This window comes from Pristis pectinata, chromosome 5 (genome assembly GCF_009764475.1).
Source record: "Pristis pectinata isolate sPriPec2 chromosome 5, sPriPec2.1.pri, whole genome shotgun sequence".
In the NCBI taxonomy this organism is placed as follows: domain Eukaryota; kingdom Metazoa; phylum Chordata; class Chondrichthyes; order Rhinopristiformes; family Pristidae; genus Pristis; species Pristis pectinata.
Genome location: NC_067409.1, coordinates 32,049,056 through 32,294,905, shown reverse-complemented (window position 1 = coordinate 32,294,905; position 245,850 = coordinate 32,049,056). Strand labels below are relative to the sequence as shown.

The 245,850-nt window shown below is 39.7% G+C and overlaps 1 protein-coding gene across 1 annotated transcript; it reads right to left on the bottom strand.

The window, feature by feature from the left end:
- Positions 1-58,021: 58,021 nt before the first annotated feature.
- LOC127570424 (phosphatidylinositol 5-phosphate 4-kinase type-2 alpha) lies at positions 58,022-230,499 on the bottom strand. Its single transcript, XM_052015995.1, has 10 exons — positions 230,087-230,499; positions 142,381-142,478; positions 139,250-139,346; positions 110,814-110,966; positions 105,090-105,236; positions 97,977-98,015; positions 80,640-80,753; positions 69,601-69,853; positions 62,805-62,908; positions 58,022-60,162 (listed from the first exon to the last, which is right to left on the bottom strand). Exons 1-10 carry the CDS (start codon positions 230,216-230,218, stop codon positions 60,082-60,084), a joined length of 1,218 nt encoding a protein of 405 aa, XP_051871955.1. The 5' UTR covers positions 230,219-230,499; the 3' UTR covers positions 58,022-60,081.
- Between the last annotated feature and the right edge of the window lie 15,351 nt (positions 230,500-245,850).

Here is a 245,850-nt window from a genome sequence, read left to right as displayed (position 1 = left end):
GGAGGGTTCTGTGAGGGACAGGGTGGAGGAGGGTTCTGTGAGGGATGAGGTAGAGGAGGGTTCTGTGAGGGACAGGGTGGAGGAGGGTTCTGTGAGGGACAGGCTGGAGGAGGGTTCTGTGAGGGATGAGGTAGAGGAGGGTTCTGTGAGGGACAGGGTGGAGGAGGGTTCTGTGAGGGATGAGGTAGAGGAGGGTTCTGTGAGGGATGAGGTAGAGGAGGGTTCTGTGAGGGACAGGGTGGAGGAGGATTCTGTGAGTGGGAAAGTGCTTGCGGGTCTGCTATTTGTCCCGAGAGGTTTGCGGGGATCGGGTCGGAGCCATTGCGCCGGCTGCCGATCTCTGTGCCGAGCTGGGTTGTGTGCGCGGGCCGCTGTTTACCAGCTCCTCTGCTCCTCACGCTCTCCCCCTCGCCGGGCAGCGGGAGCCGCAGGAGTCCGAACAATCGTAGCCCGCCGCCGTCCCTCGGTCCCAAACGCCCGCTGCATGTCGATGAGCGAGTGCAACGATGTTAATGGAATTTTAAATCTCCTCGTTCAGAACTGAAGGAGTCGTCTAAAAAACTGGCACTTCATCCAACAATATATAATACTGCTCGTGCTGTGATTATAGAACATCCAACAGAAATAATTACACTCTCGGGAATTATATTCGTCCCAAATGGGGGAATGTTTTAGTATTACTGCTAACAAAATAATGATTCATGATTATGTGAACTCTGCGGTTCCAACTATAACAGAGTTAAGGTAACGGAGAAAGGGGTCTGAAGATCAAAAACGTAATTTTGTGTCATGGGCAGTAATATATTTAAATAAATGTAGAAAAGATAAACTGTCACAGGTCCACGTTAATAATCTAAAGATGTTAACGCTTCAACAGATCTTTAATCGATGTCTATGTCTTGTACAATTGTGGTTTTGGAGGGCTAGTATATGGTGAAGGGACAGAGAAGACGGTGATAATTGGAAACGCAATATAATAGGTAATAACAAATTCGAAGTGGGGAAATGCCTTAACCACGATATTGTTCTTCCCCTCCTCTGAAATTCGTTGTATCAAATAAGGTACAAACAAAGACAGGTAGAAAAACAGGTGCAGGAATGAGCTATTTGGGCTTTGGAGCCTGCATCACCTTTCAACACCTTCACTGCTGATCCTCTAGCTCAATAACAAATTCCTGTTCCCTCCCCTCATCCCTTGATCTCCTTTGTGTCCAGGAATCTATCTGTATCTTTAAATATATTCAGTGACTCGGCCTCCACAGCTTTCTATGGTAGAGATATTCCTCTTTATCTCAGTCCTAAATGTCATATCCCACACCCTGAGACTGGGATCCCTCATTCAAAACCACCCAGCCAGGGGAAACATTCTCCCTGCATCCATTCTGCCAACCCCTGTCAGAATTTTGTATATTTCAATGAGATCCCCTATCATTTTTCCAAAGTCCAGTGAATACAAGTCTTGTCAATCCATACAACAGTCCCACCATCTCAGGAATCAGAATAGTGAACCCTCTCTACACTTTTTTTCTTAGGTAAGGAAACGAAAACTGCACACAATACTCCAGGTGTAGTCTTACAACGGCCTCCTCCCCTCACAGCATTTTTCAGTACTGTTTCCTTCACAACTTACTGGTCCATTCTTCCATTCACACAAATCACCACCCTTACGGCACTTTCCCTTGAAATTGCAGATAATGCAACACTTCTCCTTTTCCCTCTTCCATTCCCACCGTTTAAGGGACCCAAACAGTCATAGATCATAGAACAGAGAACAGGACAGCACAAGAACAGGCCCTTCAGCCCATGATGTCTGTGCCGACGATGATGCCAATTTAAACTGCACATCTGCCTGCTTGTGGTCTTTCTCGGTGAAACAATGATTCACTTGCACCACTTCTAATCTAGTGCATTGCATTCGGTATTCACAATGTGGCCTCCTCTACACTGGAGAAGCCAACTGCAGATTGGATGAATACTTTGCAGAATACCCATATTCAGTTCTCTGGGGCAGTCCTGAGCTTTTAATTCCCTGTCACTTTAATTCCTCATCCCACTCCCACTTTGTTTGTGGCCTCTCGTACTCTCCACAGTGAGGCCCAACACAAGCTTGAGGAACAGTGCCTCATCTTCTGCCTGGGCACATTGCATTCTTCAATACCTTTGGGTAATTTGATCTCTGTCTGTACTAGTCATCCATCTGTGATATTGGCTCAGCTTGATTCCCCGTTCCCCCTACCCTCACCCCTTATCATTTTTTCCCTCTGGGAATGGAGGATATGCCCAGCCTGATCTGCCAGGCATGTCTTCCTCCTTTGCATTTTGCAATTACTACATTCTTTTTGTGATATTTATTAATGACTTAGATGAGGGGGTGGAATGGTGGGTAAGCAAGTTTGCAGATGACACAAAGATCGGTGGTGTAGTGGATAGTGCGGAGGGCTGTCGAAGCTTACAGAAGGATATTGATAGGATGCAGAGTTGGGCTGAGAAGTGGCAGATGGAGTTCAATCTGGAGAAGTGTGAGGTGGTACACTTTGGAAGGACAAATTCCAAGGTGGAGTGCAAGGTTAATGGCAGGATTCTGGGCAGTGTGGAGGAGCAAAGGGATCTGGGGGTTCATATCCACAAATCACTGAAAGTTGCCTCGCAGGTGGATAGGGTAGTTAAGAAAGCTTATGGGATGTTAGCTTTCATAAGTCGGGGGATCGAGTTTAAGAGCCACAAAGTGATGATGCAGCTTTACAAAACTCTGGCTAGGCCACACTTAGAGTACTGTGTCCAGTTCTGGTCACCTCATTATAGGAAGGATGTGGAGGCATTGGAGAGGGTGCAGAGGAGATTTACCAGGATGCTGCCTGGATTAGAGAGTATAGATTATGAGGAGAGACTAAAGGAGCTAGGGCTGTTCTCAATGGAAAGAAGGAGGATGAAGGGACACATGATAGAGGTATACAAAATATTAAGAGGAATAGATAGAGTGGACAGCCAGTGCCTCTTCCCCAGGGCACCAATGCTCAAAACAAGAGGGCATGGCTTTAAGGTAATAGGTGGGAATGTCAGAGGGAGGTTTTTCACCCAGAGAATGGTTGGTGCATGGAATGCACTACCTGGGGTGGTGGTGGAGGCTGATACATTGGTCTAGTTCAAGAGATTGTTAGATAAGCATATGGAGGAATTTAAAATAGAGGGATATGTGGTAGGAAGGGGTTAGATAATCTTAGGTGTGGTTTGAAGGTCGGCCCAACATGGTGGGCCGAAGGGCCTGTATTGTGCTGTATTGTTCTATGGTTCTATGGTTCTTTTGTTTATGTTCCCACTCTCTAATTGCCCCCTTTCACTCATTGACGAGGTAACCTTGTATACAGCGTATCCCCATGGTCATCCCAGTTTTACTCTATCAGAGACATCCCCGGTCTCACTCTCCCTGCAGTGTAACAAACTTCTTTTTCTCTGCTTCCCAGTTTTGACAAAGGGTCTTCAACCTGAAACATTAACTGTTTCTCTTTCCACAGATGCAGCCTGACCTGCTGAGCATTTCCAGCAATTTTTATTTTGCTAAATGGTAGTAAAACATCTTTTCTTTTGTACTCAAAACTTCTTGCAATGAAGGTCAACACACCATTTGCCTTCTTAACTGCCTGCAGGATGTGTAATCTTTTTTAAGTGACTAGTATACAATTGGTATTGGTATTGATTTATTATTGTCACTTGTACTGAGTGAAAAACTTGTATACCGATCGTACAGATCAATTCTTATTGCTTTGTACATCACCATTTCCCAATCTATCACAATTTAAATAATACTTTTCTTTTCAGTTTTTTCCCATCAAAATAGATAACTTCACATTTATCCACATTATACTGCACCTGTCATGCATTTGACCACTCACTCAACTTGTCTAAATCAGTTTCAGATCTTTTTGCATCCTTCTCACAACTCACAATCCCACCAGTTTCATGTTGGCAGCAAATTTAGAAAATATTATATTTGGTTTCCTCATATAAGTCATTGAAATTTATTGTGAATATCTTTGGCCCAAGCAGTAACCTCTGCAGTACCCCCAATGTCACCACTTGTCATCCTGAAAAAGACCCATTTATTCCTATTCTCTGTTTCCTGTCTGTTGCCCAATGTTCATTCTGTGTGACAATTTCACCCCTAATCCCATGTGTTTTAATTTTGTACATTAATCTCTTCAATGGGATTTCATCAAAGGTTTTCTGAAAATGCAAATCTACTATATCCATTGGTTCTCCCTTACCTGTTCTGCCAGTTATATCCTCAAAAAGATGCAGTAGGTCAAACATGGTTTCCTTTTTTATAAATTCACATTGATTTGTTCTTATCTGGTTGGTATGTTCTTTGTGTCCTGTTATCACATCCTTTATAACAGATGCCACCATTTTCCCTACAACGAATGTTGGGCTAAGAAATCTGTATTGTTTTCTCCCTCCTTTTTTAAATAGTGGAGTTACATTTTCCACCCTCTAATCTGCAGAAACCATTCAATAATTTTTAGAATCTTAGAAGTTGACAACCAATGCTCCCATTATTTTCTCTTTTAGTACTCTGGGATGCAAATTGTAAGGCCCTGGAGGTTTTTCACTTTTCAGACCCACTAATTTCTTCAACTATTTTTAAAATCTAATACCAAATAATAATTTCCTTAACTCCTCCTTTCCATTGTGCCCTTGATACCCATTTCTGAGAAGTTATTTGTGTATTCTCCCATGAAAACAGAACCAAGGTATTTGTTTAACTGCTCTGCCATTTCTTTGTCCCTCATGATCATTTCTCCCATTTCCAACTGTGAGGGACCCACACTTGTCTTCACTAATCTTTTACATGTAGAAGCTTTTACAGTTTGCTTTTACATTGCTTGCAAGTTTGCTTTCACACTCTATTTTTGCTCTCTCAATCAGTCTCAGTGTTTTTTTTTGCTGAATTCTAAATTGCTGCCAGTGTTCAGGCTTGCTTTTTTTTCTGGCAACTTTATGTGACTCCTCTTTCGATCTTAAAATATCCTGAACTCTTCTAGCCATGGTTGGGTCACTTTTTCTTTTGAGCTTTTGTGCTAGAAAGGTGTGTATAATTATTACAGTTCCTGCATTTGTTCCTTAAATGTTAGCCATGCTCAAACAATGTCATTTAATGCCTTTTAATGGAGCTCTCCAATCTGTCATAGTGAACTCACTCCATGTACTTTTATATGTTCCTCTGTTTAGATTTAGGATTCTAGTTTTAGATTGAATAACTTCACTCTCTATCTTACTGAAAACTGATAGACCCTCACACTGACAATCCAAAGGGTTGCACAGCTCAGAGGAATGATTGCTCTATTTGCTGTTGAAGTTTCAATATACAGATTGTCTTTATGTCCTAATGTGAAATAATTTACTCAAGGGTTATTTTTAGAGTGCAGTCGCTGTTGTGGGAAAGAAAGCAGCCAAATTGCACACAACAAATTCTCACATACAGTAACATACCATGTAACATCTCTTTCATATTAGCTCTCTTTCAGTAAAAGCGATTGATGATCAAATGTTTGGCAGGCTGGCAGGATAACCTCTCTGCTCTTTTACAAAATGTTGCCATTTTATGTTAGGACCATAGGAAGTAAGAACAGGAGGAGGCCCCTTGAGCCTGCTCTGCCATTTGATAGGATCTTGATTGTTCTGTCATTCCTCAAGTCCACTTTCATTCCCTTTCCTCATAACCATTGATTCCCTTACTGATTAGAAACCCATGTATCTCATCCTGTGGCAAGGATTTCCAAAGGTTCATGATCCTCTGAGAGAAGAAGTTCATCCTCACCTGAGTCTCAAATGGTTATCCTCTTATTCCAAGATCATGTCCTCTGGTTCTGGACACTCCCATGAGAGGAAACATCCATTCAGTTTTTACTCTGTCTAGCCCCCCCCAAAATCCTTTATACTTCAATAAGATTTTCTTTCATTCTTCTAAATTCCAATGAGTGGCGTTCCAACCTACTCAACTTTTCCACATTGGACAATCCCTCCATACCTATAGGCCCATCCTAGTGAACCTTCTCTGAACCATCTCCAATGAAATATTACCTTTCCTTGAATTATTCAAAGAACTCTAGATGTGGTCTCACTAGTTCATTTTACGGTTGCAGTAAGACTTCTCTACTTTCTTGTACTAAACATATTAAAATAAGGGCCAACATTCCATTGCTTGTTCCTATTACGATGTACACAATCTTCTTTCCAAAATAAAAACTTCACATTTTTCCACATTGCTCTCCTTTTGCCAAATTTTTGCCTACTGACCTACCATATCAATGTCTCTCTGTAAACTGTTAGTATCCTCATTGCAACTTCCCACTTATTTTTGCATTGTCTGCAAATTTGGCGACTGTGTATTCACTTCCTTCCTCTGAGTCATTAGTATATGTTGTAAATAGTTGTGGTCCCAGTTCTGATCCCTGTGGTACCCTGAAAACCTGAAAATAGCTCCCCATCTCCACTCACTGATTCCTGCTTGTTAGCCAATCCTTTATAAATGCCAATATGTTGCCTCGAACCCTGTGGGTTCTTTGTGACTTAATCTTTTGTGAGCCACTTTGTTGAACACCTTCTGGAAGTCCAAATACAATACATCTCCTGTTTCTCCTCCATCCACTCTGGTTGAGACTTACTCAGAAAACTCTAATACATTTATAGAGTCATAGAGTCATACAGCATGGAAACAGGCCCTTTGGCCCAACTCATCAATGCTGACTGTGTTGCCCAGCAAGCTTGTGCCATCTTCCTGCGTTTGGCCCATAGCCCTCTAAACTTCTCCTATCCATGTACTTATTTAGATGGCTTTAAAATGTTGCTAACGTGCTCACCTCAACCACTATTTCTGGCAGCTCATTCCAAATATGCACAACCCTTTGTGTGAAGAAACTGCCCCTGATGTCCCTTTGAAATCTCTCATCTCTGATCTTAATTTGGTATTGGTATTGGTATTGGTTTATTATTGTCACTTGTACCGAGGTATAGTGAAAAACTTGTCTTGCATACCGATCGTACAGATCAATTCATTACACAGTGCATTGAGGTAGTACAGGGTAAAAACAATAACAGAATACAGAGTAAAGTGTCACAGCTACAGGGAAGTGCATTGCAGGTAGACAAAAAGGTGCAAGGTCAAACAAGGTAGATTGTGAGGTCAAGAGTCCATCTCATCGTATAAGGGAACCATTCAATAATCTTATCACCGTGGGAAAGAAGCTGTCCTTGAGCCTGGTGGTATGTGCCCTCAGGCTCCTGTATCTTCTGCCTGATGGGAGAGGAGAGAAGAGAGAATGATCCAGGTGGGCAGGGTCTTTGATTATGCTGGCTGCTTCACCAAGGCAGCGAGAGGTCTAGACAGAGTCCATGGAGGGGAGGCTGGTTTCTGTGATGTGCTGGCCTGTGTCCACAACTCTCTGCAATTTCTTGTGGTCCTGGGCAGAGCAGTTGCCATACCAAGCCGTGATGCATCCAGATAGGATGATTTCTATGGCGTATCGATAAAAGTTGGTGAGTGTCAAAGGGGACACGCCAATCTTCTTTAGCCTCCTGAGGAAGTAGAGGCGCTGGTGAGCTTTCTTGGCCATGGCGTCTATGTGGTTGGACTAGGACAGGTGATTGGTGATGTTCATTTCTAGGAACTTGAAGCTCACAAACCTCTCGACCTCAGCACCATAGATGTAGACAGGTGCATGTTAAACCTATGCCCTCTTGCTTTTAGCCCCCCTCCCTCCCTGGGAAAAAGACTATGTGCTTTCACCCTGTCTATGCCCCTCATGATCTTATATAACTCTATCAGGTCATCCCTCAATCTCCTACATTCTAGGGTATAAAGTCCTAAACTACGCAACCTCTCAACTCCGGCCCCCAAGTACAGGCAACATCCTGGTTTGTCAGACATGATATCCTCTTCATGAAGCCATGCATACTCTGCTTGATTACATTACAGTCTTCCAAAGTTGCTGTTATTACTTCCTTAATAATCATTCCTAACATTTTCCCAACAATAGATGTTAGGCTAATCACCTATATTGACCTGCTATTTTACCTCTCTCCTTTTCTGAATAGGGGTGTCATGTTTGCCAATCCTCTGGCACTTCTCAGAATTTAGAGGTTTATCTCATTAGTCAATTCTTTTACGATCCTAGGATCCAAGCCATCCAGGGAAGACTTAACAGACTTTAACCCCAGTAGCTTGCATAATTGCAATTCTCCATTGATGGTGATGATATTTAATTATTCCTCAGCATTATTCAGTATTAAAGTGATATTCAGGATATCTTCCACCATACAGGCATGTGCAAAATATCTGTTTAACTCCTATGCCATTTTTTTGTTCCTCATAAACGTGACCCCAGCCTCGTTCTCTGGGGGCCAAAATTCACTTGGATCTTTCTCTTCTGTTTTTTATTCACTTAAATAAACTCTTATTGTTTGTTTTCTTATATATTCCTCACTAGTTTGCTCTGATAGCTTATTTTCTTTCTCTTTATTATCTTTTTTTTATCCTCCTTTGCTGAATTCTGAATTTATCTCAGACTTCAGGTCTTCTGCTAGCTTTTGCTACCCTATATGCTTCATTTTTCAACTTAGTGCCCTCTAACTTCTTACTAACATGGCTGGAGACTAAGGTGGAACAGGCTCACAGTTTTCCGGGTTTATGTTTGACACCAAATTGTATTGGTATCCAGCTTATAATAGAAATCCTATTATCACACTTGAAGAATGGCTGGGGATAAAAAGTAAATACCAGCCTTGTCTGTAATCCAATAATTAATTTTAAAATCCCATGAATGAAAATAATTACGATTCTAACTTCAGCACACAGAATATGCCTTTAAGGGTGGCAAGCGTTATTGCCATTTTCAAAATGATGAGAGGTGGTTTTACTTTGTGTTAATATATAACTGGCAATAAGGGTCCAGTCCCAATTTAACCTGAACATGTTAAAGCCAAGTAGTGACATATTCTACCTATAACGCTATCTCACACAGTTTGTACTTTGCAGTGGATGGAATATAAAAACAATCTGGTGTCAATCCACAGTGCTCTGTGCTGAATCAAATTAAGGGCTCTGAGACCTTTGAGGATGTACTACACATTCCCTTGACATGAAAATTAACTATAGAAGAGTGGGTCATGCCAGCTTTCTTCTGGTGGTCAAAGTGCAAGTTGTAGCCAAGGGCAAGGTCCTGCATAATTCCAGTCTTAAAACTTTATTCCTCTATTATGGTCCTGATTTCGGACTGATAATGCAGTACTGCAAAAGCCTGAGATTGATTAAAATGCATTAAATTGACAATGGGTTAAAAATAATAATTTGTTGGGCATGAGAAACTATGGCAACTGATATTTTTATTCTCTACTTGTGGAGGACAATGCATTAGCCTCACTTCCAAACTCTTAAAGAATTCGGAATAATGTCTTATAAGACCCAAACTAGCCTCACTATTAGATTTCATATGAAAAGGATGAATTCTTGCTTAATTTTTCAATGATGTTTTCTGATTGTAAACAAACCCACATTAGGTCATTGGTCTCTTGATTATGACCATATTTGTTGCATTTCCAGTATTGGACAACACGGTGACACAGCTAGTAGAACTGCTGCCTCACAGCTCCAGGGATCCAAGTTTGATCCTCAGGTGCTGTCTGTGTGAAGCTTGCACCACCTTTCAATAACCACATGGGTTTTCTCCAGGTGCTTTGATTTCTTCCCACATCCCAAAGGCATGCTGGTAGGTAACCAATCTTCTGGAAATTACCCCTTAGTGAATGTTAATGGCAAAAAGAATTAAAGGGGAGTTGATGGACGTGTGAGAGAGAATAAATTGCAGGGCTCTGGGGAAATAAGGAGAGGGGGTATGGGATTAACGGGATTGCATCTCCAGGAGTTAGCATGGACACGATGGGTTGAATGGCTTCCTTCTGTGATATCATAAATATAAGATTAGGTGTAGAAATATGATATGTGATTAGTTCTATGCTCTTACAAAGGCAGATAGATTTCTTGTATGATGCTGAAGGTGTGCTGTCCCTTTCCCTCTTTGCTGAAAATGCCATGTTGGTGTCTTTGCCAGTGCCTTTCTAACTACCACATTATACAATAGTCTCTCTGTTATAAAAATTAGCTGGAACTCCTTTGGTCCATAACTTATGCTACTTAATGTAGATATTTTCTTTCGTTTTATCCAGTAGAACCAAGATCTAACAATTTTGAACATTTACTTCTACTCCAGAGACTTCATCCTCCAATTGATACTTATAAGAACATAAAAAAGAGAAGAAGAAGTATGCCCTTGGCCCTGTGTGCTTGCTCTGCCATTCAATATGATCATGGCTTATGTTTTACCTCAATGCCATTTTTCCACACTGAAGTAATATCCCTTGATTTCCATTAACATCTAAAAATGTCTTGATATCTGTCTTGAATAAACTCAGTGATTGAGCCTTGACATCTGGCTTGGTAAGAGAATTCCAAGAGTTCACTGGCCTCTGGGTGAAGATATTTCTTCTCATCTTTGTCCTTATTGGCTAGCCCCTTATTTTGAAACTCTGATATCTGGTTCTAGATACTACAGCCAAGGGAAAAATCCTACATCTGCCTTGTATGATTAAATAAGATAATCTCTCATTCTTCTAAACTCTAGAAAGTATAGACCCTGCTTGCTTAATCTCTTCATTTCTTCTCATACAACTAACCCGCCAACCCAGGATTCAGTCCGGTGAACCTTTGCTGCAGTCTCCCTCTTGCAAGTATATGATTCCTTAGGTAGGGAGGCCAGATCTGTAGACAATATTCCAGATGTGGTCTCGCTAGGGTCTTATATAATTGGAGCAAGATGTCTTGCTCTTGCACTCAAATCCTCTTGCAATAAAGGCCAACATACTGTTTATCTTCCTGGTTGCTTGTTGTACCTGCATGTAAACTTACAGTGATTTGCCTACAAGGACCTCAAAGTCCCTTTAAACAACAATCCCTTTCAATCTCTCACTGTTTAAAAAATACTCTGCATTTTTATTTGTTCTACTGCACGATAATTCATCCACTGCAGCCTCTTTCCATTCTCCTCACATCCTACACTGCCACCCAAATTTGTATCATTGGCAAATGTGGATGTATTACACCTGATCCCCTCATACATTGTGAACAGTTGGGCCTCAGCGCTAATCTCTGCAGCACCCCAGCAGTCACAGCCTGCCAACCTGAAAATAGCTTGGTTGTCCCTACTCTCTGTCTTCTCCCTTAACCAATCCTCAATCCACGTCGGTATAATCCACACGCTCTAATTTAATTCTAATCTCTTGTGGCACCTTATCAAAAATCCTTCTGAAAGTCCAAAGGCACTGTATCCACTGGTTTCCCATATGTTTTCTGCTAGTTACAATCTTTTAAAAAATCTGGTATAACTTTCTCAAAAGTTATTTCTCTTTCGTAGATCATATTGATTCTGCCAAACCCTACTATTCTTTTCTAAGCGTTGTGTTACCACATCTTTAATAATAGACTCTGGCAATTTCCCTTCCACTGATGTCAGGCTAACTGGTCAATAGTTCCTTGTTTTCTCTCTCTGTATTTTCTTAAATAGTGGTATTGCATTTCTACCTTCCAATATGTGGAAATTCTATTCATAATCCTATCCTATCCTTCTACACTAAAAATCAAAGTAAAATAGATTTTGTTATTCTTCAAAGAAGTCTCATAAGTTGAAAACTTAAGTCCACACTGTTACTCTGTAATGTATTTGTGGGAATTTAAGAAGCTAATCTGTGTAAAAGGTACTTAACTTTGCAAGGAAAATCAATATCAGTAAGGCGTGCTTTGTGTACTCACACTGTTGATTCTCATTCTCGATCCTCAGTTTTGACTCTGTGATTGGCAGTAACCTGGGGGCAAAGAGCAGAGGTCAGTGGTGTGAGTTCACAATTGCGCATAACTGAAATCAATCTTGGAGGCAAAATCTTTATTAACTTCAGTAAACATGATTCCAGAAATATTTTTCTATATAATGCAGCCATTGGCACATATCTGCACAGTTCCAAAAATATATTAATTATGGAAAATTGTGAAAGTGTGACCCTAACAGTCAATTTGAATAATCCATGCAGCAGAGAGGAATTAGCACCACTGTCTACAGTTGGCTGCTGGAAAACTTGCCAAATACATCTCTGTGACAGCTGCATGTAGTTTTGTTTTAAGTGTTTGCAGAGGTGTGTGTGTAGAATAGGCACAGAAATGAAAGAAATGAAAATAAAGACATTTTCCAGAGGCAGGTTCCTGGAGGATGATAATTTCACAAAATTAGTGAAAATTTCCCCATTAACTATCATTTTTTAATTTTATATTATGTTTATGTTTATGCACATTTCCTCTTCTATTAAATGAATAGTGACTATGTTTTACTTAAGGTCAAAGAAACAAATAGTGGCCCAGTCAAGTTAAATCTATGTAGTCAAAACTGAAATCTTTATGAATGCTACTTAAAGGAAAGTTGCCCCTTGCAATTCCTGTTCCACTCCCAGTTCGTTTGGCACATTATCATTGTTCTCAGGGCAACCTAAATACACAATATTCTAATTGTCAATACCCACAGAACCCATGGAGTAAACAACTGTAAGAAAGTAACCAAACTAATTCTTTGGACCTCGGTGACTGTTAAAGAGGCCTACATGGCAGCAACATTTAATGTGATGAAATATTATTTTATTTTGTGAGTGATTTATGTTGAGGGAAGAATATTGGGAAAAGTACTGGAGAATTCCCTGCCATTCTTCAAATAGTACCATGGGATTCATGGGATCTTTAACATCCACATCAGCCATTGGAACCAACAGACTGACCTCTGTTGAATTGTTAATGTTCATCCTTTTTGCAACATGAAGGATCATATGAGGCTTTGAAAAGCAACCTGACATTTTCCTGGCCAATTGGACAATTTCACTGTCCAAAGTATCATTGGTATCATAATGTAATATTAACATCAAGCCAGAACTGTAGTGAGAGGTGCTAACTGACAAGAAGAGGACAGTCAGTTTGTAGTTTGTCCATCTCTTTGAACTCTTATTGGCCAGTACAAGCATAGTTGTTGTCTCCAGGCTCCTCAAGAAGTACAAGTGGCTCCCCAGTCTCCTAACAGTGAGTTATGACCCCAACACTCCAATGGTTGGGTTCATAACTCACCCAAAAGAAGATGATTCTGGTTGTAAAGAATTCATAACCCAACCTGCTTGCTGGCCATAATTGTAGGCCAGTTAATAGAGCACCTGAGGCACAATGCCAGAGACCTGGGTTTAATGCTGACCTCATTTGCTGTCTGTAAGGAGTTTGCATGTTCTCTCAGTGATTGCATGCATTTCTTCCAGATGCTCCAGTTACCTCCCACATCCCAAAGATGTGCAGGTTGGCATGTTAACTGGTCACTGTAACTTGCCCCTAGTGTGTGGTAAAATCGAGGGATGAGTTGGTCACAATGGAGAGAATAAAATGGGTTGGGGTAAGATTAGTGTAAAAATGGGTGGGTGATGGTTGGTGTGAACGGTGGGCTGAAGAGCCTGTTTCTGTATGTATCACTCTATGACTCTATGACTCCAAGAAATCAGTTTCTTGCCAATTTGATTCACTCCACAAGATATCATGAAATTGCTCAGATACTGGAGACTGGAAAGGCTATTTTACTGGCTCTTGTACTACAGAACCAGCTGTGCCTCCAGAGAGCTGTTTCATTTCAGTTACAACACTGGCATCCACCTGACAATATGAAAAAATTGCCCAGGTGTGCCCTGACCACAAAACACAGGGCAAATCCTATCTGGCTACTTACTGCCATCAACAGTGCCATTAAGCAGTACTTTCCAACAAACTGCTTACAAGTGCTCAGTTTGCGTTTCACTAGGACCTCTTGACTCCAGCCCACATCACAGTATTGGTCCAAAGACCAGAAGTCCAGAGGTGAGTTGAGAGTGACTGCCTGCCTCCGCTTACCGTATGATTGCCTTTGTTACATTAATGGCCAAACGATCCATTTTGCTTAAATGGAAGGATCCAATACCCCCTACTACTTTTCAATGGTTGTCTCAAACTATATCATGTTTAAACTTGGAAAAAATTAGGAGTGGTACTGTTGATCCTTCGCTTAAATTTGAGGAAGTTTGGAGTCCATTTATTCAATATTTTCACATGATATAGATCCCCTTATAATAACCTTTCAATTTAGAGGAACGGATTTGATGACATAATATTGTTCTGTTTCTATTGAGAAATTTTAGTCCAGTTTTTTTTGCTTTTTTAAAAATTTTTTTTTTAGCTTAGGTTGGTTTGATACATTGTTTATAATTTTTCTTATTGTTTTGGGTTTTTTTTCCTTTTTTTATATTTTATAATAAATCTTTTTCTTTTATATTATATTCATTCACTAACAGATCATTGGATCTACAGATTTCTTTTTATACTCTATTGTTCTTTATGATTATCCATGTCATGATTGTTCTCCTGATCTCTTTGTATTACATGTATAAACATTGATATATTAATCTGTATTAATTTGAAAACTAATAAAAAGATTGAAAAAGAAAGAAAGAGAGTGACTGCCCTTGATATCAAGGCAACATTTGATTGTGAGCATCAAAGAATGTTGGTAAAATTGAAGTAAGTGGGAAAATGGCTGGTCATAACTCACACAAAAGAGGATGATTCCAATTGTTAGATGGCATTCATCCCAGTCCTGGGACATTATTGCAGGAGTTCCTTAGGGAAATGTCCTCGGCTGATCCATCTTCAGTTGCTTAATCAATGACCTTTCTTCCATCAAAAGTGTTCATGTTCACTGATGAATGTTCAATTACATTCACAACTCAAAAGAAATTGAAGCAATCCATGCAGACAGCGTGATATAGACTGCCATTGCCATGGCTGGTAAGTGGAAAGTAATACTTGCATTGCATAAATACCCAGCAATGACCATCTCCTACAAGACAGAGTCTAACACATGACATTCAATGAAGTTACACCGCGGTGTCCCCCACCATCAACTTTCTGGGGATTGGGGAAGTGGAGAGGGACAGGCAGTGGAATCAACATTCATCAGTTACTTAACAGGATCTGCCAAATAAATAAAAGCCCAAGCTTTATATCCTGCAATGTGACCCACCTCCTGACTCCTCACCATCTACAAGGTACAAGTCAAGAGTGTGAGTCACTTGCCTGAATGAGTGCAGTGCTAACAACACTCAAGAAGCCCAGTTCTTCTGAGAACAACACAGATGATGCAGGGTTTTGACCCGAAACATCGACAATTCCTTTCTTCCGACAGATGCTGCTTGACCTGCTGAGTTCCTCCAGCAGATTGTTTGTGGCTCCAGATTACAGCATCTGCAGTCTCTTATGTCAACACAGCTTATTTGCTTGATGCCCAATATACCACATTAACCATTTACTGGGGCACTGCAGTGATACTGTTACTCACTTAGGCTACTTCTAGGGCACACCCCAAACCTCTAACCTCTATCACCAAGAATTAGAAGGGTGGCAGGCTGCATGTTGCCGGTTCCCCTCCAGTCACATACAATCCTGGCTTGAAAATATATTGGTTTTGCTTTTGAAAACATGCCGCGGGTCCTAAATCCAGACTGCACGAGATACCTACAACAGAAGGACTGCAGCAGTTCAAGAAGGCGCTCACTACCTTTTCAAGGGCACTTATGTTTGGGCAACAAGTGCTGGGCTTGTCATCAATGCCATTGTAAATTCATTAAAAAAAGACCCTAATGAGTTATGGAAATTTTTGCATATCCCTACTATAGATAGATTCCTGTTCCTTTCTTCTTCTCTGTAACCAAGCCCATATCTTTGGAGTAGTGTCACTGCTGATGAGGTACCATGCTCTCAGTACTGCACTGGAGTATTCAGCCTATCAGTTAAACAATAACTTTTAAAAATTCCAACAATGGTGTAATGGATGAATGAGATTAGTATTGATAGGTACTTGACAGTTGGCATAGACATGGTGGGCCGAATGGCCTGTTTCTGTACTGTATGACTCTACTCATTTACAAAAACAAGGAGTTGGAGCTGTGCTACTGCTTCAGCTGCTTTCATTTTCTCCACATGACTTTTTTGTTCCAACGAAGGCATCAGCTGAATGAAAGTGAACAGCAGTAAAATGATTTATAGGATGACTTGTTTACAGGATACTTGTGGTTCACATGAAACTGAGGACAAGAAGATGTTTTAAACAATGAAATAAAAAACAGATGCATGACTATGTGCCATTTGGGGGTGATAAATTTAAAGAAATAAGTAGTTCCAAATCGTTTGTTTTTCTAAGGGAGGCTGTAGATTCGACAGCTTGGTCCTCCCATGCACTGCACCATGTACTGGTGGGAATGGATATGTTCCCATCTTTGTGTCCTGGATTAACAATGTTATCTGAAAGTTATTTTTGTCTAGCTTGTAACTGTAACTTAGTCTAACACCATTAGAATTTATAATAATGTTGATTTCATATCTTTGAAGTACAGGTGTCTGGTGATATTAAGGCACAAGATTTAATTATTTTTTTTAAACCTGGAAACATCTGGAGAATATTAAGGCCAAATCTGGTGTCTGGCACACTGCGTTTTACTCTTGTTTGGTCGTATTAAGTATCCGATATCAAATGCATATCAGGGTTCTGTACTTGGAGCCAAAACAGAAGGAAATTGTAAATGATCTACATGCAAACTCAGAGCATAGGGGAGCTGAATGATGTGAATGATTACTTTTTTCCTTTCTTCATTCTTATATTTATTTTGTATTGTGAAACATCCAGAAGCCTTACAATGTTTTCATTACTCAGGAGTTATGCTTCCCATGAGACACCCAAAACTTCTCACTGAAAATCACACCATAATGCTTGTAAACTGCAGTATGATTAAATTTGGCATACATGTTAATTAGTTGTGTGTCAGGCCACAACCAAGCAATAGGCACACTCAGAAGAGACAAAAATCTGCAAAAAAAAATCTTTCAAACCACTTAATGTTAGAAAAATAGCTTCAGTTTCTGGTATCAGATATGTAAACCATCTGTATATATGACATAGGATGGGCATCTTGTGGCAATATAATTCCATACATTATTGATTCTATCTTGACTGTTAATACATAATGAAGGGTTTGTGTCACATATTTTAACTTTAGTAGGACACATTTGCATCTAAACAATGCATGGATTTATCTGCAATGAGTATTTACTCCTTTTAACACACTTCATATCAATGCAGTACTAATATCATTCCAGGCATCCAATGGCACATTTTGATACATATGACCATACAAACGTATGAACCCATGAATAAGGAGCAGGAGCTGGCCAATTGGCCACTTGAGCCTGCTCTGTTATTTAAAAAAATCGTGGCTGATTTGATTTACCATATTTTAGCCTAACCGTAGTAACTTTTCATCCTCCTGCTTATCAAGAACCGAGCAAATCCTGCCTTAAGAATGTACAAGGACTGCTTCCATCATCCTTTGAGGAAGAGAGGTGCAAAGACTCACAAAACTCTGAGAGAAAAAAAAAGCCTCATCTCTGTCTTTATTAGGCTACCCCTTATTTTTAAACAGTGACTCCTAGTTTTAGATTCTCCCACAAGAAGAGTATCCCACTCAAGACCACTCACATTTCAATCAATTCTTCCAAGCACTAGTGAATTACAAATGTAGCCTGTCCAAACTTTCTTCATAAGGTATACTACTCATTCAAGATATTAGTATAATATCTCCACAAATGTAAAGATTTGCATTATTATGTATTCTTCACATGACATACACCACGGTTAATGTGAATTTTATTGAATCAGCTGTGGATTGGATTCTCTGCAGCTGCTACACTATATTCTGCCTTCTGTTTTTCTTTTTATCACCTCAGTGTACTTATATATGCAATGATGTGTCTGGATGGCATGCAAACAAAAGCTTTCCACTGTATCTCGGTACATGTGACAAAAATAAACCAAAACCAATACCAATACCAATATTCCTACCTACAGTTGGACAGGATGAACAAGAAAGAACTATTTCTTTTAGTGGAAAGGTCAATAACCAAGATCTAAGATAGAGAATGCTTGGAGGAGAGAGTAATCAATTGAAAAATGAAACAGACAGAAACCTCAGTCACATATAAGAACTTGAATGAATGCTTCATGGCCGAGAAATTTCTTTACTGGTGTTAATAGTATTGTGGGTCACTCTGGCACTGTTTGCAAAAGATCCATAAAGATTGAGACCTTCATTCATAAGGTTCACAGAACAATGTTGTTGAGTTCCCTTCTTTATACTGCATTGTGTCAGCTTCAAGCCATGCATTGGTAATTGGTTATTGGTTTATTATTGTCACATGTACCGAGATGCAGTGAAAAACTTTGTTTTGCATTCCATTCATACAAATCATTTCAAAAACATAAGTATATCTACATAATACAAAGGGAAAAGCATTAACAGAATGCAGAACAGACCATTACAGTTACATTACAAAGAAAGTGCAGTGCAGCCAGACAATTAGGTACAAGGGCCATGACAGGGTAGATTGTGAGGTCAAGGTCTAGTTTACTAGTTGACCAGGGACATACCTTAATACAAGCAGTACTCTTCCAGTAAATGGGAAGTGTGCAAATTAATAAGTGGAAGCTACAATAAGGCATGCAGTGGTGAGTGCTGCAACAGAGTCAGAGGGACCTGGAAAGACTGGTGAAGAGTAGTGCACAGGAGGCATGTTCTTTGTGCAAGTGGTGCTGTTGGCAGGTTACCAGAAAGGATTGCAAGGATGAATGTGACATGAATGCAGTCTATGAATGCCTGCACTTTGGGGATGCATTTCTTGTAAATCACCTTTTCAGTATGCCCACTCCTGTGAGTGGAAGGAAAAGTAAATGAATTTGGGAAATCCCTCAACCTCAGCAATAGCAGTAAATTACAGTATGTATCAGGGACCAACAGCAACTACCTGGAATGATCTAAGGCCAAGAAATTGAGAGCAACTGTGCCCAACCTTCTCTGCAAAGCAATCAGGCATACATGTGAAGCAGAAGGTCACAGATCTCAGTAAGAACAATGACTGCAGTTTGCTCTTTTAATGGAAAGTGTTACAAAAACCTGGTTATTCTGTACGTAAATACAAACAGTCATTTTTCAGAATCGGAATCAAAACCAGAATCAGGCTTATTATCACTATCTTATATGATGTGAAATTTGTTGTTTTGCAGCAGAAGTACAGTCCAAAGACATAAAAACTATAAATTACAAAATAAATAAATAGTACAAAAAAGGAATAATGGGTAGTGTTCATGGGTTCGTGGACTGTTAAGAAATCTGATGGCGGAGGGGAAGAATTGTTTCTGAATTGTTGAGTGTGGGTCTTCAGGCTCCTGTACCTCCTCCCTGATGGTAGTAATGAGAACAGGGCATGTCCTGGATGGTGAGGGTCCTTAATGATGGATGCTGCCTTCTTGAGGCACCGCCTCTTGAAGATATCCTCGATGGTGGGGAGGGTTGTGCCTGTGATGGAGCTGGCTGAGTCCACAACTCTCTGCAGCCTCTTGCGATCCTGTGCATTGGAGCCTCCATACCAGGCTGTGATGCAACCAGTCAGAATGCTCTCCACTGTACCTCTGTAGAAATTTGCAAGAGTCTTTGATGACATTCCAAATCTCCACAAACTCCTACCAAAGTAGAGCTGCTGGAGTGACTTCTTCATGATTGCATCAATGTGTTGGGCCCAGGACAGATCCTCGGAGATATTGACACCCAGGAACTTTATCTGTTCCTGATTGTTATTCAGTGATTTTGTTAGAAAGTGACTTCTGTTAATAAAACTTGGTCTCCAGAACTAGATGTCTCCAGCAAAAATATTCCAGTACACTTACAACACTGGCATCTATCTGACTCTTTGAAAAATTGCCTGGGTATGTCCTGCTCAAATAAAACAGGGAAAATCTACTTTATTTACATGTGCGATATTCACTGATGATTGCACAATGTTCAATTCCATTCGCAACACCTCAGCAAATGAAGCAAGTCTACATGCAACAAGGCCTAGACAACTCTGGATGAATGAGTGACACATAACATTACCATCATAAAAATTCCAAGTAATGACCACCACCACCAAGAGGTGGAGTCTAATCACCTACCCCTAACGCTGAATATCATTATTGATGCTGAGTTTCCCACCATCAAGATCCTAAGATCACCATTGACCAGGATCACCATTGACCAGAACCTCAGCTGGATTAGCCACATAAATACCAAGACTGTAAGAGAAGTCAGAGGGTGAGTATCTTGTGGTGAGTGACTCATCTCCCAATCCTCAAAGTCCTTTGCACAATCTACATGGAACCACTATATTGTAGCCACTACAGAGACTTGGTTGAGAGAAGGATAGGAACGGCAGCTCAGCTTCTGGGATTCAGATGTTTTAGGTGTGATGGAGAAGGTTGTAAAAGAGGTGGGAGAGTTGCACTACTAATCAGGGAGAACGTCACAGCAGCACTTAGAGAGGACATCCTGGAGGTTCATCCAATGACGCAATATGGGTAGAGCTCAGGAATAAGAAAGGTGCAATCACTATGATGGGGTTATAATATAGGCTTCCCAATAGCCAGCGGGAGATAGACAAACAGATATCTGTAGGCTGGTTATGGAAAGATGCAAAAGCAACAGGGTAGTTGTAGGTAACTTTAATTTCTCCAATATTGACTGGGACTCCTGTAGTGCCAAAGGCTGAGATGGGGCAGAATTTGGTAAGGGCATCCAGGAGGGTTTCTTGACACAGTATGCAGATAATCCAACCAAAGAAGGGGCCATACGAAACCTTGTATTGGGAAATGAGCCTGGCTGGGTGATCAGAATTTCAGTGGGAGAGCATTTTGGGAAAAGTGATTATCACTCAAGTTTTCAGATAGTTACGGATAATGATAAGACTGGACCTCAGGAGAAAGTGCTAAATTGGGAAAAGGCTAATTACAACCGTTGTTAGGCAGGAGCAACAAAAAATCTGCCGGAGGAGCTCAGTGGGCCAAACAGCATCTGCTGACAAGGAATTGTTGACATTTCAGGTCGAGACCCTGCATCAGGGTGCTGAAATGTCAGCAATTCTTTTCCTCCCACAGAGGCTGCTCGACCCGCTGAGTTCCTCCAGCAGATTGTTTGTTGCTCCAGATTCCTGCATCTGCTGTCTCTTGTGTCTCCAGTATTAGGCAGGAGCTGGGGAGAGTAGATTGGGAGCAGCTGTTATTAGCTAAGTCTACAACTGACATGTGGGAGTCATTTAAAGGCCAGCTGGTCGGAATTCAGGACCAATATAAAGGAAGTAGGAAAGAACTTAAACAGGGAATCAGGATGGCTAAAAGGGGCCATGAAATGTTCTTGACGAGTAGGATTAAACAAAATCCCAGAGCATTTTATGCATACATTAAAAACAAGAGAGTTACTAAGGGGAGTGTATGGCCACTCAAGGACAAAGGAAGAACTTTATGCCTGGAGCCAAAGGAAGTGGGCAAGGTACTAAATGAGTGTTTCACATCAGTATTCACTAAGGAGAAGGATAGCGAGATCAAGGAGGGGTATGCTGATCTTCCTGGGCATGTTGACATCAAGAAGGTGGAGGTGTTGGGCCTCTTGAAGAGCATTGATAAGGTGGATCAGGGTCTGATAGAATCTAACCTAGGTTACCGAGAGAGGAGATTGCTGGGGCCTTGACAGAGACCTTTGTATTCTCTTTAGCTGCAGGTGACATCCCAGAGGACTGGAGAATGGCCAATGTTGTTCCTCTGTTTAAGAAGGACAGTAGAGTCAACCAAGAAATTATAGGCTGGTGATCCTTACATGGGTGAAAGGGAAATTATTGCAGAAGATTCTCAGGGATAGCATATGCTCACATCTGGATTAGGGCTAGTCAGCATGGCTTTGTAGGGGGGAGGTCATGTCTTACAAACTTGATTGATTTTTTTTGAGGAGGTGATGAAGATGGTTGATGAGGGGAGAGTAGTGGATGTTGTATACATGGACTTTAGTAAGGCTTTCAATGTTCCCTCATGGTAGGCTGAGCCAGAAGATCAAAATACATAGAATCCATGGAGACCTGGTAGATTGGATACAAAATTGGCTTGGCTGTAGAAGACAGAGGGTAGTGGTGAAGGGCTCTTTTTTTTGACCAGAAGTCTGTGACCAGTGGTGTTCCACAAGGATCAATGCCAGGACCTCTGTTGTTTGTGATAAGTATATAAACAATTTAGACAAAAATGTAGGTAGCTGATTAGTGAGTTTGCAGAACACACAAAAATAGGCAGAGTTGTGGACAGTGAGGAAGGTTGGCAAAGGATTCAGCAGGATATAGACAGCTGGAAATGTGGGCAGAGAAATGGCCAATGGAGTTTAATCTGGACCAGTGTAAGGTATTGCACTTTGGGAGGTCAAATGTAAGAGGAAAGTATAGAGTAAATGGCAGGACCCTAAGGAGCACTGATGTACAGAGAGATCATGGGGTACAAGTCCATAGCTCTCTGAATGCAGCAAACGGAGTAGATAGGGTGGTAAAGAAGGCATACAGCATGCTTGCCTTCATCGGTTTGGGGTGTTGAGTATCAAAGTCAGGAAGTCATGTGGCAGCTGTATAAAATGTTGGTTGGGCCAAATTTGGAGTATTGTGTGCAGTTCTGGTTGCCACATTACAGGAAAGGATGTGGAGTCTTTGGAGAGAGTGCAGAAGAGGTTCACCAGGATGTTGCCTGGATTAGAGAGTATTAGCTGTAAGGAGAGGTTGGATAAACTTGGACTGTTTTCTCTGGAGCGTCAGAGGCTGAGAGGTGACCTGACAGAAGCATGTAGAACTATGAGAGCCATAGACGGGGTAGAGAGTCAGAATCTTTTGTCCCAGGGTGGAAATGTCAAATACTGGAGGGCATAGCTTTAAGGTGTGTGTGTGGGGGGGGGGGGGGGGGGGATGTTTAAAGGAGAGTTACATGACAACTTTTTTCACACAGAGAGGGAGGTGCCTAGAATGCACTGCTGGGGGAAGTGGTGGAAGCAGATACAATAGCAAAATTTAAGAGGCATTTGGATACTTGAACAGACAGGGAATTGAGGGATGTGGACTACGTGCAGGCAGATGTGCAGTTTAAATTGGCATCATGGTCAGCACAGACTCCTTGGGCTGAAGGTCCTGTCCTGTGTTGTATTGTTCTATGTCCTATGTTCTATAAATAATTTTTATTGCATTTTTAAACTTGTTCTGTGAAAAGTGCTTTTCTTTTCCAAAACTGCAAAGCCAGAGAATCTGTTGATATGACAGTTCTACTTTTGAAACTGATTTTCCTTCTTTCATAGCACACATCAGCTGAAATAAAAGGCAGGTAACTTGCCTTGAGACATATTAATGCACTGTTATTGGTTAAATTGTCTGTACAAGACTGAGTTGTCCTTTAAGCTATACTCCCTCATTATCTGATGTTCTCTAGGCTCCAAGCCACCTAAATCTGAAAGCATGTGGAGACTGACAATACAGTACAGAAAATACCAGGTATAAATCTGCATTACATACAGTATAGCATGAGCTGTTGGTAAAACAGCCAGGAGTAGAGCTTGCTTACATTATTCCTGATTAATGATTAATTTCTTGTGGCCACACACAGCAGGCTTTGCCATCATTGTATAGTTCCATGCGTGTTCAGGCACTCTAGTGGTGTGAAATAATTTAACATCACATTGTGTTAAACAACATTTACTGGTGTACAATTTAGCAATTTGAACGTACCATGATTAAACATTAATGGAATTAGGATACTATGTGTCTTTGTGATATAACAATGTTTCAGTTCTTAGAAACATAGAAATATTGACTTGGAAATTCTGCATAGCCGGAGGTGTGGATCTGTAGTGTTTCAGGTCGTTCCATTGTTAACAGACAGAAGGATTTGATTGAAGAAGCTGTTGTGATGTCCTTAGGGAAAGGTGATATTAGTTCTGTCAGTCGAACAGAAAGCCCCATGACTTTTGGGTGGAAAGGAATATATGGCTATTAAATTATGTTCTCAGGGTATATGGCCGGATTACAGGGGATGAATCAACTGATTTCAGACTGAAAGAAGAAGAAAACTAAGTCAAGCCATCATTTAACTCCTGATCATGTAAACATGATGCAATCTAAGTGCAGTGCGGTGTACCCTGATGAGGTTGTATGGGGATTGCAGTGGGCCGCCACTGGAAACCTCCATTCACCAGAGACTCGGGCCCTCAGGCTCACCTGAACACGCACTGGACAATCTTGGAAATGCTCTGCCTGGGAGTGGGGGCCGAGGCCAGGTTCGGGGGGGCTGGCTGGCCAGTGGTCAAAGGGTCTGGCAAGGGCTGTGGGTAGAGAGGGGTGGGAGAAGAAGAATCAGGGCCTGCCTTAGGATTTGGGGAGATGGGAAGGAGTTACCAAGCTTGTGCTATGGGCCTTCTCAGGTGTCCTTGGCTCGGTGAGGGAGGAGGAGGATTGGGGCCTGTGCCTTGAGCTGGGGTGGAAGAGGAAGGATGAGCAGAGTGGGAAGGGTGCGGTATCATTGGGAGTAGTAGCAGTGAAGAAGGTCGCAGATGGGCCCTGAGGCCATCAGGGTATTGGGGAAACCAGGATGTGTGCCTCAGGGGTTTAGCAGGTACATTGAGATGGGAGTGGGGTGGTGGGATCGGCACAAGGTGGGGCATAGGGACAGAAGGCCGTAAGGTTTTTGGTGAACTTATGCCACGATGTCCTGATCCATTGTTGGGTGATTGATTTGTTCCGAGAGTGCTCAACAATGTTTGCTCTTGGGGTGCAAGGGTGACTCAAGCTCTGAATACACAGTTGGATTTCCAGAGTGACAAAAAAAACCCTGAAAATGGTTGTTACTGTATTTTACTCTGAAAGAAATCTATTTTCAGTTGTATAGGTCTGGGGAAAAAACAATGCCATGCTGATGAGTTGATTGCAATTACTTTCCTGAAAACACTTTATTTGTTGTTTCTTTTAACATAATTTTCTTTCCATTTAGCACATTTCACTCTTCCATGATCAGTTAACACTGCATTATTCACAGAGTACAGCATTATTTTACTTCATGGGATCATTTGAACTGAAATTGTATGTGATTCACATGGAAAGTTAACCTGTATTTATTTACTTCAATGTTGTAATACTGTTGGTTTTCCAGTATTTCTGTACCCTACCCAGATGGTCTGATAGATTTCTGCTTCTTTCTTAAACTGAGGCTCCACCATTACCCTCTTCTGCTTGGCTGAACTTGAATTTGTACCAAACAATTTCATCTTTCCTTCTGCCAAAATAAGGTGTTTCTATGGGAACCTTTCTAGGAACAAGTTTCCTATTATCTATCCTTTTATCAGGTCCTCAGTCTCCTCTGCTCAAGGAAAACAAACCCAGCCTGTCAGGTCACTCCTCATGGTTGAGACACTCCATCCTAGACATCATCCTGAAGAATCTCTTTTGCAGTCTCTTCTGTGCAATCATGATAACTGATCCACCAACTTCTACAATAAGGCCACCAACACCCACAGCTACACCGACCACAGTTCCTCTCAGCTAGCATCCTGTGTGGATTATCTCCTGTTTCTCCGTCTCCCTTGCATCTGTTCTGACAATGCCACCACCCCTCTGGCCTCAGGCAGTCCTTTGGTTGGGGCATCAGGCACAAGCAATGAGCTGTTGGGAAAAAAATGGTCAGAAAATGAATAACGTGTATAGGTATTAGTTTGACATCATGGCAATGGACTATTCTCCCAATGGTCTCAGACAATCTTTTTATAAGTGATATGGTAGTGTAGTGGTTATATTATCAGACTAGCAGCCAAAGTTCTGTGTCATGGATCCAGGGACATGCATGCGGCTGGGGAATGTAAATTCAATTCATTAAATTAAAGCTGAAGTCTCAGTAATGGCAGCATTGAAAGTACTGGGAACCTGCTCTCTTTACCTCATATGTGACTCCAGACCCACCAAAGCAGTTGACACTTAACTGCCTCATCAGTTCAGAGGAAGTAAGGGAGAGGAAATAAATGCCAGCTTTGCAAGTGATGTCCACATGAATTAACAAAAAAAATCGAGAAAACATTATGTCTTTATTATGTAATTTTCCTTAACTGTGGCTTCCTCTTGCCATCCTGGGCAGGACTCTCAGCAGCATCTGTTCCGTTCCATTCCATGCATGTCTGCTCTTTCCCCATCCTCTCCCACATGGAAAAAGGATATGCATCCTTTTGTTGTCAATGTTCCACCCCATCCAGCCTCCACATTCAATGGATCAACCTCCATATTTTCTGACATCTTCAATGTGATTCCACAATTAAACACACTTCTCCTCCCCTCCACTTTTAATATTCAAAAGGGAACATTCCCTCCATGATGGTCTTGTGCATTCTTCTATTTCCACCCATGCGCGTGCACACACACACACACACACACACACACACACACACACACACACACACACACACACACACACACACGAGATGCACACTCGCAAACACACATGCATGAGATGCACACTTGCACACACAGGAGATGCACACTTGCATACATGCAGACATGAGATACATGCAGACACGAGATACACACAAACACAGACACACACACACACACACACGCGCACACACACGCGCACACACACACACACACGCACACATATGGCACCACCATCTCCCAGGCAGCCACAGGCGAAGCAACGCCTGCCTTTCTGGTCATCCAGGGAGCCAAGCACTCCTTCCAATAAAACAATAAGTTATTTGTCTTTCCTCAGTTTGGTGTACCACACTTGGTGCTCATGATGTGGTTTCCTGCACATTGCTGAAATCAAATGCAGATTGAATGACTGCTATGTTGAACACCTTTGTTCAGTCCACAGGGGCAGCCCTAAGTTTCCAGTTACCTGAAACCTCAATTGTCCATCCCATTTTGCACTTTGATCTCTCTATCTTTGGTTTTCTATACTGTTCCAACAAAGCGCAACATAAGCTCAAGGAACAACACTTCATCTTTCAAACTTGGTGCAGAGGAGCCTTCAGGATTCAAACATTCATGGAACACAGAACAGAGAACAGCAACAGATCTTTCAGCCCACAATGTTTGTGTTGAAACACGATGCCAAATCAACTAAATCTGTTCTACCTGTGCATGATCCATATCCCTCAACTCTCTGCATATTCATGTGTCCATCTAAAAACCTCTTAAATGCCACCATCGTATCTGCTTCCACCACTACCCCTGGCAGCCTGTTCCAGGCACCTACCACTTTCTGTGTAAAAAAAAACCTGCCCTGCACATCTCCCTTAATTCAATTCAACAGTTTTAGAATATTAGTTGTTCCAGCCTTGGGTCTCACATTTCAAGCATCAAGACTTCCTTTTCTCTCTCCTCTTCTGGTAAATTCAGATTTTATTAATTTCTTCCTATATACACCTCCTCCTCCTCTTTAATTGACCACCTGCTTCCGAGATCCCATTAAAATTGATTTACACTTAGTAACTTGGCGGTGCGTAAGTAATCAGTTACTGTGAATGAAAATCAGGAAACTGCAGATGTTGGAAATCTGAAACAAAACTGGGGACTGCTGGAAACACTCAGACAGTATCTGTGGGGAGAGGAACAGAGTTAAAGTTTCAGGTTAGCCGACTATGAGTGTTAACTTTAACCAATCCCAATATGATCTAAGAGTAGGGTCTGTGGATGTTAAAGATTATGGTTGTAAGAATATAGTAGAGTGACACTCCAAACTCCCACTTCAGTGCCAGTTATCTAATTTAGTCATGGAGCCTCTTTTAAAAAGAGAGTTAACAATAAACAATGTGAACTACTTGCATTTTTCTAATAATTTCCAAATATCTGAGCAGTGCAGTAGGAGTTAAATGTCTTGTTATAACACTTAATAGTTTAGCTTCCATTATACCTCTTTTTATCACTTACATAGAACATGGAACAGTACAAAACAGAACAGGCCCTTCGGCCCACGATGTTGTGCCGACATAGCTAATCCCTCCTACCTACAGAATGCCCATATCCCTCTATTTTCCTCTCATTCATGTGCCCATCCAAGCCCTTCTTAAAAGCCCCCAATGAATTTGCCTCCACCACCCTATCAGGCAACCCAATTCAAGGCACCCACGGTCTCTCAGTAAAAAAACGTACCCCTCACGTCCGTTCTGAACCTACCCCCTCTCACCTCAAATGCATGCCTTCTGGTATTGGGTCGCTCAATAATGGGAAAAAGATATTGCTTGTCCACCCTATCTATGCCCCTCATAATTTTATACACTTCCAACAGATCACCCCTCAGCCTCCGCCGCTCCAGAGAAAAGAGCTCAAGTTTGTCCAGCCTCTCCTGATAGCACATGCCCTCTAATCCAGGCAGCATCCTAGTAAACCTCCTCTGCACCCTCTCTAAAGCCTCGATATCCTTCCTGTAGTGAGGTGACCAGAATTGCACACAATACTCTCAATGCGGCCTAACCAGAGTTCCATTGAGATGCATCATAACTTCTTGACTCCTATACTCAATACCTTGATTAATAAATGCAAACATTCTATAAGCCTTCTTAACCACCCTATCTACCTGTGTAACCACTTTCAATGAGTCATGGACTTACACCCAAGGTCTCTCTGTTCTTCAATGCTGTGAAGGGTCTTGCCCTTAAGAGTGTACTACCTCTTGACATTAGTCCTACCAAGGTGCAACACCTCACATTTATCCAGGTTAAACTCCATCTGCCATTTCTCTGCCCACGTCTGCAACTGATCTATATCACGCTGTATCTGTCACCAGTCTTCTACTCTATTCACGACTCCACCAATTTTGGTCTCATCTGCAAACTTACTAACCCATCCATCAACATACTCATCCAGGTCATTTATGTACATCACAAACAGCAGAGGTCCCAGTACAGATCCTTGAGGAACACCACTACTAACAGGCCTCCAGTCTGAATAAGTCCCTTCAACCACCACCCTCAGTCTTATATGGACAAGCCAATTCTGGATCCACACAGCCAATTCTCCACTAACCCCATGCATCCAAACTTTCTTGATTAACCTTTTATGTGGGACCTTGTCAAATGCCTTAGTGAAGTTCACATAGATGACATCCACAGCTCTACCTTCAGTCTCTCCCATCACCTTGTCAAAAAACTCAACCAGGTTAGTAAGACACGACTTGCCCCGCACAAAGCCATGCTGGCTTTCCCGAATCAAGCCATTGGATTCTAGATGCTCGTATATCCTATCTCTAAGAATTTTCTCCAGCAATTTCCCGACAACTGACGTGAGACTCACCGGTCTATAGTTCCCCGGATTTTCCCTTGTTCCTTTCTTAAATAGAAGAACAACATTAGCCACTTGCCAGTCCTCCGGGACCTCACTCATGGTCAAAGAGGACACAAAGATACTGGTCAAGACCCCAGCAATTTCCTCTCTCACCTCCCTCAGTAACGTGGCGTATATCCCATTAGACCTTGGGGACTGATCCCCCTTAATACTGTTTAGGAGGCTTAACACTACCTCCTCCTTGATCTCTAAATGCCCTAACATGTTTCTGCCTCAGTTCCAATTTCTGCTTCCTGCATGTCCCTTTCCTGGGTAAATACTGAAGAGAAATACCCATTCAGAACCTCACCCACATCCTCTGCATCCAAATATAGATTCCCTTCTTTATCCTTAAGTGGTCCTACCCTTTCCCTCGTTATCCTATTATTCCTGACTTAGGTATAGAATACCTTTGGATTCTCCTTTATCCTACCTGCTAAAGACTTTTCAAGGTCTCTCCTGGCTTTCCTAATTCCTTTCTTGAGTTCATTTCTTGCTTCTTTATAGTCCTCACATGCTCTGTCTGATCCTAACTTCTGAAGCTCTACATACTTGTCATTTTTCTTCTTGACTAAGTTCATCACTTCTCTAGACATCCAAGGTTCCCTTCTTTTGCCATTCATGTCCTTCCTTCTAATCGGGACATACCTATCCTGTACATGATGTTACATGATGTTAATAACTTCCTTTTCTTTTTCTGACAGCCCGAAAAATTTGTTAGAAGTTATAAAATAATTGTGAAACCAATGTGGAAATGAGCCAATCAATAGTTTTCATGATTTGAACTTTTAGTCAAAAATATCTACTTCTCTCAGGAAGGACTTCATCCAGCTATTGTTCCTCAAGGAGAGCATTCCCTGCCCCATTCCATCAACTTTGAAGAAACAATTCAAACCTCATTAACACTTACTGCCCAATGGATGTCAGATAGTTTTCTCATGGACCTTTTCCTCTACCCATGTTGCAAACCATTTTCTCAGATAGGGAAGGATGGTGGTTGAGGATACAGGATGATGTTCTGTGAGTGGGGCAAAGCACAGGTTTCATGTGTCATACAGATGGAGGAATGAAGACCCGACCTTCTCCATTGTTCCTCATTTCAGTCACAGGCCCTTTCTTATAATTAATCCAGAGGTGATACTCCTTGAACTAACAGCCACAGTCATTTACATCTCAGTCATTGATTTGATGTTGCCCTTTGGCATCTTCCCATTCACTGGAAATAGAAGACCAACTCTTGCCCAATTCTCTTCCATGAAACCTCCCATGGGCTTGCTTCCAGCTCATTTCTCACAATTACTACTTTGCAGCAGTTTCTGATAAGTGCATGCAACCTCCCTTTAAGAATACATTCACATTAAATAGCCCTTTGGAGGCCTGTCAGAAATTCAGAAATTTCCTTCTGAACATAATTGAGCAGGCTGCCTGCCAATCAGATAGAAATGAGGCCCAGCAGCTATAATTGACTCAGCCCCGCAATGATGACATCAACATGCTTGTCATTTGCCCTGCCCAAAAGCTGCTGACAATTAAAATTCCCTTTTGTATCTCAGGAAACAGTAAACAGTGATTGCACTGTACTTTTACTGAAACCATCAGGATTTAATTGTCTTGCATATGCTAATTTTTTGGAATATTTTAACCATTGACTGAAATATTATCCTTTGTTATGTGATTAGTGTAGAAAGTATTCTGATACCATCTTGTGAATTTGTGCCTCCGCATAAATCAGCTAACCTGGTTTTCTACCATAGTTTTCCCTCATAGGTTTCAGGACATTGGCCAATAGTTCCAGCAAATGTAGAACAATGAAAACTGTTTATTTAAATGTATACACAACATTTCCTGAAATCTTTCTTCCTGCATCCTAAAGTATCATAATAATTTAGTTCTTGGCTGTGTCTCCATTCTCCTGTCCTCCCTAAATTCTTTCATTTCCTGCTCAGAGTACTTCTCTCCCTTGTAAAGTGCTCTGAGAAGTTTGTCTGCATTCAGATCACAATAGAAATGTGGATATATGTATATGGAAGGAGCTGTGTGATTTTTCTAATTGCAGAGGGAAGTGTGTAAATTAATCATTTTTGTATATTTACTCATAAATTCTGTAAAGTTTTGTTAAGTGAAGTTATAAACTTCCATTTTAATGTGAGGTTATTTAATTCTTTGACAAAGTTAAGCAATGTATCAAGACTTTTTGCAGAGGCTTCGAATGCGTACTTCTTAAGATGACTTGCTTGGCTAACTTGGACAAGAACATCGAAGACTTGATGATCTGAAGAAAAAGAAATGTTTGTGTAAGCCGAGCTATTTTGTGGAGGAATCCAGACTAAGCTGAAAGGCAAGATATTAAGGGGATCCAACAAGAGGCAGATCAGAGTACAAGAGCCAATGAAACTCACAACTTTGAGCCCATGAGATGAGGTAGGGTTGTAAGGCATGGCATGTTTTTAACACAGTATGTGGAACATGTTGAGCACTGTATCTGTAGACTGTGTTTAGTAAGGGACTTTGGTAAGGCAAGCTAAAGGTGTAGTTTTATTTGTAAAGAACTAAATAAGTTAAATTCTTCTGATTTCTGCTTTGTGAGCTAGTCTAAGCAGAAGGAGGTAAGGCAGCATACCTCAGACCCTTGGAATTAATGGACAAGGGACTGAAGGGACTCCAGGATGCTTGGACATCAATAGCAAGAAGTCTTGTCAGGAGGAGGAGTTGGATCTCCTGGTTGAAGTCACTATGATCCATCACGAGGTTGAGTGTTTTCTGGATAGCATGTTTCAGGAGGTGGTCACCCCACAGCTCAAGAGAATGCAATCAGAGAGGGAATGGGTGTGACTGCCAAGAATGGCAAAAATGGATAGTCAGTAATTCAGGAGACCCCAAAACACTAGGCTGACCAACCTTGATTCTGTTCTGAGTACTAATGGGGAGTGTTGTTGAACAGAGAAACTTTGGGGTACACATATATAGTTCCATGAACATGAGAACACAGGCAAACAGGGTGGTGAGGAAGGTGTATGGCATGCTTGACTTCATTTTTCAAGGCATTATGTGTAAGAGTTGGGACACCATTTTGCAGTTATACAAAAGATTGCTTGGGCTGAACTTGGAGCATTGTGTGTAGTTCTGGTTACCGCACTAAGGAAGGACATGGTTAAGCAGAGAGAGTGTTGAAAAGATTCACAAGGCTATTACCTGGATTGGAGGGTTCCAGTTATCAGGAGAGATTGGATAGGCTAGGTCTGTTTTCCCTGTAGTGAAGGAGGCTGAGAGGTGACATGAAGTAAAATTTTGTGAGGCATAGCTAGGGTGGATAGCCAGAGTCTGTTTCCTGTGGTTGGAGCATCTAAAACTAGAGGCCATAGGTTTAGGGTGAGAAGCAGGAGGTTTAGAGGAGACCTGAGGGGTAAACATTTGCTCAAAGAGTAGGTGGTATTTGGAAGGAGCTGCCAGAGGAGGTGATGGAGGCAGGAACAGTGACAACATATAAGAGGCATCTGGACAGGTACTTGAATGAGCAGGGCATAGAGGGATATGGAATTAATGAAGGCATGTGGGATTAGTATTGACAGGCATGCTAGTTGGCAGACACAGTGGGTTGAAGGGCCTGTTTCTGTGTGGATCAACTCTATGTCTCTATGGTACTTTTGCAGTTGTAGACATAATTTCAGAATGGCTCGTTGCCTCACAGGTGTCAGTGTCAAGGACATCACTGAGCAGTTGCAGAACATTCTGGAGGGGGAGGGTGAACAGCTAGTTGTCATGATTCATAGCGATACCAACAGCATTGACAGTAAAAGAGATGAGATCTTGCAGGCAGATTTTAAAGTGTTTGCAAAGACATTAGGAAGCAGGACTACAAAAGTAGCCCTCTCTAGATACACACCGGTGAGTATGGGCGGAGGAGGTGAATATATGGCCGGAGAGATGGCGCAGGAAGGAAGGCATTAGATTCCTGGGGGGATTGGGATTGGTTCTGGTGACGGTGAGATCTGAATCAGCCAGATGTGTTGCACCTCAGCAGAACTGGGACCAATATTCTTGCAGGTGGTGTTGGGTATGGCAACCACGCAAAGACTCAGAAGGAAGAGAAGTAGAACTTTAAATGGAATGCAGAAAGTCGATGAGAGAATTTGAAAAACAGTAAACAAAACTTGAAAAAAAGATATTAAAGGAGTCTGGCTGTGTCTAATGCCGTTTACTTAAATGCAAGGTGTCTAACAAATAAGGCAAATGAGTTGCAGGCATTGAAAGACCCACGGAAGTGTGAGATTTTAGCACTTTTAGAAACAGGGCTTAAAGAGGGCTGGGTCTGCAGCTTAATGCTCCTCATTATAGGATTTTCAAATCACATAGAAATTAGGATAAAAAGAGGGCTTGCAATGTTGGTTAACGAAACAATTGCAGCTCTAAGAAGGGTGATAAGTTGAAGGGACCATCAAATGTGGCTGCATGCATAGAAATAAAGCATTAAAAAGGGCAATCTATTGGAATTGTGCTATCAACATCCAAATTGTCAGAGGGAGATGGAAGAGCAGATTTCTGGCGAGTGCAAAAACATTGGTACTGGTATAGGTTTATTATTGTCACTTGTACCGAGGCACAGTGAAAAGCTTGTCTTACAAACCGATCGTACAGGTCAGTTCATTACACAGTGCAGTTACATTGAGTTAGTACAAAGTGCACTGATTTAGTACAGGTAAAAACAGTAACAGTACAGAGTAAAGTGTCACAGCTACAGAGAAAGTGCTGTGCAATAAGGTGCAAGGTCACAAGAAGGTAGATCGTGAGGTCAGAGTCCATCTCATTGTATAAAGGAACCGTTCACTAGTCTTATCACAGCGGGGTAGAAGCTGTCTTTAAGTCTGGTGGTACGTGCCCTGAGACACCTGTATCTTCTATCCAATGGAAGAGGAGAGAAGAGAGAATGTCCCGGATGGGTGGCATCTTTGATTATGCTGGCTGCTTCACCAAGACAACAAGAGGTAAAGACAGAGTCCATGGAGGGGAGGCTGGTGTCCGTGATGCGCTGGGCTGTGTCCACAACTCTCTGCAGTTTCTTTCAGTCCTGGGTAGAGCAGTTGCCTTACCAAGCCATGATACATCCAGATAGGATGCTTTCTATGGTGCATCTGTAAAAGTTGGTGAGAGTCAAAGGGGACAAACCAAATTTCTTTAGCTTCCTGAGGAAGTAGAGGCACTGGTGAGCTTTCTTGGCCGTGGTATCTACGTGATTTGACCAGGACAGGCTGTTGGTGATGTTCACTCCCAGGAACATGAAGCTGTCAACCCTCTCGACCTCAGCACCATTGATGTAGACAGGTGCATGTACATTGCCCCCTTTCCTGAAGTCAATGACCAGCTCCTTTGTTTTGTTGACATTGAGGGAAAGGTTGGTGTCATGACACCATTCCACTAAGCTCTCTATCTCCTTCCTGGGGGATTTCAATTACCACAATAATAAATTGGAGATAGCCCGTATGCAGCAAGCCCAAAAGTGGTGAGGGTGATGGGGTGGGAGGTAGTGGTGGGTGGGGATCATTTCCAATTTAGTTTTTAATTTAGAAAGAACCTGGGCTGGTGGAAGAAGTATCAGTGGGAGAGATCTCTGTTGTAGTGATCACAATCCAGTTATATTTAGAATAAGTATGAAAAGGATAAAGGTAAAATAGGAGTGAAGGTTCAAAACTGAGCTAAGGCCAATTTTATCAGACTAAGAAGTGATTTAACAGAAGTGAACTGGAAGCGGCTCCTTAAAGGTATCTTGAAGCAATGGGAGGAGTTTAAGAAGCGTATTTCAGGAGGGAAGGGGATTTAAGTTAAACATAGTTCCACGAAGAGAAAAGTTGGTATTGCCAACTATGGAGCCCACTGATTATTGGGGAAGAAAGGAGAAGGCAAATAAGGAAGGTAATGTCAGAAACTTCACGCAGCAGAAAGCTTGGAAGAATATATGAAGTGTAGGAGTGAAATTAAAAGGGGAAATTAGTAAAGCAAAGAGGGGATATAAGAATATTGGCAAGTAAAATCAAAGAAAATCCTAAGATGTGTTCTGGTCATCCCATTTGCCTGCATTTGGCCCATATCCCTCTAAACTATTCCTATCCATGAACTTGCCAAATGTCTTTTAAATGTTGTAATTGTACCCATCTCGACCACTTCCTCTGGCAGCTCATTCCACATACCCACCACCCTCTGTGTGTGAAAAACCTGCCTCTCAGGTCCCCTTTAAATTTTTCCCTTCTTACATTAAACCTATGCTCTACTTTGACCTACACCTAAACCTAAAACCTACTTTGAGACTCCCCTACCCTGGGAAGAAAGACTGTAACAATCCAGCTTATCTGTGCTCCTCATGATTTTATAAACCTCTATAAGGTCACCCTCAGCCTCCTTCACTCCAGGGAAAACAGCCCCAGTCTATCCCATCTCTCCTAACAGCTCATGTCCTCCAGTCCTAGCAACATCATTGTGAATCTTCTTTGCACACTCTCTTTCTTAACTCTTCCCATAGTATGATGGGAAGAAACCAGAGTACCCGGAGGAAACCCACATGGTCACAGGGAGAATGTACAGACTTCACACAGACAGCAGCAGAGGTCAGGATTGAACCTGCATTGCTCGAGCTGCGAAGCAGCAGTTCTGCTAGCTACATCACTGCGACGTCTATAAAGACCGCAAAGAATGAAGCTGTTGTCCTTGGTCCTTGCCACAAACACTATTCCTTATCCTAGCCAATGATTCCATATCTCTTCATGGAAACAACCTACAACTGAAGTAGTAAGTTCCCAAATTTAGTGACCTGTCTTATGCTGACAACATTGTCACCTTCACTAGGTTTCTTATTTTCACTTCTGTAATATTACCTGACTCCACCCTACTTCTCCTTATAGGCTTCCAACAACAACCTTCATTCATGTTTTTGTTGTTGTCTCTAAACATTTCAACACATGCCTGGCCATTGTTTATCTAAAACTCTGTGTCCTCAGTTAAGCAACACCTTGATTTTTAAAGCTTGTGTTCTTGATTTCAAATCCCTCTGTGGTCTTGCTCTTCCTTACCTGTGTAATCTCCTCTAGCTCGACAACTCTCCAACATATCCACCGCAGTGGTTCCAAAGGAGGCCCACCACCACATTCTCAAGGGTAATTAAAGATGGGCAGTAGATGCTGGCTTTGCCAGTAAAGTCCAGATCCTGAAAAATGAATAAAGAAATATCTGCACTCACTCCATCAATTCTGGCCCAGTTTAATCACTCTACCACTAAGGTCCATGCCTTCAGATGCCTAGACCTTCTGTTCAGGAAATCCCTTTCTATACTTTTTGCCTCTTTACCACTCTTCCTCTGAAAGACACCCTTTATTACCACTCTTCTGACCAAGCCCTTGGTTATTTGACATGATATCTCCCATGTGGCTTGGTATAAAATGTTATTGAATAACATTTCAACATTTCTGTGAAGCACCTTGGGACATTTTGTTATGTTAAAGGCTTGAAGTTACAGGATCACTGTACTGAATGAGGCTATTTGGTCCATCTAATCCTTATGGCTCTGTGTAAATGTTGGCACGGTAGCGTACCGTAGCAGTTAGTGCGACGTTATTACAGTGCCAGTGATCGGGGTTCGATTCCCATCGCTGTCTGTAAGGAGTTTGTACGTTCTCCCGTGTCTGCGTGGGTTTCCACAGGGTGCTCCGGTTTCCTCCCACCTTGCAAAGACGTACGGGTAAGTTAATTGAGTTTAAAATGGGCGGCGTGGACTCGTTGGGCCAGAAGGGCCTGTTACCACGCTGTAAATAAAATTTAAATTTTTTTAAATTTTAAAATGATTTGCAAATGTTTTCCTTGTAGTTACTTATCCAGCTTCCTTTAGAATGCTACAGCTGAGTCATCTTCCACCATCACTACTGTGAATTCCAGATCCTAACCATTAGTGCTTTTACCACTCATCCTCCTCTTATGTCCTCTGGGTCTTGACTTTTCTATCGACAAGAAGTTTTTCTCTTTATACTCCTCATGAATTGAAATACCTCTATTGAATGTCCTCATAACCTTCTCTATTTTCAGGGGAACCACGCCTGTTTCTCCATCCTATCCACATAACTCAAGTCTTTTATCCCATGGGTTATTTGAATTAATATTGTTTCCAGAATTTTTCCCACCTCCAAGGTTAATACTGTCATTACTGGGTTTATCCCTGAGTCTTTTTTTTGAAAAAGTGTAACAATTCCTGTATTCCAGTCATCAGTCAACACCCCACATCTTTGGATACCTGGAAGATTAAGGCCAGGATCTCTGCAGTTTCCTCCATGACTTCACTCAGCAACCCAGGATGCATCCAATCTGGACCAAGAAATGTATCCTCTTCTCAGTTTTGAGGAAGACTTGCTTCCACTTGAGTTGTATGGGCTCTGAAGTGGTTGATAAAACCAATGTGAGACCTGCAGACTCCACCATAGGTGGGGCAGGAGGTGCTTGAAAGGACAGGTGGGTGGGTAGTTTGGTAGCAGGGGGCTCTCTTTTCACCCTTTACCCTGGACTTCTGTGCATTGCCAAATGTTCCTTTTTAATTTTGAACAGTCATGGTCCAGGGGTTATCACATACCCACATCAATAACAACTACAAGTGCTGGAAATCTGAAATAGGAACAGAAAATGTTGGAAACTCTCAGCAGCACAGTTTTCTTTCCATAGATGCTACCTGACCTGCTGAGTATTTCCAGCATTTTCTGTTTTTGTTCCTGATTCTTAAGAGTCACTGTGGATGTTACACTTTTTCAAGGAGGTTTTGAGAACCTCCTAGAATCCATTCTTCTATCCACCTGGTTATCGCTTGCACAGTGGAGCTTGAAATAGAGCACCTGCTGAGGGAGTCTGGTGTCGGGCATGAAAATGACCTGACCAGCCTAATGAAGCCAACTGTCTATATTTAGGACTTTGATGTAGGGGATGTTGGCCTGCCTCTTGTTTGCTTAGCCTGCCAGTAGAATTGGAGGGTTTTGTAAAGGCAGCATTACTGGTATCTCTTTGGTGCTTCAAGATGCCTGCTGTTAATGGATCTAGCCACAGCGCAGGCATCTGAAGATTGATAAGGAGGAGATAGTAGAAAGGTTATCTGTACTTTAGGTATAACAGGCCTTTCTGATACCTCCTCTATCAATTTTTAGCCCATCCATATTCTCAGCTGCATCTTCCTCTTCTGGCACTCCAGCACTGTCCTCTTCCTTGGCATAATTGTTGTGGTTTTACAAATGCCAATATCACCGAGAGACAAAAAGACCAAGCAGAATAACAATAGAACAACACTCCTCCAATCATCTCCTCTAGTTCAAGCAATGACCTGCCCTGAGAAGGGGGAAGCCTTTGAAGTGATGATCCTATAAAGAAGAAGTACAGAAAACACTACCTGCAATGTAATGGCTGCATTATGAAGAAAATAAGACAGGAACTTGCAATTTTGAATAAAGTTCAATTTCTTGAGATATTCCAGAATATTTCATGGCCTGGAAGAGCAAACTGTCAGCACCGTTTGCAGATCAGAATAATATGGCAGCTCTTAGCACCTTACCCCTCATCCACATTTGTCTGCACTGGCAGTGCTACTCACATCCTGACGAAGTTGCGCAAGTAATTGACAGTCCCCAGCTGAAGAGAATCAAATTGCGGTGTCAAAGGAGTGAGAACTTGCGCCTGTGCCGGATCATGGAAAACTTACAACACAGGGAGGTCGTTCAACCCAAAATGCTCACATTGCTCAATAAAGAGCTACTCAGTTTACTCCCCTTTCCAGCACCAGGTCCATGGTCCTGCACCTCTTCAACTACACACAACTGTCCTTTTTAACTGGGTGTTTCAGCATCTACCACCGTTTCAGTGATTTCCAGAGCCCCATCACCTTCAGGGTGTAATATTTTTCCTCATATCCTTCCACCAGTTATTTTGGTTTTTGTTCCCTCTTGCTACAAAAAAATTATTCTGAAAACGTGGAGGAAACTCAATAGGTTAGGCAGCATCTGTGGAGAGAGAAACAGTTAATGTTTCAGGTCAATGACTCTTATTTACTCTGTCAATGCCCCTCACAAAGACTCCCTGTTCTTTGGAAAATGTAGGAATGCAGCGAAATTGGGCTGCTTTATAATGTTCTTGTCATTTGGTAGGTCATTGGATGAAGACTTTCATAAGCACTTTTGAAGTACACTATTTAATATGGGCAGTGGTCTGTTTCCTGATGATTTACCTAACATGCAAACCTCTTAAAGAGTTTCTTCAGATTTATTGGACCTGCTGAATTTAACAAGGGCTGGAGCTGCATTTCACAACTATCTCCACACAGCCTGCATTCACCTGTGATGGGTGGATTAATATCAAGGCTATGGAATGTTTCCATTTGATTATTTAATAGAATTAATTTAGTATCTCCTGAGGCATGTGCAGTAATTTAAACAGGCTGTCTTCGGAGGGGCATGTGCATGTGAGTCATTTATATTATGGGGAGGCAGTATGTGGAAACCAAGTATAAATGTGTCCATAACTTTACACTATTCCTGCCTCTGCCTTCACCCCACCCCTTCCAAACACCCCTCCAACCGTCCAACTAGTCCATGAAGACTTATGATTAGATGTTGTGTACTGGAATTTTTATTCCTGCAGTGTTCCCTGACATAATTTTAACTGCTTTTGTTTCTGAAAAGAAAATGTGATAGCTAGAAAGGGAAGGTTCTGAATAAGAAATTTTAAACTAACATACAATGCCTTTACCTTTGATGATGTCCTTGATACAAAAAAAAACTCAAGAAAATTAAAATCATCCTTCTCCCTCTGTTTTCCCCATACTTTTCTGACTCCCGATAAAAGTTAATGCACGAAGTGGTTTAATGCTTCGATATATGTCATAAATTCAAGTACATTGACCTGGGATCCACCTGGTTTTGCTTGTACATACGATAATCCCAACCCATTCATTAGAGCTAAGTGACAAAAGGAATCTGATCTGCCATTGTCACTTCCACGTATTTGCAGCATTACCTGTGTTGTGACTACAGTTTATCAATGTGCATGTAGTTTCATTGTTTTTCCCCTTTTAGCCTTTGAATGACTTGCTGTCCATTTCTTACATTTTCTACTTTTTTTTAAACTCCTAGTATTAGTGATTTTGTTTTCCTTCTTAATTCACATGTTCTTTCTGAGGGATAAAGTGAGCAGGAAATAAGACTGTAAAGCACTGTAAGCCATTCCCTCCATCAGTTCGTAGATTTAAGAAATATGTCTTCCATAAGTCATTAATTGTGCTGGTGGTTCCAGTGATATATTAGCAGCAATGGATAGTATTAATAAATCACAAATGAAAGATTACTTTTGGCAGAAATGTGAGTGAATGAAAGAAAATAATTAAGATTTTAGACAGAGTGGAACTCTCCCCAAATGCATTTAACATCTGTTGACTAAACTCCAGTGGAGATGTAAGCATTGTACAAGCCATGAACTTCTGGGTGTAATATACAAAGGATTAGGATCCTTTTTTCCAAAGGAAATGTAAAACATACACTTTATACATGCATATTGTAGTGATAGCTGTGAGCATACAATTTTTGTGCACAGACATGATAATCTTCACCTACTAGTATAATGGTCCAAGAGGAACATAACAGTTTATTATCAGCAGCTTAAGTTAGGAAACATATAAAACAAAATTCCTTCCTGTTTACATTCTTGCTTTCATTTGTGGCCATATTGAGAGATGGAACAAGCTCAAGGGGCTATTTAGCCTATTCCTGCTCCTATTCCTTATGTTCTTGGTTCCTTATAACCCTAGCCTCACCTTGGAAACAATCCTACAAACCAGAAATTCGTAATCAGAAACACATGGCCAGAAATGCACAAAGAATAGATGAAAAATATGTTCAAATTAAAGGGTTATAATATTGGTCATTTCAAATTATCCAAGTAAATACGGAGCTACTCAAAAAAAGTTCTTAAAATACAATAGGTTTTCTGATTTCATCTCTAAATTTAAACTTGTTACTTTAAATAATTTTCACACCTGTACTGCCTGGAAGTCATGTTTCCTGCATCCTCAATAACAGCACCTCCACACTGTAAAACTAAACTTTAGCAAGTGGAATTAAAATCACAATTTTGTGGAACTGTATAAAGTAGAATGAAGTTAACTTCTAACATTTAAAGAGAGGCATCTACTTCTCTTGAAATAAATATATTTGCCAGTTAGACTGAACAAAGTATGGACACACAGAGTAATGCTTTGAAAAAGCAATTTTCATGTGCAGAAATACTGCTGCCTTCTATTAGACCAGATACTTTACCATTTTTTGGGATAACATTATGGTTAGTTTGCCTGTCCACACAAGATGTATGGGCAGGCAAATTAATGCATTTATTGGATAAAGTTGTTATTCTAAGTGTTGATCATTGAAATACATTTTTTCCACTGTAACTAAAAGTTTTGTAATTCTATTGGTTGTTGTTGCTCATTTAAATTTAAAGGATTGATGATTTACAATTTAATATGTTCCCTGATCTTGCAATACTATTAATGGAGGCACAAGATAAAAGGCTTTAACGATTAATCTCCCCACTAATTCTCATCATCGGTTCTTGAACCAACCAGCACAACCCTCATCACTACCTCAGTATAGCAACACTATGACTACTTTGGCTACTTTGCATTAGAATGGACTTTGCTTTTTTTGTTCTAATTGTGTTCTTTCTTGTAAAAATTATATATAATTTATGATTTTCTTTGTAAATGTTGTATATCTGATGCTATGTGCCTGTGATGCTGCTGCAAGTAAGTTTTTCATGGACCTGTGCATATGACAATAAATTTGACTTTGACTTTACAGAAGATACATATATTTCCTCACTGGTCATTAGCATGGGTTGGGGGGGGGGGGGGGGTTGAAGGATTCCTCTCATTCCTTTCTCCTCTCTTTCATTTCAGTTTTGCAGACAGAGTGTTTCTGAAAACAGATCTCTGCCTGGTGGAGGCCAGTTGGTGGCTTTGTCCATAAAACTTGTGATGTCTACACCTGCTTATTCACTCAGAGGATGATGAACCTGTGCAATTCTCTACCACAGAAGGCAGTGGAGACCAGGTCAAAGAGAGAGATACAATGCTTTATACTAAAGAGATCAAAGGTTATGGGGAGATGGTAGGAGCGGGGTACTAAAGTGGATGATCAACTATGATCACGTTGAATGATGGAACAGGTCTGAGGGGCTGAAGGGTCTGCTACTGTTCTACCATCCTTTCATGGGATCTATTGTGATCTATAATGGTGAGTGAACAGGAAGCAGAGGGCTTGTCTGGGGAGAATCTGACACGCACAATGTTAGCATGGAAATGGTGGCCTGAAGGGCCTGTTTCTGTGCTGTACAACTCTATGACTTTATGACATACTGAAGACCAGTAATGTACACCTGAAAGTCTCCAATCTTCTTGTGGAGACAACAAAGATTAAAGAGCCACCCATCCATTCTATTTTAGATAACAATTCCAGTGGGGAGGCAGTCTTTAATGAGGGCAAGAATGACTGCTAGGACAGGGGAGAACAAGGTTGCAATAACAAAACAAGTTTGCTTAACCCCAGTTCGGATGATGGTCCATCTCCAGATCATTACATCAAATGACGAAACTCGTCTGACTGGGGAGAAGCCACAATAACTATTGTAGGGCAGCAAAATCAGCTTAACATCCTCCACAAGACATTACAAATCAATGAAGGCTGTGTACAGGTTCTGATTTTGCTCTAAATACTTTCTCTGGATTTGATGGACATTGATGATCAAACCACACTGAGATTCTACCAGGGCTTTTTTAGCAAGTGGTAGTAATTGTTTTTAAGAGGATCTTAATGAGAATTTTTCATACTGCAAGGTCTCTATAATTCTCACTTAAATCCCAATATCGTAACAATCTTCTCAAGAACTTCTCATGCACCAGATTTGAAGAGAGAGTTTGTGGAGCTTCTGCACAAGTTAGTTATTCCTGACCCTCTCCTTCCCCACCCTACCTCGACTTACACAAAGGCAAACACCATTTTCAGATGGGTTTCCTGAGGCACATCTAGCATATGGATCAAACTTTGCCATCCTACCTTTTGTCCAAGAGTAATGTACAATAAAAGAGAGAAAGTGATGAATTCTTCACCACCAGATACTTGGATGAGGTAATCAAATATCTGTACTGATTACCAAGAGTTAGGAATATCCAGAGGCAGAAGTTGTTATAGAGCTCTTGCTGTCATTCCATACCTTAAGATTCTTATCTCCCCAAACAAGCCTCTGTTCTCTTTCATGCGTGAGGTTTTCCGTTCCAAGCCAGAGATAATTTTTGAAATGCCAGATAATAGCTGCTGCCTGGCTTGCTAAGTGGCTGCAGCCTTTTCTGTTTTTGTTTCAGATTTGCAGCCTCTATCTTATTTTGCTTTTGGTTCTTAAAATGTGAATGATCACATAAAAATAGAAACTCATCAGGTCAGGCAGCAACTGTGGAAAGAAAAACAGCTAACATTTTAGATCTTTCGTCAGAACTGGGAAAGCCTCCCGTTTTTATTTCAGATTTCCAGCATCTGTATTTTTTTTATTTTCATTGGCCATAGATAGTTACTAATAATCCAAAGCAAAATGAAAAAAATTCTTTCCTCAGAGTCCAGGTGGAATGTGAAAATCATGACCACAAGAGATTGTTGAGGCAAGTTGCTTAAATGCTTTTAAAAAAACCAAATAGATAAATTCATGAGAGAAAAGAGAATATGTCCTCAGAAGCTGATGAAATAGAAAGACAAACATGTGGAGAATAAAATACAGTAAATACTGGTTGGGGCAATGGTTTGTTTAACTGCTCTATAATGACCCTATGACATTTAGCATGGAATTGTTTATATTTATTCTAGCACTTCCACCTCTGCTTAGAAATTTATTCCACATGTTGATCATGTTGCAAATGACAAAAGTTTTTGATATTAGTTTGAACCTGTACACCTTGTTCTAACCATGGGCAACTAAAGAGGTTAAGGATAGTGTCTATGATCCTGATCTATGGTGCATTCTGCATGGAGTTTGTGAACGCATGGAATTCCTTTGGGTGCTTGTGTGTAGGTGGGTGGTTAGATCTGATGGGAGTTGATAGGAATGAGGGGAGGATAGGTTGAACAGAAAATTGGTGGGGATGGGATTTCTTGGACAGCATAGACTTGATGGGTCAAATTGGCCTCCCTCTGTGTCATAAGAGGATATGAAATATGGTATATGGAAAGGCATGGAGAGATTTACCAAAAATATTCCAGGATTGGTTATGAGGATAGACTGGAGAGGCTTGGAAGAGCAGAGGTTGTGAGGCCATCTAATATAAGTATGAACATCATAGAGAATAAAGAATAAATTCAGTGAGAAACTGTTCCTGTTGGTGGAAGGGGACATAAAATGGAAGTGACAAAAAAAGGAACGAAATGTGACATGAAGGAATTTTTATTTATGCAGAAGTTGTTTAGGGTCTGGAATGTTCTGCCAAAGGTAGTAATGAAGGCAGATTCTGTAGCAGCATGTAAACAGTACCTTGGTAAGTTTCTGATGAGAAAGAATTTGCAGGGGAGTGGGTGGGGGAATGGGACAAGCTGCAATGTTCTTACATAGAGCTGGTACAGATTTAATGTGCAGAATGGTCTCCTGTGTAATCATTCTGTGACTTGACCAATTTAAAAGATTTCTTGAGGATGTAACTGAGTAGGAACCAGTAGATGTAGATTTGGATTTTCAAGAAAGCTTTGCATAAAGTATCACACAACAATTTATTACATAAATCAAGGATTCAAGGAGTTGGGGTAATATTAGTAACAATAGAGATCAGTTAACAGACAGAAAACAAAGATGGGAATTAATGGGTTGTTTTGAGGTTGAAGAACTAATGGGGTGCAAAATGGATCAGTAGTAGTCACAATATATATTCATGAAGAGAGGACAAAACAGTCTAATATAGCCAGATTTGCTGATGTTACAAAACAAATGGAAAAATGAGCTTTGAGGAAGATACAAAGAGTCTGCAAAGGGATATGGAGAGGTTAATCAATTGGGGAAGAAGGTTAACAGATGGAATACAATGTGGGAAAATGAGCAGTATTGCACATTTTGGTATTGTAGGGGATGTTCAATGCACAGCAAATCAGCTGCAATCTCAGAGAATGGCTGGCCTGGGATATTCAGTATCCCTTTGACTGTTTGGCAATTTGAGGATTAATATCAATTTCCACATCACCTTATTATTTATCATTACATTTCTCCTTCAGTTAGAATCACAAAACTGGATCTGTCCAGAAGACCTTGCGTGAATCCAAGGCATGAACTCTCACTCTTCTTATTGGGAAACAGGGGATCAACAACAGCTGAATTACTGGTCAATGCTCATGATTGTAATGTTCATCTTATTCCTAAATCTAAATCTCGACCCATCTAAAGTATTTGTCATCCATATCATTTCCCACGTGATGTTGCAATAAGTCTTTCCAAAAATGAAGTAATGACATGTATGAAATAAATCCTGTCCGTTCCTTACAGGAGGCACTTTATCCTAAGTATGAATGGACATGAATGATGTGATCAATGCTCATGTTACAAATCAAGTTATATTAACCTTCCAAATTCTGAAATAATTTGACAGTGAGACAAGCACACAATACCATCCAAATGACATAGCGATGAAACTGGAGCAAATCCTTCCAATTTGCAGACAGTGAAAAGATGTTATCGCACTAACTAGATAATTAGAGGTGATACAATAGTTTCCCTATCAGGATTCAAAGTGTACTACTTTAATGATCACTGCAGAAAGAAATGTGTGTCTTCTACCAGAGTGTTTGATGTCTTCTTTGTAGATTGAATACTATTCTTAACATGATATAAGTGGTTTGGCAACTATGTGTTGAGATACAAGATCCTTGTTGTTCATAGGGACAATGATACTCCAACTCTATTCTTCAGCTGGATGCTTGCCACTTTACAATACACTTTTTCAGTTGTTAGACTATTTTAGTAAGTCCTTAATACAGACCAAAACTATAACACGTATATGTATTCCATGTATAGGATTCATTTCAGAACTAAAGAGGGAGCATCACTGTGAGTAAGCTTGCTGAAATGTGAACTACTGCAGAAGTACCATTAATATGATTGCAATTTTGTTTGCTGCTTCTGTTGATCTTACTAAACATTTTACTTAAAATTCAATGCACTTCCATGGGCCCTTCAGATGTCATGTTTAGATGCGTTGGTAAAAATTCATTCATGTTGTACAGCTGTTTTTGAAAATGCCTCTTATTGTTTAGTCTTGCATTCGTCATGATAAAACTGTTTTGCTTATTCTTTTAGGGGTTAAGGAAGTGCTTTCAGTGGCAGACGGAGGAAAGATTAGTGTAACCAATTATATTGCTTTACTGTTCCCATCCCAACTACAGTTGAAGCAGTTTCTAAATTACTTGTTTGCAAGTCATATTTTAATGGTTCTTTTACAAGCCTTTCCAAATTTACAAATGGATAGCAGCATTTCATGACGTGCTCCTTTGTTAATGCATATTCAACTCCCAGTTCTCTATTTTATGTTCTCTTTTTGCTTAATCAGAGAGAAGGTCAATAACATAAAGTTTACATCATTTGCAATAAGGGCAGAACTGGTGGGGATTTTGGGGGGGCGCAGGGAGGCGTTGGTCAGGAAGGGTTGAGATGGTTTGGACCCAAGGGCAAGCAGTGGATCTGCTGTTTGTCTGCTATTAAAATGTTCATATACCTTATGCTGTTGGATCTATGTTGACCTTGGGTTAACTAACAATTGGTGAATGTCACTAAACTCAGTAATTTTGATACTGTTTTAATTATGTTGGCAAGAGGGAATTGAAATGAATTGTAACAAAATGCTTAAGGTAGGAGGAAACTGAATTATCATTGGATGTGCAGCCATTAAATATAGGCTACCCCATCTTTACTGGACAATTCCATGTAATTCTTCATACTGTCAGCTTCAATACTTCATCCAAAGTAACTCATGTTGCTGGGACCCCTTGTAACCACATCTATGTAGGTTCAATTTTTAGAGAACTGTGCCCAAGATTTGATATGCAAAGTGGAAAAGGCAGTTCTGACAAGGGGGAGATCTTTGTAAAGTTCTTTGCCAACAGAACAATGCTGACCATTGGGAAGGAAAAGATATTTCAGATTCTGTACATTTAAAGGCAGAAGATAATGAGAAGGATTTCAGTGGATGGTGTGATTAAAGGGCACAGTTTTGATGCAAGCTTGAAGAGATTTTTCAAAGTAAAAAGAGTGGCAACACTGTGAACTGTCCTCATTAATCTTATATCAGATGGCTCTCTATGACTCTAGACATTGGGGTCACTTGGGAAACCCTGACTTCACCCCATCAAAAATATTCCCTTTATCCTACACCTCTTTCATCTTCTTTGAAACTTAAAACTAACTTGTTTTCTCACCTACACATTTCTGAAAAGGTTTGTGCACATTAAATCTGTTTCTCTTACCACAGTTGCTGCCTGATCTGCTGGGTATTTTCCATTTTTATTGAAGGTGAATGGAACTTTCTATAAACTTTCAGAAAGCAATATTAGATGGGAGGGAGGGAAAGGGTGAAATAGGGAGTAGGTAGAAAAAGGAGTAACAGACATAATTTGGGTAGGAGACATGGAGTAATTTGATAGGAATGTGGTACTTAGTGGAAGTGAAGGCACAGGCTTTTAGGTTGCTTGAACTCTGCAGTAATTCACTAGTCACTGCCTACCACTTGGGAAAGAACTCATTTATTTCTACTCTTTTTCTGTCTGCCAACCCATTCTCTATTGATGCTGGTACATTATCCCCAAACCCTTTAATCTCTGGAGTTTAAAAGAATGAGGGGTAATCTTTCTAAAACACATAATATCCTAACGGGGCATGACAGGGCAGGTGTCGAGATGTTTTCAGTAGTGGGACATAGTTTCAAGTGGCCGGTCATTTAAAACTGAGGTGCATAAGAATTTCTTCTCACACAAAGGGAATTTTCTACTCCAGAGAATTATTGAAACAGTCAAGATCCTTTGGGGCATGACAGTGTAGATGCTGAGATGTTTCTACTTGTGGGGAATCCTGAATGAGGGGATAGGGTTACAAAATTAGGGGAGTAGGCATTTAAAACCGAGGAAGGTAGGAATTTCTTCTTGCAGAAGATGGTGAATCTCTGAAATTCTCTACCCTGAAGATGTGTGGAGGCTAGATCATTGAAGGCATTTAAGGAGGGAGAAGATATATTTTTTGAAAGAAGCTGAGGACTATGGTGAGCTGGCACAGAATAGGAGATGAGGCTTTAGGCAGATTAGCCATGATCAGATTGAATAATGGAGCAGATTTGAGGGGTCTACACCTGCTCCTATTTTCTTATGTTTTATCCCATGTGCTATAATTTTGTACACTAATCACTTATGTGGGACCTTGTTGAAAGCCTTCTGAAAGTTGAAATACATCACATTCACTGGTTCTCCTCCATCCAGCCTACTAGGTACATGCTTATGTGGTGATATCTGTCACCTTATAACACAGGGGGATAGTACTGGTGTGCACAGTGTGTTGCTGGCACTAACTTCAAAATCAGAGAGCTCTTTTAAGGAGCTGGTAGTGCCATTTCAATGCTTCCAGTGCAAGTTGGAAGCATAAACATTTTTAAAGATTACTATAAAAATACCATTGGTTGAAATATGCAACTGTCAAACATAAAGCGTCAAGCTAACAATGTAAATCATATGCAATTTACAAACTGCTTACAGTATTGCTATTTCACCTGCAAAATGAATCATACAGCCTTAAGATACATTATGACCTGTGTTGAACTGCACATAAGTAAGTGACATTTGGCAGAGCATGTCGCTGTTCTCTGGACACATGGTTTAAACAGCAGCAACATCTGGACACCTGTCACCAATGAAAGGATGTATTGATTAATAAGTGCAATCCAAAATAAGGTAAAAAAAATCACCCTTCCAGAGTGTGACTATGAGAGCTATAAACAGTACAGAATTAAGATTGAGAAAACTCTAGCATAATTGCAGCAAGTAAGACAGGACAATTAAATATTGGATTGGGATGGCGTCAAACAAGTGCAGCCTGAAGTACAAACTTCTAAGAAGGGTAGAAAATTTTCAGTAAGTGGTGACAACTGAAGAAATAATTATTATACCCATAGTTAATAAGTGCTATCATTTGCAAAATTGACATTTTACCGTATATTTTTGGGTACAGCTTCTTGAATCTTACATCAGCTGATTTCTAGAAGTGCTCAAGTTGTTGGTGCAGACTTTCTGTATCCGTCGTCTTCTACCTCATACTGAGTATGCATCTTTAATATTTTTCCACTACATTCTGCTTCTGCTGGTAGTGATCTTTCAATGAAAATGTTTTCTGGTTTAAATTGTGAGGAATATAAACATTCTGCATGCTGGCATGTCCAATAGCGACAGATAAAGTACCATTGCTGTAATAACATCTTTGGCATCATTCCCACGTTATCCAAGAACCACCTTCTGGTGCTTGTCAGAAAGAAGAAAATTTGTACTTGTATATACCAAATTATCAGCTCATTAAGACTGGGCATCTCCTTCAGTCTTCTTCCTTCCTCAAGCAATCAACAATGACCAAAGACATATCGGATCACTATTGTCTACTGGAGAGTAGCTCCAGAATTTATCAGATTCTGGGGTAAGTTTGCATCTGGGCACTTGAACTTATTTGTCACAGTATGATTTTGAAAATTGCCACTACAGAAATAAAATGTTTCTTTTATTAAAAGATATAGAACATAAATTGACCATGTTGAAAGAAGAAAATGTTTCAATACATTCTCTATAATGGAAATGGTGCAAAAAAAATCTTAAACTGATTCATTAGTGTGACTTTTATATCAGACAACCTACAGATTAAAGGGGCAATGACTCCCCCTGTTGGTAAGTGACCTCTGAAATATAGAGGACAAAAGAACATAAGAAATAAAAGCATGAGTAAGCTATTCAATAAGCCTTTGTGCCTGCCCTGCTATGCAATAAGGTCATCGCTAATCTTTTACCCCACTGCCACTTTACTGCAGTAAGCCTATATCCCTTGATTCTCTTAATATCCAAAAAACAATCAATTTCCATATGGTGACTTGAGCATGACCCTCCTGGGTGGGGATTCCAAAGTTTCACCATGCTCTGGGTAAAGGATATTTGTCTCATCTCTGTCCTGATTCATCATCACGGACTTTATCAGCAAGTATGCTGAGGATTGTGTACCAAAGAGGACAATACGGGTGTTCCCAAACTGGAAACCATGGATGAACTGGGAGATCCACTCCCTACTGAAGTTGAGGACTGCTGCACACAAACCTGGTGATCCTGACCTGTACAAGAAATTGAGATACGACCTTCGGAAAGCTATCAGGAATGCCAAGTGACAATATCGACTCAAAATAGAGTCCCAGACCAGCTGTCAGTTATGGCAGGGCTTACATGCTATAACAGGCCACAAAATGAAGACGGGCTGCATAGTTAACAACAGTGCATCCCTTCTTGATGAGCTTAGTGCATTTTATGCACGTTTTGAACAGAAGGGAAGTGGATTGTCACCACCCACCCTGACAGCCTCCAATGCAACTGAACCCTTGGTCACCATTGAGGACGTAAGATCAGTCTTCCGGAGAGTGAACACAAGGAAAGCATCTGGCCCAGATGTTGTACCGATCAGCTGGTGGGGGTATTTGTAGACATATTTAACCTCTCCCTGCTTCAATTTGAGGTTGCCACCTGTTTTAAGAAGACCACTATCATCCCAGTACCCAAGAAGCACAAGGTAATGTGCCTTAATGACTACCACCTGGTGGCTCTGACATCCACCATCATGAAGTGCTTTGAGAGGCTGGTCATGGCATGCATCAGCTTCAGCTTCCCAGACAACCTCAACCCACTGCAATTCACCTATCGCCGAAACAGGTCTACAGCGGACACCATCTCCCTGGACCTACACTCAGCTCTGGAGCATCTGGACAATAAAGACACCTACGTTAGACTACTGTTTATTGACTACAGCTCCGCCTTCAATACTATAGTTCCAAGCAAACTCATCACCAAACTCTGAGACCTGGGACTCAACACCTCCCTCTGTAACTGGATCCTTGACTTTCTGACCAACAGACCACAATCAGTGAGGATAGGCAGCAACACCTCCGCCACGATTATTCTCAACACTGGTGCCACACAAGGCTGCGTCCTCAGCCCTCTACTCTACTCCCTATATACTCACGACTGTGTGGTCAGATTCTGCTCTAACCCCATCTACAAGTTTGCAGATGATACCACTGTAGTGGGCCGTATCTCAAATAGTGATGAGTTGGGTTACAGGAAGGAGATAGAGAGCTTAGTGACATGGTGTCATGACAACAACCTTTCCCTCAATGTCAGCAAAACAAAAGAGCTGGTCATTGACTTCAGGAAAGGGGGCGGTGTACATGCACCTGTCTACATCAACAGTGCTGAGGTCGAGAGGGTTGAGAGCTTCAAGTTCCTAGGAATGAATATCACCAATAGCCTGTCCTGGTCAAATCATGTAGGTGCCATGGCCAAGAAAGCTCACCAGCACCTCTACTTCCTCAGGAGGCTAAAGAAATTTGGTATGTCTGCTTTGACACTGACCAACTTTTACTGTTGCACCATAGAAAGCATCCTATCTGGATGCATCATAGCTTAGTATGGCAACTGCTCTGCCCAGGACCACAAGAAACTGCAGAGAGTTGTGGACACAGCCAAGCGCGTCATGGAAACCAGCCTTCCCTCCATGGACTCCGTCTTTACCTGTCGCTGCCTTGGTGAAGCAGCCAGCATAATCAAAGAGCCAACCCACCTGGGTCATTCTCTCTTCTCTCCTCTCCCATCAGGCAGAAGATACAGGAGCTTGAGGGCACGTACCACCAGGCTCAAGGATAGCTTCTATCCCACTGTGATAAGACTAATTAATCATTCCCTTATACCAGTGGTTTTCAATCTTTTTCATGCTGTGGACCCCCAGAACATGTCCTTGTTAGATGGCGGACCCCCAAAGCCCACAAAATCAAACAATCGATAATTCATGCATACAACACTTAAATTACTGCACATAGGCCCTATTGAGATAGTGACTACTTCAATCACCGATAATTACCAGTGGTGTCTTTCAGTGTTCAGTTCAATGTGAAGGTTGTGCCTGTTCTGTACTGCAGAGTTTGTCCAAACGTGGTGGTACGTGTGACAAACATACGCGTATGTCATCCTCAATATTCAGTCTTGATCTATATTTGGTTTTCATGGCAGTGACTGCAGAAAATGCTATTTCGCACAAGTAAGTGGTTGCAAGTGGTAACAGAACATTGACGGCTTTGCTGGACAGCAGTGGATACTCCTGGGAATGTGCTATCCAGAGCGACAACAGTGACATTTGGTTGAACTGCAAGCCCAAAGTCCTGTCAGGTGACAGTTCATTCAATTCTTTTTGTTCACTTCCAGTTAAATCAGTAAGCATACATTCAAACGGATTTCAAATCCATTCAAACATGCTCGTGTCATCATCACCGAAGTACTCATGGAAATAATGTGACAGCTGTTGAATATAGTTCAAAACGGTGCTCGTAATGGCCTCTGTCTTAGTCTCATTCACTGTCAGAAAGTCAGCCAGCAATGGAAACATATCATAGATGCCTCGCTCGCATTTTCCTTTCCAGATACAGAGTTTTTTCTGGAAGGCATTGATTTTGTCATGCGTTTTCAGAACATTTGAGCCAGGTCCTTGCAATGATAGATTTAAGTTGTTCAAAATGTTGAAAATATCTGCAAGATAAGCTAATCTGGCAACCCACGTCTCATCAGTCAAGAACTGTGCCAATGATCCGTTATGCTCATTTAGAAAAATGAGCAGTTCATCTCGCAATTCATATACACGCTGCACAATGCGGCCTCATGACAGCCATCTGACTTCTGTATGTAGCAACAAATGCTTATGCTCGGCTTCCACTTCATGGCATATGTTTTCAAACAAATGATGATTAAGCGGCCTGGCTTTGATAAAGTTACCGATTTTAATGCACGTGGAAAATACATCCTCAAGATTTTCATTCATATCCTTTGCAGCCAAAGCCTCACAGTGAATCATGCAGTGGGTTGCTGCTACATGTGGAGCTACTTCTTTTACTCATGCAACTAGACCTGACTTCGTCCTGTCATTGAGGCAGCATCATCCGTGATTACTCCAATACACTGTGTCCACGCCAATGCCGATTGTACAAAAAAAGTGTCAAGCACATGGAAAAGCTCTTCACTGGTTGTACGCCCTGGGAGTGCCTTGAGAAACAAAAAGTCTTCCAAAGCCTCTCCTTCCCAGCAATATCGAACATAAACCAACAACTGCGCAGCACTGGCAACATCAGTACTTTCATTGAGCTGAATCGCAAATCTGACTTGCTGAAGACGTGCTCTCAGCTGTCTCTGTATATCTTCCGCCATATCGCCAATTCTTCTGCTTACTGTGTTATCAGGCAGTGGAATGGCTTTCAATTTTTGACTGGATTCTTTTCCCAGTACAACTTCCCACATATCTACTGCTGCAGGCAGTATAAGCTCTTCTCCAATTGTGTGAGGCTTTCTGGAACATGCTATTCGTAATGCTACCAAATATGATGCGCGAAGAGCCTTCTCATTTACAGTGGCGCAGGCTGTCATTTTGCCTTTCTGCTTGAGGTACAGCTCCTTTTGCTGCTCAAAGTATTCCTTCAGCTTACTGGCAATATCTGGATGCACTGCTGTTAAATGGCGCTTCAATTTCGCTGGTTTCATTGCATCATTGGACAGTGTTTACAAACACACAACACAGAGAGGTTGGTCTGCGTTTGTCCCCACTGCGATGAAGCCATATGAAATGTATTCTGGATCATACTTGCATTGCTTTCTCTTTAGGTCACCCTTATCTGCTTCATGATCAGAATCTTCTGGTTTCTGGTCAGCTTTTCTCTTCAGAAATTTCTCCATACTCAGCAATACACGCTGGACAGTTTAATTACTATTACTGATAAACAAAATTATCAAAACTAATCTAAAATTTACACACTTGCGCACTTTTCGTTTAACAGTGACGTCACTGTGGCATAGATGCACGGTAAGTAAGCAATATTATTAAGGCACACCAACAACGTCACTCAGTCTCGCTAACACTACAGTGCACAACAGAATAGTAGTGAGTAGTGAACACTACTGACTACTCTGACTACACAAATCGAATATTAAGCGGCAGCTTACCAGAAGGGAACACTGTCTAAGTCTCTAAGATTGTCGCCTATAACAGATAGAATAGATTTGGCCGATTTTCTGAATAGTGGAAAACTGGACCAAGCAAGTAAGCTACGTCTTTGTAACAGGTCACTTCTCCATTTTTTCTTAGCTTGCTCGCGGACCCCCTGGCAACCCGCCGCGGACCCCTGGGCCACAGGTTGAAAGCCTCTGCCTTATACGATGAGATGGACTCTTGGCCTCACAATCTGACTTGTTGTGACTTTGCACCTTATGGTCTCCCTACACTGCACTTCCTCTGTAGCTGTGACACTTTACCCTGTACTGTTATTGTTTTTACCTGTACTACCTCAATGCACCCTGTACTAACTCAATGTAACTGGACTGTGTAGCGAATTGACCTGTACGATCGGTACGCAAGACAAGTCTTTCACCGTACCTCAGTACAAGTGACAATAATAAACCAATACCAATAATCTCCTTACTTTGACAAAGTGACTGCTGGTTCCAGACATACCAGTCAGGGGACATATCATCCCTGCAACTGCAGCATAAGAATTTTGTATGTTTATTTAAGATCTCCCCTCATTCTTCTGAAATCAAGAGAGTATGGACTTAACTATCTTTATGAGAAACCCCTCTATCCCAAAAATCAATCTGGAGAATCTTTGTTGCACTGCCTGTAGGTGCAGTCTCACCTGAGATAATTCTAATCAGATTTTTTTTGTATATCCAAGATCTTTTGTAATAAAGACCAACTTATCAATTGCCTTCCTAATTGGTTGATGAGCAGTAACTTTCAATGATTCTGTGTACAACGTTACCTGGATCCCTCTGAACACCAATTGCTTCCAACCCTACAACATTTAAAAGTAGTACTCCAAATTTTCTACTTCTTCTACCAAAGCGGATGAGCTCACATTTTTCCATGTTATATTCCCTCTGTCATGCTCTTGCCATTCACCTGGCCTGCCCACATCCCCTTGAACCATGTCTGTTTCCTCCTCACAACCAAAACTGCCTCCCAGCTTTGTACCATCAGCAAACCTGGCACCCTCCTCCAAATCATGGATATAGATTGCAAACACCTGGGGCCATAGCATCAATTCCTGCAGTACCCCAGTACTCCCATCTTCCCAACCTGATAGTAAGTGGTTTATTCCTACTCTCTATTTTCTGTCTCTTAACCAACATTCAGTTCACTCCAGTATATTACCCCCAATATCATGCACTCAAATTTTAATTATCTATTGCGTGATACCTTATCCAAGACCTTTAGAAGTCCAAATACATAACATCCAACTGGTTCCCCCTTGTCTATTTTTCTTCAATGTAACACAATTTTCCTTCATAAATTCATATTGACTCTGCCCAATCTTATTATTATTTGAGGCACTCTGCAATCTCTTCCTTACTAATGGATTCTAGCGTTTTCCCTACAACTGATGTTAGATTAACTAGTCAGTAGCTCCCCATTTTCTATGGCCCATTTTGTGCTGAATTCCATCTGCTACCTGATCGTACTGCCAATGTTGCCTGCCATCTGGACTTAACTTTCTCCACAGCAGATGTTGAATGGACTGACCCTCCAACACCCAAGGTGTCCTTTGGAACAGAGTGGGCAATGATCAGCAAACAAGCCACAGGCAGTGCCTTAACAGCACACCATTGTCATACGTTTTTGCACTGATTTTAAAAGCTTTTGATTTAAAAAAAACATCCAAATTGATCTACGATTTTAAACAGTTAATGGACTAAAAATCTTAAATTACTAATGATTAAAAACAATGAAGTTTAAAATAACTGAATTATTTGCTTTTCACTGCAGGGCTGTCCTTTGTACGCCAGCCCCCTCTGCTCAGCACAACAGTGTCCGCTGGTACAGTGGGTAGTCAGGTATTGCCGACATCTGACCTTCAGCATATCTTGGGCTTCCATGTTTCAAAGGCTGCGGTGTGCTGAAGCACAAACCGCTGACACCAAGCGTTTCCCCATGGAGTCACTGTCTGTCATTCACCTCGATTTGACCTAGTGATTATTTGTTAATAAAGTACAGGGATTTTGGCTTTTCCCCCAATTATTTGATCTTTGTTATTCCTCCGTGGAAGCTCATCCGTGGGCCAGATGTCTGTGTAGAGAAATTACAGATACTATTGTATGGTCAGAATTACTCACAAATTGAAAGGAAGCCATTATCCACAGTTACTGCCCTCCTTTATTTACTCACTCGGCCAGAACACACTGGCAGTTTCATGCTGAACTGTGGCATTTACCACCACAAGTGCAGGAAGTGTGGAAATCCCAAACGAATGCTCAAGTCCCAGGCCCTCTGGCCACTCTTCCCTTTGCTAACTGCACTCTCTCATTGGTCCAGTGGCAGGGTGTGAACACTGCTATTGCCCACCCCCAACATATGGCAATTCTCCTGCTGAACTCATTCCAGGTTCGTCATGATGCAGGAACAGCAAGTCCATTCACTCTAATGGACAAGGACGGCTGTGAGGGACATAGGATTGGGTGATACTCATTTGTTTGAAATAATTGAGTCAAGGACATCCAGATGCATAGAACAATACACCACAGGAATAGACCCTTTGGCTCACGATATCTGTGCCGACTGCTATGCCAAATTAAACTAATCCCATCTGCCTGCACCATGATCCATATCCTTCCATTCCCTTCACGCTCACGTGTCTATCTAAATGCCTCTTAAATGCCATTATTGTGTCTACTTCCCCAACCGTCCTGGCAGCATGTTCCAGGCACCTACTTCTCTGTGTAAAAAAAAACCTTGCCCTGCACATCTCCCTGAAACTTCCCACCTCACCTTAAAGTCTATGTCAAAATCCAAATCAGATTTATTATCACTGACTTGTATGACATGAAATTTGTTGTTTTGTGGCAGCAGTACAGTGCAGTTGACTAATCCTGGGGCATAGCTTAGTTGACTGTCAAAGTTTCTTTCAACTGTTTTGTGAATGGGGTTGGTTTGGTCTACGCATGACATCATATTGTTTGCAAGACCCTGCCATTTGGAATCAGAATAACTTGTGCAGAAAATTGTCAATAGTGGATCAGGAAAAGGTGAGCTCATACTTACCAGTTGGGTCAGTTAACTGGTAAGGATAGCTCACTGCCGGATGTATGTTCTAGCCCATTAAGGACTGCTCAAACACAGTAACTGGATAAGAACTCAAACTGCAGGCTGGGCATCAGTTCTATTTTTGCCCGAGTGCTTTAGTAAATGTTATGATAGGCAATTACACTTCAATCACCAGCATGAAAATAACACCACTAGTTCCAGTACTTTTTTGAGACAACAGGGCACTTTATTTCATAAAGCAAAGCTCAGGTATGGAGTGTGTCAAATGCAGCACTAGTACATATTTTATAAAGTTGCCTCACTTAAACAAAAATACATTTTATCTACATGAATGACTAACAGACAAAACATTCTGCATTGTAAGCTGCCAAAAAGATGTAAAATACACAGTTGAGCCACGGAAGGAAGTTTTTGTCCAAATATATTTGTACATGTACCTCTTTCTTCCCCCCTCCCCTCCCCCAGGTGGGACTGGTTTCTTGTAGTCCTATTACTAATGGAAACAATAGCATCCTACAGAAATTTTTAAATGAAAGTGACCGGCACAATGATTATGGAATTTTCTTTTAAATACATAAAATATATAACTGTACATTTACATTACAGTGTTAACATCACTATACCAAGAGTAACAAAACCATGTTAAATTATTACATACCCACATGGATGATATTGCCTTTGGCCACTGAAGATGCTGATACTCGCTAGAATCCTAGTACAATCTAGGTAAATTGCTACCTAATGTGAAGCATTTCTTAAAAAAAAATTTGCAGTCCAAACAGCAATGACACATTTTTAATAGGAAAGACATTCTGGCACTCCTTTGCTTGCTTAAATTCCCAACTTCTGGGGATGGCACAGCTGCTAATGAAATTTATATCATCATAAGAGCGTTTTCGATGATTTACCTCAAATAAAGGCACACTTGTTGCACAGTGTATTTTTGATGATATTAAGCACATTTTACTTAACAAGGCATAATCTTCATAATTAATGAGATGGTGGAAATAGTACAGAAAAGATTAATTCACAGATGAACACCAAAAAGTTTTAGGCAACCATTTATTACATATTTACATAACCCCCCCAATGTAATGTTGCAGGAACTTAAAAGGCAACCACGAAATCTGAAATATTAATGTGTTTCTACAGGCCTATATGAAAGAAAAGAATTAATATTTGGAGCATTCCATATTTAATTCCGGGGTGGAACACTTAGATCATTGTAAGAATAGGCTTTATCCAAGGGCATTTTATTGGAAATCATATTTATGAGAGAAAGCTGCTCACTATGTGACACGTGTGGGTTGCAAATCCCAGAATAAGAATTCTTTAAAATCCTGGACCTGGTTTTTGCTTTGTGAAATTAATTTGCGCTATTCATTATGATGTGTAGTCTGAAGTATTACAAATGTTATTTTGCTTCCCACTCTATTTCAATTACTAACACAATGGATCTGATGTGTACAAAGTAACCCATGTGACTTCATATTCTTTATCTTACACATTTTTTCAAAATGAGAAATTAGGAATGTAGTAAAATGTTGCCCAAAATCATTTGAAATAAAAATAAGGCAGATCTCAACAATTAAAGCACATCTTTTCTGTACTGTATAACAACTCTGCTAATTTATTGGAGGGACTGAATTTTTTTTTAAATTGTATTCTTAATTGGACTTTGTCCCTGAAAGAATTATAACTTTAAACACCTATAGTACAAGCTTTCAAAAGTGGGGATGAGACAAATTTATTTCTACATAATTTTTTTACAGTATTTTATAAATTTTATGACAGAATTCCCTTTGAAGAAATGATAAACCATGAAGCTACGTTGAGGAGTGCCAGTGTGCACAACAGAAGTGTAACAATAGCAAGTTAAACAAATACTGCTCTCCACCTTTCAGTTCAAGTGATAAACCGATCCACAGTTTATAATTTGATACCAGAAATTACTGTGTGTCAATTAACATGCAGTTTCTTTCCATTCATCAAAGTACCTCTCCCCACAAAGTTCCATCACAGCTGGTCTCAGCGTTGCTTGTGCAGTGCACTCCAAAGGTTTTTATATTCTTCCCACAGATCAAAGTCATTAATTGGGAGAATTGTGCTGGGATTTTCAGGAAGCAGTTAAAGCTATTTTCCGACAGTCATAATTAGAAGATGTAAACAAGGGAATGCTTTCATCAAGACAAATGCTGTAGATGCCACTTCATTTAGCCCATTTCATTCCAATGTCATTGTCACCCCTCCCATTTGCAGCACATATTAGGCTATGTCAAAATACTGGTGATAAATTCCACAAAGCGCTTCGAGTACTGCTCTGGATTCACAGTGGAGATTTCTGCACCAGCCTATAAAATGAAGAATATACAATTATCACTTTCCATTTAACAGCTTTCTTATGCATTTACTTAAACAGACTTTGCCAACAGAAGTCTTTGAATAAATAATTGTCTCTTTTAAAAAAAAATCCTTCATGGGAGTAACGTGTGGGCCAATTACAGCCATTCATTTCTTTCTGGTGCCTGGGCCTGAGGTATTATTCACTAGCTATTAATTATAAATTGTGGAAGGGAAGAAAGTTGTTTATACTCAAACCTCTCATCAAGGTGAGGAATGTCAATATTGGCTACTGGAATAATTTCTCATTGCCATATATATCCAGCTGTGGAGAGCTTTTGAAGCATACAGACAGACATCCAACAAGCACACAGATAGCTCAAAAGACAAATGTCAATTGAATTTGTTGCTGATGGCATTGCTTGAATGTTAAATATTGGGCAGCTCTCCGCACATCATCGTAATTGCCCAAATTTTCCTAAGCAAGTCTTGCCAGGTGCTGCCCATATCATTCATTCACCCAAAACTTATCATCTTAGTATCTGGAAAGTCAAATTCATTGGTCCAGATGGTCCTGGAGCCAAGCGATGAGGCTGAGAGTGGTGACAGAGCCTTGAAAGATGTAATGTGACGATATGGGTAAGCCAAAACCCTCCCCACCCATGACACACCTCTGGAAACCTTTGATAGACGCCTTGTGTTTAGTATTTCTGCCAAAGCTGTCAGAGACATTTGGAAGCATTGAAAAAAGATTAAAATATATATAACAAAAAAAATACATTCAACGAAAAGCACTTAAAAATAATTTAAAATGTTATACCAAACACACACACACAGACACACATATATATAAAAAGCAGGACTAGGCCTCTTGGTCCCTTGAGTCTGCTGCACCATTTAAGTTCACGACCAATCTAATTGTAAGCTCAACTCCGCATTCCTGTTCAGTCGTGGTAAGCTTTCACCCCCTTGCTCATCAAGAACATATCTACCTCTTCCTTAAAAATATTTAAAGACGATGCTTCCTCTGCCCTTTGGAGAAGAGAGTTCCAAAGATTCATGGCCCTCAGAGGAAAGATTTTGCTTCATCTGTGTCTTAAATTAGTGACTACTTAATTTCAAACAGTAATGCCTAGTTCTAGATTCTTCCACAAAAGGAAATGTCCTTTCCGCATCCACCAAAACCCCCCTAGATCTGATATGTTTCCATCAAAGTCAGTTTTAAACTGCAGCATGTACAAACCAGGCCTGCCCAATCTTTCCCCATAAGATAAGCCTGCCCATTCCAGGTACTAGTCTAGTGAACGATCTGAACTGCTTCCAATACATCAATATCCTTCCATAAATAATGAGACCAATACTGTACACAGTATTCGAGATATGGTTTCACCAATGCCTCATATAGAGTCATAGAGCTGTGCAGCACAGAAATGGGCCCTTCGGCCCACCATGTCCATGCTAACCTTTCTGCCCATCAACGCTAATCTGATTTGCTCGAATTAGGACCGTATCATTCTATACCTTGCCTAAGTGTAAAGTAAAACAATTATATTTTTTCCACAAATACTTAAAAAAAAAAGTAAGCTAACTTACTTTTTACTCATTACCTTTCTTCCCAGCAGCCTTACAAATTACTAACATTAACTATCAATTCAAATGAATTGGGGACTCTGCATTAGATCTAAGCTGGTGTAGGATCCAAGAACAGATTCCCCAGTCCTAATAAATACTGGCAGTTCCAAACAGAACTGCTGTCAAAATGCAGAAAATCCAGGCCAATATGTTTTATTTTCACCTGAACAGGCAGATAGGACTAAAAGATGGAGAGCTTCCAATAGGGTCACACCTCTTCAGAATGGACTGCTGTGTGAAGCTAGATTATGTGTGATTTGGACCTTAGCGGAACCTACTGTCTTAAGTTAAGGATAGGTTTAGGGTAGCAGGATAGTTTTAGTATTCACAAACAACATCTACAGTCATCTAGAATTAATCAAGGAACAAAAATGCCTTCAACCTAAAGTTATGCTTGGAATATTGAGAGCAATTCTGGGTACTGTATCTAAGGAAAGATGTACTGATCCTGGAGAGGGTCCAGAGGAGATGCACAAGAACGATCCCAGAAATGAAAGGCTTAATGTATGAAGAGCATTTGATGGCTCTGGGCCTGTTTTCAATGGAGTTCAGAAAGGTGGTGGTGGGGGGGGGGGGGGGAAATCTCATTGAAACCTATCGAAAACTGAAAGGCCTGGATTGAGTGGACATGGAGAGGATGTTTCCATTAGTAGGAGAGCCTCAGATCCAAGGGTACAGTCTCAGAATAAATGAACGTCCCTTTAGAACTGAGATGGGGAAAATTTCTTCAGCCAGATGGTGGTGAATCTGTGGAACTAATTGGCATAGAGGGCTGTGGAGGACAAGTCATTGCATGTATTTAAGGCAGAGATTGACAGGTTCTCAGTTGGTAAGGGGTTTAGGAGTTAAAGGGAGATGGCTGGAGAATGGGGTTGAAAACAAAAATCTGCCATGAATGAATGGCAGAGCAGACTCGATGGGCAGAATGGCCTAATTCTGCTCCTATATCTTACACTCTTCAGTTGTGCTTCTTAGACCTCAAAGCGATTATGTAAAGGATATGAAAGCAGAAATTACTTACACCATGTTTGACCGTTTTGGCAGCATGTGCTGCTTTCTTCTTTGCATCATAATGTGTCAGAATGTCAATAATTCCCAAGAAGTACACCTCCTTCCTCTGGGAATCTGGAAGATAAATGCAGAGCTTATGAACAAGATGTAGTTGTAACAGAGGCAAAGATGCATGATAAAGTTGGAAAATATTAAATAAAGTCATTATTACTGTGAACTACCTTGTACAGAACAAGTTGCAGTGGGAACATCTGTCAAATGGCAACAGTACTTTCTAACAAATTTCTTAATTTTATTTTACAATTGAAGAACGTTTATTCTCATTGTGATTTAATGAGCTATTTTGCATCTCATAAATCCCACAACATCACCAGGTTTTGGACTGGATACTAATGTAATGGCAAATCAATAAGATGGCACCAGGTGTCAGTGGATATTCAAAATGCTGACTCTGCAGAGGAAGTGGAGCGAGGGGAGAAATTGAAGCAGTCTGCTATAGACAAGAGAAATGTCTAATAGGAATAGTACTTCACATAAGTATCCTCCAAAGATTTTTTTTCTAACATTTCATCTATGTATAGAAGTAAATTTGAATTATTTACACTGTAGAATTTGAAATTTATTTTGAATATTTAAAGCATTTTCTAAAAAAAACATCTCTTATGTAAGGCACTATTTGGGTTTCTGTTTGTAAAAATAAACAAACCACACTGGTGATTCTTGGCAAAGGAGTCAGTTATTCTTTCGTTATTTATCTGTACTTGACAGAAGGAAATGAAAAGCTGCAAATGTATCATGCTTATTTCCTCATAATTTTAGAATGGCAAATTTGTATATTTTGATTTGATGCCAATTATAGGTTAACTTAGGGGAAAGACGGGCATCATTTAGTAGACTCCACCACAGAAGCTCAGTTTATCCGAGTGTAGTTTTGTGTTTCTATTGAGCCATCTAGTAGGCAAGACTGAAGGCCAGCCATGCAACTGTAGACATTAATTTACAAAATAGGTTAATCTGCTACCAGATTTGATTTAGCCTGAACCTTGTTTACAAGTTGACTGCAGTGAATTTGTCATATTCACTGCAAACTATCAAATTTATTTCAAAACAAATGGAATTTTTAAAATTCAAAGCTGAATGAGTAAAATAAAACAAAATCACTCAGTTGGTAAGATCATGAAAGAGGTTGCAGGAAAGCAAAATACTGCAGATGGTGAAAATTGGAAATAAAACAAAATGCCAGAAACATAGCACTTGTTATTTTGTTTCTTTATTAGTGTGAGTTTGTTCGAGTCAGTTATCAGGTGCAGAGTGAAATCGTCCCATGCTGCCCACTATGTAATGTTATCCACATCTAGGCTTATCCTATAATAGCTAACCTGTCATTATGTACTCTGTAATGCTCCAATTTCTCTGGTTGATTGTATATTGTAGGCTGGAACATTATTACTTCGATTCTAGGATCTCAGTTTGACTATAATTTCGATTAATGGCTTTCCTCTGTGCCACAATTATGGGTTCAGCGTGGAGATTTCCAAATCATAACTTATTCAGTACTGCTGAAAAGCCGACATTAATTAGTATTGAACTGTTAAGTCTTGTCAATGCCAAAAAATATTGCTGGTGTGGAAAAAGTAATAATTTACAGTGATCAGTTCACTGGATTCTTGGCCAAGAATATCTTAGATTGGGTACATTGCTTTTATAGAGTAAAAGCTTTATTCTGCTCACATGGTAACATCTAACACTGATGCATCTGTCAAACCCGAGGGCAGAAACAAACCCGTTGAAGTGTGATATTGGAGCTATTACTGAAACGTGGATTAAAGATGGGTAAAAATGTAAATTTAATGTTCCTGGCTGCAGGGTTTTCAGAGAGACGTGGGTGGGAATAAAAACATCGGGAGGGGATTGATTAGTAACACAGGTTAAAGTAGTTTATGACTGTGAGGAGGATTGATATGAATAAAAAGATTAACAAATGACACTGTGGGTTTAACAAAAGAGCAAATATAGTGAACATAGAACAGCACAGCACAAGAACAGGCCCTTCGGCCCACAACGTCTGTGCCGACCACAATGTCAAATGAAGCCAATCTCATCTGCCTCCATATGATCCAATATCCCTCCATTCCCTTCATGTTCATGTGTTTGTCCAAAAGCCTCTTAAATGCCACTATCATGTCTGCTTTCACTACCACCCCTGGCAGCACGTTCCAGGTACCTGGCTCTCTCTGTAAAAACAACTTGTCCGCACATCTCCCTCAAACTTCTCCCCTCTCACCTTAAAGCCACACCCTCTAGTGCTGGGTAAGTAGCTCCAAAAAGCCAGAGGGAAGTAAACAGAGTATACAAAGAATATAAGAAAAGTGTAAATAAGTAAAGTGGTGCAGGGAGTCCACAGGGATTTCACTTCCCTACACTAACTGCACCAGAAATACGTACACAGCATCAAGAGTGCAGAATTCTTCTGTTCCTCTTCAGGTTAAACAGTGTTCATTAGATCAATTGCCTAAGAAAGGACCTTTGAAAGGACCTTAACTCTGTTTCTCTTTCCACAGGTGCTGCCTAATCATCATTTTTATTTCAGATTTCCAGCATCTGCAGCATTTTGATTTTCAATTGCACAAGACTCCAGTCAGACAGCAGCTGGTCATCACTTTACTTCAAGTTTGCAACAGTGTTAAAATGCATGCAGGGAAGATTTATGGGCATTTTGCCAGATCTAGAGATGTTTCCTCAGGATGATTGGTTTTCCTGGGGTAATTTTCTTTACAACACAGAAGGTCAAAGGGAGATGGACCTAACAGGAATGACCTTTTATTTAAAGAAAGCAGAGTGATCAATTAATAGGGAGCAATGATTTAATGCAATAGGCAGGAGTAGAGATGTGTTGAGGAAGTATTTTTCCCTCAAAGAATTGAGAGTCTGGAGCTAACTGCCCGGAAGGGTGGTACAAGCAGAACCCCACAACACAATTAAAAATGAGCACTTGAGAAGCCTAACCTACAAGGCTGTGAATGGGGAGCTGAAGTGTGTGATTAATCTCGTAAATTTTTTCAGCTGGCACAGATGCTATGGGAAGAACACCTTCCATCTGTGTCACAAACTTCTCCAACTCTACAGTGATTTTTAAGAATGACCATCCTCACCTGATGAACTGAAGTTCCCTCTCTCAAAACAGCACGATTTAGTAGGAGGGCGATGGCATTATTTGTTTACAACTGTCGCTGAAAAGGCTTACAATGAAGAATGATAGTAGCAGTAATTGTGGTAGTAATAATGATCATGGTAGTGTTGTGGTGGTAGTAGTATTAACAGCTGATATTACAATGTTTAAGCCAAAATGAAGAAACACCAGGGATCTAGATAAACGAGCCACACTTGAGAGCAAGATGCCAGGTTGCAGTATTCAAAACAACCTTGATTTTTTATTTGTGAAAAGTTGCAAAATTGCAACTTTAAAGGCATAACGGGAAGCTAGGCTAATTTTAGTTAGGAGTTAAAGTGTTCTGCAAATAAAGTAAAGCATACATGTGCTGCTCTTGTTTCTGTTAACCGCAATAAGGCTTTTGAGGAGATGCTGATAGCTACTTGTTATTTAGAAAGATTGCAAGCAAAGATGAGCCAAACCTGAACTGTATGGCTATTAAAGTTGATGGAGACAAGGGGTGTGAGCAGTTGTTCACAAAACTGGAGGTGTGCAGGAAGAATACAGACAAAATTGGAGGTCTGCAAGGCTGAACTGTCATGAAGTGCTGACCTGGATAGAGCATAAAGGTCACCTGGGGTCTTCAATGGCTGGAGCATTTTTGGCCTAAGGACTGGGAATTAGAGCTTAGCACGTGGAAGAAAGATTCACACAGGCTTAATGACCAGATGGAAAAACAGGAGGAAGAGGAGTACAGTCTGAAGATAACATCATCTGTGTCTGAGGGGCTGAGCTCCTTGTCAATGGTCGGCATTGCTAAGTATGAAATCTTGTACTTAAAAGACCCTTGATCTTTTAAACAAACTACTGGTTGCCACTCATTTTGTCTTCTCCAGGAATTGCTCCAGCCTTGAAAGGCCCAGAAAGTCACAAAGAGGAAATACCTTAAGCATGGAAATCCACGTACACTAATACCTAGCTCCAAACGTGAAACATCGCTCCTATGTTCTAAAGAAAACCAAGGGGACAACAGACTAATTGTTTTAAGCTCAGTTGCAGAAAAGGAACTACAATGTGATTGTTATTTGAAAGGTCAGATAACAAAACATCTAGGAATAGAAAATATAATAAAAACTAGTGAATACAGATTTCTAAAAGTAATTCACATTTACCAACCTGATTAAATTATTTGAAGAAAGAGCCAAAGAATAAAAAAGGGACAGCACAGTAACTGTGGCAAATATGGAATTTCAGATGCTTGACAATAAAATGCCACAAAAGCCACAAATGAAAAGAGGGCACTCAGGCCAAGTAGGTGAATAGATTGAAACATGGCTGCAAGAATAAAAGCAAAGGAGAGGCAGCACAGAATGTTCCCCAGTTTGGGAGAGAGAAGTGGTGTTCCACACAGTTCTATACTGGGATCACAGACTATACCATATACATGTTGCAGTTGTATAAAGCGTTGGTTTGACCGCACTCGGAGTACTGTGTACAGTTCTGGCCACCACACTACAGGAAGGATTTGGTAGCAATAGAGGGAGAGCAGAAGAGATTCACCAGGATGTTGCCTGGAATGGAGGGCTGTAGTTATAAGGAGAGATTGAATAGGCTGAGTTTATTCTCACTGGAACATAGGAGGCTGAGGAGTGAATTTATGGAAGTTTATAAAATTATGAGGTGCATAGATAGGATAGATGGTCAGAGTCTTTTTCCCAGGGCAGGGAGTCTAGGTTTAAAACCAGAGGGGAGAAAATTAATGGAAATCTGAAGGGTAGGTTTTCCACCCCCCCCCCCCCCCCCACACACACAGAGGATGGTGGTTATCTAAATGAGGTGTCAGAAGCAGATACAATTACAATGACATTTGGACAGGTACTTGACCAGGAAAAGTGTAGAGGGATACAGGCCTAATGCAGGGAAATGGATTTGGTGTCGCACTCAGCATGGTTGAGGTGGGCCGAAGGGGCCCATTTCTATGCTGTAGGATTCTCTGATTCTGTTACATATGATTTGACCTCAGAAATTGGAAGAATAGTGTTGAAATTTGCAGATGATATTAAATTGGAAATAATGTTGAGGACTGCACCAAAGAAAAGCATAAAAAGTCTTGCAGAGTGGTGGACAAATGGAAAATAAAACTCAATCTACTCTCAATCTTCTCACAGTGAATGGTAGGGCCCTGGGGAGTGTTGTAGAACAGAGGGGCCTTGCAGTACAAGTACATGGTTCCCTGAAAGTGGAGTCACAGGTAGACAGGGTGATGGCATGCTGGCCTTCACCAGTCAGGGCATTGAGTATAAAAATTGGGAGGTCATGGTGCGGTTGCACAAGATGTTGGTGAGGCCGCACTTGGGAGTATTGTGTTCAGTTTTGGTCACCCTGCTATAGGAATGATGTTATTAAACTTGAAAGAGTGCAGAAAAGATTTACAAGGATGTTGCCAGGACTTGAGGGACTAAGTTATAAGGAGAGGTTGGACAGGCTTGGACTTTATGCCTTGGAGTGTACGAGACTGAGAGGTGATCTTATAGAAGTGTATAAAATCATGATGGGCATAAATAGGGTGAATGCATTCAGTCCTTTCCCAGGGTTGGGGAATCAAGAACTAGAGGACATAGGCTTAAGGTGAGAGGGGAAAGATTTAATAGGAACTTGAGGGGCAACAAAGGGTGGTATGTATGTGGAATGAGCTGCCAGAGGATATGGTTGAGGTAGGTACAATAACAAGTTGGACAGGTACATGGATTGGAAGGGTTTAGAAGGTTTTGGGCCAAACGCTGGCAAATGGGACTAGCTTGGATGGGGCATCTTGATCGGATAGGACCAGTTCTGCCGAAGGGTCTGTTGCTCTATAACTCTATCACTCTACTGAAGGCTGAAAGATAATGAATAAGAGAGCAAACATATCTGGGAGGTTAGGTGTATTAATCACTAAAAGTAACCATACAGATGATAAGGACATTTATTACAAAATAATGGAGCCAGTTTCTACAAAAATAGAATAACAAAGCAGGAGTGCTGTTGTATTTCTATAGAGCTCGATTAAACCACAGCCTGAGTAATTCATGCCATTCTGGCCTTCATACTATGAATTAACATGTCCAAGAATCAAATAAGTTGCAGGATATATTTACAAGGATGTTGCCTTAATGGAGAGATACAACTACCAAAGAGGATTGAATTAACTAAGGTTCCTTTTCCATGGAAAAGAGAAAAGATAAAATAGAGTTCTTCAACATTAATAAGTAATACATCAAAATAGATATGGCAAAACAGTTTCCATTGGTTGGAAAGTTGAGATCAAAAGCATAAATCTCAGACAGATATTAGCAGATCGAATGTGTGATTTAAATCATGAATACGTACATATGAAAAATAACAATCTATTTTAGAAATCAGTATCCTGATTGTCAAGCTCAATACATTGAGGAAAACTAGTAATACATTTACCAGAATTCCAGTTTGTACTTAATTGTCTTTATACAGGTAGTAGTATTTTTTTTTTCAGGTTGATTTAAAATGCCTAATGTTACACCGACAATTTTGCTCTCATTTCCTGTGTTAATATAATAATACCAAAAGTTATTTTGTTACAGTCACTGCAAACAATTTGCATAACTTAATGTACTTTTAATATTATACATTTACTTACTTTCATGGCTTTTTATAGCATACACATCAATAGTTGGGTCAAATTCACCAAGTGCTAATGGTCTTGAGCTGTTCAGTACATTTCCAGGGCTGTCTGGAGGTGTTCCACAAGATCCTGTCATTTGGCCTCCAGCCCCATCACTTTCTCCCTCATCCTCTTCATCCTCAAACTCCATTTCATCTTGTTCAGCTCGTTCAACATCATGAATACCAACCAGAAGACTGTAATCCATGATCTTCAGCTGAGCAAGAAACTTAAGTAAAATTACAGAAGGTGAAAAAGCACATACTTGTAACTAGAAGCAAAAAAGTTTATATTAATATAGTTTGAAGAATAATGAAGTCTAATAATTCAATCACATGAGAATAGATGTGTTACATTTAGGATGAGTTCCTTTGGACTTGGGGGAGGAAAAGGTCAGTTAAGGAAAAGGGCATGTCTGACTAACAGAATACCACTGAATAGTTCCTTCTGGTTTGAAAAACATTCACCCGTACTCTGTGCCTCAGCTAATATTGTATCCATTACTCTTTTATTCTATGAACTTCACATTTGCTAACATTCTTAACGTAGTGGTTTCTTCAAATGCATTGTGGAAGTTCATACTACATGAATAATATTAACTTCATCTCTGTTATGTCGTGTTGTCACTTAATCAATTTAATCAAACATGATGTGTTTTTAACAAATCCATGCTGACCATCGCTGATTATCTCATAATTTTCCAAATTAATTTTGTCAGTTTATTGGCAACATTAAACATTACCCTGTTTACCTTTTCTTTTTTGAACAGAATGTAAAATTAACACTCCCTCAATCCTCTGGCACAAAAACTTCTTATTTTTGAGGAGGGTTAGCAGAATATGATCAGAACTGCATCAAGACCACCATTACTTCTCTCAGCAACCTAGCAACACATATACTATCTGTACCAGGTCTCTTTAACACTATGAGCACCAACTTTTTAGTTACCACCATACTTTATATTTGTTATTTCTGTTACGTGATGAGACAGAGTCCAGAATATTGTATAGCAATGGTTGTTAGCATTTCCCCCTCTACTTGCCAATAACATCCACCTCTCATGAATGAATTAAAGGAGGTTTGCAGTGTAGTGTATGGCTTTGCTCAAATGATGCATTGTTTCATAATAAGGTTTGTTTTTACATTTTATAATGACTTGATAGATAAAACTACATTGATGTGACTAGATTTGTTGCCGCAATGCAATGTCTCTAATTGTTAGTTGGTTTGGGGTACTTCACAAATTGGAAATTAGTAGTATGATTTTCTTCCAGGACAAATCACATGTAAAAATCACTGCTTTATCCTTCTGCTAAGCTAAGTAAATGTCACTTTAACCTTAAACTTATTAGATAAATAAAAGTAAATTTTCACTCATCGTTGTTCAACCTTACTTAGATATCATATCTTCAGTATTTCCTAATATTAAAACAAATTATTTTAAGCAAAAAGAATGGCACAGAGGTTTGCATTTGAGGACATGTGTCGGGCATCAGAGAGCAATATGAAACAAGAACATGCATGGGTAAAGTTTTCCAGAAAGCATCAACCACAAGACCAGTTGCTGTGCTTGCAAAAACTGGGTTGTGCTATTTATAAAAGCAAGAACGCACAAACATAAAATACCATGCATCACCATGCTGTTATGAGTGTTGTATTATCTCCCCTTAAGGCTGCAAAAGTCTAAATTACATAATTATTTTATCACAAATACATTAATTTAAGGATTTCAGATAAAGTGCCTCTGGCATTTGCCTTTTTTGCAGTTTATTTATACATTCCAAATCGCTATATTCGTGTCTCCTCATTTGGGGACGAGGTGGTGGTTGGGGAGGGAAGTGTTGTTTTCTAGAAATTTGCATCAGGGTGCATGTCATCTTTGCAGTGTAATGGGGATTTGAAATGCGACAGGAAACGCATGCATGTATTTCCACAAGAAGCACACACTACAATTTATAAACACACACCATACATAAACACCATGATCTATTATAAAAATCAAACATCTGTGCACACTTCCTGTCAGCTTGTTTCATTAGAAATGCTACACTGCTCTCACTGAGGGTTAAGGATGTAATTACACCATGACAAGTTTAGGTAAACAGTTTCCATTTTAAACCTGGGCATAGAAATTTCTAATGGAATTATATTAAAAAAAAATGTATGACTTTAAAATGGGGTCTCCCCAATATTTGCATCCTCTTGCCCAATTATATTTGCCCTCTGTCTCTATTTCATTTCAAGGTCGAACTCAATTATAATTCCGTGTGTAATGCCACAGAGGATTGACTTATACATATGCATATACACGCACAAACCCACACCAGCAGATCTTCTGGCATTATTTAATGATAAGCCAGATGAGGCCTGACATGGACCAGCTGGGCCAAATGGCCTTTTCTGTTGTGATTTTTCATAACTCATATCCCTAGAACTTTATGAAACAATTTACTTCTAAAATATAAATATATTACTTTCTTAATTAAATACACACACACACATACATACTTTAAAGGGTGCAGAACAAATGTTTATAAAGCAGTGCTCATAAATGATGGATTGAGAGCAACTTCAGAAAATATTACAAGCAGTTTAAAATTCCAAAATTGCCACCATTATTTATAATGTATGGTTTTCATTTTCTCAAGAGTTCTGATTTTGTGCAGACAAACATCAATCCAGAGGAAGCTTTTGGCATGCTCCACATTCTAGGATGAGCCTCACATGTTGATCCTCAGTAAATGACTAATGAACATGGTTTCTTCATTGCAGGATTACTGAGAAAATTAACCTCGTAGATGTGTATCAAACAGCTATAATTCTAAGATGCCATAATGAAGCAGCTAATATATTAGAGGGAAGAGCTCAAATGACTTTTTGTTCATTCCTTACTTATGCTTTAAAGTTAAATCTGTCCAAATACTACTGCAACTATTAACTCACAAGACAAACGTGCTTTGGAATTGTGTTATTTCCAATAAGCAAGCCATTTACTAAATCTAACAATTGTTATAGATCAAGTCTTCAAAAACATATTTCATACCACAGGTTGGTATATTGTGCTGGTTTATTATTTAGTTGAAAAATAGAAAATTGGTATCAGGTCAAAACGTAGTGGAGCAGATAATGTTCTGTTCAGTCTGTACAGTCACTGGTGCTCTCCTACCCATTTGGTTCCTTTGCACACCATTCAAATCTTCTAAACTTTCCACCATATGAATTTATATTGATTACCATAAATATGAATTTATGGTAATCACGTCTTTAGAGGAGAGATTCAAGGTTATAAATGTCAAAGGACATAGAGAAAATATAGAAGGGCATTAGTGTGACTTGGACACCGATCCAGTAGGCAGTCTCATCCCATGGGTTAGGAAGTGAACACATCTGATTAATAGTTAAGAAAAAGAAGGTGCGATTGTAAGAGAATTTGAGAAACTGCAGTCAAAATTAAAGTGTAGAAGATCTCATGTGATAACGTCAAGATTGTTATTTGAGCCTTGTGCACATTTGGCTTGGAACAAAATAACTGAAAATGTGGTGATGTGGTGTGGGAAATAGGGGCTTCAATTTGGGGCTCAATTGAACAGTACTTGAGAAGGAGGAATGTGATCCATGCAATTACTCCCCTAACACTTCAGCTCAGGTGATTCCAGTATTCTAGTGAATCAAATAACTTAAATAACCCAGTCAGTAGTCTGGGCAGAAGAGGGCTTTAAATTAATAGTGGGGGTTGTGTGGGAAGGGGACGGTGGGGGGGGGGGGGTGAAATGGGATAGTGGAGGATTCAGGAAGAGGTAAATACGAAGTAAACAAACACAAGTTAAGACTGCAGAACAGAGTAAGGATTTGGCTCAAAATAAGCAAAATGTGTCAGGGAGAAATGGGGACTTTAACAAAGGTAATGGAACATCATTGACTAAATTGACACTAGGAAGAAACAGAAAAACAGTTAAGGTAAGGGTATCATTTCTGTACAAACCTTTTGCAATTATGTATACAAATTGAAAGCAGATCGATAGTAAAAGGTTTAATCTAATAACCACCATGGAGATCCAAGGCTGGTAATGTAAAAGAGAATGGAAAATAAACAGTAAAGAAAGCTTTGGTAACAATGTATAGGATAAAAACAGGAGGAGAAGGATAGGATCTTAGCTAGTAAAATTAAATTGTGGAATGAATTTGGCAGGAGCTAATAAAAAACAAAGGACAGAAAATGCTGGTAGGGTTAATTCATACCCTCTCAATAGTAATGTCAGACAGAGAATAAATTGGGAAATTATAAGAAAGATTGTGTCATACAGTAATCACAAATGAATCTAACCTTCCAAATAGACTGCACAGGCTACATTTTCAGTTATAGTCTTGAGGATGAGTTCATAAAATGGATTTAAGGTAGCCTTCTAGATAAATTTGACTGGGATCCAACTATGGAAGAATCTACATTTGGATCAAGTCTTATGCAGGATGATAAATAAACATGGTTTAAAATGGGAGAAGAGTGGTCATAACATGATAGAATTCTGATAACTTTTAGCATAGGTGTGAGGAACAAGTTGGGCAATGTGAATTATGGAACTGCATTAAAGCTGATGAATGGTGGTAAACAATGGCTACCATTTAAATAAATAATCCTTTATTCCAAACAATTATAAACTCCAATAAGAAATAACAAAATCTTACACTAAATGTTGTCCAATTATAAAAAAAAATTGAATACATGAATTACTAATAGACCAAAGGGAGGAACTTAAAACATTGCCAAAAAGAGCAATAACCTTGAAAATTAAAATCTGGAAGCACAAGGGACTACAGATTCTGGAATATGGAGCAAGAAAACAAACAGCTGGAGGAACTCAGTGGGTCAGGCAGCTTCTGTGGAGGTTAAGGGATGGTTGACATTTCGGGTCAAAACCCTGCAGCAGGTCTGAGAGTGTAGAGGAAAGATAGACAGAAAAAGAGGTGAGAAGGAGAGGTGAGCTAGGTGATGGGTAGAACTAGGTGAAGTGGGACTTAATGGGCAGATGGAGCTAGGTGGGTTGGGGAGAATGTAGAGACACAGGCTGGTGGGTGATTGGTGGAAACAGACAAGGGAATTTTTTTTTTAAGTGGGTAGATGGAGCCAGTTTGGGGAAGATGAAGGGGAAGGTAGAGACAGAAAGGTGATAAGTGAAACCGGGTAAGGGAAGGACGATGGGCAGATGTAACCAGATGGCGGAGGGGATAGAAAGGGTAGGCCAAGGGAGAAGAAACCCAAGTAGATAGGTGTGTGGGTGATGGGCAGATAGAATCAGGTGGGTGAGAATGGAAAACATGAACAAATGAAGAGTGAACCCAGCTGGACTAGTAGAAATGGGAAAAGAACATAGAGGGTGTGGGTTACTGAAATCAAACAGAAAAAAGTTAAAACAAGATATTAAAAATTATATAAGCTCCAATAGGCATGTCTAAAAAAAGTAAAAAAGTAAATATGGGTTTCTTATATGCAGAGACAGTAGAAATTGCAATGGGAAGTAAGAAAATAGCAGACACAACAATGTGTTCAGTAATTTATAAGTAATGTTGGTTTCTGGGAACAGAGTCCTTTATCAGTATCGGCGAAACAGGTCTACAGCGGATGCCATCTCCCTGGCCCTACACTCAGCTCTGGAGCATCTGGACAGTAAAGACACATACGTTAGACTATTGTTTATTGACTACAGCTCTGCCTTCAATACAACAATCCCAAGCAAGCTTGTCAACAAACTCTGTGACCTAGGACTCAACACCTCCCTCTGTAACTGGATCCTTGAATTTCTAACAAACAGACCGCAATCAGTGAGGGTAGGCAGCAATACCTCCGACACGATTATTCTCAACACTGGTGCCCCACAAGGCTGCGTTCTCAGCCCCCTACTCTACTCCCTATACACTCATGACTGTGTGGCCAGATTCTGCTCTAACTCCATCTACAAGTTTGTAGATGATACCACCATTGTAGGCTGTATCTCAAACAGCGATGAGTCAGAGTACAGGAAGGAGATAGAGAGCTTAGTGGAATGGTATCATGACAACAACCTTTCCCTCAATGTCAACAAAACTAAAGAGCTGGCCATGGACTTCAGGAAAGGGGGGCGGTGTACATGCACCTGTCTACATCAATGGTGCTGAGGTCGAGAGGGTTGACAGCTTTAAGTTCCTGGGAGTGAACATCACCAACAGCCTGTCCTGGGCAAATCAAGTAGATGCCACAGCCAAGAAAGCTCACCAGCACCTCTACTTCCTCAGGAGGCTAAAGAAATTTGGTTTGTCCCCTTTGACTCTCACCAACTTTTACTGATGCACCATAGAAAGCATCCTATCTGGATGTATCACGGCTTGGTACAGCAACTGCTCTGCCCTGGACTGCAAGAAACTGCAGAGAGTTGTGGACACAGCCCCGCGCATCACGGACACCAGCCTCCCCTTCTTGGACTCTGTCTTTACCTCTCACTGTCTTGGTGTAGCAGCCAGCATAATCAAAACCCCACCCACCCGGGACATTCTCTCTTCTCTCCTCTTCCATCGGGGTAGAAGATACAGGAGCCTGAGGGCATGTACCACCAGACTTAAGGACAGCTTCTACCCCACTGTGATAAGACTATTGAATGGTTCCCTTATACAATGAGATGGACTATGACCTCACGATCTACCTTGTTGTGACCTTGCACCTTATTGCACTGCACTTTCTCTGTAGCTGTGACACTTTACTCTGTACTGTTATTGTTTTTTACCTGTACTACATTAATGCACTCTGTATTAGCTCAATGTAACTGCACTGTGTAATGAACTGACCTGTACGATCGGTTTGTAAGACAAGCTTTTCACTGTACCTCGGTACAAGTGACAATAATAAACCAATACCAATCAGTACCTATTGAGAATTGGTTAACAGACAGAAAACAAAACAGGAAGGATCATGATATCTTTTGGTATGATGTAATTATCAGGGTACTATGAGAAATTGGGTTCTGCTGGTTGCAGTGATTTATTCAAGAGGATGTATCCCTGTATGTCTAAGCTTCCAGATGATATAAAGTTAGGTGGGAAAGTAAGCTACCAAGACACAAAATATGTGCAGAAGGATATAGATAGGTTAACTGAATGTGCAAGGACATCATTGATGACACATAATGTGAAGAACTAAACAGAACTAAAGGTAGGGCAGGGAATTAGGAAAGGAGATGGATTGTTAGCCTCTCTAGAGCAATCCTTAGTAATGGTGCACTAGGATACAGGGGCAAGGATGAGTGGCAGATAGTTCTTTGAGGAGGGACCGAGTGAAATTGAGTTATAATTCTCAAAGTTTCAAAGGGTGAGAGGTGAATGAGGAAGAATGACAAGGATGGCAATGTTTGGGAACCTTGGTGACGAGATATAAATTTAGTCAGAAAGGAAAAGGAGACATACGTAAGGTTTAGGAAGCTGAAATCCGACGGGGCCCTTGAGGAATATTAAGGGAGCAGGAAAGAATTTAAACAGGGAGGGCTAAAAGGGGCCACGTTCTTGGTGAATAGTATAAAGAAAAATTTCATGGCATTTTATTCTAAATGGGTACTTTGCATTGGCGTTCACTAAGGAGAAGGACACGCAGGATGGCGAGATCAGGGGGGGCATGTTGATATTCTAGGGCATTTCAATATCAAGAAGGTGACGGTGTTTGGTCTCTTGAGGAACGTTAAGGTGCATAAGTCCCCAGTATCCAATGGGATCTATCCCAGGTTATTAAGGGAGGCAAGAGAGGAGACAGCTGGGGCCATGACAGAGATCTTTGTATTCTCTTTAGCCACAAGTAAGGTCCCAGAGAACTGGAGAATAGCCAAAGTTGTTCCTTAGTTTAAGGGAAATTGGGATAATCCAGCAAATTATAAACCAGTGAACCTTACATCAGTGATAGGGAAATTACTGGGAAAGATTCACAGGGACAGGCTTTACTTGCATTTGGAAAAGCATTTATTATTAGGAATAGTCTGCATGGCTTAGTATAAGGGAAGGTGGTGTTTGATGAACCTGATTGAGTTGTTTTTAAGGAGGTGATGAAGATGATCGATAAGATGGATAGGGCAGTGGACGTTATCGACATGGACTTCAATAAATCATTTGACAAGTTCTCTCATAGTAGAGTGATCCAGAAGATTAAGGTACATGTGATCCACAATGACTTGGTAGATTGGTTTAAAATTGGCTTGGACATAGAAGACAGAGGGTAGTGGTGTAGGTGTGTTATTCTGATTGGAGGTCCATGAACAGTGGTGTTCCGGAGGGATCAGTGCTGGGGCCTTTGGATAAAAATGTAGGTAGACTGACTGGTAAGTTTGCAGACAACACAAAAACTGGCAGAGTTGTGGACAGTGAGGAAGGTTGTCAAGGGATACAACAGTATATGGATCAGTTGGAAATATGGGCAGAGAAATGGCAGATGGAATTTAATCCAGACAAGTGTGAAACATTGCACTTTGGAAGGTCAAATGTAAGAGAAAAGTATACAGTAAATGGCAGGGTTCTGAGGAGCAGTGATGTGGATGCTTGCTTTCATCGGTTGACGGGTTGGCTATAAAAGTTGGGAAGTCACGTTGCAGCTGTATAAAACTTTGGTTAGGCCACATTTGGAGTATCATGTGCAGTTCTGGTTGCCACCTTACAGGAAGGATGTGAAAGTTTTGGAAAGGGTGCAAAAGAGGTTCACCAGGATGTTGCCTGGATTAGAGAGTATTAGCTATACAGAGAGGTTGGACAAACCTGGATTGTTGGAGGGTGACCTGACAGAAGTATACAAAATTATGAGAGGCATAAACAGGGTAGATAGTCAGAGTCTTTTTCCCCGGGGTAGAAATCTGAAACACCAGAGAGCATAGCTTTAAGATGAGAGGGGCAAGTTAAAAGAAGATTCATGAGGCAAGCTTTTATTAAAAAAAACAGAGAGAGGGAGATGCCTGGAATGTGGTGCCAGGGGAGGTGGTGGAAGTCAATACAATAGCAACTTTTCAAAGGCATTTAGATGGGTACATGAACATGTAGGGAATGGAGGGATATGGATCACATGCAGGCAGATGGGATTAGTTTAATTTGGCATCATAGTCGACACAAACATTGTGGGCCGAAGGGCCTGTTCTTGTGCTATACTGTCTATATTTAATTATTTAAAACTTATCATGTCAAAAACCAGCAAGCGTTGGAAGGATGTTTAACTTTGTTGGATGTCTACAAGCAGAAGTCACAATAAAGGGTCATTCGTTTAGGAATGAGATGAGGAGAAACTTCTATCAGTTAAAGGACTGTGAACCTTTAGAATTCTCTGTTGTAGAAGTTTGCACACACACTCAGTCCATTGACCATTGAAAATATCTAAAACCCCTGACAGGAGATTCATGAGCTGGGTTTCTCCATCGCATTAGTTGGAGTCCCTGGTACTGCTCAGGGCCTCGTTGAAAGTAAATTTATTGCATGTATTTAATTATCTGGTTGTCATCGAGATGTATAGTTCTCCCTCTGAGAGGCAAGCTATTTGAAGTTTTGATACTGTATTTCACCTATTGCTTTTGATTATTGATTTTTTTTGGCAATCAAATTGTTGCATATTAAGTTGACAGTTTACCTCCATTGCTAAATTATGGTTGGACCAATTCTACTAACTGAGAAGTGATTTAGCCAAGTGGAATAGAAACAGCTACTTGAAGGTAAATCACTCACAGCAATGGAGGATAGTCAAGAGGTTTAGAGTCAACACTTCTCACAAAGAAAAAAAAGGGGTGGGTGGTAGTCAAAACTGGATGACAAGGTGCATAGAGGGCATGATAAGGCAAAAAAAGGAAGCTTATTCAGATGCAGAAACCTGGAAATGTAGGTATGAAATTAAAAGGGGAATTTGAAAGCAAAGAGAGATTATGAAAAATATTGGTAGATAAAACATATTAAAAATCTGAAGATCCTGCATAAGTATATAAGGAACAAGAAGAAAGCTACTCACTTAATTTAGCTAAATCAATCTGTATTCTAGCTATATCAGTTTGTTTTCTCTTTATGTCCTCTTCACAACAGTTTCCTACCTATCTTTGCGTCATCAGTAAATTTAGCACCCACGTCTTTGGTCATGCCAAGTCATTAGCATAAATTGTAAAAAGTTAAAGCCCCAGTATAACATGGCATGCCACTCACTATATCTTGCCAGCCAGAAAAATACCCACTCTCTGTCTACTGTTAACCAGCCAGTCTTCTATCCATAGTAACCTTTGAGTTGGTATCTTACAGAATATGGCAACGGGTTTTCTCTTTATCCATAGCATGTTGCTTCTTCAAACAACTCCAATAAATTGCACATTGACTCTGTCCTTGTTCCTCACCCGGCTACCAACTCCTGTGTCCGGCCACAAATGAGGCTCCCTTCCCAGCTCCTGGCACAACATTACCCACGCTCCTGATCCTGGATCCAGCCACAAATCCACCCATGGTCATAACTCCCAGCTCCAGCCGGACACCTGGCCATGTTTCCAACCCCCACGCTGGCCACATACCTGGTGGTTGGCCAGGTGCGCAGCCAGAGGCAGAAGTTGGGAATGTGGGCAGCTCTGCAGCAAGAGCCACACCCAAAGTTGGGGGTCAGAAACATGGAGCAATGAGTGGCTGGAACTGGGGTTTGCAAACGTGGGGCTGGTGTGTGCCTGGAGCTGGGATGAATTATATATGCAATAAACTGTTAAAATGTGCATGGGGTTATAATGGTTTCAGAGTGACTGAGGGATATTTTATTAAGTTACTTTTCCCTTAATAGTCCTGCAATGTTTTGTTCTGCCACTACTAGAGGTTACATGGCTGCCACGATGGCCATTCACTAGGAGAAATGGTCCAGGGATTATGAGTGTGGACTTGATCAACCAAATGATCTATCCTTGTCTGGCACCCTTATACATTTGAATATAATTAAAAGATATCTTTTGGGATCAAGGAAAAGCACTGTATAATATTTAACTGTAAACACAATTATATTTATGTTTTCTTACCTCAACATCCTTCTTAAGTTTTTCGAGGAACATCTTTTTGTTGTCTTCATTAATGTAAATTTTTTGCCCATCATTAATGAAGTCATTGTCCTTGTATGTTGGTAATTCCTTGGCCTGCAACCAAATCATTAGCAAACTCTAAATATGGAAAATGGAATAGTTTACAATTCAATTCCCACTGAAATAGTGTTCAATGTTCTAAACTTACAATAATATAAACCGAAAAATACAAATGCTACAAATTCTACCATACTCAAGGCTATGCACTGGGATGGCATTAATATGGTGAAATAGTGGTGAGTTTTTTGGCAAGCAAGGAAGTCACGATGAACTTTCATTACACTCTGGTTCAGCTACAAATGCAGTAGTGTGTCTAGTTAGAGTGAAGAAAGTGGGATTGTTCTCTTTGGAAAAGAGCTTACAAGGAGATCTGATGGATGTATTCATGGTCATGAAGGGTATAGAAAGAGTAGGTGGAGAGAAATAGTTGAAAGGATTAAGAACTAGGGAACATCTTTTTCCTGTTGGGATCGAGAATGGGCTCCAGTTCTGTGGGATCCGAGGTGGCTAATGAGGCCAATATAGGAATAGCAGACTCTTCCACAATTGGGACAGGATGCAGTTGATGGGATGAAGGAGCAGTTGGGAGGGATAAGGATGGAAGTAACATGAGGAGGAAGCTCAAATCAATGGGGGATTGAGGGTGGGCAGGAGATCAGTTCAAAGCTGTGGGTGGGGTAGTAGTAGTTAAACTTCTCATTCACCTGCAAGTCTGCCTGGTCGACACTGTAGGATTACAACAAGCTACTCCTGGGTGCACCCTGCAGTGGGCTAGCCCTAGACAACATGGTTCAAATCCTGCTGCAATACTCCAAAAGGGACAGAGCATGAGGAAGGACACAGTTACAAAGAGGCTGTGACAAGCAAATGGCGAGGAGTAACAAGGCTGTCTCTTGGCTAGAAATGCCTTGTGCCAACTGGTGAGATTACAACAGGAAATAGTCACAGATGTTACAATGATTGTCAATCACAAAATATTGAAAAAACTGTGAGATTGAATTTCTAAGGAAAACCACCTTCCTAAATTCAGTTGAGAGTTCAAAATAAACCAGAGGTGGCGCAATTGTGCTGTTGGGAAAAATTCATTGCCACATAGTGGAAGATCACTATCTGAAGTACAAAGCAACATGTTAAAAAAAACACAATGTAACCATGGCAATTTTGCCTTTTGGTTTCTGCCACCAGAGGAAACAAAATATTGATGTTTAAGAATTAAATATTTGATTCTTTTTCTGTGTGACTTCACAAAAAATATTAAATGCACCTTCAAACTTAAACAAGATTATCTGAATAGTATACAGCAGAATAATCAAAATCAGCATAAGAACATAAGAAATAGGAGCAGGAGTAGCCCATCTGGCCTATGGAGCCTGCTCCGCCATTCAGTATTATCATGGCTGATCTGGCCGTGGACTCAGATCCACCTACCTGCCTTTTCCCCATAACCCTTAATTCCCCTACTATGCAAACATCTATCTCTGTCTTAAATATATTTAATGAGGCAACCTCTACTGCTTCCCTGGGCAGAGAATTCCACAGATTCAGTACTCTGGGAAAAGCAGTTTCTCCTCGTCTCTGTCCTAAATCTATTCCCCCAAATCTTGAGGCTATGTCCCCTAGTTCTAGTCTCACCTACCAGTGGAAACAACCTTCCTGCCTCTATCTTACCTATCCCTTTTATATGTTTCTATAAAGTCCCCTCTCATTCTTCTGAATTCCAGCAAGTATAGTCCCAGATGACTCAATCCCTTCTCATAGGCTAACCCCCTCATCTCCACAATCAACCCGGTGAACCTCCTTTGCACCACCTCCAAAGCCAGTACATCTTTCCTTAAGTAAGGAGACCAGAACTGCATGCAGTACTCCAGGTGCAGCCTCACCAGTACCCTGTACAGTTGCAGCATAACCTCCCTGCTCTTAAATTCAATCACTCTAGCAATGAAGGCCAGCATTCCATTTGCCTTCTTGATAACCTGTTGCACCTGCAAACCAACTTTTTGCGATTCATGCACAAGCACTCCCAAGTCCCTCTGCACAACAGCATGCTGCATTCTTTCACTATTTAAATAATAATCCGATCTTCTATTTTTTCCTTCCAAAGTGGATGACCTCGCATTTACCAACATTGCACTCCATCTGCCAGACCCTTGCCCACTCACTTAACCTACGTATATCTCTCTGCAGACTCTCCACATCCTCTGCACAATTTGCTTTGCCACTCAATTTAGTGTCATCAGCAAACTTAGATATGCTACACTCGATCCCCTCTTCCATATTGTTAATGTACATCATGAACAGTTGCGGTTCCAGCAGCACCCCGCTCACCAATGATTGCCAACCAGAGAAACACTCATTTATCTCAAATCTCTGCCTTCTATTGGTCAACCAATCCTCTATCCATGCTAATACATAACCCCCTCCACCAACTCCATGCACCCTTATCTTATGGATAAGTCTTTTATGCAGCACCTTATCGAATGCCTTCTGGAAATCCAAGTATACAACATCCACCTGTTTTCTCTATTCACTGTGCTTATTATATCTTCAAAGAACTCCTGTAAGTTTGTCAAACAGGACCTGCCCTTCCTGAATCCATGCTGTGACTGCCTGATGGAACCACTTCTATCCAGATGTCTCGCTATTTCTTTCTCAATGATAGCTTCAAGCATTTTCCTGGCTACAGATGTTAAGCTAACTGGCCTACAGTTATTTGCCTTTTGCCACATCCTTTTTATTTAAACAGTGGCGAGACATTTGCTGTCTTCCAATCTGCCGGGACCTGCCCAGAGTCCAGAGAATTTTGGTAAGTTATCACAAATGCCTCTACTATAACTTTCACCATTTCTTTTAGTACCCTGGGATGCATCCCATCAGGCCCAGGGGACTTGTCTACCTTTAGCCCCACTAGTTTGCTCGTCACTACTTCTTCAGTGACGTAGATTGTATCGAGGTTCTCACCTCCCATTGCAATCCATAAACATCTCTTTGGCATGTTGATGTGTCCTACACTGTGAAGATTGGACACCAAACAGTCGTTCAAGGCCTCAGCCATTTCCACATCTACCCAATTATAAACCCCTGCCTGCGTGTACTCTCTCCCCTCCCCGCACCTTATTCTGGTTTTCGTCCGTCTTCCTTTTTCCAGTCCTGATTAAAGGTCTGCGGTCAGAAATGTTCAACTGTTTATTTCCCTTCTATGGACGCTGCCTGACTGCTGAGTTCCTCCAGCACTTTTTGTGTATTGCTCCAGATTCCAGCATCTGAATTTCTTGTGTCTTGTGTTTGTATTAATTCCCACTTCTCATTTTCCAAGGGACCTACGTTCACTTTAGCCGCTCTTTTCTGCTTTATACAATTATAAAAGATTTTACTATCTGTTTATATATTTTGTGCTAGTTATGCTAACGCTAAAGAGAAAGCAGCCTGGAGCTTCCACTTGGCTATTCTGTTCTGTTGATGCAATTTGTTCTGAAATCTGCAAAACCAGCTCAAGTAGAGAACAAATTTTAAGCAACTTAAGTTTCACAATCTTTTTCACTAGTTTAAACTATAACCACACTAGAAGCCAGCTACTTCAATGCTCTGCTCCCCACCTCTACCACTAGTATAGCTTTGCTACCCAGATCAAAATAATCAGAATCTGACTTTGCTGCAAACTGCACCTAATTTCCAGGCCTTTGAGAAGACATTTGGATTTAAAAGGCCAATACAATCGACCCAAATAACAGCATTTACAGTTCTAACTGCTTGTGGTCAGATGTTTGCTAGACTGGCAGTTCTCATTAGTGAAGCTGCACTCTCTCCACATGACTGGGAGCTGAAACCTCTCATCCATTACATCAGCAGGAGACCTCCATAAGTAGCGATTGCCAATATTTATCAGTGCACCTGGACAGTCCTGAGAGGCAGGAAGCTTTTGGCTAAATGTTAACCTAGGAATGAATGGGGCCACTGGTTTGGGACTCTGGAGGGTGGAACTCCCTTTAGTTTTCCATGTTACTTCATAGTTCTTTTTATATTTTCATTAGTTTGAGGCAGAAAATACAAAGGCTGTGAATGATCAACATGGAACTTTGCCAACCAGCTGTGTACATCAGAAAATTGCAATTGCACAGCCATGAATTTTCATTAATTCATTTTAATATGTATTGCCTGAGGACAAAGTTTCCTGCTGGTAATATACAAATCAGGAAAAAAAATTATTTGAGTTAACTAAATATAAATAAATGAAAATACAGTTCTGTTCAAGGACAGTTCTGTCTACAATCCAAAACAGAATGAGTATGCTGGTTATATCAAAGTTACATTTGAAGCTAACAAATTAAACAATGACCACAAATAGTTATTTTTGGGCCAGCTCACACAGTACAACACGAATGTGTTTGTACGTTTAGTCAAGAGAAGAAGCTCAATGAAATAAATACAAGGTTTGCTACTTCACCATCACAAAAACTAAAAGGTGGACCAGCAGTAAAATATTCCTGATACATCAATGGTGGAAACTAGCAACATTTTATTTAGCTCCAGGGAACTTAAGGTAGCTTCTATTAAATCATGCTCACCAATGGGAATATGTGTACTAAGACAGGATATAAAGCATAAAATTTACAGCAGGTCTCAGACTCATCCTGTCCTATCGAGTGCAATAGTTGGATGTTTTCTCCAGCAGTAAAATCCCAGTCTTTTGGCACTTGGTGGGGTGGGAGGAAGGCCATGTCTTTTAGGCTCACATCACCAACACACAGGCAAGGGCTGGTCACATGACAACAAGACTAATGCAGTGTCGACTTTAGCATGAACTTAGTTGAGGTTTGAAAAGCCCTGCACATTCCAAGGTGAGAACCAGTGAGTGGTGGGTTGAACGATCTGGCCCCAGCTTTTATTTTTATAGAATTATGAAAGCACAGGTGCTGTCCAGTTGGAGAGACTTCCCCTCCAGTAACCCTGTTAGTCCCATCCCGTCTTTCTCCATAGTTTTGCTAATCATTCTCTCAAGTGCCTTTCCAATTCCCTTTCGAAAGGGCCGATAGCAGTCGTAACTACCATCTGTGTAAGAAATTTTCCCATACATCCTCTTGTATCTTTTGGCTAAGGTGTTAAATCTGTGCGCTGTTTTTTTGAAACATCTGCTAATGGATGCAGATTCTTTCTATTTAGCTCATCTAAACAAGTTATAATCAAAGTTGTAGGTTCACAGAGCATGGAAATAGGCCCTTTGGCCCCGAGCCCATGCTGACCATCAAATATCAATCTACACTAATCCTGTTTTATTCTTCCCACATTCCCATCAATTTACGCCAGATTCTGCCACTCGCCTGCACACTAGGGGGAATTTACAGAGGCCAACTAGCTTCCCAACTCACATCTTTGTGTGTGGGAAGAAACCCATGCAGTCACAGGGAGAACGTGTAGACTCCACACAGACAGCACTGGAGATCAGGACTGAACCCAGTTCAGTGAGCTGTGAGGCAGAAGCTCTACCTGCTGTGCACTGCTACTGCTCTTTCAAATCTCCTCTCAACTTTCTTGCTCCAAGGAGAAAATCTCCATATTCATCCCTTTGCAGCTGAAATCCTTCATCCCTGGGTAAATCTTTTTGAAACTTTTCTAGGACCTTCGCTTCTTTCGTGCTGGAAGGGTCACTAAAAGGCAAGTTTAAAAATACTGTAAATATATCCTATGAAACAGACTACTGAAACTGAATATTACCAGCAAATAGTTCTACGAAGACTTAAGTAAATAAATTACTTAAGTTATTCACAATTGGACTAGACTCTGATTAAAATGCTCATCTTTTGTGATAAACCTATCTTCAGCTGTATTCATCAAACTTTATCAAATTACCACTTTTAAGTATATCATAGCTTTAAAATTAATGCAATGTTATCTTAATTACACTCTAAATTGCTGCCAGATTAAATTGGATCATGGCATAGAATGAGCAGGAACCAAAGAATAAAAACACTTTCGTAACTAATTTAATTTGAATGTAATTTGTACATTATCCTAATTGAGCATCGGTGAACAATTTATTACTAAGTGGGGCGTGATAGGAATGTTTGTGATCTTTATCATGACTTTACTGATGATTAAATGTAGGTTGCTGGGGCAATAACTACCCAAATTGGTTTCAATAACTGGGCAACTACAACCTCAGGGGTCAGCGTTCACAATGATTCACAACCTTCTACTTATTAAATCTTCAACATTGTTAATGAACCCAACATTCACCAATGGTTAAAGAGACAGGGTTTCAAATTTCCACTACTTTTTGCCAGAGAAAATACTTTCTGGTTTCGATCCTAAATGGCCAACTCTAACTTTGAGGAAATATAGTTTCTTTATCCATATTCTATAGATTCTCTGTATAACTTTAAACACCTCAATCAGATCAGTCCCTCAAGCTTTGAAACTCCAGAAATTAGAAACCAAGCTGATACAATTTGACCTCATAATCACACCCAATATCATATTCATGAATCTGCACTGTTCCCCTTCCAATACATCTTTCCTAAGGTCGAGAAACCTCAATCAAGCATAGTTTTCCAAATGGAATCTAACCGAGGCTCCATATAAATGAAGCTCACAACGTCACTTTTGCATTAAAATCCTCTTGAAATAAACAAAATTGCAAAAGCATTTCTGTTATTTTTTTTTAAAAGAAATATGTTGTTTTAGGGAACTGTTCACATTGGTGCCAAGTCATTGTGTTCATCCGTGGTTTCCAGTCTTGCCTTCCGTTCCCATCCACAGGACTTAGTATGGCTCCCAACTTAGTCATAGAGTTATACAACACAGAATGAGCCATTCGGTCCATGCCAACCTTTTTGCCCATCAAAGGTGTTATCTGAAGTTGTAAATATAAAGTTCTCAATTCCATCAACTTAAGTATTATGTGATATAGGGTGAAAAATTGAGGCCCAATTGCAGATCCCTTTGGAACAACACTATGCATCCTTCCAAATATTTTCTTTACCTTTAGGCACCATCAGCTAACTCCAAATTGACCACCATCCTATGTCACAAGGCTACCTCTAATTCCAGATACATTTGTTTATAGTAATTTCTTGAGAAGGTACCTTATCAAATACTCTCTAGAAGTTCAGATACATAATGTCCAGAGATGGTATCATAACCACCATGCTAGAAACAATTCCAAGTATTATGGTCAGATATGACCTTTAAAAATCCATTGTGACCTTCTGTAAACAGCTATACCTGCCCAATTGACGTCAGCGTCAATGATGATAGATTTCAGACAATTCTTCACTACCGGTGCTAAACTGGCTAGTCCAGAATAACCTAATTTTTTGCTCCTTTTGTAAATACTTATCACTTGATTTTCAATGATAGTTTTGTAGATTCTATATGTCAGTTTGTATTTTAAATTGAAATTGGTGGTATGGGGCAGGAGAGTTTAACTTCACAAGACCATTAAAAAATATCCGAGGACTGGGAAATAATACACTGCTTTATCTGGTGGCAGACACCTAATATTCTTGCATTAAAATGTCAATGAAGTACTTCAAAAACACAAACAAGCATCTTGAAGGATAAAATATTCCCTACAGGCCTAGTGAACAAGAAGAAGAAACAATGAGAGTTGTAACTTTTAATAATGGCAGATTCAAGACAGTGGATTTAACAGCAACTTGGGCACAGACTTCTCTGTGCTTGACAGACCATTTTATTGAAATGCTAAGTAAACCTAAATAATCCCAACTCCTCAGAGCAAGAGGTACAATTTTACCTCCAATTCAGCTACCCCAAGAGTGGTTTTATTCTGCCAAGCCACCAGATTTTCAAATTTAGTTTGAAGTGTTACTGTTTTAAATAACTAAAGTACATCTGGGAGTGCAAACCTGCAGCCCCCAATCACTTACATAATTTAATCTAAAAATCCAAGATGTCACTTGACCAATCTCCTGAAATCCTACAGTTTTCACATAAAGCAGATCTACTGTTTCTGATGGAAACAGTTAATTCAGCTTTTGATAGCAATTAAATTTGAATTTTACAAACCCCATTAGTAATGAAATGTCATTGGAAACATCTATTTTCAAATATTTGGAGATATACTAAAAAGGCAAGCATCAATAGATTATACCATTATATTATAATAGTTGAAAAAAATCCCAAATTTTCAAAATAGTAGCTCAATTAAAACTGATCTTTGGCATCCTCTTTCATTGCTCCTTCCTCAATCTCTGAAAAGTAAGCTAAAAAGAAAACTACTTTTGAAAGATTTTAATTTATTTCCACAGGAGGATCTTGGGAGGATGTTTTCAGGCTACGTACCAACAATTAATGTGAATAACCATCTTTAAATGTTAAATGGCGTCTCTTTTCCTTTTTATTATAGGCTCTTGACCATACATTCCCAAATCATTACTGGATATGGAGCGTGCTCATCTACAACTTATCCTATCCACACTGAGGAAGGATTTGGAGAAAAATAACTAAGGTTCAATTTTTTTTTCCAAAAATTGCAGCAAAACTGATGGTCTTCACTTTTAATGATGGATCTTTAATACAACTATAGGCAAAGAGCAGGTGCATTGCTAAATGTGAATACCCATTATGTTACTGTCTAATTTGCAGTTCCCTGTACCTAGACTCTTAAATGCATCACTTTGTCCTTAAACTCCATGTTGCTTTTAGAAAATGGCCACATTCCTCATTAGGCTTGCCTGAGAAAGCAAAGTCAGGTTATTACAAGTGCAAGTATTCTTTTAACAGCATGCAAGAATTAATGATCATTAACCAACCACTCTGGCACTGAGAAAGTCAAATGCGACAGATGCAGAGAGTTTTTTAGGCTTGAATTCCAGGTGATTTCAAAAATGTCAAATTTAATCTTACTTTTCTTTTTGTCTAATTCTCCTCTTAAACTAATATTTATTTCCCTTCTTATTGTTTTTTGCACCCAAATTGATAATGAATCCATTCCATTTGATTCACTTTTCTACTCAGTCTACTTTGTTAGGATTTTGAGGAGATTTTATAAATCAAAGACTCACAAATTTCTACAGATGTACGGTGGAGAACATTCTGACTGGTTGCATCACAGCCTGGTATGGAGCCTCCAATGCACAGGATCGCAAGAGGTTGGAGAGGGTTATAGACTCAGCCAGCTCCATCATGGGCACAACTTTGTTATTCCTCTTTTGAACTATTTATTTTTTGGTAGCTTACAGTAATGTTTATATCTTACACTGTACTGCTGCTGCAAAACAACACATTTCACGACATATGTCAGTGATAATAAACCTGATTCTGATTCTGGAACTCTCCCCACCATAGAGAACATCTTCAAGAGGCGGTGCGTCAAGAAGGCAGGATCCATCATTAAGAACCCTCCCCATCCGGGACATGCCCTCTTTTCGTTATTACCATCAGGGAGGAGGTACAGGAGCCTGAAGACCCACATTCAATGACCTATGAACAGCTTCTGTTCCTCCGCCGTCAGATTTCTGAATGTTCCATGAACACTACCTCATTATTCCATTTTTTTTCTTTGCACTGTTTGTTTTTGTAATATGTAGATTTTTGTGTCTTTGCACTGTACGGCTGCCACATAACAACAAATTGCACTTCATATGTCATTGATAATAAATCTGATTCTGAAATGTCACCACATGGAAGAAGGCCATCTGGCCTATCAAGTCTATGCTGATTCAATGCAATGGCAATCCAGCTAGTCCCATTCCCCTCCCCTCATAGTTGTGCATGTTTTCCTTTCACGTACCTAGAGTTCCAATTCAATGCCACAATTCAATCTGCCTCCAGTACTCCCCAGCAGTGTCTCCCAGATTTAAACGACTTGCTATTTAAATTAATCTTTTCCCCATGTCACTTCTATCAATCACCTCCATTTTATGTTCTGGTTCTCGATCCATCCCCCAATGAAAATAGTTTCTATCAACTGTGTCTAGATTCTACATGATTTCAAATAGCACTATCAAATCCTCCCGCAACCTCTGTTCCAAGAAGAATAATGCCAGTTTCTCCTCTGCAACAACATAACTCATTCCTGGATCTAGATTTATTTATTTCACTTATTTTAAATTTCCTATCTGCTAAATTAGTATTTGAACTCATGCTTGTGGATTATTAGTTCAATCCTCTGGATTACTAATCAGCATCTTGACCACAATACTACCATACCAATGTGTCCTCTCATGTTTATATCAGGTGTTTACAGTGACACTCTGTTGGTTGTTCTGTTCTTACTGTCCCATATGCTGTGTTTCTATTGCTCCTCAGTTATCAGCTCACACTTTCAGTACCTTCAGGGACAAAACATTTTTGAGATATGGAGTGCAGGAGCAAGTCTGAAAAAATGGCAGGTGCCACTCAATGACCTGGGTGGAAAATTTTTGGCCCAAATAAGTTATTTTTCTATGCCGGTAGTAGCTTTTCTATGAAAAGGCGTCTCTATGGAATTCATCTGACAAAAGCAATCTTTTAATTAAATATATTTATGATGTAAAAATTGAATGCAACTTATAAATGGTTAAAATACCAGTGCTTGAAAGATTATAGCTACATTGAGATATTGTTTTTGTTTGAATTTCTTTGTATTTTCTAAACTTCCAATATATGATTGAAATCAGCCATGATCAAATGGTGGAGGAGACTCGATGGGCCAAATGGCCTAATTCTGCTCCTATGTCTTATGGAAAGTGTAACAAACTATTTTGAATAAATTACTAAACTTGTTTTTGTTAGCAATATAGCTAATCAATCTGAAATTTCTAACTGGAACAAGGAGCTGGGTGGCGCAGCAAGTAAACCTATTAAACCTCTGGCCCTGGAATATAGCACATGGTGAGAGGATGAAAATCTGTTCTCTTCCAGCTTTGCAAAAAGTAAGAGGAATTTAATTCACATCAAAACTGTTCAAATTTTAAACACAAATTATGCCCATCTCATTCAAATTGACCTTGGGAGCAGAAATTACCATTTTTCTCAGATTTAAGCCAAGATGCACTATTTATCTGGAGCCGAGTGATTTCTACCATGCAGATTGTTTAAATTGCACTTGACTTGGGAGTATTCAATGCTAATTTAATGCTCCATTTCTCAGCACTAGTATGTATTATTAAAAAAAAACACAAAATTACTTCCTGCCCATTGAACGAAAGAGACAGAAAAAAGCAAAAATAGTCAATCAAGCTCAATGTCAACTTGTTTTCTGAATCCAAATCCCTTTTAATCCAACATGCAACTTTTATGTTATTTCACTCTTCTCAATAAGTATTTACTTAGCTTACCCTAAATTATTTCCTAGAGAAGAATCTTTGATTTCTGCAGAAAGAATGTAAGCCAATAATCAATTGTCTCAAAATTGAGAAGGTCTAAAGAACAAGAAATGGGATGCTCACAGCAAAAATTGAGGCCATTCAGCCTAGCATACCTGTACTAGATCTTTACTAGAACAATCCAAAATTACTGACACTGCTCCACACTCTTCTTGTAACACTATTATCTACTGAAAATAAATAAGAGTACCTCTCCTACAATAAGCAATGCAATAGAATACACCAAGGAAAATGTCTGTATTGAGGCTAGTTCCTGAATTATTTTGGTGTGTTTTTCATTAACTCCTGTAAAGGTTTTCCACTACTCTGGACTATTCCACTACTCTGGACTACTCTACCTTCTAAGTTTGGCCACTTAAGTTGGCATGAGATTTTTCAGACTAAGGGTTTAGCTAAGAAGATTCACAATTCCTGGATTAAACCTTTCCCAATTCAATAAGTAAGTGATTTAGTTTTCTTTACAATGGGAAGAGCAGTTCCACAGCAATTAACTTTCATGCCATTTGTGTGTTCAGAGAAGATCCTACAACAGACCATGCGGCCTTTACAAATGCATTTAGAATCATCTTAGTCAAGCAAACAATCAAGAGACTCTTTAGTAATTAAATGAAGAAAATGAGGACAGAGAAAATAAAGTATCTGCTGGTGACATTTACTCTGCAAAGAACATATGCATGAAACTGCAATTAATCAATTAAATGTGTAGAAGTGCAGAAAGCATTGGGTTGTTCAGATTTGAAAATCCAGAGAAATGTAATAACAGAGGAAAGATCATTAGAATAAATGAGGCCATTCATTCTGATAGATCTTAGTTGCCACTATCGTGTAATATCTACTCCAAGCTATTTTTCTATTGAGTCTTAATCTTTTTTTATTATAGTTTTCAATTTCTAAAAGCAGTTACAGCAATAGTAGGGACTAGAAATAATACTTCTTCAGTGCGACTCACATCACTGGTCAGGAGATTATTTGAAAAAATTCTAAGGGACTGGATTTAAGTACATTTGGGAAGGCAGGGACTGATCTGAGATAGTCAGCATAGCTTTGTGAGGGGAAATCCTGCCTCACAAATTTGATTGAGTTTTTTTGAGGAGGTAACAAAGGAGATTGATGAAGGCAGGGTAGTTGGGTATTTGACAAAGTCCCACATGGTAGGCTGGTCCAAAATTTTAAGGCACATAGGATCCAAAATGGGATTGGGGATATGAGGCAGAGAGTAATGGTAGAAGAATGTTTTTCTGATTGGAAATCTGTGACTACTGGTGTACCGCAGGGGTTAGTGCTGGAACTTTGCTGTTTGTGTTGTATATCAGTAACTTGGATATGAACGTAGGAGGTATGATTAGTAAGTTTGCCAATGACAATTGAAAATTGGTGGTGTTGTGGACAGAAGGCTGTCTAAGGTTACAGTAAGATATAGATCTACCAGAAAGTTGGACAGAGCACTGGCAGATGTAATTTAATCCTGACATCTGTGGGGTCATGCATTTTGGGAAGTCAAATAAGGGTAGGACCAATACAGTAAATGGTGGACACGAAGGAATGTTGATGAACAGAAAGATTTTTTTTTATTCATTGTGGGCTTTGCAGGCTGACCCAGCATTTAGTTGGCCATCTTCACTTGCTCTCAAGGTGGTGGCGAGCTGCCTGCTAGAACCGCTGCAGTCCTTGGGGTGTGGGTGTAACCACCATGCTACCAGGAGTCCTGAAAGTAGCAACACAGGCCGATAGAGTGAAAAAAGTCATATGGCACGCTTCCCATCATAGTTTGGAACATAGAATGTAAGAGCTGGAATATTATGTAGCAACTTTACAAAACACTGGTTGGGCTGCACTTGGAAAATTATGTGCAGATCTTTTTGTCACACTACAGGAAGGATGTGCTGGCGGCTGGAGAGGGTGCAGAGAAGAATTACCAGGATGCTGCCTGGATTGGAAGACTTTGGTTACGAGGAGAGATTGGATGGGCTGGGTTTGTTTTCCCAAGAGCGAAGGAGAGTGAGGAATGACATGATAGAAGTACATAAGATGATGAGAGGCATAGATATGGTAGTAAAGATCTTTTTCCCATGGTAGGAGTATCAAAATCAAGAGGGCATTGGTTTAAGGAGCTTTAAAGGAGATCTGAGGTGTAATTTTTTTTATTTATATATACACAGAGAGTGGTTGATGTCTGAAACATGCTGCCTGAGGAGGTGGTTCACTATGCTTAAGAGGTATTTAGACAGCCATTTAAATAGGCAAGGCATAGAAGGAAACGGACCTAATGCAGGCAAATGCCATTAGTGTAGATGAGCAAAAAGTTTGGCATGGAAATGATGGGCCTCTTTCTGTGCTGTATGACTCTATGACACTACAGTAACAGGAAATAGAAGCAGGAGAAAATCAAGTGGCGCTTTGTGACTGTCCCCTTATTCAGTATAATCACGGCTGATTCTCCATCTCAATATTCTTCCTGCTCTATTCCTTGATGCCTTCTAGAAATCTATCAACTTCTTAAGTAAATTCAGCTATCTAACCTCCACCACCTTCTGGGTTAGAGAATCCCCAAGGTTCACCAGTTTCTGAGTGGAGAAAAATAATATTTACTCATTTCAGTCTAAATGTCTTACCCTGGATCCTGAGACTGTGACACCTCATTTTAGGCTTTCCCAGCCAGAAGAAACATACTCCCCGCAGAACTCGGAAACTTCAATGAAATTTCCTCTCATTCTTCTGACTATAGTGAATATTGGCCTAGTCAGCTCAATCTCCCCTCATACAACACTCCTGTCATCTCAACAACCAACCCGGTGAATCTTCAATGTACTCCCTCCATGACAAGTATATCCTTTAGTAGATAAATGAGTCCAAAACTACACGTAATATTCCAGCTGTGGTCTCACCAAGGCTCTGTGTGAGACATTGTTGCTCCTGAACTCAAAATTTCTTGCAATGAAAGCCAGCATACTATTTGCCTTCTTAACTTTTTGCTGCATGTGCACGTGCTTTCAGGGTCTGGTTACAGTAACACCCAGGTCCCTCTGTACATCAACATTTACCAATCTATCACTATTTAAATAGTGCTCTGCCTTTTTGTTTTACCTACTGAAGTGGATAACATCCCATTTATCCATGTTAAACTGCATCTGCCATATATTTGCCTGCTCCCTCAATCACTTTAGAGCCACTACACGTATTCCTCTTAACTAGTCTCAGTTTCATGTCATTGGTAAACATTTTATTATGCTTTGGTTCCATCATTCAAATCATTAATATACATTGTGATTAGCTGGGGCACAAACACCGATCCCTGTAGTTCCCTGCTAGTCACTGCCTGCCATCACGAGAAAGTCCCATTTATTCCTACTCTGCTTCCTGACTGCCAACCAAAATTCAGTCCATGTCAGTAGATTACTTCCAATCTCACGATGATAAAGTTCTACACAAAAGGTTAGTGTGCATACGTGGAACTTCATCAAAACCTTCTGAAACTCCAAATAAGACTCCCCCTTACCTATTCTGCCAGTTATATTCTCCAAAAACGCCAGCAGGCTTGTCAAATAAGACTTCCCTTTCATAAACCTGAGTTGCCTTTGTCTAATCCCTTTGATATTTCTCAAGCATCTTGTTATTGAGTATAGGAGTCAAGAAGTTATGATGCATCTCTACAGAACTCTGGTTCGGCCACATTTAGAGTATTGCGTGCAATTCTGGTCACCTCACTATAGGAAGGATGTCGAGGCTTTAGAGAGGGTGCAGAGAAGTTTTACTAGGATGCTGCCTGGATTAGAGGGCATGTGCTATCAGGAGAGGCTGGACAAACATGGGCTCTTTTCTCTGGAGCGGTGGAGGCTGAGGGGTGATCTGTTGGAAGTGTATAACATTATGAGGGGCATAGATAGAGTGGACAAATAATATCTTTTTCCCATTATTGAGTAATCCAATACCAGAGGTGTTGCATTTAAGGTGAGAGGGGGTAGTTTCAGAAGAGATGTGAGGGGTAAGTTTTTTTTTTACTCAGAGTGGTGGATGCCTGGAATGTGTTGCCTGATAGGGTGGTGGAGGTAAACTCATTGGGGGCTTTTTAAGAGGGGCTTGGATGGGCACATGAATGAGAGGAAAATGGGCATTCTGTAGGTAGGAGGGATTAGCTATGTTGGCACAACATTGTAGGCTGAAGTGCCTGTTCTGTGCTGTACTGTTTTATTTTCTATGTTATCACATCCTTTATTATAGGCTCTTGCATTTTCCCTACCACTGATGTCAGACTAACAGGTCTGTAGTACCCTGTGTTCTCATTCTCTCAATCTTTCCTTTTGTAAATTGTGGGATTATATTTGCCACCCTCCAACCTGCAGGAACTGTTCCATACCAATATAATTTTGGAAGATAACAACCAATAACATCTACTATATCCTTGGGTACCTCTTTTAGTACACTGGGATTTAGACTATCAGGCCCTTGCAACTGCTTTCAGTCCCATTAATTTCTCCAGCACTTTTTTTCTTTACTAATGTTAATTTCTTATGATTCTTCCTTTTCATTAGCCTCTTAGTTCCTTAGTAATTCTGGGGTTATTCGAATATTTCTCCATGAAGACAGAACCAAAGTTAAATGATTAATTGCTTTGTCATTTCTTCATTTCCCCATTATAAATTCTCCCATTTCTGACTGTATAGGGAAATTTAATTATGATCATTGGTAATATGACTCCAATAAAACATATCCTTTCATGTGTATGCTTTCAAATTGATCACAAAAGCTAAGAAATTAAGAAATTAAAATTCAATAGCAACTTATTTTGTCTGCTGGATGCTGTACTAAAAACAGAAAATGCTAGAAATATGCAGCAGATTAGACATTTGGAGAGAGAAAGACAGTTAACGGTTTATGTTGATGACCTTTCATCAGAACAGAAATAAAGTTAAAGCAAAAGAAATCTAAAAGCAGTAAAAATGAATGGGAAGGTCTCTGATACCTCCTCCTTCCTAGCAACATAAACACTCGAGGCAAACAAGAGACTTACATGTACCTTTTTCAAAAAAAAATCACAGACAACATTCACTGCTCATAGTAGGATTTCCTCTACATGGGAGAGGATTAAATACTGATTGTAACAAATTTATTCCACAAAAATAGTTACCCAAACAATTGTGACCCTAAAATCCCCCCATCACCTGTCTCTAATGGCACGGTAGTGTGGCAGTTAGTGTAACACTACTACAGTACCAATGACCCGGGTTCAATTCCGGCCACCGTCTGTAAGGAGTTTGTACGTTCTCCCCGTGTCTGTGTGGGTTTCCTCTGGGTGCTCCGGTTTCCTCCCACATTCCAAAGACGTACAGGTTAGGAAGTTGTGGGCATGCTATGTTGGCACCGGAAGTGTGGCGATACTTACGGGCTGCCTGCAGCAATTTGAGATAATGATTCTGCCATTCCTACTTGTATCTGCATCTATTTCACTTCATGTTCCATTAAAACCTCTTTTTGCTCGCATCATAATCTCCCTTGCCTTCCGCTCTACCAAAGGACCTTCCCTTTTGACTTTTCATCCCTTTTTCTTTTCATCTTAAAATTTGTTTTGTCGCTTAACTTTTCACAATTCTGATGAAAGGTCAAAAATTAAACTCAGCTTCTCTCTCCACACTGAATCAAGGGCTACAGGGTTGATCCAGAGGAATGATGGAAGTTCAGTCATGATTTTTTTAAATGGTGGAGCAGGAAAGAGGGGCCGAATACAGGATCGTACCCCTGCTTTTATTTCTCACATTATTAAATTCATAGACGCTGCCTGATATACATAGAAATTGCAGCATTATATTTCAGATTAAAAGAAAAATTTTGCCAGATTTTAGTCACGTTAATTGAATAATCTGTACATTATAAATTTTTTTTGTACACTTCTGGTACAAGTCTTACAAGTTGTGCCACCACCCGAGACCATTACAGCCAAAAACAAACAAAAAGTTACCTTTTCTTTGTCACTAGCTTCTCTGGCTACAGTGGAACCCTGAAACAAGAAAAAGAAATTGGGTCTCATCAAATGTCCACAATAAAAAACAATCATATACCCCAATATAAGGGAAACAGTTTCAATCTCTCAAAATGTAATTTGCAATATTAATATAAATTTAAATCATCATCCACGTGCAATTTAGTGGAACGTTGCTTGGAGATGTACATTGAGACACTAGACAACTCAGAAAGATCATTTTGTAATTTTTAGACACTGACATGCCAAATAAATTTCCAAGTGATGATTCCAGCTAACTAATAAGACAGACTTAAAAAGAAAGAAACATAGCAAAAATATTTCAAAAGTAATTAAGTTACACACCATTCTTGTTAAATTATCTATTAAGTATGAGAAGATCAACTAGAAAGTAATTGCTTCCTTAAATAACCAAGAGAAAATCCTGGATCACTTTAGACAGGAGTTCACCTAATCTAAAAGTTACTCACATATAAACAGAAAAAAAGGATTACACTGACTACAGTATGCAGGATCAGAGGGTAACTACTTCAGTTTTCAGTGTTACTTTCATTTTCTGAATTGTGGGGTTATAGAAAAGAAACTTAAGGAATCAAGTGACTTTATTTTACCATCAAAAAACAATGTAGCTAAAGGCTGATAAGTCCCCAGGACTGAGAGTGGAGGTAGTGGGTATAATCTTCCAAAAATCCTTGGATTCTGGAGAAGTTACAGAGTATTAGAAATGTCACACCGTCATTTAAAAAGGATGGGCGGCAAACAGTGGATAACTATTGGCCAGCTAGCCTAATAACTATTATTGGAAAAATCTTATAGACAACAGGTAATAATAAAATCTTATTATAAAGCAGGTAATGGCAGGTAATAGGAGAACATTTACAATGTCACAATCTGATCAAGTTGAGTCAGCATGGTTTCAGCAAGGGGAAATTATGTCTGACAACTTTATTTGAGTTCTTTAATGAAGTTTCATCCAGAGTGGAGAGAGGAAAACCAGTAGATGTAATGTATTTGGATTTTCAAAAGGCACTTGACAAGGTGCCATACTACAAGTTACTTCACAAGAGGTACTTCATTGCACTACCTTAATCTAATATGCTGTCAAAGGTAATTATACAAAACAAATACCTACTCATACAGAAATAATAGTTGATGTTGTGAAGGTATTGTTTAAACCATTTCTGGAAGACCTGATACTCTAGTGTGATGCAAAGGATGAGGTACATGATATATTGGCACAGATAAAGGACTGACTAACTAGCAGGAAGCAGCAAATAGGGATAAGGGGGATTAATTTTATGTTGGTTACTGAGGGGACTTGATAGGCAAATACTAGGAGGAGGTTTTCAATCATGGGAGGGCCTGGGACCAGAGGGCAAATCTCAGAAGCGGGTGCCTATTTAAGACAAAATGAGGAAGAATTTCTTCTCTCAATGGGTTGTGAGATTTTGGAATTCTTTAGCCAGAAAGCTGTGACAGAAAGATCTTTAGTCAAGAGTTATGGGGAGAGGGTGGGAAAGTTGGATCAGCCATGATTTTATTGAATTGCAGGATAGCCTTGAGAGGCTATGGTTTCATCTGTGTTAGGAGAACAGTCCAAGTCTAATTACAAAGATTTAATAAAATCACACATGCTTGTGTTACTGGTAATGCTTTTCATTTGTTTATTATTCAAATGTAATTTCAATTATTTCTGAAATATAAAGTATTCACCAGAAGTAAACCAAAACTGAACTAAGTCAACAGAGCAGACTGGCTTTCACAAAGCAGACAAGCTGAGAGAGAATTTCCCCCACCTTTGCATCACACTAGATTATCAGGTCTTCAAGGTATGCTTTAAACAATACCTTCACAACAGAGTCTATAACTACGACTATTTAGATAGTGCCTAGATAAACAAATTCATCAACTGTTACTTCTGTGGGTAGGTATGTGTTTTATAGAATTACCTTTGACAGTACATTAGATTAAGCAACACACACAAAATGCTGGAGGAACTCAGCAGGTCAGGCAGCATCTACGGAGGGAAGTAAACAGTCGATGTTTCGGGTCGAGACCCTTCATCAGGACTGGAAAGGAGGGCAGAAGCTGGAATAAGATGGGTGAGGGAGGGGGAAGGAACACAGGCTGACAGGTGATAGATGAGTTCAGGTGAGGGGGAAGGTAGGCGAGTGGGGGGGGGGAGATGGAAGGGAGTGATGCAAGTAGCTAAAGTATAAGAGGGAAAGGGCTGAAGGAGGAGGGATCCAGTAGGAGAGGGCAGCAGACCATGGAATAAAGGGAAGGAGGTGGGGAATAGATGGGCAGGTAATGAGGGCAGGGGAATGGGAAAGAGAAGGGGTGAGGGGGCCACAGGAATGAGGGAAAACAAAGGGGGAGGGGGAATAAAGGGGGGAGGGAGGGGTTACCAGAAGTTAGAGAAATTGACATTGAGGCCGTCAGCTTGGAGACGACTAAGGCGGAATATGAGGCGTTGTTTCTCCAACCTGCAACTGGCCTCAACATGGCAGTAGAGGAGGCCGTGAATAGACTCAGGTTGGAGGAACACCACCTCATATTCCATCTTAGTAGTCTCCAACCTGACGACCTCAACATCAATTTCTCTAACCCCTCCCCTCTTTGTCCCCCCCCCCCCTTTTTGTCTGCGCATCCTTTCCCCCACCCTCATGACCTGCCCCCATCTATTCCCCATCTCCTTTCCTTTATTCCATGGACTACTGCCCTCTTCTACCAGATTCCTTCTTCTTCAGCCCTTTGCCTCTTCTACCCAAGATCTCTCAGCTTCTTACATCACTCCCTTTCATCCCCCCCTCCCCCACCCACCTACCTTCCCCCTCTCACCTGGACTCACCTATCACCTGCCAGCTTGAGCTCCTCCCCTACCTTTTTATTCTGGCTTCTACCCTCTTCCTTTCCAGTCCTGATGAAGGGTCTCGACCCGAAACATCGACTGTTTATTTCCCTCCATGGATGCTGCCCGACCTGCTGAGTTCCTCCAGCATTTTGTGTGTGTTGCTCCAGATTCCAGCATCTGCAGAATCTCGTGTCTACATTAGATTTATGCAGTATACTGAAGTATCAGTAATTCAAGATATAAAAGTCTTAACATACATGCATGAAATTTTCCAAAAATTTCATAATTTACAATTTTATTGAACCACATCTTGAAAAGGCACATTGAGGTCAATCAAATAATATGTTTGAATGCAATTGTTATTTAGAGTAAGACAATCAGAGTAGGGATAGAAATGCTGGCTCTCATTCCAACTCAGGGATAATAAATAATTACTAGCATACAAAAAAAACAACAACCAGCAACCTTCCAGACTGTAGTAGAGAACTTCAGCATAAATTGTACTTGGCACCCTTGAAGTGCATGATGTATGAAGATTCAGTCCATACTGCCTCATCTATTGGCAGCATAGATTGACCCTTTAAACAGCTTTTCATCAAATAGGGAAAAGGATCTAGATTCTATTATCAGCTATTCCCTAAATATTTTAGGCAATGTGATGCCTTCATTAAGAATGGTCATTAAAATATGAGCACAAATCCACAGAATTTATCCAAAAGCTATGCTGCAATTATTAAAATAAGTACGTTTAACAGTATACCCAAACAGAAGATTAAGTCAGCAGACTGTAAAAATCTGTCAGATCACACCAAGCACTCAGTCTAGTTTTAGTTAATGATTTACAGTGATCTCATGAAGTGAGTGTAAAAATAAGGTGGATGACTGAAAATTGATCGCAGAGATATAGTAAACAAAGGTATTCAATGTAAAGGGATACGTTCTGCACACCTAATGTACAAGAGAAAAATAGTAGAATGGTAAAGCCTGTTTAGGTATATTGTACTTAATTGCTTTACTTGCATCTTGTTCTCTTATGCTCTATAGTCAATCTTGAATTTAAAAATGTGAAAGTATGCTTTCAAATTCATGGGACTAATTAGAGGTCATCAGGCCCATTTCAGATTAGAGACAAGGATGAGGTACAAGGCAGATTCTCTAGAACTGTACTAGTCAGAATCTTTTAGCTATGAAAAAAATCTTGAAAACCCTGGCCCATTTTGGATGGATTAGAGATCAAGGGGAAGTCAGAGAAACATTTTTAAAATTATGATAGGTTTTCATTGGATTGCACTGGCAAAAGGATCATGAACTAGGGAACGTAGAATGAAGGTGATTCATCAAAAGTGACCCAAGTATTTTATTTATTACCCAGTGAGTGGAATCATATAATACGGAAACAGTTCCTTCAGCCTGCTGTGACTGCGTGAGTCATCAGCACCCATCTATTTATAATCTCAGGCCTGTTGCCTTCCATGCATTTCAAGTGTTTATCTAAATACTTTTTAAATATTGTGAGATGAACAACCACCCTCCCCTTCCACCCTGAGGGAAATGTGTCCCAGGTTTTAACCACCCTTGCGGTGAAACAAAAAATCCTCAAGTTCCCTTTAAATCTCTTATCCCTTATCTTAAAGCTATGCACACTGGCACACACTTCTGCTAAGTGGAAACTTTTCTCACTACCCACTTAATTAATGCCCCTCATCATGTCCCCCTCAGCCTTTTCCGTTTCTAGATTGTAACTAAAGTTTTGAATAGTTTTACCATAACCTCACTGTTCATATACTCTGTGCCCTGTCTCATCAAGGCAGGTTTCCTGTACACTTACTAAACTATCTCATCCACTTGCGCTGTTGCCTGCAGAGATCATGGACATGTACAAAAAGGTTCCTGTGTTCTTCAGTAGTCCCAAAGATCCTAACATTCTTAGTATACCTCTGAGCCTTAGTCTTCCCAAAATGCATCACCTCATTTGTCCATCTTAGCAACTCATTAGTATCATTTTATAGCAGAAGACTACCCTGATCACTGTCATCAGCACCATTAATATTCATACCATCTGTGAATTTACTAATCATACCTCTGAATTCTCATCCATCAAACAGCAGGGTTCCAGCACTAATCCCTGTGGTACGCCACTGGTCAAAGGGCTTCAATTGCAAGGAACAGCTCTTGACCATCACCCTTTGCTTCCCATCTCCAAGCCAATTTTGGATCCAATTTGCCAAATTGACCTGGATTATTTGGACCAGTCTTACATCTATGACCTTTGTCAAAGGCCTTATAGAAATCCACTTAGCCTACATTAAGTGCATTGTCCTCATTGACACACTTAGCCTTCTCTTCAAAAAGTTCAATCTATTAGTCAGACAGGGTCTTCCCTTAACAAAGCCATGCTGACAACTTGATTAACCCCTACCTCTACAATAACCGTTGTTAGACTATTCCCTACTGCCCTTCTTGAATAAAGAAACCACATCCACAGTCATCTGACAAGTCCTTTGTGCACAGAGAAGATATGAAAATTTATATCAGCACCAGCTCATCCTTTATCAGTCTGGGAACATCTCAAAAGACCCTGGGGATTCATTCACCTTAAAGGCTGCTAAGACATTTAATACCTTCTCCTTGTAAATGGCAATTCATTCTAGAAGTCCGACACCCCTCTCCCTCAATCCTCTAGCTACAAGTCCTTCTCCATAGTGAACACAGATGAGAAGCATTCATTGAAGACTTTACCTATAGTCTCTTACCGAGCACAGATTGCCACAGTGGTTTGTACTCTTTCTCTGGTTACCCTCTTGCCCTTAATACATTTATAAAATGCTTTGGGATATTCCTTAACCTTATCTGCCAGTACTATTTTGTGCCCACTCTTCACCCTCCTAATTTTTAAGTATCCCTTGCATAGACTTTAGTCCAGTACATCTTTACCTGTTTTTAGTTCTAGATACCCAAAATAAACTACCTTTTTTCCTTTACCCAGCCCTCAAGACATCAGAGTTCCTTGGACTTGTTAGCTTTGCATCCTTACTGTAACCCAGGTCTACATTAATAAGAGTCTGAAATGCACTGCCAGAGGTAGCAATGGATAAGTGTCTGAAAGCAGGGCTGTGGGGAGAGGATGGGAGAGTGGGACTAGCTGGATTTGTGTTGCTTGGAGTAGGTACAGACTCAACAGGCCAAATGGCTGCTTTCTGCTCTAACCATTCTGGGAATCGAGAGGCAGATAGTAAGAGATTGATCTAACAGCAACAAAGGGCTATTTTACAAGAATGCAGGAACCTAGAGATAAGGATGGTCTTTAATCCTAATGCATTCACCCAAAAAGAACCTACAAGTTCTCCCACTATTGCATCCCAGGGAGCAGGAGTGGGAAGTGAGCTGCTTGCCTCATATCTCTGAAACCTTGTAGCCCTTTCTCATCCTGGTAGAAATTATATTGCACTGCCTGCATCCAGATTCAAGTCATTATTGCTTGTTTACTTTGAGTATTTCCATTAAGTGGTAATGACTCAAATACTAGACTTTCACTATAAATTCATTGACAGGGTCCAACATTGGTCCATGTGGCATCAAACCCAAGACAAGTGAAATCGCTTCATCCAGAAATCAATCATATCTTTCCTCTGGAGCTGATACCACATGGTACAGTATTAATTCTGGTTTAAAGACATGGTCAGGAGTACTCCCAGACCCTCTGGAAAATTTGAATTTCTGGGACAGGTGTATATAATTGCAGCATGTCTCTCTCTCCCAAACAGTCTGTCAGTCAGTGCAAATAGGATACTGACTAGCTGAAAGCTAACCCTGTTGATCCAACATGGATAATGACAATATAAATGTAGCAGAATTCACAGATTCTGGTTCCTTTAGTGCAAGTTCAATTGCATGATTAGAAGCAGGTGCAAATGTGCATGTAGTGAGAAGGAAGGGAATGTAAAAATTGTTGAAACATGCAATCAACTGTGCTTCTAGTAATTTCAGTTTACAAGCTGGGAGAAACATTGGGATTTCCCTACCAGTGTGTTGAGTTAGTCAAAATGTTTGCTAATGGAAAACAACTGGAAGTGCTAACTGGAAAATATCCAAAACAAAAAAAAAATCAGAGAAACCATAAAGATAAAGAAAACGCAATAGAAGTAACAGTTGTCAACATTTTCAAAACTTACACGACTAAAAATGTTGATAGTGAGAGAAAATTACAATGACCAAGATTATAGCTCAGTTCTCATTACCTTCAGATCATACTTCCTATAAACAGGGAGCCGATGACCAAAAACGTTCCTTGTAACAATCATGTAGGTCTCAACCCCGTCCACTGTCAGTCGATACATTCCAAGGAACTGTGGAATGAGGGTGTTTCCATGACATTCCACAATATACTGCATGAAGCAAAGGGGAAAAGAGCATAATAAAGAAAGCCAGCATTTAGTTCTGCAATGGTCAAACCAACTGAGATATTCATGAACGAGTGCAACAACAAAAGCAGATGAAACTCTAGGTAAACAGATTTGTCTTGCCAATAAAATGGAAATGTTGCATTCTCAGCAGCCATAGCAATTTCACACAATTACCTACATCTGATAGTAAAGATGACTTACAGAAAAATTACAAATAGGGAAAATTTATAAAAATGAAAATAATGGCCAGACTTAGAATTCAACAAGATATCGTACTGTTCATAGGAACTGGACTCAAATCCTGCCCTGACTGAGGTGATAAAAGTCTCTCTACAGTGTGTGGGTCCTCAATTAAAATAAATGAACCATCTGAAACATTTTTGTTAAAAGAGGAGTGGAAGTCTACCTTAAGCTACTCCTAATTTCAAAGAATAGCTGCTGTATGAAACTGAAAAATTCAGACTTGCACATGTGCACAGCAACAGATCATTAAAGAGTCAGACTCTGCAGTTGGTCCGATCACATCTGACTAGAGAGGGCTTACTTGAATGCAGTGACAATGTCTTTCATTCTGCAGCATAACTATCCATCTATTATTCAAGTGTAAAGATTCATTAAAAAAAATGTTTTACTACCCATTCCATTCATCAAGACTGTTTATTGTGACATGCTTTCTAATTTTTAAAGAAAACATGCACCCACAATGAACTATTATGTAATATCAAAACCAAATGTCTCTACCAAGCAGGACTGAACATGTCTAAATAATATGCAAGTGATTCTTCCCCTGAGCATTTTATTGCACTGAAGTTTATGGTCCATTAAAAAAGTTTGGTTCCTCTAACAGTACTATGTATGTTTTTTTTGAAGTATAATTCAAAACATTAAGTGTTCAAAAGCTCCCATAAACATTTACTTTACACTGATTTATAGTTCCAGTAGAATTAGTAGCAGTCTTAGAAAAATATCCCCAGCTGCATTTGTCAGTTGTTGATATGAAAGAACGTTGTGTATGGTGAGGGGTGAATGAAACCCACAAGTTCGTCATTTAATTGTTTTGCCAAAAAAATGATAATACCATTCCTGCAAAAAAAAATCTGATATTCAACCAAATGTCATCAGTTGAAATAGTATGGCAATAGTATACCATACTGGAAAACTTCACGTGAGGTTTTCCAGTATGGTGTACAATTGCCATATTATCACATTGCTTTTGCAATATCAACATATTGGCCAATAAATGGATTCCTTCAAATAGTCATCTTCTACACAATTGAAAATGAATGTCTATATATCTTCATGGAGAGATCTAGGTTTTATTTTAAATACTGTACTAACTACAACTATTTACAGTACATTCCTCTACAGAAGAGTTCAGGGCAGCCATTTCGCAAATGGAGTCTTACACAAGCATTGATGGGCAATGGATCAGTGCTTGATGTATGCAGTTGCAAAGTTGAACAGTCAGAAACAAAAAAAGTTGAATGTGGCCATTATTCTGCTTTTGAAAATACTTCAAAAGGTCTGTAAACATATTTTTAAATTAGAAATATCTCTTTGCAAATGAAGCTTCGAAACTAAAATGTTGGCACAACAACCTCAAATAAATATTTCTTCATTTTGCATTTATTGTTGTAAATAATGCTCCCATAACAAAATGGAAACAAAAATCAGAGCACTCTTATTTTAAGAACTTTTGCAAATTGCAAAATAACTGAAGCCAGTATCATTAGTTCATCTCAGCTCATAATATTTTCTGAGGTTCATTTTACAGTCATCTGTGTGAAAAGGATACCAAAGATGGAATCAAAAATTTCATTCCACAATTTATAATACTTAGTACATTTTGAACTCAAAGCTAGAACATAGAACAGTACGGCAGAGAAACATGCCCTTCAGCCCAGGATGCCTGTGCTGAGCCCGTTGCCATATTAAGCTAATCCCTTCTGCCTGCACAATATCCATATCCCTCCATTCCCTGCACATTCATGTGCCTATCTAAAAGCCTTTTGAAGGCCACTATTCTATCTGCTTCCACTACCACCCTTAGAAGCACGTTCCAGGCACGTACTACTTTCTGTGTGAAAAAGCTTGCCCTGCACATCCTCTTTAAACTTTCTCCCTCTCACTTTTAAGCTATGCCCTTTAGTATTCGACATTTCCACCCAGGATAAAGATTCTGGCTGTCTACCCTATCTATACCTCTCACAATTTTATAAACTTCTAACAGGTCTCCCCTCAGACTCCAACGTATCAGAGAAAACAATCCAAGTTTGTCCAACCTCTCCTCATAGCTGATATCCTCTAACCCAAGCAGCATCCTGGTAAACCTCTTCTGCCCCCTTCTCAAAGCCACCACATCCTTCTTGTAATGAACATAGCAGCACAGTACAGGCCCTTCAACCCACAATGTTGTGCTGACATTTTATCCTGCTCTAAGATCTATCTAACCCTTCCCTCCCACATAGCCCCCCATTTCTCTATCATTCATGTGTCTAAGAGAGTAATGGGGCAACCAGAACTGCACACAATACTCCAAGTGCAGCCTAACTGAAGTTTTATACAACTGCATCATGACTTCCCGACTCTTGTACGCTATGCCCTTAGATACGAAGGCAAGTATGCCATGTGCCTTCTTCACTATTCTATCTACCTGTGCTGCCACTTTCAGAGAGGTATGGACTTGCAGCCCAAAATCCCTCTGTACACCAATGCTGTTAAGAGTTCTGCCATCAACTGTATATGTTCCCCTTACATTTGACCTCCCAAAGTGCAACACCTCATACTTGCCCAGATTAAACTTCATCTGACATTTCTCTGCCCACAACGGTAACTGACCTATATGCTGCTGTATCCTTTGATGACCTTCTTCACTGTCCACAACTCCACCTATTTTTGTGTTGTCTGCAAACTTACTATCCAACCCGTCTACATTTTTGTCCAAGTTACTTGTATACAATCACAAATGACAGAGTTCCCAGTACTAAATCCTGCGGAACACCACTGGTCACAGACCTCCAGCCAGAATAACACCTTTCCACCATACCCTCTGTCTTCTATGGGCAAGCCAATTCTCAATCCAAACCATCAAGCCACCATGGATTCCATGCACCTTAATTCCCTGATCAACCTATCATGAGAGACCTTGTCAAATGCCCTACTAAAGTTCATGTAGACAACACCCACTGCTCTACCCCCATCAATCACATTGGCCACCTCCTCAAAAAACTCAATCAAGTTTATAAGATATGACCTACCCCACACAAAGCCATGCTGACTGTCCCTAATTATCCCATGTTCTTCCAAATCTAAATAAATCCTATCCCTAAGAATCTTCTCCAATAGCTTCCCTACCACTGATGTAAGGCTCACTGGCCTATAATTGCCTAGATTATCCTTATTTCACTTCTTCAACAAAGGAACAACATTGGCTACTCTCCAGTCCTCTAGGACTTCATGTGGCTAGAGAAGATATAAAGATCTTTGTGAAAGCCCGAGTAATCTCCTCTCTTGCCTCTCTCAATAACCTGGGACAGATCCCATCAGCCCCTGGGGATTTATCCACCAACACCATCTCCTTCTTAACCTCGAGATGTCCTAGCATGTTAGAATACCCCACTCTGATCTCACGTGTCCTTCTCCTTAGTGAATACTGATGCAAAGTACTCGTTTAGTACTTTGCCATCATGCTCCAACTCCAAGCATAAATTCCCTCCTTTATCCTTGGGCTGTCCTACCCTCTCCCTTGTCACCCCCGTTTTTGATGTACTTAAAAAAATGCCTTGGGATTCTCTTTAATCCTACTTGCCAAGGACACTCACACTCCCCTTTGGCCCTCCTCATTCTGTGTTCTTTCCTGCTTTCTTTATATTCCTCAAAGGCCCTGTCTGATTTCAGCTTCCTAAACTTTTTATAGGCTTACTTTATCTTTTGGATTAAATTTACAACCTCTCTCGTCATCCAAGGTTCCTTTACCTTCCCTTGCATCTTTGTCCTTCCTCCTTACTGGAACATGCTGAGCTTACCGTCCTGAGCTGTGGTCAGCTGGTTCTTAAATGACTCCCACATGTCAGATGTGGATTTACCCAATAACAGTTGCTCCCAATTTATTCTCCCAAGCTGTGATGCTGTAATTGTCCTGCCCCAATTTAATACTTTCACCCTAGGTCCAGACTTGTTCTTATTCATAACTATCTTAAAACTTGAGTTATGATCACCATTTCCAATATGTTCTCCCACTGAAATGTTAGTCACCTGGCCAGGCTCTCATCTGGGTCCCTGCTGCTTAGGATCCCACCCCCCTGTCAAACTAGTTTAAACCCACCCTAGTAGCACTAGCAAATCTGCCTACTAGGATATTGGTTCCCCCTCCAGTTCAGGTGCAACCCGTCCCTCTTGTACAGGTCACCTCTGTCCCAGAGGATATCGCAATGGTTCAAAAATCTGAATCCTTGCCCCCACACCAATTTCACAGCCACACATTCATTTGCCATATCCTCCTATTCTTACTCTCAACACGCACGTGGCACTAGAAGTACTCAAGAGATTACTGCCCTCAAGGTCCTGTTTTTATACTTCTTCCCTAGCTCCTTATATTCACTCTGCTGGACCTCACCCCTTTCTCTACCCATGTCATTTGTGCCAATGTGCACAACGACTTCTGGCTGCTCATCCTCCCTCTTTGAGAATGTTCTGCAGCCACTCAGAGCCATCCTGGACCCTGGCACCATTCTGGAGTTCCTTTTGCAGCCACAAAATCTCCTGTCTGCTCCCCTAACTATAGCCTATCACTATAGTCCTGTCTACCTTCCCTTTTCCCTACTGAACCTCAGAGCCAGGCTTGGCGTCACAGACCTGGCTACTTCTCTATGTCCTCTCTGAGTGCAGCTCTGACATTCTCCCTGATTGGTAATGCAACTCCTCCACCTCTTTTACCTCCCCATCACGCCTGAAACATCAAAATCCTGGAATGCTGAGCTGCAGGTCCTGTGCCCCTTGCAACTATATCTCTGAAATGGCCACAACATCATAGTTCCATGCACTAATCCAGGCTCTAAATTCATCTGCCTTACCCATAATACTCCTTGCATTAAAACAAACACACAAGCCCATCAGTCCCACCATATTCATTAACTTGTCCCTGCCTGTCCTTCCTTTCAAACTTAGTTGTCATAACCTCAACCTTCCCATCAATGCCTCCACCTTCTGACCAGCTGCTCTGGTTCCCATCCTGCTGATACTCTAGCTTAAACTTTCCGGAGTAGCACTAGCAAACCTCCCTGCGAGGATATTTGTACCCCTATAGTTCAAGTGCAACCCGTCCCTCCTGTACAGGTTCCACCTGCCCCAAAAGGGATCCCAATGATCTATACATGTGAAGCACTCCCTCCTGCACCAGTTCCTTAGCCATGTATTGAAATAAGACTTTTACTCTGGGGATTAACTATGACGAACTACAATGTTTATGAAATACTTAACAGAAGGATGAAGAGCAAAACACAAAGTGAGCATGTTCATTTTTTTTAAAAACAGAGTACCCTATTCAGTTCCAACTGTTACCTGATGGTATTTTTTCAATATGTTATGCATCTCGGCCACATCTTCACTGGATATAGTTTTGACCACATATCTTCTGTCATACGTGGTGTGAAAACGAGCTCCACTTCGACCTTGTGAGTCATTTGAAAAAGGAGCACTTCGTGTCACTGAATTCTAAAAGTAAAAGAAACAGCATAGTGACCACTTTGTTTAATAAGGAGTTGGATAGCTGTTGTTACATTGCGCTTATGAATCTTTTGTGAGATCCTGCTCTCAGTCAACTTAGGGTGGCAATTGGCAAAGGTTTAGAAACAAGCCATTCATCCTGTGGATTAGGAACTATTCAAGTGACCAAAACTTAAAAACAGAAAAGGAAGGAAGGAAGGAATGAGGAATAATGCCAAATGTCATCCTGACAATAGCTGGGGCCACTCTGACCAAGTTAGAAACCTGAGATTCAAGTTCCACACAAGGATTTGGCCAAGCTAAGGAACTATTGAATTAATAGCAATATTGTTCATCTGATGGAATATTACATCAAGACCGCATCTAGCTACTCTGGTGATTCTGGTGCATGTTCAAGATGCGGTGGTGCACTTATCAAGGATCTTGCCCATCGTTCCTTTAACAATCAACATGACTGTAAACAGATGTGTGGTCATTACAATTTGAGGCATCTTGTTTAAAAAATTGGGTGGAGTGTAGGATTCATAACAAGACACTACTCTTACTTATCAAATTTGAAAGCAATAAATTGATAATTACAAAAGCAATATAAAAGCAAACCCTTGAATAATTCCAGCCCCTGCCCCTCCCACTTGATATGTCCTCCACATACTGTAGGTGTTCAAACTTTGCGGAGAAGAACTGATTTATAAATTCCTTGCATTAAATTTTTAGCCCCACAATTCTGACAGTAGAGGTTCAAAGTTAAATAGGTTTCTACAAATTAGGAACTGCTTGGTAGAAGCAGCAAGAAAACATACATTTGGCATGTCCTTTTTTTTTAAAAAGAACAACTATTACCCTTGAAGTTTTTTAAGAAGTCTATACTTCAATCAATATTACTTAAGGCATTTAGTCACATTTTATCCATTATTGAGGTACTGCAATCAGTCTGCTCTGTGCCTTTAAAAAAATAATTGCCCATGTACATGTTCAGTTTGCAACACCTGTCTTGGTTTAGACAAGAGATTACAAAGGAATATAATTTGCTGATAATTATGTGGAGATTCCGTTACCTATGTGCAAATTTTACGGATCAGGGAGAAATGGAATAAAAGAATGACAGTGGAAGAAAATTCAATACTATCTAATGGCTAACATGAAGCAGAGTGACAGAATGGAAGGTATATCAGATTTAGTACAATAATGAGTAATCTCCAGACCAAAATGCAATCCAAATGTGAATGATTACAAGCCTTAACACCTTTACAAAACTAAAGTTAAAGTAAAATCTAGGCTTGTTACAGCTGAAAATAATTGATGGAGGGGATGGTGTCAATTTGACTCAGTTGGCTGCAGTCCAATCAAACTCTAGAGAGTTTGTGAACATTACTAAAAATAGGAGAACATCCTATCGTGGTCTGTTGTTGTGTACAAAATAACACGGTAAACAGCAATTTCAATACTTCACAAGATAATTTTGACCAGAAAGGCTTTTAGATGCATCTTAATTTGTTAACCCAGAAAGATCCCAAAAATTGATTTATTTGCAACACATGCTATTATGGTCATTTACAATAAAATGACCATTATATTCCATTATCTGACTTAACATACAATGCTTCAAAGAGTAATTAAATTGGATACAAAGTCCTGAGAAATGCAACAAAAAACTGCAAAAAGCCTAGTTTTTTTCTTTTCATCAAATTTTGTTACTATGAGAACAGGGCCACAGAGTGTAACAGGGACATGACATCTTCTCGTTACTACCCTTGGGGAGGAGGTATAGGAGCCTGAAGACCCACACTCAATGATCTAGGAACAGCTTCTTCCCCTCCACCATCAGATTTCTGAATGGTCCATAAACCCATAAACACTACTTCGTTATTCCTATTTTTTTGCACTATTTATTTATTTTGTAATTTATAGTAATTTTAATGTCTTTGCACTGTCCAGCTGCTGCAAAACAACAAATTTTACAACACACAAGCCAGCGATAATAAACTTGATTCTGATAGAACTGATAATTTTTCTGTTTGTAGTTTCTAAGAGATGGTATCACTTTTTTTGAACTGGAGATAACACAACATTTTAAAAGATTTTCTCTTTCAGTACACATACTGGATAAGCCTGCCGGATAGTTATAGGAATGCAAGATTTCTCAAAATGCTAACCTGCTTTGTGGTCATCTCACATGTGCTTTCCCCTCTTTGCACTTGGCATAAATCCAGTAGAGAGGTTTTTGGTTTATAATGATTGTACTTTTATTTGTTCTCAAATATGTGGATGAAAAAGATACTACTTTTGAGCAACTTTGTTCAACATCAGTGGCAGACACTACTGCTTCACCACTTAGCATAGGATCCAGGTCTATGTACTTTCTTGTTAACAGCTGACAACAAGGTGACATTTAGATCAAATTACTGTGTTAAATTTTTAGCATACCTCCTTGGCTCTGAAAAGGAGTCAAAGTAGATTGAACAGTTTCCTATTAGTCCAGTAGGTTATTTTCATTCCAGCTGGAAGCTTGTTAGAGATGAGGTGCAGCACTATCATGAGAATGACTGGAAGTAGTGCTGGGACAATGACAGCCTTGCTTGACATCAGTCTGCACTGAAGGAGGATGCTCTGTGCATTATCCACAGTGCCACTAGATGGACAGCATCCACAATGCCGTTTGGAGAGGAACTCTTCGGCAACTGGGAGGTGGTCAAGGAGCACTTGGGAAATGGCATTCTCTGTGGCAGACTTGAGTAGGCACACACTTGGAGGCTGAGTGCCAAATCATCGTAGACGCATTCACTGAAGCACACCAGTTTACTCTCATCATCCACAAAACAAGGGTCCTCTACCAATCTGTCCCCACTGTACAACAACTCCCTCTGACAATACAGTTCCATGGCAAGTTTCTACAAAACAAGGATCGTTTCCCATATCTTAGGTTCCACCTCAGTAATTAAAAATTACCATTGTCTTCAATGTGAATTTGGCCAGTTGAGGAAAAGGGTGCTTTAAACATTAGCAAAAAATTCATGCTCTACTGGGGCAGCAATGATCCAGACCCTTTTGTATGCATCTGAGACATGTGCTACCTCGAGGCACTGGGGAGATACTACCAATGCTATCTTCACAACATCCTCCAAATACACAGGGAAGATAAGCAAATCCAAATCTGCATTCTCTCCCAGGCCAACATCCCTTTCACTGGAGACACAAGAGATTCTGCAGATGCTGGAATCTGGAGCAACACACACACAAAATGGAGGAACTCAGCAGGTCAGGCAGCATCCATGGAGGGAAATAAACAGTTTTGGGCTGAGACCCTTCATTAGGGGTGGAAAGGAAGAGGGCAGAAGCCAGAATAAAAAGGTAGGAGGAAGGGGAGGAGCACAAGGTGGCAGGCGATAGGTGAGTCTAGGTGAGGGGGGGAAAAAGGTAGGTGGCTGGGGGGGGGGGGGGGGGTGGGGGGGATGAAAGGGAATGATGCCTAAAGCTAGTAGGTGATTGACGCCCTAGTTACACTCAGTAAGCTCTGCTGGGCAGGCCATGTCACTCACATACCAGACACCAGATTGCAGAAACAGACTCCCTATTCCAAGCTCTTTCATCCTATCCTCCCCGCCCTCCCAAAAGGCACCCCTGCCCCATCTGTGGTAGAGTCTGCAGGGAGTAAACTAGCTTCATCAATTACCTCAGAACCCATTGAACTGGAGTGGAAGAAAGTTATCCATGACATCAAGGGACCACCTCAGAAATAAGATGATGCAGCATACTAGGAACAGCATGCAATTTTCACATTTGGAATTTAGAAGGAAAGTTTAAAGGGCTTATGATCAGAGTAGAACCACAGACCACAAAGTACAGCTGCACTGAAGAGAGGGGTTGATACCTACAGGCAACTTCTAATCACACTGATGTTTTTTCTTGGCTGTAAAAAGAATTAAAAGTTGACGTAAAAGAAAATGTTTTGTATATAACTGAAACACATATTTGAATGCAGCTGTTAGCAAGAGAGGAGAGGTGGCTGTTCCTTTTAAGATTGAGACAGCAAGAACAAGTATGTCAATAAACATACGAGGATCAAAGTAAAAGGCAGCAGCCATTAACTCTGGTAGATCCAAAATACTGTGCTGGAATGCTGCAGCACAGGCAGCATCCTAACACCATGTTATCTGCTGATTTCAATTGTCTTTGGGGTACATCAGCAGGGGGACACCACAGTGAGAAATAAAGCTGGGCTGCAACTCTTAAAGATGATCTGTGCTGTGGCTGAGGCAGTTGCTAGCAGTCATGAAGTGAATCTGACCTGGGAAAACATTGAAAAATGGCACAGGATTGGAAAGTGAAAATTCCAAAGTTTTCAGTGCAAGTGGTGCCCTTGTAGGAGAGATGCGAATTAGGAGAGTTGTTCTGTACTTGTTCGTAGGAGGCCAGTAGATATTAGAAATCCCCAAGAGAAAAATAGAGCTATCATTGAAAAAAAACTTTCTTGGCAGGACATTGATAATAAGTTTCTTCCATAAAGTTGTTTATCAGAATGGGCGCAGACCGTCATGGACATCAATTCCAGGAGTAAGCCCTGAGGATTTAGATGCCATACTCGAAATGTGATCTCACACAGGTCATCTTCAAATGTAACATCCTGCCAACTGCACGACAATCCTCAGAAACTGTCACCACCCTCATCATCCACCTGCCAACGATCTCTAAATCAGGGACTCACGCAGATTGTATGACACCACTTCCCTTTCCATTTCAATACAAAGTGCTGACATCTGAAGGCACCAGAAGATAGTCAGAAAGGTACAGGAATGTCTGGGTATTCTAACAGTTAGGTGATAGCAATGGATATTATTGGATTCTATTGCTGAGGCTGTGGCCAGCAATGGGGCTGATAAAACCTTTGGTTTCCAATCCTCCTCCTCCATCCCACCTCTCTCTCAACACACTTGTTTCTCTAACTTAAAATCTGTAGTTGATTAATAAGCTGTAGTCAATTTTCATCCTGCTCTCCTGGCTTTACCCACCCTCTCAATCCCATACCACAAACCTGTCATGACCCCTTTTCATTTCAAATAAAAAAAGGTGATGGTGGGGATCTCACGGGGGTGAATGGAGGGCAAAGTAGCACCCTCATTTTATTGCTTTTAAGTCACCTGAAGATTTTGATGGGGCTGGCTGCAGAGAAAGGTTGAAATATATGGACACCGAAATATAGGGTATAGAGGAATTTGGCTCTGACTTAGTTTAGGGCTTTAAGCTAAGCTAGGAATCTACCCTTTCTGAATTGGTAATCAGCTCTGTCCATACAGACTTGAACCCAACCATGATGGCTGAAGCTGCAGCTTCCACTGCAGCTTAAATGTCTAGGTGTTACAGTTGAAGCTCAAGTTTTTCCTCACACAGTCACCCTGCTACCATCCAAGCTCAGACTGCTGTTGCCATGGCTGTGGATTACAACATGCAATTTAGGTCCGCAGGGTGTCACAGCAGTCCAGAATTCTGCCCCCAGTAGATGACTGGGACAGCTGATTAACCCTCAGAGCATCATCCTGTTAAACTCTCTTTGAAAAATGGGCACTCAATATTTTCAGTTTAACTTGAAAAGTTGCAAGATCCTAACAAGTTCTTAAGATACTTAACACCTGCATTTTCTGGAACAACTTTGTAATTACATTTTGTTGCTATCCAACTGTTTCAGGACAGAGGAAGATTTTGTAAGAATTTCCCACAGATGAAGAATATGAAGAGTCCCATTTCAAAAAAATCTTCTCAGAGTTCTTGACAGTGCTGTACATTTTGAAGTTTTACTTCAGATTTTTACCAGCCCACTTCATTTATTTCCATCTATTTATTTTTCATTCACAATCTGAAGGACATATTTTGTGTGACTGTCATAATCTACTGTCAAAACTGGCTACCATTAACCATTCCAGAAATACAGTGCTGTTTTTCTTCCTGAAGGCCACAGTTGAACTATGATATTGTCAGTGGGATGTTTCGTTGCTCTGACACACATTAGAAATCCCCAAGAGAAAAGTAAAGTTATCATTAAAAAAAAATTTTTTTTTTGGCAGAACATCAATAATGATTTTTTTTCCCCTTAGAAAATGTTTATCATGAGCCTTGGCAGCTGTTTGTCATTAAACTTTTAACAATAATACTTCTTAAAATCTTACTCCCTTGTAAAATTAGGATACCAATACTTCTAATGACAAGTCTGCCTTGTGCTGAATGTTACTAATTCTTTAGGAAAAAAAATCTACTCAATAAAACATTTAAAAGCGCTAAATGTTTCCAAATTACTTAACACCCATCTGTTCCGGCAGAAAGAAAGAAAACAAATTGTAAACGAAGATCATACTCTTATTTGGCACACAAATCCTCACATTACATGGCTCCTCATTCTCTGTTTGGTTTTAGGTATCATTTGATTTCCTTATTTGAAATCTGTGGAACTATGCTCCTTTGTACATATTCAACCCTGTCCCATACTGCTGCTCTTAAAACTGGAGAAAAATCATAAATTGTTGATTTTAACAGGACCAGCAGAAAGAACATGTGACCTCAGTAACAGTTAGATTGATTTTACAAATAAGAAAAGCCCTGGCTAAATTTATGAGATTTACAAGAGCTGCCAATTTTAGAGGCTGTAAGAACTCATTCCAGAGCACGAAATACACTCTATTGTAAAAATAAAAGGTCATTTTTATTGAGGCTGTCTCATCCCCACACATAAATGCCGTGTTGATAATGAGTTTGTTTTACGCAACAGAAGTAACTGCAATATTATTTCTCTCAGATTATTCATGTATGAAATGTAGCTTCCCAAATGTAAATAGAGCATACTGCATTTTATTCTAATTAAAGATTTATAAATTAATCAAAAACTTTCTTCAGTTCTAGCCAAGCGCCTTGTTAAGTACCTTGCTCCATATTTTAAAGAGTGGTTTTGACCACATGTCCCATACTATGATACTATGGAGACACAAGAGATTCTGCAGATGCTGGAATCTGGAGCAACACACACAAAATGCTGGAGGAACTCAGCAGGTCAGGTAGCAACTATGAAGGGAGATAAACAAGTTGGGTCGAGGCCCTTCATCAGGACTAGAAAGGAAGAGGGCAGAAGCCAGAATAAAAAGGTCGGGGGGGGGGGGGGGAGGAGGACAAACTGGCAGGTGATAGGTGACTCCAGGTGAGGGGGGTGGGTGGGAGAAAAGGTAGGTGGATGGGGGAGGGAGGGGAAAGGGGGACGAAAGGGAGTGATGCAAGAAGCTGAGAGGTGATAAGTAGAAGAGGCAAAGGGCTGAAGGAGGAGGAGTCCGGTCGGAGAGGGTAGTACACCATAGAATAAAGGGAAGGAGGTGGGGAATAGATGGGCAGATCATGAGAATGGGGGAGGTGAAAGAGGAGGTGTAAGGAGCCACAGGAATGAGGGAAAACTGGGGGGGGGAGGAGGGGAAAAAAAAGAAAAAAGGGGGAAATTGTAGATTAAATAGTTGAGATAGAAACTATGTTTTTGGAAAAAAAACATACCATTCTAGCTAACCAGTATCATAGTATCACATACAAAATGATGGAGGAACACAGGAGTTCAGGCAGCATCTATGGAGGGAAATAAACAGTCGATGTTTTGGTTTGAGACCCTTCATCAGGACCGGAAAAGAGGGCAGAAGCCAGAATAAAAAGGTGTGGGGAGGGGAAGGAGCATAAGCTGGCAGGTGATGGGTGAGTCCAGGTGAGAGGGGAAGGTAGGTGGATGGGGGAAGGGGGGGGATGAAAGGGAGTGATGCAAGAAGTTGAGAGGTGATAGGTAGAAGAGGCAAAAGGCTGAAGACGACCTTGGTAGTCTCCAATCTGACAGCCTCAACATCAATTTCAATTTGTGGTAAATTCACCCCTCTTTCTTCCTCTCCCCATTTTTTCCCTTTTCTTTCTTTTTTCCCCTTCCCCCCTTTGTTTTCCCTCATTCCTGTGGCCCCCTCACCCCTTCTCTTTCCCCTCCCGTCCTCATGACCTGCCCATCTATTCCCCACCTCCTTCCCTTTATTCCATGGTCTACTGTCCTCTCCTACTGGATTCCTCCTTCTTCAACCTGTTGCCTCTTCTACCTCTCACCTCTCAGCTTCCTACATTACTCACTTTTATCCCCCCTTCCTCACCCACCTGGAGTCACCTATCACCTGCCAGCCTGCGCCCCTCTCCCTCCCCTGACTTTTTATTCTGGCTTCTGCCCTCGTCCTTTCCAGTCCTGATGAAAGGTCTCGACCCAAAACACCGACTATTTATTTCCCTCCATACATGTTGTTGCCTGACCTGCTGAGTTCCTCCAGCATTTTGTGTGTGACACTATAATACTAGTTAACCAAAATAGTATGGATATTTTCCAAAACAGTTTCTATCTCAACCATTTAATCTACAACAATTACATTTCTTGCATGCAATTAGATAGACCAACTGTCTACCAGAAGCCAAGACCATGGTGCATAAAGCAAATTAAGTCATGTGAGTTCTATCAAATACTAGTGTTTTGAATTTAAATGAGTAATGAGTAACCTTTAGTAATGTCACAACTGTGTTTACAATTAAAAGACAAAATGCATTGAACACCATCATCCCTATGTTGGCTTCTTTACAGTTATAAACCTGGGTCTCATGAGGACACTATTACAAAAGGTCACTTTCATTAGACAGTTCCAATCACCACTCGTCTAGTCAACTAATGATGCCTTGTATGGCTTGCCCTCAGGAGCACAGCATGACAGAGATAATTGTTAATTCTCTGTTTTGCAGCTGAGTACAATCTTCTTCTCTCCCACATAGTTTTCTCTATTGAAAACAATACAAATAATTTGTGCTAATGAAAACTCCAGTCACAGAATAAATGTACTTTTATGGAAGACCTAAGAATACAATTTTGTCAGCACAAATGCTGTGCTCTAATGCTAATCATGTTGTCATTTTCTATATTCTTTTTCATTATGTAGTGCAACAAAAATAACCTTGCCACTGTGGATAACCTTGCTAAGTAATGGATAATAAGATCCACATCACATTAAATTTGTTAAACTGGTATAGTAGCTCAGTAAACCTGAGGACAGTGGACCCAATTTCCAATAATCATTTGAACTCTGAGTATGCCAAATAAAAGACTCAATATACCCAGGTCACCAGTCTTGCTAATCTGTTGGGACTCCCAGTAGTTCTGGAACTAAATCCTGGCCATTATCTTGTGGGCTTGAAGGAAATGTTTTAGAACTCTTCTTGCATTTCATTTTAGGGTAAGATCACAAGAAAGGAAAAGCAAACTTCTGTAGTTATTTTTCCCTCATCTCTTGGTCAACAAGAGGGAAACAATGTCTTAGTGGTTTTACTTAATGGGTTAAGTGTTTCCCACTCAAAGAATCTGCAATGTATGTCATTTTCTCCTCTTTTTAATGCAAGCAGCGTGAGTGGGTAGTTTTGTCTTGTTAATGTGTATGCTGATCCTCACAAGTAAATGCAGATTTCAAAAAGCAGTTGGTCAATATCTTCTGCTAAATTTTAATACTACCAGCATTTAGCAGTACCTTTATTTTCAATTAAATCAGGACCAGCTTGTTGGAAAATAGATTCAATTTTCTTTTTCATCAACCTGAAATAGTAGCAGCATCTGAACCTGCTTTCTAAAATGAGGAGTTGAATAAATTCAAACCCAGTGCTTTATTTTTAAATAAACAACAAAGACAATATCAATTAAGATGAACATACCTGGAGGTAAAGTGTGCTATTGTTAACTAATTGCAAATGACACTAGAGAGGGGGCAACACTCAACCTCCTATTGGGGAAATGAGGCTGGCTGGGCAAGTGGCTGAAGTGTCAGTTGACATTTCCACCCTGGGAATAAAGACCAACTATCTACCCGATCTGTGCCTCTCATAATTTTCTATGCTTCTATCAGATTGTATCCCAGCCTTTGATGCTCCGGAGATCAACATCCTGGTGAACCTCTTCTGCAACACTACCCACCCCCCAAGAGTCTCCACATCCTTCCTGTAATGTGGCAACCAGAACTATACACAACATTCCAAATGTGGCCTCACCACAACATCTTGTACAACTGCAACATAACACCTCGACTTCTATAATCAATGCCCTGACTGATGAAGGCCAGCATGTTAAAAGCCTTCTTTACCACTACTTGTTACATCTACGTACTACTTTGATGTTTCATGTCCAAGGATGCACAGAGCTCTCTGTTCAACAATATTTTGTATTTCTTCACTCAAACAATCCTCTGTTTTTCTATTCTTCCAACCAAAGTGATTAACGTCACATCTTCCCACATTATACTGCATCTGTCAGAATTGGAAATAGTTGCAGGCACAAGCACTGATCATTGTAGCATTCTACTAATTACCACTTGCCAACCTGAAAATAATCCACTTAATCCTAATTCTGTTTCATGTGAATCAGTTATTTTTTCCTAACATATTAACCCTAATGCCATAAACACATACTGTGCAGAAATCAGCTGTTGCACAATTTCGAAAATGCTTTGGAAATCCAAATAGACTAAATCTACTGGTTTCCCATTGTCTAATTGGCTTGTTACATCTTCAAAGAACATTGATAAACTCAACCACATTTTTCTCTTTCATAAATTACAATGCTTTTTGTGCGCTTTGCTTTTCTAAATGTCCTGTTACTACTTCCTTAACAATGGATTCCAGCATGTCCCCAAAAGCAGATGTTAGGGTAACTAGTCCATATTTTCTTGCTATCCATCTTCTCTACTTTGTTGAACAGGGGCATTACATTTGCGGTTTTCTAATCCATTCGGACCTTTCCAAAGTTTAGGAAATTTTGGCAAACATGCAATGCATCTATCACTTTTGCAGCCATATCTTTTAACATCCTAAGAGCCAGATCATCAAGTCCAGGGGACCTGTCAATCTTGAATCTCACTAGTTTGCCGAAAACCTTTTCTCTAGTGATTGCAATTGTTTTAAATTTTGCCATTTTCCTCCCTGATTTTCTATTACTACAATATCGGAAAGCTTTATTAATTTCTACCATGTGGACAGATGCGAGTACTTTTTCCTCCACACTGTTATTTCCTTATTTCATATAATTAATTCCCTAGTCTCAGCTTCTAGATGGTGATTTTATGGTTAACTTACTACCTTAAAACAGGCATTATGGGCTTCTGAACTTTTAACAGTGATTCTTACAGTACATTTTTAATTCTGTGAAGATTGTAGTCTTAACTAATGCTAAGGAATTTTATTTAAATTGAGCACAAGCATTCAATGTTATTACTCTGGATTTATATTTGACAAGAGATATTTTCAGGGCTACGGGTAAAAACCAGAGGGGTGAGAAGAACTGGATAGCTTTTTCCAAAGAGCTGACATTGGCACAGTGGGTTTAATGGCCTCCCTCTGTAGTATAATTTCACTGAGGAAATATATTTCCTGCATCATGCTCGCAACTAATAAACTTGGTTTACCTTTTGATGTTCTTGATGGCAGTACAGAACATTATAATACTATTTTTAAAGATCATTTTATTTCATCTTCAGCTTTCATCTTATGTATATGTTCTAAACTTATTTTAACATTCCCCATACATTAAATAAAATCTACATTTTGCTTCCAGGTGTGATTTTTGTGAGATTTCTTTAAAGTGATTGACATTATAAAATCACAGCTTGTAGATGTCAGGGATTCCTCTGAACTTTTACTTGAATACAGCAGATGTCAGGAAAGAAAAAATTCACAATGCAGAGATTGGTAGATCTTTGTGGAGAGTCTTCTTCATGGGCAGTGACAAAAGACTGTCGTTTGGCAGTCAACTGCAAACCTTGTGTCGCAATACATTGTCAGTTCTCTGTTTAAGTAAATGCCTAGGATTTAGAAGGCTTCTTGTCCTTCTTCAAGTACTTGGTTTTATTACCTCCCAGAAATGTGATGTATGCCATACGCCTCAACTTCACACTGAGTGAGTTAGTCAAATCTGCCTCAAAACCAACAGGAGGTAAATCCCTATTGCCCAAAGGTGCTGAAACCACAAGCCCAATTATAATACCAAGCACCAAAAAGGCTTTACATTTTTTGCAAAGCACTGTATATTTACAAGTCCAGCAGAGGTTCTTAATTGACAGAAACTAAACAAAAAACTGTTGCACTCAATGTTATTCCAATCTGACAATACCACAACAACTAAAAATGAACAGTGATGTCCTAAATTAGAATGATTTAAAATTATTTAAGGGTGAGGAAAATACTTTAAGTACTGATCACTGAGTGTACTCACTGACAGTTTCTTTTTCCTTTTAATAAATAATTGCAACACTAGATGATGTTTGGGGTGTGAAATGGCATTGACTTTTTCCTGATACATCAGCTGATGAGAAAGGATGCAACCAGAACCAACAGTAATAAAAGGTTCACTTGTCAAATTATGTCGATGGTTCATGCCAATATTGAGAAAGCTTAAGGATTTATATCTATAATCAATCTATTGTTTTCCCATACCTCTGGTGCAAGCTTCAGAGTACTTTGATGGAGGAAGGCAATGAACAAATTTTAATCATGCCATTTTGCATTGCAAAGAATGGAGCTATACGACATGACATTAAAATATATCTTTATGTATCCTCAAATATAATGACCTTACAATAGCTGATCATGGAATCTGATGAGAAGCAGTAATCGGCCCTCTAAAGTTTCAAATTGAAGACCCTTCATCAGAACTGCAAAGAGTGAAAACAACTTTGTTTTAGGTTGCAAAAAAATGGTGAGGAAGACATAAATGGGACAAAGGAAATACCTCTGACTGGGTTAGGGCAGTGTTGCTGTGCTAATAAGAGGTAGTTGTAGCCAGCTGAGAGGTTAATGAGAGAGGTTCGAGTGAGAGAAAATGCAAACAAGGAAATGTAAAAAAAAACTGCAAAATGGAGAGCTGTAGGAAATGCCCAGAAGGACACTTTTTTTAAAAAAGTTGCAGGATTTACAAGGTGAAGCCACTATTCAAATCAATGCTGGGATTGAAGTAATCAATCTGCTGCTTCAGAAAGAATCGATGTTGATTGGGGAAAGTAGCACGAGACAGTTCCTACATCATTCATAACACCATGTACACCCTGTAGAAATTAACCTGTGACCTACTTTGGGCACTCACTGCGTTCATTAAGCAACTTCGACTCCAGTGAGTTTTTATGGCTGAAATAGCTTTCGCACAACTCTATCCTGTACCAAAAAGTGACTTCACTCCAACCATTTGAAAACTATTCAATACCAGAACAACGTAATATCACCTGGCCTGCACCACAAGTTCATCTTTTGCCAGATACCCAAGTCCTCACTGACCTTTTCCAATGAAGGCCTTGCAACTGGAGCCCTATCATTGAGGTGGAATAGTCCAAGAGTTACAGCCAGAGCATATATGGGGGAAACTAAGGAGTCACCCATGGACTACCATGATGGCGGTTAAACAACACAAACCTCTCTGCCTCTTCTCCTAAATGTCTCTATATAAACAGGTAAAAAAAATTAAATACATTTTTAAAAATTAAATTAATTTAATCAAAACACATTCAAATTAAGTGAAATAATTTAAAATATTGTCATATGAAATAAAGTGAAACAACTTACCCCTAACCATTCTCAATAGGACAGTGATCTCATTCAAATAAATGGGCTGAGGTATACCATATGCAGCTGTGGCTACTATGAAGAAAGGTTGGATGCAAAATCACACCTCAGTGTTCCATACTACACTGCAGTCAGTAAGCATGGAAGTTTGGAAGGTGTGAACATGCATAACGGGGTAAGGCAGGGGTTCTCTCCAGCTCTGGTGATTTTCCATTTGTGGCTCAATGAGTCTGCCCATTTAGTATAAAGTTGTAGGCAGGTTTATATTTTCACACGTGTTTACTTACAAAATGCATTAGGACCATCTGAACAACCGAGAACTATTGTGCCAGATTCATCTCCTTTCCATTTGGCTGCAGGTATATTTTGTTATTTTTCTTAATATGAACCAAGATCTGTACATAAAATAATCTTTCATGGGCTATCTACAGTCCATTAATTTCCCCCAGGTGAAGCTTGAAGTACCAAACTCACTTGCTGATTTTCTGACTTTAATGATATAATAGACAAGACGACAGTCACTGTGTGTTTACCTTTAGTATGGTAATGGTATCTCAATTCTTCTTGCCTGTCCAGAAGCAAAATGGTTTCTTTCTAACCATGCTCACCGAGTCAGACAGAAACTAGTTTACAGGCAATGGAGTTGCAGAGAAACCAATGATTTCAATGTTCCATTCAGCTAGCTGGGGTTGGTGACTGATCTTTGAGAGGAATCACTTCCTACTCCCATTGACCGTGCGCCTGGAATCTGGTAATTTGTATAGATAACTGGAATTCCAATTGTTTTAGTTTAGATTTAAAAATACTAGCAATAGACTGTTCTGAAAGGCATCAGAAATTGAGCAATTCTGTTCACTCTAATCAGAAAAGCTGCTGTATGTGTTAATTCCTAACTTGTCATGCATCTTCATTTAATTGCTGTGACCATATAATAATCTGTCGATTTGCTCATGACAGGAAAAAGTCCTTTCAACATATACAAAGTCATTCTTATTTATTAAGATAGAGGAGAAGGCTATTAAGCGCGATGGGTCCATGGCAGCTGCCAAATGAGCAATTTCATCAATCCCATTCCTCCTCTTAATTTCCCTATTGTCCTACAACTCATTCTCTTTCACCTATCTCCCCTTTAATTGATTTTCCACTTACCTACACTAAGGACTAATTTCTTGTAGCCAACATGCCTTTGGAATGTGGGAAGAAACCAGAGAACCTGGCAGGAACCCATGCAGTCAAGGGGAGAATGTGCAAACTCCACACAGACAGCACCCAAGGTCAGCATCAAACCCAGGTCTCTGCAGCTGTGACGCAGCACCATTAACTGCTTCATCTTCCTCTTCTAACAAAATTGGATACAAGAGGAAAAGTCATCATCTACTTCATTACTACACAAGCTGCAATCAAGCAATTACATCCGTGGCAAACACTGTTGTGCAACTGGACATCCTTCACGTTATCTACCCTTTATTTCATTCTCGTTCGCCTTCTTGGTCTTTATCCATTTTCTTCTGTGATGTGTTCACTGGTAATCTAACTTGTGGCATCCACCAGGTCTGGCCAAAAAATGAAAACTTCAATGACTCAGATTATTAGCACCCAGAGTCTTGTATGCTGGTTTAATTCTTCTTCTGGATACAGATGATTCTTCAATATGAAGCATATAAAGTGCATCTCGAAGATCTGGAGCAGTTTCATTTTCACCTGCGTTAGTAGCAAGCTTTCCACACAATAGAGCACAGGCTCTTTAAGCGTTCTATAAAACAATATACAGATCTTGATTTGAGTGTCAGCTTTTATTTGAAATAGAAAATACAAATAACTTCAGGTTTTACAATACAGAAAATACTCAAGGCTGGCAAGGAAATGAGGATTTAAAGACAAGAACTGTGCACTATTTGGAAGGGGTCTTGTACTTAAACCAAATGACATCAAAACAAATTAGCATCAATGACTGGATTTGGATGAAGTTTACTAGAATTAAATAGAAACATTAGAAGAGTTTATTTCACATTTTATTTTAAAACGAAGTTCAATTTAACATCACGTCTCTTTTTGTACTTTGTTAAACAACATTCAAAGCTCTAATTCAAACAAGCAGAAAAGAGAAAAACTTTTTTCCCCCAGATTTCATAAATCTTTCGTCTTTCAGAGGAGTGAAATAATGTAAAAACAAATAAACCACAAAGTTTCAATAATTTTGAAGCATCTTTCACAAATTGGAAATATAGTCTCAAATTATAATTAATTGATATATTCATGAGTGCATTCACAAGAGGTGTTAGTCTTGTAAGATCAGCTGCAAGATAAAGTCAAACATCAGAAAATAGATGCAATACTACCTGCCTCATAAAATGCAAACAACTACCAAATAGCACAAAGTCTATTAATGTTTGACTATCAACTGGAGTAGGTTATCATTAATTTCTATATGTAATCAAAATGAATTAGTGTACATATCAGATGTATAAACAAACAGCCTGTGTCGTAGACAAAATTAACACAAGGCAAAATACTGATGCAGGAAACCTGAAATTAAAAGAAAAGTACTGGAGATGCATTGCAGATCAGGTAGCATCTGTGAAGTGGAAAACATTTTAGATCAATGACCTTTCATTAAATCCCCCAAGTGTTCTGACGACAGATCAGTGATCTGAAACATTCACTTTGCTTTTCTCTCCACATCCCAAATACACCTACATTTGCAGCATTTTCTGCAGACCTAATTATATGAGTTCACCTTGCACGAAATTGCCGTAATGACCCATATCATCAGAAATAATAACACATCATCTTGTAACTATTCACGTTAATTAGAACTAAAATAAATATGAACATGAATGAAAAGTGAATATAGGAGATGAGAATGTTTTAAAGTCATCCTTTTGAAGATAGCCCAGGTACAATACCTGGGCAATCTGAGGAACAAAGAAAGAATACACAAATTCTGAGGTGCCTAAATGAGGAAGGAGATATATAGGAAAATAAATCAATAAAAGGCTGCTTATGATAAGCATCAGGTTGTAAATACCAGCAAGAACCAGGCTGATTACAAAATCAGAGGGGATTTGAAAGCTAAATTAAGTTAGTTAAAGAGAGCATACAAGAAAGGATTAGCTGCCAACATAAGTGGGAATCCAAAAATATTCTATAGCCATTCAAATAGTAAATGGGTAGTACATTGAGGAGTAGGACCCATTAGAGATAAGAATGGGAACTTGCACATGGATGATGACGGCAGTGTAGGGTAGTAAATGAATACTTTACATCTGTCTTTACCAGGAAACAGGATGCTTCCAAAGTGAAAGTGTAGGAGGAAATAGTTGAGACAGTGGATATGCTAAAAGTTGATAGCATGAAGGCATTAAAAAAAGTCGGATGGATTTAAAGTCGATATGACGCCAGGAATAGATTGGATGCATCCCAGGATATTGAGGGAAATATGGGAAGGATTTGCAGAGGCACTGACCATAAATCTCAATGCTCTTTGAATATGGGTTGGTGCTAGAGGACTGGAGAGTGACAAAAGTCACTCCCTTGTTCAAAAAGGAGAGCCAGAAGCCCCACAACTATAGCCCAGTCAGTTTAGTCTTTTTAGAAACACTGATCTGGTACAGAATTAATAGTCACCTGGAGAAAATGAATTAACTGAAGCAAACCAGTGCAGATTAGTTGAGGGGAAGTCATGATAGAATTTTTTGATAAGGTAACAGGTAAAGTTGATGAGGGTAATGCAGTCAATGTGGTGAACACAGATATCCAGAAGGCTTTTTGATAAGATGCTGGATAATAGCAGGTTTAGCTGCAAAGATGAAGCACCTGGTATAAGAGGGATATTGATAGCATGGATAGGCAATTGGCCAAGTCATAGATGACAGAGGTTTGGTGAATGGTTGCTATTCAGAGTAGAGGAAGGTACATACGGTATTCCCCAGTGATCAGTGTTAGGGCCATTGCTTTCTTATATGATGGGGGGAACAGTTTATAGGATGGTCTTCAAGAGGGATAAATACATGGTGAGGAAATATTTGCAAAGCTATGTAGAAGGGGCCAGGGTCAGAACTGTTGAGTTGCTCTGGTATCAAGCTGGGACAGACAGGATGGGCTGGGTAGCCTCCTTATGTGCTGTGAACATACTATGTTTCTATAAGATGGACAAAACTAAAGATACTGTAGTTTCAAATTGAAATAAAAAGCAAAATTGTTCTAGTACACATGACTTCAGTTCCACAACACCTAGAGATTGGCATAGTTAAAGTCTTTATCAGAACTATTTGCCTATTTTTAATCCTTACAGGTTCAGGATCATTCTTATCACAAAAGACAATTAACCATAGAACCATACAGCACAAAACAGGCCCTTCGGCCCACCATGTTGTGCCATCCATCAAACCACCCTCACACTATCTAAACCTTTCCTCCCGCATATCCCTCTATCTCACATTCCTCCATGTGCCTAGCCAACAAACTCTTGAACCTGTCCAATGTATCTGCCTCCACCACCACCCCAGGTAGTGCATTCCATGCACCAACCACTCTCTGGGTGAAAAACCTCCCTCTGACATCTCCCCTGAACCTCCCACCCATAACCTTAAAGCCATGCCCTCTCGTCTTGAGCATTGGTGCCCTGGGAAGGAGGCGCTGGCTGTCTACTCTATCTATTCCTCTCAATATTTTATATACCTCTATCATGTCTCCCCTCATCCTCCTCCTTTCCAGTGAATAAAGCCCTAGCACCTTAAGCCTCTCCTCATATTCCATACGCTCTAATCCAGGCAGCATCCTGGTAAATCTCCTCTGCACCCTCTCCAACGCCTCCACATCCTTCCTATAAGATCAACAATTATTTAAAAAGCTTTAATTACTTAGCCTTAATGTTTTTAATATCCCATACAATTTCTTAAAAACGCACAGCAAAGAGACTCTCAGAAGTTTACGGCTCGCACATCCTCTTGCTCTCTCTCATCCTGCAACTTATCCCTTCAGCTAGCAACAAGATAAGGCTAAGAAATGTCTATCATAAAGGAGGACACTGAGCTTTGCCCTCAACCATAAAGGCACATGGCTTGGGGGCAACAAAAACCCAATTCACAACCAAGTCATTCTTTTCCTCATTTGGACAAAGTAAATGCTCAGAGTTTTGGTGCACAGATAAGAAATCACGGTGTTAGGTTAAGTTAGCCATGCATACAAAATTCCAAAGATTCATGACCCTTCGAGAAGAAACTCCTCCTCAGCTTCCTGGTTCTAAATTGCCCCACTAGGGGAAATGTCCTCTCAGCATCTACCCCATCAAGCTTTCTCAGAAACTTGCACGTTTCAATATCACCTATCATTCTTCTAAACTCCAACAAGCAAAGATCCAACCTGCCTGACCTTTCCTCACAAGTCATCCCAGCAATCAACCTAGTGAGCCTACACTGAACTACTTTCAATGCTAGTATATCCCACCTTGTTAACCTGTACAGAGTATTCCAAGTGTGGTGTCCCCAACACCCTGAACAGCAGCAGCAAGACTTCTATGATCCTTTCGCTCTATATTTAAGTTGTCTTCCTAATTGCCTACTGTACCTGCATGCTAAATTTCTGTGTTTCTTCCATAAAGACCTGCAGATCTTTGGAATTCTCTATCCTGGACAGCAGTGGATGCGGAATTGTTGAATATATTCATTGATGAGATTGACAGATATTTGATCCATCTAACTATATTTGGATCCTAATTCTGGAATAGAACTGTCAAAAGATTCACTATGGCAAAGTGTAGGATAAATTTTTAATCCTGAAGTCTCTTGCTTGTTTCTTCATCATTAACTTGGAGCATTTCCTAATGGTCTCTGCATTATCAACTACAGCTCATTTAGCCAGACTTCCAACTATAAAGCCTAAGTAGCACACCTCTGAAAACCAAAGGGCATCTCTCTTCCCCTTAAACTATCCAGTATCTCTAACTTGTTGCTTGGATTCCTCAGCTGCCGATTAAGATATCATCCAGGTAGCATCTTGAACACAAAGCTTTTACATCTGATCGATCAGCTAATGAAAATGATAGGATACCTGTGCCGTTCAAACAGCGTCACTAAGCTCTACTGCAGATCTATAACTGTTTCAAAGACCAGTTTTACTCCCGCAGAATTTTCCAATACCATCTCATACAGTCCAGGATAATTAAAGACTGGTATCTACCCAGATGTTAAATTAACTTATCCAACCTGAACGTGGGCTAAACATCCAACCTGAATGCATTATTTTAATTTTCTATGATGTTTACAAAAATTACATGACCCACCAGTTTTGGTACAATTACTGTAACTATAGCGTCTGATAACTTGCTGTTAAACTCTTTCAATTGAGCATTGTGTTCTCTTTTACAAGACATCCTGTCACTTTGTTTCTGGGATCTGATGTGAGAATTGCACTTAAAACAGCTATCCTCAGATGTGTTAAGCTATGATTTTAGTCACAAGATGTCCCTGGTTGAGAGTTTAAAAACTTCCCATTTCTTTTGACTAACTTTTATTAGTTTTAATAACAGTCATGCTGTTAGTTCTTCGACCCAGTGAACTTCATTGGTTCCTCAAATTTGAGTTTTCTACAGAGATTGTGCTTAGGATACAAGGCCTCCTGATCTCTCTCCAGATTTACCAGGCTAATACAATAATTTATACCTTGCCCTCCTTAATGTACTTTAGGGTTCCACTTGTTCAGGAACAATCTTGTATGGACCCTGTCACTGAGTACCAACAAGTAGTAAAATAAAACTAGTCACCCTGACAATCCCATGTCACCCTGACCTGCTTAATACAGTAGATCCTAGTTTTCCTCAGACCTTTTTAAGATGCTCCCTCACAGATATGACCATTATTGCCCCTCTCTCATTTTGTTCCACCAAAGGGCTATTCTGCACTTTCTGTTGCTCTCTAACAATATCTAGAAACTTGTGGGGTTGACTCTCAGAGAAACTCAAAGGCTGAATATCTCCTGGACCTTTTAAATTGAAATGTAGAGTTCTGCAATCAGCTCTGGTCAGTACAAAGGATTTGATAGTCTTCGATAGAGTAAATCTCTTTACCTGAAAATTTACAAGAATGATGGATCATAGCTTGGAGCAAAGAAGGGGGAGGGGAAGGGGAAATCTGTTAGAGGTATTCAGCATAATGACAAGTTTAAATAAGATGTACATAAAAAAACTATATCCATTAAGTGTCAGTGGACAATGGGGCAAACATTTAACATTTAGATGCAGGAAGAATTTCTTTATTTATGTAGTGCGTGATAATGACCTAGAACACTCTACCTCCAAGGCTGATGGAAGCAGAGATGATTAAATGTTTTCAAGATAAAATTGGACATGTACATGAGAGAAATAAAGTTGCAGCATTACAGGGACAGAGTGGGGGGTTGGGGTGGGAAGAGCCAGTATGGACTCAATAGGCCAAATGGCTTCTTTTGTGTGTTGTAATGAGTATAAAGGACTTCTCTCCTCAGTTGTGAGCCACTTCCATCACTAATAGCCAGCAGCTTATAGATGCTTGCTGTTCTTCTCATTTAATCCATTTCCTGATGTTCAGTGGCAAAGCTCAGATGATTTGGTTCATTCAAGCTGGTGTCATGACTTACAGCAGTTTATTTTGTATTGAACTACAGCCAGCACCAAATCAGGTGCATCATGTCACACACCTGTGATCTTAGGCATTCCCTCTTTATGGGCTCAGGCTGTTGAATTCTCACCGTGGGTGTTAGTCTAGCAAGGTTAGTTAGTTACGCATGTCAGTTACAAGTCAAAGTACGATTTCTGGGAACACCCAGAACAAAACTGCCACAATCCTTACAAAAAAGAACATAAGAAATAGCAGGAGTGGGCTATGTAAGCCTTCAAGCCTACAATGCCATTTGGCAAGATCATAGTTAGATCTTCTTTGTATTTAGATTTGATTCCCAAATATTTAATAATTTTGAATAAAACTATGGCTCCACCTCCATAGCACTCTGGGATAGAGAATTCCAAAAGGTTCATCGCCCTCAGTCCTAGACTCTCATTCCTACAATGTGTCCCCTGGTCCTAAATTGCTCAGCCAGCAGCTAGCCTGTCAGAATTTTGTATGTTCCTCTTATTCATCTAAACTCTAAAGAATCTACTCCCAATCCACTCTCTCTCCCCTCATATGGCAAACCCATCATCCCTGGAACAAATCTAGAGAATCTTTGCTGAACTCCCTCTATGGCAAGTATATTGTTTTTAGGGAACGAGATCAAAACTGCATGTAACACTTCATGCGTGGTCTTATCAAGCCCCTACACAATTGCAATAAAACTTACTTCCTTCTGTGTGTAATAAAGGCCAACATACTATCTGCCTTTTTAATTGTTTGCTGCATCTGAATGTTAACCTTCTGTATGAGTAGGTTCCTCTAAGCAACAACAATTCCCAACCCCTCAGCCAAAGTGGAGGTTATTGAAAACTTCACAACCATGCATCAGAAACATACAAAAGCCCTGTGTGTGCAACTGAATGAGTGCACAGCCCTACAAACTACCCATCCACCTGCCCTGTCAGGACCCTCCTGCTCCATCTATGGAAGAGTCTGTGGTCCCCACTTTTGGTTTCATCAGTTACCTCAAGACCCATGAAACTAAAGTCTAAGCAAGCCATCCTCAATACCAATTGTTGTAAATTGTGATTCACCACTAGCCACGGCCCATCAATTTGAGAAGGACTTTTATTCATATTCCTTGTTTTTTGTCAACCAGTTCTCAATCTACTCTGGCACATTACCACCAATTTTACATGTTTTCACCTTGTTCGTCAACTTCCTAGGGGGGAGCCTGTGGAAAGCCTTCCAAAAATACAAATACACCATATCATTCATTTACCCTTCATTTGCTCTCCTGGACACCTTCTTAAAGAACTCCAATAGATTAACTACGCATGACTGTCTATACACAAAAAAAGAGAACATTTTGCCCAACCATATAATTATTTTCATGAGTGCCTTGATATCATGTCCTGAGTTCTTCCAGCTTTTTGTGTGTTGTTCCAGATTTCCAGCATCTGCAGTCTCTTGTGCCTTCATTGCCTCCTTACTGTTGATGTCAGGCTAAGAGGTCAGCAGTTCCCTTTATTCTCTATTCCTACATTCTTAAATAGCGGGGTCAAGTTCGCTTCTCTCCAGTTTGCAGGGACTATTCCAGAATCCACAGAATTTTGGAAGATGATAACCAGAACATCCACCATCTCCATAGCCCTTCCTTTCAAAATTCTGGGATGTAAATCCATGTGATTTATCAGTTTTAGACTCATTACATTCTCTCATAGTATTTCTTTACTAATACCAATTTCCTCATTTGTACTGCACCCTTGGTTCTCTGGTATATCTGGGAGATTTCTTCTCTTCCTTGAAGATGGGCAAAGTATTTGTTTAATTCTTCTGCCATTTATCTATTTCCCATTATAAATTCTCCTGACTCTGTCCATAAGGGATTCGCATTTGCTTTCACTCATTTTTTTTGCTTTTTACATTACTACAGAAGATATTATTCTTCTTTTAAGTTTTTAATAGCCTAGTTTACGTTCAGATTGCTACCACGAAAACAGCAAGGGTTTTCTTATTTAAAAACCAGCTCTTTAGGTGTTAGCTAGCATAATCTCCTGGAAATCATTTTTAAAGCTATTACCAGTTCTGGGTACTTAATAACAAATGGCTGTGATCCTTTAAATATTTTATCACAGAATTTGCAATACTACTATTTCACTAATTAAAACTCCTTTGTATAGTTATGTAGTTGGCATTGCTAACTTCAGAGTTTCTTATCTCCTTCTCAAATGGTATTTAGCTACTTGTATCTACAATTATTTTAAACTCAGTGACCATCTAGCTTTTCATCCAAAAAGCTTAACTTCATTTTGTGGAAAAAATGTTACTTACATTTGTGATTATAAACAGGAAAAATATACAAATTCAGTATGTTTGCAGAACCTCAATGGAAAATTTCCTACTGCCAGCACTCAAAACTTCTGGAATGCATTTACTGGTACAATGTCCAGTTTTTATTAAAAATTTTGAAAGTATACCAGTTCACTGCACAGAGTGTGAAGATGTGCATCAATATTGTGCAAGATAATGGAATCAAATGAATAGAAAACTCAAAACATTTGTTTGATGATAATTTAATGAACAGTGGAATATAAGTTCAGATATGAAATTTCTGCTTAATCAGTATCCTTGAAGCTTTCTGAGGAAACGACGTTCTAAATGGAATATATACATTTCTAATGAACCATGAACAATGCCTCAATGTGTCTTGACTTCTAAAGAGTATTTCTGAAAGACTTGTACAGAATGATACCGGTTACATGTAAACCAATAGGGAATTCAAATGACACTTAGGTGTTATTTAATGAAAAGAAAATAAAGAAATTATATTGAGGTGGGTTCAAATGCTAAGTTGAGTTAGGAAACTCAGGCAGGCAACAGAACAAGAGGTGGTATCAGATAGTACAAGTTAGGAAAAAAAATACTAGCAGGATTAACAACAGATAAAGTCTGTGTCAGATCAGTACTGCACATTGAATTAAAAAAGTAGTGTGTAAAAGTCAATGAAGAAGTTGAAAGTAATTTAGGAGTCTTAGTAAACTTAGAAATCAGTAAGTACAAACCCTGCAGGCATACCATCAAGCACAGAAAACCATGAACTACAAAGCCTCACTAAAAGAGCACAATGTGGACAAAGTTCAGCTTAAACTGCATCCAGCTCTGTATAATTCTAGTCCCAAGACAAAAAGGAAAGAATCTCAGTGTTCAAGCCAAGGAGAGATTCCAAGAAAGATCCAAAGATTGACTTCCAGTGACAGAATTGACATGTGGAAAGATCAGAGAAACAATGGCTTGTTAAAAGATCCCATCAAAATTACCATATATAGAAATTTTGATGGGAGATGTAAAGTATTTCATCACATTAAAAGATCCAGTTGGTAATGGGAAAAGATGAGGAACAAATAAAAGACAAATTGTGTTGGAAGCTTCACAAGACAAAGTGACTGACACATGAATAAGATTTTTCAGCAGTGAAGGTAAAAGTCTTGTATGTCTTTAGGAAATAATTGGATATCTGTGCCATGGTGGGCATGGGTGGAAGGTGAATCTAGAAACTTGCTTGAAGGATGAGCTAAATGTCTGTATTTATATCTTCACACAGATCTCTAGGATTCATAAAAGGGTCACAAGAAAACTCAAAGGATCCATGCTTTGAGCCAGCAATTCATGGCAATTGGAATCAGTAATTTAAGGGAATGCCATTAAATGGGGCAGAATGAGGACCTTGAGTGTGTGATTGGAACATGAGGAGATAGGTTAATTTACATGTAGAGGAGAGTTTACAGAAATCAGGAGGAAAACTTAGTATAAATATTTTTAGATGCACTTAGATTTTGTTTTTATATTAAATATGCATTCATATTGGAAACACTGTTTTTGTTAGGACAGATGATCCAGAATTCATGTCTAAGAACTTCATTTGTTATTTACTTTGTTAATACAACCTGGCTTGATCACCAAACTTTATATCAGGGGCCAGATTGACAGTTACCATCATAATGCTGATACTTATGGTCCTTCCTGATTGGAAACCGTACGCAAGACTCAGGTGCCTGCCTGTGGCCACTTACCAATTTCCCAACTTAATCCATGCTGTTGGTCTGGGTATCCACATGGAATTCAGCAGGCCAGATACATCTCCTGACCCTTGAATCATCAATCCTTGCTACTAACAATATAGACAGTACTTATGAGAGTCAGGGCAGTTGGTTTGCTGAATGGCAGGAGATACATTAGTGGTATGAGAGGCAGAAGCAACGTCATCGCCTCCCCAGCCCTCCTGACCTCCAGCCATTTTCCAGCCTTTTCTCTCTGCTTCCCCAGCCCTCCTGATCTCCAGCCATTTTCTAGCCTTTTCCCTCTGCTTCTACGACGAAATTCAAGGATGAGGTCAACCGATCAGAAAGACCAGGTGCAACTCAGTGCCTCAAAGGACTGGAGTCCACCCGCAAAGGCCAGCTCACAGGAGAATACTCAGGCAGCTTGCAAATTTTCAGAAGATCTGACTCAAGTTTTTTATGGACAAAAGGGTATGTAACTTATGCAGCAATGAAGTTCTGCATTTTGCAATATAATTCAACATTGTTCGCTTGACAGGTTACTTCTCATATTAAAATCTGCTCTGCAATGTTAGTAGATTTCTCTAAATGTATTTTCCCCAAAGTTTTGTACAATTTCCAGCAATCAACATAACTATACCGTCACATTAATTTTGTGTTGATTTTATTTCGGCGTTCAATTTTATTGAACTTTGGCTTACATCTTCCATTGCAGAGCTATAAAATATGTACTTGGCATTGAGACTTTCTCAAACAAGGGAATAAAATCAGACAAAAAAAGAAAAAACTGCAGTCTAATCATGCTAAAAAGGGGAGAAAGTCTTTCAATTAATACTCAGATGCAATAACCTACAAACGCTAATTAAGATAATGTGGAAAATATACCATACAATATTTAATGATATCATTCTGGACAGGAAAAGACTTGGAATTTTTCTCGAAGTGCAAAAGTTAAACTAAACAAGAATTGCAAAAGGGCAGAATAATTAATTACACACATTTACAACTGATTAAACCTTAACTAGAGCCAGAAGGAAAAAAATGACAATTCCTAAAAATTATTTCAAGTCCTTCGAATATTCTGTCCTTGCCATGTTTTTCTAAGCACTTTTCCATACTAGATTGGTTTTCGCATTTCCAAAGTGAAATTGCACACATGACCCCAAAGTGGCTGACATATGTATAACACCACTTGTACAGAACCTTCAAAATGGAAAAAGGCAATTGACAAAACTATAGTCAGTTAATAATGGATACCAAGCCAAAGAGGAAATATTAGAAGGTCTAACCTTAAACTTTGTCAAAGAGGTATAGATTAAGTAGGGTCCTAGCAAAGGAGAGAGAGTTGGAGCAGTTGAGGTGGAAATTCCAGCTTTATATAGCTGATAATACAGCTATCAATGATGGGGCAAAGGAGATAATGAGTACGCAAAAGTCTAGGAGTTGAAGAAATTTATGGTTACAGAGATGGTGGGGCAGGCGTGGCCCAGGAGATACAAACAATCTTCAACACTGAAATTTTCATGCTTAAGTAGATAATAGACTCATGTAAGTCAGCAGATGGGTAGGGAATTGATTCAGGAAGACTTGGCTCAAGTATAAGCAGATGGGTTTTACATGAGCTCAAGTTTCTGGACTGATTGGAAGATGGGAGGTAAATGACAAAAGTGTTCGAATAGATTAGTATGGAGTTAACTGAAGTATGCAAAAGCTTTTCAGCAGCAGATCAGCTACATGAAGGGTGGAGATTAACAATATTGCTGGTCATTGACTACAGATTTCCATCAGTCATTAAGTTTCTGTAATTGTTCATTTTATTGCATGCTAATGACAGTCTTTGGCAAGTAGCATTGTTTTCCTTTCAATGATTAATTTATTTTGAAAATTAAGTCTTTAAAAATACATTGAAAAAGGTTGAAACTCATTACATTTGTAAAGTATCCATTGCTTTGTTCCATTTTGTAATGTAAAAAAGACTTTTTTAAAAAAAACAGAATAAAATGCTGAACAGTTACAAATGAAATTAACAAATTTTTATTCCAACTGTACTGAAATACATTTGTAGCACTGCAAAATAATATTTGCAGTGTGAATCAGGGACCATCCCTGATCCTAATGGTTTCGCCAACCTCTCTGATTTAGGAATAGGAAGATAAATTCTATGAACTTGTGTTTGCCATGTTGCAAAAGAGCATGGACCAGAGAGCAGACTTTCGTCCTAACCCATTCTTCCAGCAAGCATAGTTACAAACAATACCATGGAAATTGCTCTATGGTGTTTGCATAGTAATAGTACCAAAAGAATCATCCAAAACCATCAAGAATACCAAGGTAACTGTGCACAATATAGTATTAGACCAAACGCACTGCAGGTTATATAACGTCACAGTAGATTGCAGTCACTAAATCAAAACTTTCAAAGAAATCATTACTGCAAGTTTGGAAAAGCAGTTGAAACTTGGAACAGTGGAACAGCGCTTTTATTTACATTATAAACACTTAAGGTTCTCTGACTACATTTTCTTGAATGCCAAAATTGTTTTCAAAATTAAGCACATTTAGGTTCACCCCAAATCAATCATTAACAATGTGACAGTCAATAAATTGAAGAATTTTAATATTTAATCAATGCAAATACTATTCATAAATATAACCACATTATTTTTCCTAACTTGTAGGCATTGTGAAATTAATTGCTGAATTAAAACAAATTGAATCACTGGCAAAACTAATGATCAATACTGCTTCATGGTTATGTGATTAACTATTAGGGTCCTCAGCACTAAAGATCAATTTTAACCTTAGAATTAATAAATAGCTTCCAAGTCATCCAACTCACATTTGCTTTGTGATTGGAGTTCAACTTCATTTAGCATTCTGTGCTTTGAATATTTATACAAGTATATAAACCAATGAAAATCCATTTGATGGCTTTTCTCCCCCAAACCCTAAGTTATTAAATGAAACCCTGTCAAAGTTATTAAATTATTACAAAGTGACCTACCTGGAAATCCTGATCATCAATTGCAAACCTCTCTCTCAAATTTCGGAAGACCATAGGGCAGTATTCCTTAAACTTAAAGTGACTGGGCATATTCTCCCTGGTAAGTAAAATAAAATCTCTTAGATTGCATTGTATATATATCAGTAAAGTCATTCCAACTAATGACAAGGGAAGAAAATAGACTTTTAAAAAGGGATGCAGTGTTGATAATGATTGCCATGGAGGGCACTGCAAATGTCCCTAAGATAACAGATGGGCTAATTTTAAATAAAAGGGAAGAACTTGTAAAAATCCCAATCACAAGGATAAAATATTAGAGAAACTCATGTGACTTGTTGCAGGATCAGAATGTCCTCATCACAATGTGCCTTTCCACCTATACTTGTATCATTGGCAAATTTGGAAACCTTGCATTTCATTTCCTCCTCCAAGTCACTAATGTAAGGTGCACAAATCACTAAAATCCAATGGCCTGCAACCTGGAGTTTTAAAGGAAGTGGCTGCAGAGACAATGAACCCTTTGGTTGTAATTTTTCATTGTATTCCAGGAGGGTACCAGAGATTGGAAAACAGCCAGTGTCACTCCCTTATTCAAAAAGAGAGAGACAGAAAGCAGGGAACTATAAGCCAGTCAGTTTAACATCTATCGTTGACAAGATTCTAGAGTTAATAGTCAAAGAGGAAATAACTAATTATTTTGGAAAGCTGAATATAATCAAATCTAGTCAATGTTTCATGAAAGGCAAGTCATTTTTGAAAGAATGGAGCAAATCCTTTGAGGATATGACAAGGAGAACTGATTGAGGGGAATCTGCAGGTGTACTGTATTTGAACAAAGCATTCGACAATGTTCCACATAATAAGTCAATGCATAAATTAATAGCACAAGGTACTGGGCAAAGTGTGTTAGCATGGATTGAAAACTGGCTGTCACAAAGAAAACAGAGTTGGAATAAATGTGTCCTTTTCAGGGTGGAGGGATGCAACTAGGGAAGTACCCCAGGGATCAGTTCTTGGCCCTCAATTGTTTACTATTTACATTAATGACTTTGAGGAGGGAATGAAATGCAAGGTTTCCAAGTTTGTCGATGATACAAAAATAGGTGGAAGGGCATGTTGTGATGAGGACATTGTGTTTCTGTAACAGGATATAGATAGAGTGATTGGACAAAACCTGGCAAGTGTGGGAAAGTGTGAGTTAATGTACTTCAGTAAGAGGATTATTATCTAAATGGAGAGAAATTGCAAATGAGCAATGTTTAGAGGGATCTAGGTGTTTAACTGCATGAATAATGTAATGCTTGCAGGCAGATCCAACAAGTAGTTAAGGCAGCAAATGGCATGTTGTCCTTTATTATGAAGAGATCGGAGTTTAAGGATAGAGACATTTTGTTACATTTGTACTGCATGTTGACAAGGCCACATCTGGAATACTGTGCAGAGTTTTGGTCCCCTTACCTAACAAAGGATATAGTAGCATTGGAAGCAATCCAAAGGAGATTCATGAGGCTAATTCCTGGGATGAAAGCTTTGTCCTATCAAGAATGACTAGATACTTTGGGTCTGTACTCCTTGGAGATTAGAAGAGGGGCGACCTTATTCAAACATACAAGACCCGAAGGGTGTTGACAGAGCAGAGGTTGAGATGTATTTACAGGGGACAGTCACCAACAAGGGAACAGTCATTTAAAACAGGTGCATAGAAATTTCTTATCTCAGAGTGTAGTGAATTTCTGGAATTCTCTGCCCTGAAGGCGGTGGAGGCCAGATCATTAGATATATTTAAGGTGGAGATGGATAAATATTTGAAAGATTGAAGAATTGAAGGTTATGGGAAACTAGCACAGCAGAGTTGATGTCAGCATCCACAATCACATTGAATAAGCAGGGCAGACTTGAGGAGCCTAGTAGCCTACACCTGCTCCTATTTTTTTTTGTGTGGTATCCATATGGAATGAGTTGCCAAAGGAAGTGGTTGAGGCAGGTACAATAACAACTTTTAAAAGACAGTTGGATTAGAAGAGTTCAGAAGGTTATGGGCCAAACGTTAGCAAATGGGACTATCTTAGTCGACATGGACCAGTTGGGCCGAAGGGCCTGTTTCCATGCTGTATAACTCTATGACTATGTGCAGTCTCTAGGATTTGTAGCTGTTCTGAAATTTCTACAAAATTGAAGTTGAAGTTTTGTATCTGTTTTGGAAGTCCTTGAATTTGAGTTCTTGTAATATTCTGGAATTATGTCAGCAAGAATTTCTCCCAGGTTAGCATTAGTTTGGTTCTGCTGTCAAACTACCAACAATCCAGGATTCCTTTTGCCACTCCCACTTTCATTAATTTTAGATTGCCATTCAGTCCTCCATCTGCTCTAAGCTTCTGCTCCACCTAAAAACCCCCTTCAACTATATTGCCACAATTCTGCATTCTGTTATTGCTTTTCCTTTTGTACTACCTTGATGTACTTATATTTGGAACGATGTGTCTGGATGGCATGCAAACAAAAGCTTTTCACTGTATCTCAGTACATGTGACAATATTAAACCAATTACCAATCACCCATTGATTCAACACCTCAATTTTTAAATCTTTCCCAAGAGATCAAGTCAGTTGTGTATATTAACGTTACAATTAAAACAGGAAAAATATTGCAAAAGCTCTCTAATGCTTTCCATCTTTCAATGGTATAATAAACATCTACATTTTCATTTGTCCTCGGCAAGTTTGAGATCTTGGCAACCTATCAAAAGTCAGAATCAAATAAAGATAATAAAAAAAATGCAGATGTTGGTAACCTGAAATTAAAAAAGTGCTGGATACATAGCAGATGGAGAGAAAAAGAGTTAACATTTCAGGTTGATGACCTTGCATTAGAACATCTGAAAGGTCATCGACCTGAAATGCCAACCCTATTTCTCTACCAATCGTGCATGATCTGCTGACTATCTCCAACATTTTCTGTTTTTATTCTCTCTGTGAGTGAGAACTGTCTAAATCCTTTTGTAAGTTGCAGCGATGTCGTATAAAGACGTAAAAAAATTGAAATCTTTGCACATTTCAAGCACTTTGCAACAATTACCTTCAAATGTTATTAAAAGACAGTTAATTTCACAGATTGCAAGGTAATCAACTTACTTATTGAAAAGATGGTTGTCCACTTTTATCTTGCTGTAGGCTTTGAAGTCATCTGGCATCAACATAATTGGAATTTGGACATGACTCAACTCATTGATCTGAAACAAAAAGACAACAACTTCTAAAAATATATTGAATACAGTACGATTACAGTTCTTTTTTTAATGTCAGGAGAAAAAAAGTGTCTTTTTTTTGTATCAGGGTAACTTCCAGTACAGACATTATACAGAGGATCCGTCTCTTGGAATTCCAGCATTTTTAACATTAGTGGAGAGAAGCCTGACCCAAAATGTTTGGAAGCACAAGAACAAAGCAAGAAAAACCTCACTTAACCCCATTAAACTTGTAGGTTTAGTTGTTTTTTGCCTCTGACGTTTTGGTAGATTTTTGCAAAAATCCATTCCTTGTTAATAAGCTAGCTTGAATCTTAATACACATTTTAAATGTACACTCCAATTAATCTCCATTCCTGCTTGCATTTGTCTAATCTTTCCTCACGCACCTTTTCTTTCTGCTAATAATCAGTCATTTTTGGAATTTCAATACATCTTGTATGGTAGTAAAAACAGAACATAGTACTCTAAACTGCCAAGAAAAAAAGTATATCATTTATTCACATTTTGGGAAGTGGTCAGCACCAGCAAAAGCCAGCAGTTACTGCCCAGCCTTAACTGCTGCAGTGTAGGTTAACCCAACAACAATAAGGAAAAAGTGATACATCCCCAAATCAGAATATTATGTGACTTGAGGGGGAACCTGAAGGTGGTGGTATTACCATGCACCTGCTACCCTTGGCTCTCCTGGTGGTGGAGGTTGTTGGTTTGGGAGGTTCAATTGGAGTAGTCTTGTTGATTGGTACATCAGCTGTGGAGGGAATGAATGTTAAGGGGGTATCAATCATGTAGACTGCTTTGATCTGGATGGTTTCAACGTTTTTTTTTGGTGTTTTTGGAGCTTTACTCATGCAGCTCTCACTCGCTTTCCCAAATGATTCCGAATTGATATTGTTTTGTCAGATACATATGAACTATGAGCATTAGCACTCCATTATTTAATAAGATAATGACTGATCTGATTGTAACCCAAATTCCACATTAACATCTTCCTCTGGTAACCTTCCAACCTCTTGTTTAGCAAGAATTTATCCATCTCTGCCTTAAAAATATTCAAATAATCTGCATCCACCTCCCTTTAAGGAAGAGATTTCCCAAGATTCCCATCCACTGCAAGAAAGAATTTCACTTAGTAACTGTCTTAAATAGACAACACCTTACTTTTATCTGCCTAATTCTAGATTCTTCCACAAGTGGAAAGATCCTCTCCAAATCCATCCTGTCAAAATCTCCCAGGATTTCCACAGAGAAGTCCTTTTCTCAAAGGCACCCTCCCATTCCAGGTATCAACCTCGTAAACCTCTGAATTGCTTCCAATGTATTTATAATAATGGCAGCTGGAGTATAAAACTATAATCAGGGAGGCGACGCAATGTTTTGTAGCAAGCAAGAAGAAGAATACTTTGTGTTAGCATCCCAAAATACTTCAATAATAGTAATGAATACAAGAATGGACAGTGAGCAAAGGACTGTTGAAAAGAATTATTTAGAAATAAAATGGTGGCTGAGGTGGAAAATTGCAGCACCTAAAAATCCCACAGCTGAAAGGTTCCATCAATTATTATGGGATGACAGGATTGTACAATAAATAAAAGGTAAGAGTCAGAAGACTGAAAGGAAAGGGATACAAGTTTGGAGAAGATTATAGAGGTAGGATATGGTGATGCATGGAGAAATGAGATATTTGACTTCAATGCAAATCATAGACAGGAGTCGATGGAAGTCTAAGAAATGGGTATATTTGACGGGCAGAAGTAATTGTGGACAGGTTTAGCTGTCTGGATGTTAGTCAAACTGGAGCTTTTGGACAGGTTAGCAACGAGTATATTTAGAGATTGGGGCCAGGGGAATGGTCAGAGGCAGGCAATACTGCAGGGATATAAATAAATGTTCGATTTGATGGTCAAATCTGGTTCAAAGAGAACATCATGGTTTTGCAGGAACTGAAAGTAGCTGTTTTCATGTTCCTGGGATGAGACCAACTTTGGTGCACTAATTCAAACCCAGCTACTGAACTGCCAATTTGATGAGGATTAAGCAGATTTACCCAAGATGTTTAGAGAATCAGTTTTAATCCTAAATACGTAAAAGGGATTTCCAGAACCATCACAAATGAATCCTGCAATTGTAGTGAGCACAACTACACAGACAAAAATGAATGCCCCCAAGCTTAAATATTATTGGAAAGATGAATAAGAGTGGGAGGGTGAGAGTCAAAATGGCAACAGCAGCAAAATTCAGCATGTCAGAGTAACAGAAGAGAAACAGCTTGAGATATTTTAGAAGTATCATCTTTAAAGCAGCAGCATACAACTACAGAAGAACAAAAGTATTTTAAAAAAGAGACAAGATTAAAATCTTGATTAAGTTAGGTTTTCAGAAACTGTGTTTGGGAGGTCTGGAGAACTTGGTTAAGCCTGCATGAATTGACTTTAATTATTAAAAAATTGGAAAGTGAGAAATTCATAGAAAGCAGTCGAGTAGGTAATATTTTGGCATGGATAAAAGATTGGCTGGCTAACAGTGAACAAACAGTAGGCATAAATATTTTTTTTCTGGTTGAGGAGGTGCAAGGTGTGGTGTGCCACAGGAATTGGTGGGGAGGCCGCAACTTTTCACCATTTGTACAAGTGATGTGGATGAAGGCAGCAAAAATATGGTTATTAACTTTAACGATGACACAAAGAGATAGGAAAGTTGTGAAGAGAATGTGAACATGCAAGAATTAAAGCAGAAAATGTTGTAAACACTGAGCGGGTCAGGCAGCATTTCTGGAATGAGAAACTGTCAAAATTTCATGTCAAGATGATGTCAGAAATGGGAAAGTGAATTTGATTTTTATCTACAAAAGAATATAGATAAAGTGTGAGAGCAAAAATCTGACAATTGGGAGTATAATATACAAAAATGTGAATTTATCCATTTTGGCAAGAAAAAAAACCTAAATAGTGCAATAGGGTAGGTTCATACCTAGTGAATTTAGAATAGCAAGAGAGGATGGTTGAAATATACAAGACCCTGAGGAGTCTTGACAGGGTGGTTATGGAGAGGCTGTTTCCTCTTGTGAAGGAATCCAGAATGAGGGGTTGCTGTTTAGAAAGAAGAGATTATCCATTTGTGTCAGAGATGAGGCAATTTTATTTTCCCTCACTGGGTTGAGAGACTTTGGAACACTGTTCCTCAAAGAGCAGTGGAAGAAAATTCATTGAATAATTTTAAGGTAGATGTAGACAGATCCTTGATAAGCAGAGGGGTGAAAATTTACTGTGGGTAGTCAGGAATGCAGAGTTGAGATTACAAGCAGGTGTTGCAGTCAGGGAAAAGTGACTTGGTCATTCTTTTTAATTTCAAAATTAAACTTTATTCATAATAAAAATATATACTAAAGAAGAAGCAGTGCAAAACTTTTACATTCATGATCAATACATTTGGTAGTGTTAACATTCGGTTGTGTTAACTTATTTTTTTAAAACCATAACATCATTGCCACTTTTTTTTAACCAAAATAAACTTTATTCATAATGAAAGAAACTATATATAATAATAAAACAGTGCAAACCTTTATATTTGTGTACAGATCAATTATTAGTGTTACTTTTTATACAAACCACAACACCAATGCCACTCGTGTGGCTCCCTGGGGTGATACCCCAATCCCATATTTACAATCTTTAAGGGGCTTCCTTGCTTGACCCAGCCCCGCCCCTCCCTCTCCTGTGGCAGAAGAACCCTAAACTGTAGTCCTTTCCCACCGAGCCTTTGTGTGGGCCACACCCAGCTTCATTGCGTCCCTCAGCACGTACTCCTGCAGCCTGGAAATTGCCAGTCGGCAGCATTCCCCTACAGACATCTCAACAGTGCTGGGAGACCAACAAGTTTCAGGCAGACCAAAGGGAGTCTTTCACCGAGTTGATGACCTTCCAGCAGCAGCTGATGTCCATCTCTGTGTGTCCCCCTGGGAACAGCCCGGAGATCAGAGAATCCTCTGTTACGCAGCTGCTGGGGATGAACTGTGACAAAGACCTTTGCATCTTTCACCACACCCTCCTCACAAACCCACAGCCCGCAACGAGGTGGGCAACTGTCTCATCCCCAGCGCAGTCCTCCCGGGGGCAGCGCGCACTGGGACTGATTTTCCGACCATGCAGGAAGGATCTGACTGGGAGAGCCCCTCTCACCGCCAGCCAAGGTCTTGGTGCTTGTTGGTGAGCTCTGCCGATGAGGCATTCTGCCAGATGGTCTGGACAGTCTGCTTAGGGAACTACCCCACAGTATTCATCGAGTCCTTCTCCTGCAGTGTCTGCAGGATGTTCCGTGCTGACCACTGCCTGATGGACTGGTGGTCAAAGGTGTTGGTCTAGAAGAACTTTTCCATGAAGGACAGGTAGTGCGGCAACGTCCAGCTGACTGGGTCGTTGTGTGGCCACAGGACCAACCCCATCCTTCGGGACTGCAGGGACAGGTAGAACCTCGGTACGTAGTGACACTTGGTGCCCACGTACTTGGGTTCCACGCACAGCCTGATGCAGCCACAGACAAAGGTGGTCATCAGGATGAGGGCGACATTGGGGACAACTTTACCCCCATTGTCCAGGGACTTGTGCATGGTGACCCGTCGGACCCGCTCCATCTTGGATCCCCAGATGAACCGGAAGACGGCACGGGTGATTTTCAAGCCAGAGGAGCGAGGAACAGGCCACACCTGCGCCAAGTACAGCAGCCCTGAGAGCACCTCACACCTGATGACCAAGTTCTTCCCAGTTATCGATAGGGAGCACCGTTCCCACAGTCCCAGTTTCTGCTTCACCTTCCCAATCCGCTCCCGCCAATTTTTGTTGCATGCCCCAGCTCCTCAGAACCAGATCCCCAACACCATCAGATGGTCAGGCCTGACAGCGAAGGGGACGTTGGATCAGTCGGGCCAGATGCCGAAGAGCATGGCCTTGCTCTTCACGCAGTTGACTCTGGCCCCTGATGCCAACTCAAACTGGTCACAGACGCTGATCAATTTGCGAACTGACCTTGGGTCCGAGCGGAAGACGGCGACGTCATCCATGTACAGGGAGGTTTTCACCTGGGTGACCCCACTGCCTGGCAACGTCACCCCTCTGATGCTCTCGTCCTTCCTGATGGATTCGGCAAAGGGTTCTATACAGCACACACACAAGACAGTGGAGAGAGGGCAGCCCTGCCTGACTCCAGACTTGATGGGGAAGCTGTTTGTTTCCTACCCATCGATTTGGGCTGCGCTACAGATGTCTGTGTAGAGTAGTTGGATCCAATTCCTGATTCCCTCCCCAAAGCCCATTTTGTAGAGCACGTCCAACATGTACATGTGTGATATCCTGTCGAAGGCCTTCTCCTGGTCCAAGCTGACCAGGCAGGTGTCCACCCCCTCTGTCCTGCACGTAGGCGATGTTATCCCTGAGCAGCACAAGGCTGTCAAAGATCTTCCTGCCAGGTACAGCACAGGTTTGGTCCAGGTGGATCACCTGTCCCAGAGCAGATTTGACCCTGTTGGCAATGGCCTTGGACAGGATCTTATAATCCACATTCAACAGTGAGATGGGTCTCCAATTTCTGATGTCCACCCTCTCCCCCTTCTGCTTGTAGAGGAGGGTAATGATGTCCTTCCTCATGGATTCTGACATGCTGCCAGACAGAAGTATAGCATTGTACACTTCCAGCAGGTCCGGGCCCATCCAGTCTCACAGAGCTGAGTAGAACTCCACCGGTAAGCTGTCACTTCCAGGAGTTTTATTCGAATCAAAAGGAACGGACAGAGCCAGTCAGCTCCTCCAGGGTCAATGGTTGGTTCAGACTCTCCCACTTGCTGTCATCCAAGACCTCCTTGATAGAGGACAGGAAGTTCTGGGAGGGGGTGCTGTCTGTGGCCTTTTTGTCATACAGACTGGCACAGAAGGATCTGCAGATCCTTAATATGTCCGTCTGTGAGGATGTTACTGAGCCGTCCTCTTCCTTAAGGCTGAATCACAGAGCTCCCTGTGCACCTTTTGGAAGAAGAAACATGAGCACATCTCATCCTGCTCCACAGAGCAAACCCTGGATCGGAAGATAATCTTGGAAGATTCGGAGGCGTGGAGCTGGGCTTGCCGGCTCTTTGCCTCTCAGAGCTCCTCCCTCACATCCACTCCCCTTGACTGCAGAAGGAGAAGTTGCTGCAGATCTGTTGGAGTTGGCACAGTTCCCTCTGACTCGGTCTTGCTTTTTGGACCCCTCCGCGGATGAAGAACTTCTTGATGTTCTCCTTCGTTGCTTCCCACCAGTGCACAGGGAAGTCAAAGAGGGGTTTTACGGATCTCCAACCTGCATAATCCCTCTTTAGTTCCTCAAATGCTCTCTGGGGCCAGCAGCTTGACGTTCAACTTCCATGTCCCCCCGCCTGCCTTCTGGTCCTCCTGTAGGTGACAGGAGGCCCGAAGGAGACGGTGGTCAGAGAAGAACACCAGCGTGACGTCAGTGGAACTGACCGTGATCAGCTCCGACACGAAGAGGAAGTCGACCCGGGACCAGGCTGAGCCATCTGATCTTGACTAGGTGTGTTGCGGCTGTGCTCTGCCTGCAGGGGTGCTGGAGGCGTCGCGCAACTTGGCATCCTTTACCATTTCCATCAGGAGTCTGGAGGTGCTATCCACTCTGCTGTCAGCATTGCCGGATCGTCCAGCTGCATTGATGATGCAGTTGAAGTCACTGGCCAGAACGACGGCCACTTATGTGACCCCCTGGGGTGATGCACCATTTCAGTGTTTGAGGAGCTTCCCCACCCAACTCAGCTCCTCCACATGTGGTAGTGGAAGGAGCCGAGACTGTGGTCCTTCCCCAAGTCATTTGCTCATTGGATTGATCCGAGGGCCAATCATAGTATGCTAGAGGAGTAGAGAGAAAGAGTACCTTACTGTCAACTGTTACCATTAAGATTACTGTAATCTCACAACCGAGAAGAAGTATTTTACCACAGAATAAGGCAACTGTTTTTTTTAAAATAGTTTACTAAAACTCCCTGATCAGGACTCCACACAGATGGGAAAAAATCCAATTACCAGCCCAATGTAAATGTAGGCAAACAATGAGACATCAGCAACCACTTGAAACAGCTGAAAGCAAGAAAATTAACAAATTGCAGCCCCTACACCACTTTTGCAGAGGATTAGTCAATTTACTCACCTGAACACTTCTAAAACCCAGCTACGGTTAATTTAATTGTTCAGATCATATGAACACAGCTGTATGCATTCTCGAGAATTTAAATTTTACCCATTGGGAGAAATACTCTACTTAAAGTGTCAGGTAATAGACGAGGTGATGGCGGATTAGCCTCTGCCCTGCAGCTAATGGTTTTAGGATGCATTTATACTGTTGCTATTGGTCTATGTGGTAATGTTAGTAACAATCATTGAATGTTTTACAATTCAAACTACTGCTAATCACCTAACAAACTGAAGTTCACTAAAGTGCGAATTTATTCTCCATGTTTGCAAGTTATTGGGGCTTTCTGGGGAGAAAAGCAGCTAGAAGTATGGTATTAATTTCAAGCAGGAGCTACTATACAGAACTAAAGATTCCAGTTTCAGATTGGGATTAAAAGGGCAATATTGTAGAGCCAGTTCAATTTTGCAGTAACCCTGCACTATACCAGAAGGTACTAAAAAAATTAAAAAGCAGATGGGCAAGAATCACATTGGATATGTGGTAAGTCAAATTAAAGACATGATCTGTTTGATACTTACTGGAAAAAGCTACACCCTCAGTTTTACTTGGATGACTACAAGATTCATTGTGGAAGTAACATGTACTTTAAAAAAAAGAGACATTTTAGGAAATCTGTAGGGGCTTAAGTGCACTGGGTCTGTAATAGGGCCACAATGCACAACTATCTGGCCTGTGTGATTGTTTTGATCTGCTTGTCCAGGTGAATTGTGAGCTGCATTGGTCAGAGATGCAGATAGAAGATGCAGATAGAACACCAAACTCAGAGTAGCCATTAATGTTTTTTTTTGTCTCCTTTGACATTGGCCATCCTTTGCAATGCCGATTTGATCTCCGAAGCTCAGCACTGCAGAGCTTTGGTAGCTGGCCATGCCAATGCCCTCACTGGCTGGGAAAACTGTCATATGTCTATGTCCATAATGTCCAGGTCATTGAATATCCAAAAATAAAAAATCTATTCAAGATCAACACTTAAAAAAAATTGGAATGTTAGTAAGATTAATTAAAACACTTAGAAACAGTTAAATACATAGAGGTAAACAATCTAATAAATCTAACTCAATTAATTTAAAAAATTAATTACTTGAAAATTACCCATTTCCCTCTGAACAATTTCCTTTTCATGTAAACGAATGGAGTCATTCATCACTTTAAATGAATGAATAAAGCACGTTCAGTGGGCTTTCCCAGAAAGCCAGCACTCAGAGATTCCATGAGGAGTCCAACATCGAAACTCAGTCAGAATGTAAACAGTGAGAATCTGTTGAAGTTCAGGACTCTACACTTCCATGGGGGGTCCTCAGAAAGGTGCTGGTTTTCCAATCTGAAATTACCATTACTTGCACACACAATTACCGAAATAGTTGTGTACAAGTATAGAGGCTAACAACTTTGTTTAAACCTATACTTGCAGGGATTAATTAATGTAATTGCATTGTACTACTGTGGGGTATATGCAAGTTGAAATATGCTAAATAGGGCTGCAGCAGAGTTGTCTGAAAGCTAACTGTGTTGGAGAGGACGTGTGGGGGAGGAAGGGCAATGGAGGAAGAGAATTTCTCTTTCTCGTGGTCCATTTGACCATGGGATTAAGGCTAAATGGGTCATCAGATCAGGCTTTTGTGGTGTCTTGGATTTTCCTGATAATAGATTGTGTGGCACACTTGCTACAGCAGTTCCAAATATTGAGAGGTGGAACTATGAAAATTATATAGTGCATCACATGAAAAGTTATTTGAACTTTTCAAATTTGATTTTTAATGGATTGTAGCTGTATCACAGCAAATATGGTACGTGATTATGACCTGGAAGTAGTCTTCTGATTTTTTTTTTACTTCAGTACAGTTGGCAAGGAGATTGTCAACTTGAATATGCTTCCACTTCTTCCCCCATTAATCTTGCCACCATTTTACATACCTCTAAACTGCTCCTTTCTTTTTCTGCCCTGTACCTGTGTGTTTGTCAGGTAATTGGGAATTATTGGTTTCCATCTTTTTCTTGTATTCTTCTCAAATGCCTTATTTTTTTTCCCCCATCAGTAACATAATTTAAAAGTGGTAGCTGTTATTATTCCATTGCCTTTGCTTGTTAAGCATTTTTATTAAAAAGTGTCTGAATCAGTTATGCCTGAATAGCTGGTTTAGGTGAAAAATAGTACAGCACCTTCGAAGAATGGTTCAAATACACATGTTAAAAATAAAAGATTGCCTATTTTGTCTGTTGTATAAAAAGCTTCAAGCAAATAATGGATTTCACTACAGAGGAACTCTAGTCACATCCATTAATAAATGGAAACAAACCTGTGTAATTTTGCAACTGTTTCAAAGTTTCACTTCCTTCAGGAAGTCACAATATCCCTAAATACACTACATAAAGATACTCAATGTATTCCTGACCATCAGCTCAGCTCCACAACTGATTAAATCATCTATCAGTGAGTACAATACATACTGAATTTCCCAGTATGTTTTCTGACAAGAAAATGTGAAAGTAAATTAGTTGAGCTCATTTTAATATTTATGATAAAAATTGCATTGCTGTGGTTATTTATGCCAAGTCATTGCAACTACATGGCTTAACTTGGGTTGCTAACAGCAAACTATGCATCATACCACACTCAACAGGATGCACACTTTGCTGGACTCAATGAATTATCAACAGACTACATTGTAAACTGTCTTAAGATTTCAATTAATTTAGTTTTGAAGAAAACTATTCAATTTGCTTCAACTTGTAGCCCATAAAATCATAGAAAATTTATGACACAGAAATAAGTCATTCGGCCCATCATGCCTGTGCAAGAAAACAAGTCCCCTAGTCCCAATTTACAGCATTAGGTCTGCAGCCCTGCAGGTTATGGCTCTTCAAGTACACATTAAAATACTTTTTAAATGTGGTGACTGTTTCTGCCTCTACCACCATTCAGGCGGTGAACTCCAGGCTTCTCCCATTCTCTACGTAAAATAAAATCTTTCCCCATCTCTTACTCAACTTCTATCAAGTACTTCAAATTTTGTCCACTGGTTCTTGACCCCTCCATGAAGGGAAATAGGTCTTTCCTGTTTCCTCTATCCAACTATGCCCCCATAAAATTTTATAAATCTCATGTCTCCCCTCAACCTCCTCTGCTCCAAAGAAAACAACCTCAGCTAATCCAATTTTCCCTCATTGTTATAATTTTCCAGTTCTGGTAACATCCTCCCAAACCTCCTCTGCATGCTCTCCACTGCAATCACATCTTTCTTGTAACACAGTGACCAAAACTGTACAGAGCACTCAAACTGTGGCCTAACTACTGTTGTATACAATTCTCTGCTCTTACATTCTATATTTTGGCTGATAAAAGGGAAGCAACCAGTGTGCACTTTTAACCACCTTATTGACCCATTCTGTCTTAAGGATCGGTGGATGTTTACTGCAAAGTCCTTTTGTTGCACCACACTACTATCCTGTCATTGTATTATATACTCTGCTCTGCTGCACTTCACTAAATGCATTGTCTCACATGCCTCTGAATTAAATTCCACTTGCACTTTCCTGCCCAACCAACCAGACCTCTTATAAATTCCTGCAGTCTACAGCTTTCCTCCTTACTGTCAGCCTCCCCTCCATGGACTCTGTCTACACTTCTCGCTGCCACGGTAAAGCAGCCAACATAATCAAAAACCCCATCCATTCTCTTTTCTCCACCTTCCCATCAGGCAGAAGATACAAAAACTTGAGAGCGCATATTTCCAGGCTCAAGGACAGCTTCTATCCTGCTGTTACAAAACTACTACGATAAGATAGACTCTTGCCCTCACAATCTACCTCGTTATGGCCTTGCACTTTATTGTCTACCTGCACTGCACTTTCTCTGTAACTGTAACACTTTATTCTGTATTCTATCATTTTACTTTGTACTACCTCAATGCACTGTTGAAATGAATTGATTTGTATGAATGGTATGCAAGACAAGTCTTTCCACTGTACCTTGGTACTTGTGACAATAATAAACCAAATTACCAATCACAAGGCCAATTTTTGCATTATCTGCGAATGTTTTTATGATGTCCCCTAAATCTAGGGAACTGAGTGCTGAGGCCTGTGGAATCCCAGAGATAACAGCTTCTAGTCTCAAAAGCGTACATCAACCATTTCCCCATGCATCCTTTCCCTGAGCTAACTTTGGATCCAATTTGTCGATCTCCCTTGGATTCCAGGGGCTTTTACTTTGTTAAAAATCCACGTAGATTACATAAAATGCACAGCTCTCAATGAAACTATCTTTTTACCTTCTCAGAGGATTCCATTAGTCAGACATGGACTGCCCTAAACATGTTCAACTGATTGTCTTTGATTGATCTGCACCTTTCTAAATGATGGTTTACACTGGAAAGGATTCTAATAATTTTTCTACAATTGAAGTCAAACTAAACTGGCTTGTAATTACCTGGTTTATCCTTCCTCACATTGATCCCAGTTCTCAAATCCTTTAGTACCACTCCTGTGGCCAGAAAGGACTGAAAAATTGCAGTCAGAGCCTCTGTAATTTCCTCCCTTGCTTCCAGGCCTGGCAATTTATCCATTTTCATGGATGCTAAACCCATTAATACATCCTCATTATTTTATCCCATTCAATATTTCAACACCCATTCACTCTAACATTGATTTTCTTTTTTGAGGACATTTGCAAAATATTAGTAATATTCATAAATCTTCATTTATTAACTCAAAACATTTCCCTCAGTAATATGCCAGTAGTTTAAACAATTGTTTAAACATTGCAAATATTACATTCAACACAAATGAAAACATAACATACATTCAATACAAATTAAAATCAAGTAGAGATCCTTTGACTCATTTGAACTCAATTTTTATTTACACTAATTCAACAACATGCCAGCATTTAATCATAGAGACATGGAATCATAGAGGCATGGAAACAGGACCTTTGGCCCAAATTGTCCATGCCGACCAAGTTGCCTAACTGAGGTAGTCCCATTTGCCTGCATTTGGCCCATATTCCTCGAAACCTTTTCCACCCATGAGTCTATCCAAGTGATAAATTTAGCCCTTTCTCGTATGAGCAACCTCTTCGCTTATTCATTGTGCTTGCAAGATCACAAGTGTATTTGAACCCGTTAGAAATAAAATCATGATGCAAAAACTTCATAGTGGCAAAATAGTCAATATGTAGCATGTACATCCCATCATAAAGAGTACATAGCTTGGTATGATTCTTATTAAATCAGTATTAGAAGACTTAATGATTTTACATTTAATACAGTTTAGGAGCTAGGAAAGCTGTCCACGCATCTCAAAATATCCCTTTTGAATTTAAATTAACCCTTATGCTGTCTCTGCACAAGTCAACCACTAGCACACAGTAAAGTCACTTAGAGGAAAGTTAAATACCACGGGGAGGGGGGGGGAGCAGCAAAATGGAGAGGGAGGGGGAGAAAAATAGGAATGAACATACATACAAGATGTCAGACTTTTGAATTTAATAACAATATGGGAGCTCATTCGTATCTATGGGTGCCCATAAATCAGGCGTTCATAACCCAAGTACGGCGTGTAAGCAGAAATACAACTTGTGATTTTTAAGTAATTAAACTGTCCCATTGTGTCTTTCTGTTCAACGTGCCATTTATCTTATCTTTATTTTTGGACTGATTAGAAAAGCAATTTGTTCCTAAGCTTATAGCAGCTCTTTGTTGATGAGCAACGAAATGGTGTCAGAACTGTCCAGAGTAATTTGCTCTTTAATGTTCATTTCCCCTCTGTCTGCAAAAAGTTAAACATGCATCCTCAGCAGTTCCCCTTGGCAATGTGCCCATAATTGGAAGTTCAATACAGACAAGACAGTATGCACATATATATTTAAAAATTCCTAACCATCTGAACTCTTACTACTGTATTGATGAGAAAAAAATAATAAAACAAGTGGGTGTTTAAAAAAAATCATTTAATGATAGCAGCTTTAAACTTGGATCAGCACAAGATCTGAGATTAGATTTAATCCAGACACCCAACACAATATGAATTGTTTAATATTCTTAAAACAATTAAACTTTGCAGAAATACACTGGATGGATGTTGAAATATATTAATTTTAACTAAAGTTTACAAAAACATAGGGAACCATGTCTTAAATCTCAAGAGTGCTGAAAGCATTGAATTTTATTCCATTTCTGCAGGTATCAATCATAATTTTGGAAGTTAATGGTTTGCAAGTTCAGTGTTATATGTCTAAAACTGCAATGTTTAGAACATAAGAAAATAGGAATGGTGACTCATCTGGCCCCTCCAGCCTACCCCAACATTCAATATGATCATGGCTGATCTACTCCAGGCCGCAACTCTTCTTCTGCGCCAGTTCCACATAGCCCTCAGTCCCCCAAGCTTTCAAAAACTTCTCTTTCTTCAAATACCATGTGTGATCCAGCCTACACAACCCTTCAGGTAGAGAATTCCAGAGATTCCCCTTCCTCTGCATTGTATCTTCAGCTGTTAAGTGAATCACGCTTTGAATAATCAAAGAACATTCCACCAAAATGTAAAATTACAATTGTAACTTTAGGATAGATTTCAAATGCATCTAATTAAATATAATTATCTCACGGAAAGATAGATTAATTAATTTAACATTTTCACTTTTATAATTCAGTGCAATACTAAGAAGGAACATCACGTATTTTAAACCTTGAAATTTTAGTGTTGTTTTCTTTTAGACTTCCATAAAATAGAACATAAACGTAGACCTTCCCTGCCCAGATACCTGCAGTAAATTTATCCAACTATTCAAACTGTCATTTAAAATGTACTGGGCCATGAAATGGTTTCCATTAAAGAATAAATCTGACTGCTGTGTACTCACTTTGCGATTCCATTTGGGATCTGGCTCAAGTTCTCATTCTTGATGCAATTCTGAAATTGGGACCAATATTTATTTATTTACTTTTAAGAGAGCTTTATTTAATTGGATTTTCCAAAAGTTTGTTGTTCAGATATGGAGAACATTGACAAGATGCGATTCATTATCCTCGTTCATTGCCAGAGAGTACTGCAAGACAACCATGTGGTTTCATGGTCTTTTTCTGCAGCTTGCCTGGGTATATCACTGCATTCACTGTAACATGATAGAGGGATTTGAACTCATGATCTCTGGCTTGCTAACATTACAGTCCTAAGCTATGTTACCCTCTGTCCATTGGTTGATGTAAAATAAAGGTGAAATATTCCTTTTTTGTGTATGGGTTCTTACAGAACGGAGGGAGCTCATCTGACCCAGCATGCATGGCTCCTCTTAGAAAAAGCTTTGCAAGTAATCCCAGTCCTCCTTCCTCCTCTTCCTAAACCAGGCAATTTTCATGTAATTATCTAATTCTTTTTGAAAAATTGCTGCTCAATCAGTTTGCACTATGCTGTCACACTTCACTTTCCAGGTCATAACAAGTTAACAACAATGAAAAAAATCCCTCATCACACCACTGCTTCCTTTCCCAATTACCTTAATGTAGTTTTCTATTAGTACTTCACCCAAATCCAATGGATGTGTCTGCTCTAGGAAAAAAAAATGGGATATGGGCAGGGGGGTGGGGGGGGGGTGGCGGGGGTTGCAGAAATCACTACTTCTATGTTCAACAGCTATTAAGCTGTTGTTCTGAATGTTAGGATTAAACTGTATTTGAAAACAGAACTTGCCCTTTGAGAAAATTGTTTTTTTCCCCCCCCATAATAAAATAGCAGAATTTGAGAAAGACCACATTCTTTCCTTACCTTGGGAAAAGCAAACAATAATAAAAACTATTAAGAGATCTAAAATAGGACTAAAGGGTGCAAGGATGTTCTCAAACATCTTCTGGCGGTTAACAAAGAAGTCAACCTACAGCACTTTAAAAGCCAGGCAACCCACTGCCATGTTCCTGCAAGTAGTATGCAGAATTGGGTTCAAGAATAGCATTAATGTAGACGATGTACAGAGGAAGAGGAATTGTACATTCAGCTTAAGCAGCAAAGAAAAATAAATAATAGCCAATTTCTTCTCAATTGTCTATTTCCATCTGCAATGACCTCAAACTTCTGGGAGGGCTGAGGAAAGAATGGGAGGCAGAATAAGGGGCGAGAGGAGGCTTGAATTAGTAACAGTCATCATTAAAAATGTTGATTGAGATATTTTTTTTTAAAAAAATGACCATTTTTAAACATTTAGTGCAACGTCTTATTTCAATTTTACTATGTAAATGTTGATGGGGATGTATTCACTGCATGATCAGGGACGTATTGTTGCTTACCCTGTAGGTCCCACCTGTCCTGCAGATGGCTCCATGCTTTTTCTCTCAAATATACAAGAACCTACAGTGCAAAGGGTCATAGAAATTAAACAGACAAGGACAAATCTAATTCATTTACTAGCTGCAATGAGTTCTGGCACAATGCCTTCCAGATATGGACTGGGGTAAAAGGAGCTACAAGACTGGAGATTCTGCTCAGTAGTGACTTTGTCTGAGATTAAAGAAGTTTTTAACCTAAAATTCAAATCTGTGAAAGATGCCAAAGTTAGCGTCAACAATGCAATGATCCCAGCGCTAAAAGAAGATTTAAATTAACTCTAAGCAGAAACAGCTACGTATTTCGAGAGAAAACATGAAGGTGCTGGAAGTGCTCAGCAGGTCAAGCAGCAGCTATGGAGGGAGAAGCAAACGTTTCAAGTCAAGCTAAATGTTAACCCTGTTCTCTCTCCACACATTTTGCCTTAACTACTGAATATCACCAGCATCTCTTGTTTTCATTTCAGATTTCTAGTACCTGTAGTATTTGAATTTGACTTGGGGGTGGGGGGGGGGTGCAGGGGGAGCAGGGTGGAGGAAAGAAGGATAGAGTTATTTCAATAATATGGGCGGTATCAATACATCATATGGAAGAGGCTTATGTAGTGAAGCAACATTTTTCTGTCCCTTAAATACTTATCCACTTACCAACCAGTAAAATGTGTCTCATTTTTTTTTTTGTAACACCCGGCATTTGCTGGTTGAACAGAAGTGTTGAGTATTACAAAATGGGAAAGGGGTACCCACCCCAATCAGCTTCTTAAACCTATTCCACCATTTAATTATATCATGATTGATTTGTTGGGTAATTTTATCCATAACACTTGTGCCTTGCCTAACAATTTCAAATCTTCAATTGATCAAGCCTCAGCAGCCGTTTTGGAGGTGGGTGGAAGAGTGTCCTAGATTTTAGCTACCTCATACAAAGATTTTAACCTTCCTTAATTCAGGAATTTGTTGCCAGAGGGAATAGTTTCTGCTGATTGTTTCAATTCCTCTGATCATTTTTAGAAGCTCAGCAGATTATATCGGACTTCAGAAATAATGGAATAATTACACATACAAAATTAGGATACGGATAATGCAAGTGAGAGTCATTGCAAATTTTACAGTAAAGAGATTTCTTGGAAAAGACATGCAACATAATTAACAATGAATTAAGTCAGGAGTAATTTAAACCCTTGTGTTTAAAAGTATGAACTGGAATTGTACATCTGGAAATCACAAATTTTCACCAAGCCCATCTTTTTAAACTCACTAAGTAACTATATTATATGAACATACAACACAGTCATTTTGAAACTATACAACAAAGTATGCTGATATTACTTAATTTCCAACTGATGGTGATCAGTAATACTGTTCACTTTGAAATGCATATAAAAGATGCATCAAAAATTAACCTACATTCATTCCACCATCCACACATGTATTCACGGCCATCCACCAGCATGAGAATAGTTATTTTTTCTTTAAGATCAAGGATGACTTGGTTCCATACCAGTTCTGTGGGTTCCAAAGTGGTTGATAAGGCCACAGTGCAACCCACAGACTCTGCCATGGGTAGGGCAGGAGGTGCTTTATTAGGTCAGATAGTTAGATAAAATTGGAAGTGGTACATTTCTTCTATTGTTTATGCAGAGTTTCTATACACTTCCAAAGAGACTCAGGTTTCTCAATGCCATTGGAAGATTTAAAAAAAAGACCTCAAACCCAGCATAAATCTCCTGCTCAACTGCGCACTGGTGATCCCTGCCCTCCTGTAGATTTCTTGCTCCTTCTCCATTTTGAAAAATCAAAAGCCAGCGATTCCCTCAAGTTGGTGATATTACACTTTTTCAAGAACACCCTTTCCTCTGTCCATCTAATGATCCCTTGTCACAATGGAGTTTTGAAATAGTGTGAATGTTTTGGATATGTGAATGACTTGGTAGGCCCTTTGGGTGAACAGCATGCAATTTGGGCCTCGCTACAAGGGAGGTTGGCCTGGGAAAGGGTGATAGTGCTTGCTTAATTTCTTCCAGTGGATTTGGGGGATTTGGTGGACAGGGCATTGGTGATATATCTCACCTGTACGGAGGTGCCATCTGCAGGTACTCCAGGTCTCAGAAATGTACTGGAGGGCAGGGATTACCAGTGCCCAGTTGAGCAAGAGATTTGTGCTGAGCTGAGGTCTAGTGTTTTTTTTTAAATCCTTGGATGGCCAAAGGCTGTGCTGATGTACTAATTCTGGTGGTGAATTTCTTCGTTAATATCTGCCTTCATTGAGGGGTGGCTCCTGAGATATGGGAAGAGCTCCACATTTTCCAGTGTCTTCTCATATATCTTTATTGCTGTAAGGCAATATTGTGGTCTAGAGTCAGTTGCTTGAGGATGTGAAGATATTAAGTGCAAGGTTTCTTCACTCTCACACTTTGGTGAATGAGTTGATGATGACTTGGAGCTCAGCACAAGAACCTAAGAAATGGGAGCAGGTGGTGGCATTTGGTCCTTCAAGCCTGGCCCACATTCAAACATTGAATTTTCCAACTTCAGGTAACACCCAGTCCATTTGCATCATTCTCTCCCCTTCTGGTTCCCCCATCACCCAGTTTCATTCTACTCCCCCACCTGGTTCAATCTGTTTGTTACCCACACATTCCACCTCCTGGTTCTCCTATCCCTTACGCGAACTGGTTCCGCCTGCCCCTCATCCCTCCCTCATCCGATTCCACTCGTCACCTTCCTTATTTATCAGATTCCACTATCTGCAGCCTCTTGTTTCCACTTATCACTTTCTAGACTCTGTCTCCATCTCCCCTCCCCCCCATCTGCCTTCATCTGCTCTTTTTTCCTCTTTCCTTATCCGTCTCTACCTTCTCACACACCAGCCACTGTCTCCTGACTTCACCCCTCATCCTTCCCCAGCTAGCTGCATCTGTCCATCGTCATCTCCCTCCTCACCTGGTTCCACCTATCAGCTGCCAGTTCCTGCCTTGCCCTTCCCTCTCACTTCTATTCTGACTATCTCCCCTCTCAGTCCAAATGCAGGATCTCGACCCAAAACACTGACCATCTCTCCATAAATGTTACTTGACCTGGTGAGTTCCTCCAGCTGTTTGTTTTTTTGCTACAGACTTTCCTTTGTTATTCAAATTAAAATCTAGTTCATGATCTGTTAAATGACAAATTAATATGTATGGAGACACTTTTTCAGAAAATGTCTCGCATCTCTCCTGTGCCATTAACAACAAATTGCTTTCAAGCCAGCTTTTGGTCCAGCCTCAGGTATAAACAAGATAAGGAGAGAGAAGAGCTCTTTGATCACATCTACAACTGTATGTAATGTGCTGGCTTGCCAAACTGTCAGTTGAAATTACTAGCATGAACAAAATACCTTCTTTTGATGTAGGCACCAAAGGCACCTGCGTGTCTGTTTAGATAACCCCTCTGGTGGTCACATGGAAGGAAATAATTCCATCACAGTGGCAAGGAATACTTAGTCATGATCATTAATTCTTACCATTCACAAAGCCACAGAAACATTCAAACGGTGGCTGCACATCCTCAAATGTGGGCAACTTATTGATGCCTTTACATGCTAAAAACACTAAAACATCCAGTTAATTCTTCAATAACTAATTGTTTTGATGTTAAATTAACTGCTATATTTAACAGACAAGGAGTATTTATTATTCATAAAATTTTGCTCAAGCAATGTCAGTAAAGCAGCAAATCATTACAAATTTCCGATGATGTTTTCCTTTCTCCACATATCTAAAGTCTCATGATACTGGTTTATTTCCAGTTAATATTTTCTGCAAACTCTCCAAATGCTGGACATCATTCCAGAAGTATTGCGCTCAAAGCTTAAAACATAAATAATCTTCCTGAACTGCACTCTAATGTTGGATGTTTAACTGAATTACTTAGCAAGACCCAGCTAATCTGAAATACTGTATTATACTGAAAAGCACATTAGTAATAATGATAACCAATAAGCTGTCTTTCAAGCCTTACTTTAGTCCTCAAAAACACTGTTGTAATTTTAATTGTGTTGCAATAGATGATTAGATGATGAACAACCACCATAAACATCCATTCCCTCTATCACTGGCACACAACAGCTGCAGTGTATACTCAGTACAAAATGCACTACAGTTACTAGTCTAGGCTACTCTGAGAGCAGCTCGAAACCTGTGACCTCTATCACCAAGGACAAAGGCTTCAGGTAAACCTTCAAGTGATGCATCAACCTGACTTGGAAATATACATTGCCAGTCCTACACCTTAAACTCTCTGCCCAGCAATTTAGAGGGAATATGTTTATCATAAGGATTATAGCAGTTCAAGGAGGCAGCTCACCAACACCTTTGAATGGACAATTTGTAGTGGACAATCTTGCATGCAATGCCCAAAACATGAAAATGAATATTTAAAAAAAAGTACTGAAAGTGGCAGTTCAGGTTGAGGATGCAGTTAATAAAGCAGTCATGATTCTGGGCTTTATCAATAGAGGAATAGAGAATAAAGGAGGGAAGTTATGCTGAATGAAGCACTTGTGTGGCCTTAAATAGAGCACTGCGTTCAATTCCGGTTCCCTCATAGAAAGGATGTGAAAGGATCAGAAGGAGATTTATGAGAATGGTTAGTGGGATAATGGAAAAGGATAGATTAAAGACATTGGAGAGTTTTCTTTAGAGAAGGCCAAAGGGCAATCTTCTAGAGGTACGTAAAAATTGAGGGGTCTGGACAGAATGAATTGGGGGAGGCCATTCTCATTGTTGCAGGGGTTGAGGATCTGAGGTCACAGATAGAAAATAACGACTATAACAAGAGAAAATCTAATCATCTACCCTTGATGGTCCAGGCAACTGGCATTGCCCCTAAATCAACTACCTGGGGGATGGGGGAGTCACCAAACAACAGTCACATAAATACTGCAACTACAAAAGCAAATCAAGGCAGATGTCTCACTCAAAAGTCTCTCCATCATCTACAAGGCACTAATGGGGATGGTAAAGGAAATCTCTCCACTTGCCTAGAACACTCAAGGACATTGACACCATCCAAATCACTACCTCAGTATTGAAACACTATTACCACTTTGCACTACAATGGACTTTGTTTCTTTTTGTTCTAATCATGTTCTTTGTAAGAATTGTGTATAATTTAAATGTTCAATTTATATTTTTCATGTGAATGCTGCATATCTAATGCTATGTGCCTGCAGGTTTTTCCATTCTCTACACATTTTGCTGATCAATCTGTTGAAATTTTCCAGCACTTTCATTTCCAAATCTTCAGCATTTGCAGCCGTTTTCTTTTTAACAATATAACATCTTTGTTTAACAAACACAACAAATTGAGATGCAACAAATTTCAGAGCCAACATCAACATGTGCCATCGAACACCAGAATATGCAATTGAACACAATTGTTCTTTGACACAGTTTTCTGACAAGTACTGTAAACTGAATGCCACTGTATTCGTTAAACATTTGTTTGGTAACCACTGGCCTACCAGATTGTAACAGAAATACATTTGCCAATTAATGTGCAAATTTATTGATTTGTTAAAGATTTATGGGTATATAACTACCTAGATTTACAGTAATTATTGGAAAAAGATTCAAAATGTCTGTTATAAAATTTAAATTAAATTTTCATAAGGTTCTATTAATGTCAGGATCATATTTCAGTGAAAATGTTGGAATTCCCAGACAACAGGTTTAAAAGACTGACCAATGGAGGAATGATCCCATTCAAGTGGAAAAAAACTATTTCTATCTTGTATAAGTACAAAACATAAAACAATACAGCACTGTAAGGGCCATTCGGCCCACTATGTTGTGCCGACCTATATAAACCTACTCCCTGATCAATCTAACCCTTCCTTGCTACACAGCCCATAACCCTCCATGTGCCATTTTAAGAGTCTTTTAAATGTCCCTATTTTATCAGCCTCTACCACCACCTGTGGCAGTACATTCCAGGCACCCACCATTCTCTGTGTAAAAAAAACCTACCTCTGACAAACTAGTATCTTTTTATGGATTTTACATTGGAAAAGTAATGTGAAAATGAATTCTAAAAGAAAATTATTTGATGTTCTGCCTAACAAAATCTGGATTCAAGACTCTTGTCCTTGTATTCTCCAAACATTTTAGTATTAATAGTTTTGCTCGTAGTTTCTCAGGGAATAGACTATGGGACTGAATGCTCTGGGCAACAACATATTTAATGCTTTTCTGAAGTAAATTTGCAGACTGCATGTTATTTATAAACAGAGCTCCCAGGAGTTTGGACTATTCTGGTAATAGATTAAATCTAAGCAAATTATTGGGAAAAGTGCTTTCCCTAATGTACCCAATACACAGTTACCTCTTTCTCTAGGTTCCCAAGGTAGCCTATCCTCCTCAACGAACACCCATTTCTAGTTTGGAATGCAGATTATTACTCTCTTAGTTTGGAATCGTCATTATGGAAAACTATTTTAGAGGTCACTAACCAAATGAAGATCTTAAAAAAACTGGATATGGAACTCGAAGGTAGGATAGAGTGCAAGGTTACCATTATAAGTTGTCCCAGCCTCCGATTTTTAGTCCACAATAATAAACTTGTGCTTTAAGCCCCATAAAAGAGAACTGAGTATCTAATCTAGGCTGATTCTTCAGCATAGTGCAGAGGGAATATTATATCTTGTAATCATTCACGCAAGTTGTTAGGCACAGTGTTTGTTACCTGCTCTCTCATTAGAAAAAATTATGGATATCTCTAGAAGAGTTCTTCCTATGTCCTGGCCAACAGTAAATCTAGCCTCAAAATAAAATTAGATAACGTCAAATAGTTTTCTTCATAGGATCTCAATATGCATAGAGTAGCTATTTTATAAAAGTTGCTGAATTTCAAAAAGTTCAAATTATATACAACAGTACATTGCATATAATTTCTTTGTGATTTTTATAAAACAACCTGGATGAGGAAGTGGAGGGGTGGGTTAGTAAGTTTGCGGATGACACGAAGATGGGGGGTGTTGTGGATAGTTTGGAGGGCTGTCAGAGGTTACAGAGGGACATAGATAGGATGCAGAGTTGGGCTGAGAAGTGGCAGATGCAGTTCAACCCAGATAAGTGCGAAGTGGTTCATTTTGGAAGGTCAAATATGATGGCAGAATATAGTCTTAATGATAGGACTCTTGGCAGTGTGGAGAATCAGAGGGATCTTGGGGTCCGAGTCCATAGGACGCTCAAAACGGCTGCGCAGGTTGACTGTGGTTAAGAAGGCATATGGTGTATTGTCCTTTATCAATCAGGGAATTGAATTTAGGAGCCTAGAGGTATTGTCGCAGCTATATAGGTCCCTGGTCAGACCCCACTTGGAGTACTGTGCTCAGTTCTGGTCGCCTCACTACAGGAAGGATGTGGAAGCCATAGAGAGGGTGCAGAGGAGATTTACAAGGATGCTGCCTGGAATGCAGAGCATGCCCTATGAAAGCAGGTTGAGGGAACTCGGCTTTTTCTCCTTGGAGCGACGGAGGATGAGGGGGAACCTGATAGAGGTATATAAGATGATGAGAGGTATTGATCGGTAGATAGTCAGAGGCTTTTCCCCAGGGCTGAAATGGTGGCCACAAGAGGACATAGGTTTAAGGTGCTGGGGAGTAGGTATGTCAGGGGTAAGTTTTTTTTTTACTCAGAGTGGTGAGTGCGTGGAATGGGCTGCCAGCAGTGGTGGTGGAGGTGGATACGATAGGGTCTTTTAAGAGACTGTTGGATAGGTACATGGAGCTGAGAAAAATAGAGGGTATTTTTGGGTAAGCCTAGTAATTTCTACGGTAGGGAGATGTTCGGCACAGCTTTGTGGGCTGAAGGGCCTGAATTGTGCTGTAGTTTTTCTATGTTCTATATTTATGTTTTAAAACGAATTCTTCTTCAATGTATGTAGTCCCTCAGGATTGAATAGGATTTGCTTCCACTGAGGAGTGAAAGACACCTATGTGCAATTTCTTTTAATGTGGGATGTCCTTGAATACCAACATGGTCTTGACACTGCAAGGTCTTGGTCCTAGTGCAGGGAGTCCAAGACAATTGGTGTCTAGGTTCTTCTGCAGAGACTTATCATACATACAGACTAAATGCCCACAAAGGTACTCGGGCCATCCACTCACCATAAACACAAATACATGATCTTGTACTCACTTTTCCCTCATTTCCCATCCCTCAATCCCCAACCATACCCTGTTCCCCTCCCTCAGTCCCCCCTTTCCCAGCCGAATTTCAGCTTCTCTAATCTTTCCACATAACCAAAGCTCCTCATTCCTGGTATTTTTCTCACAAATCTCCTCTGCACCCTGCTGAAGACTTTACATCAAGGATAACAGGTTGGAACCAAAATTGTAACAGAGGCTTAATAAATATTAAGGCAACTTCTTTTGAACCCCCCCCCCCAAACCCCCACAATGGCTCTACTTGAGGAAAAAATTATTGCCTCCTTTGGGGAGTTAGGAGTGAGTGTGGGGGGAGAGAAGGGCAAAAGGTGGAAGCAGCAAGTGAAAGGTAGGTGAACAAAAAAAAGTTGGCAGAAGAAAAAGGCATGCAACAAATGAAGATGAAGTACAGAAAAATGTTACAATATAGCTGTTATATCTAAATAGTCACACAATTCACAACAAGGTAGATAAATTAATGGCACAAAGAGAAGTCAATGGTAATGATCTGTTGTGGGATGACCAAGAGATGGGAGCTGAATGATATTCAGTATAAAGAAAGAACAATGCAGAAAGGAAAATGAGATGGGACAGTGATGTTAATAAGGATGTGATCAGTGTAGTGGTGAGAAACAGTCTTGACTTGGCAGATCACCATGTGGAATTAGAATCAGTTTGGGTTGAGATAAGAAACAGCAAAGTAACAGAAACCATTGATGGGAATTATTTATTTTCCGGAATAGTTGTGATAATGGACACTGCATAAATCAGGAAACTCAAGGAGCGCGTAATGGGGTAATACATGTCATTGAGGGAACTGTACATATAGATAGGACAAGTCAAATTAGTGGTAATAAAGGTAGACCATGAACTGATGAGACACATACAAGGTGGTTTTCTAGGTCAAGATGCTGAAGAACCAACCAGGGAAATTTTAGATCTCATTTTGCATAAATGAGAAAGGACACTTAGGGAAGAGTGACCCAGTCCAGCCTGTTTTTGACTTTAGGCAAACAGTTATGCATTTGACTCGGCTGTCCTCTGAAGTGGCCTAACAGGCCATTAAATCGCTATAAAAAAAATATAGACCACATTAGTTCACAAAGATAGGTTACAGACACCATTTCAGGACAGTGGTACCAACATCACATGAATGAAAAATATCCTATTGCTGGTTACACACACACACACACGTTATCCTATTAATAATGTCACCCTAAAGAAAATGTGAGATAAGAAGAATGACTATAACTAAAACTGTAAAGCCAGGCAGCTTCTTTGGTAACTTCTGCAAGTGGAACAGAAGCTAAACTGCAAGAACCTTATTGCAAGGATTGGTCTAAACTAACAATCTCCTTGTGCTGAAACATCTGCAACTCGTTTGCAGAGTACCGGAAGTGAGCTCAGCAGTTCCTTGCTCTGCCAAAACCACTTACTGACCTAAAAAGAGAACCAAAGTTCTTTTAGTCACAAATGCAGTACCCGCACTGGTTGTCTTCTGCATTTTCCACCACACTTTATTTCCTGTTAACGTGCAAACACTCCACTTTAACAGTGCCTAGAACAATACTTCTTAAAAATGATAAAAAGGGCAATCAATCAGCATTTGTTACTGCTAATAAGCATTACAAGAATGCACTGATGAAAAGCGAAAAGTTAACCTCATTTCCCTCTCTGCAGATTCTGCCTGAACTGCTATGGATTCCGTTTTTGTTTTTAATATTACAATTACTCTACTTTTGTTTTAATATTCATTTTTCAGCATCGCTGGCAAAGCCAGGATTTGTTGCCCATCCCTAAATGGTTTTAGAAAGATGATGGTGAGTCTCCTTCTTGAATCATCACATTCATTTTGATTAAGGTACTCCCACAGTGCTGTTAGGTAGGAAGTTCCAGGATTTAGACCATGCAATGAAGGACCGGAAACATACTCCCAAGTCAAGGTGGTGCTCAACTTGAAGAAGAACTACAAACAGTGGTGTTTTAATGCATCTACTGCCAAGTTCTTCTTGGTGGAAGAGATCATGGATTTGGGAGGTGCTATTGGATTAGCCAGGACAACTGCTGCAGTGCCTTTTGTTGACTCCTCCACTGTGAGCTGATGTGTGACTGAGGGGTGCCAAACAAGTGGCTGCTTTATCCTGGACAGTGTCTGGCTTCTTGACAGTTGTTAGCACTGCACTCATCCAGAAAAGTGGAGAATATTCCATCACACGCCTGATATTTTTCATTGTAGAAGTGGAAAGGCTTTGGGGCATCAGGAGGCAAGTAATCTGCCACAGGATGCTCAGCCTTCGACCTCCCCTTGAAACCACATATTTATATGAATGGTCCAGGTGGTGGTTCTGGTCAGTGGTGACCCTGGGATATTAATGCTGATAGACTTGGTAATGGTAATGCCAATGAATGTCAAAGGCAGGGTGTCAGTTTTCTCTCTCGTTGGGTATGGTGACTACCTGGCACATTTACAACAAGAATGTCATTTGCCATGTATCAGCCCATGCCCGAATATTGTCTTGGTTTTGCTGCATGCAGGAAGAGGCTGCTTCATTCACTGGCAAACTACAAATGGAATTGAAAACTGTGCAATCATCAGCAAACATCCCCATATCTTATTATAACAGAAGGAAGGACATCGATGGAACAGCTGAGAATGGTTGGTCTCAGGCACTGCCCAAAAGAACTCCTGCATGATATCCTGGGGCTAGCATAATACATCTCTGACAATCGCAACCATCTTCCTTTATGGAGATATGACTTCAGCCATTGGAGTGTTGGCCCTTTTTTGACACTTACTTCAGTTTTACTAAGGCACCTTGATGCCACAATCTGTTAAATGCTGATACAAGACTGCAGATGCTGGAAAAAAGCTGGAGAAACTTAGAGGGTCAGGCAGTATCTATAGAGGGAAATGAACAGATGACGTTTCAGACTGAGACCCTTCACCAGGACTGGAAAGGAAGAGGGGAAATAGTCAGTATTAGAGATGGGGTGGGGGGGGGGGAAGGGACGGAGCAAGAGCTGGCGGGTGATAGGTGGATCCAGGTGAGGGAGGGAGGAGAGTGGGAATGATGCAAGAAGCTGGGAAGCGATAGGTGGAAATGACAAAGGGCTGAAGATGATGGAATCTGATAGGTGGGGACAGTGGATCACAGAATAAAGGGAAGGAGGTGGGGAGGGAAACCAGTGGGAGGAATGTGTGGGTGATGGGAAGGGTGGGGGAGGGGAAAGAAATAGGGTAATGGGGGCCAATTCCATCAGGGGGAGAAAAAGGACAGAGGGAAGTGGTTACTGGAAGTTAAAGAAATTGCAGTCACTCTCACCCACCTACAGAATTCAGCTGTTCAGTCCATGTTTCAACCAAGATTTGAAGAGGCAAATGGTCCTGGCAAAACCAAGATCAGGCATCATTAAGTTATAGGTGAGTAATACCACTTGATAGCACTATTGACTATGGTTTCCATCACTTGTCTGACATTTGAGAGTAGGGTGTTTGGATGTAATTAAGAGTGGGTTTATTTAGCTTTTTGTGAATGGGACATACTGGTTTTTCCACATTGTTGGGCAGATGCCACTGTTGTAACAGTAATGCAGTAGATTAGTGTGAGCACACATGGTTTGTTAAGCAGGAAGCACCACCATTTCATCAGCAGGGGAAGGAGAGTGGATGATAATTATAATACAGGGGAGGTTTCCTTGTTCAAATTTTACATAATGCCATGAAACTTCATGGGGTCTGGAGTCAATATTCCCTTCTGTCTGTATACCACTGTGCCATCATCTCTGGTGGGTCTGTCCTGTCAGTGGGACAAGTCTTAACCAGGGGGCACCCTGGTGGCGTTAAGTAATTATTTAGTACATGCAATTAATTATGTGAAAATATTGTACGAAACAAAAATGTTCAGAAAATAATACAAAAGATTCTACATGGTAGTTCACCATGTTTACTAAGGGGCAGAGAAAGAATGGCACAGAAATACTGTAATATATAGCTATAATAAAATGTAAAAACAGCACCGAAGATTATGGTTTGCACAGGGATAAGCCAAGAAACTACAAGCCAATGGGAAAGTTATTGTAAGGGATTCTGAGCGATAGGACTTATTTGCATTTGGAAAGGCAAGGACTGATCAAGGGTGTCAACATGGTTTGGTGTGTGGGAAATCAATGTCTCACAGATTTGATTGAGGTTTTTTTTTACTTCAGCAAGGCCTTTGACAAGGTACCGCATGGCGGACTAGTCCAGAAGGTGAGAACATATTGGATCCACGGTGACTTAGCAAACGGGATAACAAAATAGGCTCAGTGGTAGCAGGCAGAGTGTGGCAGTGTTTTTTTTAAAAACATTGGAGGCCTATAGCCAGTGGTATGTCACAGGAATTGATGCTGGGTCCTCCGTTGTTTGTCTCTATATTAATGATTCAGATAATAACATATGTGGCATGATTAGTAAGTTTGCAGATGACACCAAAATCAGTGGTATAGAGGACAGTGAAGAAGGTTGTCTAAGGTTAAAACTGAATTCAGATCAACGGGGAAAGTGGGCAAGGGAATGGGAGATGGAATTTATCTCAGACAAGTACAACGTGCTACATTGTGAGAAGTTAAACCAGGGCAAGACAAAGTGAATGGCAAGGGTGTTGTTCAACAGAGAGACTTTGGGTACAAGTACATAATTCCATGAAAATGAGAACAGGGGGGTGAGGAAGGTGTATGGAATGCTCGTCTTCATCAGCCGAGGCATTGAGTACAAGATTGGTGGACAGACCCACCAGAGATGATGGCACAGTGGTATACAGACAGAAGGGAATATTGACTCCAGACCCCATGAACTTTCATGGCATTATGTAAAATTTGAACAAGGAATCCTCCCCTGTATTATAATTATCCTCTCTCCTTCCCCTGCTGATGAAATGGTGGTGCTTCCTGCTTAACAAACCATGTGTGCTCACGCTAATCTACTGCATTACTATTACAACAGTGGCATCTGCCCAACAATGTGGAAAAACCAGTATGTCCCATTCACAAAAAGCTGAATAAATCCACTCATTTTAATTACATCCAAACACCCTACTCTCAAAATGTCAGAAAAGTGATGGAAACCATAGTCAATAATCATTTTACAGATGTACAAAACATTGGATAGGCCAAACTTGGAGTAGTGTGTGTAGTTCTGGTCACTATACTATAGGAAGGACACAATTAAGCTAGAAACAGTGCAGAAAAGATTTACAAGGATTTTAGATGGATTGGTTGGCTTGAGTTATCAGGAGGGATTGGGTAGGCCAAGTCTGTTTTTCCTGGAGTAAAGGAGACTGAAAGGCTAGACGATTAGAGGTGTATAAAAATATGAGAAGGATAGATAGGGTAGATAGCAGAGTCAGTTTCCCATAATAGGGGTGTCTAAAACTAGAGGATATAGGTTTAAGGTGAGGGAGAGGAGGTTTAAAGGAGATCTGAGGGGTAAATTTTTCACATAAAGAGTAGTTGATGTCTGGAATGAACTGCCACTAGAGGTGGCAGAGGCAAGAACAGTAACAACATTTATGAGGTATCTGGACAGGTACCCGAATGAGCAGGGCATAGAGGTATATGGAATTAATGTAGTCAAGTGGGATTAGTATTGATAGGCACGCGGGTTGGCATAGTCGTGGTGGGCCTGTTTCCATGTTGTACAAATCTACGTCTCTAACAAATTCCATGACTTGGGCAATAAAATCTCTTTTACCACCAGCATCAAATACCCATCACTGCAGCTCTATAGCTGTTCAAAAGAAAGCCACATACCCTACCTTACCATATCATATACCATATCTTGAACATTGCTACAATTTCTGTCTTAACCACCAACTCCAGAAGTGAACTCCGGAGACTACTGTCTAAATATTTTGCACTCAATATTGTATTGATGGCTACATGTTTTAAAATTCTTCACCATGGAAAATGTCACTACTCTGTATGACTCACACCGCACAGTGCAAATTGAACTTCAAATGTTAAATTTATATAGAGCAAGTTAGTTACAAGATTGGGAGCAGTCATTTAAAACAGACTTGTAGAAACTACTTCTTGCAGATGCTAGTGAATCTCTGGAATTTTCTGGAACACTTGTTAAGGCTAGATCATAGAGGGCTTATAAAGAGGAACTAGATAATGGAACAGAGGGCCTTGATCTAGCACAGAAGAGACATGGGACAGATCAATCAATGATCCCTATGAATGTTAGGGCAGGCTTGAGGAGTGAGTGGCCTTTTTCTTAAGCTCTTATGGGATTAGAACATAAATGGCATATTGTGTGCAGTTGTGGTCACCGTATAGGAAAAGGATTTAAGTACCAAAGAGAAAGTTTAGAGAAGACTTAAGATTTACAGATTTAGCGGAATGGAGAGGATGCTATTATTAGTAAAGATTGAACAGTGTAGGCTCCCAATCTAGAAAAGAGGAGTCTAAGTAAAGATTGTTGAACTTGTGAAGACAGTTAAGAGGACAGATGTTGAGAAGCTGCTCCCAGTTATGGATTAATTCAGAATAAGGGTATAATTAGGGATAAGACAACTAATAGATCAAATACAGAATTTAAGAGGAATTTCCATATATATGTTGACTGTGTGAAACACTGCCATAAGAAATGGTTTAAAAGGAACGCTGCATTTGGAAAGGAGCTTAATGTGCATATCCAACAGAAGGGAAAAGAAGCTTATAGGGTGGGGAAGAGGAGGAAGAGGGAAATTGAGGGTCAATTGAGTATAAACATTAGAGTATAAAAAGTCATTCAAGTATCAACACCTTAAAAGACTAGCCATGATATATCATTGAATGTCAACCCTGACTAAATAGTCTACTCATGCTCTTATAGCAAACCAGTTACATACGAAAAGGAGACTATACAACCCCTCAAGCCTGCTCTGATCTTTGATTTCAAATTTCCTGATTGCCCTGCAGTCCAAAAATTTATATTTGTCAAGGCTGAAACTTAAATGTAAGTGCATTCAGTGGCCAACCTCCAAGTCATCAAAGAGGATGAGCCTCATATTCAGCATTCGCAAAATAAAGATCCTCCACCAACCTGCCCTCTGACAATAAAGGTCCATAACAAGACCTTGGAAAACATGGACACTCCCCATATTTTGGCAGTCACCACTAAGTGAAGGCATAGATGAGGAAATTATTAACTTTAAATGTGCCAGTACAGCCTATAGTCATCAGAACAAAAAGTGCATTTGAAGATTAACACCTCAAACTGGCAGAAGATTCATGGTCTGCTTAGCATTGATACTTGTCCTCCTGTATGCATTTGAGACTTAGAGTGGCACTTACAAAGCACCAGAGAGATACCACCAAACTGCCTCCACAAATCTTCTAAATACAATGGCATGATATACAAATTGTTGACAGCAAACTCTTCCAGACCATCATTCCCAGCTTACAGACATTCAGCTCTGCAAGGCCATTTCATTCGCATTCTCAAAACCAGATTCCTGAAACAGACGTTCTGTCCACCTGCAAACCCTTGTCGTCACAAAGCTCGAAAAGAGGGAAGATTCAAGAATGTTTTCAAAGCTTCTTGGAAAAAAAAATGCAACATTGCATCTTTTCCTGGGAATCTCGCAGAGATTGCTCACAGTGAAGGAAGAGTATTCAAAATGGGACTGAGAACACCAAGCCCATGTGTCAGGAATACACAGCAGCAGCCCAGTGCAAAGACACAAGGAGCATACCAATTCCCCAATGATCCATCTGCCCACCTCACCAATCACACCCTGCTCCAACTTTAGCAACATCTGCATGTTCTGCATTGGCTCTTTAGTCATCTCAGAGCCCACAGCATTGGAAATGGAAGACATCTGGGGAGATAACAAGGCATTCTCATGCCTAAGGAACCACCTCAGAAGAAGAAAACCTAAATGTCTCAGTGTCCACAGTTGTAAGGTACAGAATTCCAAAGATTCACAACTCGCAGACTTGTCTTAGTCACAAGTGGTTGACCACTTATCCTGAGACTATGCCCGATTCCAAACTCTGCCACTAGGGAGTACATCCTTACAACATCTACCCTGTCAAATTCACTCGGGTGGGCCAAGTGGCTTGTTTTTGTTCTTTAGATTCTATGCATTTTTGGTAAATCTACAATGAACTGTAATACACTAAATTAACATGGTCACCAACAAATATTCCATTGTCCAAATATCTTGAATCTGTAGCAAAGTTTTACATTTAGAATGTAATAAATGCAAGCCAGGCATAGTCCTTTTTATACATAATACATGTATATTTGTTATGTACAAAACACACGAGAGGATGAATCAGTTGAGCAATACACTACTGTATAAAGACAAAAAAGTGTAATACAACAAAAAGAAAAATATATTATTCTGCTGCCAAGGTGCAGCTGTGTTCCCCTAACATATTTGTTTGCAAAGTCATGCACAGCTTGTTTGGTGAGACAACTTAGTAGGATAAGGTCCAAAATTTAATGTTTTTCAGCCAGCAAGTTGGAATCCACAATGATTTATATATATTTTTTAAATATGTAGATAGTTTAATACCAGGACACACCCATGTAATTCACAATAGAGCCTGCTTAACCAGGCTGCTCTATGACAAGAAAAGTCTTGAGCAATTCAGAAGGTGGATTGTAGATTGACCAACCTAATGACGCAGATTGGAAAACGCTCATCAGCATTTTAAGTTAAAATATGTACCAGTTTTGTGGAAAGCTAATCAACCCAAAATGTTAGCTAGTTGCTCGTCCCCACGATGCTGTCAGAGTTTTTATTGTGCACAAGTTTGTGTTCTTATTTCAAAGTTCCAGAGTATAAAATATTTTGCTTTTGCCGTGACATTTTGCAATTGGCTACTTATTAGCAAACAAAAAAAAAGTTATCTGGCCACTGTAAATTGCCCCTAGTGTGTAGCTGAATGATAGAATCAAAGGGAAGTTGCTGAGGAATTTGGGGAGAACGTATATAAAAATAGAAATTAATGCAAGGATTAGCGAAATTGGTGGTTGATGGTCGATAGTCAGTGTGGACTCGATGGGCTGAATGGCCTGCTTCCCTGCTATACCCCTCACTGTCTCTCTCTAATATTTGAGGTATTTATATTGTGGCATGTTCTGGAGAACCAGCTGTCAGCAGCAACCAACACGTGCTCACCGCTGACTTACCTGGACTTACCATTTGCAGGATGTTGCTGTTCTGTTATGTGCCATGCTGATCCAAAATGGTGAGGCATCTGTGCAGATGCAAGGGTCTAGTGCTGGGCTTCACGAACATATGGGTGGGCTACAAGCCCCACGCACCAATGATTGGAAAGCAGTCAGCAAACTCTCTCAGTGCAAGGGGCAGATGCTCCAGTGTAACTGCCAGGGATCTGAAACAAGTTCATACTCTGCTCCCAGGCCCCATAAAGCATCCAACATGGGAGATCAGCTGGAAATTCACCTGTGGAAGTTCAGGATGTGTGTGTTTGTGCAGCCTCAGACTTCCAGGTGAAATGCCAGCAGTTTGATGCAGACTTCTAGCATTTTCAGCAACTTCTCCTACATTGTTGATTATGCAAATCATAGAATACACTTTGATAAGGACAAAAATATTGTGCTTGTCAAAAAGTAGTGTGCAGCAGCAAATCATTGATTGAACAAACTCACCAGTACTTTATTTACTGATCAACTTCCTTGGTCTTAAAGGACAAAGCCCACACTTTTACATTATATTCCCTGCCATACTTCTGTTAGATTTTTAATGAATGAAATTCCATTGGAAGTTCCAAGAGGATAGGGAACTAGCCTAGGTTTCTTATTTGACGTCCTTCAGCACTAAACCAAATAGGCCAACTGGCCATTCATTCACCGTGGTTGTGGGATCACTGTAGGCTGCCATCACAGTCATTATAAATGACACCTCAGATATGACCTTGCACTAAAAAGGGAGAGAAAAAGGAAGAGTGCAAGATGTGACCTCCAAAAATAATCAAGCAACTTCCAGGAGACGAGTCACTGGGAGATATGTTACCCAATGAATGCCTCCCTGCAGGCAGTGCAGCTGTCTCACAGCTCCAGTGACCCGGGTTTGATTCTGACCTGTGTGAAGTCTGAACATTCTCCTCTTTGACCATGTTGTTCCTCCCACATTTCAAATATATGTTGATTGGTAGGTTAATTGGCTACTGTAAATTATCCCAGTGAAGGTAGGTTGGTGTTAAAGGCATGTGTGTGAGAATACATTACCGGAAAAATAAGTGGGGGAATGGGAGTGATGGGATTGCTCTGAGAGCTGGCATAGACTCAATGGACCAGATGGCTTCCTTCTGTGACAGATGGAAATATGAAATATATTCTGCACTGCCAATCAAAATCAGATAGTTACTACTTCCCTATTTGAACAAATCTGTTTTCACAACAAGTCATAATTTGATCCAAGAATCAATTACACTTCTTTGAAAAGCAAAATACAATCCCCTTTGTTAAATTGATCTGACTTTAATCAATAACTTACAATCCCACATTCTGACACTTGTACAAGTCTGTGTATTGTCTACAAACTTGTAGAAATCCTCCCAATAATTTTATCCAGATCTTGAATACAGACATTGAAGATCAATGATCTGATATTTTTGAAAGAAAGAATTACGCGCTTCGTTAATAGTAGTACTCATTTCAATGTAATACTGTCGTTATAACAGTTGATTTGGTGATCTGAGTGACACATTTTCTTTGCACATTGCTGAAATGTGTACTGTCCGTAAAACAGCATCTCCCAAACTCATGACCTCAACTGCTCAGAAATTCACTGACAACAGGCACATTGAAACACCACTACCTGCAACTTCCCCTTCAAGTCATGCACCATTTTGACTCAAACATATTCCTGTTAATTCTTCAATGGTCAAAATCTTGGAATTCTCAACCTTAAACTCATCTTCCTCACATGCATTACAATGGTTCGAAAAGGTGACACATTTAGAATAAGCAATGAATAAGCACATCCTTGAGAGAAACAGCCATTGTTCATGGGAGAATGAAAAACACTTCATTTACAATGAGGCTTTGCAGATAGCAGGGGCTTGCTCAATCCAAAGTGATTTGTTTACTTGCAGTTTTAAATGAGGGCTCACAATATTTGGCACAGCAGAATTATTTCCAAAGTTTCTCCCTCCAATATTCCTCTCCAGACATGTGCAGTGCTTGCAATTTGAAACTAACCTCTCTACTGAATAAAATAGCTAAATATGAAGGATAACATCATGTGAAGCTATGGATTTAAATTTTCAGCTAATTGCAGCTGCTCCTTGCTGAGAAGCACACCTTCACGTTGAAGGTACATGAGCAGAGGCTGTTGTAGGAGCTTTGTACATTATAATTGGATACCAAAGTTGGCATTGAACATAAGAGGATTGGTATGACACCACCCACCCCGACAGCCTCCAATACACCTGAACCGATGGTCACCGTTGAGGACGCAAGATCAGTCTTTGTGAGAGTGAACCCGCAGAAAGCATCTGGCCCAGATAGTGTCCCTGAGTAGGTCCTTAGATCCTGTGCAGATCAGCTGGCAGGGGTATTTGCAGACATTTTTAACCTCTCCCTGCTTCAATCCGAGGTCTCCATCTGCTTTAAAACCACTATCATCCTGGTACCCATGAAAAATAAGGTAATGTGCCTTAATGACTACCACTCAGTGGCTCGGACATCCACCACCATGGAGTGTTTCGAGAGGCTGGTCGTGGCATGCATTAGCTCCAGCCTCCCAGAAATTCTCAACCCACTGGTGAAACAGGTCCATGGCGGGCGTCATCTCCCTGGCCCTACGCTCATCTCTGGAGCACCTGGACAATAAAGACACCTACGTTAGACTATTGTTTATTGACTACAGCTCCGACTTCAATACTATAATTTCAAGCAAACTCATCACCAAACTCTGAGACCTAGGACTCAACATCTCCCTTTGCAACTGGATCCTTGACTTCCTGACCAACAGACCACAATCAGTAAGAATAGGCAGCAACACCTCCGGCATGATTATTCTCAACACTGGTGCTGTGTCCTCAGCCCTCTACTCTACTCCCTATACACTCATGACTGCATGGCCAGATCTGCTTTAACTCCACCTACAAGGTTTGCAGATGATATCACCGCAGTGGGCCGAATCTCAAAAACGATCAGTCAGAGTACAGGAAGGAGATAGAGAGCTTAGTGTCATGACAACAACCTTCCCTCAATGTCAGCAAAATCAAAGAGCTGGTCATTGACTTCAGGAAGGGGGGCAATGCACACGCTCCTGTTTACATCAATGGTGCTGGAGGTGGAGAGGGTTGAGAGCTTCGAGCTCCGAGGAGTGAACATCACCAATAGGCTGTCCTGGTCCAACCACGTAGAAGCCAACAGCCAGAAAGCTCACCAATACCTCTACTTCCTCAGGAGGCTAAAAAAAATTTGGCATGTCTCCTTGGCACTCACTATTTTACTGATGCACCATAGAAGCATCCTATCTGGATACATCACGGCTTGGTATGGCAAACTGCTCTGCCCGGGACCACAAGAAACTGCAGGGAGTTGTGGACACAGCTCAGCACATCATGGAAACAAGCCTCCCTCCATGGACTCTTACACTTCTTGCTGCTTCAGGTAAAGCAGCCAGGATAATCAAAGACCCCACCCACCCTGCACATTTTCTCGTCTTCCCCCTTCCCGTCTGGCAGAAGATATAAAGCCTGAAAGCTCATACCACCAGGCTTAAAGACAGCTTCTATCCCACTGTTATAAGGCTATTGAATGTTTCCCTAGTACAATAAGATAGGCTCTTGACCTCACAATCCATCTCGTTATGACCCTTGCACCTTATTGTCTACCTGGATTGGACTCTCCATAGCTGTCCACACTTTACTCTTCATTCCTGTACTGTTTTGCCTCATACCACTTCAATCCACTATGTGATGAATTAATCTGTATTAATGGTAATGCAAGACATGATTTTCACCATACCTCGGTACAAGTGACAATAATAAACCAATTCCAATATTTACCTAATAAGATGCATCAACACCACAAATCTACTGCTGTAGTTATAAGGCCACTTTGTGCCATTTAATAGATTACTTAAATGGATTCCATGTGGTAGTTCTAGTTATTTTTCATGTGGGAAAAAAAAGTCAATTAAACTAAGAAAGAAAAATTCATATGGCATAGGAAACACTGCATTTATTGTCCCAGCTCGTTTCACTGAGAAAATGGAAGGTTTCACTGTCTTGGAAACTGCAACGTGTGCATGCTTTGACAATGTCATGAGGTAAGGAGTTTCATTATTTTGACTCAACAATGAATATCTTCAATTCTTTTTAAATATACAAATATACTTCAGTTCTTTATGTCTTAGACATTGATAATGGCAGTACTTAATTTTACTTTTAATGATACTTTCTGTGCAACAATAACATTAAACATGCTCATTTTGTTTTTTTAAAAAACATGTTCTGCTTTCATAGTTGCTAGGTACAAGCCAGAAAAATCAATTCTCAACATTTTGGAACTAAAGTCTTGAACTAATTACATGTACTCAATGAACTTCAGTTTTATGCAAACATAATTTTGGACTTAAAACCTCGTGCATTCTTTTATTTGCATCCCTAAACAACACCCACGAAATAACATTGGTATTTCAATGGACTCTGCTTACAATCAGATCTAAAGTGTGCTTTCCCCCATCTTCACAAACATTCAAACTGATTTAGTAGTTCAGATATGAAGGAGTGGTTCAGTGATGTGCCACAGGGATTGGTTTGGGACCCTTGTTGTTTGAGATAAATATTAACAAATGAATGTAGGGAGCTATGATTAGTAAGTTTGTGGATGATACAAAAGTTGATGACATTGTGGATAGTGAGGAGGTGGTCTAAGATGCAGCAGGATATAGATCAAATGGAAAGTTGGGTAGAGAATTGGGAGATGGAATTTAATCCTTACAAGAATGATGTTATGCATTTTGGGAAGGCAAAAAGGAGTAGAACATGCACAGTAAGGCTTAAGGAAATGTTGATGAACAGAGTAACTTTGGGGGTTCAAGTCCATAATTCTCCAGAAGAGGCAACACAGGTAGATAGGGTGGTGAAGGCGGCATACAGTATGCTTGTCTTCATAAGTCAAGGCATTAGATATAAAAGTTGGGACAATATGTTGCAACTTTACAAAAACGCTGATTACTCTACACAAATTTATTGTGTGCAGTTCTGGTCACCACACCATGGAAGGACGTGGTTGGACTGGAGAGTGCGCAGAGGAGATTCACCAGGATATTGCCTAGAATGGAGGACTTTAGTTATGGGGAGAGGTGGGCCAGGTGGGTTTTGTTTTCCCTGGAATGAAGGAAGTTGAAGGGTTACCTGATAGAGGTACGGTAAAATTATAAGAGGCATGTATGGGATAGATAGTCTGAATCTTTTTTCCATGGTGGGGGGTCTCAAAAACAAGATGGCATGGATTTAAGGTGAGAAGGAGGAGTTTTAGAGAGGAATTGATGGGAGAGTGGTTGATATCTGGAACTTGCTACCAGAGGTGGTGGTGATGGAATCAGATACAATCTCTAGGTTTAAGAGACATTTAGACAGGCACTTGAATATGCAAGGCATAAAAGGATACAGACCTAATGCTGGCAAATGGGATTGGCATAGATGGGCAAAAAGATCAGCATGGACATCGTGGGCCAAAGGACCTGTTTCCATTCTGTACAACTCCATGATTCTATGACAGAGCAGGTCCATTCAAAGACAAAATAGTCAAACTTAAAGGGGACACCAGACTCGAAGATATCACTGAGCAAATTGTTCTTGAAAGTAGCTTCCATACTTTCCCCATGGCTTACTTATGGAACTGATCAAGTTGGAGGCAGGTCGCTTTGGCTGTCCCATTCATTGGAAAACCCAAAACTAGGTGACCAGGCTTGAGATGGTAGATCCTTGCACTGCCCTGCTGGCTGGCCTTCTGACAGTTCAGAGACATTAAACGCTGTTCACAAAGATTTAAATGACAAAAAAAGGTATATTTGAAACCAAAATTTATATTGCTTTATATTTTTAATTGAAGAAAAATAAATCACTTATCTACACTTAATAAATTTGATAAAATGTAATTTTTCAATCAAGGTTAGTGACCTCATTCAAAGGAATGGGACCTTGCTATGCATGTCTGCTAGTACATAGCTCAGCCTGGTTTGTGTATCTGGGCCCTCATTCAGGCCATTTGTGTTCCACCTCTGGATTCCCAGCTGGCCTGTGACCTCCAGCTCATCTGATACTGCAATCTGCATTTGAAGTCAGAGATGAGGTAACCTGCAGTAGGAACTTTACTCGTGGTTCTCAACAGAACAACCACTTAAAAAAGGTAAGTATATTTAGAATTTATTTATTCATCATATACTACTGCATGCTCTACATAAGAGCCAGGCTTCAAACTCATCAGCTGTGACTAACCTCTACCTCTAATATTACCAAATCCACTGGATGATCACAACTTCTGAAACTCTCATTTAGAGTCAAAAAGTCAATACAGCACGGGTACAGGCCCTTTTGCCCAATGACTCCATGCTGACCGTGGAGCCCACCCATCTAGTCCCAATTTCCTGTGTTCAGCCCATATCTCTCTATCCAAGTGCTTAGCTGCTTTCTCAACCTTCCAAATACAATTTGAAATGTCCAAAAACTATTGTTTACATCCTATCTCATCCCATGTTCTCCAATCTTACCATCCTTGCCCTTGGCACGCCACCATTTATCAGCTCACTTCATCCCCGCTCTGTCTAATTTAGATTCCTTGATTTTGGCACAATTCTGAATTCCATCATCACATTCAGCAATAAACTGACTGAATTCATTTATGATGTTTTGTACAATTTGCATTCATTTTAAGGAGTTAGATACAAATGCATTCAGATGTGAATGCCACAAATAGTTTTATCTGATTGTTCATTTAGTTGGTCCCTTAGTGAGGTCATCTCTCAAGTGATGTAAATGAGTCCTTTCTCCAATTAAACATTGCACACTCTTTTTCAAGCAGCAACAGCTTCTATTGCAGGTAGTGAGTCACCATGACACTCGAGCTAAGAGACAACCTCAGTGACAATACAAAGTGTTTAGCATTTCCGTTAATGCTCTAATTAATCTGGCTCCAATGAGCTCTAAACAAACTGCAAATCCACAGAAAATAAAAAAAAATCATTCACTACAGTTCAACAGAAACATCCCATCACTGGTTAATGATTCAATGAAGTTAACGTTTCCCTTTCAAACAAAACGTTAATGTTCAATATCATTTACAAACAAGGCACAACAAAGTTTCATAACAGCTCAATTTTAAAACCACAATGTTGGTAAATTTGCTGTAGCAGAATTCTTTCCTTCTACTGATCTATGCAGCTCGTATATAGAGATTGCTACAAGTGTACCAGAGTAAAACTTAAATCTACTACACAAGCCAAGTTGACCAAGTTAGTGCATGATACAGAATTATGTAGATTTAATAGGACTGTTGTAACATTCTTTCATATGAAGACTGCACAGATTATCAGTTTGCAGAACACAAAAAATATTAGAGTTGTGACAAGGATCTTCTAAGCTTTGCTGTTAGTGGGCGTGGTGGGAGGGAACTCTTGTCAGAGTCAGAAGGTTGCTGATAAGAGCCCCATTAGACCTGAGCACACAATCTTGTCTGACATGTTAGTGCATTGGTGCTGCATTGTTACAATTGCATTCTTCCTTATAGGAAATTAAATAAGGAGGTCATAAAAGATCCAGAGTCTGAAGCAACAAGTTTCAAATGTCTTAAATAATTCAATATAGCTTTATTCTATAGTTTGTATTTAATTCATTTGTTGAAAAGTGTATGTATGGACTCATTCCTCCCAATGTAAAAAAATCTCAGTTCTCCAATCTCTTCTCAGCTCCAAACTCGGCATTCCTCAGTACGTGGCTTCTTATGCAGCCACAAATGATGACTGCTTCTTCAGCCACCTAAGCCCCATCCAATGGATTCCTCTTCCTCAAACTACATTTCTCCCCATCACCCTTTCCTTGACTCCAGGTTCTGATCATACTATAATGCTTCCTTTGCTTAATGTTTTGCTCGGGCCTCTCGGGTACCTCAGATAGTTTTTCCACATTGTGTGCTCTGTTGTAATTCTGGTTGTGTTTAATGTTACGCTGGTCCAATGGTTGTACAAGTTACAGGAGTATGGCAGAAAAATAATAATCAGAAATTTTAAAGAAAATAGAGAGAAGTTGGGGCAGCAATGGAGTTAAAGGCTGATAAATAAGTAACTTTTTTTTGAAAACATGAATATGATGTTTCAAATCACAACCTCAGAGATTATGAGAACAGACACAAAATAAATTTATAGTTTACCCACCTGGCAGGTTACTGGTCCAACATAGATTATCTGGTTGTGATGTCCAGTTGCTTCCGAAAAGTTGTAATGTTTGTATTGGATTATATGAGTGCTTAATAGTTGTTGTACTTAACTTTCGCATTCTGTATTAAAGCTAATGTCGTTATGTTTACTTTGTTGTGGAAGTTATGCATAATTTATGTTTTAATATACAGTGCTGCTGCAAAAAGCTACTTTTAATGACATTTATACCCTACGTAAGCCCATGACAATAAACTTGAACTACTGCTCCACCATTAAGATTTTGACTTTGTTATTTTTAAATAGTAGCTTTTTCTTTAAATGAAACAGTACAATTCAATGAAGTTTATACTGCTGTTCCCAATCTCCAGATTTGTTGTTTTATTAATATGCTGCATAATTAATTGAAGTGTTTTTCCATAAATCCAAGAGAGTTTCATTTGGAAAAAAATCCACACATCACATATGTATCGTTAGTTTCTTTTTCATGAACACCATTTGCACACAACCTGTTTCTCGTTTCAGCCAGAGCAACTTAAACGTTTCTGACTATGGAACATCTCCTAGCAAATCCCTATAGTTTTATTACAAACAAGGGCAAGACCATAAAAAACCTCTTTAGTAACTTAATTTCCTATTGCCTATCTGCCTACTTAATGAATTTAATCAAACAGAATAGCTCTGAGAGGTTTCTATTAATAACACAAGTAAGGCAATTTGTTTTTAAATTCATGAGAGAAAGCCAATTTTACATCGGAATTCATGAAAAATTAATCATCTATACATGTTCCGTGTAGTCTGTAAATGCTTCTCTTTACATGAAGTTTAATACAAACAGTGGGTTATCCTGACTTACAAAAGGTGCACTGAATCCACTGCTGTTCATCAGTCACAAACATTTTGACTGGGGAATTGGAAATACAATTTTAAAAAATTAGCAAGTTATGAGTAATATCCTACATGCTACTATCATATCTGCTTCCACCACCTTCCCTGGCGGCTCATTCCAGGCAGCTACCACTGTCTGTGTAAAACAAAAACTTGTCTTGTAAATCTCCTTTAAAATTTCCCCCTTCCAGCTTAAACCTATGCCCTCCTGTATTTGACATTTCCACCCCAAGAAAAGAACTCTATCTATCCTATCTATGCCTCCCATAATTTTACATACTTCTATCAAATCGCCCCTCAGTCTCTGATGGTCCAGAGAAACAGTCCACTTTTGTCCAACCTCTCCTTATAGCTAATACTATCCATTTCAGGCAACATCCTGGTGAACCTCTTCATCCTTCCTGTAATGTGGCGGCCAGAACTGCACACAATACTCCAAATGTGACCCAACCAATGTGTTGAATAGCTGCAACATGAATTCCCAACTCTTATACTCAATATACCCGATGAGGCAATCATGCCTTTTTTAACCATCCTATTTACTTGTGTTGCCACTTTCAGGAAGCTATGGATTTGCACCCCAAGATCCTTCCACACATCAATGTTCTTTAGGGTCTTGTGGAGGAGGAGAAGATGGAAATTCAGAAAAAAACTAGGTTAGTAAGATCATTAAAAGAGAAAACAAATAATGGGAATAATTTTGAGGGAAAGAATTGCAAAGCAGAGGATCTTAAATATACAGAATCTTGGTTTAATTGGATTTAGAGTATTGTGATGACCTATATTAAAAAATGAATATAGAAACCATTGGAGATAATGCAAAAAACATACTTTAAAAAAAAAGAAAGTTGAAGGGTTAATAAAAAAAACAATTGTGGTCCTCTTCTTCTAAAAAAAAGACTAATGGATGATTTGTTAGAGGCCTTTAAAATTGTGCTTTGGTTTGAAAGAGTAAACAAGAAAATATTTCCTTCTGGAGTAGACCAGAACTAGGGGCCATTGATGTAAGATGGATAATATACAAGTGAGCAGTATTTGATTCTTCTGCACCAATAATCACAGAATAACCATTCCACCCACAGCCAGCAGTTCCAGAGATGCCAATGCACTGCGCAGTACCCCTCTCCTCTTCTTCTTGCAAGAACCTGTGTTGCTCAAAAATGTGTCTCTGTCGCAATTACTCTGCTCCTCCATTTTCTTCCCCAACTCATCAGTGGAATTTATCTCACTTAAGAAATAGAATCTCTTTTTCTAAGGGTAGCTATTCACTTTTCACATTTCAATTAAGAAATCTTTCTCACTTTGTCCTCAAACCCTGACAGGAACTCTGCCTTTCTATCCCAAAATGGTGCTTGTGGCAAAACTGTCTCAGCCAGGATTCTATCAAGGAGTATCTCTTCAGTGCCTACAATCGTGAAGATTTCTACCACTATCACAGCTACATATTATCTGTATCTTCACTCCACATCAGTTATAACTGAAATATAGCTAGAAATTCACTCAAAGGCCAAACACCTGCAATATTGTTTATCCTTACTGTTCCTTCTCCTTTTGAAATGAAAGATATTATTAGCAGCAGACAGATATCTTCACACACAGGATTGATCAGGCAAGTGGCTTGAAGTACTTGCTAGCATCGCTTTTTGAAATGTTGCAGGGATTATTATGCACTAGCTTCTCTAATGGTTCAGCTCCAAATATGATTGCAAACCACTTCAAATTGAACTTAACTTTAGCATGGAATTAACCTTCTCCATTGTTTAATTATTGTATTATTTTGCATGAAGGACCAAAATGTGCCAATATTTTGTAGCCAATCAAATGATCCAAACTATTCCATTTGCGACAAAAAACAAAAATGCTGGAAGCACTCGGCAGATCGTGCTGCATTAGTGTGGAAAGAAACAGTCAACATTTCAAGTCATTAGACCTGGAAAAGTGAGAAGATAAGCACATTCTAAGTTGCAGAGAGAGGAAGTGATGGAGAGAAGAGAGGGAATGTCTAAAATAAGGTGCAGGTGACGACGATTTTATAAAATGGCAGTTGGAAGTAGAAAACAAAAATGAAAGAAATTGAAACAGAAAGGTGGAACCACATTCAGGGGGAGAAAGAGAGGGGTTGCTCAAAGTTGTTAAATTCGATATTAGGCCCCAATAGCTGTAACATACCCAGATAAAATATGGGGTGTTGTTTCTTGAGCCTACGCTGCACTGAGCAGAGGCATTCTTCAAAGCAGACATCCAATCTACATTTTGTTTCTCTAAAACTGAGAAGACCATATTGTGAGCATTTGTTTGATTTTAATTTGGTTTTCCAGCAAACAAAGTTTCTTGCTTCACAATATTCCATTGAAGTGCAAAATAAATTTTGTGAATATTGAAAATGAAGACGATTTAAATAAGCCCAAAATAATGTTTCAATTTGCTTGGCACATCAGCAACTGCAACATTGATGTAGGTTTATAAAGTTTGCCTGATCAGTTGCAATTCTAATCCTACAATACCTTGTGCACAAAGCCCAAGTTTGATATTGATTTTTTCCCCACATTTCTAGCCATAGGTATCCCTCATGCATGTCAATACCACACCTATACCCCTGTGCAGCTTTGCGCTCAATAAAGCAGTTAGCTTGCTACCTTACATTTTCCAAGTAGTAGTCAGTTGTAGTTAGTTTCCCTTTTGAACTTTATTGCTGAATCTGCTTCTATCATCAGCCATGCAAATCAGCAGTTAGCTCTGTGCTGCACAAACTCGTGCATCCCAGATTCAATCTTGACCTCAGATGCTGTCTGTGTGAAGTTTGCCAATTCTCCTGTGATGGTGTTGAGTTTCCCCTTGTGCTCTGGTTGCCTCCCAGATCCCAAGATGTGCTGATTGCAAGTTAACTGACCGATATAAATTATTTCAGGTGTGTGGGTAGCAGAATATTGATGGGCACACATCAGGGAAAATTAGTAGCAATGGGACTAATGGAATACCCTGCAAACCAGCAAAGAGCCAAATGCCCCCCTTCTACATTATGAGAAAAAGATATTGAGTAATGCTTTCAGATAATACATCACAGAGCATTAAAAACTTGTGTTTTAATTAAATAGATTCTTTCAACTTGAAGCACATCATTCTGTTCTAGTGCTGTAAGATTATGCTTAATCAATGCTACTGTTTGCCTGCCCACCACTTTTTTTGAGTTTGTATTGTAACTAGGAATAGTAATATTCTAATTAGTTGAAGCTGACCTATGCCAATCTAGCTCAATGCATTCCCCATCCATTCTCGGTCTGATCCTTCCTATTTCCAATCTATAATTCTAGTAGTGTTTATCTCCTCCAGCTTGTGTTATGCAAGCCTCAATCTTTTGGCTGGAACAATTGCCAATCACCATCACTCACAACTCCTTCCACCCTACAGTGAACTCAGCCTTACAGCTTAGTGAAAGTCATGCAACTCCAGAAAAACTGCAAAACATTCAGTAAACAGCATTCCTCTTACTCATCGTTACTCTATTGCCAGGAAAGATTTATAGAACAATGCAACAATCTTCAACAAAATCTGGTAACAATCAAATTCAACATGAGTCAACAGAAATTAGGCATCACTACATCAGTACATGTTCAAGAAACAGAAATACATTGGAAAGTACACACAAGGATAGATTGCATTTTAAAAATTTATTCCACCAGGCCAACAGCAGTTTTCTCTTAGCAACAGAAAAAAGTCACCAACTGAGGCGAGTGCACACGTCTAAGAAGGATAGCTTGAAGTAATAGCCTTGTTTATACTGGTATCAGTACAAATCTAACAAAGAAACATGGCTTAAAAGCTGTACTAACTGAGAATACAAAATGTATTCAATTTCAAACAGAAGTTTTGATTTTTAGGGTGGATCTGAACTCCATTTGCTGCTGTGGGATTCAGGACAAAGTTACAGAGGAGACAATCGAGTGCTTTGTTTTGAGAACAGCTGTGTTTTTCCATGTTCCACCTCTGAGATTTGAGTCTGGGTAGAATTGTATAATAAAAACTCCACTTTACTTCACTCACAAAGGCAGCACCAACAATTAAAATAAAATACATCTGATTTCAGGTGAAGTTAAGATTATGGAGAAAAATATCCTATTCTAAACAATGAGTATAAATTTAAATTTGAAACCAAAGCAACACTTAAGCAATGGAAAAGAAATGTGTGATGTCACCTTAATCAGGGCTGGCCACTGCATTCTGTATCCTAATCAGCTTTGTGGCTGATAATCTATTTTAGAGGTAAAGAATATTAAATGAAACAATATTTTTTGTGTGAATTTTCCAATTGTTTTATGATGCACAGGAAGACGTGACAACAATGTGATAACAGATTACATGAGAACAAAATTGAAAATAACAAAACTGCATCTGAAGTAATTCTCAGAAAACCAAAGTGATGAAGTAGTAATACTGGCAAAGTAAATAAATGAGAATTTGTCTAGATGACAATGCAGAATAGCCTTTTGGACAGTGTTTAATCACCCATTTCTGCCCTAGCAAACACCACCAGAGTTTCAAATCTAAAAAACTCATCTCTACTCATCTTCACTCCGCATTTCTAAGTGTTTATTGTTAATGTGATATCTGTTTGTCGATTATTCCACTCCTGGCTTGTTTATGGAACTGGAAGGATGAAATCTTGTGGAGAATCTGCTAAAAAAAAAGAGGTTTTCACCAATCTATACATCCAGCTGGAAGAGAATGGGTAAAGATAGGAAACAAAATGTAGGATGGAATTAGAAGTTAAAGACCAATGAACAGCTGGAGGGATTTTTTTCCCTCTGCATCTGCCCCCACTGGAATGCAATCACACGACTTGACATGCTAGTTTTATGTATTGATTATATATCCAGCAAAGGGTTATTTCAGAAACAACAAATGGGCAGTTTCTGCACCTTTACTTTCAAGAGCATAATGTAGTCAAGTACCTTTTTGACCAGCTGGAAAAAAGTTGCAAGAAAAAGCAAGCAAGCAAAGCATATTTGCAGATAGATTTACGCTGAACAGCATTGTTTAATCAAATTGTTGAGGATGTCTTTTGCATCAATTTTCCCAACTAGTGAGGGAAGCCTCTCTGACCCCATGTCAATTATGGTTCTCTCTTACATTCTTGGCACATCATGAAAGCATTTTCATACCACCAGCAAAATAGTGTTCTTTCTTCCTATTGCAGATTCTCAGAGTTAGCTTCTATCAAGATTTACTTAAATACAAGTCTGTACTTAAATACCAGACATAAAAAAGGTACTTAAATGATTTCTGTCTCATCCATAAAACATCCTGTGCATCAGTAGCTAATAGTACAAGGCTGTTAAAATTTGTTTTATATCAAGGACATAGCTTTGAACAGTAGTTTTATGGCACATTGCAAGTTATAAGCAGAGCTGGACCAATTAGGTCACAGTAGTGGTAGTCAGCCCATTGTAGAAAAATAAAGGGCTTGTCCATTGCAGTGGTAGCTAGGATGTGAAGGTGATGGATGACCTTTACTAAGGACTTGAACTCTGGTTTTAACTGATAATAACTTAAAAAAACAGTCCCAAAGAAAACTGCTTTGTTTTAAAACCCATGCATTTTTAACATCAACCATGCATTTTGCTTTAAGAGTGCAAGTTTCAAAATGTAGATATTGTGCTCTGACCACTGATCAATTTTTTTTTTGTGTGGTGTACTAGTTAGTGATGTGGCTAGAGTACCTCATGAGAAAAAAAATCCTGGAATAGAAGTGCTGGCAGCAATAGATGACTTTGAAGTGTCAGCGTTGTTATTCTCATTATCAATTTGATTGAAATTATAGAAACCAAAAATGCACTAGTCTAAGAATGTTTTTAAATGACCAAAAATGATTTTTCCAAACAGTAATGAAAAAAAAAATCCCAAATTGAAACAAACCTAGAAACTGAATAATTCAAGACCCACTTGTAATCTGGAACATTAATTAGTAAAGCCTCATGAAATGGAGATAACTTTTGAAACTATAGGTCAACACATATGTTTTGAAGCAATAGATTACATAACAGATAAAAGATCCACCCATTAATGCTCTTCTATTCAATGGATATTGTAACTTTTAAGTACTACCTTTTGCAAGAGTTAACTCTGGGGGGGGGGGGGGGGTGGTGAACAAAAACATTCCACGCTGCATGGAGTGCAGAGCAGGAACACAGATGTTTTGAATTACTTAGCACTTACACTGGGGAATTTGCCCACTTAGCCTGTGCTAAGTCTAACCAGGTGCAGGATCCCTGTGTCCATTAACTTGAACTGAAAATATCAGCTACAAGGAAGAAGCTATAGAACAAGGCAAGTTATATTTTTGTTTAATTAATTGTGTTAATATTAATGATTTCTTTAAATTATTTGAATGTTTTTGACTGTTCTGTGATTTAGTTTTTAAATTTCTTAAAAACTAACTTAAATATTTCACTTTTTAAAATTATTGCTATTAACTTATTTTGTATCATTCTAGTTCAATTATATATAGTTCTTGTCAGGGACATTGACAATCATTCTTAAAATTCAACAGCTGCCACACTCAGGGCTTGGTTTTACCAGCTGGCAAAGTTCTTTTGCAGGTGCTTTGCTGGTAAGGCTTGTTCTCACCAGTTATGGGCACTGGACCTCATCACTTTGGATCACTTAGTTAAGTCTACACTATGAATCAAGCAAGCAAATGAATAATACACACCTCTGCAGCAAGCACATGCAGCTTGCCCACAATCAGCAAGTTCCAGGACAATTTTTCCGATACACCCACAAAAGGGTACTCACGTTTTTATCTTGGTGATTCAGTAGAACATTATAAAGTCTCAGGAACAACTTAGAAATTTTAAAACCATTCTCTCAATCGTTTGTATGCACCTCACTTTGCTGTTAAAAGTTCCAGTTTAGGATTTATCTACCAGCCAGTACCCGCAGCACAGTGACTGCACATGACTCCAGAAAGCTCCAGTAGATTACTAATGATACCTCATTACAATTACCCATACTAACTTACTACATTCACTTGTGTCATAGGAATTTAGGACTGCAAGAGATTGGAAGTGACTATCAATTCCCAATTTGCCAGCACTTAGCAAGTGCTGGAAATGTGAAAATATGATTTTTATTTTCAGTTTCCAGACCACACAAATGTTAGCAATACTGAATGACATATTTTAACTTTACAAGACTATGAATACTCCCTTTTTGAATTGCTTATGATTATTACACCCTGGTCAAGTTAAGAAACAAGATACTGCATAGGAAATCATGATAGTTTTTATTCCAGTAGCCTTCAAAATTTAGTGCCAAATTTTCTCTTCATGACCAAGGATGAAATAATACCAGCACCTCTTTGCTAAAGATACATAATTCTGTTAAATATCCATTTCGATTTAACATGGAAAAAAATGCAACAGTTTTTTTGATCCATTTTGTATTTGTGAAATGTAAACATTCCTGGTACGCAAAACAGTTATTAAATTATTGGACTGGAAACCCAGAGGCCTAGACTAATGATCTGGAGATATGTTCAAGTCCAGCGCAACAACAGGATCTTAAATTCAGTTAATTTAATAATCAGGAATTTTTAAAAAATTAACATAATTTATGGTGATCATTAAATTCTTTTGTTTTTCAGAGAAGATAATTTGCCATCCTTACTGAGACTACAAACTGTGTGACTCCAGATCCACAGCAGAGTGGTTGATTCTTAACTGACCTTGGCAGTCACATGCTCCATTAAATCATTGTGTTAAAGTTGATAGACTTGGATTCAAATGACCCTGCAAAGACACCCTTTGGCTTGAATATCTCGGAGAGGTATCCAACTTGCATTATACCTCTCCCAATTTAATCAAGCCAAAGCTCAACTTTGTTATAAGCACAGATTCAGACTTTTAGCTAGCATTGGCAGGTCCTTCATGACCAACCTATGGTGTAGTCTGTCCCAAAGGCAACGTCAGATCCACCAGTGGTGCCATCACATTTTGAGAGAATGGCCTTCAGTGTTCTCTACATAGATACTTCATGGGGTCTCTCCCTACTTCCTGTACTCCCTCTGCTGATGAACCAGTACTCCTTGCTGGACACTGAATGAAACACTGGAGGAGTTCCATACCCAACACCAAAACTGGCAGAGCTGATCAATTCCAGACAGGCATAGCTGTTAGACTTGTGCTGAGAACTAACATGGGGGATAGACCTTTCTCAAGGGGGATAAACCTACCATCCTTTAGCCTCACCAATTTACTTACTGCAGATGCATCAGGCAATGACAATATTGATTCATCACAATCTAAATTCATGGACCGGCACTTCCCTTACTCTACCATTACCATCAAGTCAGGTGATTAACGCCAGTTCAAGGAGAAGTCCCCAAGGGCCTGCTGGGACCAGCACCAGGCATCCCCAAAGATGAAATGGAAGCTTGTCAAAGGAAGATCACAGGACTACATACACAAACAGCACACAAAAGACAGTAAAGCCAATCAGCTCAAAGCTCTGCAGTTTTGTCACATCTAGACATGACTCAAATAGACAATTATTAACTAAGGGAAGAGATTCCAAGAACACTTGCACCCTCAACAATAGAATGGCAGTGCATATGAATGCTGAATCATTGCAAGGTTTTTCAGCCAGAAGTGCCACATGGATGATACATCTCTACCTCTTCCTGAAGTCCCTTCACCATCATGAAGTCTGCCCTTCAACAATACTGTGATGTCAAGAAATGGGATACATCCAAAAGCTATGGGATCAGGCAATATTCCAGCTGTAGTGTGGAATCCTGAACCAGCTACAAGTCTTCAACAGCTACAACATTGATATTTACCCAAGAAATGGAAAATTCCCCAAGAACATCCTGAACATAAAGTGCAATACAAATCCAATCTAGCTAATTAATACCCTCTCTGCTGTGCTACAAAATGCCAGTTATTTATGAGTAATCTGCTCATCAATCCTCATTTTGGGTCTCACCAAGACCACTCAACTTCACACCGCATTATCACTTTGGTCCAATCATGGATCATCAGGGCTGAATTCTAGTGTTGAGGTCGACGTGATTGCTCTTGACAGGAAGGAGAATTTGACTAGGTGTGGCACAAAGGAGCCTTAGTAAAACCAGTCAAGGGAATCAAAGGAACATACAGGATGGATGCAAAAGGTTTTAATAGTTGGAGATCATTTCAGCACTGGATGTTGCTGCAGCATTCTGGACCCAATCATTTTCAGCTGTATCATTAATGACCTTCCTTACACAAGGCAAGATCAGAAATAGGAATGTTCAATGATGATTACTTAATAGTCATTTCAGCTGCAATTGCTCAAATGATAATTCAGTGCATACCTTCAGTAACCAACCCTGGACATCACCCAGGCATAGGCTGGAAAGTGGCAAGTAAAATTTGTGCCCCACTAGTGCCAGGTGAGGCTACTTTCCAACAGAAGTCAGTTTAACCCACCTCACTTTGCAGAACAGTCAAACACAGAACCATCACCAAGTGCTCCACTTTTAATTTCTTGGAGTGAGGACGATGGGGGGGGGGGGGGAGAGAGAAGAAGTGGGGAAAAGGAGGAGAACAAACATAACCATTCACAGGAAACTTAACTGAAGCAGCCACAGAAAAACTGTAACTACAAAAGCAAAATCACAGGCTGGGTATCCTGTGCTGAGGGACTCACCTTCCAATTCCCCAAAAGCCTTTCCACCATTCAAGAACCATATATCAGTAGTACAACAGAACATCGTCACTTGCCTGCTCCCCATCCCAGTTTGACAAGTCCAGGGTCAAGTTGTCTGCACCCCCCACCCCATCCACCATCCCAAACATTCACTCTCTCTCCACCATTAGTGCATGGCAGTTACAGTGGATATCATCTCAAAATGTACTTCAGCAGTTCACCAAGACTTCTTCAACAAAACCTCCAAAACATGACATGCACTAAGCTAGAAAAACAAGGGCAGCTGGCACGTGGTAATACCACCACTTGCAAATTTCCCTCCAAATCACACACAACCTTGTCTTGGAAGCACATCGGTGCTTCTACTTCATCACTGCTGGGTCAAAATACACGGACTCCTTATTCAGCCACACTTGGGCAAAACTTCCCCACAAAGGTGCCACAGTCCAAGCAACAGCTAGCCACCTTACCAAAAGTAACTAATGGATAGGTAATAAATATTGGTCTTGTCAGCCATGTTACACATCCCTCAAAGGAATAAACATACCCCACAAAAAGGCTTAAAATTTGCTATCAGACCTCATATGACATATGATATCAAACCCAAGCTACTTTGGATGACAATTTACTAGCTTCATACAGAGCAATTACAAAACAAAAATCATCTTTATGGTAACTTATTACTTTTAAATCCATCAATACCAAACAGGATATAGATTCATAGGTTTGCACTTGTGCAATTTGCATTTCAACAGCTTCATGCAACTAAAAATTCTTTCCTCAATCGCATCTGTAACAGAATCAAATGGAAAATTCTGCCTAACAATACACACAATGTACTCTCAAATATAGTAAAAGGATGTTTAAAATTTAAAAGCAACTCTCTATTCAATAATAATTACAGGAGTCATAATTTTATTATCTTGTTTGCCCCATTTAATGTTGGAAATCAAAACTCTAAAAACCAATCACATTTTAGACCCTTCCAGACTCAATTCCAAGTTCAACAACAAAAACTTCAGAGCTGGAAATCAAAACAGAAAATGCTGGAAACACTCAGCAGGCCAGGCAGCATCTGTGGAGTGTGAAAAACAGTTAACATTACTCGTGTTTCCTGCTCCACGAGTGTTTTCTATATGTTTGAAGCACTTTCTGTTTGTTCAACAATTTTAGATCACAACCACTGCCCACACTTTACCACATCCCACCCTCATACACAGCAGCTAATAGAAATGATTCTGCTCTTCCCATGAAGCCATCCTTAAGCATTGCTTTTGTTCCTGTCCTATTACAATCCCCTTTTACCTTGCAGCAATCATTCTGATTTCAACTTCTCCCATCTTCTACCCTATTGCAGAGTTTCCTCTTGCCTTCCTACCTCCTTTTCCTTCCAACTTTCCTTGCCTAGTACTTGCTTAAAACTATGTCTCTAACTTTTACCACTTTGATAAAAGGTCATCAAGCTAAAGTGTTAAATGTTTCCACAGATGCTGCCTAACCTGGTGAATATTTCCAATATTTTTGTTACTATTGCCATATTACTGGCTGAGGAAGTGCAGGTTACAAATCAATATTATAATGAAAAGACCCATGTCCTGATGCAGGGTCTCGACCTGAACCATCAATGATTACTCCCACCTCCACCCACAGATGCTGGTTGAGCTGCTGGGTTTCTCCAGCAGTTTGTTTTTTCACTCCAGATCCCAGCATCTGCAGTCTCTTGTGACCCAAGAAGTGTTGCTTAGACTGCAAAATATGCTTGTTGTAAGAGTGTTTAAAAGATGTATGGCTTTAATTTAAATCATATAGGATATCAATTACAACTCTGAAGTGTTTTGAAAACTTGGAACATACTCCCAGCCATCTGTTATTTTCTCCAATAGGTTAAAAGCATGAAGGATATTTGCGTGCATATTTTCTGTTGTTTCACCATCACATGGGATTTTGAGCACATTGCTCAAAATACTGACGTGGCAGTTTCCCAACTCAGTTTTGTTTTTAACAGTAGCAGTTTCGAGACAAAGAGCTAACTGCAGGGGCATGTTTTCATATATACTCAAACTCAGGACAAGGCAATCCCAGTTGAGGAACAAAGCATTTCACTGCTTTTAATCAAACAACCCAAGTCTATTATAGCATAGGTGGGAAGTTGAAGATAGATTTTTTGACTCAATCCTAAAACATGCTTGATGCAATACCCAACCTGAAGTAATTTCCTTACTTTTCACGGATATTGTGCACTCATCCTCCGCTCCAGCCATCCTGGAAATGAATTTTGTATTTAATTGGGCAGTGCAATTTATACTGAGTTGGAAACTAAGATAACTAATTCTGAAATGTTTTCACCCTCTATCTGTACATTCAAAAGAAAAGAAGTCTACTCCAATCCAGACTAAATTCAAATCACTTCACCAAATGTGAAAGTACATCAGAAAGAAATTGGAGTATCGTGTACAGTTTTGGTTGCCCGTTATGGGAAATACATCATTAAACGGGAAAGAGTACAGAGAAGATTTACAAGGATGCTGCCAGGTCTAGAGGGCCTGAGTTTATAGGGAGAGGTTGGGCAGGCTAGGACTTTATTCCCTGGAATGTAGAAGATTGAGGGGTGTCCTTATGGAGGTGTATAAAATCATGAAAGGCAGAGTCTTTTTCCCAGGAAAGTGGAACTAAAACCTAGAGGGCATAGGTTTAAGGTGAGTGGTGAAAGATTTAAAAAAAGGGACCAAAGGGGCAACGTCTTCACGCAGAGGATGGTGCATATATTGAAAGAGCTGCCAAAAAAAGTGGTTGATGCAGGTACAATAACATTCAAAAGACATTTGAATAAGTACATGGATAGGAGAGGTTTAGAGGAATATGGGCCAAACGGAACTAGCTTGGTGGACACCATGGTTGGCAAGGATGAATTGGGTCGAAGGGCCTGTTTCCATGATGTATTACTCTATGACTCTAATGATCCATAATTTTTTTTTAAATTCCAGCAAATTGAACAAGTGTCACACTGATTAAATTTCTGGTCCAGACTAACCTACAACCACAATTTCTCAAAATCTAAAACCATCATGGGGTGCTGTCAGGAATTGAGCACAGCATTATGCTGCCAATTTCATGCATCTGAGCAAATAAAATAGAATGCAGAACAAGAATAAAAAGGACATTGTAGCAGTCAGAAAGCTGCAAAGTTTGAAAAACAGTAAAACTTTACTCTTCTTGGAACTACTGTTCATTAGTTAAAAAGACAAAAAAAGAACCTTTCCAAAAGACATGCATCCCTAGGCCCTCAGATGCATTTTCATTCTTGATATTTCATCTTCTCCTGCCAGTTGATTACACCAGAGTATTTATTGTTCAATATAACTGACAAACCTTAGGTACAGATGAAAGTGGCCTTTTTTTTTAAAAATGTGAGGTGTGGCATCATACTTTAGCAAGCTATTTAAGCATAGAATTCACAGTTACTTCTGTTCTCCCCTAATATCTACATACATCCACTGGTCTCTGATTACAAGATCCAAAGTGGAAACCACAGTTCATATTTTCTCTCCATTGAACAACTGTAACACTTGTACCAGAAATGAATTAACCAGCTCAAAGCAAAAATTGGTTTACCCATGTCTTTCCAGGTCTACTCTACTTGAGGACCGTCATTTGCAGTTTACTGAACACCAAGTCTCCAGCCAATGTATTTGATTTTGATCTTGTATAGATAAAGGGAATAGCAAGCCTCAGCTCAGTTCATTTACTGCAGTAACATCTTCAACTCCCATTCTGGGGCTTGGACACAGAACCAAAAGAGCAAGTCTGGTCCAACCCTAATGTAATGCTGCTTTGCCAAATGAGATGCCTTTGGGAGGGGATGTTAAACCAACTTCTCCATCTTGCTACTCATGTACTCTTGCTTATTCAAAGACCCAGGAGTTCTTCTGATATTGTCAGAGTCAAAGTGTAGAAACAGGTCTTTAGGTCCATCAAGCTGTAATCATCATTCCTCCAGAGGCCATTGGCAGATTTTAACAGGATCAACCCTTTACCTTTGCTCCCTTAATCATAACTCCTTCACTTCTGCCTGGTAGACCTTGAGGTTTGTGATCAGTTTGAGATCTTGATATTCAAATACCCTTTTCCTCAGTTGTTCAAAGTGTACTGTTACTGGTCTTTGAAGTAACAGCTATACTGTCACTTCAAAGACAATGATAAATTTCAATATGAATGCCCGCCTTTGCTGAGAGGTGGTTATATGAAGTGGGGGGGGGGGGGGTCATGTTAATTTTCTTATTGTTGGCATAACTTTCCTTTAACTAAGAATTATGATGAACTAGGAATTCATCTTATTTGGCATCCTGAACAGTAAAACTTCACTCTTCTTGGAACTACTGTTCATTAGTTAAAAAGACAAAAAAGAACCTTACCAAAAGACATGCATCCCTAGGCCCTCAGATGCATTTTCATTCTTGATATTTCAAATGTTACAGTTATAACAAATACTTGATATAACAAATGTTACAGTTGTTCAATGGAGAGAAAATATGAACCGTGGTTTCCACTTTGGATCTTGTAATCAGAGCCCAGTGGATGTATGTTAGATATTAGGGGAGAACAGAAGTAACTGTGAACTCTATGCTTAAATAGTTTGCTAAGGTACGATGCCACACCTCACATTTTTTAAAAAGGCCACTTTCATCTGTACCTAAGGTTTGTCAGTTATATTGAACAATAAATACTCTGGTGTAGTCAAGTGAGAGACATCTATTCTAAAAGATTTATGTTTAAGATTTTTTTTTAATCAGTATAATTAACATTAAAAAATGATTGAATAATAAAGTAAAGCTTTTAATCTTTCTAACAGGACTGATAACTCCATTCAAATGAATGGCATCACCGTTCCTAGCCAGCTCTCCCTGGTATGAGGCTGAGAGCCAGATGTGAAGTGCACTTGATCCTTCTCCGTAGCAGGTCACTGCTTCTCTGCTGGAATCAATGGCAAAGGACCTCCGGCTCATCTTAAACTTCTGCAGAAATCAGAGATCTGGAGAGCTGCAGATGGCTGATAGTCAGTAATTTCCTTCAGAACTGCTGGCTATTAGCCAACACAATTCTCACCAACAACTGCAATATAAAAACAGTGACTACACAGTGAAACAAATTTAATTTACTGAAATGCTGAGGAATATAAATCATGTTTTTCAAGACAAAAAATGTTTAAGTATTCTGCAGCAAATAGCAATGTGTAAAACAACAGCAATTCCTCAGTTTTTTTTAATATATAATAAGATCTTAATTTGACAACTTTTCAAATGATATTTCAGTATTTCCCATGAACACAAGATTCCTTGGGAGAAAAGTTGACAAAGCAATAATGAATTAAAAAAAATACACCATTAAAACAAATTTGTTACATAAATCTACAAAATGGAATTGAATAGGCAATTTTTAAAAAAATCTTCATCACAACCAAAATATTTGACTTCACAAGAGAATAGTACAATGTAGCATCAACATCTGACATTTTCTATAGTTAAGATCTTGAATGGAGTCATATTGCTGCAGAAGGTACCAAGAAAAATCTAGATAGCTCCCAGAGAAAATTTAAATTAAGGATCTAGACTCTGAACAGCATGATGAGAGTGGGATTAATCAAGGACCTATAACACGAGCAATGTGATCAGAGAAAACTGAAAAGGAGAAAACCACTAAAAGATATTAAGTGTTCTTTTAAAAAAAACAAGGATAGAGCTTGTATAAAAAAAGCTTGTATACAAAAACAAATTGAATGGCTCATTATATTTGTAAGCTTTTGGGTGCCTAAAAGGAAATTGTGATGCATTTCTTTAAGCAACAAACAGCAATAAACATTGAGATACGAGGACATTCAACTATTTCAAAGAAAAACACAAAACCAGTTCAGCAGAATTGACAGGCTCTGAGTTCACAATGCAAGAGTACATTTTAAGCTACAACGAAGCAGCTACCTTGCAGACTGCAATCTGAAGGAAACTACATTTTACAATTCTTTCCAGTTCAAAGAAAAGCACCTAAGATGAAGCTGAAGCAAAAAAAAATGCTTTTAATTCATCTGGATGCAATCAGCTGTCAACACCACAACACAACAAAATCAGTCATACTACAACTGCAGCAATGCTAACACTGCTGTTTTTTAGTACATTGTAGATCACTTTTTCCCCTCCCAAGGGGAAACCCCGTTGTAAAATGGACGAAACTACCCAGGCATTAGAAGGAACCAGAATAAATAAAATCTTTTGAAAATATAAAAGCAGAATTAGTAGAATGCATTATTTAAAATGAAAGTTACTTGATGTGAAAGAAAGAAAACAGGCAGAATAACGCACATTGAAGAAATTTTTTTTCTAACTGTATTTATAAAAGCGACTGTAGACAAATTATAAAAATAAAACTACTCCTGATGTTTACTTAGCTCGACTAATATAAAAAGTGCCATAAAACAACACCCCAAACTACCCAAGTCTTTCACCCATCTAATGCTCAGTAACTACAGGCCAGTTAGCCTTACCATTTAACTTATATTCATGCAAACAACTTCATGAAACATAATATCTTGAGGGTCTTCACAGGAGTAATTATCAAAATTTTACAGTAGATCACAAATATGTTAAAAGAAATACTTTATTTATACAGCACGGTAACAGGCCCTTCCGGCCCAATGAACCTGCACCGCCCAATTACACCCATGTTACCCTACTAACCCCTACGTCTTTGGAATGTGGGAGGAAACTGGAGCACCCAGAGGAAACCACGTGGTTATGGGGAGAACATACACACTCCTTACAGACAACGGCAGGAATGGAATCCTGATCGCTGGCAGTGTAAAAGCGTCACACTAACCACTACGCTACCGTGTGCCCATGACAACTATTTGGTTAAGGAGGAAGGTTTTATGCATCATTAAATAAGGAAATGGAGACAGAAACTTAAGAGGCTCAGGAGGATTTAAAGGCCCCAAATCCTAGGGCATAGGTAGTTGAAGGAATAGATACCAATGAGGGGAGCAAAGAAAATTGGGCACACGAAAGCCCAGAACTGGAAGAACATTGGAAAATCTTGGTTGTTTTTAGGGATGGAGGTTACAGTAATGGCAAGGAGGAAAATCTTGAAAGTGATAGAGATTTTTTTTTTAAGGACAAAAAAACGTTTACTTCAGTTTGTGCTGAACTTATAATAGGACTTTGTAATCCAAGGATGAAATTACTAAATGAGCGGTGAATCATGTATGAAGCAGTGCTATTCAGCATGGATTACTTAAAGAAATGCAATACTCGACCAACCATGCGAAACTACTTATAGGAACCAAGGGAGGCATCTCAGGAATAGGACAAGAAATACAAGTTTTGGGCACCATGCACCTTTTAAGAGTAAGCAGATAGAAAACAAAATTTAAGAGGACATTGTAGGGGGTTATGTAACAGACAAATGAAACTTAATGCAAAAAGATTTGGTAATATATCTTAGTAGAAAGAATCACATATTTTAACAAGAAAATTTTTCTAAAGTGCCATTTTGCTTCCCTTGGGTAAATTTTAAAAAAATCAGTCTTAACTACAGGCAGTTTGCAAAGCCAGCAAAAATTCAGACATTGAATTTGCTTCCAAAATAGAAAGCACCATCCATTTACACATCATCACCAGTACTTTAGCCACTTTTATGCGGCTAAATTTTTCACGTATGGAAAGAAATTGCATGACAGGGATATCCTGTTGATGCAATGCACTTTGCTTGCCTCTGTGTTAACAAATAGTGCATGTATTCAGTCTTGGTAAAAGAAGAAAGGACTCGCTGGCCATTTAAAATTTAGCCTCACTTTCCCTTTAGTGTATCCTGACAAACTAAATTTTTCAATGATCGGTAATCATAATCCAACTGCTTTTACACAAAAAATTTTCATCAATGCATGATCTGAAGGATGAATGATGCACAATTTTAATTCTTAACTCATGTGCGTGACCCCCAAGATAAAAAAGAAAGCCATACCATCATCAAATATGGTCCACATAGCTATCATTGTCATATTGCCAAGAGAAATAAACAGATACGAGTTTCAGACAATTTCCTTTCATTATCTGAATTAACATCTTTTAATGGTTGCATTTTAGTTTTGTTTTTATACCCTGCATGTATCTAGCCACACCAGCCACTCTACCAAGGAAAAAAAAATCGGTCCTTGAAATTGAAGAGATCATGCATAGCATGACATAGCAGAATACATCAAGATATAGCAAAATAATAATATTTCACTGGACCATGGGTTGGGTAAAACAAAACATTTATTTAATATTAAAGAGGTAAATTAACAACACTGTGCAAAAACAATTTAAATAATTATAAACTATACTGTTTTCCTTGAATATCAATGATATTTCTTTTGCATTAGCCTTAATGTTGATTTTGGATTATCAGTCCTCTGGTTGCAATTCAGTAAACGTTTCACTAACATTTCTTTGAGATAAAACTAGAAGTAGTAACATTGAAGGGTTTGTTCCTCTTCACATCAATTGATGGATCAGACATTTTGAATCATCCGTGATCTCTTAAAATTTGTCCAACCTGCCATCAGGGACACCACTGAGCAGAATAATGTCAGTCACTGCCCTGAGCAAATTATATCCAATTTTGTCAAACAGAAACAAACTACACATGCACTTTAAAGCATTCAATATTCCAGGACATAATGCACATTATCTTTGGTTTAGAAAACAAGTAATAAACAACATCAACCCTGTGTATGCTGAACTTCAGAAAATGTATGCAAAAATGAAACACCTGCCTTTTCACCTCTTCCTTCCCACCATCCCGGAAGCAGTCTTTCCAGCTGAAGAGCAATTCACCTGCATGTCTTCCAATCTAGTGTACTCCATTCACTGTTCACAATATGGTCTCCTCTACATTGGAGGAACCAAACACAGACTGGGTGATCACTCAAGTTCAGTCCACAGAAACAACCCTGAGCTTCCAGTTGCCTGCCACTTTAATTCTCTACCCTACTTCCACTCTGACCTCCCGGCCTCCTACACTGTTACGATGAGGCCCAACACACACTTGAGGAATGATATCTCATCTTCTATCTGGACACACTGCTTCTGTTGCAGCCTTCTGGACTCACTATTGAATTCTCTAACTTTTAAGTAACTCACTTGGTCTGCATCAGAACTGGCCATTTCCGTGATTTTCACTGTTTTTCTCTTTCCATTAGTATAGCCTGACCTGCTCAGCATATCCCAGAGCCCTGTTATTAGCAATGCATAACATAGGCAAAGAAGCATAATCATTCCTGATCCAGTGATGACTCAGATTTTAAAATACTAAACCTTGCAAAGTGCCTTCATGATCTCCCCTCTTCCTACATTTGCAGCCTCTACCAACTTATGAAAGTGAAAAATTCCATATTCCCCCCATTCTGACTCACCCGTATCTCTAATATCCTTCACCACTCCACCCTGCCCATCCCGTCATTTGCCTGTCTCTGCCACAAGCCTTGGAGTTCCTTCCTTAATTCATTCCATTGCTTCCTCCCTCAAAATGCTCATCAAAACCCAACTCTTTTTTTTGATACCCATTCTAATATGTGAATCATGTTGGTCTAATTTTGTCTGACACCGGTTCTGTGATGTGTCTTGAAATACCACTACATGAACAATTGCGAGCTGTTGTAATTGCTGTAATCCACCAAGAAATGTTACTCCATCTCTATCACTTCTTGTGGAAAATATATTCTTTGCACATTTTTACCATCAGGTCAACAAAACTCACAGAATGGTTACAAGATGGAAGGCGGGCATTCAATTCATTGAGTTAATACTGACTCAATGTAACAGCAATCCAGCTTGTCCCATAAAGCTGCATTTTCCCCATAGCCTTAAGTTCTCCTTTAGGCACTTATCCAACTTCTTTCTGAATGCTGTATTTGAATTTGAACTGCTGAATAGTTGTCAGAGGAAGTGGTTAAGGCAGATATATTAACATTTAAAAGGTACTTGGACAGGTGCATGGTTAGGAAAGGTTTAGAGGGATACGAGCCAAATAGGACTAGCTTAGATGAAAATCTTGGTCACCATGGACCAGTTGGGCTGAAGGGCCTGTTTCCTTGCTGTATGACTACTATCCTTGGTGTGTTTTGGCCCCTCATGGTCACTGTGCAAAAGAATTTTACTCGTGTTACTTTTCATAATTTTGATAATCACCTTCATTCTATGTCCCCTGGTTCCCGACCATTCCACTAATGGGAAAAGTTTCTATCTTTCTGTTTACAATATATAGCTTTCATGACTTTAAATATCTCTAATAGATCCCATTACAATCCTCTGTTCTAAGAGACTAAATCTTCGTCAGTCTGTCCCTCATTCCTCAGATAGTTTTTTGGTAAATCTCTTTTGCACTCTCTCCAGAGCCTTCACATCTTTCCTAAAGTGTGACTCCTAGAATTCAATTCTCTAATTATGGCTGAACCAGTGTTTTAAAAATGGGGATCATGATTTCCTTGCTCTTATACTCTGAGTATCAATATAATGCCAGGACCCATGTGTTTTTTCTCATGTCACCTTCTCAACCTTTCTTGACACTTTCAACAAATCACGGGAGCCTATGCTTCCACATCGTTGTTCTTGCACCCTGTTGTAATTCTGCCTTCATTTTATATTGCCTCTCTTTCATTCTCCCAGCAAGATCTAACATTTTACATTTCTCAGGATTAACTCTCATCTGCCATCTGTATAGATTTCCTTAAATCTATTACTATCCTCCACAGTTCACTATGCCTCCTAGATTTCAATCTACAAACTTTGAAATTGTGCCCTGTACACCAATGTTTATGTCATTAATATACACCTGGAAAAAACAGCTGTCATGGTTCTACGCCCTGGGGAAATTCCACTGTACATCTCCCTCCAGTGTGAGGAGCAACTTTTCGTTGCTACTGTTTCCTATTACTTGGTCAATTTTCCCTCCATACTGCTACTGGCCTCGTCATTCCATAGACTTCAGTGTTGGCAATAAGGCTATTATGTGGCACATCAAAGCAACTTTATTTCCTTCATTGATCTTTACTGCTCGAAAAGGTTTGACACAACTTGCTGGCTTTCTCTAATCAATTCACAATTATCCAACTAACTGGAAATTTTGCCCTTTATTATTGTTTCACCACCTCAGAGGTTAAACCCTTTGGTCTTTTGTCGCTGGGGTTATCCCAACATCCTTTTTTGAACATTTGCAATTTTCTGATAAACAGGCACCTCCCTATGAATCTATAGATATTTGGAAGGTATTGGTCAGGACTACAATTAAGTGCCAATTTACTCAAGAGTCAGAGAATCATACAGTACAGAAACCAGCCCTTCAGTCCACCACATCCATGCTATCCATACTCCCTTACTTCCCCCTGTGACTTAGATTCTATCTCATCTATACCTTGTGATTTATCTACTTTGTGCAGGGGAGGTCCTGTCTCACAAATATAATTGAGTTTCTTTGAGGTGGTGATGAAGATGATTGATGAGGGTAGGGCAGTGGATGTTGACGACTTGGACTTTAGTAAACTATTTGACAAGGTCTCTCATGGAAGATTAAGTCATGTGGGGTTCATGGTGAACTGGCAATTTGGATACAAAATTGGCTTGGTCATAGAAGACGGTAGTATTGGAAGGGTGTTCTTCTAACTGGAGATCTGTGACTAGTGATGTTCCATAGGGATCAGTGCTGGGACCTTTAGATGAAAGTGTAGGTGGTCTGATTAGTAAACTTGCAGATGACACGAATATTGGTAGACTTGTGGATAGTGAGGAAGGTTGTCAAATGATACAGCAGGATATAGATCAGTCGGAATTTTGGGTACAGAAATGGCAAATGGAATTTAACCTGGTAAAAGTGTGAGCTGATGCATTTTGGGATGTCAAATGTAAGAGGAAAGTATACAGTAAATGACAGCACCCTAAAGAACATTGATATACAAAGGGATTTTGGGGTGCAAGTCCGCAGCTCCCTGAAAGTGGCAACACAAGTGAATAGGGTGGTAAAGGCAGCATACTTACCTTCATCTGTCGGGCCATTGAGTATAAAAGTTGGCAAGTCATATTGCAGCTGTGTAAAACTTTGGTTTAAAAGGCCATATTTGGAGTAGTATGTGCAGTTCTGGTCACCACACTATAGGAAGGATGCAGAGACTGTGGGGAGGGTGCAAAAGAGATTCATCAGGATGTTGCCTGAATTCGAGAGCATTAGTATAAGCTAGACAAACTGAGGATTGTTTTCTCTGAAGCATGAGGGGCTTACGGACTACCAGAAAGTATATAAAATTATGATTGGCTAGATAGTCTTTTTCCCCAGGGTGGGAAATATCAAATACTAGAGGATATAGATTTAAGGTTGGGGGGGGGGGTGGAAAGAGGGGGAAAAGAGGAGTTTAGAGGAGAGATATGAGGCACTGCACTGATGGAGGTGGTCATTGAAAATGGTTTTAATTCTACACAGAGTTTTGGTGCCTGGAACACTCTGCCAGGGGAAATGGTAGAAGCAGATACAATAGCAACATTTAAAAGGCATTTAAGCAGACATACATACAGTCAGGGAATAGATGGACATGGACAACATGCAAACAGATGGGATTAGTTAGGTTGGCACCATGGTCAGCCCAGACACAGTGGGCTAAATGTCCTGTGCTATACTGTTTAAGTGCAATTAGCCTTCCCAATATCTCTTCATTATAAATTCTTAGTCCATTCAGAATCGCAACTATGTTTTTTCCTTTGCTGAGATTCTAGCAGTTGTTTCTACCTTGGGAAAGACCTGGGGTACTCCTTTGGTACCTCAGCCATACCTTCTGCCTCCATCTGCAGATTTCTTTTTTGGTTACTAATCAGCTCCATAAACTTTCTCCTGGTTCACATGCTTACTAAATATTTTTGTATTCCCTTACATTTTCCCCCTATAGGTCTTTTCTCTTGATGGCTACTCTATGTCAAAAGCTGCCTTGACATCAAGGACTATGGCCCTCACCTCATCCATGGAATCAAGCATCTTGGTCCATGTTTGGACCACAATGAGGTCTGAAATAGAGTGATCCCAGCAAAACCCAAGCTGGGCATTGGTGAGTATGTACTACTTTCTTTTTGCCTCTTCTTTCTTTTTTTGATTTCCCCTCCCAACTTTCTGTAATCAGCCAATTTTTGCTGGTTAAAAATGAGGCATCTGTTATCCTCTTTTGTAATCTGCTCTATTTTACTCTCTACCTTATTGGTCATCCAGGGACCTCTGATTTTAATTTTCAAACCCTTCTCTCTCATTGGAATGCACCTCCTGTCGATGTTCTCCTCTGCTTTGCTAGTGATGCCTACATCCTGAAAACAGAAGGCAATGTCTACTTATTTTCTTTGGCCCCTTCTAAAGCAGTAATTCTGTGGTTTTGTTCCAAGCTATTGTACAGAAACTCTGTGCTCCAGAATTAGCTGCACCTCTAGCCAAGCTGTTCCTGTAGAGTCACAACACTGGCACCTACTCAACAGTATAGAAACTCACCCAGGTATGTCCTATCTATAAAACACAGGAGAAATTCAATAAGGCCAATTACCACCCAGTCTACTCCCAATCACCTGCACTGATAGAAGTGGTCAAATGTGCTTTCAAGTGCTACTTCCTCACCTATGCCCATATTTGGTTTTACCTGGACCACTTCGCTTCAGACCTCACAATCTAAAGATACAACTAAAGAGCCAAATTCTAGGGTTAAATATGAATACATGATGATAAAATTTATCCCACATAGTTAAAGAGCTAAGGAATTGTGCATAATCATCTGATCTTTCAATGTCCTTGAACAGAATGTTCTGGAATTTGCAGTCAACAGCATAACATGCTCACTGCCAAACTTGAAGGAAGCTCCCTGCAATTTGCACGGCAATCACATCCCTATTTTGACACCTGCTGCTGTCAATCACTAGTTCCACAATTGTTTATCTTCTCCATTTACACCTCCTTCAGACAGATCAGCTGCAATCAACAAGCCTTCACCACTCTCTTGCAGGCAACATCACCATCACTTGGATCATTTAGTCCCACTTGGTCTCCACTTTAACACAGACAGTGCATTTCCTCTCTCCACCCATCTCCTTTCTCTACAACTTATTTTCCAAACTTTTCGTAGTTCTAATGAAAGGCCATTTAAATAATGACTTTTTGCCGTCTCCACAGATGTTGCCTGACCTGCTAAGTATTTCCAACAATTTTTGTTTTTACTTGAGATTTCTGGCATCTGCACTTTTTTTTTGCTTTTTGTCTGGTCTTAGTTTTGTAGTAGAACTATCTAGTTCAGAGCTCCATTTAACTCAATTTACCTGTTACAACTTCATCAATAAAGCCTCTCATGTTTTAGAACAGTCCCATCATGTTCCATAAAATGGAAAACATTGACTCCATAATCCCCAGAATCATCCTTGTAATTCTTCACCAAACACATCAGGATCCTTTTGTTAGTACACAAATTTAAAATCTGCACCTTATCACACTAAGAGTATGGTTACAAATAGCCAAATATTCCAAACAGGTTTGCTTTAAAATATGATTCGTGATTTAAAAACAACCTTCATCATACTTAATGAATACAGTTTTATTTGTTCTTGAGAAAATAAAATCAAGACCAAAGACTATAGCCATCCAAAACTACGGTAAAAATATGCTAGGCTGAATTTTGCATAGAAAGGCCAGCAATTCTACATGGCACTGCCAACATTTCCCAGAATAATGCAAATGAGTTTGAGATTCCTATGTACATATATTGAAACACCGAAGTTTCAAACTTGCTGGTCACTCTTTGCAAGCATTTTCCCAACTACGCTCCAGCTGTGAAAGACAAAATTACGACATTCCCCACAACTTACGTTGGGAAATTTGCCCTGGGTAACCATTAATTTCAATGGACAGGAAAAGTTGCAAGGGCAAAAATGGTATTAGATAATTTATGAGTTCTGATATGGAAACATCTGTTTCCTTCTCCACAGATGCTGCCTGTCTGCAGGTTGGTAGGTTAATTGGTTACTGTAAATTACCCCTTGTGTCGGTGCATAGTTAGAAAATCAGGGATGGGCACGTGAGAGAGAACAGATTATTGGTAAATAAGTGGAAGAATGGGATTACTCAGTGCAGGCATAAAATTGATTCTACATCATAACAAAATACAAGCCAGAATTTGTACTTCTTGGAAGATCTGACAGTGGTTGAACCAGAGAGAAAAAGCTCAGATAGTTATCAATTGTTTTTACAGCAGTTTTGTGCAGAGGGCCTTGCCAACAAGGATCAGAACAGCTTCATAGAACATAGATTGTTACAGCACAGGAAAAGGACCTTCGGCCCACCAGGTCTGGACCAACCACAATGCCAAATTAAAACAATCCCATCTGCCTACACAAGGTGCGTGTCTAAACGTCTCTTGCTATCATATCAGCTTCCACCACCACCCCGGCAGCACATTCCAGGCACCTACCACACTGTGTAAAAAAAAAACTTGCCTTGTAAATCTCCTTTAAACTTTCCCCCTCTCACCTTAAACCTATGCCCGCTAGTATTTGACATATCCACCCTGGGAAAAAGACTCAATGCCTCTTCAATCAAGAAATTGATTGTGACAGAAGCATTGGTGGCTTGACTCTGGCAGGAACTTCTGAATCAGTGTTAAGGGAAGAGCTGGATTTGACAGGTACCTAACATTTTGAAAGGAAAATGTAATTTCTGATTAAGGGTCTTCAACCTGAAACATTAACTTCAAGGTTTTCTTTCGCAAATACTATCAGACCTACAGAGTATTTCTGGCATTTTCTGTTTTTACTTTGGATTTTGAGCAGCTGCAGTTTTTTTAAATATACGTATTGTTTTAACTATTACTATAGATTTTGAATGTAATTTTCATTTTTATTTTGCAAAATATGATATAGTTAACTACAAGCTAAAACTTGTTATTCAAGATCAGACAAGCCCGGTATTATGTTCCAACTTTGGGAAGAGAAAGGAGGACTGTTTGAGCAGCAGACCAATCTCAGCCATGATATGCCACAATGTCATTAAGACAGAAGAAATAAACTGCGTTTTGATACATTTTAAGATAGGTGAACACAGAAGAACACAAAAACAACAGCATGATTAAAATTGAGACTTAATTAAAAAACTTTTCTCCCCACCTTCTCTCATGAAAAAAAATACCACTTGCATTACTCTCCTTCCAAAAAATCAATAGCAATGGTTGGCAAGTACTCAGTGTCATACTTTGCATGTTATTGGATAGCTCGACTTGGATCTCAGCTGTTGCTTAAATTTCCTAATGCCACGTGGCTGCCAGTGGTGGAATAAAGGAATAACTGGGAATCAATCCATAATAAGATTTGAGATTAGCACATGACAGTTAGAGAGAGATTTTATCATATTTCAATGCTACAAGTTAATTGAATCAATCCAAGTAAAATTATATTCCTAACCTTACTTTGACAATTAATATTTCACAATAAAACAAGAGTCTTAAATGAACCAGTGCCCTGTATTGAAAGTTTTGCTCCTCTTTCTGCAGTTTAGGATCATCTAGTTATGCCTATAATTTAGTTTTCTTCTCCAATATATAAAAAAAAGGAGGGTGAAATATGGTAACATGTACGTAAGCATATTATTTTAACTATTGAGTTTAAGCAAATTCTTTAAGACAAAAAGATTGACCAACAAAGTATCAAACCAACACAAGATCTTAAAAAAAAGTCTAGATATTAATTTTCAACTAATACAAATACCAAAAATGCAGACACTCACTGGCAAACACTTTTTCTCCCTTTCCCTACTCTGTCCACAAAAAAAAAGAGTGGAAAAAAAAGAATGTTAGACTTCTTTTAATTCTGGGCATTGAAGCAGAGTCCTTTTTGGCTTAGGGTCAGAATTTAGCTAAGGCATATGGTCACTGGGCAGTCAATAACTGAGACCCTGGATGCATGTTCATTATGATCAAATTCATATGCTGGCCTGTTGCAATCTACATTCTTAAACTATTCTATTCAATTTCAGGAAGTTTCCTTAATCTTTAACATTTATGCTACTAAAATGCATTATGGAGAGGGTTAACGAACATCTGAAATTTTCCAAATCTCATTCAATGCTAGAGACATCGCTAATCGTTGCATTCACAAGTGAAGGAATAAAGTACTCTTCAAGGACAGATGGGAGCCTGGATAATCCAGAATATAAAAAGCTAACAGCTGTTGCTAAACTATGTCACATATTTGTGACATGCTTGCATCTGAACTGCACTGTTGACGTGCAATTCAAAAGCATTCTGATTTTTTCCACTGGTATTTAGGAGTCTTAAAGGCATGATAATGTGAAGTGTTCCATTTCATTTCAAAGTTTATTTACATTGCAGGCTGAAATCTTAAACTATCAAGTATATTTATGTAGTTTGTCATAAACATTTTCAGATATCTTGCTTTCCTTTCTCTTATTTATCTTATTTCTTCCAATAATCACCATTTTCTTGCTTAATTCTTTCATAACAGTTTTCACCCAATTGTATTGATGCTCACCACTGATCGCTGATTTGGTTTCTTTGAAATCCTGGGCTGCCCGCGACCCTTGACAAACATAGTCTTGCTCACTGAGCCCATTATTGATAATAAATCATATTTAATTGGAAAGGAAATAAAAGCTTGAAATTAGAGACCTAACTGACCAAACCTCTTCAACAAAATCTCATTGCAGTTGCTCATTATTTAATTGCTGTACTTATTGTGTCAGTGTCATTAAGTCATACAGCACAGGGTAGGGCTTTTGCCCACTATGTCCATGACAACCATACTAATCTCAACAGCACAGACTCCATTATTGTCTTGCTAGTCTCAATGCTGCTTTCATTCTTTGAGGTGGATGGTTTAGTGAGTGGCAAGTAGACCACAGGTGGCAAAATCCAAAGTCACATTCATGGACAATTTTCTAAATATTTTGGTTGGTCAGAGATATTTCAAAAAAAATTGAAGAACATTTGATTAAAATTGGTTAACAAAAATATATTCATTTGAAACAATTTTCAAGTTGTAAATTTAAATAATATTTTAAATTAAATCAGAAGAACTCAAAGTTGGTAATCCTATTTGAACGAATGGGGTCTCTCACACGCACATTACATCCCCCTACTCCCCCCATAAGCACACCCATAACAGGATCCTCAGTAAAGCCAGATCCAACGTGTACAGAATACCCCTGGATTCATTGCAGAGTCTGGAGATACAGCTGCAGGTTAGATGCCCTGTACCAGACCAATACCAGTTTCCATACTTCCACACTGTAGTGCGCAGGCATGAAGGTGGGGATGAGCCAACACATGCACTGTACCTAGACAGAGCTTTTGTATGGAACTGCCAATTAGCTGTGCCAAATAGCTTAAGCATGAAGACAGTGATTTTGTGGGCATTACCATGATTAAGTGTGGGTGTGTCTGTATATATGTATGTGATTCTGTCTTCCTATAAAAAGATACACACATATGCAAGTGTGTGTTTATATATTTAATCAGATCCTGTATGCACAGAAACGGGGCATTGAGTCAAACAAGTTTTTTTCCCCCAGGTTTATAGTCCTCTCAGGCCCATGTTGTCTGACTGCTAATTAGTATATTTAGATTTGCATGCATATATTAGTGTGTGATATTTTGTGCTTCTTCAATTGTGCGTTCGTGTGTGCATTTTTTTTCCAGAATGATGGTGTCATTGGCAGTGTCAACAATAATTGCCCATATCTATAGGTCATATTGCTTTGTTACATTGGATGTCGTTCAGTCCATGGAGTCAGTGCCAGCTCTCGAATCAATCCCATTCTCCCCCTTATTTCCCTATAATCTAGTCTTTCTCTCCTGTCCATTAACTCCTTTGTGATTTTCCTGCAACCTACACTAAGATTAATTTATAATTAACCTACAAACTAGCACATCCTTAGGATCACCAGAACTGCCCATGAGAAAATGGTAGTGGGTTTTTCTCCAGGTGCTCCTGTTTCCTCCCGCCTCCCAAAGATGTGCGAGTTGGTAGGTTAATTGGTTACTGTAAATTGTAGATAAGTGGTAGAATCCTATGAGAATGTGGGCAGAATAACAGAAAGAGTAACACAGGATAAGTGTAAATGAGTGGTTGATAGTGGGTATGGATTTGATGGGCTGAAGGGCCTGTTTCCATGCTGTTTCTGTCTGACACAGACCAAGATTTTTAGATTTGCTTCCATTCCTCCGTACACCACTCTTAATTATTGATTTTGTGAATATGCAGAATAGCCATTTAATTGGAAAGAGGAGTCTTTCACCTTTCAAAATATTCCAAAGTGCAAAGCCAATGAATCACTTTTCTTCAAGTACATTCGTGGTTATTTAATCAGCAATTTTAAACAGCCAAATTGTAGCAAGGCCCACAATCAACAAGATATACAGTATAACCATTTAATTTGTTTTTGAATTAGAGTACTTGCTATTCTTCAAATTGTGCCATGGGTTATTTGCCATTTCAAAGACATAAAATAATAGTAGATCTGTCATTTGTAGTTATCAATAACTTTGATTGAAGAGTAAAGTCAAATCATTAAGCAGTCTTACATAATAAAAATCATGGTTTAGTAGAAACAAGCCAAGACAATATTAACAACCAACACAAAGCACCAAAAGAGAAAAATCAAAGTCTTCAGGTACGATGCAACAATCCATTTTATTTAACGTCTTAGAATAATTAATGGTTTGCATTCAATTTGTACTATTAAATTTAGTGGATGTTGTTAATGGTGTTGAATTTCTTATGCAGAATTTAAATGCTTGAATCAATGTGTATTTGAAAAAATATAAAAAACAATGGTTTGCATCTACTGTTCATGTACTACACATGAAGGTCAAATCAGAAAATCCCGAGGAGAAACACAAATTGGTTAATATAGAAAAATGTTTATGGTGGCTGCTCAGGCAAGCAACCGCCCTGAAACCTGTTAAGTTTGATACAGCAGAGGACCCATGAGACATACGTTTACTCATAGATAAAAAGAGCTATTCAATGACACTCTGTATTTGTTTTTTTTAAAATACAAAGTCCGCAAAGAAAAAGAATGAATATGTGAATATTGCAATTATATCCAAACCACAAAGTAAACAAGATGGGCAGAAGGGAATTCCAAGGTTTACACATGATCCTGACAGCTACGGTAAGGTACCCAAACCAAACAATGCTATATGCAGAGAAAATTGATCAACCAATCTTAATTAGTTGGTAAGGTGAAGTGCCAATTCACACTATTACTGAGATGGTGGATCTGTTGTGTAGAGTATACAGCAGAGAAATCAGCTATTTTGACCAACTCTTCTGTATTGGTGTTTATACTTCACAAAAACCTCCTCCTGATCCATTTAACTTGCTCTATCTTTCTGTTCTGTTCTCAAATAGTCTAGTTGTCTTTTGAAAGTATCTATGCCGTTATATGATCATAAATGTGGTCACCATCTTTCAGTATTAGTACTCTTGTTATTCAAGTCTGAAAACAAGTATTTTTCTCCACATGTAATTGCATTAGAAAAATTAGAAACAAAAATGTAACAAGAATTTCTGTCCAAATACCATTTGTTGCTTCTGGAGAGGAAGGCTTCACATTGGCACAGTATTTTAATGGAGAATTTCAAACTTGGATGTAATTTGAATGGATTTATTACAAGGCTTTAATTTTAATGCACATTTAAAATTTTTAATGTCCATGCTGATGGTGAAGTTTAAGTCTATAACATTACTGTCAGTGTACCCTCCACTTCTACAGAACAACTAAAAAGGCAAAAGAAAAATTGAAATAGTGCCCCTTAACAGAATACAGAATGAGAAACTCAAAGAACCTTGTTATTGTGGATATGTTGCTGCAATCCTTAGAGAATCAACAGTCACAATAACATGGAACCACCTATACCACTGAGCAAGAAATACGAATGATCACACACGATGTGATACACTGATAAATACAGCAAGCACAGTGACTGCAACATTTATAAAAAAAAATCAATTCAAAAAGAATGCAACTCTGAATTGTTGAGAAAGCAGACAGAAACAATCAATATTAATAAAAACAGGAAATGTTGGAAACACACAGGTCAACCACCTGAAGAAGGGCATTCGACCTGAAACATTAACTCTTTTTGTTTTACACAGATGCTGCCTGAGCTGCTTAGTATTTCCAGTGTAGTACCACATTTGTAATACCACATTTGTGGTATTTGAAAGTCAAAAAACTAAGTTCTACTTTCTATGTCTGCTAATATACTGCAGTATTTATATGCCATTATTATCAAGGTTTAAAAAACTGATAAATAACAAGACTTGTTCAGCAGCTTTGAATGGTGATGAGACTGGGTATGTTGTGTGCTCAATCCCTGTAAATCCATGATTTGACCAAATCCTTACAATTTGCAGCAGTTAAAAATGCCAGAGGGAAAAAAGTTCACTTTGCAGTGAACTACAGAGCAGGCCATCAGGAAGATAAAGCATTCATGACAATATATACACAAGCACAACTTACAAATGTGGAAGTGGACGGGGTAAACAAAGCATAAAATGGGTAATGCTGCTCCGGAAGGTACTACTTTCAGGGAAAGAGTCTATAGTAGGATATGAAAGTTTACTTGTCATTGCTTGTGAAATTCATAGTGCTTCATGGGCCAAATATCATCCAAATCAAATCTTCCCTTTTTTGATCAAATTATTTATTATTTCAACTACAGATACTTCTAAGTGTTATGATTTAAAATTTATCCACCAGTGAGCTAAGCATCATCCAATTCTCCAAGCCAGAACTATTTCCAGGAAGACCAAGTAAACTATGCAAGCACAAACAGAATGAAGTTACCATTCTTTACAGGCTTGATTCTATATCTATTGGAGCATAACATAGTTCCTCAGCTAAGTTAGGTTCCAACTTCTTAAAAATAGATTGTAATCATCAACAAGCAACATTTTTTTTTGAAAGACTCTCCAAAAATCAGAAGTAACATTTAATATACTGACCAGCTAAAGATAAGGGACATGTCTGCTCAGCTTAAAAACAATGAACAACGATTATTTTCTATCCTCATTACCAATTAAATAACCTATTGTGGCATGAGTTCAGCAACAATGCCTAACATAATTCATGTTCCAAAATGTTATGTGGCATGATCATCTTACACTAATAATAGTTATTTCCTTAAAACATTTATTAAAGTGATACATACCAGTTCACTTCAACATAGGCATTTTACTGTTAAATATAGATACATGCATATAATAATTCTTGTTGTGTCAAGTAATGCTTGTGTACCCACTTCCTAATCCTGTCTGCACCACAACACACAACTCCAGAAAAGGGTTCTATAAATTTACAAGTTTATACTGGTGTAAAGAACTTTCCAGGACTTTGTGCAACCTTACCATCTTACCCTATGCAGGTTATGAAATCAAGATTGGTAAAGTTGTAGAAGACTTGGATAGTTTGAGGAAATATAGATTAGTAGGACACATAGATGGGTTTCATATATAATTTGGTAAGACGAAATTTAAAGGAATACATTGTTAAGATGAAAGGGGAGAAAAGCAGGGGAGCATCAGTTGACTGAATGAAGGTGTGTAGCAATCTAGAAGTGCAATTCAGAATTCCAATTGCATGCAAATAGAGCTATAAAAAGGCAAGGCTAAACAGCAAAGAAGTAATGCTAAGTATGCACAAGACCACGTTCAGCCAGAATTACTTAATTGCTTAAAATTTGGGAAATACGAGGAATATTACAAAACATGGAGAAATGGGGGAGAAATGGGGGAAAAATGTGCATATATTTTTTAAGCAGTTTTAATGCTCGATGTCCCAAATTGTATAAGAGCCAATGAAACATTTTTGAAGTCAAGCCACGGATGCAGAAAATGTGGCAACCAGTTTGTACACAGCTATCTTCCACTACCAGCAATGTGATATCAAACAGATAACCCGTATTAATGATGATTGCAAAGGTGGCATGGTGTAGACAACTTGGTGCAGATGTCCAGATGATAAAGAATAATGGCCAAATTCATGTTTGTTCCATAATACAGGAGACATGCTGCCAGCACACAACAAAGAAGATCTCAAAAAGAATACTGTGAAGTCATAGAGTTGTACAAAAAGGATGAAAATTTTAAAAACTTGGCCCTTTGAACGGTTGACCTCGGAAAGAATTGCTGACAAGGTGTTAGAGTTTGTAAAAGAAAATCAAAAGCTGCAGATGCTGGAAAGCTGAAATAAAAACAAAAAAATGCTAGAAATACTCAGCAGGTCAGGCAGTATTGGTAGAAAGAGAAACAGTTAATGTTTCAGGTCTGAGACCCTTTGTGAGAACTAACAAAAGGGTGCTGATCCCAAAAACATGAATTATTTCTCTTTCCACAGATGTTGCCTGACCTAGTCAGTGTTTCCAACATTCATTGCTTTTGTGTTAGAAATTGTGATTGCAAGGACATAATTTTAATTAGTTGAAGCTTTAAATCTAAGCTAGTAGGGAGCTAAAGTCAGAACTTCAAACTAGAAATCAGGACTCTGGTTCCAATATCAGAAGTGGAGAAGCAGAACATCATACTGCAAGGATAGATATTCATTCTTTTGCTAAACATCCTAATACATGGAAAGAAACAAAGTTCAGGCTGAAGAGAATGCCGCGATTACATAACAATCAACTCATCTAGAGAGCAAAACCAAAGTACCAAAAATCAGTTTGTAATTTGTCAACAATCGGTTGAAAGAAGTTTTGGCTCATCAATATTGGATATAAAATAAGTAATTTTAACATGATCAACAACTTTTGTCTCAATGAAAGATAAAAGGAGGAATACTTAGCTTCTACTGGCATATACACAAAGTAACCTCAATGTTTCCTGACAATTTTTGTGGTAGTGACCATATAGGTCTAACAATGGATCAAAGGTATATCTAAAAATATCACCAAAACAGTAATAGCTGTTAGTAATTACATAATATTTCACTTGACTAGAGCAGGAGGGTTCACATAGAAGTTTAATTTTGTGAGGCGCACTCAGCCACTGCAACGTGCGGGCGTGGTGGGGGTTGGTGTCAGAAGTTGCAGGTAGGGGGCGTAGAGAAAGAAGATAATGGATTCTCCAAATGGAGATAAATATCCATGACAAAAAACTGGCCAACTGCATCCTAGGTTTGGGCCACAGATTGAAGCATTTGTGAACCAGAGATAGTAGTGCACAAATGCTTCAATCTGCTCAGCACTGAGTAATACTAGTAAATCCTAGTGTCCAAAATGCACCTGTTCCTCACTAAAATAAAAACAGATGAAATCATTTTTGTGAATACGATGCCTCATTGACCTTTGTGGTAAGAGCCTGCTGCAGCTGCTTGCAATGCCTTGTGCTGAGGAGCTGAGAGCCAACATGACCTTGACCTCCACAGAGAAAGAAGTCCAGGCACAAAACTGTGGCCCAAGGCCGATAGGGATAAGCCAGGAAACTACAGGTTGATGAGCCTTATGTCAGTAGTAGGGAAACCACTGGAAAAAATTCTCATAGGTAGGATTTATGATCACTTGGAAAGGCAGGGACTAATCAGGGGAGTTAGCATGGTTTTGTGCAGGGGAAATCCTGTCTCACAAATCTGATTGAGTTTTTAATTTTGAGGAAGTTAGTAAGAAAACTAATGAAGGCAAAATCATGGACTTGGTATAAATGTACTTTAGTAAGGTTTCGGACAAGGTCTCACATGGTAGGCAGGTCCAGAAAGTTAGGGCACATGGGTCCAAAATTGGCTTGGTGATAGCAGGCAGTGATGGCAGGTCATCTTCTGACAAGAAATCTGTAACCAGTGATGTTATCATAGAGATTGGTGCTGCGACCTTTGTTGTTATATGAAAGAATGTCTGTAGTCTGATAAGTAAGTTTGCTGAAGATTGTTGGAGTTGTAGACAGTCAGGAGAGTTGCCCAGGAGCACAGAGGGTCACAGATGAGCTAGAAAGTTGGATGGAGGGGTGGCAAATGGAATTTTATCTAGACAAGTGTGAGGTAATGCATTTTTGGCCAGTATTACATGAACTGACATACACAGTAAACAGCAGCAACCTTAGAAGCATTGATGTCCAAAGGGACCTTGGGGTGCAAGTTCATTGCTCCCTGAAAATGGTAACACAGGTAGATACGGCAGTGAAGAGGGAATTTAGCTTGCTTGCCTTCGTAGCCAAAGGTATTCAGTATAAGAGTTGAGACAGAATGTTGCAGCTGTACAAAACATTGGTTAAGCCACACTTCGAACATTAAGTGCTCTTCTGGTCATCATATTATGGAAAGGATGTGGTAGTGTGAAAAGAGTGCAGAAGAGATTGACCAAGACATTGCCTTTGGTAGGTTTTCCCACACAGAGGGTGATGGGTATATTGAGCAAACCACCAAAGGAGGTGGTGAGGCAGGTACAATCGCAGCATTTAAAATGCATTTGGACAGGTACATGGATAGGAAAGTCACAGAGGGATAAGGGCCTAATGCAGGAAAATGGGATTAGCGTAGATAGTCATCTTGGTTGGCATGGACAAATCAGGCTGAATCACTTGTTTCTGTACTGTATGACTCTATGACATCACTCAGAATCTCATCTTAGTAAATGGCCTCACAAGTTGGTCCCCTTCCCCAAGATCCTGAATGGCCACCTGTGGCCATAATGATGCCTTCAATAATTGAGCATGTGATCTTCTAGATTATGGAATGTCCTGGGAAAGAAACTTGGCAATTAACTTCAATGCCTTTTACAGGTTTTATAAACTGCAACCATGACGATTAATGTCAAAAATGGTAGATGGGATGCCAATCCATGTTGTTGAGCTTCTTAAGTGTAGTTGAAATTGCTTTCATCCAAGTGGAGGGTATTCCATCAGACCCTTGAGATGCCTTGTACATGGTACAAAAACATGGGTATGCATTCTCAGCCTGTTATAATTTTGCTCCTCTGCTTCTCCTGTCAATCACATTTAGCAATTAAAGTTTTAAAAATTTTGCACATTTTTGTACCTACCCAGAGATTGTGCTCATTTTATAAGTTATAAAGAAGATACCTGGTTGATTGTTCTGCGCCACCAAGCTACTTGCATTAGAGATTGGTACAAAAAATGTGGAAAGGACTACGTTATTCATCTCATTGCTAACACTCAATGAACAAAATCCTATAAGAGATGCACTTTCACCATAGCCAGCAGCTATTCCTTTGCTCTATTTAGATTACAGTATTGTACAACAAAAGCCTCTTTGAGATAAACTAAGTCATGTTATTCTACAGGGGGGAGCGGTGGGTCAAGATGGGAAGTAAGACTTGCTCCCAATAACTATTAGCTTTTACCATTACATGATTGGTGAATGATAGGAATCAGCACTACCTACCAATGTCAACTTTAATTAATTCAGTCAAATTGGAAAAAAAATGCTTCATCCGAACTTAGAAAATTCACTGTATGCAATAGTACACTTGCTTATTTAGTTATAATGAATTCAAAGATGACAAACATTCTCAAACATTTTATTTTGGTAATTATCATTTGAGGAAATCTTATATTTGCAAAATCATTGTAAACAACCTTCACTACAGCATTTGGAAGTACAACGAGTAAAATACATTATCAAAGTAGATTAGAAAATTGTATTGGTAGAGGACACACACACACCAAATGTCAATTTTAAATGAGTGTTTGAGAAAACCAAAATATGTTGACGTATTTCTACATTACAACAAATTTTATGTAATTATCCCCTGGTCTTTTTTGTATATACTAAAGAACTCTATCTAGGTCAGAATAAAATAAATTTTAATAATCAACTGTCAGTCTCCTAAACAGCAAGTGTACACAGGTAACGATAACATTTCTCACGAATGTACTGGAGTGTTCAATGGACTACTCAACCTTACCCAACAAGAGATGACATTGCATCAATATATAGCCTTTTCAACCTCAATACCTCCAGAGACAAAGCACAGTTCAATGAAGATTGGTGGCACAAGTGCAAACAGAACACTGAAAAGACCATATTCTAGAGCCAAATATAGTACACATTTCCTGCACTGTCATATTCACATTGACAGCTATATTCACTGCTTCAGTGGTTTGCAACAGTACATAGCCCTTGCATTTACAATAAGGATGGTCGATGATATCAGATGATACACAATACCTTAAAATGGCACAAGGTATGGACTATTACCTTCAAATACAAATAATCTCAAGTAGTAAAAGCAATTGTGAATTTCAGGAGTAAAATGGACATAAGTAAATAAGATATTTTGAGCACCCAGATTAGCTGCAATATAGAGCAGATGCAGAATAAAGATTAATCTACTTTGACCTAATCTTAAACTGATCACTATTACCAATTTTTTACCCATCCTGGTGTAACCCAATTTGGTACAGGAAGAACTGTGGCTGTGTTGTAGTACGAGTTGAATAGAAAGGGCTCAAACTCAAACCATATGAAACTCTTAAAGCAAGCAGACAAAAGTGGTTTTGCATTTCAGCATTCTGAGCTGTATCTGAATCTACCATCTAACTTCAAACAAGTGTACAGCATGTGGGCCCTCAACAAGTGCATTGGTAGAGTTGCATCCAGAAGTAACAAAAACATGAATGAGAGCAAAGCCAAGTCAAACATATTAATTGGCGCCAACATAAACTGGGAAAACTATTGGTCCATCACTACCAAATATGAAACCAACCATACATCGATATCTGCTCTGCCTGTCAGTAAAATCATTGCTGAATTTCAATATCAACCTATATTCCTACCCTATTCCCATATCCATTAATCTCCCAATGCCCAAATACCAATTGATCTAGTATTGAACGTAATGAACAAATGAGCATCCATATCTCCCAGGTCTTAGACTCGTATCTTCATGCAAGTCACTGACACAGACTGCAAATAACCAAGACTTCAGCACTGATCTTTGTGCCTCTTCATTGATAACACCATCCCATACCAAAAATGACTCATTTAAAGAACATTTAAAAAAGAGAAAGAGCAGGACATTCAAACTCTAACACCTGCTCCACCATTTAATAAGACCTTTTATTTCAGCACCACTTTCCTGTGCAAATCTCAAATCCCTTGATTACCTTACTATCTAAAACTTGATCAAGTAAACTTGACGATGGCCTCCACAGCCCTTTTGGATAAAGAATTCTCAAGATTTACTGTACACTGCAAGAAAAATTCACCCAAATTCAGCTCTGACTGGCCAACCCTTTATTTTGAGATTACAAGCCCTAGGTCTAGACACCATCACCATGGATCTATTAGGTCATGTAATTTTTTTAATATATTCCAATGAGACCCTCTCATTGTTGTAAGTCCCAGACACCATATGTCCAATCTGCTTAATTTCTTCTCAAAAAACAATTCCACCTTCTCAGGAATCAATCTGGTCAAAATTCACTTCACTCCCTCCAAAGAACATCTTCCTTGGACATATACACAACATTCCAGATGGGGATTCACTGGGGTCCTGTATAATTTCAGTTCTTTAAGGTGACAGTGTCTGGACTCCTCTGATCCTGATAAGTTTACTTCCATTCTTGGTTTTCAGTAGGGTGAGCTCTTGCGTATGTAGGACTTTCACATGCTGGAAAAAGAAAAATCGATGCATGTAATGGGTATCAAAGAGTTATTAGACCTCCTGTGCTCTTTCCACCTACAGTCTGGTCTTTAGGTCATGGGCTTCCTTAAGTCCTTGGCATTCAGGTGCCTGTAGAGCCAACATGATAAAGCTTCCAGACCAAGGAAACATTGCATTTCCAGTTAATTAGATCCTTGATCTCAGGTCATTCTCATCAAATGAGTCCTAGTGTTTTGTTGATACCAAAGCCCCAAGTCTCTCCACAGCTGCTAATTATAGTAGATTGCAGAATAATCCAGATGCTTTGGACTCTCTGAACTTCCCATTTCTTACAGTTTGTCAGCTTTACTTATTAGGTGCTGTCTGAGAAGAATTCTCTTTGCAGGGTCCTCGAGATCATTAATGCTGGATTTTCTTGTGGCAATATTTTTTTTAAATACACCAGGCAAGAATGAATAGAAAAACAGCAAGTGTGTTCCTTAAAATCACAGATAATATTGTTTTGGCTGTTCTAAAGTTTATAGCCGGACAATTAAATCACTATATTTCAGGGGAAATCATGCCCCACGAGAACACAGGAAAATAGGGAGGAGGAGTAGACCACAAAACCTCAAGCTGCCCCACCATTCAATACAACGATGGCTTTTCTATCCGAGACCTCAACTCCTCTTCTGTACCAGTTGCCCATTGCCCTCCATTCCCCAACCTCTAATGATTTAGTTTCCACAAAATTTCAGGTTAGAGTATTCCAGAGATGCACCACTCTCTGCAAGAAGAAATTTCTACATACCTCAGTTTTAAATGACCATTCCCCTTAACCCATAGGAACCAGGGGAAACATTCCATGATCTACCCTGTCATGCCCCACTTTGGATCTTGTATATTTCAATAAGATCACCTCCTATTCCTCTAAACCACAAAGAATATAGATCCAACTTCTTTAGCATCCTGTTGAGAGGATAACCTTCTTATCGCAGGAATTAGACTCTATTTGAATTGCCTCCAATGTTACTACATCCTTTCTTAGGTAAGGAGGCCAGAAACATTCGTAGTACTCCAAGTGTGGCCTCACGAACACTCTGTGATAATACCTCTCTGTTTCTAAACTCTTTGCAATAAAGGTTAATATACCAGTTGCCTTTTTAAACTCCCTACAACGATGCATGCTAACTTCTTGTGCCATATTAGCATAAATACATTTATAAAAAAACAATGCCATGTATGGGTTAGAGATTGTCACTACCATTTTCAGAGTCTGAAGTTCTTTCTCCCTAAGTCCAGAACCAAAACAATAGTGACGTTAATATCTTGGCATCTCAATGGGACATCACTGGTTATACTGCACAACAACCTTATCACGAATCAGAAAAAGAAACATATATTGCACTATCAGTTTAAGAACTGACTACTGTTAGAAATCCATGTAATTTGTGAACAAAAAGGATTTTAACAGTACATCTATCACAACCATTTGGCAAGCACCCAATGTGTATTTTTAAACAGATACTTCCCTCAAGAATATCAGAGCACTAATTAAAAGAGCAGCTGAGTAACGTTTCTCCTCCCCACCACCTCCATCTCCCACCTGCACATGCAAGCAACAACTCAAATTACACAATCTCAAAACTGCATTTACTAAATAGTCTGCTATTACAGCAGCTTTTAAAATTTTAAAACTTGAAACTAATAATGGCCTTGGAGCTTTATAATGGGGATTAAAAACAAAATTTAAAATTATGAAGGATTGCACCAGATCCTAATTGATACATTGTGATAGATTGATAGTGGGATATTTTACTTAATTACTGCAGCATTAGAACATAGAACACAGAACACAATAGCACAGTACAGGTCCTTTGGCCCACAATGTTGTGCTGACGTTTTATTCTGCTCTAAGATCTATTTAACCCTTCCCTCCTACATAGCCCTCCATTTCTCTATCATTCGTGTGTCTATCTAAGAGTCTCTTAAATATCCCTAATATCTGTCCCCACAACCTCTGCTGGCAGTGCGTTCCATGCACCCACCACTCTCCATGTAAAAAAAACCTTACCTCTGACATCCCCCTTATATCTTCCTCCAATCACCTTAAAATTATGTCCCCTCGTGTTAGCCATTGTCACCCTGGGAAAAAGTCTCTGACTGTCCACTCAAGCTATGCCTCTTATCATCTTGTATACCTCTATCAAGTCACCTCTCATCCTCCTCCTCTCCAAAGAGAAAAGCCCTAGCTCACTCAACCTATCGTTATAAGACGTGCTCTCCAATCCAGGCAGCATCCTGGTAAGTTTCATCTGCACCCTCTCTAAAGCTTCCATATCCTTGCTATAATGAGGTGACCAGAACTGAACACAATACTCCAATAAAAGTGTTGCTATATAAAAATATTTGGTTGCAAGACATTTTGTTTTAAAAATAGGGACAACGTCATCTTATCCATTTATTCACACCACAGAGTGCTGTCCCATTGCGAGTATTTACTTCACTAGCTGCAGAAACACAAATCCAGACACAGAAAGTGAAAATTAAAATACTGTAGATGCTGTAAACCCGAAGAGAGGATGGAAAGGGAACATTCTCCAGGCAACCCCCGTGTTACAGCTATTTGGGTAACAGAAATTCACCCTTACAGAATTCACAAATCACTACCCAAAAATTTGAGATATGGGTAAAATGTGTGCTCACAGAATTTATGTGGAATAAAAGTAAATAAACAATTTTTTTCCACCTGCATTTCTTGATGCATGTGCAGATGATACAGCTTCACTTTACGGAAAATTGTATTATAGACCATTTTCTAGGAATGCAATCCACCAACCCATCAACAGGAGCAGCCTACTCCTATTTATATTTCTTAACTCCCCCCCCTCCCCTAACACAGGGGTCACCCATACTGAACTTCTCAACCATATTCTGCCATTCAATTTCATCAGAGCTGATGTGCGACTTAATTATTTCTATAAGCCCTGCTTCGTCAATATGATTAACTAAAACCCAATCAATGTCACACTTAAAACAAACAACTGTCATCAACTGCCATTTGCAGAAAAAGAGTTCCAAACTTCTACCACCTTTTGTGTAAAAGCCTTTCCAAATTTCAGCAAGTCCTAATTTTATAATGTTTCCAGTAAAACAGAAAAGACTGAAAATACTTGGTGGATCAGGCAGCACCAGTGTACAAAGTGTACAGCTGATGTTTCAGGTCTAAGACAGTGCTTCAGAACTTAGTAAAGTTCTAGAACTTGAGCCAATGGCAAACTGGGCTGCTACTCCTCATTGGAGGCTCTTTGATTGCTACAAATTTGTTTTAGGAGGAAAAGTAAATATTGCTTTTTAGAAAAAGAAGTACTTGGATGAAAAGAATATTGTTCCTGAAATAGCTATACAGGTCCTCCAGAGGTTACAGCAGGGTACTGTTCCTGTGAACTGTTCATAACCTGTACAGTTCGCAAGACAGAAATGCAGCTATGAACCAAATTCCTTCATGGCAGAAGATGCCTGCAGCAGCTGGCAAATCCATCCCACCGGTCTCACAATCACTTGCTTGTAGGTACAGCTATACATAAATCGGGTGTTTGTAAGCTGTGGAGGACCTTTACTTGCTTTATTTCACAGATCTATCTAGAATGAATTTTCACTTAGGGTGCAATTGCAAAATTATATGCAAAAACACCTGAAATTGCTCACATATTTCTGCAAAAAATTCATTTGCTTAGATCACAAATGGTAAAGATCTTCAGTGAATCAATGGAACAGTGCAGCATAATAGAAAAATAAACTACTTCCCTTCTTTGAAAAGTATTCCTTGAAAGAGCAACGCCTTGTGCAGTTCCTCACAAGAAATATGCATCATTAAGTATCCAATCTACTAAAACCAACTAGCAATAACTTCAGAAAAATCACATTAAACCATATAATGGTTTCATTGGTGTGCATGACTCATTTACTAAATAAAAATATTTAATATAAAAATATTGACGCATACCTAATTAAATAAATACTAAGGGAATTTCACAATTAACCCAAATTGGTGAAAGTTCACAGTTATAACTTGTAAAGGATGGACTATTTTATGGGGCTGGTGCAATCCAGATTAAACCACAAATCATGTAGTTTTGGGTCCAAAATACCCATTCCTTTGTGCTTGTTTGGCTGACTCCACCCTGACCACACAAATATATCCATTGTAAACTCCACCCTGAACCAAATGTTTAAGGCTTCAATGTTGGATATTAGTCCCAGAGTTTTGGATAATTTATATAAACTGAAAAAGCTTTCATTTCTAAATTATCTGAAACTCTCCATCATCGTGAAGCCTCAAATATTAGTGCAAGGCGCAGTTTAAACTTGTAATATCTGTATAATCAGGGTGGGGTCAGCTGAACAAGCACAGAAAAGCTTTATTACTGAGAATTACACCCAAAACCACCTGATTTATGTTTTCCATCACAAAAGGTTTTCGAATTCAAAAGCAAATTCTGTTTCTCTTCCTCGAAATGCTGCCTGACCTGCTGAGTGTTTCCAGAATTTTCTGTAAAATATCCAGTAATTGTATATTGCAACTATGATTTGCTAAAATTTGCTACAGTATGATACCTCCCTTTCAGAATTCCAATTTGCCAGCTTTGGTAATTAAAACCAGGGCGTCTTCAATCTACCCATAAAGGATACATCTTTCCCCAATTAAACCGTTATGTTGGTCTCATTTTCCAAGGTCTCGTCATGAACTATTATTGTTGGAGGACTTCGTACAGTGGGGGAAGATTGGTAGAGGACCTTTGTCTTGTAAATATTGCATACAAGGCCCATCCTCTCTTTAGTTCAATGAGCAATGGTTCGGAGCTCAACTGCCTGGGCATGCAAAAACATAAGGGTCATCTGTACACTGAGGTTTGGGTGACCTTAGTTCTGGAGCGCAAGTTCAATGGTCTCCCATTAGTTAAGACAATTACCTCCTTTCCAATGGGAAGTTTATTGGAAGTGAGGTGCAGCATCTCTGCCTGGAAGACTGAAAAAAAAATGTTGGGTCAATGACAGTACATATGGCCCAACTCTAATCACTCAACCAAACAGCAGACATTTATGTTTCACCGAATAAAACAAAATAGTCACATTTCTCTACCATAAAATTTCACAAAAGTACACCATCTGGAACAAGACTTCAAAAACATCAGGATTTAACACTCAAAATGTGTGGTGAGCCACTAACAATTGGGCAGCACCAAGAAAGGAAAGAAATTGGTGCAAAAATAGCCATTCACCCCTTTGTACCTCCTCTGCCATTCAATAATATATTGGTTCTTCTGACTTTGACAGCAAATCCATTTCCTGTTCCCTAACAGTCTGAAAATTTAGCTAGTACATCAAAAGAATGGGAATTCCCAATGTCTTACTTCTCCTCGCCTTAACCAACCACTGAAAGGGAGTTTCCATCCTTAGCCTCAAAGCCAGAGCCATAACAAATCTCAGCAACTACAAGCTCTAAAGCAATTCTCAGGTAGCCCCATTAATAGAATATACAATTCTTGAATGTGTTAAATCCTGTTTATTGAATGTGTTGCATTTGGTCTACAAGATATTTGAAAATTGCACATCCAATATTCACCTAATGCCATCAGTAGGCAAACAAAACCTGATTAAACTGGGTATGACAACTGCTCTGCCCATGACGGCAATTAACTGCAGAGAGTTGTGGACACAGCTCAGCACATCATGGAAACCAGCCTCCCCTCCATGGACTCTGTCTGCACTTCTTGCTGCCTCGGTAAAGCAGCCAGCATAATCAAAGACCCCACCCACCCTGGAGATTCTCTCTTCTCCCCTCTCCCATCGGGCAGAGGATACAAAAGCCTGAAAGCACATACCACTAGGCTCAAGGACAGCTTCTATCCCGCTGTTATAAGACTACTGAACAGTTCCCTACTACAATAAGATGAACTCTTGACCTCACAATCTACCTCATTATGGCCTTGCACCTTGTTGTCTACCTGCAGTGCACTCTGTAACTGTAACACTTTATTCTGCATTCTGTTATTGTTTTACCTTGTACTACCTTAATACACTGTTATAATGAAATGATCTGCAAAACAAGTTTTTCACTGTACCTCAGTACATGTGACAATAATAAACCAATTTACCAACTTTTCCTCCATATTTTTGAATGAGTGGTTTGACCAAGATGGTTTTTTATATATAACTGAAGCACATTGTTTCTACATACTATTCGCTATTTTACAAAGTCCAAAGGAGAGTGGAATGACAGGGTCCTGACTGCTTATCCACTTTTTTAAAAAGTCTAAATCCTCAACAGTGCCCCAAAACAACAATGTTTTGATATCAAGTGAAAAGATAATTTTATATATCCATTACTTCTAATGGAAAGCTATCAACAGATCAGTGAAAACGCCTGTCACCTTGACACTCCAGTACATAAAATGCTGACATGCAAAATTAGAGGTCAGAGCCCAACCACAAGTTATGAGATGGGACACTACAGGCAGTGCAATCCACCTATATGCTTAAGATGGTCATTTTCAGGCTAAAAAAACGTATCGGACATGTATTTTGGGGGCTACAGTGTGTTGGCCAACCTACACGCCAGGAATGAATGAGGTTGTCATCTCCCGAGCTCCTACATGTATTTTAAAACCTGCGGTTCCCGGCCAAGCCCCCTTCGTTCTGGGCTTTCCTTATAGGAATCACGATGAGCTTCCAACTGGTCAAACGTCACGTCAATCACAATTACGTCACAATCAGACTCAAAGTTGACACTGAGGGGTTTCCAGGCCGTCGCCTTTGGTCTTAAAAACCGCTCAGAGTCACATGAACACGGTTGCAGGCCCCCGGCCAGATATCGCAGCACACACACCGAAGACGCATAATACAAGGCACACTTACAAAAAGATTAACTTTGGTTTTATTTATCGAATGAAAATTTAGAAGAAGCGGCTGTCATTTCACAAATTTATCTGAAGCGGAATGGTGCAAGGCATCGATATTTATCATGAAGTGTCACGTCCACTAAAGCTGGGAACATTGCTCATACATATGCACATCAAATGATTTAAGAAGACTTTTGCAAATCGAGTGTTTAGCTTTACTCCACCACACGAAGTAAAACGTGTAGGCTAAAAAATAGTAACCTGTCCAAAGAAAATCCGACTGATGTGATTTCCTGCACAAGTTCTCCGCAGCAGTCAATGCATTTCTTGACGTTTTAAAAACAGACTTACCGAGTGATTGACTCCCCACATAAGGACGCTGAGCAATGGATCGCTGGCTCGGAACAGCTTCACTTTCTGAGCCACAAAATGTTTCTTCTTGGTTTTCGTTTTGCTGGCGAATGGCGTACTGTTCGCTGCCATCTTTCTCCCTGACTCGCGTTTTCTTTTTTAGTTCAATTTACTGCGTTTTATTCACCAATTCTTTTCAGTATTTAAAATGGAAATGTTTATAATAAAAACTTATTGCACCGTCTTCTTCCTCCGCTCATTGAAAACAGTTCAAACGTTTATGATCAGAATTTGTTTCTGGGCGGTAGTAGCAGACTGGTTACTACATTCTCCAATACCCTGCCGCTTCCGGACCTTCCTGACTGTGTGTGTGTGAACTGTAAGAAAGCGACACTATATCCACAACCCGCACACACGCATTGCACACTGCAACGCAGCTTGAAAAAGGTGGAACCAGGTGGGGAACAATAACACACGATTGACAGTAGTAAGAGCCATACAGATCGGGGCTCTTGCCTTGCTACGTTCGACACTGGATGGCGTCCGGAGACACGCGACCAATTGCAGAGTTGCACGAGATGATTTGATCCCGTGTGCATCCAGACTATAAAAGCCATCAAGTTCGGTTGCGGCGGGTAGTGTTCATGAGTGGGCGTAATGTGGTATTTTAGAAGCATCTGAAAAATGTCTGAAACTTTTGCACCTTCCGTTATTTGCATCAAGTAAATTAGATTGTGAAGAAGGCCACAAGGATATCAGACGCACGTCCTTGGAGTCCTATAGTCGTCTATAAAAAATAATTATGAATATGAAGATAAATGCGATGACATTCTGAAGTACGGAACTAGAATTGTTCTCGGAGTAAAATGCTACATTGTGCAGCATCTATGTTCATAGTATGAATGTTTTATGTGAAATAACTCCTGGTTATGGGCATGCAGTACTTATCTTCTCCACAAGGAAGTGGGATAACCCCAATAAGGACGGGACAGACTAAGGGTCCAGTGGTTAAAAATATCAGGGTTTTATTCATAATGCTCTCCGCATTAGCCATGTACTGCTGTCGGATTCAAGTAATTCCTGCCGCTCTATATAGATGACTTCTGTAAATCTTAAGTATTTTACTAATATTATAACACTGTGCATTTATATAAGCGTTTTTTTTAACGCAGTAGTATGCCACAGTGCGCTTCGTGAGACGTGTGAGACAGAATTGTTACGGTCCTAAAACAGAAGAAATGATTATAATATTACGAGATTAACCACAACATCAGTTTGATTTCAAAAGTCCTATTTTATGTCATTTTCTGTTTAAAATTTGCTTCATTTTAAATTATATATAGTAGTATTTACATACGCAGAAAGAGGCCATTGGACATAGACGCTGCACAATGCAGTTTTTTACTCAGAGTAATACAGCACGGAAACAGGCCCTTCGGCCCAACCCGACCATACCGACCAAGATTTCATCTAAGCTAGTCCTATTTTCCCGCGTTTGCTACATAGCCTTCTCAACCTTTTTATATCTATGTACCTGTCCAAATGTTTTTTAAATGATGTTGTTGTACCTGCCTCAACCTTTCTCTGACAGCTCCTAGATTAATTCTAGTTCGGTACTTCAGAATATCATCATATTCAATTAAAATATGAATTTATCTTAATGTGATTATTTCACAAATTCATTTGATATCCTTATGGCCTTTTTTTGCAATCTAATTTATCACCAACAGTGCAATTCCATCAGTTTGATTCACCCTGATGTAAAACACGATGATGCTGGAGGAACTCAGCGGGCCAGGCAACATCCGTGGAGAAAAGCAGGCAGTCAACATTTCAGGTCAGGACTCTTCTTCGGGACTGAAGATAGGAAAATGGGAAGCCCATTTTATAGGAGGGAAAAGCTGAGCAGTGATAGGTGAACAAAAGAAGGGAGTGGTGTGGGCACAGGGTGGTGATAGGTAGATGCAGGTAAGAGATACTGATAGATGGGGGGGGGGAGGAGGGGAGAGCTGATCCACCAGGGGATGGGTTAAAGGTAAGGAGAGAGAGTGAGGGAAAAAGGCAGAAGAGGCAAGAAAAGGGAAGAAGAGAGGCAGCATGGTGTGGGGGGTTGTGGGGATTACCTAAAGTGGGAGAATTCAATATTCATGCCATTAGACTGCAAGGTTCCAAAATGGGAAATGAGGTGCTGTTCCTCCAGTTTGCACTTGGAATTCTCCTGGCAGTGGAGGAGGCCGAGGACTGACATATCTGTGATAGTGTGGAAGGAGGAGTTGAAGGGAGTGTGATTCGGCCTTCCTTCTTTCCCTGTAGCCCTACAACTTATTATCTCATCTGTCCATCAACTCTTTTACTCTATTCAAGATTACAATGTTAATTTTGTTTTTACAACTCATAGTGTCAATTTGAAAGTGAGGTTAAAATGGTATGGGTGGAAGATTGGCTGAGCAACAGGTAACAGCTGGCATGAGTAGGCCTTTATGGTTTAACGAGTGGTGTGCTACGGGGGTTGGTGTTGGAACAACTTTCTACAATTTATATAAATGAATTGGAAGAAGGCACCAAAAGTATGTCCATTAAATTTGTTGATGATACAAAGATAGGCAGGCAAGTAAAATGTGAAGAGGACATAGGGGTGCTACTAAAGCATTTAGATAAATGAAGTGAGGGGGCAATGATCTACAAACCTTTATAATGTGGGAAAGTATGAAATTACTCATTTTGTTGGGAAAAGTGCAAAAGCACATTATCTAAATGATGACATTGCAGAGCCGAGATGCAGAGAGATATAGGTGTCTTAGTGCATGTTTCACTAAAGACTATTATGTAAGTACTGCAACTAATTAGGAAAGTCAACAGAATATTATTTATAACAGGTAAAAGTAGGAAGGTTATGTTTCAGTTATTTAGGGCAATGATCAGATCACATCTGGAGTACTGTGTGCAATATTGGTCTCCCTATTTCAGGAAGTAGGTTAAGGTGTTGAGGAGGAATACCTTCTCACAGGGGATCATGGAATTCTTTACCCCAGAGAGCTCTGGAGGTGGAGTCATTGAATATATTCAAAGTGAAGATTAACAGACATTTGGATATGGGGAGAAAGATTGAAAGTAGGGTTAAGGTCTGGATTGAATCAGCCATATCTTATTTAATGGAATTCTCCACCCAATAGGAGTGTGAAGACTTAGTCACTGAGTACGTTCAATTCTGAGGTTGATAGATTTTTGCATAGTAAGAGAATCAAGGAATATGGGATTTTGCAGGAAAGTGAGACTGAGATAAATGATCGAACATTTTTTTTCTTGAAAAAACAGGAATAAGTGGCTAAATTATCTAATCCTGCTTCTATTTCTTTTGTCCTTAAATAATTTATGTTTTCTGAATGGACTAAAAATACTGGTAACATCACAATGCACAGACCATAGAGTTGTATAACATGGAATCAGGCCCTACAGCCCACCTCATCCATGCCAACCATCAAGCACCCACCTACACGAATCCCATTTTCCTCTTGCTTCCCCATCAACTAACCCCCCACCCCACTACCCTTACCTACACTAGGTGCAATTTACAGTAGACAATTAACCGATCAACCAGCATATCTTTGGCATATGGGAGGAAACCCACATGGTCACAGGGAGAATGTAAAATGTTCACACAGCACTGGAGGTGAGGATTGAACCTAGATCTCTGGAACTGAATGAAACATGTTCAACTTGCTTCTTTATGCAGTATATTCCCAAACCTCTAATAATTATCCTGACATACAACATAAAAATATTTTTTGTCACCTTCAAGTAACAGATTGATACCAGTACAAGAGCATCCTTTTATGTTCAAATGAGTTATTTGTGTAATAAGTTTAATTTCATATTTGTGGACCCATTTATGGAATAAGATACTTACAGAACTTCAGTAGTGATGTAATTCTTTGTGTTATTGGCCTGGTCTGGGCCTGCTGCCCACAATTAATGCCCATCAACAACCCATACCTGATATGAAGGACCTATCTTTCTGGAGTTCGGTGAAGAGGCCCTGAGCAAAAGCAGGGCCTCGAACAATTTGAAGAAGTAGCTCTGCCCCTGAATGACTTGCTTACTCTTATACTCAGTGCCTTGTCCAATGAAGACAAGCATACCTTATGCCTTTTTTTACCACCCTATCTACTTGAGTGGTCACTTTCAGTGAGCTATGGACTTGAACCCCAGGATCCCTCAATGCTGTTGAGGGTCCTGCCGTTAACTGTGTACTTTCCCTTACATTTGACCTACCAAAGTGCAAAACCTTACACTTGGTCAGATTAAACTCCATCTGCTTTTTCTCTGCCCATGTCTGTAATTGATCTATATCTAGCCATATGATGGAGTAGCTCTGCCTTTGAATGGCCCCTGCTGTTAAAATTGTCATGCATTTTTAGATGTTTCTGATTTCTATGGCATTCAAAACAACTCAAAAACTATCAAAAATGAAGAAAGTTCAATAGCCAGCGACACATGGTGTCAGTGTCCCATGAATTGGAACCCATCTCTACCACTTTACTCCTTGAGCTATGCATTTATTTCTCTAATCCTTTTACCCTATGCCAATTTGCTCATGGTTCAGGTAATAATCTGGAGATTATTACCCTTGTGGTTCTGCTTTTCAAATTTGCCCTGAAGATCCTCATAATCCCTCAGAAGAACCTCCTTCTGAGTCCTGCCTGTCATTAGTGTTGATGTGGGCCATAACAACTGGTTCCTGCCCCTCCTACTCCGTTCTTCTCCAGCCCAGAACAGATATCAGACAGACACCAGACAGACAACAAAGACTCTCAGTCTTTGCAGCAGAGAACAGTGTCTGTTCCCCTAAATATACTATCCCCTAAGCCTGCTATGTTTCTCTTTTCTCTCCCCACTGGAATGGCTCTCTGTGCCATGGTGGTATGGACAGTTTGAACATCCTCCCTGCAGTCCCCACTCTCATCCACACAGGGAGTAAGAACCTCATACCTGTTGGACAAGGGTAAGGGCAAAGGTTCTTCTGGAACTATCCGGTGAATCCCTCTACCTGTCTGTACTACAGTCACACTGTCCTGTTCCTGACCATTCACCATTTTAGAGATAGTTAATCTGAGGGGTATGACTGCCTCCTGAAATACTGCGTCCAGATAATTCTCCCCCATCCTGATGCGCTAAGTATTTAAAGTTCCCTCAAACTATAATATCGCTTTGTGAAAAATGAATGAAGATGATATAACTGCATGTACACTAAATTGTTACAGAAATAGCAAAAGAAAGAGAAATGGAAAGAAATCTCTGGTGGGAGTAGTCTACAGGCCCTGTAACGATAGCTACATTGTAGCGCAAAGGATATATCAAACAAATAATATGGGCTTATAAAAGTACTGCAAAATTAATGGGTGACTTTTTATGGTAAATCAAAATGCAAAGGTGGTCATGAAAACAAGTTCATAGAAAGTATCCTTTATAGTTCTTTTAGAACGATACATTTTGGAGCCAGCCAGTAAACAGCTGTTTTAGATCTGGAATAGAGGAAGGAAGATTTAACTGAGGTATATAAAATGATGAGAGGCTTACTTGAGGTTAATAGAAAGGATGTATTTCTTCTAGCAGAGGGCTCAACAAACGGGGGGCATAGATTTAAAGTAATTGGTAGTCTAGAAGATAAGAAGGGAGGTAGGGATTCAAGGCTCGGCAGAAACAGAAACATTGCTTGTAAATCCTTGAATGATGCCCTGTAGCTATCCTACATTCACACTACTTCTTGAGTCATTTTTGCCAGTTTTTAAGCCATGTCTATTTATGATGTTTTTTTGCAATAGGAGACTCCATCCTGGGGTGATTGTAGTGTTTGATGCGTCCCAGCGGCTGGTTAGAATCTGGAATTCACAAACTGAAAGGATGGTAGAGGCAAAAACTCTCATCACATTCCAAAGATTCTTGGATTTTTTTTTCAAAATAAACTTTATTCATAATAGAAGACAAACTATATACAATTTCAAAACAGTGCAAACCTTTACATTCTTGTACAAATCATTCATTAGTGTTACCTTTTTATATAGAAAACAGCACTGATGCCACACGCGTGGCTCCCTGGAAGCTACCCGGTCCTGTATTTACAATATTTAGGGGCTTTCTCCCTGTCCCCGCCCCTCCCTCTCCAGTGACAGAAGAACCCTAAACTGTAGCCTTTCCCCACCGAGCCTTTGCATTGGCTGCACCCAGCTTCAGTGCGTTTCTTGGATGTGTACTTTAAAGAGCCGTGACCTGTGGGCTATAGACTTAATGAGGGAAGGTGGGATTAGGTGGGGTAAATCTTTAACACTTCATGATTATGGTGGACTTAATGGCCTTTTCTATCATACATTTCCCATGACTGCAAAATAAAAACATTAAAATAATATTAAATAAATAAAATATAATTTGCAGATTGAGAATTCCCATTCAAACGATTGGGAATTCCAATCCTGCATCAAATCTGGCTTGGATAGATCACTTTTGGGCTCTGCCGTTTGGAGTCTAGTGCTGGAGCTAACTGACAGATGTGCCTGTACACTTAACTCATCCCACAATCACAGTAGGGCCATGCAAGTCTGGAATGTGCTTACCTGCGAGTGGCCGAACTCCAGTGTTTCCTTACAGAAAATATCACAATGATGACAATAATACAACAGAATATATTTATTTAACAGTATTACCATATTAAAACCATGATGTAGTATGGTACGGAAGGCAGCAAGAACCTTAGGTTTTGAATACTGATATTATACATTCCAGTTTATTATAACTTGTGACATGTTCAACTAACATTGTAAAAACCACAGGTGTGATAATAGTTAATGTGTCAAAAATGTGATAAACAGCCTTGATTAAAGCTGGTTGCTATAGTGATTTATCACATGACAGGAAGTTGTTTGATCATGTGTATTAAAGAAGGAAAATTTCCACTGGACTTCTCCTTTGGACTGGGATTATGTTTGGTGCCAATTGCCATAAACAGACAAAGTACTCTTTAATACACTGTTGCCAGGGCTCCTAACAGCAGAAGAGATCTGAGAACACTGTTTTGCTTGAGAACTCTTTGTTTCTTGAATTAATTGAGTGTATTTCCCTTTTGAACTATAGTCACAAGTGGTGTCAAGGGCTATGAAAGACTTAAATTTACTTTTGCCAGGTCTCCCCACCAGAAAAGGGGGTATGAGAGTAGTGTTCAATTTAATACAGCAAACTTTTTTTGTTACTAACTGTAAAATTGTCTCAAACATGTTGATTGGATCCAAACCATATTGTAATAAACTAGCTTTTTGCAACACATGGTGCCTCATAGGAAGAACAGATGCTAAGCAGAAAAAAATCAGCTCCAACATATAATGAAAGCACAGAGCTTCCACTGGCATTTGAGAATGAAATTAAATTAAGTTATGCATCATTTTTCATGATGTTAGGACACCTCAAATTGCTTTACAGCCAATGAAGTATTTTAACATAGTTACTGTTGTAATTTAAGGAATACATTTCACCAATTTAGAAGAGACACTGAACTTTCAAATGTATACAGCACTCTGTGATGCAACTTATACTAATTTGCTAGTTTAATGCAATTTAGTATAGTGCTTTACATGTCCATGGTGCAAAACCATACCAGGTCAACAAAGAATGATCAAAAAATTGATTGCATACCCAAGAAATTAATAACTACATAAGATGACACAAGCCATGATAATCAATGAACAGCCAATCTGTTTTACTGGTGTTAGTTGAAGAATACATATTAGCCTGTGCACCCAGAAGAAACGTTCAGGCTCTCTTTTGATTTGTACTAGGGACCTTTTTGGATCCACCTGATAAAGCAGATAGAGCTTGGTTTAATGTTTCTTTCGAAAGGCAACATTACCAATAGCACAATGTTTCCCTAGTACTGGACATCAGTCTGTGGAAAAAAACTTCAATCTTCTGACACAAAGGCACTGATCCAATCCATACAACTTTTATCCACAGTAAAGTACTGAAATTCAATAATAGATTAAATTAGCATTCCATTTAAAAGTGTACGTGCCTTTGATTTCTTTTAGATTTACTTATATTATTAATTTCATCAAACAACACTAACCCACATGTTGGAGCACTCCTATTCCAAAGTGCTCTGCAAAGGTGCAGAGCTTAAAAATTGAGAAAAATTCTCTAAAAGGTGGCCAGCAGATGCAAGGACCACAAAGACCCAAGACATCATTATAGGAGGCAGTGTAGCATTTCTTCTCTGCTATGAATCCATAGAAGTTACTACCAGCACCCAAGTGATACTGAACCTTGAAATGTTTTCAGCTTCATACAACCTATACTAACTTGCTAGTTTGATGCAAGCGTTGTGTGTCTGTGATATAAAACCATACCAGAAAGCCACAGAATTATCAAAAAATCAGTCTACTGCCTAAGAATCTAATAACTGCATAAGGTACAGTATTTCTTCTCTGCTTTTTGGAAGTTGTCAAAACTGATAAGATCAACAAAAACATGAGAACATATAAAACATGAGCCAGCATAGGCCACATAGCTCCTCAAGTCTGTTTTTATCTTTCAATCATATCATGGCTAATCTGATCTCAGCCTCAGCTTCATGTTACTGCTGTAAACCATGATGGTTCTAAACTATGATGTTTTTCTAAATGATTGTTTATCACATAATTACTCAGTTTATCCCTTCCTCCCTCCCTTAACATGGTTTAATACATGTAATTTTTTAAAAGAAAATTATTAAAGCAAAATCTGTTTTAAATGTATCTGTATGTTACAGATGCTTAGCTCTTATAAGGTCTCCCAGGCAGACAGGCCTCAGGCCTCTGCACAGCCTTGCCTCCAGTCAAAGGCTTTCAAGACATTCTGGGGGCAGGGACTCAGTAGTACATTGGCAATTTTTTTAATGCAGCTGAGGTCTTGCTATGCTTTGTGGTCTGACTTCTTACAACCCAGGACAGCTGGACTCACACACCCATACAAGATTAGTGTGGACTTAAGGAGAGCAATGGGTAGAGTCAGGGTGGCTGCCGATTTATGCTCAGTGTTTGTATTGCATATGATTGTGAACTAGAATGTGAAGTTTGATGGGAATTGGGGGCTGGGAGGTGAAACCACATCAAATCTCATCATGCAAACGTGTGAATAATGAGCAGGAGTAGGTCACTCAGCCCTTCAATTCTGCTCTGCCAATTTGTAAAATCAGGGCTGATCTGCTTGTGACTTCAACTCTGTACCACCACCTACCTGAAGTGATTTTTCACCCACTTAGTTATAATGTGTCTACCTCCGCTTTACAAATATTCAGACTTTGTTTCTACTGCTCTTTGAAGGAGAGGGTTCCAAAGACTACCCTCAGAGAAAACATTTTGACTTGTTTCTTTCTTGACTGAGTGGCCCCTTGTTTCTAAACAGTGGCCCCTTATTCCATATTCTCCCACAGGAGGAAAAATCCTTTCCACAGATTTCTGAGAATCTTATGTGTCAGCCAAGTTGAATTTAACTGTTCTAACCTCCAATTACTGTTTTAAACTCACTGTTCTAAGCTTCCAGGTGTTAGTCCAGTAAACCTCCTTTGTATTATTCCAATGCATTCACATCCTTTCTTAAATAAAGACACCAGTATTGTACAGGGGTCTCACCAATGCCCCTCCACAACCTCCCTACTTTTGTATTCAATTCCCCTTCATTCTTTCCTAACGATTCATTGCAACTACATACTAGCCTTTTGCAATACATACACTAGGAAATCTAGATCCAACTGCATCTTAGAGCTCTACAATTTCTCACCAATTAGTGATTTTTGTTTCAATTTTTCACATTTTCCCATCTTCTGCTCCATTTGCCAAATCTTTGCCCACTCACTTATCTAAATTCCTTTGTCACTCTAATACATTTGTCAAACATGACTTTTCTTTCACAAAATCATGTTGATTTTGCCTGATAACCTTAAGGGTTTCTGTATCCAAAAGACTGGCTGGTTGGGGTTAGAACATAAAACAGTATAGCACAGGAACAGGCCCTTCAGCCCACAATATCTGTGCTGAACATGTGCCTGTCTAAATGAATCTTAAACATTGGTATTGTATCTACTTCCATCATCTCCCCTGGCAGCACGTTCCAAGCACCTACCACTTTGTGTGTATAAAAATATTGCCTTGTAAATCTCTGTTAAACTTTCCCCTTCTCATTTTCTTTGTTGTTTTCTTTGGAAAGGACAGGCTGAGGAAAAATTTAATTGAGTTGTATAAAACAGGGTGAACAGTTGAAAGCTAATTCTCTTAGTAGAGAAGTTAATGGCTAGAGGAAACAAACACAGAAAATGCCGGGATATTTATCTTACTGCATCTACATTTGAACCATCACAACAGATATTGGTTACTATTTGATGGCTTTTAACTCCAGTTACAACCCACAAACACGTGGGCAACATGCTTTTAATGAATAACATGTTGCCATCTAAAATGTGATAGACAGACCATCGACAAGCTGAAACAATGATCCTGCTGCACTGAACACTACAGGTTCTGCACTCTCAAGTACTACAGGGCTCCTTGGAACTGCATACCTTCCCCTACACAAGGGCTCAGCCAAAAGACATCAGTTCTAGAGCAGGAAGGGAAGAGGATGTGACAAATTTAAGAAATAGGAGTAAGAGTAGGCCACACAGCCCATGGAGCCTGCTCTGCTATTTGACAACATCAAGGCTTACCTGATATTTGGTCTCACGTCTGCTTCCCTAATTTCCACAACTTTGTTTCTCATAAACTCTACAAGCCTAGAAAATTCATAATGGCTCACCAAGCATACACAAAACTAGAAAGGGAAGAGGCAATCTAGATTGTTTTTGTCTAGAATCTCTGTGAATAACTGCAATCCAATACACCCAATCATTACCCCCCCCCTTATCTTTGTGGCTGATCATTACTTACTTGCATCTCCTAATTTGCATCTCCTCCATCAAAGCTTCCATAGATTTTCAGAAACCAGAATGAGTTCCAGAATGCCTGCCTACAAGCTGCTACTAAGCAATGTAGACTGGCTTTAACTGATGCTAACCTCTCTGAAAATCAAGGCACCTGCTAGTTAATGCTGGCTAAATGTAACAGACATGTAAATATACAGGTGGCGCAAAGTTGGCAAGTTACCTGCATCAGAAGCAGCTGCACATCTTGCACATATTTACAGAAGCTATCCAATGTAGCCCCCCCTCCTCTCCACCCCCCACCCTGCCCATCAATTCCAGTTGTTTTGTCTTTGTCAAGGATAAGGACCCTCTTTCAGCTAATTCAATGATTTTTAAATGAAAAATTTGACATTAATATTTGTTGGAATTAGAATAACAAAGAGAGACTTCTGCATGACTTTGGTATGTCCCTAAGCACTCTACAGCCAATGAAGCACTTTTGAAGTGTTTTCATTGCTGTAATGCGGCACGGTAGTGTAGCGGTTAGCGTGATGCTATTACAGCACCAGCGATCGGGGTTCGATTCCCGTCGCTGTCTGTAAGGAGTTTGTACATTCTTCCGTGTCTGCGTGGGTTTCCTCCAGGTGCTCCAGTTTCCTCCCACATTCCAAAGACGTACGAGTAGGTTAATACGGGTTTAAAATGGGCGGCGCAGACTCGTTGGGCTGGAAGGGCCTGTTACCACGCTGTAAATAGAATTTAAATTTAATTTAATATAGGAAGTATAGAACCATAAAAAAAAAGTACAAGAAGAAGCCTTTCATCCCATTGTGTCCATGCCAGTAAACGTGGTAACCAAAATGCACAAAGGTAGTTCTCATAATGATGACCAGATACTTTGATTTTAGTGATCTTGATTAGGGGATGAATATTTGGCAGGACACTTGGAATGACTCCCTTGACTTGTGCAACATCATTCTCTGGGACCTTCAGCCCCAGTTGAGTAGACAGACAGCTTAATATCTCATCCACGCAGGGTGCCACAACTTGAATTTCAGTGCTCGAAGATCTGGAGTGGGACTTGAACTAATAACTTTCTTTATGCAAGAGGAATGTGCAGGAAAGATAATAAAAACTACCTATTATTCATTTAAGAAAATTACCAGAGGCATGCTTGTGTTCAGAACTAATAATTTTTCCCCTTGCGTCCTGAAATCTTTTTATTAGTTTTATTATCTGCATAAAAGCATTCTAAAGTACTAAAATCCATTTCAAGATATCAAAATGGGAACTTGATCAACTTCACAGAGAATCTGGATTCTGTAAATCACAAAATATTTTGGATGTTTGCTATCTATTGGGTATTAAAGGGACACACTAATCTGTGCATCAACTTAGATAAAGTCTAAAGAATCTAATATTGAATTTTGTGAGTGAAATTCCATTGCTTTAGACTTTATTGAACAGAAGGGGATTGATATGCCACCACTCACCTGATAGCCTCCAATACACCTGAACCCATGGTCACCGTTGAGGACATAAGATCAGTCTTCTGGAGAATGAACCCGTAGAAAGCACTTGGCCTGGATGTTGTCCCTGGGCCATGTCCTCAGATCCTGTGCAGATCAGCTGGTGGGGGCATTTGCAGACATTTTTAACCTCTCCCGGCTTCAATCTGAGGTTCCCACCTGCTTTAAGAAGACTACTATCATCCTGGTACCTGAGAAAAACAAGGTAACGTGCCTTAATGACTACTGCCCAGTGGCTCGGACATCCACCATCAAGAAGTGCTTTGAGAGGCTGGTCATAGCACACATTAACTCCAGCCTCTCAGACAACCTCGACCCACTGCAATTCATCTACCTGCCGGAACAGGTCTATGGCGGGCGCCATCTCCCTGGCCCTACACTCATCTCTGGTGCATCTGGACAGTAAAGACACCCATGTCAGACCATTGTTTATTAGACTACAGCTCTGTCTTCAATACTATAATTCCAAGCAAACTCATCACCAAACTCTGAGACCTGGGACTCAACACCTCCCTTTGCAACTGGATCCTTGACTTTCTGACCAACAGACCACAATCAGTAAGGATAGGCAGCAACACTGTGGCATGATTATCCTCAACACTGGTGCCCCACAAGCCTGCATCCTCAGCCCCCTAATCTATTCCTATACACTCGTGACTGTGTGGCCAAATTTTTCTCTAACTCCATCTGCAAGTTTGCAGATGAAACCACTGTATTGGGCTGTATCTCAAATAACGATGAGTCGGAATACAGGAAGGAGATAGAGAGCTTAGTGACATGGTGTCATGACAACAACCTTTCCCTCAATGTCAGCAAAACAAATGAAATGGTCATTGGCTTCAGGAAGGGGGGCAGTGTACATGCTCCCGTCTACATCAATGGTGCTGAGGTCGAGAGCTTCAAGTTCCTAGGAGTGAACAACACCAATAGCTTGTCCTGGTCCAACCACGTAGATGCCATGGCCAAGAAAGCTCACCAGTGCTTCTACTTCCTCAGGAGGCTAAAGAAACTTGGCATGTCTCCTTTGACACCAACTTTTATTGATATACCATAGAAAGCATCCTATCTGGATGCATCATGGCTTGGTATGGCAGCTGCTCTGCCTGGGACCACAAGAGACTGCAGAGATTTGTGGACACAGCTCAGCACATCATGGAAACCAGCCTCCCCTCCATGGACTCTGTCTATACTTCTTGCTGCCTCATAATCAAAGACCCAACCCACCCAGGACATTCTCTCCTCCCCTCTCCCATTGGGCAGAAGATACAAAAGCATGAAAGCACGTACCACCAGGTTCAAGGCCAGCTTCTTTCCTACTATTATGAGACTATTGAACAGTTCCCTAGTACGATAAGATGAACTTTTGACCTCACAATCCACCTTGTTATGACCTTGCACCTTATTGTCTACCTGCACTGTGCTTTCTCTGTAGCTGTGACACTTTACTCTACATTCTGTATTGTTTTTACCTTGTACCAGTTCAATCCACTGTGTAATGAACAGTATGCAAGACAAGTTTTTCACCGTACCTCGGTACAAATGACAATAAAAACAAATTCCCATTTATTGTCTTCAAACGCTGTCAGTGTGTATTTTTGCATTATAGCAATTTGCATTTAATGTAATTAAGTTGCACAGGTGTCTTTACTTGGAGAGGAAGGACAGAATGAGAAGCAACAGCAGATGCAAGATAAAAATATGGGTAGGTTTTAAAAGCTGGAAAGAAAATAGCAATAAGTTTATGAGAAAATTCTGGTATGTAGTACTGAGATTGCTGAAGGCATAGGGGTGAAGTACTATGGACAGAGGAGATGCACAGAGCAAGTCAAACCAGGAAGACATGGAACAAAGTTTTATGACAGCTGCAAACTGTGAAAATAGAGATATATGGGGACATGAAGGTGATCTTGAGCTTTTTGAAATGGAAACTTTGCTTTAGTTGAGTAAGCCCATTTGGCACCAACTGTTAGCACAAAATGCTTGTTTAGAAACCACAAAATAGATCAAGGAAAGAAACTAAAACCTTGGATTATGGGGTAATACTTGGTAAAAGAACTTTTTTAGTTAAAGTATAAACAGCAAGTGAGTTATAAACAATCAATGAATGATATACAAGCAATGGAATCAAAGTGAAATTACAATTAAAGTTGGGGACAATAGGCTTTGAGTGGTTAAGTGCCCATGATGAACCAGGAGATGAAGCTGCAGCTGCTGAGAAGGAACATTCTTTTGGCAGCTGCCTTCTTCTATGGTCCTCTTGTTCCTTGCTGCTCTTCCCAAAATATTAGCATGGCAAACCAAAAGCAGCAGCTATGTAGTATCCAGCACATGTTGAAGAAGTCTCCACCCCTGCAATGATCCAAAGAAATGGTGCTTTCTTTGACCACCCTGGACCTTGCAGAAACCTCTTTTTCTGAACTCAGTTGGAGAGCACACTCATGTGAGCAGCTACGGAAAAATGAGGTAGCTCTTGTTCCTCAGGATGCGCCTGGACTGTACTGGCCACTGATAATGTCCAGCTGTGCAGTTGCCCTCAGTATAAAATAAGTCATGTGTGCTTCCTGGAAAGATGACATTCACCTTGAGAAAATTTTCAAGATCCACAACAAGCAGGAGATGTGGGTACTTGATAGCAAGGAAGCTGAGAGTCAACATATTGTTGTGCTCCATGGAGATGGTAGTTGAGGCTCGAATGTGTGACCAAAGGTATTCCACAAAATATCACATATATCAGTTGTGATAGCTTTGGAAAACCAAAGCCCATATGTATTATTCATTAGCAAGGTCCAGTAGCATGTGGAATCGCTAAAGACTTCCTGAGATTGGAGGGAAATGTCTTTGTCTCCTGCCCTGACCATAACTATGTCTCCAGTAATAAAGTGTTGTCAGCAGTTTACTATTGAGGAATGAGACCTCTCCAAAGATTGACATCTTGATAAGGTGGCGAGGATTGCATGTCATAATGACCCTAAGAGCAACACAATGTGAAGCATGTGTTCCTGGTAGGGTTTCCCATGGAGGAGGAAGAAATTCCACATGAAGAATGATTCAAAAAGATCTCAATGGCAGAGCAGGTGTCTCTAACAGCCGCAAAGGTGGAAGAAGATTGCAATAGAACACGGCCCCATAAGGTGGTCTACCATGCCAGTGTACCTGGCCACCGGCCATCAAGATCATGTGGACTCAAATATGCATCAGAGTTCCCACAATAAACACGATAGGCATAGGTCACCATCAGATCCAATGGTTTGTGGTGATGGAGGATTGCCGATGGGGTGCAGACCTGTGATAGCCGTAGGATCCCAGCCAAAAATCTA

What these genes read in the sequence shown, in the direction of transcription:
- LOC127570424 (XM_052015995.1), bottom strand. Translation starts at nt 230,218, where the DNA reads ATGGCAGCGAACAGTACGCCATTCGCCAGCAAAACGAAAACCAAGAAG. An exon ending in GACAACCATCTTTTCAATAA is followed by an intron (nt 139,347 to 142,380) that starts GTAAGTTGATTA and finishes TTTACTTACCAG; the next exon opens with GGAGAATATGCCCAGTCACT. An exon ending in CCAAAACGGTCAAACATGGT is followed by an intron (nt 60,163 to 62,804) that starts GTAAGTAATTTC and finishes TTCATTTTATAG; the next exon opens with GCTGGTGCAGAAATCTCCAC.